At 37.7% G+C, this 288,358-nt stretch overlaps 1 protein-coding gene, 1 long non-coding RNA gene and 1 pseudogene across 21 annotated transcripts, besides 10 other annotated features; 2 read left to right on the forward strand and 1 right to left on the reverse strand.

The window, feature by feature from the left end:
- Positions 1-5,540: 5,540 nt before the first annotated feature.
- Positions 5,541-123,163, reverse strand: SYBU (syntabulin). Of its 20 annotated transcripts, none has more exons than NM_017786.6 (9): positions 80,251-80,365; positions 77,447-77,567; positions 76,199-76,279; positions 74,291-74,492; positions 50,405-50,602; positions 17,623-17,725; positions 11,362-11,565; positions 9,431-9,580; positions 5,541-7,576 (listed from the first exon to the last, which is right to left on the reverse strand). In NM_017786.6, exons 3-9 carry the CDS (start codon positions 76,220-76,222, stop codon positions 6,469-6,471), a joined length of 1,989 nt encoding a protein of 662 aa, NP_060256.3. In that variant the 5' UTR covers positions 76,223-76,279; positions 77,447-77,567; positions 80,251-80,365; the 3' UTR covers positions 5,541-6,468. The 20 variants fall into 20 exon arrangements, with proteins under 20 accessions (NP_060256.3, NP_001093220.1, NP_001093213.1 ...); NM_001099750.2 differs by having other exon boundaries at positions 74,291-74,495; NM_001099743.2 differs by lacking the exons at positions 77,447-77,567; positions 80,251-80,365 and adding an exon at positions 122,896-123,163.
- Positions 6,384-6,613: an enhancer, noted in NCBI's record as "active region_27811". NCBI's record gives its function as "activates an Ori minimal core promoter by ATAC-STARR-seq in GM12878 lymphoblastoid cells {active_cell/tissue: GM12878}" and the evidence as "EXISTENCE:reporter gene assay evidence [ECO:0000049][PMID:35858748]".
- Positions 27,121-27,200: an enhancer, noted in NCBI's record as "active region_27812". NCBI's record gives its function as "activates an Ori minimal core promoter by ATAC-STARR-seq in GM12878 lymphoblastoid cells {active_cell/tissue: GM12878}" and the evidence as "EXISTENCE:reporter gene assay evidence [ECO:0000049][PMID:35858748]".
- Positions 45,253-46,048: an enhancer, noted in NCBI's record as "NANOG hESC enhancer chr8:110625919-110626714 (GRCh37/hg19 assembly coordinates)". NCBI's record gives its function as "activates a minimal SCP1, AML or CMV promoter by ChIP-STARR-seq in primed H9 embryonic stem cells {active_cell/tissue: H9 hESC(primed)}" and the evidence as "EXISTENCE:reporter gene assay evidence [ECO:0000049][PMID:30033119]".
- Positions 45,585-45,684: an enhancer, noted in NCBI's record as "active region_27813". NCBI's record gives its function as "activates an Ori minimal core promoter by ATAC-STARR-seq in GM12878 lymphoblastoid cells {active_cell/tissue: GM12878}" and the evidence as "EXISTENCE:reporter gene assay evidence [ECO:0000049][PMID:35858748]".
- SYBU-AS1 (SYBU antisense RNA 1) lies at positions 75,692-82,291 on the forward strand. Its single transcript, NR_161375.1, has 2 exons — positions 75,692-75,785; positions 76,681-82,291. It is a non-coding gene; the product is annotated as an SYBU antisense RNA 1 (long non-coding RNA).
- Positions 76,150-76,639: a silencer, noted in NCBI's record as "silent region_19471". NCBI's record gives its function as "represses an Ori minimal core promoter by ATAC-STARR-seq in GM12878 lymphoblastoid cells {active_cell/tissue: GM12878}" and the evidence as "EXISTENCE:reporter gene assay evidence [ECO:0000049][PMID:35858748]".
- Positions 76,150-77,088: a biological region, named in NCBI's record as "H3K4me1 hESC enhancer GRCh37_chr8:110656818-110657754".
- Positions 76,152-77,088: an enhancer, noted in NCBI's record as "H3K4me1 hESC enhancer chr8:110656818-110657754 (GRCh37/hg19 assembly coordinates)". NCBI's record gives its function as "activates a minimal SCP1, AML or CMV promoter by ChIP-STARR-seq in naive H9 embryonic stem cells {active_cell/tissue: H9 hESC(naive)}" and the evidence as "EXISTENCE:reporter gene assay evidence [ECO:0000049][PMID:30033119]".
- Positions 76,750-77,069: an enhancer, noted in NCBI's record as "active region_27814". NCBI's record gives its function as "activates an Ori minimal core promoter by ATAC-STARR-seq in GM12878 lymphoblastoid cells {active_cell/tissue: GM12878}" and the evidence as "EXISTENCE:reporter gene assay evidence [ECO:0000049][PMID:35858748]".
- Positions 166,887-166,956: an enhancer, noted in NCBI's record as "active region_27815". NCBI's record gives its function as "activates an Ori minimal core promoter by ATAC-STARR-seq in GM12878 lymphoblastoid cells {active_cell/tissue: GM12878}" and the evidence as "EXISTENCE:reporter gene assay evidence [ECO:0000049][PMID:35858748]".
- Positions 196,950-197,450: an enhancer, noted in NCBI's record as "H3K4me1 hESC enhancer chr8:110777616-110778116 (GRCh37/hg19 assembly coordinates)". NCBI's record gives its function as "activates a minimal SCP1, AML or CMV promoter by ChIP-STARR-seq in primed H9 embryonic stem cells {active_cell/tissue: H9 hESC(primed)}" and the evidence as "EXISTENCE:reporter gene assay evidence [ECO:0000049][PMID:30033119]".
- On the forward strand, positions 209,501-213,824 carry LOC644335 (SMG5 nonsense mediated mRNA decay factor pseudogene; annotated as a pseudogene).

The raw sequence follows: 288,358 nt of genomic DNA on the forward strand, positions 1-288,358 counted from the left end.
GCATTACAAATTATAGTAGATAATACCCATTTGTGTTTTCTAATAATTTAATAAATATGAAGAAAATTAGCTTGGTTTTTATTTTCATATAAATGACAACTGTAGTTGAATATCAGTGCCATATAATTTCATATTTGCAGTTTATTTGGGTCAGATAAGGCAAAATGAAATTGATTTATATTCACACAACTGCAGAAATAAGCCAATTAGCTCACTTGATTGGGTCATAATTATAATGAGGTCAAGGCCACAGGTTCTATGCATGTGCAGATCAGTATCGTACGTAGAGTCCTTCCTGCTACAAACTGTCCCTGACCTTGTCAGTTATTAGTGAGTGTCTAGGATTTAGTTGAGAGAATGAATGGCACAGAAGAAAACATCTCCTTGTATAGAAAATTCAAAGGACATACTCTGATCAGTATGTTGACTTATTCTTGGAGCAATTTTGGCTCTTTATAAGATATTAACTACTGCCCATAATTAGTTTTATTTGTTAAAATATTCAAACCTTAATTTGAATTCTTATACAGCAATGCCATTTCCAAACCTGTTGACTATTCCTGAATAAACGCAGTGCTTACCTATTTTATGGAGAAAACACCATCGTCAGATATAGTGGCCTCTGAAATTAACTCAGCATTTTATTGCAGTGCTAAGTGAAGATGTGCATAAGAATATAGATATATTTAGCTTGTCACATTTAAGTTTAAAATGTGAAAATACAAGTGCTTTTTTTGCTTTGTGAGGCTCTGCAGTGCATCTGAACCTCGTAATTACCTAATCTGTCTTGATTAGAAGGAGCCCTTATGGAGTGAGACAGTGCACGGGCGATCATTTTTAAAACTTGTCCATGTACAGCTTCCAGTGGGAGATGTAAAAATTATTGTCAGCTTTCATTTTTCATTTTCTGTATACAACCAACAAGCTAGAAATAATGTGCTGGTTCAGAAGAATTAAAGGTCAGTTTTAAATGCCAGCACCTATTGTTTACTGTAGAAAGTGAGGCTGGCAAACCATTTCAAACATTGTGAGCTACTTTAATTGCGAGGAAGGGGAGAGAGGGTCTTAACTGCACCATCAAATTAGAGAAGCCATGATACCTACCTTTAATATTCACAAGGGGAGTCAGACTTGATTTTATAATACATTGTCATCTTATATGTATCATGATAGTCCCAGATACTTACGTGGCTTCTATAATCTGAGGGAGAGAGAATGAGTCCTCTTCATAGTTAGACCAACAAAGCACTGGCAGACAAAATTTTGTAACAAAGGTTTAGAAAACAATTTTGTTAAGCATTCCTTATTTAGGGCAACAGAGAAACATATCTTCAGCATTAACCAGAGCAGTATTTCAAGTAACAGTTTTCATACGTGAGATCTTACATGAACTGGAAGTTTTCAAAGAACCTGGTATATAGGGAAATGACATGCAAGCTCTTCTCAGAAGTAATACCAGGACCCCCGCAGGGGGCCAGGGGGAGGCCAATGGCAGGGCTTCCCGCCTGTGCAGTCATTTGTATGTGTTTTATATATTGGAGTGTTTAAAATACTTATTAAAGTTGTACATCTTTTAACAAACTTGAATGCTTACTAAAAATATTTCAACCTTCTAACAAAAGGTCTTCTAAGTAGAACTTAAACCTTTTTTAAATTTTAAAATTCTTTGAAGTTATTATTGTAACCATTAGTTATAACAATCATTATGATTGTGGGAAAATCAGTGGTCACAGCAGTGCATCCAGTGGGTTTAAAATAATTACCTGATATAAGCCTGTTTTATTCTATTTGGACTTTCTAATTGTTTTTGTTCAGGACAATTGAGAGTTTGTTGACATTCTTTCAAGATTTGTTATAAACTATTAATTTCCTAGGCTACTGCCTCATTGTGCACATTTTGCCGGCAAGATTGGAAGGAAATAATATTTTTTCAAGTGCTCACTGACCCAAAATGGAAATGGGAAACTACCCCAAATCTTTTAAAATGAAAAACCCTCAAGAGGAAAACATATCAGACCCAACCACTACTTAGGCAGGGCCAAAGATTAATGCAAATCACAGTCTTCCTTTTTCTTCTGCCACAAATGTCAGAAACGCTTGGCATCTGAGTGCATGGCATTTTTTCCCCTCTTTTCTGAACAGCTCAACTTGGAAAGGTCAACATATCCCTTTGGGAAAAATCTTTTCTTATAAATTGGAATGTTTGCACACATAACTGTAGGAAATGTTTAACATTTGCTTTGATGGGACAGCAATTTGTTCAATAGAGTGGAATTGTTCTCGTTTTTTTTTCATTTTCCTGCCTGTTTGTACACCATAGGCACTCAAATTACTGAAAGCAACTTCGAGGCACTTCTTTCTATGGGATCAGATCATCCTGTCCACAAAACCAGCCAATGCCTTGGGCTTCCAAAAGGCAAACATGTTCCATCTTTTATTTACTCCAAGGGACTCATTTGTGAGAGACTGTTCTGAATAAAAGCAGTAATTTTCCACAGACTATACAGCTGAAACCCTAAAGAAGCAGGAGAGGGAGGGTGAGGGGGTGTCCAGTGTCTCCAATGGGTTGTTTGAATCTTTTGGTTTATGTAAAGGAGGATATAGGACATTAAGACAATAAAACTATTTGCTATTGGTGATCAGCTACATCCAATCTGACAATTAATAAATATTTGTGGTTTGTGGAGAATTCTTTCTAACCAGAGCCTATCCTTTCCCTCCAACTTGAATTGATGGAGAACAATGCTGAGTTTGTGTAGTTATATTTGTTTCTATGGAAACAAGCAGATACTCAAAACAGGCTTATAATCTTTTTAAAGTAAAAATGCTTTTAGCAATGACTGCAAATAAGCACAAGGAGGGACTTTAAGGAAGATACCAGTATCTAAGTATTGATCTGGGCTGGACTACAGGAAGGGACCTGAGTCAGCATGGCTCATTATTTCAGGACACTTCCGATTATTCAGAAATAGTTTCCCTTCCATTTCAAACAAATCCTTCTACTGCTGACTAGAGCTGCAAGACATGTAAATACAAATGTGTGTGCTTGAGACACGTGTGTATTCCAATAGGAATGTCCTATCAGAGACAAACCATCTCTCCTCACACACACATTCCCATGCCCTGGATCCTATCCCTTCTTTTCAAAGGCTCTCCTTCTTCAATTAATTTATAATTTTTTCTTATTTTTTCCCTGCTAAGTCGTTAATTTGTTTTTCTTCATTGGCCTAATAACAAAAGCATACAAACATGTTCTGTCTCTTCTCAATATTGAAAAATTAACCTTTGACCTTATGTCTCCTTTTAACTACCACTCAATTTCCTATTCTCCTTAATTGTAAAACTTAATAAAACAAAAAAATTCAGCAGCACATATTTCACTTTCTCGCTTCCATTCACTCTTCAACCTGCTCCAATTGGCCTCCCATCCCCATTTCTCCAAGGAATGATGTTGACACAGTCATTAAGACCTTGCTGTCAAAGCCGGTGAATATGTAACTATTCTCATATTAATCTCTTGGTGGGACTTCAACACAATTGACTGCTCCATTCTTCTTGAATTACTCTCTTCTCTTGGTTTTTATACTACTAATCACCTAGTTTTGCTCCTACATTTTGGGCTGTCATTTCTCTGGCTGTTTTGTTGGTTCTTCATCCTCCACCTCTATCTAAATATAGAAGTACCTCAGAAATCCATTTTTGACCTTTTTTCCTTCTCTACACTCTTCCTGGATGACCTCACTTGTTCCCATGGTTTTAATTACCACACAAATGCCAGAAAGGTTCAATGTTATAAGTCTAGTCCTGACAGCTCCCTTGATTTTCACATTTATATATGCAGTTACTCTTGATATCTTCACATAGATGTTTTAATAGACATCTCAGTTTTATTTTTCCCAAACTTGTTTCTCTTGAACTCTTCCCATTCTGAGCAAATATGGCCGCCATTGATCCAATTGCTCAAGCCAAAAACCTGAGTCACCCTTATTTTTTTTCTTTTCCTTACTCCACATTTAATCCATCAGCAAATCACATTAGTTCTATCTTCAAGCTATATCTGTAATTTTTCAACTTAAACTCTGTATCTACTTCCACCTCCAAATTGGCATCATCTCTCATCTGGACATTACAATAGACCCCTAAATGGCGTTCTTGAATAAACTGAAACCTCTACCATGGTTTGTGTGGCCCCATATGAAGCAGCTTCTTGTCTACTCCAACTTTCTCCTTCCTTCTCACTCTGCTCCAGCCACACTGACCTCCAGGATGCTCCTGTCACACTCTGAGTCCTTTCTGTCTGACGGCCTTTGCATTTGTTCCTCTTGCAACAAGATTTTGTCCCATATTTTTGCATGATTGACTCTTTTTCATCCATTCCCACCAATGTTATTTCTTCAGAGATGTGTTCCTTACTTTCACCTCTGCCACACTTGGTCAAAATACCTTATTTCCTTTGAGGCATTTACCACTATCTGAAACCATCTTTTGTTTATTTGATGGCATGTTGTGTCCCTCACAGACACAGAACATAAGCTTCCTGAGGACAGAAACCTTTTCTGTCTCCTTCACTTTTTAAGACCCATCCTGGAAAGTGCCCAGTTAGCATCGGAGTACCTGGTAAATATTTGCTGGATTAATTAATTCATTCAACAGCAATTTTTAGACTTCCCACTATGTGCCAGGTGCTGTACTAAGTTATTGTTAAATTTTAATTTATTTGTAGAAAATTAAAATATTTTAAAAATATTTTGTGGGTACCCAGTAGGTGTCTATATAGGGCTCATGAGCTATTTTGGTACAGGCATGCAATGTGTATGCAATAGTCACATCATGGAAGATGGGGTATCCATCCCCTCAAGCATCCTTTGTGTTGAAACGATCCAATTATATTATTTTAATTATTTTAATATATGCAATTAAATTATTATTGATTATAGGTTCCCTGTTGTGCTATCAAATTCTAAGTCTTATTCTTTCATTTGTTCTAGGTTCTTGACATACAGCTGTGAACAAAACAGAACAAAGATCCCTGCCCTCATGGAGCTAATATCTCAGTGGGAAAGATGGGTAATAACCAAGGCATTGTAAGTAAAAGGGTGGTATATTTAAAGGTGTTAAGTGCTATGGAAGAAGAGTTTCTGGATGAGAACTTGGGGTATTATCCAGCCTCTTTATCCTCCCTTTGTGTGGCAAAGTAGAAAAGGCATTTGCTTTTGCAAACACTTGAAATCGTGGCTTCTGGAGATGAGCTCTGAGATCCTGAACATTTTTCCTCTTTGAGGCTTAGTTCCCTCAAAGATATGTGTAAAATACTAATCTCAAAATTTTGGTGTAAGCACTAGATGAACATAGATCAAATACCTTCTCATCCCTTCCCAGCCACCCACCCTCATCCTATCATTCTGGGGAAGGAAGCTATATGGCACTACCATATTCTCCCTCTCCTGAACACCTAGCATGCTTAGATCAACCCAATGTTCCTGAAAACACTCAAGATGTACTTACTGCATAAACATATGGACAAAATAGTGTATGGGCAATTTAAAAGTAAACAAATCTACTTTTATTCAGAAATGATGCTTTTTAAGTAAGGGTAGGAAATCTTCATTTTCTTTAATAACTAACTCTTTTTCCCTCTTCCTAATTTAATTCAATTTTTACAGACCCCCTATTGATAAAGATGTAAGATCTGCTATTCATTGTCTTTCTTATACATAGAAGTAAAATCACAGAAATAATTATTATTTTATGGGAGGATAAAACATTTATTTAAATGGAAACACTAATCTTTATTTTCATCATGCTGAAGTGTGTGGTTACAATTTCCAATAAAACACTATATATAATAAGCAAAATAAGTTAGTACATTGTAAACTTATGCACAGTTTCATCAATTAACAGTTTAAGAACAAACAAGCCATTTAAGACTTTGGAGCTACATTTAGTAAAAAATTGCAAACACTCAAATCTTATCAACCCCAAGTAAGACAGTAAAGAGCTATTCAAGACTTCTTCAAACCAATTACACAAATACATGTTTATTTTTGGTTACAGTCCCCTGCTATGCACAAGACCATTGGAATGCTGGAACAATTACACATTTTAAAACGGCAAAAAGCAAAGCAAGGAGATAACATGCCAGCCTTAGAGAAGCTGTCTTGAAAGTGCAAACTGCGTTTTCTCTTCCTGAACCACTAGGATAAGAACGGGTACCTCAGACGACACGGCAGGGTCATGAGCATGCTTTCTATACCCCACTGGTGGGACATTTACTGGAACCAGGTCTCCATGCCTTTGAAGATACCTCCGGTTTTAAACAGTGAACAGGCTTCAACTAAATATAGTGCAAATCAAATACCAAGGAGCAAAACGACAGAATAGAGACTGTCACAGATGATTGACTTCCTGTTTCTCTACCTGGCACAACCCACATGGGACACATTGGCACACGGTAACAACAACTTCTATTTAGGTTTTGATACGGAAGGCGGTGCGGCGGAGCGAATGCAGGGCAACCACGCAACAGCCCCTGAGCAAGGCCCCGATGTTATACACAGGATCCGTTCCCCCTCTCTGAGTACTGAATGCCCACAGAACCGTGGGGACCACGGGGGCAGCCACAGCCAGGAGATCCACCAGGAAGCTGCTGCTCCAGTACTGCCTCACGACGCCCCCGCGAGCCAGTGGGATGACACCATCCAACCTCTCTTCCACGCAGGCTGCAAAATCCAGCTCTCTCATGAGGCGGTTTGCATGAACTTCTGCATCCACATTGGCGTAGGGGGTCTCCACGGGAGACAAAAGGATGGCTGAGTTTGGATTTCTTGGAGTTAAATCAACCACTAAGGCAGAGAGGGACTCTGGGAAGCTCTCCATCGAGTCTGGTTCAGACTCATCAGGGGACGCCAAGCTCGAGGGACAGGGGTCCTGGAGCTTCTGCAGCACACTCTGAATGAGCTCTGAGATGGCTGGGCTGTAGGGCACCACGTCGGTCTGAACGGCTCGCTCCACCACCACACTGCCCTCCTCCTGACCCATGACTATGGGCAGCAGCTCCAGGACGTTAGCCCCAGGGGTGGAATGCACAAGCTCCAGGTCACCAGATTCTGTGGTGGTGGCTGTCACTATCTCATCGAACAAATCTGTGCTGTTGGCTATGCTATCTCCTACCAGTAGCTCCCTGTCAGCCCCTTCCCCCGTGACCTGCTCTTCCAGAGATAACCCATCTGCCATTGTGTCAAGAGGGGGGTTGAGGGTTAAGCTCTTCTCTGGGGAATCACATGGAAAGTCTAGGCACAGTTCGTCCCTCAGAGAGCCACTGTGTGCCATCTCCATGCTCTGAAGGAGAGACTCCAGCTTCTTGTTTTGGATGTTTATGTCCACAAAATATTTCTGAATGCCTTTATCTTTATCAGCCAAGCTGCTCCGCATGGTTTCGATGACCTGTTTGAGCTGTTTAATCTCTTTCCTGGCTTCTTTGAGTGCCAACTGGGCCTCTACCCGGTGACACTCCTCCTCAATCCAGTCCTCTCGCATGCGGGCCAGCTGGGACTTAAGCTCCACGATTTCACTTTCCCTAGAGTGCCAAGACAAGCATGGTTAATTAAAAAAAAAAAAAAAAAAAAAAAAAAAACTTTCAACTGGGCAACAGGCAGTTCAGGCAGTTCTGGCACAGAGCCAAGAGCTCATACTCTTCCACTTGAAATACAGATGTGAAATCAGTTTTCAATGCAGGGAACTCAAGAGAACACAGAAAAACTTGAGAAAACACTCCAGCCTAAACTGAAAGAAGCAGTACATTTTCTCTTTGGCGGAGATTAGCTGTGAACTTTCTCTTTACTTGTAAAATGGCTAAAGTAATAATAGTAATCAGAATCAGAATCAAAATAGCTACCACAATTTTTTTTGAGTACTCATTATGGGTCGGATATTGCACTGTGTTACAAGTCTTATCTTCTACTCAATCCTTAATATTTGAAACTTTATTATTAGAACATCTTAGCATCTGTTAGCCTGTTTTTATCTCCATATCCTACCCTTTCCAAATGTCTATAGTTTGTGGAAGGCCAGTTCACTTTTAATTACCTAAGACAGAAGGTAGACTGATAAGTTTTAGCCTTGCTAAATTGTTCATATGGTATTCCAATGATAAACATTTTTGAAATAATAAAATGCTACACGTGGCAGGGACTTTACATGATGACAAGCTGCTTATTCTGTCTCCTCTCAGGTAGGATAATATTGAATTCATCCTACACTAAGGAGAATCTATCCTATTTTTCAGATCCTTCACAGGACAACCCTATTTCAAGATCTTTGTATATAAATTCTTTCTTATATATAATTTTTTCATATTCAGTCCTTACATTCTCAGTGGATATGAAGATAGGGTAGTCAGGATCCTCATATATATGAAGAGACATCAATATTGCTCATTTAAGTTTAGGCTAGAATATTTTCCCAAGTTTTGCTGCATTCCCATTCCTTCCTCGAGTGCTCCAATCCTCCCATGGACTCTGCAAATCACAGACCAAACACTTCCAGACATAAGGTCTGACTCACCCCAGAGGGGAGTTTGGGTCTCAAGTCTATTTCAGACAGATGATGAGCCAGATTAATTCGGAAGATGAAAAATTTCCCTTCCTCGCAGTCTGCACCCTTACCTGCCCACAGTTTTAGCAACCAAGGTATTGAGTTTTCTTTATATCTTTGTGGCAGCAGAAGAGGAGGTTTGGGCTGATCAGGTAGCCCAGACTCTTAGAGAATGCACATGCCACCCTCACCCTGAGCTCACAGCTACCCTGGTCAGAGCTTTCCTGGTCTGTTCCAAAATGTTCCAGGGGAAAATGATCAAGCAGAAAAACTGGCCTGCTGCCCAGATGTCAAAAGTCTTCTCCCTCAGATAAGATCTCTTAAGCATGGGCTTTTTTTTTTTTTCAGCCTTAACACTTGGCCAAGAACAATGAGCCCCTTCCTTCGGCACAGAAATAGCATGCAGGAATCACAATGCACACAGATATCCATTCATGCACGGATATAAACACGGCTTAATTGGTCCACGGTTGTGACCCATTCTGCTGGAAGTATGGGATTGTTCCCGCACGTGTTTTTGCCATTTAAAAATAGTCATGCACACACCTGATTATTTCACATCAAAGCTGTATACACTGCAAAACAACAACAACAAAAAACGACAACAACAACGAAAAACAAAGGTTCCCCTCTAACCTACGGGCCTCCCTGAACTCCTGAAACAGCCATATCACACAGAGTTATGAAATGACTCTTTTCAGAGGCTGACTTTAAAAATTTGACCAAAATTGAATACAATCATTTTTTCTTTTCTATCTTTCTATAGTTTGGGTTCATATTTCATTTTATGGAGAAAGAAGTTGTCCTACACCCCACCGTTCAAGGAAGGCAGATTCACCTTTCATGGAGTCGGCGCTCAGATTCCTTCAGCTTGGTTTTGAGGTGTCTCACTGTCACCTCTTTCTGCTGCAGTGGAGTCAAATACTGCTCTGGGTTTGGGGGTCTGACACCATGATTTTCACCGCAAGACATGTACCTTCCAGAACGCCTGAAACAATCCAAGTAATGAAATGTTACTTTTTGCCGTTTCCTTTTCTATAAAAAGAAGAGTAACACAGAGTGTTATCAACTGAATGTCTGTGTCCCTCCAGAATTCATATGTTGAACTTCTTACCCCAATATGACGGTATTAGGTGGTGACGACTTTGGGAATTAGCCCATAAGGGTGAAGCCTTCATAAATGGGATTAATGCTCTTATAAAAGGAACCCCAGAGAGCTTTCTAGCTTTCTTTTTCCACCCTGTGAGGATACATTAAGAGGTCAGCAGTCTGCAGCCCAGAAGACAGCCCTTCCCAGAACCAGACCTTGCTGGCACCCTGATCTCAGACCTAAACCTACAGTATGTAGCCCATGGTTCTCGAAAGATTTGGACCAACATCTAGAGTACTTTGTTATAGCCACCCACATTGACCCAGACACAGCTAACAGCTTGAGAAGGAATGGTAGCTGTGTGCTGGGGTCTTAAACCTCAATAATGGGTGACCTCACTTCAGAAGGTGAGCTGTAATAGAATTGCCGATCTTAGGACTGTTAATTACTTTGAAGATTGAAGGGGGTATTGGTGTATTTATGGAGAGAATAGGGACCGTGGAGGAGGAGAATTCTCTATGGCTTAGGAATGTTCTCATACAAAATAATGCACCATTGTCCAGGTGCCTGAGCTGTCAGTTCAGAGTAACATGCAGCACAGTGGGTGAGGGTCAGGGGATGGGCCCGGGCAGAAGAGAAGGAAGCCAGCCAGAGGACCTAACTTTCTGCACAGTGTGCCACTGCCTAAAGATCCTGATGGCTATTTGCTGAATGCAAGTTGTTCTAAAATCAATCCCTGCTGTGAGTATGCCAGTTTGGAGGAAATGGAAAGATCCTTCTTCTGAAGGGAAGAAGTTTCTTCCTCTACTTAACTCTCCCCAGTGTGTTTTGTAAGACAGGCTCAATGTTTTACAAAACAGCCCTTGCTGGAATCTTGGCCCCTCTCAGGCCTGGCTGGGAGCTGGGAATCCCTGCTGTAAGAGAGCTGACTGACGAGAATAGGGATGCCCAGCAGGAAGAAGGCCGAAGGAGGAGGGCAGCCAGCTCCTTCCCTGACTCTGGACCCAGTCCCAGCCACTATGCTGCCAGCTCCCTGAGCACCTGCCTGCCTCCAAGATGACCTGTGTCCATGCCCACCATCCAGTCCTCCTGTCGTGGCCTCTTTGGAAATGCAGTTCCTTCTTTCTGCTCCACACTCCCTACAATCTCATATGAATTAACTTGTTGCTTGCTCTTCAGACCTCAATTCCATTTCACTTTCTCAGGGAGGCCACCCCTGATCGCTCCAGACTGCGTTGGACACCCTCCCCACCTTTCACACACCCCTGTAGCAACAGGTGCCTACAGAATCATCTTAAGTTGTTTTTGTTTGTTTGTTTGTTTGAGATGGAGTCTTGCTCTGTTGCCCAGGCTGGAGTTCAGTGGCGTGATCTCGGTTCACTGGAACCTCTGCCTCCCAGGTTCAAGCAATTCTCCTGCCTCAGCCTCCTGCTGCCTCTGTGGCATTTTCTCTCCCTATTCAGGAACTGCTTAGATTGCTGTGCCTTGTTAGAAATTGTGGCTTGCGCTCTTTCTGCAGCAGCCCTTGAGGAATGAGCCGAATGTGGGAAAGAAAAATGCAGTGTCTTGTAGAATCAGGCAAGGGATCAAGAGTTGTATAACTTTTTTTTTTCTTTTTTAAAGAAAAGCTTACCAAGTAGGACAAACTAAGATGCATGAATTAGGTGAGCAGGACTCACCTCATGATGGGGCTACAGTCGCTTCCTTTGTAGGAGCCTGAGTTGCTACTGCTTGGGGAAGAAGGTGCATAACTGGGATGGATATTGACAGGGCTCAGCTGATTCCTGCACAGCATGGACAGAAGGTCCTTTTCCCGCGGGGATGATGGGCTGCTGCCAGGCTTGTGTGACGAAGCTCCATTACTCCGCCCATGAGGACCTCGACTGGGAGAAAAGAATGAAAAATGTTAAAATTCTTGGGGCTACAGATGCCCAAGGGCTAATGTCTTACTCCTTAAATCTAAGGAAATCCAATTTATAGAGTTGAAAGGCGCAATACAATTATTCGTGTAGACTGTCCTTAGGAGCGGCCTTCTTCCCACCTGCCTGGTATTTTCTCTCCTTGTGACATCAGCACAAGCAACCTCTCCCTCTGTTGTTCTTTCAAATAGTTTCTGACCATAAAGCTTTTTTTGGATAACACCCAATAGCCTGCTAAGAACATACACAATGTAGAATATTGATTTAGCTCAGGTTTATTTTGGAGGCTGTTTATTTTGGAGGCTGTTTTCAAGATATGGTTTTTGTTCTAGTCCACCTGTTTCAGTTTAGAAATATTTGCATTTGGTTCATGTCAGGGTAAGAAAATTAATGCGGTTCATTTGGAGGATGGGGGAAGGTGGTACCCCATACAGGAGGAGGAGAAAACAGGGCAAGATAAACAGAGCACACATAAATGCATCATTGGTAATTTTGATTACTTAAAATTTTTGTTTCATTTTCTTCTAGCCCCAGTGACTTAAGACAACCTTTGTCATTTAACTGCTGAAATACTGTAACAGCCCCATCTTGGTTCTCCTGCCTCTTGCCTTGCTCCCTCCAGTAGAAGGTTGGCTTGTGGCTGGAGTGGCCTTTCAAAATGGAATCTGATTCACTATCCTCCTCAAAGCCTTGCGATGGTCCCCCACTGCCTCCAGAACAAAGGCCAGCCTCCTTAAGATGGCTCACAAGGTCCAATCCCACTACTCCATCCAACCCCATCCTCCACCACTCCTCACTCCTCCCTCCTCCCTCTGTACTACAGCATTCCAAATCACTTACAGTTTCCTGAAGGATCCATGCTTGACCATCCTTAGGTTTTTGAACTCATAATCTCCTCTAATTAGAATGTTCACCTGCTCCCTTCTCTAAGCCCCTGGATACCAGGATACTTCCTACTTTGAGACTGATGGGAACGTACTCTAAAGAGCCTTCTCTATATTCTTCCTTCCCTAGGCCAGTGTAGGCACACTCCTTAATGCTCCCTAAAACTCTGTGCAAACTTCTACCATTGGACTTATCACATGGCGTCACAACTGCATACTTATTTGTCCTTCCTGCTAGGCTAGGGCAACCTTGAGGGCAGAAACAGCTTGTTCTTTCTATCCTCCTACTTTTGATACATGGTAAGTGTTCCCTAAAGGACTGCTGAATAAATAAACCAGGTGTGAGTCATTGGCACTGCCACTTAGTAGGAACTTAGGCAAGTGAGCCACTTAACATGGGGATCAAAACACACACACATGCACACACACACCCACCCCTTTCCTACCTTCCTCACAGAATTGATGTGAAAATCAAATCAAAGAATGCATGTGAGTACATTCCACAAGCTATTAAGGGTAACTCAACTGTAGAGTATTATTAGAGGATAAACTTGTTCAAACTTCACCATTAATCCTGACAGAGATTTGACACCCAGTAGTGTAAGGAAGCATCTTGAGAATGTTGAAATTACTTAAACAGGATAAAGTTCTATGTCAGGAATATTACTTGATGGCAAAAAAAGAGAAAACAAGATAGCTTTCATATAGTAGTACTGCTTTCTGACAAACCTTTCTTTGCAATTTTAATTACAGCTGTATCCAACTGACATCTTAATGAGAAATGTGTGTAAATGTGAATGCAAGTGTGCATGTGGGTACACTTGGCTTCAAAACCATGATCACTTATTTACAATCAAATATAATTTCAACTGGCTGTCAACCTTGCAAATCAGACATAAATAAAACGTAACCAAGTTCTAAAGTTAAAGTTATTTCCTTTTGAAATCATTCAAATGAACGCCGCTCTTCTCTTCGTGAGAAGAGGACACTTTATACGGAACAGATGGGCTGATGGCTTTGTGACAAAACCAACTTCAGCAGCCCATGGTAGAAAGAACTTCATGAGTAGCTGAAAGGAACATGTACCCTGGTGTGCATTTTCTTTTCCATGCTTCACTTCTAAGTCTGGCATCAACCAGACTATTTCTTAATCTGATTATGAGAAATATGGAAGATTAGCTATTACACCTTAGGCAGGAATGTAAAGAGCTATCCCATATTTTGACCTGGGGAATTTTATTACGAGTTAACTTCCACTGAGGACCTTCTGTGACCCTGGCGCTGTTTCAGGTGCTTTCTGAATATTGATCAGGAAATAAATTATCAGACAGTTTGTAAGAGCTAACTTTTTAAAAAGAAGCAACATGCTTAAAAATATCAGTTCTCTTCATTTAGTAGTTCAAATGCTAACATGTATAGGTGCAAACTCATTATAGGCATTGATAGGAAACATTTTCAAAGGAGACACTGAGATTCCATGTTTGTCATGGCCATGAACTGTGAAACCCAATGCTGTCCTCTTCAGCCCATCCCAGATCCTTCAGTCTGGTGGACAAGAAAAACGCAGTCCACAAAGAGGAAAGAAAATTCTGCTGACCCTGAACCCTTCTACAAACCTGAATACGTAACTAGAAGGTCATAGACAGAGGAGTGAAGATGACACCTCATGAGTGACTCAGGTGAATTTCGATTCCCTGACCATGGCTCTGGACTTCAGGTAATATCATCATCATCGTCATCATCATCATCACCATCATCACCATGATCTAGGGTTGAACTGTGTCACCCCCTGCAAATTGATATGTTGAAGCCCTAACTCCCAGTACCACAGAATAATGGGGCTTTAAAAAGTGATTAAGTTAAAATGAGGCAGTTAGGGTGGGCCCTAATCCAGTTTAACTGGTGTCCTTATACAAAGAAGGAATTTGAGCAGACATAAACAGAAGGAAGATGCTGTAGAGACACAGGGAGAAGATGGCCACTACAAGCCAAGGAGAGGAGCCTCAGAAGAAGCCAACCCTGCAGACATCTTGGTATCAGACTTCCCTTTTCCAGAACTGTGAGTAAATACATTTCTGTTGTTTAGGCCATCCAGTCTATGGTACTGGGTTATGCAGCCCTAGCAGACTAATATAATCACTACCACCATGATTACCATCATAACCACCACCAGCAGCAGCAGCAGCAACAGCAACAGTACCATGTCTCCTAGTACTACTTTCACCCCTACTGACAAAAACCACCTTTTACCAACGCTTTCACTAAGTTCTGGGCATCATGTCAAGCACTCACACATATCATCTCATTTAACTCAGTGAGGTAAGATGCTATTATTATCCCATATCCCAAAACAGGAGACTGAGGCTTGGGGTCATACACCTGATAAATAATGGAGGCTAACCTCAATCCCAGGTCTGTCTGACTCCAAATCCCAAGGTTTTTCTTTTTCTGTCTGATTTTTATCTTCCAAACAGATTCATGTTTTAGTTTAAGAAAGATAATTCCTTAGAAATATCAGCAGAGTTGCCCTTCTATGAGACAAGATACTCTGTAAGCCTTTAAAGTTTTTGTTTTAAAAATAACTCGTCAAAAATATTCTCACCAGCTCCACCTGTTCCTCACATGTCCCACTGATTGACCAATCTTCCTGTTAGCCTTCCTTCAGGGAGCTAATTCTCCACAGAGAAAATTCATTCACTACATGGGGAAGCAGCCAATTGAAAGGATCACAAACTACTACAGAGTTTGGCAGAGATACCCAGCTACTCTAGAGGAGCTGCCCCCCCATGCGTGGCCCTCCAGAACACAAAATTTATGTGACATTGCTGAGATAGTCCATGACCAAAATCTACTGATGGTACTCTGTGCCTGGGTGAGATTCTTTTATTTATTTATTTACTTATTTGAAACAGTCTTGTTCTGTTGCCCAGGACTGGAGTGCAGTGGTGCAATCTTGACTCACTGCAACCTCCGCCTCTCAGGTTCAAGCAATTCTCCTGCCTCAACTTTACGAGTAGCTGGGATAACAGGCACCCACCTACATGCCCGGCTAATTTTTTTTTTTTTTGTATTTTTAGTAGACACGGGGTTTCACCATATTAGCCAGGCTGGTCTTGAACTCCTGAACTCAGTTGATCCATCCGCCTTGGCCTCCTAAAAGTGCTGGGATTATAGGCATGAGCCACTGTGCATGGCTGAGATTTTTAAAAACTGAGGATAATGGATAGAACACTGCCATTTTCAATTTTCCATCTATTAATTTTTGTTAAACCTTTGAAGTCTATTATTGCTTGGCTATAACAGATACTAACAGAAGCATTCATCTGATTTGCATATAATTATATTTGGCTATTTTATGTTTAATATGTCAAATTTTGACCATGAATTCTAGACTAGAATATTTTCTCTTAGTCACTCTGTATTATTGACACAACCTTGGAATTTAACCACAAACACTGATTCCTTTGAAATATTTAAGTTGGCTTCATCTACAGGCCTTCCTTTTTTATCTTTTTGCCTTTCTATATTGTTTGATACTTTGTTCCATGTGTATGTCATAATTTCTTGAGTGGGTTATATAAATGGTTTATTCTTAGAGCAAGCCACATCTGATTTACACAGAATGTTTACATTCATGTCCTATAATCCCAGAGGCACTTTATTGCCAAAATGGTGGTGGTGGGTGGGGGCTGGGGATAGAGCAATTGTGCTTTATTACTGCGGACTTCACTCTTTTGTTACAGGTTTGTCTGGCTTCAGCTGTATTTTTAATGATAAAACTGTGCCCTGGGGGTCTCAGGTCGCCTTATAAACATCTGCTAAATCTTCAGCTCACCCAAGAGAAATAGAAAATATTTGCTTGCTGAGTCCTGGAAAGGCAGGCTTTTGGAAACTAAATAGATTTTCTCCAGGAAGAGACCTTAAAAAGTCACACAGTACAACTGTCTTTTGGATACCGTGGCCCAGGGGAATCAAGTGACGTGACAAAGTCAGAAGCCAGGTCCCCTCACGTTCTGTGGCTCCCTCCATAGCTTTCTTTAAGTCTCTGCTCAGAGCTCAGTTCACCACTGAGGTATCCTAGGACCCACCAAGCTAAAATATACCACAAACCACATTACTCTCTATCTCCTTCCCCTGAGTGTTTTTAAAAATAATTATATTATTTTTCAATTTATTGTCCTTCTTGTCCTACTACAATGAATATAATTTTGTGGAGTTTTGTTTCCTCATAGTAGATGCTCAATAAATACTTGTTAAATGAATAAACAAAGCCACTGGTGGCAAGCACAGAATCCTGGGGCTTACAGTCCCTCCCACTGAATGTGCATAGTGGCTCCCATGTCTCATAGTCCTCTCCACCAATTCAAATAACATCAATGGAGAGAATTGGTTGATGCTTGCTATGCTCCATGCTCTGACTCAGCATTTTACTTTTATTAACTTGTTTAATCCTAACAATAAACCCTCTGAGGTGGCTGGGTCTATTTCACAGATAAGGTAAACAAGGCATGGAGTGGTTAAACAACTTGCTCAGAGCCACACAGCCTGGAGTTGGTGGTGCTGGCATTTGAGCCAAGGCAGCCTGGTTTCAGAGCCCACACACCCAGCTGGTGTGCTCTATGGGGTGGCCACCATGCCTATGAACGTTACTACACTTTCTTCACTCCTTCCCCAGGTAAATGCTGGGAGTGGTCAGGGAGTAGCTGCTTCCTTCACAGAGGTTAAAAATGGAAGTCCAGCTAGAAGAAAAAAAGGGTGAAGTCAGAGGCTTCACAGCTAAGAGACTCATAGCTTCACAGAGGGGAGGTAGGAGGGAAGTGGGAGACCACTAGCTTCCTATGCAGATGAGTACACAGGTGAGTAAGGGAAAGAGAGAAGGGACAGGAGGAGTGGGCATAGAGTCAAGGGTTGGATGGGAGACAGCCATGGATGTACAAACACAGGTGAGCCATGTGACCACAGTTGGCAAGACAGGAAAAACTACCAATTTAAAATCACTGTAAAAAAACAAAACAAAAAGCCTCACTGAATAATAAAATATGAACGGACAGTAATCCGGGTGGTTCTACAGATGCACAGGTGCAGGTGAGTCACCTGTGTAAAGCGTCTTAATTACAGAGCAGGAGATGGTGCCTACTTGCGTGAAGAAGAAGACCGCTTGCTTCCCGCAGTCGACATATGGACCTCAGGAGCGGAAATGCTGCCTGTGCTGCTCGAGGAGCTAAAATCAGCTTCACTACCTGAAAAACAACAGGGGAGAGAGAAGCGTGAGGGAAAGGAAACTAGAGAACACATTGGCCAGTTCCCTGCCTTCCAGGTCCCTGCTCCCTGCGTTTGCACACTATTGGCAAGTGCCAAGATTCCAGGGCTTCCAGGCTCACAGCATTTTCCTCAAAGCAGTCAAGAGAAGGCCCAGTACAAGAACATCATTTCATAAACACAGCTAAGATGCACAGTAAGGCTGGTTTCATAAAGAGGCCAGTCTTCCTGCAGACACTGTCAACAGTGACCCAAGTGCATCAAGAAATGCACTGTTCTCCCGTATGTGAGGCTCTCACTCCACAACAACGGGCTCACCCTATTTCAAGCAAAAGAAAAATAAAATACTTATCAGTCCAAGAGTAGTTTTTCCAAGAGAGTTTATCTTTGGGCTTCTGTAGTCAGCTACTCATACTTCAATTTGGCAAGTTAGGTTTGGAGACAGTTAACCAATGAGAGGCAGTCAGGAAAGAGCAAAGCCTGGGCTCCCAGACTGCTGCACTGGCACTATCTGAGGTGACTTTCTCTGACTGCAGTTTTGGTTTTTCTTTAAAGAATAGATCCTTAACAGAAAAGCAGAAATTTAACAGTGATAGAACCTGTAAATTACACTGAAATTTGGAATTTTAGCTTCAGGGTGGGATTACAGGTAGGGATGTTCATTAGTTTGCAAAGATCACATGATACTTTGAGTACAGACAACAGGTGGGTGTGTAATTATAATATAAATATGCTGTGCAGTAAAATAATTTATATAAATTCATTCTAACAAAAATATGTAGTTCTGAAAGAGTAATAATGGAAACATTCCCATACACTGCCTGGGGAAGTAAGGGGAGGTGGAAGAGGCAAGCTAGACAATGAGAAGAAGAAAAAGAATTTTTTAAAAACGTGAAGTACCATGTGCTTCTGAAAAATAAGTCTAGGTATACAGTTTAATTTGACCTTGTTGCTCAACTCCTACCACATAATTTGTGCCTTTTCTGGTCTAGAACCCAGAGCCAGCTCACATTTCTGAGCTAAAGAAAATATGAATAGCCTAATCCTTGATTTTCTAACAAGCAGTGAACAATAATTATCATAACAATGGCTATTTATTGAGTGTTTACTAGGTCCCAGGCCCTGTTCACGATACTTTCTATGCTATATATTATTTAATATTGACATCTTTGTAAAATAGACATTAATCTCACTATTTTACTATTGAGAAAACTGAAGCTGTTTGTCTGAAGCTTATAGGTGATAAATCCTGTCCAGGACCAAATCTTCATGCTACTTCTCCCATACTATGCTTTGCCCTCAGAAAGGCAGTAGGAAGAAGCAGGGGAACAGGAGAAGTTCTTAAAGAAACTATACATTACCATCTCCCTAAAAGGTCAACATGAACCATAGGTACAAGATGTGGCCAGACTCTGGCCTACTAGGGAACAGATTTCTCTTTCTGATGGCCTCTGTTAGTTTTGCTAGAGAGGAAGGTAGGTAATCACAAGGCAGAGAGAAGAAAAAATCCTTTCCCTGGTTTCCAGGAGCTCTCAGGAACTCCAGCCTCTAGCAAGTCCAGGTCTCTAGGAAAGAGACCAAGAATGACCCATTAGCCAAATGACAGCAGTGACTCCTGGCTCCCAGTAGAATTCTGGGAAGATTAGCAAGGTAGTTTATCAGAACTGAGACCAGCTATTCCTTCTGGATTGCAGAGACTTTGTCTAATGATGTAATGAGCTCCTAGAAGCTCCCCAAACTTAATCAGTTGACTCTAAGGAATACACTGGTTAAACTGTAGTAGTTTACAATCTGAAGGATTCATGATTGGTAATGCAGTCCAGCAGCATGAGATTCCTGACGGCCTAACTCAACCAGCTTTGTTTGCTAGTAAATTATCAGGTTGGTTATTAAATGATAAAGGTAGGTGATTTTCAAAAATAGATCCTTCAGTTACAGCCATCAGGTTTAAGATACTATTTTCTAATGTGAAATTATTACTCTGAAAAACACTCAGCTTTCATTCCTTTCACAAAAGCCCATCGATTATAATTGAACTGCTTGCCTAAAAGCAGAAATTCTAGAACAGGAACAGATAATTGCGGAAAATCCATTGTTACCCCACGGTGCTTCTGATCTGTGGTAATTATGTTCTCTGAACTGAAAGGACAACTTTGTTCTATATTTTATTGCTACTGGAACTCAATATACTGACTTTTATGTATTTGCAGGGCCTAAGGTCACTTTGTTTCAGCACTTTCCTCTCTTACCTTCTGTACATCTGAAAGAGATTAGAAGGCACATTCGGGTCCCTGCAGCTGCATTCAGGCCTATTTGAATAGTACGATAGTGAAAAATGTATATACTACTTCACAACTATTTCAGTTCATGAATTTAAAGAACGTAACCTGGTTAATGCAGTGTAAAAATCAGTGAACTCTTTTTAAGGGATACACAGGAAAGCTAAATGTAATACATCATCTGATATACTTTCTTCATGTACTAAGCAAAATAACTAAGAGAAAAGCTGGAGACCTAATCACACCCCCCGCCCCCGCCGCCATTTATCTATTAGTTGGCAACAAAGATACAAGGAAGGAGAGGCATTCTTTATTCATTTCCTTTAAACAGTGTATGCAACTAAGGTATTGTTTTCAGTGCTCTTTGGGGTTATTAAAATCACGCACAGAGTACCTAACCTAAAAACATAGAAACTCGGCTGGGCATGGTGGCTCACGCTTGTAATCCCAGCACTTTGGGAGGCCAAGGTGAGTGGATCACCTGAGGTCAGGAGTTCGAAACCAGCCTGGCCAACATGGCAAAACCCTGTCTCTACTAAAAATACAAAAATTAGCTGGGTGTGGTGGTGAGCGCCTGTAATCCTAGCTACTTGGGAAGCTGAGGCAGGAGAATTGCTTGAACCAGGGAGTTGGAGGTTGCAGTGAGCCAAGATCATGCCACTGCACTCCAGCCTGGGTGACAGAGCAAGACTCCATCTCAAAAAATAAAACTAAAACAAAAAACAAAACAAACAAAAAGAAAAAACGTAGGACCTCAGCTAGACAGCCTGGATTCAAAGCCTGCTCCTAACCCATATTAGGTGGAAAGTTTTAGCCAAGTTACTTCACTTCTCTGTGTCCCAGTTTCCTAATTGGTTAAATAAAGATGATACTCATAGCACCTGCTTCATGGGTTGCTTGTAAAGAATGAATGTCATCCTCATCAACAGTCTTTGTTCCTCATCAATATTGTTTTCGATCAGCTGCCAGGTTAGTGGAGTGTTATCCCAGGACTGAACAGACAGGATGAATTTGATGACCTTTAAGATAATGCTCTGATGCCAAACGCTTGGTGACTAAGCATCCTGCTGCAGAAGGCACTTTTCCAACTCTCAAGAACCTATGCCCAGTGGCCTCCAGAAGTTCTGGCAGTTTTTTGTTTTCATAGCACTGCTGAACTCTTTTGAGAGATATTCCTTTTATTTATAACGTTAGGATAATAAGCGTTCTGTGCATGTATGCTAACGCCAGGGAATTAGAAAAGGAAGGAAAAATGAAAACAAAAAGAATACGTGCCCAAACTGATAACTAACTAGACTTATTTTTAAAGCACTGCCTGTAATCTGGTCTCTTAGGACATTATTAATTTTGCCTGTTTTCAAGATATGGAGCAGTCCTCATACATCAGAACATCACAGTATAGAACAATCCTGAGATCTACTAAGCAGTATTAAGCCATTCTAAAACACTGATTTAAGTAACCCCAAGCCCTCTCTTATCTTTTATCACTGCAAAGCTATCAAATTAATTCAGGTTGGACCACCTCAAATAGAGGCAGTAAATTAAAAAAAAAAACCCACCTAGTTCCCACCCTTCTCTCCCATCCTCCTTCTCCACCCATCCCCCCAAAATACACATATTTTTAAATGTACAGGTCTCCAGGGAGGAGAGAGGAACCATTTTCACTGAAGCTAAGCACAGCTATTAAGGAGCAGCAGGAGCAACGGACACACGCAATTATAGAAGACACTATTAAAAGAAGCTGCTCTAAAGTACATTCAGTAGAATGGACTCTTAACTGCTAAGGCTTGGGGGGCCCAGCCAAGGTATCCAAGAAACGCTTCACAGCCTAAAAAGGGTTTTTGTTTTAGTTTTTGCAAATTACTTTCCTGAACCCCGTATAGGTATTTATCTCAGAAAGGGAATATTTGGTTAAATGAGCCATACATTGATAAGATACATATACAGGTGTTTTTTTTTTTGCATTTTGAGAATAAAAGTATTCTTGAAAAATTGTAAATGTAATTTCCATTTATATTATAGTTTCAGAAAATAGTTTTCTTCATTCTGATTGATGTTTAATTGACGGAGCTGCCATATACTTAAAATAACACACACACACACATAAACAGCTAAACACAAAAGAAGAGAAGTTCAAACTTAAAGTATTTAGAAGTGAATAATTTGTATTGATAAATCCAACTATATGAAATGAAACTGCTTATGGGAAAATAGCAAGGTCAAAGACAAATAGATACACTGAAAAAATATTTCTAACACATGATAAAAGGTTAATCTCCTTAATTTACCAGAAGCTCATAAAATTAGAAAAAAAAAAAAACTAACAGAAAAATGGGCCAAGGACATATTAGGCAGATGAAAGAAAAAGAAAAACAAATGGCTGATACTCATGAAAAGCCATATAATTTATCAACACCACTAAAAATATAAATGAAGGTAAGGAGACTGTTTTCATCTATCTGATAGGCAAAAGAGTCTGATAATACCAGCTCCATTAAGGGTTTGTGAAAACAGAGTTAGTAAGAGTGTGAATTATGCTACATGCATAAAAAAGAAAACTGTACTGCTAGGAATTTATTCTGCACATAAGGATCCAAAAAGACAACCTAGTTGTCCATCGACAGTGACTGGTTAAATCAGGTGGTATAGCAGCAGCCTAAGAGAATACTCCGCCATCGTGAAAAGGAGTGACATGATCCTGGGTGTGTCGAAGTGAAAAGATATCAAACACCTGTTACTAGATGAGAAAAACAAGATGCAGAAAAGTGGGTATGGCAAGTCTGCTTTTTTTGTGAATAAATCTTTAGATAATATGTAACCTGCCATATGCACAGAACATTTTTCTTGAGGGATAAAATGATCTGTTAATAGCGGTGTCTCTTGGGAACAGGAAAGTGTGGATATAAAGAGACTCTTATTTTCATTTTATTATCTTTCTGAGCAATTTGGCTTCTCTAACCATGTGCACATTATTCGTATTATAAATTATATATAGGAGTGCACTGATGTATGAACAATCCATTTTTTCCTTTTAAAAAAATGTAAATTTTTTTTTTTTTTTTTTTTTTTGAGACGGAGTCTCGCTCTGTGGCCCAGGTGGGAGTGCAGTGGCGCAATCTCGGCTCACTGCAAGCTCCGCCTCCCAGGTTCACGCCATTCTCCTGCCTCAGCCTCCCGAGTAGCTGGGACTACAGGCGCCCGCCACCACGCCCGGCTAATTTTTTTGTATTTTTAGTAGAGACGGGGTTTCACCGTGTTAGCCAGGATGGTCTCGATCTCCTGACCTCGTGATCCGCCCGCCTCGGCCTCCCAAAGTGCTGGGATTACAAGCGTGAGCCACCGCGCCCGGCCAAAAATGTAAATTTTTAAGGGAAATTTTTTATAATAAGAGTAGTCACACCATATTATGTAGTATTAAAAGAGTTCTGGAGTTAAGACACCTGGGTTTGAATCTTGGCTCCTCTACTTGCTCTCTGTGGTGCCTTGAGGAATGAATTTACCCTCTCTCTGCCTTAGTATCCTCATCCATAAAATAGGGATGAGGTTATTAATATTAAGAATTGCTAAAAGATTATGGAAATTCAGGTGAAACATGCAAAGAAATTAGAACAATGCCTGGCATACAGCAAGCCCTTAATAGTACCAGTTTAGCTGAAACTACTGGTACAGTGGCCCAAAGGCCAGAAGATGGCTTCTCAAAAAAGGTCTTGATTACATCTATCCCTTAAAAAGACCTATAATAGGAAATGCTTTTTTCTACTCATACATTTTTATAATTACTCTTTACAAAAGGTGGTTTTCCTTTTGCCATTGTTCAGCAAAGAGCATGTTTCTGTTTTTTAATTCTCTTTCTGTGTGTGTGTGTGTACAATAAGATGTTTCCAAAGATCCTGATTCTAAAAGAGACTCCCCATGGACGCCTCCAAAAAGTTCTAGAGTCTCTTGTGGTTTAGAACTCTGCCTTCTGAAAGTCCCAGGGGAAATACTAGTAGGTTTACTGCAGCTCTCATCTTTGCAGGGCCCAGTCTCCTGAGCTAGGTAGCTTGGAAGGTCTGAGAAAGGGAGGAGGCCTTAAGGAGGCCAAGAGGGTCAGAGGCAACACCACCCAGTTCACTCCTGTACCTTGGGCTGGCTCAGCTACCTGTCTAAGCAGAAATACAGGTGACCCATCTGCTGAACAAGAAGAGTGAATCAGAGAAATGATAAGCAAAGAGGGTGTAAAGAAACTTCAATAAACAAGGAGAAGTGAAAGTTTCTGACCAGAAGTAGCTATAAAGCCCAGCTCCACCTGTCACTAGTTGTGTATCTTGACCAAGTTTTTTTTAACTTATCTAAGCCTTACTTATATATGTATACACACACATTTTAAAAGGTTAATTTATTATTTATTTAGCAAAAAGTTATTGAGCACCTGCCATGTGTCAAATCCTGTTTTAAGTGCAAAGATAATGATTCCCATCCCATTGGGTTGCTGTGAAAATGAATTGAGTTAATGCATAGAAAGTGCTTGACACACTCATAAATACGAATCTTAAAATTATTATTAATAATGCAGTGGTTCCTAAACCTAACTGTGCATGAAGATTTATCTGGGAAGTTTAATAATAGTGCAGATTTCTGGGAAACTCTCACAAAAATTCCAGTTCAGAAGATCTGGGAGGAGGGTGGCCCAGGCATCTGCATTTTTGATAATTACTATAGCTGATTGTGCAGCAGGTGGTCCATGAACCATATTATGAGGAAGAGAGCTCCAAAGGTAAAAAAGTGCCTGGACTTTCTCTCCAAGTTCTGTCAAATTGCAAGAGCTCTCTTCAGTGCGATGTGAACAATGAGTGAGCAGAAATGAAGACAGACAGGCCAGCAAAAGGAAGAGGAAGAAATTCACGGGCAAAGTGCACTCTGAGAGAAGAATTTAATCTACAGAATGATCTGTACCCCCACGGCTCTCCAGAAACACTTGCCTGGAGTGAATACATTATCAGAGGACTGGAGGGAAAGACAGAATGTACATAAGGCACAGGTTGTTTGAAACTGGGCCAGTTCCAGCCAAACTCATGTACACAAATGTTGGTTTGCAAAGCTAGTAGGACACTTAACAGTTGGTTCATGGTTCAAAGTCCTCATAATCCTGTTGTAAAAGAGAAGGGTCCAACCAGTGTGCTGTTGAACGTGTCAAATGCCATTCAGCAGAGAAATAACATTTCACAATCCAGCATACCCTGCACTGGGGTTATTCCATCAGTGCCAACCTGAATTTTCCATGGCAGACATGCTTCACAGCATCAAAGGAACTACACACAGGCATTCATCATCTCCCACACTGACTCAGCTCAGGAACCACTCCAGTGGCAGGCATGTCCAACGGGCAGCCCTTCCCCCACTGCCTTTCACCCAACAGGTCTGGGAAAGGTTACATCCACCGTGGTCATAAATGTCATCCTAGCTCATTATGTTGGGGACCAAGTAATAACAGAGCAAATCCTCCCTGAAGTATTTTACAGACTTGTACATGGGACTTATCTTTGATTTCTTGTCAAATTTACTGAAGTGAACTGAATTTCTACCCCCTTAAAAGAACTAGCTGGAAAGCCTGCTGCTTCTATTTAAGGAGAAGCATTTATCCAGTGTTTACCAAAATGAGATGCCTGCCCTCCTGTCTGGCAGGAAAACCTACATCAGGAAGAGCAGCACTAATGGTGGTGCTGGGTGCGGAGCAGGGGTGTCATTGCAGGAGGCATTCATAGGGGAGGAAGGAGGTGATGAAGGACTGGGAGAGAAAAATGGGGAGTGAGACACCAGGAAAGACAGAAGGTCAGGACAGGGCTAGGATTTAAGTCTATGACTCAGTCCAGAATATAAGGGAGAAGGAAAAGATGAGAATGTTTTGGAGTCACCTCATTCTCCACTCTTCTTCATCTCAGTGAGGTGGTGCTGTCTGCTTGCAATTCTAGACCACAAATGGAATAAAACACCCACTTACTGGGAAACAGATGACATAATTCACAACTCGTTGCCAAGACATCCAATGGGGCCCTAAAATAATTTTTTTTAAAAAACTCACTTCTGTACTTAAACATGGCTTTTCTTAATTGACTCTAAGACCTAACAACCTTGACCATTCAACCCCCATCTTCATCCTCACTGTGTGACAACTTCCAGGGCACACTATCTTCTCAACCCACAGGTTCCTTTCTTCCCTTGGCAGTGGCACTCAGAGTGTCAGGAAGGTTGCATATGTCTCGCACGTGGCTCACTCCCTGGATTTTCTCAGTAGCACTGACCTCCACCTCCACTGCATTTAAACAGAGCAGAGTTCTGACACTGGACTCAACCATGCTCCCCTTCCAATATCTTGACATGCTTTCACCCTCCTCTCTCTTTCTCACTTGTACTTTCAGTCTCTATGAAGTTATTTCTCTGCCTTTTTAAAAATAATATGGTTTAGTAGTTTCAGTTGCTAGCTGTGTGACCTTGGGAAAGACAAGCTCTCTGAGCTTCATTTTTTTCTATGAAAGGAGAATAATAATAGTATCTATTTCATAGAGTTGTTGTAAGGATGATGTAAGATAATATATGTAAAACATGTAAAAATAGTGCTGGCACTCAGTAAGCACTTTAAAATTTCACTATTATTTTTACTTTTCTTCTTATGATTACCCTCTTTGAACCATATCAAGGTCCCAAAACATGTGAGGCCAAAATCTGGAAGAACTTAGAACAGTGACAAGGAATGAGGCGAGGCTGTTGTGTAGTGTGAGTGGCAAGAAAGGATTCAAAACAAGCATGAAAATAAAAAAAATAAAAGATGGTCCTGGCAGAGGATGGTAAAAATTCTTCTTTTAGATTATAAGTCAGTGAGTAAATCCTCCTTAGCTGTATTGACTGAATATCCCAATTTCACAGGAAGGCCTGCAGCACACTAAACAACAGGGAGCTAATGACCCAACCCTTCTTATAGGGTCTGTGGCTCACGAATAACACATGGTGAGAGCTGTTATCTCCACATCAGTTCATATTTGTGTGTTCTCCAGCTTTTTGCTAGCACACGTGGGCTGAGACCATAGTCCTGCCTTCAGAGAGAGGCAAATGTCTTAGGAGGGACTCAAGTTAGGTGCTAAGAGAGGTCAACAATGGGAAAGACTGTTTCCTGCTGGAAGCATGAAGACTTCATGGAGGAGGCACACTGAACTAGCCAGGTTTTGAAGCCATTTACAACAATTCAGGACTGTAGCATGCAGAGCTGTGGAGACAGCACAGTGTGAAGGGAACAGCACACAGAGATGGTAATGCTGAAAGAATTAGAAGCAACAGCAGGGAATGAGGCAATAAAGGGAACTTGGAGGCAGGCGAATTTAAAACCTTCCTTAGACACAGGTCCCAGTGGTTGCCACTGGTCAGGTTAAGAGTTGCTCATATTTGACACACAGGTCTTTTTCATTTTCTAAAATTCCCACTTTCACTTCTCTAATAAAATATGCAAACATATTACCTTACTCAGAGAGGTGAAAATGAAAGAAAAGGAAGCACATATTTTTCCTATTCTAGGGATCCTACAGCCACAATTCTGTCTGAAGTGATTCCACTGACAACCCTTAATGGTCTACTGATCCGTGCCCTTCTTGATCTCCATTTAGAGGCTGAACCTGCTGACGTGTGAGGTGAGGAAGTGGCAGGTCAGAGAGTGCCATACGAAACTAAGCATGGAACTATTTTTCTATACGTGAATGACATTTCATTATTTTCTCTATGACCTAGAAAGTTGTTCTCTCAATGTATTTTTTAAAAGAGTCTCAGATACAAAGAACTGGATTAATCATAATTCTTGGTTTTTGACATTCTGTCATCATTGGCCCATGCAAGGCTATCTTTAATTTATTTATTTACTGACTGCTCTGTTTAGGTATTTATGTTTTGTTTATGTTTAATATAATAAATGAAGAAACCACCAATCCATCACAAAAACTAGAACAGTGACACTAACTTACATGCATTTATGTGGTCTTCCTTTATCTTATCCCCTGTTCACCATTTCCTTGCGTTCACTTTTACAAAGAATGATCACATCTATGTATTTTTAAAAGGTAGAATTTGAGGATTTTTGTTTTATTTGTTTTTAACTTTTTAAAATAAAACAGGTTATCATGATGTATATACAATCTTTTGGGACAATTTTCATTCAATATTATATTGCGAAAATTCTCCATATAGTTGTAGTGTGTTCATTTGACTGCTACATAATATTAGAGTGTGTGATTTTTATCCATAATTTATACTTCATTCTCCCGATAATGAGAAAATGAGTTGACTTTATTCCAGTTACTCATTTAGCTAGATTTTCCATTCTGATAAACATGTATTTGCATTTCCAGAGTCTAAGAAGAAAAATCAAGAGGAAATCTACTCTTAATAATGTATTCCATAGGCAAAAAGAAATGCTCTGTGGATCACCTGTCCTTACAGATTTGTACTTTTATTTACCCTTCTTCCTATCATTATGAATAATTAAAAGTAGTTATGAAGAGTAAAAGTAAAACTAGAATCTCTGTTTTACCTTATTCCAATTTTAGGGTCCAATATGCCTAAGGTGACCCATTGTCTCATGGTAGCTCTGACCCTGAATAGCCCTCAAAGATCAGGAATTACGTGATGCCCTGTTGAGTTTGGCTTAGGTCACTTCACAACCCTGTACTTAAGACTTGGCAAGGAGATGGGCCCATGAACATGAGAAGCTGACCCAGAGTTGCTGGATTATGCATACAACCTCATCGAGGGAGAAACCTCTTGTCCCAAAGTGGGGAGGAAGAGTGATGGGGGAAAGCTTCCCTGACGGTATGTGCTGGTGTTTAATGCAGCCCAGAACTTGTTCCTAATTCCAAGGCCTAATTCCAAGTTGCAAGCGAAGAAAAGATCATCATTTTAAGGCAAGCCCCACTGTTTTGGAGAAGGAGAAGCCACCAGTTAAGTCTCTATATTAAAGCTGGGTGCAGTGGCTCCCGTCTGTAATCCCAGCACTTTGGGAGGCTGAGATAGGCAGATCAATTGAGCCCAGGGGTTCGAGACCAGCCTGGGTAAAATGGTAAAACCCCATCTCTGAAAAAAAAAAAATTAGCCAGGCATGGTGGCATGCGCTTATAGTCCCACTACTCAGGTGACTGAGGTGGGAAGATCAATTGAGCCCCGGAGGTTGAGGCTGCAGTGAGCCATGAGCATGCCACTGCACTCCAGCCTGGGTGACAGAGTAAGGCCCTGTCTCAAAAAAAAGTTTTTTGAGTCTATATGAGGAAGTAACTGCTATGCTTTTTAGATGTTACAGGCAAAGTAAAAATTTCTATCTTTTGATTTTTATCTAAGCATCTATGTGTTAGAGCTGATGACTTGTCACTTCAAAATGTCTTTGTGAAGTTAAATGTCTGTTGAGCGAGTCAGGCAATTATGGGATAGATTTTAAACCATCCTCAGTGAGTCAGAAACATGTTTCCCAGGTGGTGCTGATGCTGCTGGTTTGGAGCCACTCTTTGAGAGTCACTGTTTCAGAAGAATGAGAAGATGACTAATTTAGGAGCAGAGGTGACATTCTGTAAGATTAAATAACTTATGGGTAGAGGTGAGACCCAGTAATATATGTTTTAATAAGCCCTCCAGGAATATAGATGCTAAAGTTTGAGGACCACTGCCCTAAGACAGGCCTATGCCTGAGATCCCCCAGCAGCTTCCTGAATGGCTGCCTCTGACAAAGTGAGAGCAGCCGGCTTGACTGTAATTTGACATACAGATACACACTGTAGTATATATTTTGGGAACATTTTTACATATTTCACATCCAAAATGAGTGAACTGCTTAATTTACTTGGCATAATACTGAGTGGTACTAACCATGCTGCATGTAATTGACAATATGTTTTTAACAGCTGTGGTTAAGAGCAGGTGCTAGCATCAGCAGATTCAGGGCTCAAATATCCACTCTTTCATTAATGACAGTGTGACCTCAGGCAATCACTTAACCTCTCTATGCCTAAGTTTACTCACTGTAAAAAGGGACTAAAAGAGTACCTATCATATGGAATTTTTGTGAGAATTAAACGCCATAATATGAACTACTGTAAGTGCACAGTAAATACTCATCATCATCATCATCATTAGCCTACTTATCCACGTGTTTGGTATGTGTGCTGCTAAACACTAAATTTTTCTAATAATTCTTCCATATGGGCACTGTAGACTATCTAAGTAATGTGATTTAAGAAGGAAAGGTATTTATTAAGTGACTAAACTCTAAATACAAGTGATAAGTTGTAGATGACCTAGTTTCTCTCGGGAATAGTTAGAAATGGCTTGTTATGTTCACACCCTGTTCAAAGTGCCTTACAGGCATTCTCATTGAATCTTCATATCAAGCATATGAAAGAGGTACAATTATTATTCCTATTTTACAGGTGAGGAAAGTAGACAACAGGTAAGTTGCTGAAGGTCACACAGCCCTTATGTGGGGATCTGAAACATCACAATAAGATTCAAAATGTGCCTTAAACACCAGGAAAGTATACCTGCGTGGAACTTCAAGACTTGGGGCAATTTTGCCACCCTCACCCCCCATCCCACCCAAAGTGTTTGCTTGCACTGAAACCTTTGAAAACACATTTACAAACAATCTGCAATAAAAAGTCTTAACGAAATCATCACTACTCTATTCTGTATCCCCCACCAGAGAGCAAACAATTAGTGAACACAGACTATACTAGCAAGGAGACTGCCCTTGCACAGTAAACCCTGGGGCTGTGTCATTCATCTACTTTCGACAAAGATAATAGGATTGAATCTTCATTCTTAAGCAAAAAGTTAACATAACAGAAATACATTTTAAAGAAGTGTTGCCATTTGAAACATCAAATAGATAGGGTTTTTTATGGTACAGTCTGAGGACCACCTGCATCAGTATCACCTGGCCTCTTTGTTAAAAATACAGATTCTTGACTCATACTCCAGATCTGCTGATTGAAATTTCTTTAAGTCAGCCTCATAATCCATTTTCACAAATTGCCCAGGTGATCTTCTACGCACAGTAATGTTGAGAAATCACTACAACAAATGCTTCTTGTTTTCAAATCTGTCTGTTTAGTAACTGTGTCATCTGTCTGCTCTTTCCCATCCTGAATTCTCCACCTGAGGCCATCATCATTTCTCACCCAGAATTACTGAAACAGCATCACACTGTGCCCAGCTGCTCCTTGTGGCCCTGAGCAGTTTGTCTTCCACACTACTCCAGAGAAGAAACCTCATTAGGCAATTCCCTTGTTGAAACTCCTCAATGGCACCCTGTGTCCATGAAGTCCAAACTCTTTAGCACGATTTACAAACCCTCCATAATCTCTTCAGACTGTCATACCATAACCACTGCCAATGGAACCATTCACAGTTTCCTGAAGGAGGCACGATAGCCTCTAGACTCCCAGCTTTCACACATGCTGTTCCCTCTAGCTGGATTATTTTCCCATCCCTCTGGGCTTGGCTAACTACTACCTGTTCTTCAGGTCTCAGTTTAGCCTTGAGCTTTACTTCCTTCAGGAAGGGGATTAGGTGGCCCTCCTTTATCTGACCCCACCAAGAATTTAACAAGTATTTATCACATTGCACTGCAATTGCCTGTTTGCTTTAACATATTTTCCAGTATGCTTGTCAGCTCCTTGAGGGCGTGTTCTTTTGTATCCCCATGTGTCACACAGGGTTTAGCACAGAGTAGGTGCTGTTGTTTTGAAATGTTATTTCACAGCATTAAAAGTTTCTCCACCATTGGCATTTAGGGATAGCTCCTCTTTCTCCTATTTTGCCCTTTAGGTTGGATTGACAGACTGATGTTATTTCCAATTAGGACAAAAATACTCCCTTCCACTCCTACTTCCAGCCTGTATGCCCAAACCTCTTAAAAGTCAAGTTTTCAGCCCAGGATACCAGCATGCAAAAACCACGCTAACTGCAAAGACCTCTGTCTTGTTCATCACTGCATCCCCAGAGCCAAGAGCACAGAGCCTGGCTTATAGGAGACTCAGAAGAATATTTAATGAATGAGGGAAGAAAGGTACCAAAAGAACTTACATATATGATTGCAGAAATGGTATCATTAACTTTGAGAAACTGGAAAGGATGGGAGGTAGAAGATTGGAAATGGGCAAAAACTCTGCAGGTCATGAACATAGAGAAAAGATAAATTCTGAAAATCACAAACTGCTGTTTGGTGTTGATTTCCAGTAAAATTGTAGAGAAAGTCCTTTAATAAGGCAAGAAGGAGCCAGCAGGAGTTCACTGGCTCAGATGTGAAAAACAATCTGCACATCCTTTTCTGAAGGAGTTAACATGGCCACATACATCACATATTTGGAGTTCAGCAGACGTTTAATGCAAACACTTAGGATACTCTTATGAACAAGGTCGACATGTGTGCATTGGGTGATAGCACAGTCCAGTACCCACGGGATGTTGACAAATGGACTGTCTGTCAACCTCTAGGGAAATCTCTAGTAACACATCACCTGGCCCTGGTGTTGTCCATATCCTATTTAACATGCTTTATTAATGACATGAATGAAATCATGGATGGTGTGGTGTTGGCGGCAGACTCCTGATTACACAAAACCTTGAAGGGATAACTAATGCATCGGATGACAGCATCAGATAATAATGCCACTAGCCACTGTGGACTCAGAGCCTACTCTGCCAAGAACTCTACAGCTGCTATTTCCTTTAATCCTTCCTCCCAAAGACATACAAGTAAAGACCAGGAAACCAAAGTTCTGAGTGATGCTGAGACTCACCCCAAATCACAGAGCTACTAAGCAGCAGAGCTGGCTTGTCTGACATCACTCTGCTTGATCCTTGTGATCAGAATTCACAAAGATCTAAGATCAGGAAACCAAGACAACAATGTTCAATCTAGTCCATCTCAACTATGCGTTAAACACTTCCTAGGCTAAGGCACTGGATGGGGGAGGCATGGAGAAACAGTTCCAATGCTCAAGGGTTTCCTAGGAGGAGTTAGACTATACAGACAAACAACCAGGATATAAGGCAGAATACAATGAGTGCAAACAGAGAGGGCGGGCACCCAGAAAACACAGAGGAGGAAGAAATCTTCTTAGCTAGGGTGAAGGGATGAGGGCAGGGGAATATGTCATGGGAGAGATGACACTTGAGATGGCCCTGATACACCAGGAAGAATATAGTGTTGGGGGCATGGACAGGAGTTGACCTTGGGTGAAAGAGATCACATGAACTAAAACACAGAGGAAGAAAAACACAGGGCATGTTTAGTACATATATGGAGTCCCTTGTATGGCTAGAATATAGTGATCATATGAGAAAATGCAGCCAAAAAGGTGAGTTGTAACCAGAGAGTTGAAAAATGTAAAAATTATGCTATGGGCAAGAGGGAACTATGACATACTGAAGGCAAGAGAGAACCATAATGAGTTTTGTTTGGGGTGGTAACATGAACAGTGATGCTTTATGAAGACAACATGACAGCAATATCTGAAGGAGAGACTGGAGGCTGGTGGGGAATTCAGGTGACTGTTACAGTTTGGAGATGGGTCATAAGGTAAGGGAAAAGGAATGCTGAAAAAGGAGACCCTTTCCAGGTAGCTCTTAGGTTCCACAAAATTAACTGTATGGGTTCAAAATCATTTGACACTCCAGATGGACAAAATGATTAAAAATAGAAAAAGGATAAAGTCAAGTTAAACATTAAAAAACACCTTTATCTTATGCCATATGCTTGACTGCAGTGCTACCCACATAAAAGAACAATTGAGTGGAGATACGTATGTTTGGAAAAGCAAACAAAATGGGAAATATCTCAATCAAATGAAAAGAACAATGTCTCTTATATATTGCCTGAAGAATTTGTGAAGAATTGGATAATCTGATAAGAATGGATTGAGGTACTCCAAGATCAATACTAGATTTAACCTCTGTGTAATTTTTTTTTTTTTTTTTTTTTGAGACAGGGTTTCACTCCCATCGTCCAGGCTGGAGTGTAGTGGCATAAACTCGGCTCTCTACAACCTCTGCCTCCTGGGCTCAGGTGATCCTTCTGCCTCAGCCTCCTGAGTAATTGTGATTACAGGAGCATGCCACCACACCCGGTTAATTTTTGCATTTTTGGTAGAGACAGGTTTCATCATGTTGACCAGGCTGGTCTCGAACTCCTGACCTCAAGCGATCCACCCACTTTGGCCTCCCAAAGTGCTGGGATTACAGGTGTCTGTGTAATCTTTCATGTAAATTTCGTTTGCAAGCACAAACGTCAATACAATAAAACAAATAAGCTGGGTAAATTCTGGCAATTTCTGGCATCTGTAGGGAGTGTGAGAACAAAAGCAAATGGAGAAATGGAAGGCTTAGTGGCGTTGGGGTTGTTTTTAACCCTGACATGTGTTCAAGGAACTCAAATGAGAAAGGGAGAAACAGAATAATGAAGTCACAAGAAAATATTTCCAAGATAAGTCCTGGCAGCACAACAGAGAAATGCCTGGATCAGGTGATGTGGTCACAGGAAAGCAGGTGGAAAGCAGGCGGAACAGTTCCTGCACGCCTGCCTTGGGACACCTGTGCAAGGACCACAGAGCCCAGTGTCCGCCCCAGGAGGGGACATGCACTGGGATGCCTCGCTCCTACTTCTGTCTTCCTTCTCGAGCTGGGGCGGAAGCCGACAAGAGGCAAAGAGCTCTGTCTCCAGCAGCAAGCAACAACATTTCACCTCATACCATTGTCTATCAATTGAAAATTATTCTAACTCTCAAGCTTCTGAACAAAATGTTTTTGAACTCCCACTCATCCTTCCAAAAACATTTTCTACAAATCCTGGTGTGGTTTATAGCACTTAAAATGAATGAAGCATACTCACAATTGGATTTTGCTCTGCTCACAAATTATGCTCTGCATTTCCTTGGACTCCTTTAGTGGAACCTTCCCCAGGATCTCACTCTCAGTGACATCTGGCACAAAGCACATGTTCCCAGGCCAACCCTTTGCTTGCCCAGCTACTCTGCCCCACCCCCCTACACAAGTTAACTTTTAAATTCAAGTGTACTCAGTGTTCTCTACTTTCTCCACCCCTTCCCTCTCCAGCCCACAATGTTCTGTGAAAAACCAAAATAAAATGGAAAAGCAAAGCAGAGTATTACGAAAAATAAATCAAGGCCACTCTTTTTAGGACCATCAAAGAGTGTTTGCATGGCAGTAAAAACAAGGGAATAAGCAGGCTTTGGAAACAGTAGTTTTGAAAATACCCCCCAACATATTGTAAAGGGCACATATCTAAGCTGGTAACATTATTTTTAAAGTGCAAGGAAATGTTAAAACACACATTTCAGTACAGTGGTTACCCCTGGGGTAGTCAGAGAATAGGATCTGGGAGGAGTGTGCAGGCAGCTTCCCTGGTGGTAAATCTTAAAGTGGAAGGTGAAATCACAAGTTTTGCTTTATTATTATTCTACCCAGCTCACGCATATGTCACATACATTCTCTTTATGCATCACATTATATGTAGTATTTATAAAGAAATAAGGGAAGCAGCAAAACTGAATTTAAAACAAATGCTTATCAGAGAGAAATAAAGAAAGAGAGGAGAGAAAGAAGAAAAGAAAGAAAAAAGAAAACGTGATCTTATTCCTAGACAGGTTCACATTCTAGTAGAGAAAGGAGCCATCTAAAAAATTATTATTAAATATAACATGGTTACCATAACAATAGAATTTAAAAAAAAACACTGCCTCTAAGGGCATACATAGTATTTAAGTTAACAACGATTGCATGTGAAGTTCAAATCCCTAAGTGTCTTTGCCTTAAAAATACAGTTTTACCCTTTATAAGTATCAATATTGCATTACTTTTCCTGGGACCCTTCCCAGACCCCAGAGTCTAGGTAACATGGTCATCCTCTGGGCTCCCACTGGACACTACGCTTCCTCCTGAAACATATCACAACATACAGGGATCCCCTAGTTTATTGTTGTACCCAGTGCCTGGTCACTGCCTAGCACATTAATAAACATTCGTTTAAAAAAACAAATGAGTAGCATTACCAGGTTCAGTTCTTTTAAATGGTAGCTGAGACTGAGAAGAAAAGGAAGGGTGGAAATGCTGAGTTGGAGAATCTTATCCAAAACTTGAGAATGACCCAGTGTTGCATGGGAAAAATCCCTTTACTGTCCCTGGTTCTCTGGGCTGGGCAGTATAGGAGGCTATGGAGCAATCTGCAGATTCTAAACCATTGCCCTCTGTGCACTAGTGCTTCTAAGCTCGTGGCTTGGGTCTTTCACTTCTTCCTCTAACGATGAGGGAAAGGGCATTGGATGTCAGGCAGTAACCCAGTATCGGATACAGGCATAGCCTTCATCTTTCAAGAACAGTCAGGCCCGCCAGTAGTCTCGGCAGAAATCAGATCTTCCTGGCAGAGGCTCACAGAGCCTGCCTATCTCAACCTCAGAGGTGAGTACAAGAAGCCAAACACTCAGGAAGATCCAGTTTCCCTGAATAATGTTGCTGCCATGTAAGACAAGGAAGCATCCCTTACTCTGAAAGTGCCACAAACTCTCCTGATGGAAAAGGATGCAACAAATAGAAACGTCAGCTGAGACCTCAGAAAGCTCCCCAGATATGACCCGAATATCATGACAGAAGCACCAGGTACCAGCAAGCAACTGACGAACTGTGCACCATCAGAGCATGTGCATGTGTGACTAATAACAATGGAATAGAAAGTGGGGCATTATTTTGTTCACAGACTAGCAGAATATAAGTAAAAGTCACCATGCTAGTGGGGATATTGCTAAGGATTTAATTGTTCCATTGCAACTTTAAAATAGAAGGCTTATTCTAGCTAGGCCATCTGAGTGATATTGCATCTGAAATTATGTTTAGCTAAACATATTCAGCATGTATGAACATACATTGATTCCAAGTTCCCAGCCTCTCAAGACCTCATTTTAAACCACATCCTACAAATGCTACCCCCCTGCTCCTTTTTTTCATTCAAGTGACTTGGTATAGTCCTTGGTGCACATGCCACGTTCTTTCCAGGGAAAACAGAAGGAAAGAAGAGAATATGCCAGAAGAAGTGGAAATTAAAGTGGCATTAAAATAAATATAAAGCTGCAAAATATAATCTGGGTCAACTCTTCATGCGTTTTAAAATAAGCACCAGCAGGCTCAGCACATATGGCATTGGTTTTATGTATTTTTTTGGCTCAGATGTCACACAGAATTAGTGCAAAAGGAAAAATCCCAGCATGGGGCCTATTTTTATACAGATTAATCAATCATATCCCATCTCCTCCTCTCCCATCATTCCCCAAACTTTGAATCTAATGAAAAATGAAATTGCTTTTTTTCAAACTACATCATGGAAATCCTTTCAGGAAAAAAAAGAACTTAATATTTGAACCTAGATTTTAATCATCACATTTTAAATTCAAGTTGTAAATATTAACTAGACTTATGCTATGGCTCAGACTGTGGTATCTTACCCATTTTGTTAATAGCAAAACAATTTCATATATATACATACATACACATATATATAGCTATTTAGCAAAACAACAAAGTCACACATTTGAAAAGGAAACAAAAACCACTACTGTATATTTCACTTTTTGTTAGGTACATTCTCATGTACATAAAATCCCACAATTCCCATCAAAATGTTAAGCACATAGTAGATTCTTAGTAAGTACTTGATAAGAAATTTGATAGGCTGAATCAAATTGAAACAAAGAATTGTTCAAGCTATTAGCTAATGCCTCCCTTGACTACCAGGCATTGTAAAAATGATGATAACGTTTATAGTAATCACAATACAATAGAAGTTAATTTTTTTGTATGCCATATGCCATTGATTATTTCACTGAATTTTCAAAGCAGCCTTATGTGAGGGGTACTCTTACTATCTCCACTACATAGAGGAAAGAAAAGTTTTAGAGAAAAGAGTCAGATATTTTGAGGTTAAAAATAAATCCCATACTATGCTGGTTTTTAGAGGTGGGCAGGGGACTTCATTGCAGATCCACTGAGAAAGGGATATGGGGCTTTATACTGTTAGTGCAGTAAAAATTTGGAGAAAGTGTCATCCACATGGTTTCCAGGGCTCCAAAATCATGATCTCTATAGAATTTCTCACACACCCATGTTTGTCTGCTATTCCATCTACTGTTAGAAATTATACTTATGAAATATTAAGTTAATCACCTAAAGTTTGACCCCAGTGACAAAGCCAGGGACAGAGTAGTCCTTGGTACATTCACATTCTCAAAGGGTGGTATCTTTTCACTGTTCTGGGCAATTAAAATTGAGCCATGACTAACCGTTGGAAAAGATGACATAAAAACAGTGTGCCCTTTGCCTAAGTAGTCATGAGCATAAAAAAGTAAACAAAGTTAACAATCTAGCATAATGCTGTGTTCACTTTTTTATATGATTAAAGATGAATTTCTCTTATACTAATATAGTATATGTTTTGCTTTTTGTTTAGAGCTGCCAGATGTCAGCTATATATGTGAACAATCTAAATATCTTAATTTTACACAATTTTAAAGTTACCGAACTAAAGTTGGAGTTACCATAAACATAGTATTTCTTTTGTTTCTACTAATTAATTTTACCACCACAGGCATTAATCATTTGCCCAGCAGATGAAAAGTACTTTAAGATGACTCATGTGTTTTACAACACTACAAACCCAACCTTTATGCTCTTGGAATGTACAGTAAAGAGGAAGTGTTAGGTCAAATTAGTTAATAAAAATAAAAATGTTCCACATCCCAATTCCATGAACATTAACTGTTTCAGAATTTCTACTGGATGCCATGTGAGAAAAGTAAATTAAAACTGGCCAGAGAGATGTGTTCTGAGTAATTTTCATGGTAATCAGGCAGACATGGGTATTCCCTTTCCTAATCACACGAACAGGCTCTCTCTTGATAATAAATACATCGTGTTTCAGCCTACACAGAGGCCCACTTCAAACTATGTGCAGTGCCAATTAGCGTTAATTGTGGCTGTGTTCATCTATTCCCTTACCACACCACTGGTAAGGCCAGGCTTTTCATTTACAAATGCAACATGCAATGCTCATGGTTGGAAGAGCATTCTAAATATAATTGCCAATGGTCAGTCTTTTTCATTTTGGCATCAAATTGACTTACAATTGCACAAATAGACTTACAAATGACAAAGAGTATTTAAAATAACACATGTGTATATTTTTAAAAGTTTAGTTATAAGACCATGCATTCAGAGTATCTGAGAGGTGAAGATGAAAACTTGTTTTAGGCTCCATTTTGGCCTACCACAACTAACTCACACACACACACACACACACACACACACACACACACACACACACAGTCTAGCCTCTGTGATCCAATATAATTATTTACTTACTGTGACTAATACTACTTACTTAGAAGGTAAGCTCCATAGACTTTCATGGCAAACATTGCCTCTGCAAACAGCCTCCCAGCACAGGCTGGGGTATGTCTTTTGCAGAAATACAGTGTGTGCAGCTCATATCTCAGTAGAGTACAGTCTCAGAGTGGGGTATCCATGGAGACTGAGCCTTCTGCATGTGCAGGGCAAGGAAGTTACTCTGCTGGCACCATAGCAACAGGAGGCAGAGGGAAAGCCAGCCTATCAGGGAAGAGCACAGGGCCTTCTCCCTGGTGACTGCAGTGTTCCAATGAAACCATCGCCCTCATGAATGGACACAAAGGATTTGAAGAAATACCAAATTGTCAAATAGAAGTAAATGCCTACACAACAGTCAAGATGAATCCTCGGACAATATTGGACCAAAACGTATAGAATCTTTCCACATTGATTATAATATCCCAATGGGCAAGCAAGAAATTATATCAAACCCCACACAGCCCTAAATTTTATGGCAAACACAAATTTTATGGCAAACACCAAGCACTTTGAGAAAAATTCTTGGTGTACTCCATGAATTCCAGCTATTTAAATATGCATGACAATTCACAACACTGCCCAGAAGAAAGGAATAGGGGAGCCTGATTATTCTGAGGACAGAAAATGGAATACAGAGCTCTCTGGAACAATTTAAGGCAGATTCCCTCTAAATAGAAGTTTGCTCAGAAAAAATGTTTAGTAAGCTTCCACCAAAGCTCTCCATTATTTCAGAATAAGTCTTACTAAGAAGGCATCTGTGACAGAATAAGACTAATGCAGATGAGATGCTGAGTGGACATTCAAATGCCTTAAAGTTGTGCTATTCGTAAACTTTTCTTATTTCCCATTTTATAATAATAATAAAAGTGATCATTTATTGAGCACATACTGTATGCCAGGCAAATATTGTCACTACAAACACAGCTCACTGTCAAATGCCAACACCGATTTTTGCTAAGATAGAGGATGTGCATGTTTACCCCTCAGTGTTGTGTAGTATTTAGGTAATGCATACATTCTGCTACATATCTAACACCTTTCATGATTTTCACAATAATGCAAAGAAGCTACATATTAATTATCCCCTCATATTACAGTTAAAGAAAAAGAGAGAATATTTCCTTATGTTACCAAATAAACTCCCCCGACCCGTGCTGCTCTGCAGGTGACCTGGTCCACTCTACCTCAATGTCTAAATATAAGGTGAAGAACCCCTCCTCCTGCAATTACCTCTCAGAAAAGAAGAAATCCCCTTACATTAGAGTCCTTCCAAAGCCTCTTATTACAGGGCTCTCTCCTAATTACCTTCTTTGAACAAAAAGTGCCATTTGCAAAAGACATATCCTTCTGAATTGGCTGCAATCAGTGCTAATTTTGCTTCCCTTTGGAGAGTCAACTGATGGAATTGTTTAAAATGGAAGAGACAAAGAAATTCACAAACAGATTTTGTAATTATTCCTATGGTATGACTCCTTCAGCCTTTTAATGATCACTTTAAATAGAAATACTGTCAGTGGCTAAGTTGTAGCAATCACAAAAACCTATATTCCTTTTTGCTCTCTCAATTCAGTGACTGAATAGCTTTCGATAATGAAGGATACTCATATATGTATACAAGAATATATGAATATACAGAAAAACCAGCTGTCCCATGCTATCCAGTGACAACCTGCTTGCTAGTTGTACACTAATGTCCTTCTCTATTCTCCTTTTCCATAATAAGCACCCATTTGACTCTGATGTCCTGGCTATAACTGGAAATGACATGTGCCATGGAGTTCAAGGCTACATTGAGCTATGATCACACCACTGAACTCCAGCCTGGGGGACAGAGCAAGACACTGTCTCTCTAAAATAATAAATAATTAAAACACCTAAAAATCTCATTAGGAAAATTAGGGGATCTTATATATTTACTGTCTCCCTATGCTTTTCTGTATTTCCACCACCTCCATCCTAGGCTAAGCCATCCAAATTTAGTGTCTTGCTTCCAGTTTCACCTCATGATAATCCAAGCTCTACAGAGTCGTCAGAGGGATCCCAAACATGTAAATCAAATCATTTCTCCCTTCTTAAAACCCTCCAATGTCTTCACATTACTCTAAGGATATAGACTTCAGCTGCTACCACTCTTCTCCTTTCCTAACTCACCGCTCTGCCCACCACCTGCCACCCCATCCCCAACCCTCCTTAAGCACGGAACAATAAGGTTAAAGTCTCAGCTCAAATGTCACCACCCCAGACACTCCCCTGACTATCCCCCATCACTCTCCAGTTACCTTGTTTTACTTGTCACCATCTGAACTTATCTTGTTTGTGTGCAAGCATCAGCCATCTCCCCCACGTTAAAGGTAGGCATCTTGTTTTTTCACTCCTCTATCCTTAATGCCTGGAACAATGGTGTCAGCATAGAGCAAACACTTAATAAATATTCATCAAATGAATGAATGAAAGCTAGTAAATGTACAGCCAGGAGTCAAACCTATGTTTAGCAGAAACCTCTTCTTGATTACGTGGTGAAATGAGGGTTCCCTTTCCTTTAGACTCCTTCAGAGCGTCACCTTCTTGCAATGTTACAAATATGCCAGTCCGTGTATGTTGGAATACAAGCCTATTGCAGCTGTGCTGCTGAAGCATTACTCCACTTGACCGCAGTCGGCATTCATATAGCTTACTTGGCTGCTCTTAGATACAGGCTTAGGTGGTGGAAGAAATTAACCCATCGAATTGCCCAAGTGAACATACTATGCTGTTCAACAGGTAACTTTCTGTAAATAATCCTACAGTTCACCAAAATGCCATGCAACAGATTGTACCAGCAGACAGTGAGGTCCAGGTATTTATCCCTCTGGCCCCTTTTCTGCTGGTGGCTGCATTCCTCTGCTAAAGTCCATAGTTCCTTCACAGGTGGCCTTGAAGTTCTCTCTCTAGGTTGGTAACTCTACCCTCCTCTTGCTCCTTCAGGATGCAGGAATGGCCCCAAGCTGTTGCCAGCACCCAGTATTTTACCATACTTTATCGAATCCCCTTAATCATGCACATACCTTTGCAGTCAGTCTCTTCAATAAATGCTCCTCAATTAGGGAGGTGGGGAAAGCCCAACCTAAAGCATATATCTGCATGATCTACAATGCTTGGTTTAGAAGTCTGTGTGTAAAAGAAGTTTCCAGGTTTATTTCTGTTATGCTGACAGTTGATAAATACGTTGAATGGTGGGTATCTGGTCTGCTGGAGCTTCCACTACTTTTGAGAGACCTATAACGCTTCCTTCTCAACACATTAGAGTACTGAGTAAGCATTTGGCAGGCCCCCAAATCAGTGGCTAAGAACACTGTGCATGCAATAAATCCCAGTAGACCCAGGATTTGGATGGCAATTACCTTTGGAAAGAAGAGGATTATAATTCACTAATTCTTAGGGAAAAACCATTAAAGGGCCATTTGGCACCATTACATCAATTGGGTGCATCATCGAAAACACAGATGGGAGAAAGGCATGAGAGAAAATATGTAACCCTGCCATAAAGATAAACACTAAGTCCACTTATCACATTTAAGCTTTATTTTACTGGTTTGGTCCCTGCTGGGGAGATGTGATAAACTATAAAATGGCCTGCCATAAAACATGATCTGCTGTATCCTAGGGGAGCATTCTTTCTCTCAGGGTGAAAGAAAGTTTTAGAGATCTATTTCAGTATAAATACAAAAGCTCTTGCTTAAGCTGACAAACTCTAATGATTTTCATTTAAGAAAATATTCATGATATGCAGGGTAGCACATAAGACATTTTGACATGTGAAGAAAGGACTAGCTCATGATTAAGTAGAAAACACTGACGACCTTAACATTTTTTGCTATTCATATCTTTATGGTTTATTTTTACTGATTTGCATCCAAATGGCCTTGTATGTCCAACTTTCTGTACTTCATTGCAGTTACATTGAGGCTCACTGATTTTGTTACTGGCAACTGTCAACATAATGTACATATGGACTGTATCAGCTAATTTATAAAAATTAGTAGGAATTTTTAGGGCTCTACCAACATTTTAAAAAATTGTGTTTTATATCAACACGTCTTTCTTAATTTTAACACTCTCCTAGTGCAATTAAAATTACTCCTTTGAAGGTGGACTTTACTACTATGGCCGCGGTTAAGAGTTAGGAGCAAGGCTACCCTGTTTAAAATCCATTTACAAGCTGTGTGACCTTGGATGAGTCACTTAACCTCCTTGTACCCCAGTTTTCCTATCTGTAAAATGAAGGATAATGATATCCCTTTCTTGCATTGATATTAGGATGAAATGAGTTAAGTGCTTGGAATTTTGCTTGGGACAGGCAGTGCTTGATAACTATTCGTTTAAAAAAACTAATCAAATTTCAGAGTGTTATTCAAGCCCACAGTTACATCTAATGTATCCTTCCAAATATTTTCATAAGGCTCATAGTATCTGAAATAGCTTACAGCCTGTATTTGAGGCTCGGGTTTGCTGCCGGAAGACCTTAGCTTATAACTGGCAAGCTATTAGAAAAATTATGCCTTGCCAAAGTATGCAGAATGTTTTCATATAACCAAAATCTTCCCGTTAGCACTAAAATTTTAATTTTTTTCCACTCTATGGAGACACTGTTAAAATGCTTGGCACATTTTTCTGCCTTCATATACATTGTGTTTTCCAACTTCACCATCACATTGATTCAATCTGCTTTTACATCAATTACTGCACTAAGCGCTACAAGTGATAAAAGCTGTCAATGGCCTAAAACACTTAAAAGGCCACCCAGGCGGAGTGCGGTGGCTCACGCCTGTAATCCCAGTACTCTGGGAGGCCAAGGCGGGCAGATCACCTGAGGTCTGGAGTTTGAGACCAGCCTGACCAACATGGTGAAACCCCGTCTCTACTAAAAACACAAAAATTAGCCAGGCGTGGTGGCAGGCACCTGTAATCCCAGCTACTTGGGAGGCTGAGAAGGGAGAATTGCTTGAACCTGGGAGGCGGAGGTTGCAGTGAGCTGAGACTGCGCCACTGCACTCCAGCCTGGGTGACAGAGAAAGACTCTGTTAAAAAAAAAAAAAAAAAAAGAAGAAGAAGAAAAGAAAAAAAAAAGAAAGGAAAAAAAGCACCACCTAGCTTTTTAGTGGTCTCTGTCTGCTCACTTATATTTTTATATTTTCCCATCTCTGTTCATTGTCAGCCATCAGCTGTAAACTCATACTCCTGTCTGTCCTCCTAGAGCAACTATTCCTCTCCTTTTATGTGACATGGGATAACATAACCTGCTAGATTTTTGTTCCAAGTACATGCAAATTGTGTGTGAGAGTTTTTAGGAGTTTTCCTGTACATGAAGTGCACAGAATGTGTGGCATCTATTTTAAGAGCTACAAATGACCATCAGTAACATTTAGTGAGGAATTACTTTCTGCCAGGTCCAACACAGAGCACTTGATATTCATTAATTTCACCTATTTCATATTTTCCATAACCTATTTTACAGATGCAGAACACAGAGTCTCAAGAAGACAACAAGTAGCTAGAGATCACACAGCTACAAAATAGTGGTATAAAGACTTGAACCTAGTATGCTGGACTCTAGAGCCTAGTGGTTAGAAAGTTCTCCTCCCCCCCACCCAATAACACAAAAGTACTTTTTTTCCCCCAAGATAGGACAAGTTAGGTAACCTGGGGAGAGGCTGTGTAAATCTACACTCTCAACTCCCCTCTAGGTTGTTCAAGTTATTACAAGAATGGCCTACTCTAGGTAAGTTGTCTAGCTGTTTTATTTCACAGAACTAACTTTGAAGTGAAAGTGATGCTCATGGTAAGAACAGAAACATCTGTCAGCTTCACTGTGTGTGCATGAACCTCTATTAAGGGAATCAGTGTTGATTAACCACTAACCTTGTTGGTGCCTTTTGAGTTTTCTAGCAAATGCTTCTGAATGTGGGAAATAAGGTTTTCTAAAGTAACCAATCCTCTGCTATTGTCGTAAGGTTATTAGAGTTCAGCTTAGCTAGGTCTCCAATTTCAGTAGCAGGGGTAGTGTCTGATGACAAGGGGATACTAACTTAGTTTGAATGCTAAGGAGATACAGTGACATCTTTCACATGCAGATTTTAACATTTCAGTTTCTAAATGTGGATTCTTGTAAATTTTAGTGACCCTAACCATTTGCTCTTTACCAGTCTCCTTAATAGCCTCCAGTGCTTTTCTCCTTTCTCACTTTCTACTTATTTGTTTAAATTGTGTAATGGTTTTCCCATCTCTCTAACCTTGTGGACAAAAAGATTTAGTACTTCCCTTTGTAAAACAATGACATTAGATCTTTTTCTTCCTTGCTTTAAGATATTCCCCAAGTAGGAAGTCAAGCCTTAAATGAGGCCCAGCACTGTCATTTAATGTTCTAAGGAAGTAATCCAATTAGGTAGGTCTTTCATTTCTGGGTAGAAACAGTTTCATCAGGAAACTGACTGCAAACTAAATACGGGAGGAGCACCTGGGAGCAGGAACACCTCAGATTCCTAAAACATTTCCCAGTTGTAAAGCCTTCATTTATTTTCTTCTAATCTGTACCACAGTCCAAACTTATCATACAGTATTCTGCCTTAAATTACAAGCTCCCTAAAAGCAGGGATGCTGTGGAGGAGGTTCTTTGTCACAACTTCCCCACGCTCCTCCCACACAAAACATAATCTCTTGCACAAAGTATAAGCTCTACTTCTCATTTAAGTATTTATTGGACAGCTTTAATACTTTATGACAGACACAAATTAGGCTCTGCAGATTCAGCCTTGCGTGTTTTGCAGAGTTGTAGATAAAAGAGAAACATGAAAACACAAAGCCACCATCCAACTGGACTGTAGTACTGTTTTCTTTTGCTCCTTGGTGGCAATTTTTAATTAAATCTGCATAGGCATTAAGTGATAGAAGCCAAAATGACAGAAGGCTCACCGCCTCCAAGAAGTTTCCAGAACCAGTTCCTGCCTGGAAACAGGAAGGGCTTTCCTGCTGCGTGTGCTGCCGGGCCCTGTTGGCAAGGTACAGGCTTGCTCGGCTCACCTTTCCAAGCCCTTCCCCGAGGTCCTGTGACATATTTCCCTTCTTCTTCTGCATCATACACTCAGGGAACATTATTAGCTCTTTATCTTAATGACCAAAGGGGCATTTTAATAACTCCTTCCTGAGGTGAACAGCAGTGTTCCAGAATCTAGAGCAAGAGACCTAAAATTAAATGGGCTTAGGTTACTTAATATTAAAGAGTCCCTGAGCCTCCGTATAAGAGCCACTAATTGCTTGCTATTTTAATAAATTGGTATTGTTATTAATGAGTTGACTTATTTTTAAAAAAGTAGAGCATGCATCAAGAGTTGAAGATCCATTTTGGCTGAGAGGAGATGGTCGCTTGGGGCTATGGAGGAGGCAGGACATTTTGACCTGAGAGCAGTATCCTCTTGTGTTTTAACAGATTATGTCTCTGGATTCTATAAATTTTAGAGTCATCCAGGGGCCTCGCTTCCAGGATTTCCTCTCTTCATATTTATGAGACTGACAGGTTTTTTCTGCTAAAAGTTCAGAGAACTATAGGTCACGGTGCAGATTTTTGTCAAAGAACTTACCGTACAGAATTAGGTCGCACTCAAAAAAGCTGTAGCAACGTTTCCAGTGATGACATTAGAAATTTTAGGCAACTAAAAAAATAAGCTTTAGGGACCCCTTTACCTTGGTTAAATATGAATAAATAAAAAGATCACCAGCTAAAAACTGCTCAGGTGATATTTATGCCTCTGAGCAATTACATTAGAAGCAGTTGACAAAGTTAACAAAAGCGGTTGTTTGAGGCTTTGGCTTTGGGGAAGGGTCATTGAACTAGGATTCATAAATGCTAACAAATGAGATCCATGAAACCCCTGAAATGGTATGTGATATTTTGTGCATATGGACACTCTTCTGGAGTATGGGTCCATAGTTTTAATGATTCTCAAGGATCCATGAATCAAAATAGCATTAAGAAAAACTGTTTTTGTTTTCCTTCCTTCCTTCCATCCTTTTATCCTTCCTTTATTCCCTGTAATTTCTTTTCTTTTCTTTTCTTTCTTTTTTTTTTTTTTTTTTTTTTTGAGACAGAGTCTCGCTCTGTCACCCAGGCTGGAGTGCAGTGGCATGATCTCGGCTCATTGCAACCTCCGCCTCCAGGGTTCAAGCAATTCTCCTGCCTCAGCCTCCTGAGTAGCTGGGATTACAGGTACACACCACCACGCCTGGCTAATTTTTGTATTTTTAGTAGAGACGGGGTTTCACCATGTTGGCCAAGCTGGTCTTGAACTCCTGACCTCGTGATCCACCCGCCTCAGCCTCCCAAAGTACTGGGATTACAGGCATGAGCCACCACGCCCGGCCTATTCCCTGTGATTTCCTCATGAAGATGGAGAGCCATAATACTTCTCATCAAGATGAGTGGCTGCTCTTTAGCAAATGAGTATTTTCTACAGGATTAGGGAATTGCTCAGTGTGAATTCTGTATATATACACAGAGTTTTAAGTATTTTGTTAACATATAATTATTATGATTATTGAAACAAGGAAGGGCCATGATAATATTAACGCTCATATAAACTTAGTTTGTTCTTACTGTGCCATACTTGTCTACTGTTTCACTGTTTCCTTGTATTGCCATCACCATAAAATGTTTTGGGAATGAGGTGGTGGGGGTGGGCTGAGGATAACAAAAATAAAATCATTACAGGTTATGTTAAAACCCTACAATAGCTTCATGATGAAACATACTTTTTTTTTTTTTTTCAATCTATGAAGCTGACATTCTTTCCTACATCATTTTATCTTCTGAATCCCATAGCCTACCTTTGCTGTTGAGGTCAACAAATGTTGACTGAGTCTCTAATGTGCACTAGAGCCTGTGTTCTGGGAATGCAAAAAGAGGATGGTAGGGCCAGCACAGTGGCTCATGCCTGTAATCCCAGCACTTTGGGAGGCTGAGGCAGGCAGATCATTTGAGGTCAGGAGTTTGAGACCAGCCTGACCAACATGGTGAAACCCCATTTCTACTAAAAAAAAAAGTAGCCGGGCATGGTGGCGCTTGCCTGTAGTCCCAGCTACTTGGGAGGGTGAGGCTGGAGAATCCATTGAACCTTGGAGGTGGAGGTTGCAGTGAGCCAAGATCGCACCACTGCACTCCAGTCTGGGCGACAGTGAGAATCTGTCTCAAAAAAAAAAATACAATAAAATAAAAACGTATGAAGTACTGATGTACACCACATGGGTGAACATTGTAAACATTATTCTAAGGGAAAGAAGCCATGTACAAAAGCCCACATACTGTATAATTCCATTTGTTTGAGGTGTCGACAATAGGCAAATAGAGGCAGAGAGTAGGTTAGTGCTTTTCAGGGACTGGGGAAAGGGGGAACAGAGTGCTGATGGACTTGGGGTTTCTTTTTGGGAGTGATACAAACTTTTTGGAATTAGTAAATGGTGATGTTTGCACAACAGTTTGAATAGGCTAAAAACTATTGAATTGAACACTTTATAGGGTGAATTTTATGGTATATGAATCATATCTCAATTTTTCAAAAAGGCAGTTGAGCTAAGGGAGACAGTCCTAGCCCTTGGGTACACAAGGTAATTGTTTTATTTCTTGGCTAAAATTTCATGACATTCTTTAACTCATTGTCTCTTTCTTAAATATCAAGGGTGCTCAACACCCTTTGTATCATCCCCATCTTTCTCATTTATAGGCTGTCTTTCCTTCTTCATTGTGTAGCATTCCTTTTCTTTTACATATTATTCCAAAGTGGGAGACTATTAACGAATTCATTATGACTAACATTTATCAGGCACCACTAGGAAATAGAGGATTTCTTTTTCACAGTTTAAGTTTTCCTTGGTGACAAAATGACCTAATCTTTGGTTGACAAGAGCAAGATGAAGAATAATCCATTATGATGTATTGTGTACATCAGTGACTCAGGAAGAACAAAAGCAGAAAGAAATGTTAGCATCCTATGGAAGAGGACACAGGGCTAGGCCTTGGCCCCATCAAAATAAAACCATCTGTAGCTCCTTGCACAATAATGTCATCACCAAACAAAACTTAGAAGACAAATGTAAGAAACAAGGACTCATGCAAGCCAGTAATCTGTCTTTTCAGCTCATAAATATGGATAGCATAACTGTGAATGTTAAAGAGAATAATGCAATGTTAGAGGATACCTCCCAATGACGATGAACACATCCTTTTACTTTAAAGTAAATATACTGCATGTGTATTTCTGAGATACAAAATATTCATTTACATAGTGCAGATTCTGAGAATTGACCTTTTCTGATGCTGCTGGCATTTCATTCACTGCAGTGATGACCTCCATTTCATCTTATAGCTTCTAATATTTTGTAATTATTGAACATTTACATGTGTTTATACATATCATATTCATATTTAAATCTCTAAAAGACTATAACTAAGTTAGCAAGTATGCCCAGCTCTACATATTTGCATCAAGATAACTCCCAGCTCTACAGAGATTTGCATTGAGATAACCTGTTCTCTTCACGGTTTGTGGTCACTTATGATAGTACTAACTAATTGCTTAGTATAATTGAATCTAGAATTACTCATATAGTTTAAATGCTTGTTAAAACATCTGGCTTATATTTCTTCACTTTTGTCTCTTTTTTAAAAAAAGCTCTTTATAATGAATACACATGTCACTATAGGTCACTATAGTTACTCAGTTATTAAAAACCATTTCAGAAAATAGTCCACTTTCCACCCTGCCTCCTTTAAAAATGATGCTTTAGATGCTGGGTACGGTATTTGTGATCCCCGACTCGATATACAGGTGTTTAGTTTTAAACATGAAACTACTCCCATCACATTGTTCTGATGAAAACATGACGAGTAAGTTCACTGACCTGGTTTCACAAGGCCTGACTTTGATTCCTTCTTATATCGAGAGGACTGAATGCTTCCTTCACCAACCATTCCAATCGTGCATTTCTTTCTGGTGAAGCCTTCATCACTTCCAGGGCAAAAGCCAATGGGGCTGTTTCCAGCATCTGAGGGTGTCTTCACAGGAGACACTGACTGGCTGCTAGGACAGCCTGTGTCATCTAGAAGACAGGAATCAATAAGTGTTTAATGATGAGGAGGAAATCAATGATGGTGAGAAGCCATGCGGTGCACCACACACACGCACACGTGCACTCGCACACGTACACTCTGCTTATGAAGCCCAGGTTAACTGCTGTGGACTCTCCTCTCATGACGCTCCTTTCATTTTTCCATATTTTAATGCAAAACCTTTTTTTTTTTTTGAGACAGTCTCACTGTGTCACCCAGGCTGAAGTGCAGCGGCGTGATCTCAGTTCATTGCAACCTCCACATCCCAGGTTCAAGCAATTCTCGTGCCTCAGCCTCCCAAGTAGCTGGGATTACAGACGTATGCCACCAGGCCCGGGTATTTTTTGTGTGTATTTTAGTACAGACAGGGTTTCACCATGTTGGCCAGGCTGGTCTCAAACTCCTGGCCTCAAGCGATCCATCTGCCTCAGCCTCCCAAAGTGCTGGGATTACAATCATGAGCTACCATGCCCGGCCCCTTGTAAGCTTTTTGACACAAATATTTCTGTAACACTCATTTTGTCAAAACATAAAGACATGTCTGTTTCAACACTTTATATAGTGTATTTTTGGGTCATATGTGTCCATAGATTTTTGGATGTGTTTAGTAATAAGAAGTTCACCAGAACAATTCAGGATCTTTAGGGTGAACTCTTCAGAGTTTACATCTGGAAAATAAAATTACTTGAATATTATTGACCACATCCAGTTTTGGATCACTTGACCCATCAATTGGTTAACAGAGTTTGAAAGATAAGTCATCCGACTTTAGGGTTCAAAGAAGCAGTGTGAAGTGATCCTGTTTTATCATACACACACAACCAAAAATACATAAATCAGATATATTGCTATCTGGAGTAAACTGGTAAGATGAAAATGATTTTTAGACTAGAAATGTTCCTTTAACTTTCAAATAACAGATTATTACCAGGGTGATTATATTAAGTTAATATGCACGATATGAAGTGACCTACATAGATGCTTATTATGGAAACAGGAAAGTCATACTGCTGACTCCTATAAATGCGTTCCACATTTATTAAAGTACTTAGGATAGTTGGTTAATTTATTTATATTTTGATGAGCAGAACTGTATTGGACCTCAAAGCCAAATCAGTATTACTTAAAAGTACATCTACTCAAACTGATCAGTTAGTGGTAAATTTACTTTACTAAATAATCTTTATTATATGAAGATGTTTTGATGCCAGAGTTACTTTAGTAACTCATTAGACAAAGAACAAATAAAGACATTCAGTACTAATAACTTTTCAGACATCTTGTGAATATTACGGGAACTAAAATAATGTGCCATCTACCAAAGGCTATCTTAAAACTCTACAGCTTGAATAAAGATAGAAACAGAACTAAGCCTGAATAAAACATGCTGATTGCTAGAATCCATCTAAAGAAAGAATTACCATTGCTTCATTTTTTGGCCTTTATTTCATTTTTCAATTACAAAATATCTCAATTCCTGGAACAGAGTGAACTTGGCACTAATAAAATGACTTATTTCTCTTGATAATCGTGTTTTGACTTTTTGGTCTATCAGCATACGCAGGACCTCTGTGGTCTGTTTCTGGAAGTGAATGGTTTTTAGGGTGCTGCTCATGCCTGCAGTCTTCGGGCTCTTTTAAATACGTTGCGTTCTTCCTGAACTCCTGAAGAAACTCTGGCCCTGAATAACAGGGTGATGAGAACCCTTCTTGGTGGCTGTTGCTCAGCTCTTTCATCATTCACTGCCCTTGCCTTTCCCTTACACTTACACACCCCAGGCTTCAACCCAAAGATATTTGAGCTCCTTTTTAAAGGTGTAAAGTTGCTAATTACTCAGACACAGATTCCAGCAATTTTACAAGGCACAACAGGTCTGCACAATGCCTCAAGAGAGCCTCTCTTAATTCCTATCCCAAAGCAGATAAATGAATGAAATCTAATCATTCAACATTCCATGCTGTCTTTAACATTATTTCCTTATGAGTCAGTTCCATAAATCACTTCTTTTGAAAGAGAGATGTCCCCACAAAATAAAAATCTGTGCTTCAGAGTGTCTAACCTAAAAAACTCAGTTTTCCTGAAAACTCTCAGACTCACAGGGATAAAATTAAACAATTTCCAGCATTGAGAAATGCTATCAAAATCATACCTTGGGTTCTATTACATTTTTCTGAAGTTAAATGAGAAAGAATGTGTGCACACCATGTTTTCAGTGCTAGTCCTTTCAAGGATTAAGTGCTGGGGTCTGGTTAAAATTTGAGAACTGAAATTATTTAGAGTGGTGGCAGTGTGTAAGAGGCAGTAGCAATTTTTAACCTGGAGTGTGATGCCTCACCTGTCATCAGTATTTACAGCCAGGATCTCCAGAAGCAGGGAATGAGAAAATTCAAACCTAAATACATCCTGAACTTTGGATCCATCTTACAGGATTTAAACCACTACAAAAAGATCTCTTAACTCTCTACTCTTGTGCTTCATATGGTGTGTGTTGGGGGGGCAATACTAGGAATATAAGACATGGTCTTTCATTGGTTAAATGAATATGTATCAAGTCCTGGCACTGAACCAGCCCACAGGCATTGTACCCAGGCCCCACCCTGGTGGAGTTTATAAATAAGCCAAAAGGATCTGGGTATATGTCACTTACAATGCATAGTTATTGTAAACTGGCAAGTCTGATAAAGTTAATCCATATCCAAGAAAATCTGTGGGTTATGGAAGAAGCCTGGGGCATTTGCCTGTTTTGTCTAATGCACCCGACACTAACAAAGGAATCTAGAAAGGGCAGGGCCATGAATTTTCCTACTACAGAGGGCACACTTTATCTATGCAAAGTAAGACCCCAGCAAAGGCACAGAGCTTCATGTGCTAGGGAGTAACCTGAGGTATTTTTCTTTGTGCAGCACTGAAGAAGAAGTTATCTTTACAAGTCTTATTTAGGGCTCCTTCTCTGCTCTCCCTCCTCCTTTCTTCCTCTTCATGGCCGGTTGGAAGCTGACCACCAGTTCAAATGAAGATAACACTCCTTTTCAAAATTCTATGAAAAATATTCTTAGTTCCCATTTATCTGAGATTCTTTTTTTTTCAAGACTTAAATGACTTCTGCTTCATTAAACAATAAAATAATATGAGTATCTATCTATCTATCTATCTATCTATCTATCTATCTATCTATCATCTATCTATCTATCTATCTTTTTAAGACAGAGTCTCGCTCTGTCGCCTAGGCTGCAGTGCAGTGGTGTGATCTTGGCTCACTGCAGATGCCACCTCCTGGGTTCAAGTGATTCTCCTGCCTCAGCCTCCTGAGTAGCTGGGATTACAAGCATGTACCACCCAAACTCAGCTAATTTTTGTATTTTTAGTAGAGATGGGGTTTCTCCATGTTGGCCAGGCTCGCCTTGAACTCCTGGCCTCAAGTGATCTGCCTGCCTCAGCCTCTCAAAGTGCTGGGATTATAGGTATGAGCCAGCGTGCCTGGCCACATTTACTCTGAGATTCTGAGAATAGTAAAGCCAAGCTGATGTTCTTTGGTTGTTTATATCTAATCTTACCATACTAAACTACATGTGGACCAAGCACATATTAAAGAGATTTATTTATTAAACCTGCTTCAGTTAAACTATGGGAATGTGCCTTCTGTTTTCTTCTGCTACCTGACTGCTGAATTTTCCTGTACAATCTATAGATTTATATATTTTTAGCTTTTATAAGTTATGTTAATATAAAGAAATTATCAATGACAAAGATTTCTAATATGAGAAAACTGTTTCTGGGCACGAAATTGCAGAAATACTGAATAATGTGCCCCCAAAGTGTGGGATGTTCCACATTTCCAGAAGAAGGCCTGACAAAACTATGAACATTTTAGTCTGGTTTTGCCACAGGGAAGCTTTGCGCCAAGGTTTTAGGGAAGAAGATGTAGAAGACTGTTGGTCCATTACAGAGAGAGGAATTTACATCACAGGAGCGTGCGCGCGCGCACACACACACACACACAAACGCACACCCCTCTTACATAGTTGAGTTTTTACATTTCTTTCTTCATTATTCAAAGTAGGTATAACTTTACCTAAAAAACATGGGATCACTTTACATGCTTTATACAGTGTGATCCACTTGAAAATATGGGACAATTTCCTTCCAGGGGCTGCTATTTTAAATCCTCCTTAGACGGGTCCAAGATAGCCTCTGGTGGAACTCAGGTAAACATTACCCTCCTCAAGGCCACATCTAAATGATCACCTTCTAAGTGAAGGAGACTAATTTACATGTCCTCCTTGATTTTATTAGAAATCAGTTCTTTTGTTGTTGTTCTTGTTCATTTGCTTAAAATTGGTGAACACACAGGATTAAGGGTAGTAGAAAGAATACTCACAGATCCAGGAACCTCAGAGGTTGTGGGCTATCTAAAGTACTGTTAAAAATATATGTCTATGGAATGGAATAGTTTCCAGATTGTCATCAAGAAAATAAAAAACATGCTAAGGTCTATAAAGACAGATGCGAAAAACCAGCAACTATTACAATTTTGTAGCCTAAATGTTGTTAAAAAATGATTTTAAAAATCTATATTTCCTCTCTCTTTACATTATAAGGTCTTTGAAATATAGGATATAGTTAATAATTATGTAATTACTTATAATTCTGAAAAATATGTGCCTAAGTTCTTTAAAAATACTTTGAATCTCATTTTAAATGTACTTGCTAAATTAAATTAAATCTGTTGAGGTTGTTAAAATTTTAGCTTAACTTTTTAATTATAAACCCATAATTCTTATTGTGTGAAATCTGAAATACAGAAGAGTATAAAGAAGTAAAGAATAAAATAAAGACATACTATTCTCCTATAATTGTGTTACCCAGAAAAATATTTTGTGAATACAGTTTGCTTGCCTGTTTGCTTTTTGTTTTATCAAATTTTCAACATATATTTTAGACAGTTTCATTATCTGTCATTGAAAATTTCTCCCTGGAACTTGCTAGGCTAGAAAGAAAGAAGCTATTAAAGACTAATGGGAACCAACACAAAGGAGGCCCCATTGGTCAACAATGAAATAATTTGAGTACCAAAAAGAATAATAAATGCAAGTGACTGATAATCACTGGATATATAAAAAAAACTGAGTTCATGGTCATATAAAAAAACACATTACAGAGATAGAGAAAGGCCCCTTTCACCCCCAAAATGCCCAACTCCCTGGAAATCACTGGAAATTATCCACGAACAATTCTTTATATTGAAAATTGGCAATTAAAAGGAAAGAATTAGCATATATTTTTATTGTAAAAAGTGTTCCTATATAAACTGTATCTCAGTGTAACTGAAATCCCTCATTGTTATTGGAAAGTTTGTCCTTACAAAAGCATTCTGGTTAATGAAAACAGATGGAATAACAGAAATAGAAAATTGCTATTTTGCAACCTCGAATGAAATAATTGATTTAGGCAGCAAATGTAATAGATAAAACCACTAGACAAAGTCTAATGGAGAGTTTACAGTGGAGGGATCAGGCCTTACCCAAATGCACCCATCGAGTCTTCTTCCCATCGCCAACAGTGGGAAAACCCCTCTGATGGGATGTGATATGAGGCATGCAGCACTCCCTATGAAGAATTCTTGCCACACACAAACACACAATTGCCCCCAAATCCAATCAAGGCTTTAAAGCTAATGTTCACCTTATGAAATATATAGAAAATAGAATAATGAGTTAAATTAGAGATTGGCAAACTGCAGCCTGCAGGGCAAATTTGGTCCACTGTTTTTTGTAAATAAATTGTTATTGGAACACAGCCATGCCCAATCCTTTATATATTGTCTATGGTGGCTTTCAAGGCTACAATGGCAGAGAGTTGAGTAATTGCATCAGTGGCCATCTAGCCAATGAAATAAAAAATATTTGCTATCTGGCGCTTTATAGAAAAAGTTTGTTGATTTCTGGGTTAAATGATACCAGGGAAGCAAATAGGCACTTTTGAGAAAATCTGGGATATTTCATCATTCTCTGTCATACCAAGGAATTATGTTAATCATGTTAGAAATGAAAAGGGCACTGTGATTACGTAAGAAAATGTGCTTTTTTTAAAAAAAAAAGTTATGCATGCTGAGGTATGTTGGTAGACAAGAAATGACATGATGTCTGGAGATTTGCTTTAAAATGTTTCCACAAAGAAAAGAGACATAACAAATACAGGAATATCCTGCTATCATTTAATCTAGATAAGTGGGTAATAAGCACATGAGAGTTCACTGCACTATTCTCTGTTTTTGAGTATGCTTTTTAAAAGTTTCAAAGTATTTTATTTGATTTCTTGAAAACATTATTTTAAAGGAGTGCTGATTTAAAATAGATATAAACATCACTTTTAAAATGTGTTTGTTTATTTTCAGACAGAGTCTCGCTCTGTTGCCCAGGCTGGAGTACAGTGGAACAATCATACCTCACTGCAGACTCCAACTCCTGGCTCACGTGATTATTCCACCTCAGCCTCCCTAGCAGCTGGAACTACAGGCTTAGGTCACTGTGTTCAGCTTATTTTTAATTTTTTTTAAGGGACAGAATCTTGCTTTGTTGGCCAGGCTGGTCTCAAACTCCTGAACTTAAGTGGTCCTCCCACCTTGGCTCCCAAAATGCTGGGATTACAGGTGTGAGTCACTGCGCCCAGCCAAACATAGGATTTTTAAAGACCAATCCTTCTTGTAGGAAGAATTAGTTTGTTTTAATTTTTCTCACTGTTATTAAAATTGCTTTACTACACATTTTATAGATACATCCTTGGTCAAATCTTTGATGAGCTCATAAAATGTATGTGTAGTGGAATTACTAAAACTTCCAAGAAGTTTGAGACAACTTATATTCCTATTATTGTATGAACATACTCCACTTATTAAATACCTGCCAGTACTAAATATTATTTGGTTTACATTTCTTAAAGTTAATTAAAAACAAATTTTGATGTCTTAATTTACATGTATTTAATTGTTTGTGAAGCTCAATGTCTTTGTATGTTCATTGACCTTTTAAATTTATTCTATGAATTGTTCAAGTCCTTGATAATTTTTCTGTTTGGAAGTTCAGGTTTTCTTACTGATCTGTAAGAACTCTTTATATGTTAAAAGCATCAACCCTTTTGTTTGCTTTTGACTTGATAATGTTTTTGACATTCAAACCTTGCTCTATTCTGTCAAATCTCTCCATACGTTCCTTTGTGATTTCTTCCAATACTTTTATGCTTAGAATGTTTTTATTATTCAAAGATCAACTAAATATTTGCCTGTACTTTCTCCTAGATATTTATAGTTTCACTTTCATTTAAATTAAATCTATCTGGAATCCATTTTAAAATATGGCATGAGGGTTAGATGCTAACTTTATTATTAATATTGCAATTTTAAGGAAGTCTACCACATTACTTTGCAATGCTTTTATGATGAAAATTTGAAAGCAATAAATACTTTTTGCATAATTCATTTATATATTTCAAAATATTAGATTGCCCAAAGTGTGCATGTGCGTATCATAAACTTTCTTGATAATTAAACAAAAATGCCTAAAAACCAGTGCCATCAAACAAATTTGGTGGCAATTATGATGACCAAGTCCCTACTAAAATCTTCTAGCTGAGGCTGGCAGATCCCTTGAACCCAGGAGTTTGAGACCAGCCTAGGAAACATGGTGAAACCTAGTCTCTACAAAAACTACAAAAATTAGCTGGGCATGATAGTGCATACCTGTAGTCCCAGCGGAGGTTGCAGTGAGCCACGATTGCACCACTGCACTCCAGCCTGGGTGTCTGAATAAGACCCTGTCTCAAAAATAATCTTCTTACACCGATTACAGGTAAGAATAAAACACCAAGCTCTAAAAATTACAACCATTAATAAAATATTTCTTCAAAGTCCAAGAAGCATCTCTAAAACTGCTGGCTCCTTTTTGAATTTAGATCTCAGAGCCCACTGGCTTTCAAAAATGTTGAACTAAACAATTCCAGAAGACACTTAAAAACATTAATGGAGGAAAATATGATTTTGTGCCATAATGTCTTGAAACATTCAGTTATGGTTTGATTCTGTTCGATGTTCAGTTGTATAATTTTTGTGGGGGGGAAGTTATTGCTAGTTTAAAGAAACATTATTTTAAACTATATGGAAATCTAGTTGATTCTCATGAACAATGGAAGCATTTACTGACTACTTATTCATCTGTTCAACAAATATTTATTGAATATCTACTATGTGTCAGACACTAATATAGCTCTTATTATGCTTATTGCTCCAGATACTGGCATTTTTGAAGATAGTTTAATGGAGACAGATAAAGTGTCACAGCTTAAACTCATGATAAATATAAACCAGGTGAAATTCTTACCACATACCTTTCGGTGCATTTATAAGGCAAGAAAACTAACATTTATTAAGTACTTATCATGTGGCAAACACATTAATTATTATCATATAATTTTAATAATATGTTACTGTTGGGAAAATGGAGGCTCAGAGAGGTTAAAAATTTCATGGGCACAGAGCTGCTGGGCAATTGACTCAGGATTCAAAGTAAGGTTTGTCTGACAAACTGCCTGTTTTACTCACCACCATAAGCTAGCTGTTTTCTAAAATTTTCAAGTTATGTTTGTTCCAAGAGGAAACATCAGCAATTCTGGGAATGCCCAAATTAAAAACAGACAAAGGAAGCTGTTAGAAAGAAGCCATCCCATAATAAACAGACCACAGAAATTGGAGGCAAGAAACTCTTTCTAGTTGTTTCCAGTATTCCTGCCTCAACACATGTAGCCATATAAAACGTGTGCCATTCTGATAATTTTGAATTCTAGGTTTTCAACAGCAAACCTTGCATTTCTATTCCTTCACCCAATTTTAGCATCTTTTTGTAGTGGGAACTCAGAGATGTACAGAGCTCTAAAATATGCTTCAGTATTATACAATATGTCACTAACCAGTGGCTGATGTTGAAGTGTATAAATCTCATCCATTCATCCACTTATTTTTCTCTACAAATAATTATTGATTTCCTACATGTGTCAGGTATTGTTCTAGATATTAGGGAGGTAATGATGAGTGAGACACTAAGATCCTTGTTCTTAACAAGTTCACATTCTAGTGATGAGGAGAAACAGTTAATAAGTTAAAAAATACATAAAAAGATGTTTTGGGGCCAGGTGTGGTAGTGACAGCTCATGTAATCCCAGCACTTTTGGGAGGCCAAGGTGAGAGGATAGCTTGAGGACAGGAGTTTGAGACCAGCCTGGGAAATGTGGGGAAACCACATCTCTTTTTTTTTTTTTTGAGACAGGGTCTCACTCTGTCACCCAGGCTGAAGTGTAGCAATCAGGATCACTGCAGCCCCCACCTCCTGGGCTCAGGTGATTCTCCCACCTCAGGCTCCCATTTAACTGGGACCAAAGATGTGTGCCACAACAGCTGGCTAATTTTTTCTTTTTCTTTTTCTTTTTTTGTAAATAGGATCTCACTATGTTGCCCAGGCTGGTCTCCAACTCCTGGGCTCAAGTGATCCTTCCACCTCAGCCTTTCAAAGTCCTGGGATAATAGGCATGAGCGGCTGCACCCAGCCAGAGACCCTCATATCTACAAAAAGATTTTTTTTTTTAAAGTTAGCTGGTCATGTCTATAGTCCCGGCTATGCAGGAGCCTGAAGTGGGAGGATTGCTCACACCCAGGAGGTCAAGGCTGCAGTGAGCTGAGGTCGTGCCACTGCACTCCAGTCTGGGTGACAGAGTGACATCCGTCTCAAAAAAAAAAGATATTTGGGATTTACTGTTAATGAAGTATACTCGATGATATTATGTAGACTAGGTGGGAGGTGGGAAGCTACTTCATTAGATATATTGTCATAGAAGGCTCCTGAAGAGGTCTTTTGACCCTAAACCAAAAAAAAATGAGAAGGAAATAATCACACAAAAGGCAGGAAAAACAAGGAAAAGAATTCCAGATACAGAGAAATAAGTACAAAAAGCTCTGAGATAGGCAGGAATATGGTGCATTATGGAAACCAAAGAGAGGAAGGGTGATGGGGAGAGAATGATGATGAGGGCAAAGGGATGCAGAAGCCCAAGTAGTGAAGAATTTTAGGTCAGGAATCTTGACGTTTATTGGAAGTGCAACAGAAACTGCAGTGTGCACTATGCATGAGATAACAAAAATTTAGCCTGTGCTTATAATGGAGAACAGACCAAATCAGTGATAATATATCTAGCTAATATTTACTGAGTGCCTATTAACTACCAAGCACTGTTCTAAACACTTCACTTCACTTCTAAACACTGTTCTTAAACACAAATCTTAACTAACTTAATCTAATATCCCTCTGAGATAAGCACTGTTGTCATCCTGATTGGCAGGGGTCATACAAAACTGGCACTAGTGTTTACGCCACCTGTTCAAGCTTGTAATCAGTAAGTGGCAGAGTGTAGTATGAATCCAGACAAGCTAACACCAGAGCCTCTTTGTTAACCACTATGTTGCATGGCTCCTTTAAGAATGAAAGGATATTGTGAATAATGCCGCAATAAACATACGTGTGCATGTGTCTTTATAGCAGCATGATTTATAGTCCTTTGGGTATATACCCAGTAATGGGATGGCTGGGTCAAATGGTATTTCTAGTTCTAGATCCCTGAGGAATCGCCACACTGACTTCCACAATGGTTGAACTAGTTTACAGTCCCACCAACAGTGTAAAAGTGTTCCTATTTCTCCACATCCTCTCCAGCACCTGTGGTTTCCTGACTTTTTAATGATTGCCATTCTAACTGGTGTGAGATGGTATCTCACTGTGGTTTTGATTTGCATTTCTCTGATGGCCGGTGATGATGAGCATTTTTTCATGTGTTTTTTGGCTGCATAAATGTCTTCTTTTGAGAAGTGTCTGTTCATGTCCTTTGCCCACTTTTTGATGGGGTTGTTTGTTTTTTTCTTGTAACTTGAACCAACCCAAATGTCCAACAATGATAGACTGGATTAAGAAAATGTGGCACATATACACCATGGAATACTATGCAGCCATAAAAAATGATGAGTTCATGTCCTTTGTAGGGACATGGATGAAATTGGAAATCATCATTCTCTGGAAACTATCGCAAGAACAAAAAACCAAACACCGCATATTCTCACTCATAGGTGGGAATTGAACAATGAGATCACATGGACACAGGAAGGGGAATATCACACTCTGGGGACTGTCGTGGGGTGGGGGGAGGGGGGAGGGATAGCATTGGGAGATATACCTAATGCTAGATGACGAGTTAGTGGGTGCAGCGCACCAGCATGGCACATGTATACATATGTAACTAACCTGCACAATGTGCACATGTACCCTAAAACTTGAAGTATAATAATAAAAAAAAAAAGAATGAAAGGATAGAAGCAAATAAACCCATTTGGAGGCCACTACCGTAATAGAAATGAGAGGTAACAGTGGTTTGACCCAAGTGGTAGTAGTGAACATTAAGAAAAGTACATATATTTGAGATAAATTTGGAAAAATAACTGAAAGCATTTATTTACAGTAACGAAAAATGGGAAAGGATCAATAATGCCTTCTGAGTTCTTTTCTTAAACAAGTGGGTATATGGCACTCATTTCTGAATTGGAGAAAAATGGGTTTATGATTGTGTAGGGGGTGAAATCAAGAATTCTGGTTTTGCTATGCTACATTTGAGACACAAATTAAACATGACCTTGGAGATAGCAAGTAGGCACTTGGATAAGTGAGCCTGGGGCCCAGGGGGGATGTCTGGAGCATCATCACCCTACAGGTGAGACATTGAAAGACACAGGCCTGGATACAAGCCCTTGGGGAGGACAGGAGAAGAGGCCAACAAGGTGACTTGAAAGGCAGGAGGAACGCTCAGCGGGGCGGTTCACAGAAGCCACGGAGGAAAATCTTTCCTAGGAGTGGGGCTTGTTCAATTATGTTGAATGCTGCTGAGAGGTCAAGGAAAATGAAGGCAGACAAGGGGAATATTAGATTTGCCAATGTGGTCACTCATGTGCTCGCCAGGACGCATTACGGAGCCAGGATTTTGGAGAGGTTTTGCCATGAAGAGGAGCAGAGAAACAGGATGGCAGTTGCAAAGAAATGGGGGGTCTTTTGCAAATGAAGGTAGTTGTAAAGAAGGAAGGGAGCTCTTTTTTCTTTATAGATGGGGAGTGAGTATGTGCTAATGAAAATTAGCTTGTCAGAGTGACTGAAATGAACACCTCACACTAAGACATGTAACTTACATCTACAAAAGCAAAGTGGAGAGTGGAGTAATTATTTACTGAGTGCCTTCCTTGTTTCTTGGAGACAAAATAATCACTTCACGGATAAACATTCCCAGGATTTCTGAGCTATTTTGGAGCTTCGAGTGCTCCCATAAAAGTCACTCTGGCGAAGCCCTGGGCAGTAAAGGAGGATGCAGGGCCAGGTGAGGTAAGCTCCATTTCTGCAGAAGACTCCGTGCTCTCTCTCTGGAACACGGGCCGAGTACTTGGTTTCTACCAAGCATCAAGTTGTTTGATTTGCACTAGCAGCCCCTGAAGCAGGAATTTGGAGGAGAAAATATTTGGTCCAAATATTTAATGTAGAATGAGTAATGAATCTACCTAGAGGTTTTGGCGAGGGAGGAGTTGGTGTTGAAATTGGGAAACAGAGGCTGACTCTATCACTGACAGAAGAAAGGTGAGCCCTGGCACGGGGGTGGTGAATTTGTCTTTCAAGAGAACTTTATCTTATTTTTTCTTTCATACGGTTATGATCTTTCCAAAATAGGCATGTTACAAATCTTTCTGACCTTCCCTCTCCTTAGCATTATGGGTTTGTTTGCAGTTTCTAGGCCATGCCTTTTTAAAGGCTCAGTTTTTTTTTTTAAGTTTCTTTGGTAGGAGAAGATAAAGGAAAGGGAGAAGAAAGAGAACTAAAAAGACAAGAAGGGAAGAAGAGAGGAGGAGAGACAGAGAGACAGAGCCCAAGAAGATATTTCTTTTATTTTTTTGAGACAGAGTTTCGCTCTTGTCGCCCAGGCTGGAGAACAGTGGCACGATCTCAGCTCACTGTAACCTCTCCCTCCAGGGTTCAAGCGATTCTCCTGCCTAAGCCTCCTGAATAGCTGGAATTACAGGCGCCCGCCACCATGCCTGGTTAATTTTAGTAAAGTCGGGGTTTTGTCCTGTTGGCCAGGCTGGTCTCGAACTCCTGACCTCAGATGACCTGCCCGCCTTGGCCTCCCAAAGTGCTGGGATTACAGGCATGAGCCACCGTGCCCAGCCCCAAGAAGCTAGTTCTTATTCTCTTGAAAAACTTATAATAAAATAACTACAAATCACTTTAAGGACATCTGAATTAAAGTGAGTTGTCTTGTAGCAATGTATCTTTTCCTTTCCTTTCCATTTTTCTTCACAATAAGAATCTGAACATGGTAATGGTCAAGATAGAGTAAGGGATAAAAATGGAAAAAAATAAAGAAAAAGCAATGTTCATCATACTGTTTATGTAATTGTTACATCTGAGTTTTTTCTATTTTGAAAAAAGGAATTGTTTTAGATAACATTTATATCATGGAATTTACTTCTTTTTTAAAAAAAAGAACAAAAGAAGAAAATAGAGTCAAAGAAAAAATATAGTCTAATTCCAGTGACATTCATAATACAAAATTCTAAATTATGAAATTTAGTCTCATAGACAAAATGTCCATCCACAGAAGAATGTTTGAATAAATTATGGTCCTCTGTAGAGTGACACGCCACGCTGTCATTACCATGAATGAGGGGGACTTCCTTGTGCTGACAAGCAATGACAGGTACAGGTACTGCCTGGAATATGCATTCCTTGAGGGCAGGAATAGCCATGCCGGTAGTGTTTATTGCTCTAGCTCAGCAACTAGAAAACTGCCTTGCACACAATAAGTATTCAATAAATATTTGCTTCATGAACAGAAAGGATCACAGATCAATATAGCATGATTTCACTTTGGCAAAAAGCAAAACAAAATACATCATATAAATGTGATTAGCTCCGGTCTGATATATGTGTTTGTATATTTTATAACAGATAAGTTTTTGTTACTTCTGAATTTAAAAATAAAAATATAATTAGCATTAAAGAAAATATAATCCTCATAAACACTCCAGAATCAATAGAAGGGTAGCCTAAGATCCAGAGGGTCTTAAGAATTCTGAGAGTCACGTCAGTCTCTAACCGTGATCCTAACTGCCTGGTCACCCACACACAAAAAGAATAAAGGCTGAGCCAGCTGGTAAAGAGGCAGAGCTCAGAGAAAATCCACACTGAGCAGGGAAAAGTTGAAGGATATGACTTCTAGTGGGATGGGTGAATGCTGTGTGATCTCAACGATAGCATAGCTGTACATTTGAAAACTTGGTTTGGGTTCCCTAAAAAGAGGGGACAGTCAACCTGAAATAACAGGTCTCCTGCTGGAGCCAGAGGAGCCTAGCAGCTGGCAGGGAAGCTTCAGAGCATGAAGACTGTATCCAGCAGTGGCCGGGGCACCAGGTTAGGAGGCACTTTCTGCTCTAGTCAGTGGGAAGAGACTGGGGCTTTCTCAGAATAAAAACCACCTGGAGGGTGGGGTAGGGTGGTGACTAGTGTCAAATCAGACTCCTGGGAAACATGAAAATGTGGCCTGTACTAATTATCTTTTTTATTATTATTATTATTTTTGAGACAAAGTCTTGCTCTGTCACCCAGGCTGGAGTGCAGTGGCGCAATCTTGGCTCACTGCAGCCTCCACCTCCCGGGCTCAAGTGATTCTCATGCCTCAGCCTCCCAAGTAGCTGGAATTACAGGTGTGTGCCACCACACCCAGCTAATTTTTGCATTTTTTGTAGAGATGGAGTTTCATGATGTTGGCCAGGGTGATCTCTAACTCCTGGCCTCAAGTGACCTGCCAGCCTCGGCTTCCCAAAGTGCTGGGATTACAGGTGTGAGCCACTGCAACTGGATATAATTACCTTTTAGATTGTAATCTAGGCTGCTCGTTTTTATGATGGTTTTTGTGACTGAAAAATAACAATTAGAGAAGACAGCACTCCTCACTGCTCCCTAAATATTCCCTGAGCTTTTAAGACTCTGCTTTTACCCACAGTGATCTCTCTTTTTGCCATTTTATGCTTTGCTTCTCAAACTCCTACACAACCTTCAAAACCTTGCTTATGTGCCAGCTCTTGAGTGGGGCATTTTCTGGTTTTCTTAGCAAAAAGATCTCTCTTCTAGATGCCCACAACACTGGAGTCATGGTTCTATTGTGGAGCTTACTCTTTTTGACATTTAGAGATGCTAAACTCCTCAGGACAGGAATGTTTTCTTCATCTAACCAAGCTATTTAATAGAGTACTGAGTACTTTTCTAGTTGCTTTATTTCCCCAACTACTAAGATAGTGCCATGCTCTCAATATATTTCATAAATGAGAGAATTATTCACTTGTTCTGTTCTCATAATTTCTACCAAATTCCAACAAATGCTTACTAAGCAAATGCTAGGAGTGCAGGGGACTATATTGTTCCTGCCTTCATAGGGTTTACAGTCTTGGGGAATCAGGTAACCAAATAAGAAATTTTAAAACTAGGCTAGGCATGGTGGCTCGTGACTGTAATCCCAGCACTTTGGGAGGCCAAAGCAAGCAAGAAATTTTAAAACCAGATAATGTGGAAAGCATAAAGATGGGGGCACCTAACCTGGACATTGAAATTAATCCTTCAGCTTCTTACTCTGATCTATAAATATACTTATTTGTAGTCACATCCAGTCTTATTTCTTTTCTTCTAATTTATGTATCTTTTTTGGTCTACCTCAGTCTTGTTAATACTTCTGCACTATTGTTATTATCTTTCTCTCCCTCAGTCTCTCTGTTTTATTCTTTGCTGTTTACTTCTCAGTTCAAAAACTTTATCAAATACCTGCCACTTGATAAACACCTGATTTTCACTGTAAATGCAATATTTGTTTTTATTCTATTATCTGTTCCCCATCCCAGTTAAACCCTTTAAAAAAGTTGTCTATACTTTGTTACCTCTCACTCATGTCCCAGTTGATGAGAGGTTGATACATCCCATCTCTTGCTCACCACCAATTTGCTGCAATTGTTTCTGCTGCAGCTGTTTCTGCTGAAGATGACTGATAACCTAATGGTCTGATCCTTGAGCACTGTTTAATGCACATTTTACTTAATCTTGCGGTGATACCTAAACCTCTTGGCTACCTACTTCTTGAAACTCTTTTCCTTTGGAAGTGGAGACATTGTCACACCTGGGTCTCATGCTTTATTCCTGAATGCTCATTCTCAGGTGTCTTCATTTCCTTTTCCTGCCTCCTCTTGCTATACCTCAGAGTCCTTCTCCTAGTCCTCTAATTTTCTTCCCCATGCACTCCCCACTAGTAATATTATCAAAACCCTCCACTTCTGCTGGTCACCATCTTAGAATTTTCTTTAGGGCTCCAGACTTTTGTCTAAAATTCAACAAAGCTTAAAATGAACTAATTAACTTGACCCCCTGCCCTTCTCCCCAATCCTGCTATTCCATATTATTCATTCAGTGGAGATTTAGACACAATCCTTCCCCTTCACCTTCCATTTATAGTTGGTGTCTAGACCCATCTGTTCTAGCCCCAAATCTCACACATGTCATTTATCAGTTCTTCACTTAGACTGCAGCAGTGTCCTTCAAAGCAGGCAGACTCCAGTCACTCCTGCCCCCTCCCTGTCCAACACAGAAATAGGAAGACTTTCTAAATTATAAATTTGATCATAACACTTCCTTGCTGAAAACCCTCCACTGGCTCTGCAAGATCTTTAGAAATTGCAAAATGGTAGCCCATGATCCATATTCACCTATGTACACATGCTATTTGTCCCACAGAATTTAAAAGCTGAATTTTTAAAATTCAGAATATGTTTCGTGATGGCACACATATCCAGTTCTAGAGTTCCCTCTGTTGTCTTCTATCCAGGTGGTCTCACTCTTTACATTACTTGCCTAGTTCCTGTATGGACCCTTGAGCTCATGGAAGAAGTTCTGAGCATGGCATAGGAAGTCTTGCATAACCTGACCTGCCTGCCTTTCTGTCTCATTTCATGCTTTTAACTCAAATTTGCTGATGCCAAGGCTCATGTTTATCTACTACACCGCACTAATTAATGTTACTTCTTTTCTTCCTTGGGCTTATGAAATGTGAGAAGCCAATGCAAATAAGACATGGAACAACAAACTCAAATTACAAGGTAGGAGTGTATGTGGGGTGGGTGTGAATGAAAGGGACTGGGACACAGGTGAGTAAAAGTAGTACTGTGGAAATCCCATCCAGATGGGATAATTTATTACCCCATTTATTTCAGTGTCAGGGTTAAGGCAGTAAAACAATTGATTTTTCTAATCCCTGTGTATCATTCATTTTTGTAGCCTAAGCACAATTCCTGATCCTTTGTAGGCATTTAAAGATGCTTACTGAATAAACATGTTTTGGCGAAGGCTTGCAAAAGGCTGAATGTCCTATCACTTCCAGGCCTCAGCTTCTTTTCTTTCTGCCTCCTTCAGTGAATCTACTGGATGTTCAGGGTATACTCTTGGTATCAGTATATCCCCTTTTGGCGTAACCCCAAATCATCCCAATATCACAAAAAGAATATGCAAAATAGTAAAAAGTATAGATATAGTAAATTCAGAAAGAGGATAAATAGGAAAATAAAAAAGGAAATTCTTTCTCCTCCTCCTTACTTTGCTACCATCTGAACACAAGTTAAACCTATTATGTAGACATAAATAATATTATGGCTAAGACTAATGACATGGGACCAGTAAATATAGAGTCAGCAACTACAATTTCCAGGGACTGTGGAGGCATCATTCCACATCCACCTTGCCCCATGGTCACTGGTTTAAACAGCCTGGCTGGCCACCGTTTCTACCATCTTTGATCCTTATTCATCTTGTGATGCTACTTTGGGCATACCCCTCATACTCCTCATACCAAATCCCCAAATACACACAGACCACAAAGAAGTGAGGCTCAGCCTTCAGTGTGCACAAGAGTTATCTGGAAAGCCTGTAAAATGCAGATTCCTGAGCCCTTTCATTTCAAGACAATAGTTTTGGGGTAAGGCCATTGTATCTGAATTTTAAACAAGTTTTACTGAGGATTCAAAAGCAGGCAAACACCATACTCTAAAATTGGAAAACATTCTCATAAAGACAGGTGTTTTAGAACCTGAAAGATTTTCAGGTTAAGTACCTTAATTTGCTTTCAGACATAGTCCAATTCCATCATGTTTACTTTTCACCATTCCTACTGCTAAGAATTGTTGATTAAATGGCAAAAATTTTGCTCTTGGCAAATTGCAGTTACCACATTCTCAAAGAAATACTGCCTATATGCCTTTCGTTTATAATCTATTTCATTAGGTACATGCTTCTGTGGTGAGGCTGCTAAGCATTTGAAATATTTATTATACTACATTTCCTAGGTCTCATTAAAGTGATACTAAATTGATAGGGTCTTTTTTTTTAAATTCACAGGAGGGTAGCAGTCATTCAACTGTAGTATAATTTGGAATTGCAGCTCACTTCACTTTAAGCAGTTCATCTCAGTTCTAATCATTATGTTCAAAGCTTCACTCTATCCAGATGCCAAGTTTCCCCAACTGTACAAAAGCACAGGAGAAATATTTCTGTTTGGCAAGGCCTGGCAAATTTTTGGAGGCGTTGTCATGCCTCAACAGGGCACCAGTCAGGTTATAATTTGCCTTAATTGCTTGTGCCACAAACAGCAACAATGATTACCTCTAGGTCATTGGCACTCAAAGAAAGATTTCTTCCCAGCTACTGTAAATAACAAAATACTTTCTGCAAACACCTTACTTGGGATTAGACTGCAAAGAATCTCAGATTTTGACCATTTAAAAAAATTGACCTGGTACATGTATTTAATGCGTTAAGTCGCACACTTGCCTGTGTATCTGTGTGTGCACATTAGAAACATGAAAATAACTCAGATAAATTACTGTTCTCCCATAAAACAACTAGTCTTCTATCTGCATAATTTGTTCCACCTGCCATGTTTACAAGGCGCCCCAAGGAGAACTAGCTTAAAAGCCAGCAATCCATCTGCCTCTCAGTTCTAAGGGGGTAATTATTGCCTCAACTAAGCAAAGAGGAATGCACGGCATGCTGCTAACCATGTCAGGTGACTGATGTATGTGCCTGACACACTCACCTAGGTCATCGGCTTTTCTAACAGTGGCTAGGGTCATGGTACAGTAACAAACACAATTCACTACTTACAGAAAAGGGGGAGAAAAATGGATAGAGGCTACATTCAATGGGCCAAACCCAGAACACAAACCAACAATGTGGGCTTTATCACTTCTTGTGTTAAAAACAAGAAACATGGGGGAGAAAAGACAGGTTGACTTTATGCCAAAACGCTGGTTTAAACAAACAAACAAACAAACAAAAAACTTTTTTTTTAAAAGGGGACAGGAAAGGAGGTGTTTTGTTTCTATTAACTTCCTATTAACTGTACTTCCTTACGTATTTTTAAAATAAAGCATTAATTAATATTTATTAATAATGTACAATGTTCTACTTGCTGTGCACATAAAATAGGGCCTGACCTCTAATACTGTATAAACTTAACTGTCTCCAACTAAGGTCATAGCGACCAAGACTGAGTACAAACTGTGAGGAATACTGTTTGAAGACTAGAATGATGTCCAAGCACAAAAACACTCATGTGCTGATGAAATGCACAAAACACATGCAGATCTTCAAAGAAATTTCGCTAAGAAGAAGCGATTAAAAAAAACAAAGCTCTTTGGGGACACACCCCAAATGAATTGCAAAAGGTCACACACAACTTCTTCCCTCTGAAATGAGGCAGAGACAACATACAAATTAGCATATAGAATATCAAGTCATTAAATGTTCCTTGCCAAAGCTCCCATGGGAAAGCAAGAGGGAGGCAGTGGAGTGCGGAGGGAAAACAGAAAGTGGGTAAAAATGGACAGATCACTTTGGAAATAGTTCTATTCTTTTCATTTCACAGGCCGGTAAAATTATAAGAAAAACTTGAGGGTGGAGTAGAGAAAACATCAACATTGAGTTGACATTTGTTTTGCTGAAGTATAGCTACCATCCACTATCATGAATTTTTGTTTCATTACAAATGATAGAAAAGCCAGATTCTCAAAATAAAGTATAATTCTTTGTATTAAATAAATGTTTATAAATGTTTATGAAGCTCATTACATTATCTTTTTTAAAAAAGTAAAAATTTTAGAACATATGACGCTTTTCATAATTAATGCTTTTGATATAGATTTGAGGAAAGAGTCTCCAGTTTGCAGTTCTGAAAATGTAATTTTCAAATTAAATTTCATTGCATTTGAGGTGACACCTTCCTCTATAATTTCATTACCAGATTGTAAGAATTCCCTTAACTAGGCATGGCCCCTTTTACATGAGTGAATGTGATGATTTATAAAGAAGAGAAGCTAATACAGGAGGATTACTGGAAGGTTGCGAAGCTATGATGACAATAGATCCCTTTAAATTATTTTAGCTTTGTTCTAGTAAAGGATGGTATTTTTTAATATTTGTATGCACCTTGTTCTCTGACTTAACTGCCGTGATTAAACAACGAACACACCTTCTGGCCTCAGTGTTGGAGTGGCTGGATTAAAACGAGCGATTTCCCCCTGCTGGTTGGACATGTCTTACATTCTCTATCTCACTGCCTCCAGCGTTAACACTCCCTGTAGTACCAAACCCATTTATTTTCCACCCACCAACCGGCCTCCTAAAGCATCATTAACATGCCCCCAAAGGCCTTGCTGCTGTCAATTTTAGCCTACACAGCACTCAAAAGCCTTTGTGGGGTTTATCAGAGTTCTGTAGGAAAGGAAGAGAAAGGCATTAGACTCAAACCTTGGGGAACTGACAGCACAGGAAGATGAAGAGAGATGAGGGAGAGGCCCAGGAATGGAGGAAATCCTATCTGCAGGCAGGGTGCAAGGCTCAAGATTGAAAGGTTGTTCAGAGACACCCATAATTATATGCTTCTGCCACTCAATTTTCATCTAGTTAATAGCAAAAAGATCAATATCTACTTTCGATTTTCATGTACAGCATTATAGCCTTAGCCAGAGACAGGTCTCCTAGGAAGGAGGATGATTCAGGAAGTGGGTCCGGGGAAGAATGATTCATAACCAAAATCAATAATCATATTGGTTTGCCTTCATATATTCTAAAATATATTTGGGGTTTTCCTTTTTTTTGTTGTTGTTTTGAACAACTTTTTCTTTTTTTCTGATAACACTACTCACCCTGAAATCCCTCACAGAGGAATTGATTACAGGGAGAGAATACCAGGAATAAATGTGGAACTGAGTTATGTACACAAAGCTCTGTCAGTTTGAAATGACGTGCCCAGAGTTCATCCACACTCACCAGGGTGAGCTCTGGGCTCCAAAACAGAGTTAAAGTAAACAGCATTACATTCTGCAAATATGACTCTAGATTCTAGGAATACTAACTGTGATAGCTTCTCAGTTATCCTTTTGTTTTCTTCTTGGGGGAATAGTAGGCAAAGCAGCAGTGGGTTTCCATCTTAAACTAGATTCATGTGATTCAAATATAAAGAAATAAGTTTTAAAACATAATATTTTGATAGGGTTTTTTTTTTCAGAATCAAGCAGACAATTTGATTAGCAAATTGTTAGCAAAAAATTAGTTAGCAAAAAAAAAAAAAAAAAAAGTAGGCAGTGCAGAATTTCCAACATACAACTTATGCAGAGGACAGAATAACTTTGTGGAAGTATGTAATAAATCCAAAGCTGCATTTATAAAATCCTTGAAAAATGTAGCTGTGAGCCCTAAATGCAGTGGAATGTTAGGTCCTGCTAAATTAGAGCATTAATCATAGCATCCTGATTCATGTGTTTCTTCTCATACATGTGTTAATCTTCAAGTTCCATGTTCCCTAAATAAGTTCTAAAACATTATCCACTGTGAAACATTCTTCACTAGTCATAAGACAGTCACTCCTTTAAATTTTACCCAAATTCCTAATACTTCTCAAGTAACTCCTTCTAAGTCATGTGCTTCAATGGGAATAAAAAGCTCTGTCAAATGATAATGGTGGCACCTTCAGGAACTATCAAGAGATTTGTGCCCTTACCAAACATGCTCACAACTTTAAGGAAACTTTCTTAATCACGTGCCCAAACAGACATCCATAGTTCCTTGTATTAAGAACCATCATTTATTAAGCACTTCTGTAAGCCAGGTACCGTGTAAGGTGAACATTTAGGTACTGGTCTCATTCAACTTCACAGCCACTCTACAAGGCAAGTATTATAATCTCATTTTATGGATGTAACAACTAAGGCTTAAGGAGGTTAAGCAACTTGCTGAAGGTCACACAGTATGTAAGTGGTGAAAGGGCCAGGGATTCCAGCCCTTCAGGCTTGACAGATCACAAAGCCTGGGCTCTTCCCTACTAAACCATAAGGCCAGGCCAGCCTTAGGCTATAACTCTCCTTGATCTTGACCTCATTTATTAGGAATTGCTTTATCTTTGGGGAATTTTATAATTAGAGGTACACAGGCTTCTAGAAGTTGCTAGTATAAAATTCAATCCAATATTTTTTCTACATTTAACAAAGGAATGCATCTTTAAAAACAGTCATAGAATGGCAGTAATTAAAAGATCAGGAATGGACAGATGCTGGAGAGGATGTGGAGAAATAGGAACGTTTTTACACTGTTGGTGGGAGTGTAAATTAGTTCAACCATTGTGGAAGACAGTGTGGCGATTCCTCAAGGATCTAGAACCAGAAATACCATTTGACCTAGCAATCCCATTACTGGGTATGTATCCAAAGAATTATAAATCATTCCACTATAAAGACACATGGACACGTATGTTTATTGCAGCACTGTTCACAATAGCAAAGACTTGGAACCAACCCAAATGCCCATCAATGATAGACTGGATAAAGAAAATGTGGCACATATACACCAAGGAATACTATGCAGCCACAGAAAAGGATGAATTCATGTCCTTTGCAGGGACATGGATGAAGCTGGAAACCATCATTCTCAGCAAACTAAACAGAGGAACAGAAAACCAAATACCGCATGTTCTCACTCATAAGTGGAAGTTGAACACATGGACACAGGGAGGGGAACATCACATACCAGGGCCTGTCAGGGGGTGGGGGCTAGGAGAGGGATAGCATTAGGAGAAATACCTAATGTAGATGATGGGTTGATGGGTGCAGCAAACCACCATGGCATGTGTATACTTATGTAACAAACCTGCATGTTCTGCACGTGTATCCCAGAAATTAAAGTATAATAAAACAAAGGAAAAAAGTCATAGAAACAAGAAGTTAGATTTTACATTCGAAATTATAAGCTAGAATAACATATGAAAATTCAGGTGTGAGATTCCAATAAACTGAACTATATGAAACTGCTGTGTTTGTAGGTCACAACAGCCAGAAATGTACCACCTTCTACAATTCATCCTAATAGTAGAAGTGTAGTTCTAGGCTATAAGGGACCCAGTATGGGCCCATTCACAATGCACCTGCAGTGCACACGCTTCACGCCTCTGGTGGCCTCCCGAGGGTACTGTACCTGAGCAGAAGCTGTTGCTGCTAACGGTCCTCGCTGAGCGCCCAGAGCTGCTGGGGTTGAACTCTCTGCTCTCTTCCTCAGAGAAAGGAGACTCAGAGGCTGGGGACACTTTGTGCTGTTGTTGGGGCATATGGGGCCGAAGAATCAACCGGGGAATTCGGCTTCGAGAAATCTCCTTGTCATGATGCTGCACTCTGTGCTCCTTCTCAAAATTGGACATCAAAAAAGAAAACAAAAGGAAACGCGTTTCCCTCTCTTAACTCCTGTCGGTTCCTTCAAGGATCAATTTCTAAGAAATCACATTTCTGAGTATTGAGTCTTCACAGAGTAGTCCTTCTTATCTCAGTTGCTGAAATGAGCTTCAAAACTCTTCCAATGAGTTAACCTTTCTAATCTACTGAATAGCACATGTCTGTGTGGCACACACACACACACACACACACACATATACACACCTCCACTCACTAGCTGGAAGGCCATCCTACTTCCCTATGCTGGTCCTGACTCACCTTCCCACCCTGACTTCTATCACATTCAAGCTTCTGCCTCCCAAAGGCTCTTTATTAACACCACACTCTGGCTTACTTGATAGCCTTCAGACTTCCATTTTGCTTTCCCTAAATTAGCTGTGACAGTCTGACTTGTTTTCTTGTCTCCTCACAAAGTTGAACCCTATACCTGGAACAGTTATTTCCTGATAGCTCACACACAATTATCTTTAAAATCCCTCCTCTTCTGGACAGGATCTTAATTATTCGTTAATATCCTGGTACACAAGGCTTGTTGCCAACAGAAAAGCAAACACAAATCCGATACTCGGGAAGATGGCTCCACCTTTTACATCATCTTTAATTTTTGTTTTCCTTACAGGACATCCATAAGAAGAGATTTTTCTTTCTCCTTAAAAACGCAGCATGAAGTACCCTGCCATTTCGTGGTTTTAAAAATGCGTAACAGTAATATTTTCACAATGTTTTCCAACTTATAAAGTGCTTTTCCAACCATTTTCTCATTTGATCTTTACACACCAGACTGTACATAGAGAGCACACCAATGAATGTCCCTATTTTCAGATGAGGAAACAGGCTAAATGGGGTAGAGATGCTTAGGCAATTCTGCACACCATGCCAGAAGTAGAACGAAATTCAAATCCAGTGCTTTGCAGGGTCACCACCACCCTGCCTTATGAAAATGGATTCCTAGGAGGAGCGTTTTGCAAAAATTCCACTGCTTCCTCCAACCTCTGCCACTGAAAGGGACTCTTTGGCTTAGGTAACAAACACCCTTTCGAAACATGACCTACTGTTCCTTCCACCGGCTTACCAGGAAGGGTCACGGCCAAAATAAACACCTCTGGGAGGCCGGCACATGGCATAAATTGAAGGGTAAACCTCAGCAATGGGGAACTTCGGAGGGCCCTCAGGCATCCACTCTACCCGGGGGCCGCCAGCCGCACGCAGCCTCGGATTCGCCCTGCACATCTGCCGCCCAGCAGGTACCATGCGCCAGCCACTCCGCCGGGCACACCGCAGACCCTGAGCTAAGGCAGGGTCACTGACACGCGGGAGTCCTCTTTTCCCAGTCGCGGATGCATCAAATTCCTTTCATTCACATCACACACACAGGATATCAACTGAAAGCTACACCCCACAGTCCCAGTTTCAGGAGGTGGGATTAACCCTCCAATCATGTCATTCTCCAAAATCTATTCCTCCAGTACCACCTCCCCATCTCCTGGATCTCAACTCCTAAGCAATGCCTCCTGCCTTCTCCAGACCCCACCACCACCTCCTTCCACCTTTCCCCAGACTCTAAATGTCACCCCTCCAGCTCTCATCCCGCCGCTTCTCGCCCCGCAGTGCCCGCCTTCCCCGCCCTCCAGTGCCCGCACTGCCCCGCGCTCCTTACCTTGCTCTCGCGGAGGGGCCCCATCGCGCCGCTGCCCGCCGGCTCCTCGCGCCGCCGCTGCCGCCGTCCAGGAGGAGGCACCTGCGAGCACGGAGCGAGGAGACTGCGCTGAGCCGGCGCGGGCTGCGGGCGGCGGCTCTTGGTGAGGCTCCAACGCGCCGCCGCCGCCACTGCCGCCGATTGCTCTGGGCTCCGAGGGCACGCCCGACCCCGCCCCGGCCGGACACGTGGTGCCGCACTCGCTAGAGGCAGCTCCTGGGGCGCCTCCCACGCCCTCCCTCACCTGCGGCCTTCGGGGCAACTCGACCGCGCCTGGGCGCGCCCCACCCGCCCGATTTCCCCACGGCACTCCGCGCCCCCCCAGCCAGAGCCGGTGTCCCTCCCTCTCCAAGGAGCTCGGCCCGGTGTAGGCAGGCTGCGGCTAGCGGCATCTCCAGCCCAGGGGTGACCCCACCCTCTTTTTTTTTTGCACTTGATCTCAGGTTTGAAGTGGGTGGCGTTGGATGGAGTGACTGAGAAAAGCTGCGACATCACAGAGAGACAAAATAGAGAAAGTTTTCCCCTGGCCACCCCTCCTTGGCCTCCAGGTCTTAAGTCAGCCTACAGCTCCCCACAACTGCCTCGCCCGAGAGCTGCAGAGATCCCTCTCGTACCGGAGCCCAGCCAAGCCAGTGCGTCAGGACCGACACAGCCTCTGGGTTCCGGGATCTGAAAGGCTGCGATGGATTCTACTTGGAAGGGGTTGCATCAGAAAGGCCTTCAGTGGTCAGCGCAGCTCCCTCCGGCTTGGAGAAGCCAGGCTGCTATGTAGCCAGAGAACAGTCTTTTCCCCAGCGCTGCCCTGCAGCTGCCCGGCTCCAGGAAGTAGCTCCAGCACACTGCTAAGGGAAGAGCACTGGAATTGAACTCAGAAAAACGAGTTCAAGCCAGCACTCCAATCGGTCCCTTCAGCCTGAGTGCCTTTATGCCTAAAGTTTTTGTTGTTGTTTCGTTTTTTGTTTTTTTTTTTTTCCGTTGCTGTTGAAACGGCATCTCGTTCTGTGGCCCAGGCTGTAGTACAGTGGCGCGATCAGGGCTCACTGCAACCTCTAACTCCTGGGATCAAGGGATCATCCCGTCCAGGCCTCTCAAAGTGCTCGAATTACATGCGGATGCCATTGCATGCGTGGCCTACGCCTACGGTTCTTGACCCTTCTGAACTTCAAATTTACCCTTGTTAAATTGAGGGATAATAATAGTGATACCTACCTCTAGGATAGCTGTGAGGGTTAGGTGAGGAAAACAAACAGCTCTATCCAGCTGATTGAACAGAACTTTCCAAAGGGCAGCTAAGTCAGGTCCAGATGATCCAGTCAATATTTGTTGATGCCTTTTACATGACAGGCAGAAAAAGCATTTGTGATGCACACAAATTTGTTTAAGAAAGCTCGAAAATCTGTCCAACTGGGGACTTAGAATAGGGTACATCAGCTGGGCCAAGGGCCTTGATTTATTACAATTGCTACCCTTAAATCTTATCTGGTGGTGGAATTCACCATGTATAATGACTTATATACCCTTTATTCAGAATTGGAGAATATTCCAAGCAGTGCGACACTCTGATCCTTATGCACCAGTGTCCTACATAGGAGGACTGTGCTCCTCGAAAACTGAGGGTCATTGTCCCCTTTCATCCATCCTCCAAACAGCATTTCTGAGTCCTCAACTCTCAAGCCTAAGAATATATGTTGTGAGTCTAGAGAGAGCCTGAAGCCAGAGGATTAGTGGAATCAATTTCCCTTCTTCCTATAACTCCAAAAGAGAGCTTCCTCCATAAATCTTCATGCCTTTTCAATCTACTTAGCTCTCTCAAGCAGTGAGGTTGGTAATTTTAAGATTCTTTATTTGGGAAGAAGAGGTGATTAATTCATACTTTCTACACCCACAGCTGTTTCAAATATGGACCTCAGGAAAGTGATGGTCCAGGATGATTCATACAACTTATTATTCCTAAAATTATGAGCCTGGGATCATATACTGTGAGATAAGAACAAACTTTTAAAGTTAATGGATGCTTCTGAGTTCCCTACTTAGAATTGAGAATTGACACTGGGGACCTAATAGCAGAAACACCCTCCACTGAGTTAGCCAAGTCAGAACCTCAGTGTCATCGTGGACTTTTTTCTCTCATTCACCTGACCCACACATAGCATAAACCACCAAGTGATCTCTATGCCACCCAAGTAATAACGGTCTTGAATCTGATTACTTCTGTCCACTATTTGTCTCCATTATCTTCGTGTAGAGTGTAAACCACAGTCACCCTAGATTATTGCAATAGTGGTCTAACTCAAGGTCTCTTGCTTTCAGCCTTGCCTCTTATTCCTTTCTCTCCGATCAGTGTCTCCATTTTTCCACAAGCCTTTATGAAAAGCTAAATCAAGTCATGCTTCTCCGTGAAAACTCATTAATGATTTCCTGATTGTCCTCCAGGTAATACTGAAACTCCTTAATGTGGCACACAAGGCTTTCCTGATCTGGCCGCCTTGTTTACCTCTCCGATCTCATTTCTTGCCACTCCTCTCTTTTGTAGATACTCCCTCCCCTCCCTAACCTGTCCCTTTGGTCCCTGCCACTCTTCCCTTACATACAAATGGATACTGCTCAAACTGTAGCACTTTCAGTTCTCGGAGGTGGAGGTTTTGTATTCTCTTTTTCGTCGAGACTGCTGCACCTGCCTCTGTTTAGAACATTTCTTGCACTACATCCACCTATCCTCCTCAACTCTTAAAGATACATTGTTTCATTTTAGACAGCTTCTTCCAGGAAACCTCCCCTGATGATTCCAGGACACTTATTTTTACCCCCAAGAGAGCTGTTATGATCTCCTCAGAATTCCCCATTTACTTGTTTGTTTTCACCAAAGCTTGTAGGCAGTGCCTAGTACAATTCCTGTTATACAGTTGACACTCAATACATAACTGTCAAATGAATTAATGCCTGAATGAGTGAATTCTATAACCCCATAAGGGGCCCATCAGTGCAAGATAAAGAACATAGATACAACTTGTTTTGAAAATGATTCAGATAAAGCTGCCTCCACAATGTATTTGTATCTGATGATTGGGTGTGTGCCTAAAAAATCCAACATGTGTTCAGTGACAGCTTTTACTGCAGAAGTGCAGGCACTGAGAGGCTGTGCAGTAGCCTTGCTGTCGCCATAGCAACCTAGCAGAGGGAAAGGCTGATGATTTAGTGTTCAGATGCCTCTTAGCTCTGTACTTTTGGAACCCAAGCCTGTTTTTCCACTGTTCTAAAAGGCAAGTTTTACCGATGATAATATCTATGCCGCCTTAATTTCATTCAAGTGTTTCTCATGTCATTAGAAGAAATGTCTTGTAACATTTGGATTATACCATCAAAGAGATATAATCTAATACAGCATAATATGGTCTTCTTTCCCCTGCTTTAAAATAGTCTTATGCATCATTTTCATTTTTTACTTAAAGACTTACTTTATGGTCTTGTTTTATCACCTTTTGGCTTCTTTAAAAATTAATGTATTTCTGGCTTTTAGAAAATATCAATTGCTTTAGGATTTAACCTTGAAATATTATAAATAATATATAATAATATATATATACAATAATATATATATATAATATATATATATATCTCCTGGCAAAGCACAGGAGAGATAGGGTATTGTAGACTGGGAAGGAAGGTAATGTCTTTATATAATTATTCCCTCAAATCTGGGATAAGTTACTTGATTGTTTATGTGAAATTTGTAATTAAATGATTCCTACCTTTCGTATGCACAAAACTTTATATTTTCAGAACTCTTTCACATATATAATTTTATTTGAGCCTCACAAAAATCCCGTGAGGTACATGTGGCCAATCTCTGAGACCAGATAACTGAAAAAGCATAGATTTTTATTAATAGGAATCCCCTAGACTGCAAACTTCACAGAGAAGACAATACAAATGCACTGCTGAAAAGAAAACGCCTGCACCAAACAACCCAGACACATCACGGTCCCTCACATTCACTCTTCCTCACATCTCACCTGTGTATGCAGGGGGTTTTCTTGGGCTCAATCAGGGCTGACAAAGCACCATCTCCTAATCCTATCAGCTGTGTGAGCAAGAGCTGCTGTCTCTCTCGGTGACCTAATGTTGGGTGATCTGCACAGCAACAAGGAGCAGCTGACGTGCTTCACAACACGTCACGAAGGAAAGAAACTGCATTCTGGGGCATCGTGAGATTTTTTTGTGTGTGTGGTGGGGTGGGGTGGAGACCCATATTTTTCTTACCAGGGAGAGAGCTGCCTGTTTTCCCATAAGAGCATGTGTGATTGATCAACCCTCCTCCTTTTTTTTTTTTTTTTTTTTTTTTTTGGAGACAGAGTCTCACTCTGTCGCCAGGCTGGAGTGCAGTGTGGTGCGATCTCAGGTCACTGCAACCTCCGCCTCCTGGGTTCAAGCTATTCTCCTGCCTTAGCCTCCTGAGTAGCTGGGACTACAGGCGCGCACCACCACACCAGCTAATTTTCGTTATTTTAAGTAGAGATGGGGGTTTCACCATGTTGGCCAGGATGGTCTCCATCTCCTGACCTCGTGATCTGCCCGCCTCGGCCTCCCAAAGTGCCAGGGTTACAGGCATTAGCCACCGTGCCCAGCCCAACCCTTGTCTTAATGTATGTGTGTTATCATTACTATAGGTTGAGGTACTTTGATGCTGTAAAACTGAAATGACTAGAATTGCACAAGATCACTCCCCCAGGAGGTGGCATAGAGGTGCTTGGGGCAGAGAGGGCAGTGGGTAACCTGAGGCAGGCCATGCTTGAACATTCACTGGGCTCAGAATGTGTCAATTATCTCTGCCCGACAAACGAGTGTTCAGTCAGAGTATTCTCTCAGTGAATAACAGAAATTAAGGGCAAGTCCAGGGGAAGAGGCAGAGGTTGGGGGCTTGGAACGTTGAAGGATGGTAAGGGTCTAATCCTCTGATGCCTTATGGGAGAGCAGACATGAGATAGCCTCCCCCAAAATGGCTTTTTGTTTGTGGCCTTTGGTTCATCTTTGAAAATAGGGTAGGATATTTGTCAAAAACATAGGCACGGTGATTGCATTAAACAAAATGGGGACACATTGTTGGACAAGTAGGTGTACACTTATTAGGAAAATGAATCAGAATGATTGAAATTAAGACGCTCTGGAAAGTATGCGTGTAAAGGTTGCCATCTAAGTAGGGGAAACTGAGACTTGACATTTACCTAGTGAAATGCTTCATGTGATTAGACAATCTGTTGGTCTCACAGGTGTACAGAAAAGGCAAAGGATGTTATCTGTAAGACATGAAAAGGAAAGCCTAAATCCAGTAGATGAATTCTGGGGCTAATAGAGAAGCACCTTCCTTCCCCAAGAAACCAGAAAGTGTGGGAAAAGCAGCTGAAAGTTGCCTGAACCCAGGAGGGCAGCTATAGAGAGAGGATGCTTCTCAGACATGCCAGACACAGAGCAGATACACAGGCTGGAGGCTCTGAGGGGTTCACTCAGCATCCATAGCAGTCTAGGCTTAGAAAAAAAATTGTAATCTGGGTTCCTGGAAAGCAGAACAATGGTAGATTTGAGTTACATTAAAAACAATATGTTCTCCATAATGCACTTTATTTCCATGATTTTATATTTTTTGCTTCCACTTTCTAGTAAACATCTTAAAAAATAACTTTGTCTTTATTTCTGCTGAGAAAATGAGAGCAGGTGCAAAAGAGGAAGACTTTGAGTGTCTCTTCTCAAAGAGCAAGAACACTATTGCCAAATGGAGCTGAGCACCCCCAGAGGCCAACCAACTACTATGATGGCAGCTACAGCAGGGAATGGTTGGGCTGTTGGTGTGGGGGTCACTGGTGCAGTTGTAGAGCTGAGGATAGTTTTGATTGCTGCTTTATTCCCACTTCCTAGGTTATTCCTGTGAACCACTGTCCTTTATACCTGAAATCTTGTGACCTTGTGAGTAAAGCTAGCCTTTGCTGTGTACTCCCAGCTCCTCTCTAACGCACTGCAGAAGAATTTGTAGGAAAATAAAACTAGAATTTGGGAATCTGGCCTATGTAGTTTCATCTGCCCATGTGTCCTTTTTAGCTACTTCTGCTTATCAAGAGAAAAAATATGCCTTTTTAAAATGATAACTATTTTTTTCTTAAAAAAGGATACTAAACCATGTTATAAAAATTTTAGAAAAGAAAAAAGATACTCATTATCTCATTGCCTTAACATCAATTATCCCTATTCCTTCTGTTAGCAGTTTCATGTATTTACTTTCAGGCTTATCTACTGTGCATCAAAACCAGCATGTTAAAATAAGAATGAAATTCTAAGTGGCATATGGCAAGTGAAGTTACTACTCCCTTCTGTCTTTTCTCAGATTATCAGGGACTGATCTGAGATACAGGGATCTCGGGCCTCCTTATCACTACTGACAAACAGCTGAGGCTGCTGCTGGAAGCCTAGAAGTTTCAGGATGGCTTCCTAGATATCTGGTCCTGGTGGAGACCGGACCCATCTGAAGCTTCAGAAAAAGTTGCTGGTGGGGAATTAGCAAAGCTAAGGCTGGAGAAATGACCTTAACTCAGAGGCTGGTAGAAAAGTACCTGTGCCCCTTTCTAATCAGAAGCCCAGCTACCAGCTTGCCATAATGTGAACCTAATTCAGGGAAGCACTGGAAAGTGAAATGAGTTTCCCAAGTCTGGAAAAACATCTGTGATGAGAAAATGTAGTTTAATAAAGGACATGAATTCTTGAGTCTCATAGGCCTGAAATTGAGACTTTTTTTTTTTTTTTTTTTTTTTTTTTGCTCTGACAGTGCTACTCCAGTCAAGTTATTTAACCCCTGTAGGACTCAACATTCAGTATGTGCACATTAGCTAAAAAGGAAAGAAGAACCAGTTGCACTAGTTAATGTCTTTGGGCAAATTAACTTTTCTGTGCCTCATTTTCACATCTAGAAAATAAACTTAATAACAGTAATTAGTTCATAATACAGTTATAGGGATTAGATAAGAACAGACGCAAAGCCTAGCATTTATATCTGGCACATGGTTAGAGCTTAATAGATATCCTCTGTCCCTCAGGATCAAATGGCTCCAACCACCATTGCTGTGTCTTGCTTGCTTGTTTCACATTCACCTCATCCTAAAAAGTTTCATCTTAATTTTTATTAAAGGGAAGCAATAAGTTTTCTCTCGATGACTTATGGCATATAAAGGAGGACACTGAATTTCTCATTAGAAAAGATATTGCCAGGACTTTTCCTCCAGAAGGTAGAGTAGAAGGCATGATGAATGCACAGACACCTATCACTCATTCATTCATTCATTCATTCATCCATCCATCACTTCTTACTTCATTCCTATTCTGAGCCATGCACTGCCTCAGCCACTAGTTCCGAAGTATTCAAAGATGAACAATGATTGCTGCCTCAAGTGTCCCAAGGTCTAATAGAGACACGGACATGACCATCAGCTGATAAACTATTCAGTGTGTTTGCATGAGATCTGGACACCCAGAGGGCTTGCCAGTATCTAAATTAGACTGGGGTCTGAGATGTTCAGGGGTGAGTTTTAAGATGAATTTTGAAGCATTGAATACATCCTATTATAATCTGGTTTCTTCAGAGTTCCTTTCTCTTTATTGTTCCTCTCCTCTCTTCCTCCTCTTCTTCTTCCTTTTTCTCCTCCTCCTCCTTCTTTTTCTACTCTCTCTCTCTCTCCCTTTTTTTTCCCTACTTTGAGATACTTCTGCCACCGTCCAGGCCCCAAGGATTGATGCGGAGGAAAACAGCTTTTGGGCTTCCCCTTGAATCTTTACTGCCTGGATGTAACCTTCTAGAAGAAAGGGATTTTTCTCAAATCTTGATCACCTAGGACGGCATCAAGACAATACCTGGTGTTTTGTTAATTAGCAATAGTTGACATTTTAAGAACACCATGTTATACTGCCACCTATGGATTTGTTCATGAAATTTTTTTTTGACAGGTAAAGTCTCTTGGCCTGAAACGTAATAAGGGTTAATAATGCCTTTATTCTAACTCTCAGGGCAATTTCAGAAAACTTTCAAAATATACGGCTATACGAAACTGGATGTCAATAAATGGAACATTATTTGGTGGTTGTGAAATAATGAGCAGGTGCTTTGATAGACAATGGTTCCAAACTCCTTTCTTCTGTTTACCTGCTGAACCACTTTAGGCAAGCTAGGTAACATCTCTGTATCTTGGTATTCTTATTTGTAAAATACATGCGTGGTTCTACTTCATAGGTCTATTTTGAGGATTAAATTCTATAACACTTGTAATAAGCCCAGCATAGTCCCTTGTACAAACTGGGGATTTAACAATAGATTTCTTGGTCTCCTTTCTTCTCCCCTTCCTCAATTCACAATGACCCAGAGGAGGATAAACTATGTAATTCCATTTTAGCTGAACAGTCAGGTAAATCTCTCTAAAACAATAATGATAAATGATGTTCATATGGTCACTACATTATGTATTCCTAGGCATCTATTTTATTTTTTAAAAAAATACTAATCTTTATATTTTTGAGCAGTTTTAGGTTTACAAAAAAAATTAAAAGGTATAGAGAGTTCCCATATATCCCCTTACTGAGATCTATCCCAATCTACCTGATTAGTTAGGTATAATTATACTATGGCTTTTGAAGAAAGTGTAAATAAGTGCCCATCAAATGGATCTATATCTCCCATCTTCCCCTGCCCTTTGCCTGCCTATTACCTTTGGATTTGCCTCCAAGGTCTTCTCTGTCTCCCATGGTGGATTCAATGCCAAGACTCCTAGAAGTTTCCCAAAAGTCTTAACAGCACTGCCTCTCCTATGACCCGAAGCTGAGCATGGTGGGAAAACCCCACAACCCTGTGGATGAATGACACTGCATGCTCTTGCTTTTCACCTGCAGTGGGCCTCAGTGCTGCCTGGCAATCATTTTGGGCTTCTAGTGCATGTTCTCTCCTATTCTCCACAATGTCTATTTTAAATCTCCTCCATACTTCAAATCTACCAGCCTACCACCCCTGCCCTCATGTTGTACAGATGGCCATTTCTCCTGATTGACAGACAAAAATAGGAGGTATTAAGAGAACTCTCTCAATCTCCTGCCTCCAAACCTATAAATTCACCTGCCTCCACCCCATCCTTCCCATTTCTGGTTCTTTAGGATGGAAGTTGTGTTTCTTCCTATACAAGAAAAATTCGTTTACCTGAACTCTGGATCCCATTCTTTCCCATCTCTTAAGGCATATTATCCTATCAGTTAGTCTCTCATAGGATTATTGAGAGTATCAGAGGAGTTAATAACCATAAAGAACATGGAAGAGCACCCTGCACACACTAAGCACTCAATGAACGTTAGCTATTTTTTTTTATAACTTTAATCCATTTTTTTTACTGGACATTTCACATCAGCATTTAAACATGCCAAAAACTTTTCCAGTGAAATAAATGACCATCCAAAGCTCTCATATATTTCTAGTACAACCTGATTTCTTATCCCCATTCATCACCAAACGTCTGAAAAAGTTACTTGTCTAGAGTATATGTCTCACACTTCCCTGCTCCTTGAACCAATCCCTACTCCACTCATGTACTCACAGCTCTACCAAATAGCTCTTGCTCAAAGTCACAAATTCTTCCATTTGGTTTAATCTGATGGCTAGTTTTGATCTTAGTCTTGGCTTCTCATCAGCCTTTGCATAGTGAAATACTCGCACATTTTTGAAAAGCACTTTCATTTTTTCTGGAACATTGCCCTCCTGATCTTCCCCTACTTCTTGGTATCCTTTTAGCTCATTTCTTAAATGTTGCTTTTGCTCACTTTCAAGCCCTCACCCTTTTATTCTTTCATCCATCCTTCCCTCTTGGGGCAATATCTTTCTTTCCAATTGCTTCAATTGCTATTTACAGGCAGATCTTATAGAAATTATATAACTGCTTACCTCTATTCCATGATTATCCCATAGTTAATTTGGATATCTCAACTTTATATCTCACAGGGTCCACAAACTCACTACATTCCAAATTGAATTCATCATACTTCCTCTAAAAGCTGATTTTACTTCTGTGTTCCCTAAGTTGATAAACAATATCATCATGAAGACCCTGACACCTGGGTGACATTCTTAACTTTTCTGTCTCCCCTTAACCATTACAACTAATTGGAACCTAAGTCCTATCTGTTCTACTTCCTAATTATCTTTAAAATGTGTTCATTTCTCTACCACCTCTTCCTGCCTAGATTTCTAACCTGTCCCCCACACTTGTCCCGTTCAGTTCATTTTTGAACAGTGGCCACAATAGTCTCTTTAAAGTGCAGATCTGATCATTCCTTCCCCATCCTATCTCTCTAGCCTCAAATGAAATCTTTCAATGCTCACTACCAGTCTCAAGATAAACTTCATCCACTAATGCATAGCTTACAAGATCCCTCATGATTTAATCCTTGCATTCCGCCTTTGACGTTCACAAATGTTCCCTCTACCTTGAACACACCTCCCAATCTTCAACCTCCATCTCCCAGCACCGTCCAGTTCCTTTTGCCTTTCGGGTATATTCACTGGATAATTTGATTTGCCAGAGTCATGGCATTTGCTCCTGTCTTGAGTGTGAAATAGGATAAAATGATTTTCGGCTTCGAAAATACTTTTTAGGGAACTATAATGGAAAGATAAAGTTACATTAAAGCTATGATGAACATAGAAGCTGTGTTTGCTTTTGGGCTTGTAACATGAGTTGAATAGCAATTCAAAAGAATTTTTAAGTGACCAAGTGAAATAATGACTTCCAAATTGGTATAACTTGAAAGGCTTCTGCCAAAGAAAATACATACATTTCATCCTATGTATTATAAAATATTAATCTTAGCTTCATTATTTTAGTGGACTCATTTCTCTTGAGTGAGAATTCAAAGAATACTCTTTGAAAAAGTATCCCCATGATTCCTTGTTATAGTTTTTCCTCCTGCTTTCTTCTACCACTTATTGGATTTTTAGTATTAAAATAGAAAACAATTCTAAGTGAGAATTTATTTTACAAGACACTGTCATTTATATTTTTCACATATTCATATAGTTGCGTTGCTGTATTTTTCTTGTTATAACAAACTCAGGATAATGTGTAGTTTCAAATTTACATATGATCTAGACCAGGCGTGGTGGCTCACGCCTGTAATCCCAGCACTTTGGGAGGCCGAGGTGGGCAGATCATTTGAGGTCAGGAGTTTGAGACCAGCCTGGCCAACATGGGGAAACCCCATCTCTACTAAAAATATAAAAAATTAGCCAGGCGTGGTGACATGTGCCTGTAATCTCAGCTACTCCGGAGGCTGAGGCAGGAGAATCGCTTGAACCCAGGAAGCGGAGGTTGCAGTGAGATGAAATCATGCCACTGCACTCCAGACTGGACAACAGAGCGAGACTCCGTCTCAAAAAAAAAAAAAATTACACACCATCTAGGTAGACCTATTTTTAAACTTGAAAATGGTTACTTTGGCAAGAGAGTATTAGAAAACTTCATACTGCAAACCTGCTTTAAATATACTTTGAGAGTAGCCAATTTCCTAATGCTTGAGACACTAAGTATAGAACCGTAAGTTTGTTAAAACCAATGTGCTTATATTTCCCTTAGTGAACACCTGGAATTTTTGCATATATTTTTTTCTGTGTACACTAATGTCAGCAGTCCTCTCTGCAGAGTTCTAAATTCAGAAATACCTCTATAGGAATGGAAATGTTGAGTATGGGGAATAAATATAGAATTAAGAATCTTCTGTTTGTCATTTTTCTCTTTTAATTATGTAATGTGTATCTGAAAATATTATTTTAAAATGTGAAGATTATTCGTTGCTAAAAACCAGGAAATGAACCAAACAATAATTGGGCAGGTTTCCTAATGCTCACTTAAGAATTGCCTTACAGACTTACGCTTTTACTAATTGTAAATCCTACCCCTTGAATTCAGGCTTTTTATACATAAGTGATGTTATTTATTCAACAAATATTAATTGAGCCCTTGCTGTGTACCAAGAACTCTGGTGAATGTTGGGAGACATTTAAGTACTTTACCTTGGTAGTACAGATAGGTGTGATGTCTTATCTTGGAATAAGCAATGTTTGAACTGCTATATGGCCATGGAGAATAAAGGTAGAATAATGAGCTTCACCCAAATACTATTATTTATTTTAAATATTAAAATCAAATATTATTTTGACACTTAAGGTAAACCCATGACTCATTTAATATTAATATAGAGAAATTATATTTCTAGCTTTTAACTATATTTTAAGATAAACCAAGAATAAAAACACATAAAGACATGGCAAAAGAATCCTATTTATTAATACAGGACAAGATACAGGTGTATCTTTTTCTTTATAATTAAGAAATACGGTTAAATGAAAATTAAGCATCTCTTTTTTTCTCCCTTGGTTGAATCCTTTGAATCTTTTCCACAGAGTACTGCTGTTTTTATAAACATTAAAAACTAAGTAGACGTATAAACTTTTCTTAACGGTAGAAAATGTACTCATTTCTTCACTTCATTTTGCCACAGTGGCTCTATTATTGCCCTTTATTGTAGACCAGTCACTGTCCCATAATTTAAAAATATAGCAAAAGATCATTTACAGAGGAGGTTTGAGCAGAAAATTCTAAGTTTCTTTTTCCCTTCCTTTTAAATCAGAAAGAATATGACACCCCTTTAACACCAAGGTTTTCTGGTAGTCTTTTGCCCAAAGGAAATTTGTTTGTTCTATAGAGCTTTAATTTAAAAAGGCTGACAGCAGGTCTGTAGTTATATACTTCTGGCATTGGGCCTTCCATAGAAATGCACATTAGATATTCAACTCCTTTCTTAAGCATTCTATTCCTGTAACCTGACTTCATCCTTTTCTTTCCACTGTTGCCACTGAAACTGGAAATGACTGCAGAATACAAATCATATGATAAATATTTGGGAATTTGTCTTTGTAGTTTTTCAGAATCACTGCCAAACTTCTTGCCTAGAGAGCTGTGTGAGGCTTTTCAATCTGAAACCTTTGAGCAATCCCCTTGTCTAGCCAACTGGGAAGCAACCACATGATTTAATTGTAGCAGCCCTTCAAAGTGTTTAATAAACATTTCATGTTCTTTGACTCCATATTTTTCTAAGGGTACTCATTTGTTGGCCATATATTTATACTCAATAATTTCAAACACTGGGATGCATCTTCTTTATGGAGATGCTCAAAGGTGGTGCACATGATTTGAATAGCATTAGCATAAATACTCTTTTCCTAAAATTTTTATCACAATACTGTCCTCCAATTAGTCTGATCCTACTGAAAGACACTATCTGTGGGTTTCTTTCTTCATTCACCAGTAAGCTACTAAGTGCACCATACAAAATCCCTTTCTTGATCCTCTTAAAGGTACTGTAGCAAACACATTGTCCTTCTGGAAGACAGTGCCAGATCTAATATCTTAACTATGAGTAGGATGGGTAGGACAAGTTTTAGGTTAATTAAGCATGTTCAGGTGGCTCTGGATTCTCACTTTTAGGCCTTTTGTGATTTTCTAACTGACTACTTTTAAGCTGAGGCACTAATATATATAAAGGAGGAAATATATAAAGGAGGGTTTTGCCTGTCCTATTTTTCTGCTATAATGAATGCATTCCATCTGCTTTCTTTGGTGTTGTTAAAGTTTCTTCTACAAACTTCTCAATTCACGAAGACAAACTGGGGATGTTCAATATAAGTTATAAGGAGAAATAAATGTGGCAAAAATGTAAACAAAGCCAGTGTTTTAAATGTGTTCATAGTTGGTAGCTCTAGAAATGATGACTAAGACAAGGTATGTGAATGAAGGACCTTTCCTGCTTGAGTAGGTCAGAAGCTTCTCTCTTCATTTAGATATTGGGGCCAATGCTCTCATCCATTAAGCCAATATGCTTGTTATTTACATCCACGCTAAGCTCTGAGACTCTATTAATAATTATATTCATGGCCGGCATGGTGGCTCATGCCTGTAATCCCAGCATTTTAGAAGGCCAAGGTGGGCAGATCACCTGAGGTCAGGAGTTTGAGACTAGCTTGACCAACAGGGTGAAACCCCATCTCTATGAAAAATACAAAAATTAGCTGGGCGTGGTGGCGCACGCCTGTAATCCCAGCTACCCAGGAGACTGAGGCAGGAGAATCGCTTGAACCGGAAAGGCGGAGGTTGCAGTGAGCAGAGATTGCGCCACACTGCACTCAAGCCTGGGAGACAGAGCGAGACTCTGCCTAAAAAAAAAAAGAAAGAAAGCAACAACAACAAAAAAAACCTTCTGCATTCACCTGCTTGGCCTCTTTAAAACTCAATAATTTATCATTTTTAAAAGCGATCTCACTCATGTAGAACTTACATATCATTTCAAGGACATTAGCATTTGTGGTTTTGGACCCTTGTGTTTTCCAGTAACGATGAAAAAGAACTGGGCTTGCTGAACAGTAGCCATTAGAAGATGTGTGATGACTTTTCCAGTAATGTGGCTCAGCTTACATTTACTTTCAGAAAGACAGTCTTGCTCCAATTCCATTCTAAGATGAGCTTCTAGTGTGGCAATGTGAGAAAATTAGCCAAAGGGAATTTCTGGTTTAGCCAATGTGTAGGCAATATCAAACAATTTGACAATCTGATGCTCCTTCTTGGCCTCAGCACCTACAAAACTTCTATTCATGATGATCAAATTGAAGTTCTCCAGTGTTGCAGGGGTAGGGATTTTTCAAAGCTGATGGCTTTTTGTTGCATTTCACTGCCTAAATGTTTATTTACATTGTTCATTTTTAATGAGAAGCCCATGATGCCATTGACAAAAGCATTATATTTCACATTGGTCCAATTTGAAGTTTTTCTTTTGTACATAGAGAACAATAAATTTTACTCATCACAACTCCCTCACCACATTCATAAGAGCACTTCAATTCTGCCTGCCATTTAAAACTCTCCCACACTAAGAACAATTCGGTTGTTCCCTTCTACTACTGTTTTTCCACTTAGTCTTTTTGTGTGCCTTTCCCCCCAAATCTTATAGGTCTTTTGCAGTTTTCTGTAAATAGGCACACTTTAATGAATTGAGTATTAGTAGGGGAAAATATATATTTACTATTATTAATTAGTTTTAGAAATAGAGGTAGGTATTTTTGTAAAATTGTTGCTTAAGGCAGTTTTTTTAATTTATTGACCAGATCCTAAGTAAATTTATTATGTGCAAATATAAATGTTTCATAAAAAAGAACAAAAATGTTTGCCTTTATATCAACCTTAACATTTATGAGTCAAGCAGCCAATTAGCCAAATAGCACTAATGAAATGACTCTAAAATGTTTCTAATTTTGAGCCATCTTCTGACAGTGTCTATTTAGCTTAATTTATTTTAATAGGAAATATCTAGAAAGACATCTTTCCACATTGATTTCAAATTTAAAATAAAACTAGAACCATAGTTTTTGTTTATAAATCAAAAGTAAAAGTCTTTTTACTTGTTACCCTAGGAAGGAAGTTGGTTCACAGCTATTCATAAGTTCTTTAAATTGTTTACATTTACAGTTTTAACCAATGGCTTCCATCAGTACTATGTTGACAAGTTACAAGTTATTTTAACATTTATTTCATTATTTATACATATTGGAGAGTTAAAACTTTTGAACTGTGTATTTACGTTAGTATTGTATCTTATCTCACATAATAAAAATTGGAGTTCATGGCTGTTGTCTGATATCTTAATATTCACACTGGCCATTTTTCAAAGCTAAGGTTTATTTTCTGTGGCTCACATGAAAATATATTTCCAAGTATAGTGTAGCTAGCCTGCCTGTTTACCAGATTACTATCTATCCAAACATAGGGAAACCTTTAATTCAGGCTAAGGAAAAGAATAAAGTGGTTAACAAGAAAATATGGGAGCTGAAAGAAGTAAATGGCAATATTCTAAATAAAAAACAAACACATCTATTAATTAATACTATTTTCTACTCATTTGACAATTATAAATAAATATTTTTGACATTTCTCTTTGACTTTACTGTCTACATTATTTCTCACTAAGCAAATATTTATTGGGTATTTATTCTGACTCTGGTACCTTTTTTTACTTATGACAAATAAAAAGGAGGTCCTCATTCCACAGTGAGTGGAGCTGGAAAATACATGAATTGCTGAATATTATCCAAAAAGATTTTGGAAACATGAATTTGTCCACCTACAAATCCATAGTTGCTTACTCTGGAAACACTAAGAAATTCTCAGTGTCATACCCAAGAATTATAAGATAAGCAGGAGAAGGTTGAGGCCACAGTGATTAAAAGGAACAAGGGAAACTAAAATGATCAAAAAGAAGAGAGGTCCTGAGAAGTCTAAAATTGTAAGGATTCAAATCTGGAAAGGCAAAGGCTGAATAGATTTTGGACAGAAGTGTGTGCACCATACAGTGTGTAAATACAGTAATCTCACACTTGCCCACTCAGCAAATGCTGGAATATGAGCATGAGAGAGTGCCTTCTGACTCCTGAGAAACTTAAGATGAAGTCTGTGGTCTCCAAAGTTCAGAGAAGCTCCCTATCAGGGTGAGGAGCAGCTAAAGAAACTATTGGACATGTAAAAGAAATGCTAGGATTGAACTTTGTAAATAAAAAAATTATGATGTTTAATATGTGGAATGATACCTGTAACCTCATTTAGCTTCTAACTGGAGATACCTAGTGTCATCTATGTAAATGCAATGAGAATGAGAGATCCCTTATGCAGGCTTAGACAGGGATGTCCCTCTTTCATTCACAGGGTATTGTAGCAGAGTGCAGTTTGCATGTGCCTGGACCACACAGAATACTTTTAACTCAACAAAATGGAGAAATGGCTTTAAAAAGTGCTCAGCAAAAGAAATGCAGATTGAAGTTAATGTGAATAGTGCAAGAAGAAGCAAACCAGAAAATTATGGAGCTGCCTCTTTACCCAGTATGAACTCTTCATTAGCAAGATTATCAAGTAGAAACAATGGAGAATAAGCCACATGTATTAAATATTAAGGGTGTGCACTCAACAGTTCTGTTATTATAGAGATGTGTGATCAAAGAAGTTGGTAGAGCACCGGTCTAGGGTCACATAACATGAAATATCAACATGCATGTTTACCAACTTTATTACCCCAAGAAATATTTAAAATTGACATTTCTGTACCTCTGTTAGGTTCTCTTTCCTTCAGTGCTTTTAACTTCATTCTCATGCTTACTGTGGAATTTAGATCTCCAGCTTGTCCAAGCCGAGGTCTTTTATTTTCAAATCTCACCTGGGTGCTGTTATCCCAAACCCAAACTATATTTCAAATTATATGTCATTTTTAAAATTCTCCCCCAATTAGCTCATCATCCCAAATTTATCCATGTTACCATTATTCCTTTAGGAAGTGAGAAAGAGAATAGCATAGATGTTAAGACCATTGGATCTAGACTGCCTAAATTAAAATTTCTGCTCAGCTGTGACTTTGGAAAATTTACATTTCCTCCATGAATTTTAGTTTTCTTATAAAATGGGGGCACTATTGTTACTTACATCAATAAATGCAACCTGAAACTTGGGAAAATCCAGTAAAAGCACACAAAACACTGCACAGAGCAAATGTTCAAAATAATTAGCTATTGTTACTTTTTCATCAGTGCTCAAAACCCTGGGGTCATTTTTGATCATCTCATCCATACTTTTTTACCTGCTGTTTCCAGTAAGTCACCAGGTCCTCTCTGCTCCTCTCAAAAACTACTCCTGGTCTAGTCCCATGGCCACTGCTCTAGTCCCAGGGCCACCACCCACTCATCTTTCCAATGTAGGCTAAAGCCAAGAATCTCTGACATGGTTCTCTGCAGACTCTCCCAGAGTCTAACCTATTTCCACACTGGACCATATGAATCTAACATTAGTGTAGGATTTATCTTGTAGACCCTCTCCTCAAAAATTTTCATGGGTTCTGTAGTATCTATCAGGACATAATGTAAACCATGCCTTGGGCTTCAATAGCTTTTCAAAATTGGCTTTCTTTTACAAACTTTCTTGGTTATTCCAGCTTGCCTTCTGTTGCACTTTTCTGAACCAGAGTATAGGTTCCACAAAATTTAGCATTCACTCTCCATTTATTTTCAAATTATATGTTTGTCTTTTATTCCCAACCAGATCATGAACCTGAAGGCAAAGAAAGTATATGTCTCACTTTCTTTTTGTTCTCCCTAAGACCTGGCCCCAAACACAGTAAACATATTGTAGATGCACACCGTTGATCAATTGATTAAGACATTTTATGATGTCACAAAGTCATGAATGATATTTAAATGGGTCATTAAGAGAAACCTGGATCCTAAGATATACTCTTGATTTTTGAGGTGGAAATCAGGAAGATAGCTACTTCTTTCTTCAATATGATGTTTAGTTTAATGCCATTGTCAGAGATTCCACAAATATCGAATGAATTATATCAAGCACAAGAAACATAAAGAGACATAAAACATAGGCTCTCTCAGTCATATCTTATGTGTGTGGAAGGGTCAGTTTAATAAAAATACATACAGATAGATAGATAGATAGATAGATAGATAGATAGATAGATAGGTAGATAGATACCAATAGAATAAAGGCAGCAGTAGGACTGATTTTGATCAGGACAATAAAAGATACAATGGGTCAATACAAGATAGTTTCTGGGTCAGAATTCACATATTTCCTAGGTAATATCTTTCACTTTTATCTCATAACTTGCATAAATATTCCAATTTTGGTTAGTCAGTGCAGTGTGTATAATGGTAATGAATCAATTAGGCTTTGGAAACTGGTCGGTAAGTGCATATTTTTGAAAAAATAAATCATAGTTAACATACAACCATGCCAATATTTGATAGAAGTGGCATTTTTTATTTCACAATGAAAATATTTCTGGTGGTACTTTATTATTCCTTTTAGTCTTTCCTTACCCCTAGTACATTTTTTAAAATGTTCTCTTTTTTTTCATTTTCTAATTTTCTAATAATCTATTTGACCCTAACCTGTATTTTACAGTGATTTTACTCCTTTTGCCCACAAAAAACATGCCAGTGGTATTTTTTGGCTTTGCTTATTGTTTCTGATGCTATTTCATACTAAACAAGTTACAGGTTGTCCTATACTTCTGATTTAAAATTTAAATCAGTGTTAAAACTTAAAAGTATTGTGCAACAGCAAGAACCATAGGTTCAGCTTACTGTATATGTCCAATTAGTGTTGCTATTACTATTAACAGGACTAATACAAATATGGTATGATCATTTGACACATTAAGCTAAATAAACAGGTAATGACTAATTTTGCACAATGCTAATTATGATAATTTCTGGCTTCAGTAAATCACATACAATGTATTTAGGAAACAAGAAAAAAATTGAAAGTTTAAGTAAATGAGTAAGATTTATATAATGGCTCCAATTGAGAGGGAAAAAAGGTCACAAAAGAAGTACGTACTGATTAATGGCCCATGACATGATTTCTCTAAGTGTGTTGCCAGAAACTCAGTCCCGTAACATGCTTGGAGAAACAAATGTGCTCTATTATGTGGGGGAGGGTGTAGGTCATTTTATGAGGTAGGGAAGAATGAGCCTGGGATATATAGAAGAATGAGAGTGTTTTTAAATGAATAAACACACAAATAAATAAATGGAACAAAAACAACAAGAAAAGACTAAGAAATGCTCTATACCATATGGCTGAATTCAGATTAAGCTAGTAAGGGCCCTAAGAAATCCTCCAGTAGAGACCAATTTGACTACATTTAACTCAGTATTTATCTAACTCATTTAACCACAAAGCTACTTTTTTTTCTCAGAAAATGTAACACCTGGCAGTCCCAGTGTTAGAAGAAACACACTTTGAGAAAAGCAGGTGTTGTTTAAGTACTAAAGAGATTAGAAGAGGGAGAGTCCACTTGCAATTGGAAAAAACCATTCTGAAGAAGGAAAAATTTGAGTGAGACCTTGAAGCTTGAAGAAAGATGAGCAGGTGAGGCTTCCCAAACAGGGAACACTGTGACCGAAAACATAGAAAAGAGAATACTGGGTGTTGGGAGGAATGGTTTGGAAGAACCTGCTAGGGAAGTAGAAGGTTGCTGGAGGGCAGAATAACCATTCTGATAATAAAACCCTCCTTCTGGGGAAGCAGAAGTTTCCTATAGGGCATAAATGGGGAAATGGGGCTTTAACACTGTGAAATCCATGCCACCAGTGAAATGATTAGCAAATGATATATTCTAATTTCCCTTCATTGATATCCTTTTTTAAATGCTTATTTGATCAGGAAAGTTATTGGTTAATTAACACTTGAATGGTCTAGGCCAATGCTGTCCAACAGAAATGTAATGAGCCAACTATAAGTCTATAATATAATATATAATTCACTTTTAAACTTCCTACCAGTAACATCAAAAAAGTAAAAAGCAACAAGTAAAATTAATTTAACAATGTATTTTATTTAACTTAATATATTCAAAATATTATTTCGGTATGTAACAATATAAAAATTAAAATTAGTTGGCTTTTTTTGGCCAAGCCTTCAACCTCCAGTTTGTATTTTACACTTACAACACATCTCAGTTTAGGCTAGCCATAATTCAAGTGCTTGATAACCGTGTGCCTCATACTACCACATTGGACAGCACAGGTCTACCAGTTAGCATAAATCAGCTGGCTAAAGCAGAGTTGATTTGGGTAGTTTTCTAATAGCTTTCACCATGATCAAAAGTTTTAAATTATTTAAAATTAAGTGGGTAAGGCATACTTGCTTTGCCAGTTTCTGAAATTTATGTTTCCATTTTTTTGGTTGGATTAAAAATAGGCAAATTATAGGGTAAAGGTGAAAAGCTTCACTTTTGACTTCAAATCAGCTAATTAATTTAAATGAATGACCATGAAGCTCTCTTTGGCCTATTAATGAGTTAACGGTCAGTGCATTTGTGACATTGAAACAAGAAGGCTCTATTGCAGATTTCAGTTGACTGGTAACCATGTACATATTCTAAGAAACTATTTTTTAGATCTTTAAAATTTTAAATGATTCCTCCTGCTGGTACAGTCTCTTCACACTTCATCACATTTCTAAATAAGCAATCATATAACAAGTGAAGATTTCATGTCCTGAAGGCATTATACCAATACTTACCAAATGCTTCTATTTAAAATACAAAGCAGTTTTATTCACACTTCCCATTTTTGAATCCACTAAGGCCATTTTGGGAGAGGAGAAACTAGATGCCTGCTGTTCAGTTTTTGTTTTCTACAACTTTTCTTTACTGAGAGCTTGCACGTTTCTTGTTAAGTTTCCAAAGCATATTTAATATACATTAGAATCTGAGTAAATATGGCACATTCTGTAAATGGACGCTGCGGAAAATTGCTGCTTTCAGATGGAAGAGAACACCATGGCAACTGCTGTGCTTCTGAGTAGGAAGCTCTACTTGACCAACGTGGATGTGGATTAGGAATGGAAAATATCGAACAACACAACATATTCTTTGAAAGTTAATGGCTTTATTCCTGAGTTTCTGAACCTCGACACTATTAACTTATTGGGCTGGATAATTCTTGTGGTAGGGGCTGTCCTTTGCATTGTAGGATGTTTAGCAGCTTCTCCAGCCTCCACCCACTAGATGCCAGTAGCAGCTCCCCCTACCCCCGACCCAGGTCATTACAAATAAAAAACGTCTCCCAGACATTGCCAGACATCTCCTAGGAGACAAGATCATCCTCAATTAAGAACCACTGCTCATGCCTGTAATCCCAGAACTTTGACAGGCCAAGGCGGGAGGATCACTTGAGGTCAGGAGTTTGAGACCAACCTGGCTAACATGGTGAAACCCTGTCTCTACTAATAATACAAAAATTAGCCAGGCATGGTGATGCATGCCTGTAATCCTTGCTATTTGGGAGACCAAGGCTTGATCACTTGCATGCTAGTGGTGGGGGTTGGCAGAGGTTGCAGTGAATGGAAATCACACCATTGCACGCCAGCCTAGGCAACAGAGACTCCATTTCAGAAAAAAAAGAGATCTGGAAAATATATATTTAAAATTATAGTAAGAGCTTTAATCTCAGAGTACAAATGTATTAATAATAAACTATACTACATTTATTTTTTAAAAGAACTTATAGCCTTAGGAAAATGTATTACATTCATATGAGATTCTCTTGTATCCCACCTTCTCCATCTTAATGATCTTGTTTTAGCTTATCCTCTAATTTAAATATCCCATCTGATTTTTACATGGAATTGGCATACCACAATAAAATGCCAACTTTCATACAAAATTAATTATTACATACAACAGAGTGAAAAGATGTAGCAGCTTGAACTAACTTAGATATATTTCAAGGATGTTTACTAAAATTATTGTTATTACTATTGTTATTATTATTTCCTTTTTTTGAGACAGAGTCTGGCTCTGTCGCCCAGGCTGGAGTGCAGTGGTGTGATCTCGGCTCACTGAAACCTCCACCTCCCGGGTTCAGGCCATTCTCCTGCCTCAGCCTCCCGAGTAGCTGGGACTACAGGTGCCCACCACTACGCCTGGCTAATTTTTTGTATTTTTAGTAGAGACGGGGTTTCACAGTGTTAGCCAGGATGGTCTCGATCTCCTCGTGATCCGCCCACCTCGGCCTCCTAAAGTGCTGGGATTACCAATGTGAGCCACCGTGCCTGGCCCCTACTAAAATTATTTTTATAATGACTGTACTCCCTAGAAATAAACAAGAATATTAAAACACCATTGCCATCAATTTGGTATTTTTCAGTAGTGCCACAAAAAAAAAAAGACGCAGTAATTTGTGTTTTAAATAGTATCTAAAACCTCTCCTACCACATAAAATACTGTGCATAAATAAAATGCTTCAAAGCAAATTTTACATTTCTTGTTTTTTATTGTTCTGTTGTTGGTGGTTGTTTGAGACAGAGTCTTGCTCTGTTGCCCAGAGTGCAGTGGCACGATCACAGTTCATTTCAGCCTTGACCTCCTGGTCTCAAGCAATCCTCCCACCTCAGCATCCCAAAGTGTTGGGATTACAGGCTTTTTTGTTGTTGTTGTTTATGTGTTTTGTTTTTTAAAACCAGACCAGATTTTAAAAACCTTAGCCCAGCCTATTCATTGTCATGTGAAAAATTTGAACAGTTTAAGTAGAAGCATATTCCATATTTTAAAGCTTATTAGCTTATTTTAAAATGACAGAAGTCAAGTTCATTCTGTATGTTTTACTGCTTCCTGGGCAACTCTTAGTGAGAGCTGGCGTGACACCACCACAAAGCTTGTAATTACAGGAGGCTAATGGACTTTTTGGCAAAAAAGTAGAGTCTTGTCATATTTTCCTTTAAATTAAGCAAACACAAGTCACAAGTATTCAAGTTTAGAATAAGGGAATAAGGGAGGGAGGGGGGAAGGAAGAAGAGGCAGAGGGGGAGAGGGGGAGAGAGAGAGAGAGAGAGAGAGAGAGAGAGAGAGAGACTTTTAATAGCGTAGGCATTTCCAGTTAAGGCCTGAGATTTAAAGTGAAATGCGAGGTGTAGATTTGCTGTCTCCTTGGTTCTCACATCTTACTGAACCATTTTGTTGCTAGTGTTTTAAGATCCAACTATTTTTACATTAAGATTCTAATTATACACCAACAACTTCATCTGGTATTTTAAAAAAATTGACCTGTTCTGATGCTAGAAGGAAACTGGCTAGGTAACTTAGTAGGCAATTTAAAATATTTCAAAGGTAATTTAACTATATTACTATGACTTGCTTTCCTTAAAACCTAAACCAACACGTAATATGATTCTTCCACCTTTGTCTGTCTGTATGTATGTGTGCTATGGAGAGTAGGGGGTAAGGAATGATTTTGAGGGGATGTCACCACACAATTTTCCAACAAGAAAAATGAAACCTGAAAACATATTATTCATGGTATTACTAAAAATAGCAAAATAGTATCCTGCTATTTCAGATCGTTGCTGTCAAAGATAAACACATTTCAGAGCATCTGAGGGTGAACACTGGATGGCAAATGTTTTATTTTCAAACTTGACAGTCCTTCAAACGAGTCTCAGTGAAAAAGATTGGGCTAGTAATTCAAGCTTAATAACTTATAACTTAAAATTCCTCTTAATTTGTATGATGAATATTTTATGAAAATTAGTGAACACAAGTATTTAATTCAATCATGTTAAATTTTACATACAAATAGATTGAAATTCATTCACATGTCAAATTTTTAAGTGCCTATGAAAGGGGAGACATTGAAAGCAGCAAAAATTTTACTAGACTGAAAATTTAGGTTTATTTCTCTGACACTGAATTACTTTAAAAAGCAACTGATCGGCTGGGCGTGGTGGCTCACACCTGTAATCCCAGCACTTTGGGAGGCTGAGGCAGGTGGATCACGAGGTCAGGAGAACGAGACCATCCTGGCTAACACGGTGAAACCCCGTCTCTACTAAAAATACAAAAAATTAGCTGGGCGTGGTGGCAGGCACCTGTAGTCCCAGCTACTCGGGAGGCTGAGGCAGGAGAATGGCGTGAGCCCAGGAGGCGGAGCTTGCAGTGAGCCGAGATCACGCCACTGCACTCCAGCCTGGGCGACAGAGTGAGACTCCGTCAAAAAAAAAAAAAAAAAAAAAAAAAAAAACAACTGATCTATGAGTTTGAAGATATTTGTTGTCTCTGTCACAAATACTTGTAAAATCTGACTGAATAGATTACATGTATGAGGTATTATAATATAAAACATATCAACGTGTTGAAGTTTAGCTGGTAAAGCATCTTTTTGTCATTTCTGATTTAGTCCTATGTCAGGTTTGGTTCAAACACTATATGTTTTAATATCTGGAGTGCAAGTAAGAAAAATGTAAATTCACTTATACCAATTAAATGCTTCTTTGGGTTGATTCTTTCCTTTCCCCACGTCTCTTCTCCAACTTGTCCAAGGAAAATGTGATGCAGCCAGAGGCTACTATTTCATAATAGAGAAGAATGTGTTCATTGATTTTATAATTCCCATACAATGAACATTTATTTGTGAGTTTAAATAAATGTTTATTCCTTGATTACAATTGTCTTTGTTCAAGCGATATTGACATAACCTGGATCCTAGCTACCTATGTAAAATAAAAAATCCATACATGTGTGAGCAATCGAGGCACTTTAATCTTTCAAAAACTGATGAATGCTCATCATAGTCACATTTATTTTCAGTATAAATGTAGAGGTTTTAGCAGGCTTAGGTCAAACAAAAAAGGTCAGTAATGGTAACAGAATTATGAGCAGAACTCTAATAAATTCATTTTCATGATGTAGAAATTAACTTCTGTTTTATTATTCTGTTATTAGCTGTCAGTAATGGTAACAGAATTATGAGCAGAACTCTAATAAATTCATTTTCATGATGTAGAAATTAGCTTCTGTTTTATTATTCTGTTATTAGCTGTTTCCAACACATATATGTATGCATCCACATACCAAGCTGAATACTAAGCAGTTTAAATTCTACTTTAAAACTTTTTTTAAATTTTTTTTTATTATTATACTTTTAAGTTCTAGGGTACCTGTGCACAACGTGCAGTTTTGTTACATATGTATACATGCGCCATGTTGGTGTGCTGCACCCATTAACTCATCATTTACATTAGGTATATCTAAAAAAAAATAAAAAAATAAAAAATAAAATTTTAACAATTAGACTTTTCTTATTTATAAAAAAGTTTAGAAAAATAAATTTTTAATACTATTACCTTATATATTTTAGTTTTACAAATAATTTTCATGTATACTAGCTCATTGAATTTCTAAATACCTCCTGACCTTTACTGTGACGTTTTTCCTATAGGACTATTTTGATAAGGCTATTGTGTAATAATTTATGTTTTTGTGAATACTACTGAATGAAGATATAAATGGTCATTCACTTCTATAATTTATCTTTCATTATTGTTTAAACATAAGATCTTTAAATAAAATTTTAAATTAAAGAGGATTTGCTTTATTTCTGCCAGCATATCAGTTTTTACCAAACAATCCTGATTCCTTCCTTTCTTTTCTTCCCTCTCCATCTCCCTTCATTTCTTCCATTTATAATAGAATTCTAGGAGTATAATTTAATTGTTTTCTCTAAAGAAACAAGAGGGAAGGAGGGAGGGAGGGAGAGGTAGAAATAGAGTTAGAATGGAAGAGAGAGAGAGACTTTGCTTTATGTGGACATCAAAGGGAACCTTAATATAGAATTTTTCCTGTTTGTGCTAAACAGATAAAAAATTGGTTCTTTTTAAAAGACAGAGTCAACAGCTCTCAAATTATGTATCTTCTAGATGAAGTTACTTGTTTTTTCTAATTTATAGCATAGTAATTGGGTATGAAAATGCTGATTTCAAATGTGTAATGTTGGTTCCCTACCCCCATAATAATTCTTTCAGAAAGAATGAATTCAAATTTCCATGCAAAAAAAATATTTATGTCAAAATCATTAAATTCAAGACAAATCTTATTTCAGCATTTCCAGTTTTTTTTTCTTACTATAGGTGTGGCATAGTGTTTTCTTAAAAAGAGAGGAAGGCTATTTGAGTGCATATTTCATAAGCTTCTTATTCATTATTCATGCCATTAGAGATAGAAGGAGTATACACACATGGGGCATTTTCTCAGATGTGTCCTCTGAGAAGTACACTCAGCCTAAACCTCAAAGAGCCTTTTTCAGTGGGGGCTGGAGGGAAGCTCATTGAGGATGGCAGATGGCCCTCCTCAGATATATTCCTATAGTAATGCTCTTGTGGGTTCTAAGTTCCACTGCAATTTAATTTTTGGCCACATGAATTAGGCCAACAGCACCTTACCCTAAAATACTTTGAGCGATTAAAGCATTTGAAATGTTTCAAACTAGTTTTGTTCAATGTGTTTCAGAAATATTATTTTCTGAAATATGAAAATAAGCCAATCTCTAATTCAATTTTGGTAGGGTTCATATCATTTATTTAAATTGGATTTAGGCTTCTTGCAAGAAGGTACAACTGATTTAGGCCTATGACTTAATATGCACAAAAGATGCTATGGGTACTTTATAAATATTTAGTTATAAAAATGAGGATGGCATGTTTCTCTCTACTTGAATTAAAAATGAGTTATTAGTGTAAACCTTTTTGAAAAACTCATTTATGAAGTCAAAATGAATTTTTTTTGTTTTGTTTTTGAGATGGAGTTTCGCTCTTGTTGCCCAGGCTGGAGTGCAATGGCATGATCTCAGCTCATTGCAATCTCTGCCTCCCAGTTTCAAGCGATTCTCCTGCCTCAGCCTCCTGAGTAACTAGGATTATATGCATGTGCCACCATGCCCAGCTAATTTTGTATTTTTAGTAGAGATGGAGTTTCTCCATGTTTCTCAGACTGGTCTTGAAATCCCGACCTCAGGTGATCCACCTGGTTTGGCCTCCCGAAGTGCTGGGATTACAGGTGTGAGCCACCAAGCCCAGCCAAAATACATTATGTAATTTAAAAGCTGGGGGTGGCTGGCAAGATGACGGAATAGGAACAGCTCCGGTCTGCAGCTCCCAGCGAGATCAACACAGAAGGTGGGTGATTTCTGCATTTCCAACTGAGGTACCCAGCTCATCTCATTGGGGCTGGTTAGACAGTGGGTGCAGCCCACAGAGGGCAAGCTAAAGCAAGGTGGAGCATTGCCTCACCTGGGAAGCGCAATGGGTTGGGGAACTCCCTGCCCTAGCTAAGGGAAGCTGTGAGGGACTGTGCCATAAGGAATGGTGCATTGAGGCCCAGATACTATGCTTTTCCCATGGTCTTCACAACCCACAGACCAGGAGATTCCCTTGGAAGCCTACACCACCAGGGCTTTAGGTTTCAAGCACAAAACTAGATGGCTGTTTGGGGAGACAGCGAGCTAGCTGAAGGAGTCATTTTTTCAAACCCAGTGGCTCCTGGAATGCCAGCGAGACAGAACCGTTCCCTCCCCTGGAAAGGGGGCTGAAGCCAGGGACCCAAGTGGTCTAGCTCAGCAGATCCCACCGCCACAGAGCCCAGCAAGCTAAGATCCACTGGCTTTAAATTCTCGCTGCCAGCACAGCAGTCTGAAGTCAACCTAGGATGCTGGAGCTTGGTGGGGGGAGGGGCATCTGCCATTACTGAGGCTTGAGTAGGTGATTTTCCCCACACAGTGTAAACAAAGCCACTGGGAAGTTTGGACTGGGTGGAGCCCACCACAGCACCACAAAGCTGTTGTAGCCAGACTGCCTCTTTGGGTTCCTCCTCTCTGGACAGGGCATCTCTGAAAGAAAAGCAGCAGCCCCACTCAGGGGCTTATATATAAAATGCCCAACTCTCTCGGACAGAGCACCTGGGGGAAGGGGCGGCTGTGGACACAGCTTCAGCAGACTTAAACGTTCCTGCCTGCTGGCTCTGAAGAGAGCAATGGATCTCCCAGCACAGCACTCGAGCTCTGCTAAGGGACAGACTGCCTCCTCAAGTGAGTTCCTGACCCCCGTGCCTCCTGACTGGGAGACACCTCCCAGCAAGTGTGAACAGACACCTCATACAGGTGAGCTCCGGCTGGCATTTGGCGGGTGCCCCTCTGGGATGAAGCTCCCAGGGGAAGGAACAGGCAGCAATCTTTGCTGTTCTGCAGCCTCCGCTGGTGATACCCAGGCAAACAGAGTCTGGAGTGGACCTCCAGCCAACTCCGGCAGACCTGCAACAGAGGGGCCTGACTGTTAGAAGGAAAACTAACAAGCAGAAAGAAATAGCATCAACATCAACATAAAGAACATCCACACAAAAACACCATACAAGAATCACCAGCATCAAAGACCAAAGGTAGATAAATCTACCAAGATGAGGAAAAAGTGCAAAAAGGCTGAAAATTCCAAAAACCAGATTGCCTTTTCTTCTCCAAAGGATCACAACTCCTCGCCAGCAAGGGAACAAAACCGAACAGGGAATATATTTGACGAATTGACAGAAATAGGCTTCAGAAGGTGGGTAATGAGAAACTCCTCCGAGCTAAAGGAGCATGTTCTAACCCAATGCAAGGAAGCTAAGAACCTTGAAAAAACGTTAGAGGAATTGCTAACTAGAATAACCAGTTTAGAGAAGAACATGAAAGACCTGATGGAGCTGAAAAACACATCACAAGAACTTTGTGAAGCATACACAAGTATCAATAGCCAAATTGATATAGCAGAAGATATATCAGAGATTGAAGATCAACTTAATGAAATAAAGCATGAAGACAAGATTAGAGAAAAAAGAATGAAAAGGAACAAACAAAGCCTCCAAGAAATATGGGACTATGTGAAAAGATCAAACCTACTTTTGATTGGTGTACCTGAAACTGATGGGGATAATGGAACCAAGTTGGAAAACACTCTTCAGGATATTATCCAGGAGAACTTCCCCAACCTAGCAAGACAGGCAAACATTCAAATTCAGGAAATACAGAGAACACCACAAAGATACTCCTCGAGAAGAGCAACCCCAAGACACATAATCATCAGATTCACCAAGGTTGAAATGAAAAAAAAAAAAAATTTTAAGGGCAGCCCAAGAGAAAGGTCAGGTTACTCACAAAGGGAAGCCCATCAGACTAACAGCGGATCTCTCTGCAGAAACCCTACAAGCCAGAAGAGAGTGGGGGCCAATATTCAACATTCTTAAAGAAACGATTTTTCAACCCAGAATTTCATATCCAGCCAAACTAAGCTTCATAAGCAAAGGAGAAATAAAATCCTTTACAGACAAGCAAATGCTGAGATTTTGTCACCACCAGTCCTGCCTTACAAGAGCTCCTGAAGGAAGCACTAAATATGGAAAGGAAAAACCAGTACCAGCCACTATAAAAACATACCAAATTGTAAAGAACATTGACACTGTGAAGAAACTGCATCAACTAATGAGCAAAATAAAGCAAGTTCTTAGAGACCTACAAAAGGACTTAGACTCCCACACAATAATAGTGGGAGACTTTAACACTCCACTCTCAATATTATAGAGATCAACAAGACACAAAATTAACACGGATATTCAGGACTTGAACTCAGCTCTGGACCAAGCAGACATAATAGACATCTACAGAACTCTCTACACCAAGTCAACGGAATATACATTCTTCTCAGCACCATATCACACTTATTCTAATATAGACCATGTAATTGGAAGTAAAACACTCCTCAGCAAATGCAAAATAACTGAAATCATAACAGTCTCTCAGACCACAGTGCAATCAAATTAGACCTCAGGATTAAGAAACTCACTAAAAACTGCACAACTACATGGAAACTGAACAACCTGCTCCTGAATGACCACTGGGTAAATAACGAAATTAAGGCAGAAATAAATAAGTTATTTGAAACCAACGAGAACAAAGACACAATGTATCAGAATCTCTGGGACATAGCTAAAGCAGTGTGTAGAGGGAAATTTGTAGCACTAAATGCCCACAGGAGAAAGCAGGACAGATCTAAAATTGACACCCTAACATCACAATGAAAAGAACTAGAGGAGCAAGAGCAAACAAATTCAAAAGCTAGCAGAAGACAAGAAATAACTAAGATCAGAGCAGAACCGAAGTAGATAGAGACAAGAAAAGCCCTTCAAAAAATCAATGAATTCCGGAGCTGGTTTTTTGAAAAGATTAACAAAATAGATAGACTGCTAGCCAGACTAATAAAGAATAAAAGAGAGGAATCAAATAGACACAATAAAAAATGATAAAGGGGAGATCACCACTGATCCCACAGAATTACAGACTACCATCAGAGAATACTATAAACACCTCTACACATATAAACTAGAAAATACAGAAGAAATGGATAAATTCCTGGACACATACACCCTCCCAAGACTAAGCCAGGAAGAATTTGAATCCTTGAATAGACCAATAACAAGTTCTGAAATTGAGGCAGTAATTAATAGCCTAAAACAAACAAAAAAGCCCAGGACCAGAAGGATTCACAGCTGAATTCTACCAGAGGTACAAAGAGGAGCTGGTACTGTTCCTTCTGAAATCATTCCAAACAATAGAAAAACAGGGACTCCTCCCTAACTCATTTTATGAGGTCAGCATAATCCTGATACCAAAACCTGGCAGAGACACAACAAAAAAAGAAAATTTCAGGCCAATATCCCTGATGAACACTGATGCAAAAATCCTCAATAAAATACTGTCAAACCAAATCCAGCAGCACATTGAAAAGCTTATCCACCATGATCAAGTTGGTTTCATCCCTGGGATGCAAGGCTGGTTTAACATATGCAAATCAATAAACGTAATCCATCACATAAACAGAGCCAACGACAAAAACCACTTGATTATCTCAACAGATGCAGAAAAGGCCTTCGATAAAATTCAACACCCCTTCATGATAAAAACTCTCAATAAACTTGGTAGTGAGGGAACATATCTCAAAATAATAAGAGCTATTTATGACAAACCCACAGCCAATATACTGAATGGGGAAAAGCTGGAAGCATTTCGTTTGAAAACTAGCACAAGACAAGGATACCCTCCGTCATCACTCCTATTCAACATAGTGTTGGAAGTTATGGCTGGGGCAATCAGGCAAGAGAAAGAAATAAAGGGTATTCAAATAGGAAGAGAGGAAGTCAAATTGTCTCTGTTTGCAGGTGACTTGACTGTATATTTAGAAAACCCCATTGTCTCAGCCCAAAATCTCCTTAAGCTGATAAGCAACTTCCTCAAAGTCTTAGGATACAATATCAATGTGCAAAAATCACAAGCATTCTTATCTCAGGAAAACACTGTCATTATCAAATTAAGTTATCATGTAGTTGGTTACCATTATTAGAAAGAATATAGCAAATGTAAGTCATTTGAAGGCTGCTGTGCATTTAATCAACTGTAGTCAAGCAACTTGGAATCCAGGGTTTCATTATAAATCGCAGTTGCTTAACTCCAATTTCACAGTATAGCATCAGGTTTCTTGTATACAAATATAAATGATTGAGAATTCAACTGGAATAGAAAAAGTATTAGAAATTTCTGGATTGAGATTCAGAGTCTGATGTCCAGAAGTTGTATGATTAAAAATGACTTAAATATTGTCTTCAGAAATTGAGCTATGGACATGGCACCCAAGAGGGAATGGGATTCTCTGCATAATGAAGAACATGTCACTTTGGTATTTATTGGATTGCTTTGGCAGTAGTCAGTTGTGATCAACATTTATGTTGGTTAAGATCTTGGAATATATGTTGTGGAAAAATCTCTCACTCGCTCTTTGTCTTTTTGTCTCTGAGTCTCCATTTCTCTCTCTTTTCTCTGTCTTTCAGGGTGTTCATGTGTGTGTGTGTGTGTGTGTGAAGGAAGATATAGGAAAAAAAGAGCTAGAAATCTGTAGTTGGTTTGTTGGATAGAGGCGAGTGTTATGCACATGGGTTAAGATTTGTGAGAGACCTTTAAAGAACTTGTGCCAATAAGTGACAATAGTCATTTACAAAACTGAAAAAAAATGTAAGATACTCTAAAAGTAATACATACAAGTTAACCCCTGGTACCTTTTCAATTAAAAAATATGAACACACACAAATAATTTGAAATGCATTCTGTGGTATATTTTCCAATGACCAAAATAAGGACATATTTTAGTTATTTCTTTTCTTTAACAATTAGACAAATTAATAAACTTCACATTTTCTGCATGACTTTTTAATGACTTTGAATTTCTTCAATTATTTGAAGTAAATTGCAAAAAAATACACCTCATGTTCCAGGCAAAGGTTTGAATTAATCCTCTTTGAAAAACAACAGATGAACCATCATAATATATGGGAAATAATAGTTTTTCTCTACTCATTGCCTTAAGGTTAACTTGAGACACTTTAATGTTAAAATTAATAAGCTGAGGAAGGAAGGTGAAAACTAACATATTAAATACCCACTGTATGTGAGGCACTGTGCTAGACTTTTATCATGCATTATATCTTCAATTCTTTCAGCAACCCTATAAATGCAGTATTCTAGTCACTTTTTCTACCTGAGCAAACTGGCTGGAGTGAGTGTTTTCCAAACTTCAGACTAAGATGGGTCTCAGACACAGAAATGTGATAAACATTGCTGAATAACTCAAACACAACTTTATTACATTTAGATATGGAAAAGTAAGTCCGGGAGCTCACACCTGTAATCCCAGCACTTTGGCAGGGCGAGGTGGGTGGATCACCTGAGGTCAGGAATTCGAGACCAGCCTTACCAACATGGAAAAACCCCATCTCTACTAAAAAGACAAAATTAGCCAGGTGTGGTGGTGCATGCCTGTAATCCCAGCTATTTGGGAGGCTGAGGCAGGAGAATCACTTGAACCCGGGAGGTGGGGGTCGCGGTGAGCTGAGATCGCGCCATTGCACTCCAGCCTGGGCAAGAAGAGCGAAACTCCACCTCAAAAAAAAAAAAAAAAAAAAAAAAAGGAAAAGGAAAAGTAACATTTAAAGTAAAAAGAGTAAAAGTAAACTTTAAAAGTCACACTCTTTTAAAGTTTACTTTTCCAGAGTTGACCTCAAGTATATTAGCATTTAGATGAAGCATCACATTTGCACCCCTATGAATTTTATGTCATGTCCCATAACTTAAGATTGTTAGGTTAAGCTTGAGACTCCAGTTCTCACTTTGTCTTATAAGTAGATAATGTACTACTTGATATTGCTGTCTGGGGGTGGGGTGGAAGAGCAGTTTCAAATAACCTTTTTTTTTTTTTTTTTTTTTTTTGAGACAGAGTCTTGCTCTGTAGCCCAAGCTGGAATGCAGTGGCGTGATCTCTGCTCACTGCAACCTTCACCTCCAGAGTTCAAGCATTTCTCCTGACTCAGCCTCTGGAGTAGCTGGGACTACAGGTGTGCGCCACCATGCCCAGCTAATTTTTGTATTTTTAGTAGAGACAGGGTTTCACCATGTTGGCCAGGATGGTCTCGATCTCCTGACATCGTGATCCACCCGCCTCGGCCTCCCAAAGTGCTGGGATTATAGGAGTGAGCTAGCATGCCCAGCTTCAAATAACTTTTAAAATCATGCAGGAAGACAATTCTTACTAAGGCAGAGGTTCTCAACCTTGATAAATCTTAGAATTACAAGAAGACCTTTAAAAAATACTGATGCATGGAGCCCACCATGTGATTCTGTCAGAGGCGTTTGAACTAGAGCAACTCCATTTTGAACAGGGGCTGCGTAAAATAAGGCTGAGACCTATTGGGCTGTATTCCCAGGAGGTTAGACATTCTAAGTGACAGGATGGAGGTTGGCACAAGGTACAGGTCAAAAAGACCTTGCTGATAAAACAGGATGCGGTAAAGAAGCTGGCCTAAACCCACCAAAACCAAGATGGCCATGAAAGTGACTTCTGGTCATCCTTACTGCTCATTATATGCTAATTATAATTCATTAGCATGTTAAAAGACACTCCTACCAGCGCCATGACAGTTTATAAATGCCATGGCAATATAAGGAAATCAACCTACATGGTCTAAAAAGAGGGAGGAACCCTAAATTCCGGGAATTGCCCATCCCTTTCCCAGAAAACTCATGAATAATCTACCCCTTGTTTAGCATGTAATCAAGAAATAGCCATAAAAATAGCCAACGAGTAGCTCATGCTGCTGCTCTGCCTATGGAGTAGCCATTCCTTTGTTTCTTTACTTGTCTAATAAACTTGCTTTCATGTTACTCTATGAATTTGCCTTGAATTCTTTCTTGTGCAAGATCCAAGAACTCTCCCTTGGGGTCTGGATCGGGACCCCTTTCTGGTAACATCTTCCAATGTGCAGTTAAGGTTGGAAAACATTGCTCTTAGTTTGTCCGCACAATAATGGCACTATTCTTATGTAATTGCTTTGCTATTACACCTAAGTGACCTCAAACAAGGTGAGGTTTGGGACATCAGGTAGGTGTGAGGAATTAAGGACAGCACAAGTAAGACAGCTCTCTATGTTATTAGGAACGAGATGACTCTGACAGTAACAATAATTACCTCTATTTCAGGATAGATTTCTGAATGCCTGCAAAAATATTATAAGTCTTGCTAGAGATAAAACTGCCTTTAGAGCACTGGCCAACAACCTTTCCCCTCTTGCTGAGGTGGGAGTTTAACTGGTACCCACTTAATGCCAAATGGTATTGGAGCCAATAAGAAAAATAGCTGTATTTAAATCCAGTTTCACCTGCAAGAGTCTCCAAGTTTTAAACTAAACCATTACCTTCATGGTAGCTGTTTTTGAAAATGTATATACTTGATAGTTTAGCAATAAATAATACAACACATTTACTTAAGAGCAGATATGGCACTTCAACCCTAACCTGTGAAAGCTCCCAACCAGGAGAACACGTATACACTCTCATATACTACAGACGTATTCAATTTGTACAACTACAAAACAACTAGCATATCACATTCAAATTAATTCAATTTAAAATGTTTCTAGATCAAGAGCATTAATTTTCACTTACATTCTAGAGCAAAGCCTGCAGTACAAAATTATTATATAATCTGGGATAAACTCTAAATAGAAACTAATTTAAACTCCTTCGCTCAACTACTGTCAACCTGCCAAGTGCAGGAATGGCAGCATGCTACTATAGTTAGCAGCTCTCTCCTGGTCAATCGGATCAGAGAGACTCAGAGTGAAGAACCGAAAGAAATTAGTTTTGTACAGTTTGATAAAAGGAAAACAGCTTTAAATGACAAATTAGGAACAATTTTATAATACATGATTTACAATTTCTTTGCAGGAAATTGTACAGTCAGACTGTACAAATTCTTTGCTATTTAAATGCTCCCTTGAAAACTTAAATTTTCTCCCGATCATTTCTAACTCCAAAACTAGGCTTATTTGGAATATCAGCAACATTTTATGAAATGTGATTTAGTTAACCACATCTTCCTTAATATTTTTACGACAAATCTTTGACAAGAATATAACCCCTTAGCAAAACAAATATACCTCCCTTACCACAGCAAGCAAACTTACCTCTTGGGAAGAAGAAGCAATCAAAAATTACTGGCTCAGCCAAATAGAAAGAACATATAAAGCTTCAGTTCTGGAGTCAAGGACTGGTGACTTGTTTAAATAAGCTCAAGAGTCAAATGGCTGTGCCTTCTCTTTAAAGGGAAACCAGAAAACTCTGCACTAATGTGTACTGCTTCCGGGCACCTCCCTTTGTTCTAAGTAGAATGCTAATGCTAAAATTGCAGTTTGCATTCCTGCTTACTCAGGGAACACTGACGCAGCCTGACAAAGCTTCCAGCTTAAATATCCTGATGGGAAGAAAAGTCCCAGAAGATGGTATTTCCCTTGTGCACTAGTAAAACGAGCAACACGATGAATGTGTAAATTTGAACAGCTGGAAGTTTGTGGTCACATTAATGTTAACCTGATCTCATTTGTAACATATATTAGAGACACTGAGAAAAGAAATGTTTCACTTCTTATGAATGTCCATTAAGGAAGTCAAGAGTGTGTGTCTGAATGTTTTCACCTCTTCTCCTTGGCGTGCAAAATTTTCATTAATGTACATAAAAGCAGTTAGTATAAAAGGAGAAAGAAATACCTTAGGGGAGTGAAATATAGATTAAGCTTAGTATAATGGGATGAAAAATAATGTGAAAAAGTTAAGGCTATAAAGAGTAAAAGAAAACCTAGCAGTGCAACTTATTCATGTGTTAACATGATATATTTTAAAGTATAGGAAAAATTTAATTTCAAATTATGTTTAATATTGTTTTTCATTGTACAGAGGGAATGTAAAGCAGGGATTGCTATGTAATGTCAAATTTTTAAGAAGAAATTTAAGATGTGTTATGTGCTATCTCATCCCTTCTCCTAGGGTCTTTAAAAATGATGAAGTTTCTTTTCTTCTTTTTATATACAATAATTGGATAACAGCATACGTAATTCAATAACTGGGAAAAAATATTCTGGAGCAAACGATCACACATTTAATTTACAAGCCTCTAGATATTTACTGATATATACAGGACTGGAAAGCATATCAATAATATGTCAGTCACTTCATGATATGGTTTGGGTGTGTCCCTACCCAAATCTCATCTTGAATTGTAGTTCCCATAAACTGCACGTGTCATGGGAGGGGCCTGGTGGGAGGTAATTGAATCATGGTGTCTGTTACCTCCATGCTGTTCTTGTGATAGTGAGTGAGTTCTCATGAGATCTGATGTTTTATAAGGGGTTTCTCCCCTTTTTGCTTGGCACTTCTTACTGCTGCTACGTGAAGAAGGACATGTTTACTTCCCCTTCCATAATGATTGTAAGTTTCCTGAGGTTTCCCAAGCCATCCAAAACTGTGAGTCAATTAAACCTCTTTCCTTTATAAATTACCTAGTGTCAGATATGTCTTTATTAGCAGCACGAGAATAGACTAATACAGTAAATTGGTACCTGGAGTGGGGTGCTGCTATGAGGATACCTGAAAATGTGAAAGCAACTTTGGAAATTGGTAGCAGGCAGAGGTTAAAACAGTTTGGAGGGCTCAGAAGAAGACAGGAAAATGTGGAAAAGTTTGGAACTTTCTAGAGACTTGGAGGGCTCAGAAGACAGGAAGATGTGGGAAAGTTTGCAACTTCCTAGAGACTTGTTGAATGGCTTTGGCCAAAATGCTGATAGTGATATAGACAATTAAGTGCAGGCTGAGGTGGTTTCAGATGGAGATGAGGAACTTGTTGGGGCCTAGAGTAAAGGTCACTCTTGCTATGTTTTAGCAAAGAGACTGGTGGGATTTTCTCCCTGCCCTAGAGATCTGTGAAACTTTGAACTTGAGAGTGATGATTTAGGGTATCTGGTGGAAGAAATTTCTAAGTGGCAAAGCATTCAAGGGGAAGCAGAGCATAAAAGTTTTGAACATTTGCAGTCTAATGATGCAATAGAAAAGAAAAACCCATTTTCTGGGGAGATATTCAAGCCAGCTGCAGAAATTTGCACAAGTAACAAGGAGCCCAGTGTTAATCACCAAGACAATGGGGAAAATGTCTCCAGGGCATATCAAAGATCTTTGCAGCAGTCCCTCCCATCACAGACCCAGAGGCCTAGTAGGAAAAAAAGGTTTCATGGGCCAGGCCCAGGGCTCCCCTGCTGTGTTCAGCCTCAGGACATGGTGCTCTGCATCCCAGCTGTTCTAAGCCATGGCTAAAAGGGGCTAAGGTACAGCTCTGGACATGACTTCAGAAGGTGCAAGCCCCAAGCCTTGGCACTTTCCATGTGGTGTTGAGCCTGTGGGTGCATAGAAGTCAAGAACTGAGGTTTGGGAATCTCCACATAGATTTCAGAGGATGTATGGAATCACCTGGATGTCCAGGGAGAAGTTTGCTGCTAGGGCAGAACATTCATGGAAAACCTCTGTTAGGGCAGTGTTGAAGAGAAATGTGGGGTTGGGGGCACTGCCTAGTAGAGCTGTGAGAAGAGGGCCACTGTCCTCAGATCACAGAATGGTAGATCCACTGACAGCTTGTACTGTGTGCCTGGAAAAGCCACAGACAACACCAGCCTGTGAAAGCAGCCAGGAGTTGGGCTGTCTCATGCAAAGCCACAGGGGCAGAGCTGCCCAAGGTCATGGGAGCCCACCTCTTGCATCAACATCACCTGGATGTGAGACATGAAGTCAAAAGAGAGCATTTTGGAACTTTAAGGTTTAATGACTGCCATATTGGATTTTGAACTTGGATGGGACTTGTAACCCCTTTGTTTTGGCCAATTTCTCCCATTTGTAATGGGTCTATTTGTCCAATGCCTGTACCCCCATTGTATCTGGGAAGTAACTTACTTGCTTTTAATTTTGCAGGCTCATAGGCAGAAGGGACTTGCTTTGTTTCAGATGAGACTTTGGACTTGGACTTTTGGGTTAATGCTGGAATGAGTTAAGACTTTGGGGGACTGTTGGAAAGGCATGATTGTGTTTTGAAATATGAGGACATGAGATTTGGGAGGGGCCAGGGGCAGAATGATAGGGTTTGGTTCTGTGTCCGTCGCTCAAATCCTAACTTAAATTGTAGTTCCCATAATCTCAACGTGTCATGGGAGTTACCTGGTGGGAGGTAATTGAATCATGGGAGCAGTTACCTCCATACTGTTCTCATGATAGTGAGTGTGTTCTCACAAGATCTGATGGTTTTATAAGGAGCTTCCCCCCTTTTTCTTTGCACTTCTCCTTACTGCCACCATGTGAAGAAGGATGTGTTTGCCTTCTCTTCCACTATGATTATAAGTTTCCTGATGCCTCCCCAGCCATGTGTAACTGTGAGTCAATTAAACCTCTTTCCTTTATAAATTACCCAGTCTCAGATATGTCTTTATTACTAGTGTGAGAACAAACTAATACACTTCACCTAATGCATAACTTTATTATTATTTCAGCAAGGAAAATCAGATTGTCTTTGGTGTTTTCCAATAAGGAAAATAAGTGTTTAGGTATTGTCAGTATGTGGAATGTTTTCAGAACTATTGGGCTTAGTTAACTTTCATTTTTAAGTTTCTAGCTGGATGTCCAGATGCAAATTTAAGAATGATAAGAATTTTATGTGATTAACACAGCTAAGCTACTAAATCTGTTCTTTTTGTACTTCTTTATGAAAAGTGATCATAAGTGAGTTAAGTTCAGGATGATTGATAAGTTTTCTGGACAAACTTCATTAGTGGTAAGAGCTGAATAATAGATGCTGGATTTAAAAGTTTTGGTTTAAAAATGTGGCATAAACATAAGAAATATCAGACTGGGAAATACTGTAAGGAAATTATATAATGGGCTTATTAAACATCTGTATGTAAGTTTAATATAATTGTATAAACATTATCAATCTAGCTCAGGGTGTTTGATATTGGTCTTGTTGGAAACTGAAAAATAAGCCTCTGTCTGGAACATTGTTTCAAAAGTCTTTGGCTGAACTTCATGCCACAGCTACTTCACTTCAAAAAGAAGTAGGAGAGAACATTCTAGTTGTTAGAGAATAATCACTGGAGTCCCCACAAAACCTTTCCAACTTAGGGTAGAGGGTAGAGAGGACTATCTATTCTTTTCCCACTCTGTCATTTTTCTTCCTCTTCTTTCTACATAAACCCAAAGGATGGCTCTGGCTCTTGGATTTTATGCTTTTCCCCATGAATAAATTTTCCTTTTGCCTGCTATGAAGAGGGAGGAAAATGACTTCTCTACTGTTAATTAGAAAAGCAAGGTTGCCTAGGTAACAGATCTTCCATAAACAGATCAAGAGAAAGATTTCTAAAGAGCTAGAATTCACATGATGTCATGAAAATTACAAAAGCTCTTTAATGCTGAAGGATAGTTTGGGGGTTTGGCATAGTAATAGTTAAAAACTCAGCATTAGACAGGCTGAGTTTCATTCTGAATTTCTAATTACCGACTGGGTTACTTAAGACAGTCTCTTAACTTTCGTCATTTGTAAAGAGGAAATTGTAATAATTGTAGTGAGCAATAAGTGAAGTGGCATGTGTAAAACACTTAAAAAATACCTAACATTTAATATACACGAAAACATGTTAGACTTATTTTTGCTTTTCATAATTTAATGCATGGAGGAAAACAGATAAATGTATATCAATTTCTGTAACATAATAATTAGACAATGCATACCTCTTCTTAAGTGGGTAGCTGTAAATCAACATCATCTGATTTGTGCCACCAATTCTAGCTCTTTTTGCACTTATTCATTCACTAACGTTCTATGGCATTTAACAAATACTTTTTGTGCACTCACTATGAGTTAGGAACTGTGTTACATACTTGAGATAAAGCTATAAAAAATCAAACAGGTCCGGTCCCTCAATGACCTTAAATTCTAGTAATATACACTGCTTTGTGTTGTTGTTATTTTATTTTTTATGCAAATGCAGTAATTATTATATTTAAGGTTTCTCAGGGGCAAGGGCCATATATAAAAATTCTTCATAATTCTCACAATTATATGCATTAAGTATTTCTTGACAATTTGTTATGGATAATAAGTATTCTACAAACATATAAATAGTAATGGAAATAATGGCTCATTATTTGAGGAGGCATAATTTTTATTTAAAATTATATGAAAAATGTCCAAAGTATCTATTGTAATAAAAGTCAGAGACAAAGCAATACTATGGGACTAAAAAATTACGAAATGAAGAGTTTTTAGAAAAGAAATAGAAATTGACAACCTTTAAATATTATTAACTTAATGAATCAAGAAATTGTAGGAGTAAAGTGATAAAAATTTCCAAGCTGTACTTCAGATAGGTTAAAAACAAATATTTGTCAATTCGTCCTACAAGCACATCACTCAAATATACAAGCTAGTAATGTCTGCAAATTCTATTTCCATGCTGGTTATAAAACTGAAGAATACATAATTTTTAAAGTCAATATTTGTATTCTTGTAAGTCATTAACTGGAAGAAATGCCTTTTTTTTTTTTCTTTCTGTACCTAATTCTGTAGTGAGGTCACTGAGGAAGAGCCCGTTTCAGCACCATGGACAAAGCACCCCCCGACAGCCTTACTCTTGGGAGCGACAGGAAATGTTCCCCTTTGATTAAAATTTAAAAACAACTTTATTATAGCCACCTTCCATTTTAATATGTTTTAAGAACCAAATGGATACTAAAGAATGTTCATATAGATAATATAAAGTTTACGCTTTCAAACCCCTTCTCTCTTGTGGAAAAACATAATGGCCCTTTAAAAGACACGCATCAATGTGATGAATACATTTAAGTGTCATTAGGTTTAATGGCTCCTACTCACTTAGACTATCATTCCATACCATTTAAAGTTAATTTGGTGTGTATTAATGGTGCAAAATTGATGAAATTATGAACTGAGTTTCCCCAGGCACAGGTTAAATCAAGAAAGAAGGAAGAGAACAGGTTAATATTACCTTCCACCCATTCTTCATTTATACTACCAAAGACATCAGTTCTGCCCTTGGGAAGAACATTCTCACAGTTAATAAGTTGAACCTAAATTGATTTTTAAGGTTTTTAAGTCAGAAAACTGTCTTTAGTTGGGTCACCAAAGGTTCACAGTTTTCTTTAGGGAATAAGAAAATATGTACTCTTCTGAGATTAAATTCATATTTCATTCCTTATTTTCAGAGAAATAGATAATTTCTTACTTCTTTCTCTTTCTGTATTCAACTTGCACATCTTTACTTAGAAGGTCATTTGGAATATTCTTATTTTGTAATCTCTCTCACATCCCACCATTTTCAGATAAAATAATGATGTTTGGTTAATTTAAAAGCTGAATTAAATATTATGATAATAAATACCACTACTATTAATGCAAAAAACGGAAAAATCTAAGGTTCTGGTCCCAAGAACATTTGATATGGTAAAACTTCAGTTCACAGTTTCAAGAAGACTGGACTCTAATTTTGAACTATGGCTTACCATAAGAAATAGAAAAATATTCACTTTATATTTTAAGTAAGAAGCAAAAGAAAAGTATAAACTCACTACTTGTTACAGTTCATTTAATACTGATGAAAAACTAAGAGAACACATAACTTTCTAGTGACTCGTTTGCTTCTCTGTCAAGTAAAAATTATTTCCAAACTAAAAAGGAAAAAATAAAACTTGGCAAAAGAGAATAAAGCTCAGGTCAAGTCATGTCACTAGCTTCTCTTAAGACATTTAACAAGTTATGAACTGGGCTTTACAATCTCATCTCATACAAATAGAATTATGGCACCACTGTTAATGTCTATGAAGCACCCTGAGCATGGGATTCCAAGATATTAGAAATATAGAAGCCAAGCATATAGTTCTGATTTTCAAAAGCCAGAGAGAAGGGAAAGCCTGTAAAACACTGATTGATGAGGCTGAAATGAAATATTGGGCAATATTTTGGCACAAGTTAATAAAATGTTGGTTTCTGGGTGCTTAGAAAAGAAAAAAGTGACAGAGATCATCCTGGGCTTCTAAGAATTACTTGGACCAAGTCTAGATTTTTTTTCTCTTATTACAGATAGTGTTAGAACTGGCAAAGCATATGGACTTTGATGAGGCATCTGGCAAAATGTCACATGGTATTATTATAGAGAATTTTTGGTTGGGTGACAGTAGAGATACAGTAGAGGTAATTAGGTGAGTTCACATCTACTCTCAATATAAGGATAAATGGATCTTCCCAATAATTAAATGGACTGCTCTAACAATAGAAGTACTCATTCTAACCACATTTTGACAATTCACAAGACCATATAGGAAAAATAATCTAGAGGTACATTTTTAATTTAATATTTTCTCTACTTACTCTGTATAGCTAGGCTTCTCCTCATCATCAGGTCCTGGAGCACCTCCCAAGGTTGTGTCATTGTACAGTGTTTCCTGATACATTAGGTGGTACACAGATAATTTTAGGTGGTTCATGGATGTCTTTTATAAAGCTATAATATATATTTATTTGTACATATTAGGAGAAATGTAACTAACAGATGAAACATTATTTCATAGGTGGGCATTATTCCTTTGATAAATCTGAGTAAAAAAACAATGTGTTAATTTAAGTAAGAATAAGTAAATAGTATGATTCATATTCAGAGATGATAAAAATTGTGAAGTATACTAGAAAAACTGAAGTTCTGGAAAGTTCTGAAGTACTGGAAATACAAAACATTTCTTTTGTCAGAAGTGTGTACACAGGAACCTTTCTTTCCTTTGCCAGTACCTGCTGTCGGTCTACAAGACCACAGAAGCTTTAGTCTCTGTTTTCTTTGGGGATATATTTAGGTATTCTGGGACTTCTGCCATTGGTGGCCAACCCCAAAGAAAAAACACCCTGATGTTGGTGAGGGTGGCTCTGAACATCCATAAAAGACTTTTCAGATATTTCAAATAACTTAATTTACTTTCCTAATTTCTTTCAGTGAGGTATCTTTATGAACATCAGTTTTGTTCTTTTTTTTTCTATCCTATCCCGTCTATCATGTCTGCTTGGTGATATCTCTGGGTTCTGTCACCTGAACCACAGAAAACATCCTGCTAAGAAGAAGGATGCAGACTCAAAACCTCAGTATTTTTACACAGATAAAAAAAAAAAGAGAGAGAAGAAAATAAAAACACCAGCTGTTATTTTCACACAAGTACTATTTAAATAAAACACTTTCTCTTTGTTTTCCAAAATTTTAAATAAACAGAAATTGACTAAAATGAAATTAATACCTATTGCTAAGATGCTATTTGATACTCCAGCATGATTAGTTACATCTTAACGGTGTGTATGGTCTTTTAAATATCAATAAAGTTATATGCAGGTGTTAGTTTGTACCATAACTATTTTAAGTATGTATTACATACTTAGAATATATAGTAAAATGAAATATTTTGTATACATTCAGATTTAGAAAAATGGCCAATGTTGGAATTTGATGTACTTACAAAATGACTGTAAAAACAGTTTCTTTATTTTGAAATTATTATAGACTCACAGGAAGTTGTAAAGATAGTACAGAGAGATCCCATGTACCCTTCACCGGGTCTTCCCCAACGGTTATATCATATAACTACAGTATCATATCAAAGCCAGAAAACTGACATTGGTGCAATGCCTGTTTACAGCTCTATGATTTTTTAAAATTTTCTTTAATTAATTTATTAATTTATTTTTGAGACAAGGTTTTGATCTGTCACCCAGGCTGGAGTGCAGTGGTGCTATCACAGCTCCCTGCACCCTGGGCTCAAGCAATCCTCCTGCTTCAGCCTCCTCAGTAGCTGGAACTACAGGCACCTACTGCCATGTCCACCTATTTTTTTTATATTTGGTATTTTTAGTGGAGATGGGGTCCCACCATGTTGTCCAGGCTGGTCTCAAACTACTGGACTCAAGCAACCCATCCTTCTCAGGCTCCCAAAGTTCTGGGATTACAGGCGCAAGCCACCATGCCAGGCCTGTCATTTTATCTTATATGTAGATTCGTGTAACCACAATAATCAAGATACACATCTATGCCATCCTCACAAAGATCTCCTTCATGCTACACTTTTAGTGTCACATTCTTCTCACCCTCATCCCATCTCCAAACCTTGTCAACTACTAGTTTGTAGTATTACTCTTTTGTGCTTATCTTTTACCTACTGTTACTACAATATGAAAAAAAAAAAAAAAAAAAAAAACCATGACTATTAGAGACAGCTGGTTCTAAGTGTGCCACTGGCTAAATTACTCACTTACTCTCTGCAAGCCTCAGTAGATCATCTGTAAAAATAAAGTTTTGGACCCATTTTTTGTTTTTTTGTTCAGTGCATCAGCATTTATGAATGCATACAATTACTTAGTTTCAATTATGATATCACCTTAAAGACTATTAAATACAAATAAAGTGAATAAAATATTATTTAAATATGTACAGATCATTATGAATTGAAGAGCGTATTTTAAATATATTCTGCATTAAAATAGTACTATTGTAAAATAAATTAAGCAATCAAAATCTGCACTATGATAATGTATTGCTGCTTTAAAATCTGAAGCATATAAAAAAAAATGATTTCACCTGGGCTCATCTCTCAGCGACAGGTGCTACTGCTCTCCAAATGTACAAGTGGAGAAAACTTGGCATAGAGAATACCTGACTCCTTTTGCCCCAAGGGCGCCCTATGGGGAGGAAAAGGCAAACATTCCTAACATGTGCCTACTGAAGAATCTGATCTGGCAGAAACTTTAAGTTGAAGATTCTGATCTGTAGGGTTCAAATGTGGCCCTTTTCTGAGAAGAGATATCCAGATGTTATAGCTGCCCTTTGCTTCTGCTGCACAGGCTCTGGGGTCAGGGCCAGAGGACGCAAGAGGAACCTAGCAGTGGAGTCTCCTGTTTTCCTTGATAGCACTACCTGCTGGACACTGGGGAAGATAAAAGCAACGATTTTCCGATTTTCCCCAGTAGCTTCTTTCATTTAAAAAGCTTTCAGAATCTCTTTCCACATACTAAATTAAGCTCACAGATATCTTTTACTGTACAATTTACCTCTATTTTAAATCCAAACCTGTTGATACCACCCACCATGAGGAGGTTTTGAGCTCATCAACGTAGCCCTTCAACAGCACATTAATGGAAAATGGCTCATCCTTTCTCACCTGGAATAGTCTTTAAGAAAGTTTCTCCAGGAAGCAGAAACTTGAAAAGTGTCCTCTGGGGACTTGGGACTGTCTCCCTCTTTGGAGAGCTCAATGGAGGCTTCCTGGAGAACACCTATTCTTAATGAACCTTCCTTATCAAAAGCCACCATTTCCAAACCCACTCCTGAGAACAACCAGTAAAGGGAGATTCAAAACCGACGGCCTATACATTAGCCTGGCTAATCTTGCTCGTTGCAACAAGGAGTCCAGCCCGACCGTCTCAACAACCAATCAAACCAATCAAACAGGAGGGCCTTTCCCTTGGCCTCCATGTGCTGAGAGTGCCCTTGATTCCCCATTTTCCACGACCTTCTTCTGTGCATCGCCGAGCACCCTGGATACCTCCCGCATTGGAAAGGGTGGTCCTGGGGTCCGGAGCGCCCCATCACTGCCCTCATTGTACCGAAGACCATCAGTTGCCCTCCCGTGTCCGCGGGCACTGACAGCAGAGACCGCATAGGCGCCCCGGTCTTACCCTTTCTCGCCCAGAAGGGCCCCATCGCGCTGTCCAGGAGGAGGCACCTACGTGCGCCCGGGAGACCGGGCCCCGGCTGGGCCGGGTGCCGGTGCGGACGGGACCCCGCGTCGCTGCTGGTTTGCGCTCAGGCCCGGGGAGCCGGGCCCGGCCCGCTCCGCCCGCCTTAGCCCGGCTTGGACACGTGGTGCCGCGGAATCCCTTGCGCTCCGGTGCCCTCGGCCCCTCGGCCTCTGCAGCCAGCCGGGCGGCTGCTGGGGCTGAGGACAAAATGGAGAGAAGGGCGGGGGACCAAAGGGCAGGCACCGCTGGGTGGGGCGCAGCGGCGTGAGCACGCTGAGGGCCGCGCGCCGGGGGCGCCAGGATTCTGCTCCCTGGGCTCGCTGCCTGAAGGACCGGTTCCTGTTGCCAGGGCCCTGGCAGATTATGCTGCAGGATCTGTTTCTTGAAGAAGCCGCTCTCAGCGTGGGTGGCGCGCTGCAGAGACTCTGGGCTCCTGCCAGATGAGGGAGCCCCGGCGGAGGCCAGGAGGGCTTGCGTTGCACAATCTGGAGCGGATCCCCGGGGGCGGCTGAGGGCCTGGGACCCCAGTCTCCCTCGAGGTCTTCACTCACCCCTCTGCTAAGGAGCACCCTTGTCCTCACGCTGGAGAGGAAGAGCCCTGAACACTGACTTCAGCGTGAACCTAAGGTGCCCTTTAGGACAGTCTCCCTGGGAAAATTTATCTCGCGACCACAGCCTGCCTGTCTGGGGACAGCTAAGGAGGCGCGGCTCAAAACTAGGGGGCGAAGACTTACCTGCAGCTTCAAGCTCTTTCTAACTTCACCAGTGACCTTGGGCGCCTCATCTGAACAGTGTGTCTCTGTCTAAGTTTCCTGATCTTTGATCTGGGGATAAATGTGGCTGTTCACTTTCTAGTTCTCAGGAGATAGCAGCAATTGGGTTTAACAAAAATTCTCCAGACTTCTTTAATAGCAAGTGCAATAGAGATATAATTTGTTTTGACTTTAGGTAGGGCTGACGGGAACCCCAGACTGGAAAGGATAATGTGTTCTAATTTCTTAGTCCAAATGCAAACTTAATAATCAATCCCACTACCTGCTTTTCTCGGAAAATAGGTTTCTAAAGAGACTGTTGCAAAGGGGCTTTCTCCCTCAGAATTGCCAGAGTCCCAGCCAGGTAGCCCCATAAAGAACGCCTAGCTTTCCTAAGGCTCTTCATGATGAATCCAGTTACATCGTCCTATCATAGCTAAGGGTGAAAGAGTCACTACCACAGTTTGGCTAAAGACTCTTCTAGGTGAGATTCTTTTGATGTTGTTTGCTTACTCTGAGATTACTCTTCATTTTCACCCCTGAAGGAAGTTTCTGCACAAAAGGAAGGGATGCTTCTGCATCCTACCCCTTCTCCTTTCGCTGCCTCCCTTCCTTACTGTATTCACTAGCCTTTAGCACACAGTTAGCTTAAAGTCCAACCTACTTACATTCATGTGTGAGGAAACTTGGCAGCGCAAGTTTATGCAATGGAAACCCGACAATCTCATATTCCTACTTAACTTGGCACATGTTAAATGCATTAAGCGTTTCATTTTTAGTTCCAGTTCATTTTTGCTATCTGGTCATCTCTTCTACTTCTCACTGTAAGGCTTAGACGTGAAGATTTCTTCTCTGTAGTGTTTTCTAAGCCCTAGAAATCCCTCCCCCACTGAAAATACATATCATAACACAATGCAACCCATCCCAACAATTTCTTTTTCTTTTCTCCTTTCTTTCCCCTTCCCTCCCCTCCCCTTCCCTCCCCTCCCCTCCCCTTCCCTCCCCTCCCCTCCCCTTCCCTCCCCTTCCCTTCCCTTCCCTCTTTGCCAAACTGTGACATAGGAGGTCTTAGTATGTTCCTTCCCTCCCTCCCCACCCCTCCCCTTCTACCTCTATTCAAAGTCCAACCATTGAGTTTAATCCTCCTTTGGCCTTAAAGGGATATAAGTGCCCTCCTTTGGCTTTGGTCAAAACTGCTCTCTGCTCAATATTTCCTTCACCAGATTAGCTTATGTTCTCTTCGAACTATGCTCTAGGAACTCGGCTTTCTGTCTTCCTTCTATCCATAATCCAGGCTTCCAGGACCTCTGCATCAGGTATTCCTGGATTGTTTTTATTGAATTCCAACTAGTTATTTATAAGATCATTTGTGAAGCTAAAAAAAAAAGTGTACACAAAGTGCTATGAAAATGTAAGACTATTAGGTTAAAGATAACCAGTCTCATGCCCTTGCACGTAAACAGTTTCCTTTAGAATGGGGATTGCTACCTATCTGGAAGGAAATGTCATTCTATTTTTATTCTGAAGACTTAAGGGCACCGAGAGTGTATATGTGAGAGAGGTGGGAGGGGTAGGGGTGAGGGTGGTAAAATAGGGAAGAGGAAAGGGCAGACATGGAGTTCCTGAGCGGGAATGGTCAAGTGGACTAGAAGATAGAAAGAGGAAAGGGAAAAATCTTGTTTTTGGTTTTCATCAGACTGGCCACAGTCCTGACTGTACTGTGGAATAAAAGGAGGAGGCTCATATGTAGGCGCTTTCTTCCTTGCTCTTTGTCTACATACTTCCTCCACGATGTATCTTCTATAAGAGGACCTTCTGAAACTGAGAATATAGTAAATACCTCTCGATGAATATCAAAGCACAAATAATCGAACTCAAATTTTGCTGGAATTCCAAGAATACAATGTAATTGTAGAAACAGTTGTAGAAATCATTTAGGAGGAAGGTTTAAATTGGGGAGTTTATGCAATTGCAGATTGCAGAGTGGAGTGGAGATTGCGGGACTTTAAAAGATGATCTAATCCAGGTTTTTAGATGTTATATCAGTCATGCTTCCTTAGTTTTGGGTTTCAGTTTTTTCTCCTTTTTGACTCCCAACTTCTTCCCAAAACCCATATGTTTCCAAACCAGGACTTATTCCTCATGGCTATCAATACAACACAACACAACACAACACAACACAACACAACACAACACAACAACAACAACTACAAACCTTCCCTATTCCTACTTGTTTTCCCCTAGATTTTAGATTTGAATTAGACTAAAGAAAATTCCTTCTTTTAACTTCCTAAGACCTGAGAAGGGTGCTAAATAAGCAGCTCACAAGTTGGAGGGGTCAAATGATGCCCAGAAGCCACATGCTCATATAAGAAATCCAAAGTTAAAGGAAAACAAATTCAGTTAAAGTGATTGCAAAGAAATGCTAGTCTTTCTTATCTAGAGTTAAGGTGTAATTTTCTTGTTCTAAAAATACTTAAAGTTCAGTTTTCATTGCTTCTATCAAAAATATGAATAATATTAATAATTATTGATTTTATTAGCCATATATAATTAATATAATAAATAATAATATTGTTAATATTTTATTAATAATTAATAGAATTAATATTTAAGATCTATCTATAATTTACTTATTCAGTAATCTATATCCAGTACCATATTCCAAGCCTATCTTATCTTTCCTTTCTCTCTCTGTATTTCCTTAAGACTTGTTCACTAAAGTGTGAATAGATTGATATGTTACTCCTCCAAGGTAACAGAATGGGGAGGAATTCACATTTGCTGAGTATATACTGTAAACTAAGCACGAATTTATGTTGTCTAATTTAATTATTACATTTTTCTTAAGAAAGTAGTTATTCCTATACACTTTGCTGATGCAAAAAAGGAGACCATGACTTGTTGACAATCACAAAGCTATTAAATTGTCCAATGGGGATTTGAAGCTAAATACTTATGATTATTTTGTATTCCTACCCACTGTAGAGGCTTTCTGGAGGCAATGCTTTCACTCAAAGGAATAAGTCCAATGGGAGAAATATTAGATGCTACTGCAGGATGTAGGGGGAGTAGATTTGGTCATGTGCTGGGAATACAGTAGGTCTTTTGTGTATTAAATATGCAGTAGTGTTAGACTCCCTTAAACCACACATATGCTGACTAATATTTATTGAAAACTTATTTTGAAAAAAGATTATTTATTAAAATTCCTGGGTCTACATCATGATTTTACAAGTATTAAAATATTAGCCAACAACTTTTTTATTTTTTCTTTTCTGAGACGGAGTCTCGCGCTTTGGCCAGGCTGGGGTGCAGTGGCACGATCTTGGCTCACTGCAACCTCCACCTCCCGGGTTCGAGCAATTCTCCTGCCTCGGCCTCTGGGTAGCTGGGATTACAGGCTCGCACCACCACGCCCAGCTAATTTTTGTATTTTTAGTAGAGACAAGGTTTCACCATGTTGGCCAGGATGGTCTCGATCTCCTGACCTTGATATCCACCCGCCTCAGCCTCCCAAAGTGCTGAGATTACAGGCGTGAGCCACTGCGCCCCACCCGAACAACTTTTATTCATAACAGACACATTTAGTGAAATGAGATGCACGCTGAAGTCGTATACCCTCTCTGAGCTTATAATCCTTATCCGGAAAACAGAAATAGTAAGTACTATCATTCTTCGGGAATTTGAAGTAAGTGTCAAAGGAAATAGTGGAAACAAAAGTGCTTTGTGAGCTGTAACTATGTATACATTATTGTACATGAAAATAAGAAAAGAACTCATTAGAAACACAGTGAATGAAGTGGAAAATGAATATTTTATAATTCAGGTAAGCTTTGCACACATAAGAGTCATGAAATTTTAGCATAGATAAGAAATGTATAGATTAGTTAATTTCCCCTGTTTTGTAAATGAGGAAACAAATGCCCAGAGAAAGTAAACTGTCTACAATCACATTACATTCTTAAGAATATTGTTGAAAATTCTAAAATAAGAAAGTGGAGCTGGGGATGTTGGCTCATGCCTGTGATTTCGGCCCTTCGGGAGGCCGAGGCGGGCAGATCATCTGAGGTAGGGAATTCGAGACCAGCTGGACCAACATGGAGAAACCCCGTCTCTACTAAAAATACAAAAAATTAGCTGGGCGTGGAGGTGCATGCCTGTAGTCCCAGCTACTCCGGAGGCTGAGGCAGGAGAATCGCTTGAACCCGGGAGGCGAAGGTTGCAGTGAGCCAAGATTACGCCACTGCACTCCAGCCTGGTCGACAAGAGTGAAACTCTGTCTCAAAAAAAAAAAAAAAAAAAAAAAATGGTATCATGAGAACAGGCAGCGTCAGTCAATTAAAATTTATTGAGTGGCTATTATATGTCAGGCACAGTTTTAGATGCTAGGACTATAGTGATGAACAAAATAGTATATTTGCCTTCAAATAAATGATATTCTAATAGACAGAGTTAGATAAAAGGAGTGCGAGAAAACAAGGTCATTTCAGGCACTAATCACTGTTTTAAAGAAGTTAAAATGGGAGATGGAGTTGTTGAGTGGAAGCCTGGAGCTCAGAAATTTCCACACTGGAGGTAAACATTTCAGTCTTCATCACATAGAAAATTTTACAGCAATGGAATTTTTAAGTGAATAATTCATTCCTAAATGTAAGCGATTTTCTGTTGTCCGGTTGCTGTGTAAGCAAGGTGGTTCAAACATGACCTAGCTTGTCTTCCAAAACTGAAGCCACCTGAAGGCGCTCCGCCAGGGCCGAGCAGACCATCACCATAGCAACGGATCTTGTCAAAGAGGAGAGTGAATCTTTTCCCGTTTTGAGGCTTTAATCATATGTCTGCCATCATAAAATGAAGGTGTTTATGGCCACACTTCTATTCCTTGTGTTAAGGCCCACAAATGTGCCTCAAATCCATTTCAGTGATTGCTGATGAGATGCGACTTGCGGCTCCTCTGGAGGAACATGCTTTTATTAGTGTGTTATGTGTCCAAATAACCCCAACTTCTGAGCTGAACTTGATAATGGCTTCTTCATATGTCTGTTTTTTAAGATATGTGTGCAAACCATCACTCAATTTAGATTTTCTCATCAAAATTATCTAGAGTGCCTGTTTTTGCTTATCGTGTAATTTTTTATGGCATGTTAGAAAATATAACTCCCATAATCTTTATTTAGTGCTGTGGTAGCAGTTACTGTAAGTTCTTCTCAGGTAAAACAAACTTTGAATTTAGAGAGGAAATAATGAAGCCAAATATTACAGATTTTCAGTATAGTCTTCCTCAAGGTCTATGATCAAAAAGGCCCTCTAATGCCCCGGAACACCCAGGTTTCACGGTGACTTTATGTTCTACCTTTAAAGAATAATTTCTATCAATTGGCACTGAGTTTGCCTTATAGTTGTATTTGATTTTTCTAAAGTAAAGAAAAACAAGTACATTATGGAAAGTTTTAAAATGCAGAAAAGCATAAAGAAGAAAAAATCCTTTGTAATCTCTCACTCAAAGATAAATACTAATAATATGTATCTTTTCCATGTAACTTTTTTTGGGGGGTGGTGCGGGTAGGGAAGTCTCACTCTATCACCCAGGCTGGAGCACGGTGGCCATTCTCAGCTCACTGCAACCTCTTCCTCCTGGGCTCAAGGGATTTTCCTGCCTCAGCCTCCCAAGTAGCTGGGATTACAGGTGCCCACCACTACGCCTGGCTAATTTTTGTATTTTTAGTAGAGACGGGGTTTTACCATGTTAGCCAGGCTGGTCTTGAACTCCTAACCTCAAGTGATCTGCCCACCTCTGCCTCCCAAAGGGCTGGGATTACAGGTGTGAGCCACCGTGCCCAGCCTTTTTCATACAACTTTTAAAGTAAAATGGAAAGTTACTGAATATACTATGGTAAATAATATTTTTTGTCACAAGACTATATACATTATAGAAAGCATAGAAAATGTAAGATAAAAAATAGAAAATAAAAATCACATTCTCTGCCGTAACCATAATTATAATTTTTTCTATATTTTTCTATGAATATAAATTTTATCTATATGACATATGTATATATTCTAATGACATACATATATTTTTAAATGAGATTCCCTGTTTTGCAGCTTAATTTTCCCACCAAACATTACATGTAATTATACCTATTAGTGGCTATTCCGCTACACGTTATTTTAACAGCTTCATAATAACAAGGCCATACTATACAGCTTCTGTCACAATGTAGATGCGCTTAGACAGTGTCGTGTCTTCATGCAAAGGAGTAAGTTCATATCAAATTGAAATGAATGTCTTTAACAATTTTATGCACAGCAAATCAAGATAACAATGCACAATAAATCAAGGCTATTAAGGCAATTGTTAAGGGAAAACTCAGTAGCAAATTAGTGAGTTTGAAAGTTATGGATATGAAAGGCTTAGGGCAGCCCCCCACCCCCAGTTTGTTGATGATGCATATATGTGTGTAGACCTGTGATCAGGGCATTATATGGTAGGTCATCTATAGTTATAAAGGTTATGCAAAAGGTATTGAACAATGTTAAAGCACCAATGTATTTTTTCACAGTGTGATTATACACATATACATAAAGAAAGATATAGAAGATATAAATATTATAGGTAAAGATACAGAGAGCTGAATGGCAACCACGAAAAGAAGGCCAGCTGCGGCTTTTCTTTAACTCGGTATAACCATGTTAAACTTGGTGGCCCTCCTAGCTACCTGGTTCCAAAATGTGCCTGGTGATTTGATTTTTATAATTGTAAAAGTTACCACTGTAGAACAGCATCACAAATGGTTGAGTTTTATGAGACTAATGCTTTGAGTTTACACACTGGCACTGAATTTTGAGGACTAGACTGGAGACCAGCAAATCAGGAACCAGTAAACCAGTTCCTACATTTTATCCAACCAGTGTGGCTCTTTGAATGAGTTCATAATGTATTTTACAGTGAGGGTCATAGAACAATACCACATGCATTAGATAAATTTTGGAGCCTACCCTCCATCAAATAAATCAAATCCTCAATTTCAACACACTTCCCAGGTGATTGTATGGACATCAAATTATTGAAAAGACTGAGAATTAAGGTAATTAATTCAGAGAATTAAGAAAAAATTTCTGTGAGCTCCTTAGCATTAGGCATTTTGTTTTTTTCTTATTTATGTCTCTGTCACTGCCTGGCCCATGGAAAGTGATGGTTATATTTGTTATTGACTGTTTGTTTTGATATTTCTAATGTTTTAATAAGTTCTTGTCTTGTATTTTTCCCCAAAACATCTTGTAAAAACTTTGAAACAAGTCTCATAATCTCTGTGATTATTCCTTGCATACAGTAGGCACTTAATGAATGTAGTAGGCACTCAATGAATATTGACTGCATGAATGTGTTAAAAAATATGTGATGAAACATAATCACTCTCATCTCAGAGCAGTGAGCTACCTCCAATTCCTGGGAGACTGTCTTCTGTCCCTTAAGGTCAGGAGTCACATTTAGGAGTCAGAACCTGTGTTTTATCTCTGTCAAGAATTCCACATAATCACAGATGAGTTACTAAGCCCCACTGACTTCACTAAGCCCTACTGACTTCAGCTTTGTAATCTGTAGAATAGAGAAAGTTGCAGAGATTCAGTGAGATGAAACCCATAAGGATACCTTGAAATTAATGAAGTGCTTTTCAAACCTAAGTTATTATTACTCTTACTTATCCTCTTCATCAAGGTGGTAAACATCACAAACTTTTTCACCTGCCTCAGTTCTTAGGAGAGCTAATCACTGTCTTGTGATAAGCTTGGGGCAAGAGTACATTACATTTAAGAAATCTGTCAATGTGTGATATCCTTAAGGAATGAGATGGCAAATAAGTTGACTGATGTCCACCATTTCACCTCTGGTATCCAAAGCAAACAGCAATAGTGAATTATAGTTCTAGTTCTTATGCAGTCAAAGGTGGCCTCACAAGCTTTCTCAACACAGCACCACAGGCAACCCCTGTAACTAACTGGCATTGACCCTTCTATGAAACCCTATCTGCCATCTCTGATGAATAAAACTAGAAGTTTGCATGTATTAGATTTGAGTTATATACATATTTCTTAAAAATATGAGATTACAGATGACTCTCGAACGACATGGGTTTGAACTGTGCAGGTCCACTTATACATGTTTTTCTTCTGCCTCTGCCACCCCTGAGATAGCAAGACCAATCCCTCCTCCTCCTTCTCAGCCAACTAAGTGTGAAGATGATGAAGATGAAGACCTTTGTAATGATCTACTTCTACATAATGAATAGTAAATGTATTTTCTCTTCTTTATGATTTTACTAATAACATTTTCTTTTCTCTAGCTTACTTCATTGTAAAATACAGTATGGAATACATATTACACAAAAAATATGTGTTAATCAACTATTTAGGTTACTTATAAGGCTCCTAACCAACAGTAGGCTATTAGTAGTTAAGTCTAGGGGAGCCAAAAGTTATACATACATTTTTGACTGCACGGGGGGCTGGCACCCTTAACTTCCTAGTTGTTGAAGGATCAACTGTATAGTATATGTGTGAAGGAAATATGGGATGTGTATATATATAGATGTACATGTTATATGTTAGATGATATAGGCCATAAAATGTGTGTGTGGAGATGGGTGGGTAGATGTATTTGTAAAATAAAGAGAAACCAAGGGGGTTTCAAGGTCACATTTTTAGGATACACTTTAACATAAAAATTCACAATAAAAGCTTCTCAAAGGATTTTAAAGAACAATATGAAGATTATGTAGGTCTTCCAGCTGTCAACAAGTGTTAAAGTTGCCCTCTCTGGTCCAGGCACCAGAACCAGAGTTCCCACTGGGAGACCCAAGATGGGTCTTATTTATTTGGAACAGCACACAAACTTAAAATATCTGGATGACTTAGCTTTACAATGAACTGTTTGTTATAACTAAATGAGATCCTAATTTAGTTCCCTTGTGGTAGAAATACTAACAGTTTTTTGGAATGGTGTCTCATCATCTCCCTTAGCATCTTAGTCAAGTATTTCATGTCCTAAGTGAACTTTCCCATTTGAAAAAAGTTGGTCCACTTATAGAGCATCTAGTAATATGCTAGACAGTGCTAGATGCTAGGAACACATCTGATATCCCAAAGTGTAGATTAAGTTCTTCTCTTATATGCTACCATAGCACTTTATTTTCCACTACCAAAATACATATCATGTTATGTTATAACTGCTGGTGGTTTTTTTTGAGTCATTATTATATCTTTATTGGTTAAACCGTGAATTGTCAAACTTTTTCTGTAAAGGGTCAGATGGTAAACATTTTAGGATCTGAGTACACAGTCTCTGTAACAAATACTCACCTCATAATTGCAGGGTAAAAGTAGCCATAGACAATATGAAAGTGAATAGGTGTGACTGTGTTCCACTGAAACTTTATTTATAAAAACAGGTCATCGGTTGAAATTTTCCCACCATTGCTTGGCATATGATAAATGCTCAATAGGTTTTTATAATTAGGAATAGTGATACATCAGTTTTGTTAAATGAATAAACGAAAACATAATGAAACACAGCACAGTATTCACTTTCATGAATCTTAGATTCCAGTGGAGATGGAAACAATTAAAATATAGTATGAAAAGTCCTGTGATGGACCATGTGCAATGTATTCTGAAAGCCCAGAGAACAGGCATCCTAATTAAGCTGGGAGAGAGAATTAGAAAGGCTTCCTGGAAGAGGTAGATTCTGAGTTCTATTTTGAAGAAAGAGTAGGAGTTATATGGTGACATGACAGGGAGAAAGGTGTCCTAGATAGAGGATATAGCACCATGTACAAAGGCAGAGCGGCAGGCATAGGACCCCATGATACATTTGGAGGGCTGCAGGTAGTTTGGTATGGGAATTTTAACTATGGAAGATGGTTTTGCAGTTTAGTTCTTCTATCGGTGCTGTAACTTCTTTGTCTATTTTCCTCTGGGGCCTACTCAATTATTCTTTTTCTCTATTCTGTCTCTCTTACTGGCTTTTTTACCTTAGTGGCTAAACATACTCAAGAGTTTCCTATATTTTAAACTACTATTTTCATTTCTACTATCATTACTACCATCACCACCACTACCACCATCACCTCCGCCTTTACTATTTCCATTACCTTTGGCTTAACTGTCATCACTTTGACCACCTTCATCATCATTTAAACCATCACCACCCCGTGACCACTGTACCTCCACCACCTCCACCATGTTCATTCCCACTACCTTTATCACCTCCAAGACCACCACTGCTGCTACCATCTCCACCTATATCACCTCCACTATCACCTCCAACATCAACTCTGCTATCTACTTCACCAGCTTTACCACAATCACCACCATTGCCATATCCATAACCTTCCTTTAGTTCTCCATTCCTCTCATCAGTCATGACATCACCTTGTTTCACAACAACCTTCTTGAAAGAGTAGTATCACGTTGCCTTTCCTCTTTTGTTACCCTTATTTGTTGCTTAGCCAATTAAAAACTGGTTTCTATTCTTATCACTCAGTTGAAAGTATTTAAAATAAATTCACTACTTTCTGTGATCACAACATTGCCACATTCGGTGAACACTTTCGGCCCTTAACTCACTTAATCTCATTGCAGCCTTTGGTTCTGCTTTCTACTTCTTTCTTAAAAATATTTTTTTCCTTTGGTTTTGTAATAATAAAACTTCTGGTTACCTTCTAATTTTCTATCCTCTCCTTTTTCAGTCTTTTCTAAGGGCAAATCACCATCCACTTATTCCTTAAATGTGGTTTTCCCTGGCTGTCTGCTATTCTTGCAGTCTTTAGGTGACTGCAAATGTAACCTCTCACACTCATTTCCTACATCCAGTGAATAAGAGCAAGGCAATTTGATGCAAATGAATAAAAAGACTTGGGTAAAGAGGTGAAAGTTTGGCAAAGCTGCTGAGGGAAGTAAGAAAAGGAGCTGACTAAGGCATTCTGGTCAGGGCATGGAGCCTAGGCCAGCTGAGGCTGCATATCGTAAATGTGTGGTGTTTTGAAACCACTCAGTTGTAGATTTTTTTCCAGCATCCTAAGAGTATGAAAGAAATTAAATATGTGGAAATGTGGCTAGAAAAAGGGATAGAATATTTAAATGTTTTTCCTTACAATCTTCACTATGACTATTCCCTTAACCAGGAATCATATAATCAAATAGTTAGAGGGCATGGTTATTAAAAGATAGTCATCCCTAACTATTTTGTAGTGAAAGCAAAATACTGTTCCTGTTGAGTGTGGTAATTCTTTATTTTACTCATCCATGATTTTAAAAGATTTATAGGTTTTACTTGTATTGTTTTAAATTAATGTGGTATAGAGTTAGATTTGTCTAAATCCCTTAATGTCATCTTCGTAGACTTTCTTGAGATGATTTATCAAAAACAACTCCTGCAACAGACAAAATAAATTTGATGTAAATATTTGGAGTTACATCTGCCCGATCAGTAAGAGGTCTCCTATATTTTTAGGATTGGGTCTAAACCAGTTTATTTTTAACCAGAATCTTTGATCATATATGGGCAAACATGAGGCTGAATTCATATGGGTTATTTGGCATTCTACGTCATCTTGCATTTTCTGCTGCAGATTCTTGGATGCAGCACTTGAAATTATTTGAAGTCAGAGAAATTTATATTTTGAATAAAATCCAGACATTTTAACATGGATTTTCATTAGTTTTCTTGTCTATCTCACCAGGCTCAACGTTCCACTCTTTCTAACCTCACAATATACACTCCAGCCATATTGAATTACTTCCAAATTCTCAGCCATGCCACATCTTCTCTCACAAAACGGTGAGAGAACTCTTATGAATTCTTCAAGACGTCCTCTTCTTTAGGAAGTCTTCCTTGACACCCTGATGTTAACTGTATCATAGGACTTAGTGCATCATATTGCAGTAATTCTATCTTTGCCACCTCTGCTAGACAATAAGATTTTTGGGGACTTTGTTTTTATCCTGGTATACCCACTGTCTAGCACAAGGCTTGACAATCAAAGATATTCAAACATTGTTATTCGGTTGAGTGAATCAACGAGTGGATGAAATTACTCTCCAAGTTTCATTATTCTTTTAAAATCATATTATCTGACATATTTTTCAGTCATGTTTCAGTTTCCGTAGTCCCTGTTGATGATCTGAAACAGGAGCTTCCAAAGAGAGAGTGGATAACTTCCCCTACACTTTTCATATGCAGTTTTCTCTGCCGTGAATGGCCTTGTCTGCCTTCACCAACAGTTCTAGTATTGCTTCTTGGAAATCTTTCTGATTTCTATTATACCTTTTTAATAATATTTTTAAATAATATACTTATCCCACACATATTCATGCATTTGTATGCCACTCACTTCCAGTGACTGTGAGCTTTTCTGAAGCAGGACCCCTCAGTTTTTGTATTCCTGTACTAAGCACAGTGCATGGAACTTTGTGTTCTTGCCTCTCAGGCCTTAAGAGTGCCCCTCCAAGTCATGATGGCTCCAAGTTTCCCTGCCCCTATAGAAGGTACCTACAGCTATTCAGTGGCTTTATCTGTGACTAGCACAGTGCCTGAAACATCACATAATAAAATCCGAGTAAATGATGTAGTTACAGCAGATGACTTCATATGATGTTTATAGACTACCATTTTGTTTCAAGGTATTGGACTAAACTCACAGTAGAAAATATATACTTTAAGAATGGACCAAACATGGGTAAAATCAATGAAATGTTACCAACAGAACAAATAGAACCACTCAAATATCCAGTAAAAGGTACAGAATTGGGAATCTGAAATTCCATGGGTTTTACAGGATTTATCTTGTAAAATATATTCATATACTTTTGAAAGTGTCATTTAAAATGCTATAAAACTTGCAAATTGTCACATTTTTTGAAACCCACTCAGGGGAGATTTATGCATTTGTTAAACCCACTTTTTATTAAATGGAAGACTTATACTTTTCTTCAAAATACTTATACCATACTATCATCTTCACAGTCATGTTTTACAGCTTTCCTCATATTTCTTTTTTTCTGCCATTTTTTTTCAACTTTTATTTTAGATCTGGGGGTGTATGTGCAGGTTTATTACCTGAGTATATTGCATGATGCTGAGATTTGTGGTGTGATTGATCCTGTCACCAAGGTATTGACCATAGTACCCAAGAGTTAGTTTTTCAACCCTTGCTCCCTTCCATTCCTCCCCCATCTAGTAGTCCACAGTGTCTATTTTTCCATTTTTATGTATGTGAGAACCCAAGATTTAGCTCCCACTTATAAGTGAGAACATGCTTACTTGCTTCTTCATTTCTGCATTAATTCACTTATTTCCTCATATTTCTTTCAGCATGATATTTTATTTGAAAAGTTGAAATTCGTTGAATTTTGGGAAATAAGCTTTGACTAGTACACTGTTCCTTTTAGGTGTTGTGACATGAAATAATCAAATTAAAACAAATATTGGAATGGAATTTACAGTTATATAATATTCCTGTGTCTGTAAGTCAATTTAATTCATCATCTGATCCCCTGAACTAGTTAATGGAATCACTGAAGATAGAAGGCTGTTGTGTTGCATTTTACATTTGCATTTCACATTGCCCCTCAGGAGGCAAATTTCTTTTCTTTTCTCCAGTAAATTTTATTATATTTTCCTTCATATAACATTAAATGTTTTAAGGAGAAAGTAAGCATGACATTAAAAATATATTTTTCTTGAAGTTATTAAATATGAGAGACTGCCAGTAATGTACATATTAAGGTACAATGCCCAGTACCCAGGCGACACAATAAATTATCATTGTTTTAAACAATAAATTATTGTAGCTGCACTACAGACATGTCTTCAAATTTTTAGTTCTATAAGCTCTTAGAGGCTAATAACCATGTATTATTAACCTTTGAGTTGCTTGCATCACCTAGAACAATTCCCTGCATATATAAGATACTAAATTTTGGGATATGAATGAGTGAATTAATAAATTAAAGAGATAACTGAATGGGATGGCATGTATGAAAACAGCTTGTAAATATAAAATGCTGCCCTAATAACAGATTAATATTACATTTACTGTCATGAATAATTTAAAAAATGTTTTTGAAGTATGACTACATTCAGAAAAGTACAATATCATAAGTGCGATTAAACTCATGTAACCAGCCCCCAAATCAAAGACAAAATATTACCACATCCTAGAAGTCCCACTTATGCCCCTTTCAGTCACTGCTTCTCCCAAAGTTAACCACTATTCTGACTTCCAACACTGTGGATTCATTTTGCCTGTTTTTGAATTTCATAAAATGGACTCATACAGAATGTACTTTTTGTGTCTCACTATTTCTGCTCAATATCAAGTTTGTGCAATCCATTCATGTTTTAGGATGTAGCTATCACTTGTTCATTCTCATTGCTGTATAGTATCCCACTGTATGAATATACCAAAGTGTATTTATCCTTTCTACTACTGAGGGACATTTGGGTTGCTTCCAGTTTTGGGCTATGATGAAAGTAAAATGAATATTCTTCTACATGTCTTTTGGTGAACATATGCACATATTTCCAATGCAGACATACCTAGGAGGGAGATTGCTGATGACTATAGATATATTCAGCTTTAATTAGTATACTGCCAATCTTCCCAAAAATTTATACTTAGTTTTATTATCATCGGCAGCATATGAGAGTTCAGTTGCTCTTCATTCTAGACAACACTTGGTTTCATTTTAGCCGTTCTGGATGGGTATGGTGGTGTTACAGTGTGTTTTAATTTGCATTCCTATGATGACTACTGAAAAAGAGCTTTTTTGTCTTGTTTTGTTTTTACTGGTCATTGCTTTTATGAAGTGCCTGTCCAAGATTTTGCACTTTTAGGGGGTGGGTAGATTTATTTCCTTTTATGTTGTAAGAGTTCTTTATATATTCTGGATATGGCTTCTTTGTCAAGTATATGTATTACAAATATTCTCTGTGTGAATAATTTTAACCTGCAGTCCATTCAGAGTACAGATACTCCACGTGGGCCAACTACCGGTTGTGTCAAGCTAGTGTACTATAGAATGCCGAGGTGATTTTCAAAAACACCAATGTCAGTGCATCGTTCCTGAACAATTGAATCTGAATCTCTGGGGATTGGGACTGGTGCTACATATTGTTCATTATTGGATCCCAGTGCCTAGTAAGTAGTATTCTTGACATTAAAACAGGTATTTAAAATTTAATCTTTAGCTCACGATCCATTCTTTCATCAAACCATATATAATATAATTTGAATATATTCTCTTACATGATTAAACACATTTAATAGAACTTGATAAATGAAGAAAACAATTTATCTTCAGATATTTGCTCTGTATTCACAATTATAACAAAATAAACGTTCTAATAGAATGCTTAATAATGTCCTTATATAAAATGAAAAAATCATTTAAAAATTTTTAAATCTTAATCCTCACAAAACGATGACATTATTTAAACATTTTTAAGGGAGATTTTTGAGATTTTATATTTTAGTGGAAGAGGTTTACTGTTCAAAATCAGCTGGAGTATATTGCTCTGGGAGGAGAGTGGGGGATGAAATTAAAAGGCTGCAGGTTGTGGCTCATGACTAAGAAGAATATGGGAAGAGAGTTATCCAACAATGCAAAGACTTGCTTCTTGAGGCTGCAAGCGACCCATTATTAAGGGTAATCACATGGAGTTTGAATTTCCATCTGGATGGAAATTTCCACAGTAGGTCAGATTTTCTGACTTCTAACAGTGTCTTACAGCTTTAAATTCTATACCTTTTCTGCAATGTAAGGCGTTTCATGTAGTGCAGACACAATTCTTCCCCTGGAAGTGAAATCCTCCTACCCCTACTCCTCTTGATATTCTTGCCATGGATACAGAGCAAAAATTCACCTTAGGGTTTTAGAAGTCACTCTTTGAAGGAGTATTGCCAAAAGGATACCTTCCTGTCGTTGATTTAGCAGAAAGGTTCTTACTAGTCTTCCCTCTTCCTTTTGGACTTATTCTTGCTCTGTATTTTTAGGGACCACTACCTCCCTCAGCTAAATTCAAGATGTTCTGTGAAATGGAAATGTAGCTGAGTACAAGGCAAGATTGACAGTGAGAGTCTTCAGTTTTCCATTTACAAAAGATAATCTCTTCAATATTAAATATGAAAAGCTCTGCCTGATGGTCGCATTATAACCAGTGGGGTATCTTGTCAACCAGCATGCTGGGAAACTGGTTTATACAGCTAACTCTTTTTGGTAATTATTGCCTTTAAGGGACAGCATCCAACCATATTAAATGAGACAGTTCATAATTGTCAGATATTAGTATAATGGATTCAGCTAAAAGGATTTTAGACATTTGGGCCAATTAGGCCCTCTGTTCTAGAAGGTGCACGTGGCATGGAATGAACCTACCCCTTGAAATTGGAGAGAGGATGTTGTGAATAACCAGATGCCTGGCTTTAGTTACTAACATTTCCTGACACATGTGCCACCCTAGACATTGCTAGTTGTTGTGTGCAGGACTTAGGTCAGGTCTACCTCTAACAAACAAAATGATCTGTAGGAAGTTACTGACTCCAGGGAGCACTAAATCCAGAGCTTAATTGTCAGGCTGAAAATCCGCAATCAAGACTATTTTCATTTGGTTTCTTAGTTCACATTTCCAAATGCTGTCATTTCCAAGTAAGATTTGTTAGGCAGTTTTTAGTCTTATGTTAGGAAGTGAGCTGTGCCTGAATTCCCACATGTCCTCAACTGTTCAGCATATTGTGTTAGTACAGGATTGTAAAAGTTTCAGTATAAGAAACATGACATTTCTGAGTTCCTTTTTCCTAAAGTCTCTAATGCAGAGAGTGTATATGCACAACAGGGAAATTACACCAATTCTACTAGTAACTTAAGCAGCATGTCAAGTTTGGGCCACAATTTTCACAGCTTGCTAGGGTTGGCATATTATTTGAGGATCTCTTTTAGTATGGCCTCCAGAACATTTTGGGAGATTCCAGGGGAAAAATGATTGTTTTGATAAAACAAGTGGTCTTTATGCACTATAGGCCTTACCTTACTGACCCTTTGGAGGAGACACATCCCTCACTGGTGAGTTTTTATTTTAGATTTCCCCTCGATTATAGCTGTATCAGGAGCCCCTGAGTCTAGGATGCAATTTTATTCCACAGCCAATCCCAGTACGGTCATGAACTAACCACGGTTTTTCATCTTTTAAAAAGTACTCATTAGCTTATACAGGCAACACATGAATACATGCTTGTGGAAACTTTTCCAACAACAAAATATTTTTGGAAAGTGATATTTGGGATTAAAGAGTTAGCCATCCTTCATTCCTGTCTGTAACCCCACTCCAGATGATTCAACTGTAAAAGTAGCCATTATTCGTAGCAGAAAAATTTTTTTCTGATCTTTTTAATGCATTTATATTCATATGTATATGAATGTATACAAATATATAGTTTAGCAAATATTAAATAAATCATAGAGTATGCATTTTTTGCTATTTGCGCTTTTATTTAAAAATATAAATTAACTATATTTAAGTCAGAAATTATCAGGGTTTGGGAATGCATCCCTGTCTGCAAACCCAGATTTGAAGAAGTTTTCTAAAGGCCTCCCTCAGACTCTCTCCTTTCTATACTATTTGATTTCACTCCCACTACCATTCCCATTGTCTCACAGTTCAGCTGCATCAAGCAGAAAGACATTCTAATCAGTGCAACAATTTAGAAAGCCTTGCTTGTGTCTTCAGATTAAAGTATACATGCAACTTTTGAACCAACAGGGTGAGAAAATGGAAATGCTAACAAAGATTTTAATTAAGAGCTAAATACTCTATATAGATTGGCTGCATAGACAGCAAGGAAGTATTTCTCATAGCCTCAGAGATGGAAATGGGATAATTGCTGAGAAAAATAGATCCCTCTGACCTATTATCCCTTATTTATACCAAATTCTAGCAGCTTTCCTAACCTTTCCTTTATGACCACTTGACAAGGAGCAGAGGGCAGTGGCTCTTCCCTGCAACAGTTGAGCTTGATTGCTTACAGTCTTCCACACCCAGGGGTTTGCATCCCCCCTTGATTAGGAGAAATGGCCCCCTGCTCATCCTGTCAAGACTGCCAGGCTGCACAGTGAATAGGGGAGAAATCTCATTTTGGAGACAAGCATTTTCTGTGAACTCTATTAAGCAACAAAGAAGCAAGGCTTTCATGAGGTCACATTTCCAGGATATAATCACCAACTTCTTGGGTGCAATATAAGGCCCTGCCAGAGTCCACTCTTTCCATATTCGTCAATGTGATTATTTCATGATAACAGCTTTCTCGAGGGAGTCGGGAATGCTTTCTGCACATTTTAATGAGCCTGTCATCCTGTCTCAATTTTTTCCCATAGTCTTTATTTCATTTCTGATTCCTTTTTTCATGTTGTGAGCCACATTTATTTGGAAGGCAGAGAGGACACAGAGATTTTAAATGTCATCCAATGTAGATGAAAATTCATTGTCTTCCCTTCCTGAAATTTGGCGATATTGCACTTTTTGGTTTAGTTGGGTTAAAAATATTCTGTATCTGTGTTCTCAGAAAAAAATATATAATTGGACATGGAATTCAATATGTTCCTGGATTTAAAAAAAAAATCTTTCTTTTCATGAAGATTTGAAACATGAGTTAAGTGCAGTTATAATAAGGAGCAATACAACGAACATCCCTATGTAATAAAAGATTTCAGGGTCCTATCCAATGACCCAGAAACTACAAGATTCCATAGTTCTGGTTTTACTAGACTCTATTCAAAGAGGCCAGATGATTTATGAATAAACATAGTTCTAACATTAACATTTTTATATTTAGGTATTACTTAATTTAAAAGCAAATACTAAAATTGAGATTCATTAAAAAAGTGGTTTTTATTTTTAGAAATAGAAAAAAACAGACAGAATATTTGATTTTATTTCTGTTACCTATTCTACTTTATTTTTACTAAATTTAACCTTAATTTTAAATATGTTTAATATTTTTTCTCCTACTAGAGTTTGATTTTATAACTAAATTTACCCTGGGATTTAGTATAAAAGGATAGTAGCACAGGATTTGATTTCATAAATAAATTTACCTTGGGATTTATTATGTAAGGACTGTAGATTAGGGTATATTTTAATGAATTTCAACTACCCCTCGACAACGGTTTATTCTAATTTTTCAGATGGCTTTTGTTAATGAATGATGTCTGTGACTAATGCTCCCTATAGCTTCACCTATTTAAATTAATCTGGCTCTTTATCCTTTGTAAACATATGTATGATCTGCTTCAATCAGATTTTCTGAAAACAAAGAAAACTACTCCCCGTCCTTTCCCAGGAGGTTTACAAATGATATGCATTGAACTAATCCAATTGGACTAATATGATTATTTTTTGTGTGTATGCAAAAGTGCATAGATTGTTCAATAATATATGAGAAAAGAGAGGTGACTATTCTCCTGCCAGCTTCTTTACATATACATCTGGAGGAGAAAGTGTCTCTGGGCTAAAAACCCATGTGGCTGCTAAGACTTCCTTGCAAACAGTGCTCCTGCTTTCTCTGGAAACAAGGATGCATTCTCCAACACAAAGAGGACACATCAGTTCACTTTCACTCACAACTCTTTTTCCAGTAGTGATGAGGGGCTTGTAGGCACAGATTCAGACTCCCATCTGGCCACTGCTGTGACAGAGCTGAGGCCTGGGTATCCAGACCAGCTGGCAGAGGGGGAGACAGGCCCTCTGTCTGAGCCTGGGTGTGCATCCACAAGGCTGCCCCTCAAACTCTTTCTTGGTGTGCTTCCTTCCTCTGCTCTCCTTTTACATGCTGGTGTTCCCAAAGCTCTTCCTTTGTTCTTTTCTCTTTTTATGCTACATACTCCCTGGTAATTTTACCAAATCCATGATTCTCATCATCTCCTAACGACTCTGAAAATATATTATCAGCCCAGACCCTCTCCTGAGACCCAGATCCAAATATTCACCTTATTCAGCACCTTGCTGAATATCTTAATTTGGATATATCTTTGGTTCCTCAAACCCATCAGCTCCCAAAATGAACTATTATATTTATTCCCAAATATGTCTTCTTTTGTGTTTCTGATCTATGAGAATGACACATCCAATTGCCAAAAATGAAGTCATAACGACTTCTTCCCTCTTGTCACCTCTCGCATTCCAGGTCACTAAATTCTACAAATTTTATCTTCTAAATACGTCTCAGATTTTTCCACTCTTTTCCATGACTACTTCCACAACATCAGTTAAGGTAGGGTATTTCTTTAATATTTTGTACAAGAGGGAAGTGAGTGGACAGGGAGATAAGTGTTCTCATTGATGTGGTGCACACTCTGTCAGGATAGGATGGAAACTGAATGTATTAACATCCCAAGTATTTTCCTTCCTATATTGCTTTGTGAATATAATTTTAAAAGGTTGTAAATTAGTTCAAGTTTAAAGACAAGCCATAATGATGGTTTACCTGATGATGACATGTCCTTTGCATCAATTTGTAATTCCACTAGTTTATACTTCCATGAACATTATATGAAAGTCCTTTCATACACATTCTTGCCAACTCTAAATATTACCTGTTTTTAACAATCTGATGGGCAAAAGGTGTATTTTATTCTCTTTTAAGTTATATTTTTATGACTATTAACATGTTTGAGCATTTTTGTATCTTTATCTTTTTGTAAATGTGAATTACCTATTAGTCTCATGAATTTTCATAATCATCATCATCATAAACTTCAAATAACATTTCTATTGACTCGGAGGACCTCTTTATGCAATAAGCATATTAACCTTTCTGGGATATGGGTGCATGTGCAGTACTTTTTCCCTTTCACTCTGCTACTTGCCTTTTGATAATGTTTATGTTACTTTTTGTGATTCAGAAATATTTTTCATGTAGTCTCAACTCCTGGTCTTTTCCTGTATGTCTCTGCAACATAGTTCTTACTAGTCTCTCTCCCATGGTCTCCTCACTTTTCCTCTGCACTCCAATTTGTCACAGAGTTATATTTTCACAACATAAATCAGCTCTGTTTCTTCCTGCTTCCAACCTTTCCGTGTCTTCCCATTGTCTACATTGATTCCAGCATGGCAAAGGTTTTTAGAGATCTAGTACCTTGATGCCAATCCAACACATAGTCTAACATTTGCCCCCACCATCTAATTATCCAGCTGTGTATTATCCCAACAGGGCTCAGATACACCATGGGTGCAATTCATGTTAGAGTTTTTGTATGTGGTCCCCCTTTGTCTGGAATGACTTTCCTCTTTCCTTGACCTGTTAGGAATTTCAATTTATTTTTCTAGGCTTGGGTGCATTGATTATTCTTTGTTTAAAATATGATGACACAGTAAATATTCCTCTTTTGCGCTGTGTTACCAATTTTTGATGTACCAGTGTTCCTGTAGTCTTATTTACATAAAGGCTCTTTTAAATACATACCATTCTTAATTTAAATATAACTACTAAAATTGTATATCTCTACTGCAAATGGAGATACCATGTTACTTGCAATAGATAGGAGAAAACCATTAAAATGGAAACAGAGTGTGGAATGATAGACAATGGAGACCTGGAAGGTTGCAGGGGTGGGAAGGGAGTGGGAGATAAGAAATCACTTACTGGGTACAATGTACGTTATTCAGGTGATGGATGCAGAAAAACCCTGTCTTCGCCACTATACAGTAATATATGCATGTAGCAAAATAACACCTGGACTCCAAAATTTATACCAAAAGCCCCCACAAAAGCATAACTACTACAAAAATCTACCTGTGCTCCACCCAAAATCATCTTGCACATCAACACTTATGCATCTGCTACCTTTTGCAAAGCACTACTCAATTTTACCATTTATTAAATTATCAAAAGACAGACTTTTAAGAGAGAGATTTTCTGTGGTATATTTATAGATCATTGTACAATCATAGCTTATAAAAAGACATACATTGGTAAGAGTTTGAACAGATCTTTGGATACTCACATTTATTTCTAGTTATTTATCATCCTAAAAGGTGTTAATCTTTACCATGTGCAAATGGAGCAAGTCTTGGTTCACCATGCACTGACTGAATTACAAACAAACGGACTGTGATGGAAAGCTTTAAAAGTGTTTCTCAGTCCATCTATTCAATGGCATTTGTCTTAATTCAAGAGAGAAAGTATTAAATGCAGATAAAGGAAAATGAAATCAGCAGGGCAATGAAAACAGGATGTTGGGTCTCAGGGGGCAGATGTTGTTACAGAAAACTCTGTCCGTCAGGCTTAATTTGTTAGATTCTGTGGTAGAATGAATGTGACTTAGAAGAAAACAAAATATTATATTTAGATTTGGGAATGGTTAAGGACTATTGCCAGACTAGATTTAATTACATCTGTCATTTGACTCTGTGGTACTCTATATTCTTAAAAATCTCAAAAGGATCCGTTATTTTTCCTAAAAGTTTAAATATGCAATTCATATTACTTTCTATTATACTCTCTTTATTTTTTTTAATCTCTAGGTACTGATTTGTGCATTTGATAGAGGTGCAATAGAAACAGCCTGCTTCCAAATGTTTCCTATTATTTTATTTTCTAAGAATGAGTCAGCATAGAAGCTGAACATTTAATAAGGTGAAAGCTAAAAAAAGGTATTATTTTAAACTTTACAAATTTGTTACACCTCTCATCCCAGGATTATAAAGTACCAATTTCTACAAAATGCACAAAAATGCTGCCAATCTTTAACCTTTCCAAGAGAATGGTAAACATTAAATAGTGGTATAAAAATAGAACGTTGTACCCAGTAATGAAGTGGTGTTTATTTCTTACATTACTCTGAAATGTATAATTTTAGTTGTTCCTTTTCAAATTACAACCGAATACAAAAACCTCTTTTCACCCAGAAAGGATGTTATTAACCTTTCCTTAAAAAAAGAAAAAAAAAATACAGCTGTTTGCAGGCAGGTCTCAAAAATAGCCCCAAAGTTGAAAGCAATAGCTTATTAACAAGGTTCAGTATTTTAATGAGATGAAGTCATATCGTTTAATTCCTTATCCTTCATGTTAACTTTATTATCATTCACCGTTTGTGATCTCAGGCTGCAAGAAAGGCATTCAGCTTAAGCAAAGCTGAAATTGCATCCATGAGTTCATAAGTGTTTGGCCTGATAATGGTTGTCTTATTTGCTCTACTATCTAACTTGGGATTTTAGTGTTTCTCTGGGCCTTTAGCTACAGTTGGAAATCGTATGCAACGGAGATTCTCCTTCCTTTGATGAGAGCACCCTGACATCCTCAACAGCTGGCCAAAGACTTGACTCTCACAATACCACTGCTCTTTGAATCAGAGGTCAATGGGGAGGCTTCAGAGTGCCACAATCCCTGTCCTCCTGTTTGTAACAACATTGTACATGATTATGGGTTATCTCCTTTCACTTTGAGAGAGATTCCATAGCTTCCAGAAAATTCCTTAAGGATCCATTAATTTTTTAAAAAAGGTTTTTGCGGTACCTCATTGTGTCGTAATATATAGTCCTAGAGCAACTGAGAACACCTTACATAAACTCCAGATATTTTTAGGGTGAAACCTGAAAGACTTCTTTTAAAAAAATATTGTGGTAGAATATACATCATATTTATCGTTCCAACCATTTGTAAGTGTACAATTCTGTGGTATTAAATACATTCACAACATTATGTAACCATTACCAGTATGTATGTCTACAACTTTTCATCATCCCCAACAAAGACGCTGTAGCCATTGAATAATAATCCCCCTTTCTCTCCTCCACCCCATCCTCTCAGCCCCTGATAACTGCTATTTTATTTTCTGACTCTGAATTTGCCTAGGTGTATATGATTCCACTTATATGGAATACATATTTGTCTTGTGTCTGGCTTATTTCACTAAGCATAATAGTTACAAGGACCATTCATGTTGTAGACATGTCAAAATTTTATTCCCTTTCATGGCTAAATGATAATCTATTGCATGTATATTCCACATTGTGTTCATCCACTCATTTGTGGATAGACACTTGATTGTTTCCACATTTTGGCTACTGTGAATAATGCTGCTATGAACATGGGCTGACAAATATCTGTTTGAATCCCTGCTTTCAATTATTTTGGATATACATCCAGGAGTGAAATTGCTGGGCAAGATTTATCTTTATTAGATTAAAAATTTTAAATCAGTTTCTTCTTTTCATCACCAAGAAAAGTTTTTGCCATAGAACTATTCAAGTTGGTCCCTAGTCAGTTTGATGTATGTAATTCCTCTGATACGAATCCACCTAAGTGGTCTCTGTAATTACCCTGTTTCCATATTGTAAGAACTTTTCTCATATTATTGCCTTGCAAAGCACTTGGAAACAAAATCCATCTAAGAACAATATAGATATTTGCAGTTGATCTTAAGTATAGATCCTGCTCTCTTCTTTTTCAACACTCATGCCACATAAAGAATGTTTTACTTCATGAAAAATACATTCTAGGTATTATTCCCATGCAATCTTCAGAATTTATTTGGCAAATTGCTTGAAATGGCACTTGTCACCAGTGAACAGGGATGGAAAATAAGGACATGTCATTCTCCTTGTAGAAATGATTATTCTGGACACGGTGCTAATTTGCCAACCCTTGAAAAGTCAGTTTTGTTTATAAAGACGTTGACATATTCACAGAATTGAGAATTTTAAGTAAATATCATGAGCTTGTGTTTGCCAATCCCTGGGGTAATTGCTTAATACAAGTTCCTCAGAGCTCTTTATCCCCAGAAATCATATTAAAACGATGACATTATCAAGGTGTTGGAAGATAGGAGAGAAAAAAAATAAGATGGGTTTACAGTGGGAGCTCAGACTTAAGGGTTCATTTTCATAGAGATATTTTGTCATTTCTCCTAAAGTCATTTTTATGTCCATCAGGGAGACAGGAGAGAGGGAATGGGCATATTTCTTTGAGACTCATAGATAATTATCCTAAATAATGTGGTAGATGCTGCCAGTTAATGGGAATGGAAATAAAGTAATGTCAGGAACCTGCAGTGCCCACAACACTGCTTTCACTCCCTGCTGTCAGGTTTGGTCTGGATTAGCTTTGGTTCTGTAGGTTTGCCTCCATTTTGAAGAACAATGGAATCATAAAATTGAAAGCTTTGATGGTGTTTGTACTCATCTGTCTGAATTTCATCTGTGTCTCTGCTAAGTGGATTTCTGAATCTCAAATGAATTGTTCAGAGACAGTGAACAATATGGTGTGATGGTTCAGAGAGCTCTGATTTGGGGATCAGACCAATTTGTATCTGATTTCAGACTCTGCCACTTACTAGCTGTGAGTCCTTCGATAAGTCACTTAACTCCCTGAGCCTCAGTGTCCTCATCAATAATCTAAGCTTAACAATACTTCACATAACTTTTATGAGAACAAAATAGAATAAGGTTTGTACACTGTGATCATTATTGAGCGGCTTCTTTGTTCTTACCACAATAGAAAATGCTTTACATACATTTGTCTCTAGTTGGTGCAATGGGAGTGTCAGGTGAGTATTACCTATGCCTCCAGTTATCATAACAGCATCAAATCTCACCCTACCAGTACCTTCAATTTATTCTCCAGAATATGATTGTGGTAATCACCATCAAATGGAAATTTGATCATATTATTTCCCTACTGGAAATATGTAAGTCTCATTTTATCACCATCCAGACTATGTTTAGATTTCTTAGTATGATATTCTGGTGAGTTTTGACTTCTGCTAGCTTTTAGTCTTTTCTCTGCTCCTCCCATGTATTTGTCCTTGGGCACAATTAAATAGCCAAAGTTTCACTCATGCCCCATTCTCTTTCACAATCTTCCCCCTTTCCTTTTGCAGAATAACACATACCCTGCTTTGCTGGCCACTCGCAAATGTCATTTCTTCTAGAAGCCTTTCTTGGTACCTCACATAATATCACTGTAAGTTTACTTGACTGCAGTGGGCACAAAGTTCTGGCTTCCTGAGAGCAAGAACTGTCTTTCATTTCCTGTATGAAAATATTAAGCATCATTTCTGGCGTTTTGTAGGTCTTAACTAATGTTTACTGCATTGATGAATAAATGAACACCAATCCTTTGAAGATAATTAGCCTTGTGTTCTGATTTTTTCTTCTTGACACTAAACCAGCGATGCAAATCTAGTTACCCTTATTAATATCCCTCAGTGGACTCAGTTGCCCAGAGGGTAAGTTCAAGCTTGGCTGATGTTTTAGGTAGAGATTAACACGTTGGTTTTCTTCTCCTCTCTCCCAAAACCTCCCTGAAATGATGGTAGAAAAACACAAAGAGTAATGCAGGCTCATGAATATAGAGAGATAGAGTAGGGATATAAACACAACAAATATAAATATATTTACTAATACATTAGTATAAAATATGTGAGATTCGGCATTTTTGCATTTGCTCCATTCACCATGCACCTACTTGAATCACATTTATTTTTAGTTATTTTAATGCTTACATTTATGTTTTTAAATAATACGCTTATATATAACCCATAATTTATTTTCTTACTACCATATTAGATATTTAAATGTTGTCATTTTTGTTAAAACAAGGCTGTATGAAAAATTATTTTACAAAATAATTGTGTGTTTGTGTAACCATTTACTTAGGAATGGAGTTCTAAAAGTGGCATACTCTTTTCACTGTACAAAAAACAAGAAAAATGGGCTACAAACTAGATTTAAATCAGGGGCGCTCTGAGATCTTAAACGTTTTAAAATTGGTAGCCTCAGTTCATCCTATGGTATAAATAATGAAATAAATGATATATATCATGTACTTCATCAAATAATAAATACGATGTACTCTTTGAAGGAAGTCTCTAGAATTACCCTTCCAATCCTTCACACATGCCCACTGCAGCCCTTCAAGCTGATTGTGGAACTCTTCATGTTACAAAAATATGGGATAACTTCATATTTTCGTTGTTTCCCTTCATGGTATATCAGATAAAAAGTTATTGACTGTATGTAGCACTCTCAACAAAATTTACCCAAATAAATTAAATTTTCTTACAAAACAAGCTCAGAGGCCATCTGTCCAGAGCAGACATGACAAGCTCCATGACACCACTAGGGGTCTGGGGTCCTTCTATCTTCCTGTTCTGACATCCTTTTCATGTCTTTTTCATCCTCATGGCTGGAAAATGTCTGCTCTGCCTACAGGCATGACATCTACACACTAGACCAAAAGGGAGAGAGTTTGGCCAAAGGACAAAAGACCTTTTCCCAAACCAGCCACTCAAAGCCATCACTTTTTAAAGAGATTTCCCAGAAACCTCAACCTGTGACCTCCAGTTAACATCTCATTTTCCAGAACTAGGATACATGGTCATTCCTAGTTGCAAGAAGACAGAAAATGAGCATACTATACAATGCCCTTTGAGACTAGATTATCAGTTTGGTCAATAAAGATGGAGGGAAAAATGGAGACTGAGAGATTGAGCAGAAACCAGTTGCGTCTGCTATACTTGGCAACTCAGGTGATAATGTATTAAAGAAGGCCCTAAAAATGTGGACGATTTATCCTTGATTCTGTTATAGGCAAAGGGATTAAAATGCATGGTGTATACAACACTGTACAAAAATACTGTAAATAAGGAATTGCCTATCAATATACCTTCCTTTAAAAAGTACTGTTTTTGTTTTTCTGTGTCTCTTTCTGGTCCCACTGAATATGCAATTATGACTTTTACATATCTTTAATCCGGAATAGATTACATTATATAATCTTTTGCAGTTTTGCTTAATAAATCATGTGCATTTTAATCTCTTTCTACCAAATCTTCTAAATATTCATTTAAAAGAGTTGCAGTATAAGCCACCAGATTTATATAATATTTATTTATTTAAATCTACAATGTTAGACATCTAGATTATTTCCGCTTTGAAGAGAAAATTTAGAAAGTATTACAAGGATTATTCTCATATTTACAGCTTTTTAGTTCTTTAGGGCTTATTATTTATGGAAATATTTCAATATGTTGAACTACAAGTCAAAGCATGTGATAATTTTTATGATTCTTTTGAAAAGGATCAGTCTATTTTGGGGATTTTATTTTTTTATTTTTTATTTTTTTACTGATTTATAGTCCCATCTACACTATATCTATGTATTCAATACCTTTAAAAAGAAAGAAAAAGAAAAGGATGAAGTCCAGAACTGAATCAACCCTGCCCTCATGTGGTAAATCTTAAAGTTACAGGGCAAGCTTTTTCTCCTAGGACTTATTTGTGTTTTAGTTTGTTGCAAAGTGACAAATTATACTTGTATATATTTTGCAGGAACAGTGTTATATTACGAAAAAGGTATTTTCAGATTTTTTGGATGTTGTGAGCCTGGCGTAATGCTATTCTCATTAGCCACTTTTCTTTTCAAACAGAATGTACAGACCTCAGTATTAGTTGTTATTAGACTCATAGGAATTATTACATCAAATATACAAAACTATATCTAATATTATCAGATGCATAGAAATAGTTTGGGCTTGAATTCCACAGCAACCACAAAGAAATTACTTTACAATAGATCCATATAGGTGTAGGTAAATTCTTGTTCTAGTTGATGAGAGAAATGGTGATATTACTTGAGAAGCAATCTTCAGACGAGGATGGCCTTTAAATGATGATTTAAAGGATAGATAATATGGTTGAAGACTGATGAGTTTTTGCATTTTTGATCCAGAGAAAACAATAAGGATTGTCCAGCTCAATTATTCTATGTTACAAGTGTGGAGACTGAAGATCAGAGAAATTAAGTGACTTTCCCAAGCAAAAATGCCAATAAATCATAACAAACTTGTGAGTGTCTGGCCAGCCCTTTATCCATTCTACTCCATGGCCTTTCTGTTAGATTGCTTCTTAAAGAGTTGTTGTGAGCACCAAAGAAGATAAGGCACAGGAAGTGCTTTAAGTAATATTCAGTACAAACACAAGGCAGTGGAATTATTAAGTGATATAGCAGAGAGGCAATGCACATTGAGTCGAGAGTACCAACTTGCACACAAAACCTCTGGGTCTGGGGTTTGGTTTTATTGCTTGGTGTTCAACAAGACACTTAGTTCCTCAGAGAGTCAATTTTCTCCCCTGCAGACTAGAGATAACGTATTATTCCATTTGCCTCGCTTTATAGCAAGATATTCCTTTTATAAAGGAATATCTGAAGCTGAGTAATTTATAAGGAAAATAACTTTTTTGGGTTCACAGTTCTGTAGGCTGTACAAGCATGGTACCAACATTTGCTTGGATTCTGGTGAGGCCTCAGGAAGCTTTTACTCATGGCAGAAGGCAGAGGGGAAGCAGACGTGTTACAAAGCAAAAGAGGGAGCAAGAAAGCTGCCAGCCTCTTTTATCATGGTAACTAATTGAGCAAGAACTCACTTATTACCATGGGGAGGGCACCAAGCCATTCATGAGGGATCCACCCCCATAACCCAAACACGTCCCACCAGGCCCCACCTTCAACATTGGGGATCACATTTTAACATGAGATAGTTTAGTGTCTAATAATAGCTCTTGTGATTTTATTGTCATCTGTTATCATTTGGATGTTGTAGCTCCTATGATGTTATTGTCATCTGATATAGTTTGAACTATGATTATTAGGCATGGCATAAATTAGTTTGCCTAAAATCACTGAAATGGTGAAACTCAAAAGGATCTTTAAAAAACCCATTCTACTTCCTGGTGGAATAAATGCGTCTGAACTAATACACACAATAATGGTCCAGAAAATGTTAAATAATAACTGTTACCTGTTTTAAGTGTTTTACATAGATCTCTCCTTTAACACTCACAACCACCCAATGAAGCAGTCCTAATTGAATTCCACATATAGATGAGGAAGTTGAGGAGTAGAGAGATTAACTTGCTGTGATCATACAAATGTTAAGTGGCAGTCCAGAATTTGACCTTAGCAGCCTGGTTCTGTCATTTGAGTCCTTCCTTCTTCACTAAACTACCTTTAGGGGTGCATCTAGTGCTCAGGCTGAAGCCCATTCTCTGACTATGACACAACACACCATATCTTCTCTGTTACGCAAGTCTCTATCTTATGCAAGAAAATAGATGGTTTCTCCATTTCTTTTTAGACTTACAATGTAATTTTATTAAGAGTCCTTATATTATCAAAATGAAGTTATTATTGCAGCAGATGAGTATTTAATTTGTTTTCTACTTTGTCATAATAGTGGAGAAACAGGTATGCTAAGACATTTGTTCTCTCTTCTCAACAGCAGAGAGAGGACAATGTGAAGACACTCCTTTTTTATTCAAAAGTCAACTAATATTACTGAATGTCTTTTTAGTAAAATAACTGAGGGACTGAGGTTACCTTGATGTGCAAGAGAGACGTGATCCCTGCACTCATGGTGCTTGCATTCTTAAGGAGAACATGAGTATTAATTAATTGATCACAAAGGCAAATGTGATAATTGCTATACAAAAAGGATATGAGAGAGTCTAACAGTGGGGCCCATCTTCGTATGGATGAAGGTTTCTTGAGACCTCCACACTCCCTGCCCTGCAGAAGGCAGTGATCCTGCTAATATGCCTAGTACATTGCTACTAAAACCAGCATTTGAGAAAGCCATTGCACAAAGGCTGTCTATAACCAAGGAACTCATACAGAGTCTTTGCCACTGAAAGCACTCAGAATTGAAGTCAAATGATTACACAACATACATTATAGTCATACCTCAAGCGGGAAAATATTTCATTCAAATGAAAGTAAATTAGAAAAATAATGAGAGGTTATTCAGATGAGAGGAAATCAGAGAAATGATTTTGTTAAAAACAAAACAGAGTGTTGTAACACCCCCAAAGGATCACACTAACTCTCCAGCAAAGAATTCTAATTAAAATAAAATCTTTGAAATGCCAGATAAACAGTTAAAAATATTTACTTTAAAGAAGTTCAATGAAATCCAACAGAAAGTTGAAAACCAAAACAAAGAAATCAAGAAACAATTCAGGATATGAATGAAAAATTCATTACAGAGATAGATTTTAAAAAGCAACCAAACATAACTTCTGACATGAAAAATTTATGGAAGGAATTATAAAACACAGCTGAAAGCTTTAGTAATAGACTAGCCCAAGCAGAGGAAGGAATTTCAGAGCTTGAAGGCAGGTTTTTCAAATTAACACCAGACAAAAATAAAGAAAAAAAATTAAAAAACAAAGCCTCTGAGAAACATGGGATTATGTAAAATATCCAAACCTACAAGTCAGAAGAAAAAATAAAAAGTTTGGAAAACCTATTTGAGGGAGTAACTGAGGAAAACTTTCCTAGTCTAGAGATTTAGATATGTAGATGCAAGATTCTCAGATATCTCCAGGAAGGTATGTTACAAGATGGATATCACCAAGACATGTAGACATCAGACTATCTAAAGTGAATGTGAGGGAAAACATCCTAAAAGCATCAGAAGAAAAGCATCCAATCGCCTGTAAAGGAAATCCTATCAGACTCACCATGGACTTCTCAGTAAAAACTCTACAGGCCAGAAGAAATTGGGATCCTACTTTTAGTCTTAAAGGAAAAAAAAAAAAACTGTGAGCCAAGAATTTTGCATCCTACTAAACCAAGTTTCCTAAATGAAGGAGAAATAATTTATTTCCCAGACAAGAAAACTCTGAGGGAATTTGGCAACACTAAACTAGCCCTACAAAAATGCTCAAAGGAATTCTAAACATGAAAATGAAAGGTCAATATTCACCATTATAAAAGTATACAAAAGTATATAACTCAGAGGTATTATAAAACAATTACACAATTGAGAGAAAAAAGCAACTAGGTAACTATAAATATTATGACAGAAACAAAATCTCATATATTAATATTAACCTTAAATGTAAATGGATTAAATACTCCACTTAAAAGATATAGATTTGCAAAATGAATAAAAAACAAGATCCAATCATATGCTGCTTAGAAGGAACACACCTAACTGGCTGTGACAGAGTCAATCAAGGTAAAGAGGTGGAAAAAGATGTTCTACACAAACAGAAACAAAAAATGAACAGGTGGTGCTACACTGATATCAGATAAAACAGACTTTAAATTAAAAACAGTAGGAAAGAACAGTCATATAATGATAAAGGGTTTGATTCAACAAGAAGATATAACAATCCTAAATATGTATGTACCCAACACCAGAGCACCCAGATTCATTAAACAAATACTTCTGGACCTAAGAAAAGAGAGAGATGGCAACACAATAATAATGAGGGACTTCAGCACCTCAGGGACAGCACTAGACAGATTATCGATGTAGAAAGTCAACAAGGAAACACTAAGACTTCAGTTGGATTCTAGACCAAATGGACATAACAGATATTTATGGAACATTGTATCCAGAACTGAAGAATATACATTATTTTCATCAGTGCATGAAGTATTTTGCAAAATAGACCATCTATCAGGCCACAAATCAAGTCTCAATAAAATTTAAAAAATCAAAATGAGATGAAGTATTTTTTGGACCACAGTCAATTAAAATTAGAAATCAATACCAAGGGGGAACTCTCAAAACTATGCAAATACATGGAAATTAAACAACATGCTCCTACATGACCTCTGGGTCAATGATGAAATTAAGATGGAAATCAGAAAAATTTTTGAAATGAATGAATATAAAGACAGAACATAGCAACATTTCTGGTATACAGCAAAAGCAGTGCTAAGAGGAAAGTTTATAGTGTTAAATGCCTATATCAAGGATATAGAAAGATCACAAATTAATAGCCTAATGTCACACCTCAAGGAATTAGAAAAACAAGTATAAACCAAGCTTAAAACTCCAGGAGAAAAAAAATAACAAAGACCAGACCACAACTAAATGAAATTGAGAAAAAAATACAAAGAATCAATGAAACAAAAAGTTGACTCCTTGAAAACATAAACAAAATTGACAGACCCCTAGCTAGGTTAACCAAGAAAAAAAGAAAGAATATTCAAATAAGCACCATCAGAAATGAAAAGGGAAATATTCCAACTACTAACACAGAAATACAGAAACTCACCAGAGACTACTACGAACACCTCTACGCTCAAGCAAGAAAATCTAGAGAAAATGGATAAATTATTGGAAACATACAACCTCCCTAGATTGAGCTAGGAAGAAATTGAAATCCTGAACAGACCAATAATGGGTAACGAGATTGAATCTGTATAAAAAATCCATCCCCCCAACAAAAGAAAGCCTAGGACCAGATGTGTTCACAGCTGAATTCTACCAGATGTGTAAAGAAGAACTGGTACCAATCATACTGACAAACCAAGGCAAAAAACTGAGGCATAGAGAATCCTCCCTAACTCATTCTACAAAGTCAGTACCACCCTAATTCCAAAGTCAGTCAAGGACACACACGCGCACACACACACACACACACACACACACACAGACATGCATAAGAAAATCAGAGGTCGATATCTCTTATGAATGCAGATGCAAAAATCAACAAAATGCTAGCAAACTGAATCAATCAGCACATAAAAAAGATAATACACCACAATCAGGTGGGTTTCATTTTAAGAATATAAGAATGGTTCAATAAATGCAAATCAATAAATGTTATTTACCACATAAACAGAAATAAAAGCAAAAACCATATGATCATATCCATATATGCAGAAAAAGAATTTGATATAGTTAAGCATCACTTCATGATAAAAACCCTCAACAAACAAAGCATATACATAACATACCTCAAAATAATAAAAGTCATATGTGACAAACCCACAGCTGACATCATACTGAATGGGGAAAAGTTGAAATCATTTCCCCTAAGAACTAGAACAAAACAAGGATGCCCACTTTTACCACTACCATTCCAGATAATGCTGAAAGTCCTAGCTAGAGCAATCAGACAAGAGAAAGTGATAAAAAGCATCCAAATTGGAAAAGAGGATGTCAAATTATCTCTGTTTGCTGATTATACAATCTTATACCAAGAAAACCTTAAAAACTCCTGCAATAGACTCCTAGATTTGATAAATGACTTCAGTAGAGTCTTAGGATACAAAAATCAATGTACAAAAGTTAGTAACATTTCTATACACCAATAGCAATCAAGCTGAGAACAAAATCAAGAACTTAATCCCATTTACAATAACCACTAAAAATAAAAATAAAATACCTAGGAATACTTTTAACCAAGGAGGTGAAAGATCTCTACAAGGAGAACTACAAAATGCTGATGAAAGAAATCATAGGTGACACAAACAAAGAAATATCCCATGCTCATATATTGGAAGAATCAATGTCATTGAAAAGACCATACTGCCCAAAGTAATCTACAGATTCAATGCAATCCGTATCAAAATACCAACATCATTTATCACAGAATTAGAAAAAACAATCTTACAATTCATATGGAACCAAAAAAAAAAAAGTCCAAATAGTCAAAGCAATCCTAAGCAAAAAGACAAAGCTGGAGGCATCACATTACTTGACTTCAAATTATACTACAAGGCTATAGTAACCAAAACAGCCTGGTACTGGTATAAAAATAGAAACACAAACAAATGGAATAGGATAGAGAATCAGAAAGGCTATATACCTGTAACCAACTTGTCTCCAACAAAGTTGACAAAAAATATACACTGAGAAAAGGATACCCTATTCAATAAAGGGTACTGGGAAAACTGGATAACTATATGCAGAAGAATGAAACTGGACACTCATCTCTCACCATACACAAAAATTAACCCAAGATGGATTAAAGACTTAAAACATGAGACCTTAATCTATAAAATTCTAGGAGAAAACCTAAGAAAAACTCTTTTGGAGAGTAGTATAGGCAAAGAATTTATGACTAAGACATCAAAAGCAAATGCAACAAAACTAAAAATAGACAAATGAGATTTAATTAAACTAAAAAGCTTCTGCACAGCACAAGAAACAATCAACAGAGTAAACAGACAACATACAGAATGGGAGAAAATATTTGCAAACTATCCATCTGACAGAAGACTAACATCCAGAATCTACCAAGAATTCAAAAAATTCAACAAGAAAAAAACCAAATCATCCCATTAAAAAATGAACAAAGGACATGAACAGACATTTTTCAAAAGAAGACATACAAGTAGCCAACGAACTTATGAAAAAATGCTCAACAGCACTAATCATCAGATAAATGCAAATCAAAACCACAATGAGATACCATTTCACACCAGTCAGAATGGCTACTATTAGAAAGTCAAAAACCAACAGATATTGGCAATGATGCAGAGAATAGGGAATGCTTACATGCTGTTAGTAGGAATGTAAATGGAAAACAGTATGGAGATGTCTCAAATAAACCATTTGATCCAGCCACGTCACTACTGGGTATCTACCCAAAAGAAAATAAGTTATTATATAAAATGACATCTGAACTTGCAGGTTTATAGCAACACTATGCACAATAGCAAAGTCATGGAACCAACCTAAGTGTCCATCAATGGACAATTGATGGATAATTAACGAAACTGTGGTATATATATAATCACATATACCATCATGTGTATGTGTATATGTGTGTGTGTGTATAATATATATATATATATATAATCTCCCATGAAATACTACTCAGCTAGAATAAGTATGAAATCATGTATTTTGCAGAAACTTGGATGGAACTGGAGGCCATTATTTTAAGTGAAATAACTCAGAAACAGAAAGTCAAATATCACCTATTCTCACTTACAAGTGGGAGATAAACAATGGCTTCATATGGACATAAAGAGTGAAATAATAGACATTGGAGACTCCAGAAGGTGGGAAGGTGGGAGGTGTGTGAGGAATAAGAAACTATCTATTGGGTACAATGTATACTATTTTGGTGATGGTTACATTAAAAGCCCAGAGTTTACCACTACATAATATGTTTATGTAATAGAACTGTACTTGTACTCCCTAAATCTATAAAAATAAAAAAAGTAGAGAGATGTGCATTTGAGGGACTTATATATATATATATATATATATATATATATATATATATATATATATATATATATATCTCAATTGCAGAGAATTATAAACATTTTAAAGAAGATCAAACATTAAAGCAATAATAAATGTAATATTATAAAGTCTTCGGAAGGTCGGAGAGGATTAGATTTTTGATTTTCCTTCTTCATCTTTCTATCAAATCTCAATTTATAGCCAATGGGAAGATCTAGGACCTTTATTCTACTAAACATTATTTTCACTGTTTCAGAATTTTCATCATCACTATCATTAGCATCATCGAGAAACATTTATAAATCTCCAAGTAGCATGAGGTGCTCTAAAAAATATATCATTTTTGTCTCTTCTGATATCTCAAAACCTGCCTGGAAGGGATGCCTGAGCCAGTCTGCCCTATATACTTTGTACATAGCTGAAAGAAGTGCAGAGTTTTTTGCTTATCTGGGAAAATTTGTTTTTATTCTATTTACCAAGCTGACACCACATTCAGAAATAATGAAGATCATATAACTCCATTTTGAAGATGTTACAGTTTAAAATATGAAGGCTTGAACTACTAGAGTTTTATAAACCTTTGTGTCCAATATGAAAAGTATGCATAAGTGGTAAAATTTGCTCTCATGTTGTTTAATTTCTTTGCTTTCAACTTGTATTGAAAACATATTTATGGAGCATCTAGTAAGTGCTAGCATTGGGCTGGTACTAGGAACAGAACCATGAAAGATGCTTCCTGCTTTCAAAGAATTTGCAGTCTGGTATGACCAAGAAAAATACAGAAAAGAAAATAAGTCACTTGCAAGTAACTAGGCATTATTCATGTTGAGCACATCATGATATGTGAGCACATATAAGGGACTCTGGCTTGGAGGATCTAGGAAGGATTTTTTTTTTTTTTTTTTTAAGATGCAAGATGTAATTTGGAAGTTGAGACCTGAGAATGACTAGGACCTAGGTGAAGGAAGCAGGGAGAGCAAATACCTTTTTTACAGAGGGAACAATCTAAGCAAGGAGTCAAGGTCGAGATAAATCTTGGTTACGTTTAGGGTGACCTCAAGTTGCTCTTCATGGCTATAGCATAGAGTGCAAACGAGAAATAGCAAGAGACGGGACTGAAGAAGTAAGCAGCAGATAGCTTGGGAAGGTACAGGCAACAATAATAGCAAATACTTCTCTAGTGATTATTGGAGCCAGGATTTATGCACAATAATGCATTTATAAAAGCTGTCTAAGGTCTCTATCATTGTAGAGACCAGGTAGTTGAGAAAGTGCACTGAGGTTAAACAACTTTTCTAAAGTTGCACCAGTGACTAGTCAGGCTGGTAAGGAGAGAGATGTCAACTGCTCTGTCCACAGGATGCAGGCTCTGTGCACTACCAAACAGCCTCTCCAGGACCAAGCAATCTGAAGATTCAGATTGTGTCCTGAGCACAGCAGTGACACGTGCTTCCTTCCAGCTCTGCTGATGTGCATTCCACTTCCCAGAATGCACTCTGGGTATCTTTGCCTAAACTTTTAGAACTCTTTTGCCCCATTCTACTGCCTTGAATTGGTAATGCTTGGGGGAAGAAAGGAAGAAAGAGAAGGAGGAAGAGGGGGAGGAGGGAAAAGCTAGTCTGAGGAATCAGCCCCTAGAGTGGTGAATATGGCTCTGGCAGTAGGTAAAGGAGAGCTATAAGGCACAGTGACTCAGGAGTGCATACGGGTCATATACACTAGATGAAGGTGGGCTTTGAAAGATGGAGAGGCAGACACTTGGATAACTTATGCAATAACAATACAAGCTGATAGTTATTCTAGTAGGGGAAGTGAGAATTACTTTGGCAGAACATAGCAGAAGCATATCAATTATTTTAGGCCACAGTTTTTTTTGTTGTTGTCGTTGTTAAAATAATGTACACTGGCTTAAAAAGCATTATAGTTTAATGAGAGAGGAAGGGCAAAAACCAATGAAAATATGAGAATAAATATCAAATAGGCACACAAACAATAGTAGTGATGAGGTGCTGGAACAACTTGAATGAAAAAAGCTATAGGTGCGATGAAGGACTTCCTTGGGAATTAAGGGCATGGTGTTCTGCTCGATTTGGTGGTTTCATGTTTTATTGAAGCTTTGATCTTCCTTCCACATTCCTGCTCTAGGGCTCTCCTTGTTTATGACTTTTGCTCCTATGCTCCTATTTGCAAAGCCCCAAAGGTTGCCCAGGGTTAGGGGAAGATGAGTCTTCCAGGTACCAATAGCCCTGCACCTTAAGAATCTTGGAGAAAGTAGGATATAAGCAATGATATGGAAGAGCAAATGGTGAGAGAAGAGGGAGCAAAGCATTGCGAGTGGAAGGATAGGCTGCTTGTTGTAGTCCTAGAGAAGCCACAAGGAGGAAGTGTGGCTTCCTATTCCAAGTGTGCAGAGAGCAGTACCCAGCTTATATGCTCTGAGGGCCTATGAGATGCCACACTCTGAACTACACATTTTATACATATTCTCTCATTCTCTTCTCTCAGTCACCCAGTGAATCAAGTACTATGATTATCCTCTTTTTACAGATGCAGAAATTGAGGCTGAGGGGGTGACTAATAAGTAATTTTCCAAAACCACATAGCTGGTAACTGGTAGAGAATGTTTTAAACATCAAACTTTGCTCAACTCCAGATCCCATTTTTAGAGCCATCCTGCTAGATAGACGAGCCTCCCTAGGACAGAGAAACAACAATTGTTCTAATATAAACAAACAGAAGGCATGTTTCAATCTACATGGCTCAGGATTGATTCTGGTAAGTTCTGCTTGAGGCACAGAACACAGAGGTAAATCAAGCCCTTCTTAGTAGATTGGAAGGCTGAGGCACAAAAGGCTCCGCCTGTATCATAAAGAAAATGAGCAGCCAAGTCAGTATAGGGTTTTGCTCACTTATGAGGTAGATTATTTAATTCTCTTGCATATGCTGCAGAATTAAGTTTCTGTCCACTTGATTGTTTTTGGTCTCAGAAAAAAGTTGTTTATGAATGACAACTACAGAACACAACTTGTGAATAATAAGGTGAGAGGATTCTTCTTCTGGTTGTTCTATTCCATTGCTGAAGGATTTCAGATTAATTGCGATAGAGCACACTGAATAATGCAGATTAGTGGCTGCATTGCTTACGGGGAAATACTTTCACTGGATCCTTTGAAAAGTAGATTTTAAACAATGTCCTTAAGGATTCAACTCCCAACTTTAAAAAATGCATTTTAATAATACCGTTTTGGAAGGTCAAATATGGTGTGTTCTCACTTATAAGTCGGAGCTAAACAATGAGTACATGCTGAAAAACAGAGGGGAATACTAGACATTGGCGATTCCAGAAAGGGGGAGGGTAGGAGGAAGTTGAGGGTTGAACAAGTATCTATTGGGTACAATGTTCACTGTTCAGGTGATCGGCACACGAACAGCCAGGACTTTACCACCATGCAATATATCCATGTAACAAAATTGCAATTGTACCACCGTTTTTTTCATCACCAGTATTAGCCACATAAATGGCTTTCACTGATGGCTGAACATTTAAGTGTCTTGGCCGGGTGTGTGGCTCACACCTGTAATCCCAGCACTTTGGGAGTCCGACGTGGGTGGATCACCTGAGGTCAGGTGACCAGCCTCGCCAACATGGCAAAACCACGTCTCTACTAAAAATACAAAAATTAGCCGAGCCTGGTAGTGGGCACCCTGTAATCCCAGCTACTAAGGAGGCTGAGGCAGGAGAATCACTTGAACCCAGGAGGTCGAGGTTGCAGTGAGCTGAGATCGCACCACTGCACTCCAGCCTGGGCAATGGAGCAAGACTCAGTCTCAAAACAAACAAACAAACAAACAAAAACAAAAACAAAGAAAATTTAAGTGTTGTATTTACCCACAAGCCTGGTGCAGTAAAATCTAAATCTGGCCCTGAAGATCTGCTGCAAGATGTTTGAGACTGACTGAGGCACCTCTAAAGACCATATTTTAATTGTAGCTAAGAACATGGCTCATTGCCATTGCTTTAAAAATCTCCAGGAATACTGTACCTCTGATAACTTTTCATTCTTGTCTCCCATCTCATTAAGGTTTTCTGGCACTGACTGTACCTTGGCTTTATTATGTCTGCCAAGAGGCAGGCAGGAGAGGTGAAACTCATCTATAAAGGCTAACCACTTTTATTCCTAGTAAATATGTTACATTCCTTCTACAACTAGCATGTGAAAAATAACATTGTGATTTTAGGGTAAAATAACGAGTAAAGAGATTAAATACATTAACAGAAGGTGAATGAATATAAGTAGTTAAAAATTAGCAGTCTGTTTCATCAGTCAACTCCTGCTAGTTCAGAATTCCACTATCTGGAGAGATTTAATATTTGAGAAGTGAAAGCTCTGTTTTCTTCCTATTTCATGGGAATTGCTATCACTTGGAATTGCCTTTTTTGTACCTTACTTTCTCTTCCCAGGCTAAGATTTAGGTGGTAGGAAGAAGAGCAATAGTTTTAGAGGTGCTTTGATCATTTACATGTCATCTCCCTAGGCTGTGTGTTATTCAGACGGACTATGCAGATCCTTGACGTTTTCTTCTGTTATGTTGTCTTGTTATTTCATTTTTATTTCACCTACTAATACACCTGGGACAAAGACTCCCGCAGAAACAGGCAATTTTTGCAATAGAGTAACAATTTATCAAAACTCTTGGTCAGATTAGCTCATCAAATTCCCTCAGACTCATCTCCCACACCTCTTAGAGGATTTTTTTTTCCCCAAAAGATTCTTTTCCCTTTCTCTGAATTTGTGTTTCACCCCTGATAGCTGTATGACCTTGGGCAAGACATTTAATTTGCTAAGGCAAATTTTCCTTGTCTCTAAAATGAGGACATTACTTGCTATCTGCCTGAAGACTTTGAGATTTGAATGAGATAGGATATGTGGAGCTCTCTGTGAACTGTGGAGCCTACTGAAAGGGCTTATAAAGCATTAATGAACGCCTATACTACTCTCTAATGTATGTACTTCTTCAAATTTTGAAGTCCCACAATCTGATGTCTCGAAAAGCTTTCCATCATCTCTGTAATGCACTTCACAACTAAACACTTGTCCTTGGCATACCAGTTAGTCTGGCGCCTTCCTGCCTTGCTGAGAAGTAGAAGTGGGTCTCTTTAGCCTGTTGGTGGCTGAAGGCAATCTTCAGGGAAAATCACTTGCTCTTTCTAAAGTCAAAGGTCATTCAGTTTTGAATTTCTAGTCCTTATGCTATTCATGGATTACAGACATAAGTATTAAGCATAAGCACACACTAGTATAAGCCTCAGTAGGCAATGTGAGAGATGAAGGGGAAGGAAATTGAGACATTGATTTTCCCAGCTCTCTTTGAAGGGGGGCCACAGACTGATTGTGTCTCTCCACTGCAGGTCTCTTTTCTTATTAGGTGTCCCGGTAATGCACCTACCTCGGTCTTCAGGGCTACTAGTGGCTATAGCCTGCCCCACTGTTAGTAGCACCAAAATATTGCACTGCCGAGAGGAGCAATGAAACAGTCGCTTCCTAAACAGTCCCTTACTAAGCATCTCCTAATTACTCATCTGTTTCCTGTTGGGGCCCTTACTGATTTAAGCAATAAACAAGATATGAAAGACTTTGCTCATATGGAGCTTAGATTCTACAGGGGAAAGAGATGATTAACAATTAAACAAAAATAAGAAAGATAGGAATAGAGAAATTATCTTTGTGAAAAAAATTAAAGTTTATTTGATAGAAAGAAACTAGGGTGTTGGGTGGGGTGCAGCATTAGAGAGGATAGCAGAGAAAACATTTTAAAGGAGGTGATATTTGAGGCCTGACTGCCAAAATGAAGAGGGAAAATAATGTGCAGGTGGAAGATAATCACTGGCACAAAGGTCCTGAGGTAGGAATGAGAAAGAACAAAGACACAGAAGGCCGGGATGGCTGGACACAGTGAGTTCAGGGCATAAGAACAGGAAGTAAGGAGCACATGAAAGGGACCAAGTGTCACAATGGCCAGCCTAGCACTAGTGAAGACAGCCCTGGTGGAGATCTGGTTAGTCATGTACATGCACCAAGATTGCTTCGTTATATATACCAGATTTTTCTCCCTCCCTACCTAGAGACTCCAGAAAGACAATGGATCAGTAATAATTTCCTTCTTACTGGAAAAAAAAGCTGTATTTAAAAAAATTTCATTGTGTTTTTTGAAAGTGTAAGTCAAACATCCCCTCACCTCCAAATTATCTTTTTAAAAATATGCCTTGAGTTTCTCTCTTCCAGCCTGCCACTTTCCATCTCTGTGCTTGTCATCCACACATCTAGACCTGGGAATGTTTTATGCCATTGCAAAACTCTCTTCCAGAAAGCCAGTCATGCTTGCAGCTCATTACTTCTCAGACAGATCTTCCCTTGTGTTTTTTCCACCTTAAAAAATGTAGAACCACTGCCTTTGATATGATTGCCAAGATCAGACCTCTCACTGCAGGTTTCCAACCCTTAAAAAACTTTCTTATCTCACAGCCGGCTTTGTTCTTGACCTCTTTAGCCACTTGGCAGTGCACTACCTTTTTTTACAGTGCTACTGGGAACCCCCAGCACAGCAACCAAGTCTGAGCTGCTGAGTTTGCAATGGAACCTCCTACCCCATACCGATAATCAGAGAAATGGAAAAGGCTTGCGTTTGGGAAAAAAGTTTTGAACCATATTCTTCTAAAAGCAACTTACAACATTAAAACTAGAGACCACATAATACACATTTGAGTTTCTCTTTATATCAAGGTTTTTAAAAAGGCAAGGGATCTTTTTGATGATTGGATCACTATTTAGAGACTACGGTTCTATTTCATTAGTATATTTAGCTCTTTAGTTTAAGAGTGTCTTGCAAGACACAGTTATATTGGGTCATCCAATATTTAGAACAAAAGAAACTTGTTAAAATGCTGGAATTTCAGAATGGAACAGTTTTTTTTGCGGGGAGACGACTTGCCCAAAGTGGGATACTGAGTGAGTGAGGGGAGATCTTGGAACTTTTCACATTCATTCTAGGTTAGTAGCCTTGGCTTCTTATTGAAATGCTATGGACATTAACAGATGTTGAACATTCACAATTATGTTCATACCAGAGAGGAACGCAGGGGACTTGTCGCGGAAGTAAACACTCAGGGGACTGTTGTATCTTTTAGTTTGGTAACTTCAGACTGAACTGGCTTTAGCATTACTACATAATAACCACTAGATGGCAGGAGTGAACAACATAAAATACAAAATGTAGCCTCTAATGGTAAAAAACTAGTTTTTCTGTTTCTCCTTTCCTTTCCCCAGTCTTCCCACTTCTTAGAAGTGCTTATCTTCTCTCATTCTACCACGTCTCTTCTCTCAGTTCCACACTGTATTTGTGTTTTTAGTTATAATTTTAAATAACTCTATCTGATTCTTCAGAATTGGATCGGAAAACCCGTCACACATACTTGAAATTTGAATACTAAAAATGCACAAAGTACTTTCTCGAATTCAAGAGGTCTTTCATAACTGCTTTATTCTTGAGCTGGGATAAATCTTCAGAGGATCTCAAGGCTCAGAAAGCCTTATGCTTTCAGCCCTGCACTCTCATGCTCTGGCAGGTGGCAGGGGAGGGCGGGTGTGGGGAAGAGCAGGACAGAAAAGAAGAAATAGGCTCAAAGATGTTTGCAGCTCTGTCTAAATCCATCAGCCGTACTCACGTTTCTGTGACATTATCACAGGGGTGATTTGATAATGATTAAGGTGCTGTGCTGAAGTCATTCTTAAAACAAAGAAATAAACAATATCAACAACATAACTTGGCTGTAGACAGCACTTGAAAAATGAGCTACCATTTTACTAACCCATTCTGTAGAGGAGTCGTCATCGTTTGAATAACAGCCGTGCCATTGAGCCTCATACTTGAGGGTGTGATTTAGGCTTCCTGATCTCTCTCCTTCTTGGAGTCGTTGTTCTCTGCCAAGTAAATCTTCCTTTCTTTTTTAAAAATTTTTCCATTCTCCAAGGCTTCTCCTTTTGAAGACTGGGTTCTGGTTTCTTAAGCACAGAAGTAGAATTTTGTCCCCAAATCCCTCAATCATTCAAAGGCAGGCTTCATAGAGCTTCTCAGGGGTTAGCAGTGCCATTTGGGGGGACTTCTTGGGCACTGCTGGTAAGCCATGGGTTTTGAGAGATCCAGTTGTCAATTAAGGCATCAAGGAAGAGGTGTTTTCCTCCCTCCCTCGCCCTCTCTCTCTTTCACACACACACACACACACACACACACACACACACGCTATTCCACAAACATGCAAATAAAAGAACACACACTTATGCTAGTTTAAAATTAAACCTGTCCATACTAAATGAGATTATGAAAATCCCCTCTGATGTGCTGACTCACTTTTACCCTGATATATTTAATAGAAGTTAAATACCAGTTCTTGTCAGGAGACTAAAAGCAAAGAACAGACTACAAAGTGATGCAATTTCTGGGACCACAAACTCACTGGTAAGAGGTATATTTGCCCTAAAAAAACTCAGAGAATTCAGAGTATAGTAGTTTATTCCAATAGTTCTATGTAGGTCGGAATTGTGAAGTGGCATATGCACAGTAAGTGTGGTTGTTTTAGCTGAGTTGACTAGCTAATACTCTGATATGGTCACTTACTAGATGTAGATTTTTATCCAAGGTACTTAACCATTCTAAGCGACAGTTTTCTCATTTGTAAAATAAATTTGGTAACATCCACCCCACAGTGTTGTTCTGGAGTAAACTGAGATACCATATGTAAAGTGTTTGGCATTGTGCCTAGCTCATAGTAAGTGCTTAATAAATAGAAGGTATTAATTTGGAAACAATGGTAGAGAAGAGTAGAATGTGGACAGTGGAGTTCAAGAGGCCTTGGTTTAAATCCTACACTTCCTCTCTTACAGGCTGCAAGATTTTGGGTGAGCTACTCAATTCTCAGCTGTAAAATGATGATAATATCACATTGTTTACTGGGTTACTGTTCTGGCACTTGGTAATAATTCTGCAAGTGTCAACTATTATTATTGACATTGCCTGTTCATTTCTTAAACTATTTATTGAAATCAAACCATGTTATGTGTTTAGCGCTACATTGAGTGCTAACAAGGAATATACACAAAAGTCATGTGATAGCACTTGTTTTCAAGAGGTTTACAGCTTTGTTGAGGAGGAAAAAAAGACAGGTGAAAACATGGTTGCCTAAAGTAACCATGTAAAATAACCAAGTGTCAGTAATAAATGACATGCTGCATAATCAAGTCTGGTAGATTTCAGAAAAGGTAGAGAATATTGGGGGCCACCATTGTTGGGATGGGCCTGGAGGAATGGTAAAGTCCTGGAAGGTTTTGAAGGATAAGTAAGATTTGCAGATGTGGGAACTTGGATGGAAATAGTAACTTGCTATGGAGGAAAATAACAAGGGTGGAGGAAAGGCAGTCCTGGGGCAGATTACAATTTTAAATAGGGTGGACAGGGAACACCTCACTGAGAAGCCCTCAGGGGAAGTTGTTAGCTGAGAAAAGTAGATGAGGGAGTGACTCACAGGGATATCCAGAGAAATAACATTCAAGCCTGAGGGAACTGCAGATGCAAAGGCTCTCAGGCAGAAGCATGCTTGGAATGTTGGAGAAATAGCAAGGAGGCCAGAGTGGCTGGCATTGAGACAGCAGTGGGAAAAGTTGGAAAAGATGAGGTTGGAGAGAGATCATTAAGGGATTGAGTGTTGAGGGGAGCAGGCAGCTCATGCAGGGCCATGTGTGCCATTTTAAAGACTTTGGTTTAACTTTGAGTAAAATGGGAAACCCATTGAAAAAAATTGAGCAGAGGAACAGCAAGACCTGATTTCTATTTACAAAGGGTCAATCTGGCTGCTGTTTTGAGAAATAGGCTATAGGAAGCCAAGGGTAGAAGCAGGGAAATCATTGAAGAGAAAGTTGTAATAATACAGGTGAGAGCTGATCACACGTTGGACTAAAATGCCGGAAGTTCGGATAGTGAGAGGTGGTTGGATTCTGGAATCCTAAATATATTTTGAACTAGCAGGATGAATCATACAAAAATAATGATCCCATGAGGTGCTTTTGAAACTATTAACCTTTGAACTCTTTCTTTAGATTTATTACATTTTAGAGATGCAGAGGAACATTGTGTATTTTAAAATCCTCTCTTTAACTCTGTAGCACTTTTATGGTTTGAGTCACCTCTTTCAACCTCCACTCTGTCTCTTTCACTGTATATCCATCCCTCATCCATCCATCCATCCATCCATCCATCCACCCATCCATCCATCCCTCATCCATACGTCCAATCCCTCCATTCATTGGAAACCCAAAGTTGCTCTAAGTTTGGGTTTAGGGACTAGTGCTAGTGATAGAGATGAATATAGTTCATGACTCAATTATTAAAAAGCTCATAGTCTTAATAATAGAGGCAGGCATTTAACAAGAAAAATAAAACAGTTTGAAAGGACCTGTGTTAGGTAGATTAAAGACACGATGGGGCACAAAGAAGAAGGTGTTTAACACGATCTGCATCTTAGAAAATTCTTCACAGTTGAGGTGATAGTAAGTATCCTTTGCCCTCTGTCTCTTTAAATGTAAGTATTTACAATAATTGTCGTTTAACCTTTGTGTTCTGTCTCCTTTGGAGATCTCATCCATTCTCACAACTTTATCACCTCTACTAGCATGTCTTCCAAATCTTTATCTTTAACCCTATGTCATCCAGGGCTTTAATTTTAACCCTGACCTTTCTTTGAAAGCCCTCAATTAAGTTTCACATGGTATCTTCCTGGAATATTTGGGCCCTCACCATGATGGCCCCCGTTCTTCTAGTGTACCAGTTTGAAACTTTTGTTATCCGTGACTCTTCTCTGTTTCCTATACGTAAGCAATGACCAAATCTCGTAGAATCTACCTCTGCAGTGTCTCTCTCACCCATTTGCTCTTGCTCCTTCCTATTGCCATCATACATCACTTCTTTGCTCCACTGTTGTAGTAGCCACATGTTATGGCTATGTCTTGCCTCTTGAGTCTGTCCTACACTTAGCCACCAGATGTATTTTCGTGTCCCTCTTATTATATTACAGCTCTACTCAACTGCTACCCATTCCCTATGTGAGCGTGAATGTGAACTCTGGCAAAATGTGGCACCCAACCAAACCTTATTTCCCATGATGTCCTTCTGCTCCTCCAAACTGAGAGTCTCTTGCTTTCTTGCCATTATGCTATTTGCCATATTTTTCTGAATGTATGGAACAATCTCCCTTACCATCACTACCTTTTAAAATTCTGCCCCTACTTCTAAGATCATTTCAAAATTGTTCCTCTAAAGGTTGCCTTTTCTATTCTCTAAACCAAATAAAAATACTTATATACAATTATTTACTATGTAAATTAATCATACAATTGTAATGTTTATGTATAAATTCAGCAAACATATCTACTATGTGTTTGGTAGTATGTGAGGTTAATTATGTTGGAACTATAACTAAAGGTATAGCTATTTCTTTCCAGAAGTTTATGGTTCAATGGGAGATGGTTTAAGTAAACACGGATATACTATGGTACAGGTAAGTTCTATGATACTGATAGGTATATGTTATTAATCTGGTAAACCTGTGCAACTATGGGAGTACATTGGAAGGCCTCTGACCTGGTCTGGGTAAAGGTTGAAAGGATCAAACTTCCCAAAGCAGGGCAGAATTGGGTCCCTAGAACTCTTTTTCCTCTTTTTTTAAAATATTTTTTTTTATTTTTAATTTTTGTGGATACTCTTATTTTGGGGCTCAAATAATATATCAGAAAGCTTTGATGAGATCAGCTTTCTATATTTTTCCAGCATCATGTTTTCATACGAGTTGTCTGCAAGTTCTTTACTCTTGAATGAAGTCCCCAGTTTCACCCTAGAAATTTTCTGTGATGAATCCTGCTGTGATTCCCTCTGTCTCTGTGCTTCTTCTTGGGGAGGTGGAGTTCTGGGAATGTACATTTCTCACACATGGCAATCATTGCAGACGATGAGAGTGTGTGAGTGAACTCTTACAAAACTGTCTACATTGCCCCTATCTCTTGTATCTTATTCTGTCTTATTGAATTACCTCATCTCCTCTAGTGGAAAGGACATGCATGAGCTAGGCTCAACTTAAAATTTTTCAGGATTATTGTGATATTACATGAAGTTCTCTTTGCAATGTACTTAACATAATACCTAGTCCATAGCAGGCTCTAAATGTGATATCTCCTGTCTGTCACCCAGGTCTTCACCCTCCACTGTTGTAAGCCTCTTGACAGCAAGAGTTGGGCTTGACATCTTATCTCTGTTATCACTTCGCATGAAATAAGTTGCATAGTAGATGCTCAATAACCAGTATTATTTAATTTGAACTCTTTTATCTTTAGGAAAGTGTGATAAAATTCCAAACATGTTGGCTTTCAAATTTGGCATTCATAAGAATATCAAAGAAAGTTTGTAATAAATTCAGATTTATGGGGGCTCTGATGCAGTTATTTTAATTCTGTAAAAGTGGGGTGGAGCCCATTAATCTTCATTTTTAAATAAGCATTCTAGATGATTCAGTTGCATTTGGTCTGAAATCGGAAAACAATGCCCAAAGATATGAGATGATTTGTCTGAGCTCATCTAAAACAGCCAGAAGTCCAGCTTAAGTCTGACTTTTTTCGAAGATGATGGACATCTGGTTGAAACATCTGTAAGTAATGATGCTGGGTACATGAATTTTCCTCCCTTCTCTTACTTTTTGAGGATTCACACACCTGGGAGTTTTCGGTTTCTTGTTTTTGTTACTCATCTTAGCTCAGAGACCTCCTATCCTGAATATACTTTCTTTGTCTTTAAGCAGAGTTTATTTTGTTTGATGTACCCCAGTTCCATTTGGGGTACATCAATTTTGAAAGGAAGTAGAGCTACCTAATGACTTCAATATATTCTTTTTGATCCCTATACTTTTCAGAGCATTATCATAAAGTAGAAATTTTGTTTTGAAAATGAAGTATATTGGCACAATATTTTTTGAGCTGTTAATTTTTCAAATGAATATGTATTAATGCTTCTGTCTACAGAGTTCTATCAGACAGAAATGATTCTGTTTTCATTTTTTACTTTTTGTAAATAGCAATAACATTTCTAAAAAGGGGAAATGATGAGACTAGAACCAATTTTAATTATTTCAAAAGGAATACCCCCCACCTGCTGCCAATTAGTGGAAGTAGTTCTTAATTTAGAGGTTCCCATTTGATGTACAGGATATTCTCTCTCTCTCTCCCTCTCCCTCTCCCTCTCTCTCTCTATCTTTGTGTCGTGTGTGTGTGTGTGTGTGTGTGGGTGGGTGTGTGTTTGTGAGAGAGAGAGAGGAAGACTCCTTTCAAGTGTGTATGATTCATACCTTGAGGAATTGACTTTACAATGTGTTTTTTCTTTCCCCCAGTAAAGTTTCTGTTGCTTGTATTTGAGTTCAGTAACTTTTTTAGGCACCAATGTTTATCTAGCCTAATAACTAATAACTAAAACATCCCAAATGTATATTAGATGGAGAATATAACCATTTTAATTTTATCTTATCTCTCACCTCTCCTCTGGCCACTGGCCTAATTGGTACCCAATATGAGAATACAAAATTACTTTTTTTTGAATATATATATTTTTCAAACCTCTTTTCACATACAGTTCCTCTTATCTGAGATACACTTCCCTTTCTTTTGGTTAGGTAAAATCTCATAACTTCTTCAGAGTCGAGAACTACTTCTATAGTACTAATACCCACAGTACTAACAACAATAAAAACCACAACCAGAAAAACAATTGTTTACAGAGCAATTACTTTGTGCCAGGAAATCCTTCATCATCAAAACAACCCTACAAGATAGGTGTTCTTAAATCCTTATCTTTTGGGTGAAGAAACTCAGTAGACCAGAGAGATTAAGTGCCTTGCCTAGGTCCCACAGGTAGTAAAAGTAAGAATCAGCTTTTGAACTCCTTATAACTGAGTACAGAGTTGATGCTTTTAATTATAGTGCTCTGATGTATAGATATTCCCAGTGGGCCAAAAGCTCATTGTTCAAATATGACCACCGTCACTATCTCATTAGTCTATACTTATCACACTGAATAGTAAGCTCTTTGAAAATGGAAACTATATTTTAGTGTCGTGCTTGGACATCATAGACGTTAAATAAATATTTGCTAAATCAATTGGATTGATAAACATCTTTCACAGCTTTTAGAAACTCACAAATAAGAATATTTTGGACTTCTGGTGGTGTTCAGTTCAGCAGTGTTTATAGTTTGAAAACAGATTTATATATCCAGAGATTTTCTTACAGCCTGCAAAGAGCTATGAAAGCCACAGCTTCAAAAATGAAGCTGGTTGCTAGGAAAATAATTGGTATCACTAGTACTTCTTAATAATAACTCCTGGTACCACTGTATACAATTTGTAACTGTTGTACAGTTCTTAATTATTCCTGCAATGTACACTCATTTTATTTCACTTAGAAATAAGTCTGCAAACAATAATTGGTACAAGTAAAGAAAATATACTAAGTTTTTCTTTGGTGTTTAATGTAGCTGATATCCTTTGCTAATAAATGTTTGTTTTAGAATTCTGAGTAATTCAATATTGAAAATTCTCTTGCTTGTTGAGTAGGTTATAAAGGTCTTTATTTTTGACAATTGTAATTTTTACACTTGTTACAAAAGATTTCAAAGTTTACAAATAATGATGCCTGATATAATATATCATGTTGTGAAATTATAGGAATATTTTTCCTCTATCCCTGTCTTTAAATTTCCATTTAAATGGAAATAGATTTTCATTTTTATTGGTTCACAGTCAGTTTCCAGGATAAAAGCAATTTCAATTTTCTAACATTTCTGTATATTTGATAAATAAAATCCTCTTCACAATGACTTTTCCATAGCATCGTATTAGGTAAAAAATTAAGTTAAAAAGGGAAGAGACATATACATAGAGGCATAATGGAATAAATACAAAAGTGCCATTTATCTATAAAGGAATTCAGAGTAGATCCCCTTTAAATCAAATGACATTAATAACTGTAAGATGTGATTTTACTGATGAAAACTTAAAGTATATATAAGTTCTTAAGAATACTGACGTGTAGCATAGCTCTTTGCTAGTAGTAGGTACTGGGTAAATTTTTGTTGCTCAAGAAATAAAATGGGTAAAGCCAGATGTATCTAAGAATACTGTTCACATTGCTTGGAGTCTGTACACTTTCTAGAGCAGCTCTAAGTTGAGGGCAAAAATGTTCCTGTCTTTTTCATTTCCTTTAGTTTCCCTGCTTTTTCTGCATCACAGAGGGGGCTTAGATATGAGTGCTTAGCATTACTTTTGCCTCTGCAGTTCAAACTGATGGAATTAAGATTCTGAAACTTATTTATAAAAGTAGTAAGTCCCCATTTTCCTATGAGAGGCTTTCCTTCTTAAACAGAAATGGTTGTTTAAAATTTTTTTTTAGTGACATACTTGTCAAAACTTCTGACAATTTGTAGTGAGACTGGAAAAGATAGAGAATTTTCCTCTCAACAATTGTATTGTGCATTTAATTGTTGTCATTTTGTGTGCCCAGGGGAATATGCATTGTGTCTAAAAACAGAATTTAGAACTGCTTCCTGTTGCTAGTAGCCCTCAAGAAATGCTTACTGAAGTCCTGAAATCAAATCACCAATTCCCTTCAAATTGCCTGTTTTCTTAAATTGTATTTTTGGTTAATAATACGACTTATTTCTTCATTTAGTTTTGAGTCTTCACTTTCTCTCAATTCTCATATTTAGGTGACAGTTCTTTTGGTTTTCTTTTACACCCATTCCTTCCTATTGTTGTCTCTACCATACTTAAAAACAAAATATATGCAATGCCCACTGGGGGATGAATGAAAAAATAGGAAATTCAATATTTTGAGTCTCTGCAAAATCCTTTTTATTCATTCACTCATGCAAAAATATTGGAGCAAACTGTGTGCAAGATATCACACTAGGTGCTTAAGGATGCTACAGAGATGGTCGCATCATAGTCTCTTCCCCTTATGGGTTGGTGGGTTAGACAAGGCATTCCTAATAATTAATTTTAACAGTGTATGCTATAAACATAATGGGAAGGTTACCAACAAATTATGGTTTCAAATAGGGAAAGATTATTTTTTGGCTGGTGTCACAAGGGAAATGGTGCCTGAACCAACATTTCAATGATAAAAAGGAGAGAAGGAAGCTCTTTTGAGAAGAGAAAAATAATGGAGAAATAGATATCCAAGGACATGTTTGCAGACGGATGCAATCAGTGCCTATCTATGTCTGGAAGAACATTAGTTGAACAGTGGAAGGGAGCTGAAACATGAAATTTGGCTGGATGGGCGAATTCATTTATGGGTGAATGCATTTGTCAAAGAATGAAGAACTATGCACGGCTTCCTTGTAGGGGATTAGCATAATTAAAGCAATATTACAGCAACTTGAACTCAGTGTCAGTATATAGTACTGAGGATAGGAAAACTCTGGGCATCCAAGTAGAGGACAGTTGCAATAGTCTAATTGAGGAATAAACTAGAATGAAAGTTGACATTCTTGGCTCTAAGATTACAAAAATTAAAAAGAGATACTTAAAGTAATATAAGAAAAATACTTGCATGCATTTATTTATTCCCATGTATTCCTTGAACAGTTTTTGAATATTTACCATGTGCCAGACCATATGACTACCAGAGTTTGGGAGAGAAATGACATGGTGATTTTGCCTCCAAGGAGCTCGTGGTCTAAGAAGGGAGACTGAAAAATAACCCGACAGTTACATACTTTCAGAGGATCTTTCTTTTTTTTTCCAGTAGAGACATACATTTTCTGTAACAATTCTCAATTTTTTTTCACCCTTGGGGCTGTGCTTAATAGTGTTTAGTTATCAACTGACCGGTCAGGATCAGGGTAAAGTCTGTGATGTGCTATCTATGTAAAGGAGTTGTGTCCCTTAGTCAATTTAACCTGTATTTTTCAGATCCTATTTACTGCCTCAGGCTTATCAGCTGCTGTTTAGCTAAAGATAAAAGAATCCAGAAAGCCAAGGATAAAAGAAAGTGAAAAAGTAAGCAGGACACCTTGCAGGCACACCTAATTGGCTAACTTCCAACATATCCTCAGGCTTCTCAAGCTTTGATGAATCTAAGATCTTGTTTTCAGGGACTGAATGTCTTTCAGATGGATGATAGATCATCTTGCCAGAATGAGAGAGAGAGAGAGAATGAATAGAATGAGCCCCCTTAGCCTGCTCCTGCCATCATTTCACTTTATTTGAACAGCGATCAACTGATGAAGAGGGCTTAGGCTTCTAAAAAAGAAGGAAGAAATGTTTCCTTATTACTTAGTCATCTTTGGGCATGTCAGCAACACCGAGAGCAGTTGCCAAATAAGATGATTTAGCAGGTGCAAAGGAGTTTATAACTGCAATTTCCACCCTTTCCCCCAAAAAGTAAATGATGACTCAGACACCAGCAGTATCTCAGCATAAATGAGATTCTCTGGGTACTTCTTCCTGTTTGCTCATTGGTAGAAGATGGAGCTGAGTGTTGCATTGGCTGTGTTTATGAGATGTGCTGAAGTATGTAAAAAGGGCATAAATAAATGCCAGGCACATAGTAGGTGCTCAGTTAGCTTTTATGGAAGGTGTAGTGTGTATTCTTCATTCATATGCCTTGAAGCTTTTCAACTGCCTTCTCAACCATTGCAGATACACAAAAGAACAAAAGAGATATTGTAATGAAAAGAAAGCAAAATTGAAAAAGGCCCCAATAATTATGCGGGGTCACAGTTGTTAAGACTGCAACCTTGTAAAATAAGTCATGAAATATCTATATGTATCTATATATTACATGTGACATACACATGTGATATAAATTTGCCTTTTTATGAAAACATTTTATGCTGAAAAAATATTGAATCACTTTTCCCCAAATTCAAGTGCATTCCTAACATAGTAGTCACTGGGTAAGATCAATCTCATAAATGAATTCATTTCCTTTTTCTTTCTTTTTGCTATTGGACCAAATATTAGATAAATTCAATAGGTCAATTTTGGACTTTTTTTTACATGTTAACTCAAGTGATACATCTTACTAATTTTTTTCTTTATAAAAAACAGATTAGTGTTTTGAAAATTTAATGCCTTCTCTAATTATTAATATTTGACTTTTGGTTTCAATTCTTTAGACATACTTTTTTGCCCAGATATTTTTTTAGCCTGATCTTTAAAGTTAAAGCAATTGTAAATTAATTTAAGTGAGAATATAAAATCACAAGACTTAAAAAGGACCTTCAGAAGTTGTTTAATCCCAATTCTATTTATCCAAAAGGATCACAGAATTGGATATGCAGGTTATATAGCTCTTCAGCAGTGTGTAGGATATTCTGACTTTCTAATTATAATTGAAACCACTGTCAGTATTCCTGTTTCAAAACAAAACAACAAAAAAGGACACAATGATATCTGCTTATAAGGGGTTTCTTCTTATTTTGCTGCAGAACTCCTATGGCCAGAACATTTAATTTATACAGATATTACAGCAAACCTATGAGCCTTCAATTAGATTCAGCATTTGTATTCCCCTTAAGTTTTAGTAGGGAGGAGATTTTGTGAGAAATACATTAAAAATGCAGATTCCACTACTGTCCACAGAGATTTTGATTTTGTAGGTTTGGTGAGGAGTTCTGGAGTCTTCAATTTTAGACAACCCTCTCTGGTGCTTCTGAGAAGACTCCTAACACCCGCTGAGAAACAGGGTTTCAAACCTGCTCTTAAGGCAAATCTCACTCAACAGTCATCTTTCCAATGTGCCCTCCTACCTCTCATATTATTAATTTATCTCTGTACAAACATAAACCTCATCAAACTGCATTCTTGTTCAAAAATAAAGGGATACATTTTTGTGGTTTTCGTATTATGTAGCTCCTTCTGAATTTAGAAACTGAATCACTTTGTTTAAAATTTGCATATGGGTGAAGGAATTTCTCATGGAAAATTCAACATTTAGATAAAATAATAAATAATCACCTACTATTCACACTTGACCACCATATTTTAGAAATGGAAGAAGAATCTACAGTTTCTTTAGAAAAGGAGAGTTTTTGGAATAATCTAAAATTTGTGCTGAACTATTTTTAGGTTATTCAAAATATTTAAAACTGATTAAAATCAGCAATATGTCTTTATTGTTTTTGACCTTTCAAAAATCAAATTAGCCTTATTTGAATGAAAATCAATGGGAAGTTGAAATATATGAAGTAAAAGTTGGAAAGATATTTCTTTTTGCCAAAGAACATATAGGGGTGTGTGTAGTTGAAACAAGCCACCACCTGCTATTTGAGAGAATTATAACTGAGCCTTGTCAAACTTCCTGAAAGAAGTATCTCCTGAGTTTTAGAATGTGCTGGACTGGAACTATCCAATGAATGTTGTGCAATGGTAAAACTATTCTCTATCTACGCTGTCCAATATGGGGGGCACTAACCACATATAGCTATGTGGCACTTGAAATATGGCTAGTAAAATAGAAGCACTGACTTTTTAGTTTTATTAAATTTTAATGATTTAAATATGCCCATGTGGCTAGCAGCTTTAGTATTGAATAGCACAGGTCTAGACAATATATTCAGACTTCATTCATAGCCATCTACATAAAACTTACCTATATTAAGCCCATATAAAATTCAAAGTCCTTAAAAATATTCCTGTTTCTTTAAACCATATAACTCAAATTATTTCAGACAATTGGTAGTGGTGAAAAAAAATACCGTAATTGGAATCAGTCTCTACTGGCATTTAGCAGACTTGTCTTTGGGAGAGGCACTTAACCTTTAGGCCTTTATTTTCCTTAGTGGAATAAAGAGGGTCCCCCAAGGTTTCCTCTAACTCCAACACTTTATGATTTACATTAAGAGTGTTTCTAGGTACTAAAAGTGAAGAACACACTTAGTGAGAAATCAAGAACACATTCATTGTTTGAGTGGTGGGGGTTTGTTCCTTTTTCTCTGTACAGATTTTCTTTTCACGGACTTTTCCACTTTCATAATTTCAGTTATTATCTCCATGCAGACACACCCCAGATCTAAATCTCTGCATGTAACCTCTTAAACATACTCTTGTCTTACAGTTACAGTCATCTAAGTTTCTTTTCAGATATTCTACTCTTTAGCTCAATGTAAGCATATCTGTTAGCCTCAATTGTTTCCATCTGCTGAGATGGGGCAGGTGGGGAGCCACAGGTTTATCAGGAAGAATGAGTTCAGTAAATGCCTAGTAGACAGTTTTCAAGCAGAAAAACTGAGAAGGCAGATAAACATGAGACACAGTCAGAGAGGTAGGGGTTAGAGACATACATTAGAATTTCATCAATATACAGAAGGTGTACGTGGGTCTAGAGTGAGTGTAGACAGAAAAGTAGCTTGAAGCAGGAGCCCAGAGGCATTCCAGCATTCAGGTGTGAGCAACTGGAGAAAGTTCCATAGAGTATACTTGGAATGAGCAACCTCTGATCTGAGGAAAATCAGGAGGTATGTTTTTCAGAGGTCAAGTTAAAACAGCTGTCCGTTGTTATCAATTCTCTAGTTTAATGGTTCTCAAACTTGAGTGTATATCACAATCACCTGGAGGGCTTGTTAAACCACAAATTGCTGGGAGCCCACCTACAGAGTTTCTGACTCAGTAGCTCTAGAGTTTGACCCAAGAAATTGCACTTTGATCAGGCTCCAAGTTTGTTCATGCTGGTGCTCATGCTGCTTGTTCAGAGGCTAAAATATGAGAACCACTGTTATCAATCAAAGGTTATCTAACTGTGGTCCACAGAATATTTGTGAGCACCTAATCCATTCTTTAATTTTTATCTATTCAGTAATTTATTGACATGTTATAAAGTTATAGGCATTGTGCTAGGCATGAGGGATGCAGTATCTAGTAGAAGATTTGCATGTAAACATATTATTTATAGTCCAAAGTGTAAGTACAATAGCAGAGGCATGGACAAGGCAAAGCGGCAACATGGGGATGTAAAAGAGGTAAGAGGGGTTTTGAATGGGGACTTTTGAAAAACAGGTGGTGTTTAACTTAGTTATGAGTCAGGATTCTTTAGCTGGTCAAAAGGGGGAAATGCGTTCCAGGGATGAATATGTGCAAAGACATGGAGGGGTGAACACACTAAGCATATTCATGAGATTCAGGGCATTGCAAGGAATTTGACTTATTGGATTATAGAGTTTAAAAAGTAGGGGAAGGAGATGAGGCTAGACTTAGACATGTGTCATTTGCCTTATTGTTTAGCTTTTTCTTAATAGCTCATTGAGTTTAACTTGTTTACAGGTATGAACAATAATATTTATTTGAAAAGCAATATAGATTAAATCATTAGGCCTGTCCTAATCAGAAATTTTAATGACTAATGTATTAAAATCATTTCCCTTAGAAGTGATATAAAAGATAATATGAAAATATATTGTATAATTATATTTATATGAAACATCAAGAAAAGCTAAATCTGTAGAGACAGAAAGCAGATTAGTGGTTGCCAAGGGCAGAGACGAAGGGGAATAGGAGTGACTGCTTAATGGACCTGAGATCTTTATGAGGGGCAGTGAAGATGTTTTGAAACCAGACAGAGGTGATGTTTGCACACCATTGTAAATGAACTAAATGCCTCCCAACTGTGCATTTTAAACTGGTTAATTTTGTGTTATGTGAATTTCTTCTCAATTAAAATATATTAGAATGATTCAAGTTATAATTAAAATGCTCAAAAATTATGTGTCCTGTTAAGAATGCAGATTAGGGCTATTCTAATTTTCATGTATGTCTAGAAAGAAATATCAGGCAATTTAATCTCACAATATAAAGGTTGTTTGTTATTAACCTGGTTGAACACTACAATAGGAATTTTTAATAAATAAAACACAACTGACACTAAATTCAAGAAGCTTAGTATTTTAATGAAGATAAGCTGTTTTTGATGACATTTACTGACTGAAAGGTTATGTATTTTCATCTTGAGCATTCATATCTTAAAATGGCATTGCATTGTTGAATGTAACACTTTTCATGTGACTCACAACCAAAATAAAACGAGTCTAATATTGCAAATGTATAAATTGATTAGGGTCAGATTATCTCAGTACTTAAACTACTTCTAAGAGGAAAGCATTCATTTTTTATTTAAATATTATTATATAAAAATTACAGTAAATTTTAAAATTATGGAAAAGCATACTCATAAATTTATCCAATATGAACACAGCTATTGTTATTTTGTATATTCCCTTCCTTACAGTTTCTTTTTAAATAGCTAGCCTTCTTTTAAAAAGAATCTTATTTTTGGTTCTCTGAGGCAGAAAATTGAGTTTATCATATTCTTTCTCATAGCAGAACATATCAATGTTCTATTCAAGGCCTTTTTTTCTCCTTCATTTCAACCCCACTCTAATTTCACGCCCCCCCACCCCCCTAACTAGCCACTCTTTTTTTTGATATTCATCGAGATGCATACATATACACATTCTGGAAAGATATACAGTGTTGTTTCGTTAATCCATGCTTTTAATTTATATAAATGATATCATACAGATCTCCTTTCACTCCACCCCATGTTCTTTTTTTTTTCTTTTTCTTTTTTTGAGACGGAGTGTCGCTCTGTTGCCCAGGCTGGAGTGCAATGGCGTGATCTCATTTCACTGCAACCTCCACCTCCCGGGTTCAAGTCATTCTCCTGCCTCAGCTTCCCTAGTAGCTGGGATTACAGGCATACGCCACCACACCTGGCTAATTTTTGTATTTTTAGTAGAGATGGGGTTTCGCCATGTTGGCCGGGCTGGTCTCAAACTCCTGACCTCAGGTGATCCACCCACCTCGGCCTCCCCAAGTGCTGGGATTACAGGTGTGAGCCACTGCGCCCGGTCCTTACCCTATATTTTTAAAGTAATTTCTTCATAGCTATCCTTTCTGTTCTTCGATGGCCATTTTGTGTGTTTAATTTCGACTGTTACATTTTTCATGCTGGTTATCTCCAGATACTACCTCCTTATGTCTATTCCTGCTTCATGTTTGGAAGCAGGACTCTCCCTTGTTTCTTTGAGAATATTTATTTTAAATTTTTTACTTAAAATTCTTATTTAATTCAGTCCATTAATTTAGCTTCCTCCATTGCAGAGTATTGAGTTTGTTGTCTTCCTCCTATAGGGCTTCTGCTTCTGCTGAATTTAGGGAGTAGATTTAGGGATGGCACCTTAGGGTGGTGAGCCTCTGATGTTACCACTTGGGCTAGACTACTGCCTCTTCCCATCCTTTCCTCTCTCACTTTTAATGCCCTTGGTGCTATTTCTCATTAATCCACTCCATATCTTTCCCAGGGAATGGTTTTATTCTAAGAGCTGCTTTCTTTGGATTAAATCACCTGGACCAGTGGTTCTATAATGTTTGCACACATTAAAATCATCAGACATGCTTTTTAAAGCACATAAGTTTGGGCCCCAGAGTTTCAATAAGTCTGGGGAGGAGAAAAGTATTTGAATGTCTAACAATGTATGAGATGATGCTGATACTGCTAATCAGGAACCACACTTTGAGAGCTACTGACTTAGACAATGGGATTAAAGAGAGGGAAGAAAACAAATAATTAGGTGTTGGCCCACCTACCTGGCACGTACTCTTTCTTGCTTCCTTTTTTACTGGTTCCGTGATCTATCTCAACTTGGATGTTGCCCTGAGGTCTCTGGTTAGCTCTGGTTAGTCCTCCTGCTGTTATACTGCTAGGAGCTGGCAATTGGTTGGGCTGTGATGCAGGACCACATGAGCTAGGATAAAAGGTATAAGAAGGACATTTTAGTCTATTCATGTTTTTGTACCCCCTTCTACTCCTACAGAACTTTTCCCTTTCCCTCACTGTCCTGCCTGACTTGGGCCTAACCAACTTCTGTTTCCTCAGAGCTTGTTATAGTTTTATGACCTGAAATTAATCAGTCTTCCTCTAATTTGTGCAGATCATTTGTCCAGCACAAGGCAGATCCAACATCTTTTGGTAATTTGATATCTTGTCAGGCATCCTACAATTTCTACATAATTTTTAAAGTATTGCACACTTAGAGTTTTGCAATTTGTTTTTTTGTCTACCTAGCACCTGTCATTGTACCTTATGGTTTATAATTAGGATGCATAATGAGCATAATGATAGAAGAATATAATAATAATACATTACTTGGGTAAACTATAATTCATCTAGTTATCCCCTACTGTTGGACACTTGAGATTCTTTCCGTTGTCTCAACATTATTAATAGCATTAAGTGGATAAATTTTTTTAAGTACAAATGTACATTACTGTGCACTTTCCTTGTTTTGTTGTTTCTCAGTATTCTGAAAGAGTTAGGGCAGCTTCTGAAAGTGCTGTAAGTTATAGGAGAATCTGGTTCTTTGTGTCTGATTCATTTTCTATGTGGGTGGTGTACTGCCTTAACCTTGTCACTGACAGAAAAGTTCAGATTTCATTCTCATACTGTAAAGAGAAAAGAAGTTTGTCCTTGAAGTTCTCTCTGACTGAAGTATTTGCCTTTAGACAATGATTGTCTACACTCTTCCATCAACACTCTGGTACTTGTTCGTGTCAGTTCTCCTTTGAATTGAAATTGTAATTTCCTTTGTTCATCTGGGCTATTTTTAAACTATGGCAGATCTTATCTGAAAGGCAAAAGTTATGCTCCAGATTAATCCTGTCCAGATTTGATAGTGATCATTATACTGTTCAGTGCAACTGAAGCAATCAAATGAAGAAAGAACACTTCTTTTCTAACTTATTTGGCCAAAATGAATGTTCAGATAACATAATTTTAGTTTTTATATAGACCCATAGTATTTTGGAAAGCAGCATCTGAAAATAGTTAATGAATCATCATGGGAGCTTGAGAATTGTTGATTTAAAAAAGGATGTGAGCAGTCCTTAAGTCAATCTCCTACCCCAAAGCAAAACTTATCTATAGTGTGCTAATGGTCTATCAGTTTTGATCAGAGCCCTTTCATGGCTGGAAGATCCCCACCTTGTTAGACAGCCCATTATTTTTGGACAGCTGAAATTAAAAGTTCTCTATTTTTTTAAAATTAATGCCTGTCCTTTTAAAATCTACTTAAAGATACACTGGCTTCCTTTTGAAGTGATACAGAAAAAAGTATATTTCTCCTCATCATAGTCCTTCGAATACTTGAAGACGTCTATTTGGTCTTCTTTTAGTGTTTTCTCTCCTCTTTGAGATAAACATCTTTAGGCCATCCAGGAATTTTTTTTTTCTGTTTCCTTTTTTCTTTTGTTTTTAAAAAAACATTATGATGCTTATACCCCTAATCATCTCAAATGCTTTCCTGGATATTTTCCAATTTGTCCATATTCTTAAAATAATGGTGCTAGGGAGAACATAGTGGCTGCAAGACACAGTGGAACCACTTTCTGTTCCTGTGGCCTTGACTTGAGATATGTTGCTTTACAAGTATCTTAGAGGCATTGTCCAAAATTATTATCATGTGGTATTTCTCTGTGATATATCTAGAGGTATATATTATTTCTGGTGGTCTTATGTCAGAACACAGTTGCTGAGAGATGGCACATTTATTGTGAGATAACATTTAAATTGATCATAACTGTTTTATGAGGGCATATTAATAAAGCCATAGTGATTTCGATAGGAATACAGTTTATAATGATAGATGAAAAGATAATCATTTATACCTGAGAGCTAATCTTTAATTGCAGCTTCAATTTAATGGCCAATAATGGGAGAAAAATCAAATAGAAAAATTAATTTTTAAATATGCTACAACTAGAAAAATAGCCAGTGTTGTCTTTCTAAAATATTTGTAAAGAATCTGACTTACTCTGACAGAATCTTACACATCATACCCTCCTAAACCATACAGGTGACTGACCTCCTAATTCGTCCCACCTACCTGGGAATCACTTGTAATTTGAAGTATTAGTTGAGAGGTGATTCTACTTTTTTTTAAACTTATTTATTTCTTTTTTTCCTAGTTCCTACGCTACACAGATAATCATTTTGATAATTTTAAACATCTTGATTAGATTCAGTCTATTTAAAAGAAAATAAAAGTAGTTAATGACATTTATTATTCAAATTAGTCACAAGAGTCAATCTACTATCCTTTGAAGATATAAAAATAAAAATTATGGTATACTAAGTGGCTAGTATTTTTAATATAAATAATTATATCTTAAGATTTTTTAATTGTTAAATTTACATACAAAACTATATAACTACCTTTTTGTGGTTTTGCTAAGCATAAACAATGCATTGCTCAGTTTTTCCTATTTTGGACCTTGGTATAAATACCATGATGTTTTATATATTTTTCTATTTTCTAGCTGCTTTTGTTCAATAGTATGTTCATGTGATAGAGCCACATGGATGTGCATGGTGTAGTTCATTTATTTTTATTTTTATTTCTATTCTTTTTTTCTTTTTGACGGAGTCTCACTCTGTCACCCAGGCTGGAGGGCAGTGGTGTGATCTTGGCTCACGGCAAGCTCCGCCTCCCGGGTTCACGCCATTCTCCCGTGTTCACGCCATTCTCCCGCCTCAGCCTCCCGAGTAGCTGGGACTACAGGCGTCCGCCATCACACCCAGCTAATTTTTCGTATTTTTAGTAGAGACGTGTTAGCCAGGATGGTCTCTATCTCTTGACCTCGTGATCCGTCCGCCTCGGCCTCCCAAAGTGCTGGGATTACAGGCGTGAGCCACCGCGCCTGGCCTTTTATTTCTATTCTTTTAGTAGTCTAGAAGAGGACTGCCATTTATTTTTAATGCTGTGTCGGTATGTTACAATTTATTTATTCAACTTGCTGTTGATGTATAATTAGCTTATTCATAATTTTTGCTTTTTTATTTGTTTTTTAATCTATTATAGGTAATGCTGCTAGAAATATTCTTCACGTGTCAAATGGTGCACCGATGCAAGAGATTTCTACCACGTAAACCCAAAACTGAAGTTGCTGTATTGTAAGGTATGTGAATGTTTTACATTAGTAGATTTGCCTAAACCATTTTAAAGTAATTATATCAGGAATATGTGAAAGATCTTCTTACTCTTTGCAAATACTAGGTTTCATCAGGCTTTAGGTATTTTTGCCAACTGAAGGATGTCCCGTACTTCATTCTGATTTTAATTTGTAAATCTCTGATTACTGAGATTCAGCATATTTTCAAATGTTTATTGGTCATTTGATTGTCCTTTTTTTTTTCTTTCCAACTTTTAGTTTAGGTTCAGGGTCCATGTGCAGGTTTGCTATATGGGTCAATTTTGTGTCATGGGGGTTTAGTGTTCAGATTATTTCACCACCCAGCTAATAAGCATAGTACCCAATAGGTAGTTTTTCGATCCTCACACTCCTCCCCCCTTCTCAAGTAGGCTGTGGTGTCTGTTGTCCCCTTCTTTGTGTCCACGTGTACTCAATATTTAGCTCCCACATATAAGTGAGAATGTGTAGTGTTTGGTTGTCTGTTCCTGCATTGATTTGCTTAGGATAATGGCCTCTAGCTCCATCCATTTTGCTGAAAAGGATATAATCTCATTCTTTTTTATGGCTGCATTTATTCCATGGAGTATATGTACCAGATATATACATTTTATGTATTTTATTCAGTCTACCATTGATGGGAATTTATGTTGATTCCATGTCTTTGCTGTGGTGAATAGTGCTGTGAGAAACATATACATGCATGTGTCTTTATGATGGACCATTTTATATTTCTTGGGGTATATACCCAGTAATGGGATTGCTGGGTCAAATGGTAGTTTGTGTTCTTTGAGAAATCTCCAAACTGCTTTTCACAGTGGCTGAACTAATTTAAATTCCCACCAGCAGTGTATAAACATTCCCTTTTCTTTGCAACCTCACCAGCATGTTATTTTTTGTGATTGTCCTTTCTTTAAAGTTCTTGATTAGATTTTCTTTTCTCTTTATAATTCATAGACTTAAAAATAATATTCTTGATATTAATTCTTTATTGTTATGAATGTCACACATATACATTGCTAATAAAATATTTACTACATTAAAGATTTTTGAATTTAAGATCATAATTTTAATGCAATTGAATTACTTCAATCTTTTCTCTTTTGGTCAGTGCATTTTGAATATTGAGTCCTTTTCAAAATTTATTCTTTACCCTGAGGGTGTGAAAATAATCTCTATTTATTATATTCTAAAAGCTTTATTGCTTTGCCTTCAATTGCTACATGTTTTTGAATGCCAGGTATTATATCCATCTATGTTATATGTGGACAAATTAAAACAAGAAAATATTCCCATTTATTTGTTCTAAACATAGAACATTTTGTATTTTTGAAAAAGATCTACTGTTCTTTTTAGTGTTTAAAAACACAATTTATAATTGTAATCTGTTTCTGAGGTGTTTCTAACTTTTCTGTATGTGGGTTTTAACTGCTTAGAAAAGAATTCAAATAAATACTTAATTCTCTTAATACCTATTGTTCTATTTCACAGCACCCAAAAATTTCTGGATTGTGCTAGGACACAGTATCTCCACATCGAACAGAACACTTTCTTCCCTGAATATTTCAGGACATTAAAGTATCGTTCTGTCAGGTACACACAAACACTTTCTAGAATCACATTGACAGCCAGAACATCTGACAACTGGTGTCCCTACTGGAGGAGAACTTCTCATTATTTTAATCTTTATATTCAGGTGATGATGAATAATATTCTCTTATTCTGTAAATATAGAATAATATTCTCTATACAGAATTAGAATTAGCATTTAAGTTCATGAAAACATATCTCATAAGAGGTAAACAACAGGTTTAGTATGGTCTTTTAAATTTTGGTATTGTGTCTAATAATACTTTGCCTTACTGAAGGTCACAAGCATTTTTTCCTAGTTTTTTTTTTTTATAGAATTTTAAAGTTTCAGTTGTTACATTTAGTCGGTGATCCATTTTGAGTTCATTTCTTTTGTGTATGGTATAGGAAGGGGTCCAACTTTATTCTTTCACATATGAATATTCATTTGTTCCAGCATAATTTGTTGAAAAGACAATTCCCCATTACATTGTTTGGGTACCCTTATTGAAAATTAACTATAAATTTAAGAGTTTATTTCTGAACTCTTCTATTTCACTGATCTATATGTCTATTTTTATTATCATACTATCTGAATACTTTGGTTTTGCTCTAAGTGTGAAATCAGTCAATGTGAGTCTTCCACTTTTGTTCTTCTTTTTCAAGAGTGTTCTAGTTATTCTTGATCTGTTGTGTTTCCATTTTAATTTAAGGATAGGCTTATAAATTCTCAAAGGAAATTAGCTGGGATTGTGATAGAGATTGTATTGAATCTATAGATCAAATTGGGACTATTGTCATCTTACAATATTAAGCTGTCTGATTCATAAACGTGGATGTCTTAATTCGAGCACTGTTTTATAGTTTTCAGAGTACAAATGTGTACTTCTGTTAAATTTGTTCCTAGGTATTTTATTTTTTTTGATGCTACTGTAAATAAAATTGTTTTATTAATTTCACTTTCAGATTGTCCATTGCTAGTGTATAAGAGCAATTGATTTTGTGTTATGACACTGCTGAACTCATTTATTAGTTCTAATCATTTTTGTGGGTTCCTTTGTGTTTTCTATATACAAAATTATGCCATCTACAAATAGAGATAGTTTTAACCTTTCTTTTCCTACCTGGATGCCTTTTATTTTTTCTTGCCCTATTGTCCTGGCTAGAATTTCCAGTACAATATCGAATAGACGTGGCAAAAGTAGACATCTTGTGTTGTTCCCGCTCTTAGAAGGAAAGCATTGTCCTTCATTATTAAGCATGCTGTTAGCTATGGGTTTTTTCTAGATGCTGTTTATCAGATTGATGAAGTGTCCATCTATCCTCCTTCACTGAGTGTTAAAACATCATGAAACGGTGTTGAATTTTGTCAAATGCTTTTTCATACTATGAAATAAGAATATTTTCCCCTTTATTATATTGATGTGGTATGTGACATTAATTGATATTCAGATGTTACAGCAACCTTGAATTATTGTGGCAAATGCCACTTAGTCATGCTATATGTTTCTTTTTAATGTTGTTAGATTCAGTTTGCTAGTGTTTTTTTGAGGAGTTTTACATATATATTCATAAAAGATATTGGTTGGTAGTTTAAAAATATTTTTAATTTTTGTGGATCCATAGTAGGTGCATGTATTTATGAGGTACATGAGATATTTTGATATAGGCATGCAATACATAATAATTGCATTATGGAAAATGGGGTATCCATCCCCTCCAATTTTTATTTTTTGTGTTACACCATATCCAGTTGTACTCTTTTAGTTATTTTTAAAATAACTATTTTAAATAGTTTTTTAAAATAACTATTTAAAATAGTTATTTTTATATTTTTATAAAATATAAAATAATTTATATAAATTAATTTATAAAATATAAAATAATTTATATAAATTAATTTATAAAATATAAAATAATTTATATAAAATATAATTTATATAAAATAATTTTAAATAATAAATTATTATTGACAATAGCCACCCTATTGTGCTATCAAATAGAAGGTCTTATTCATTCTTCTATTTTTTTGTACCCATTAACCATCCCAACCTTTCAACCACTCCATTACCACCCTACCAGTGTCTGGTAATCATCCTTCTACTCTCTATCTCCATGAAATCAATTGTTTAGATTTTTAGATCTCAAGAACATGTGATTTTGGTCTTTCTGTGCCTAGCTTATGTCACTTAACATAAAGGCTTCCAGTTCCATCCGTGTTGTTGCAAATGACAGGATCTCATTCTTTTAATGGCTGAATAGTACTCCATTGTATATAAGTACCACATTTTTCTTATCCATTCATTTGTTGATGAACACTTAGACTGCTTTCAAATCTTGGCTATTGTAAACAGTGCTGCAGCAAACATGAGAGTGCAGATATCTCTTCGATATATTGATTTCCTTTCTTTCAGGTATATACACAGCAGTGGGATTTTTGGATTGTATGGTACTCCTATTTTTGGTCTCTTGAGGAACCTCCAAACTGTTCTCCATATTCATTGTACTAATTTACATTCCCATCAACAGTGTACAAGTGTTCCCTTTTCTTCACATCTTTGCCAGCATTCGTTATTGCCTGTCTTTTGGATATAAGCCATTTTAACTGAGGTGAGATGATATCTCATTGTAGTTTTGATGTGCATTTCTTTGATGATCATTGATATTGAGCAGCTTTTCATATGCCTGTTTGCCTTTTGTATGTCTTCTTTTGAGATATGTCTATTCAAATCTTTTACCCATTTTTGATTGGATTATTACATTTTTCTCTGTAGAGTTGTTCGAGCTCCTTACATATTATGGTTATTAATCCCTTGTCAGATGGGGTAGTTTGCAAATATTTTCTCCCATTCTGTGGGTTGTCTCTTAACTTTTTTCATTATGCAGACACTTTTTAACTTGGTGTTATCCCATTTGTCCATTTCTGCTTTGGTTGCCTGTGCTTGTGGAGTATTACTCAAAAAATGTTTGCTGAGACTAAAATCCTGGAGAGTTTCCCCAATATTTTCTGGTATTGGTTTCATAGTTTGAGAGATTTAAGTTTTTAATCCATTTTGATTTGATTTTTGTATATGGCAAGAGATAGGAGTCTAGTTTCATTTTTCTGCATTGGTTATCCAGTTTTTCCAGGACCATTTATTGAAGAGACTGTCTTTTCTCCAACATACATTCTTGGCACTTTTGTTGAAAATAAGTTCACTGTAGTTGTGTGGATTTGTTTTTGGGTTCTCTCTTCTGTTCCATTGGCCTGTGTGCCTGTTTTTATGCCAGTACCATATTGTTTTGGTTACTAGGCTCTGCAGTATAATTTGAAGTCAGGTAATATGATTCCTCAAGTTTTGTTCTTTTTGCTTAGAATAGCTTTGGCTATCCTGGATCTTTTTGTAATTCCATATAAATTTTAGGACTCTTTTTTCTATTTCATTGAAGAATGTTATTGGCATTTTGATAGGAATTGCATTGAATCTGTAGATTACTTTGGGTAGTATGGACATTTTAATACTATTGATTCTTCTAATCCGTGAACCTGGAATATCTCTCCATTTTTTGGTGTCCTCTTTAATTTCTTTCATCAGTGTTTTATAGTTTTTATTATATAGATCTTTCATTTCTATAGTTAATTCCTAGGTATTTAATTTTATTTGTGGCTATTGTCAATAGAATGACTTTTTAAATTTCTCTTTCAAATTGTTCACTTTTGGCATACAGAGATGATACTGATTTTTGTATGTTGATTTTGTATCCTGCAACTTTACAGGATACAAAATCAACAGGATACATTTGTTTATAAGTTCTAATAGTTTTTTTGGTGAAGTTTTTAGGTTTTTCCAAATATGAGATTATATCATCAGCAAACAAGGATAATCTGACTTCTTCCTTTCCAGTTTGTATGCCTTTTATTTCTTTCTCCTGTTTGCCCTAGCTAGGAACTCCAGTACTACGTTGAATAACAGTGGTGAAAGTGGGCCTCCTTTTCGTGTTCCATATATTAGAGGAAAGGCTTTTAGCCTTTCCCAATTCAGTAAACTAGTTGTGGGTCTATTATATACGACTTTTATTATGTTGAGGTGTGTTCTTTCTATACTAAGTTGTTTTTAGGGTTTTTATTAGGAAGGGATGTTGAATTTTATCAAATGCTTTTCAGCATAAGTTGAACCGAAGGATCTATGTTCTTCATTCTGTTGATATGATATATCACATTGATTAATTTGCATAGGTTGAACCATTCTTGCATTTCAGGGATAAATCCCACTTGGTCATGATGGATGATCTTTTTTTAATGTATTGTTGAATTCAGCTTGCTAGTATTATGTTAAGGATTTTTGCATCAATATTCATCAGAAATACTGGCCTGTAGGTTTCTTTTTTGATGTGTCTTTGTCTGGTTTTGGTATCAGGGTAAAATTGGCCTTGTAGGATGAGTTTGGAAGTAGTCCCTGTTTTTCAGAATAGTCTGAGTACAAATAGTTTGTTATTAGTTCTTCTTTAAATGTTTGGTAGAATTCCATAGTTGAAGCCATTAGATACAAAGATTTTCTTTACTGGGAGATTTTTTTATGACAGCTTCCATCTCATTACTTGCTATAGGTTTGTTTAGGTTTTGGGTGTCTTCACAGTTAATTCTTGGTAGGTTTTATGTGTCTAGGAATTTATCCATTTCCTCTAGATTTCCCAGTTTATTGACATATAATTGCTTGAAGTAGCCAATAATGATCCTTTGAATTTCTGAAGCATCAATTGTAATGTTTCCTTTTTCATCTTTGATTTTATTTATTTTGATCATCTTTCTTTTTTTTTCTTCATTAGTCTGGCTAAAGGTTTGTCAAATTTGCCTCACTTTAAAAAAACAATTTTTTGTTTCAATGATCTCTTGCATTTTTTTCAGTTCAATTTCAGATTTTTTTCTGCTCTGGTTTTATTATTTCTTTTCTCTCACTAATTTTGAGTTTGGTTTGCTCTTGTTTTTCCAGTTCTTTAAGATGCATTGTTAGGTTGTTTATTTGAAGTTTTTCTTATTTTTTGATGTAAGCTCTTATAGCTACAAACTTTCCTTATAGTACTGCTTTTGCTGTATCTCACAGGTTTTGGTTTGTTGTGTTTCCATTATTATTTGTTTCAAAAAATTTTCAATTCCCTTCTTAATTTCTTCACTGGCCATTCAGGAGCATATTGTTTAATTTCCATGTGTTTGTATAGTTTCTAAAACTCCTCTTGTTATTGATTTGTAGTTTTATGCCGTTGTGGTCAGTGAAGATGCTTGATATTATTTCAACTTTTAAATGTTTTAAGACTTGTTTTGTGATCTACCATGTGGTCTATCCTTGAGAATGATCCATGTACAGTGGAAAAGAATATGTATTCTGTAGTCATTAGATAAAACATTCTGTAAATATCTATTAGGTCCATTTTGTCTACAGTGCAGATTAAGTCCAATGTTTCTTTGTTGATTTTCAGTCTGGGACATCTATTCAACGCTGAAAGTGGGGTGTTGAAGTCTCCAGCTATTATTGTGTTGAGGTCTATCTCTCTGTGTATCTCTAATGATATTTGCTTTATATATATGGGTGCTCCAGTGTTGGGTGCATATATATTTAATATCGTTAGGTCCTCTTGCTGAATGGACTTCTTTATCATTACATAATGTCCCTCTTCGTCTCTTCTTAAAGTTTTTGTCTCAAAAGCTTTTTTTTTTCTCATATATGTACAGCAACTATTTCTATTTTTTGGTTTCCTTTGGCATGGAATATCTTTTTCCCTCCTTTTATTTTCAAACTACGTGTCTGTATAGGTGAAGTGTGTTTCTTGTAGGCCACAGGTCAATGGGTCTTATTTTTTCATTCATTCAGTCACTCTATGACTTTTGATTGGATAATTTCATCCATTAAATTCAGTATTATTATTGATAAGTAGAGTATTACTCTTGTCATTTTGTTATTTGTTTTCTGGTTGTTTTGCGGTCTTCTCTTCCTTCATTTTCTTCCCTCCTGTCTTCTTTTAGGGAAGGTGACTTTCTCTGGTGGTATAATTTAATTTCTCACTTTTGTGTTTTGTGTATCCATTGTATGTTTTTTGATTTGGGGTTCCTATGAGGCTTTCAAATACTATCTTATAACCCGTTATTTTAAACGGATGAGAAGTTAACACTGATTACATAAGCAAATACACACACCCACACACATGCTTACATACAAACACACACACACACACATGCACAAGAAACCAATAAAAACTCCACACTTTAACCTTGTCTCCCTATTTTTAAACTTTGTGTTGTTTCTCTTTGTTTTATTGTACTGTCTATGTCTTGAACAATTATAGTTATTATTTTTATTGGTTCCCTAATCCCTAACCCTGTAAGTCTTTCTACTTAAAATAAAAGTAGTTTACACGCCACAATTACAGTGTTATAATATTCTGCGTTTTTCTGTTTGTTTACTTTTACCAGCAAATTTTTTACCTTCTGATGATTTATTCCTGCTTATTAACATCCTTTTTCTTCAAAATGAATAACTCTCTTTAGCATTTCTTATAAGACTGGTCTGGTGTTAATGAAATCTCTCAGCTTTTGTTTGTCTGGGTGGGTCTTTATTTCTCCTTCATGCTTGAAGGATATTTTCACTGGATGTACTATTATAGGATAAAAGTTTTTTCCTTCAGAACTTTAAATATGTCATGTCACTCTCTCCTTGCCTGTAAAGTTTCCACTGAAAACTCTGCAGCAAGACATATTAGAGCTCCCTTGTATGTTATTTGTTTCTTTTCTCTTGCTGGTTTTAGGGTTCTTTCTTTATCTGTAAACTTTGAGAGCTTGATTATGAAATGTCTTGAAGTAGTCTTCTTTGAGTTAAATCTGCTTGGAGTTCTATAACCTTCTTGTATTTGAATGTTGATATCCTTCTATAGGTTTGAGAAGTTCTTTAATATTATCTCTTTGAATAAACTTTCTACACCTATCTCTTTCTCTACTTCCTCTTAGATTTGCTCCTTTGAGGCTATTTTCTAGTTCTTATAAGAGTGCTTCATTTTTTTTTTGATTCAGAGTCTTGCTTCATTTTTTTAATTCTTTTTTCTTTTTTTATTTTCTGACTATTTTCAAACAGCTTGTCTTCAAGCTCCCTTATTCTTTTTTTCTGCTTGGTCAGTTCTGCTATTGACTGATGTGTTCTTCAGCATGTCAATTGCATTTTTCAACTCCAGAATTTCTGCTTCTTTTTAATTATTTTGATCTCTTTATTAATGTTAAATGATATAATTCTGAATTCCTTCTTTGTGCTATTGAATTTTGAATTCTTTCTTTGTGCTATCTTGAATTTTTTGAGTTTTCTCAAAACATCTATTTTGAATTCTCTGTCACAAAGGTCACATATACGTTTCTCCAGGATTGATCCCTGGTGCCTTATTTAGTTCATATGGTGAGATCACGTATTCCTGGATGGTGCTGATGCAAGTATTCTTTGGTGTCTGGTCATTAAAGAGTTAGGTTTTTATTGTAGTCTTCATAGTCTGGGCTTGTTTGTGCTCATCCTTCTTGAGAAGGCTTTTGAGGTATTTGAAGGGAATTGGGCCCTAAACTCAATGTCACTGTGGTTTTTGCAGACTCATAGAGGTACTCTCTTGGTGGTCTTGGATAAGATCTGGAAGAATTATCTGGATTACCAGCAAAGACTTGTTCTTTTCCCTTACTTTCTCCCCCAAAGTGAAGTTTGTCTCTGTCTGTGCTGAGTTACCTGGAACTGGGGGTGTGGTGATGGCACGCACCCTTGGGGCCACCACCACTGGGACTGTGCTGGGTTAGGCCTGAAGCCAGCACAGCACTGGGTCTCACCTAAGGTCTACTGTAACCACTACCAGGCTACTGCTTATGTTGACTCAAAGCCTTAGGGCTCCACAATTAGCAGCTGGTGATGTCAGCCAGTTTTGTGTTCTTCCCTCCAGGATAGAGAGTTCCCCCAGGTACCGACTGGGTTCAGAGATGCTATCTGGTGGCCAGAAATTGGTGTCAAAAACCTTAGAAATTTACCTGTTGTTCTGTTCTACAGTGGCTAAACTGGAACTCAAACCATAATACAAATCCTTCCTGCTCTTTCCTCCCCTTTCCAAAGGGAGAGGAGCCTCTCTCTATGGCTACCATCACCACTGGCCCATGGTGGAGTTCTGCCAGGCCATAGCCGATGTTCCATAAATCTCAGTGGCTCTTTTGTCAGCTTATGGTAAATGCTGCCAGGCTTGGGTCTCACCCTTCAGAGCAGTGGGCTCCACTCTGGTCCAGGACAGGTCCCAAAATACTGTCCAAGAGCATCAGCCTGGACTTGTGGATCCCAAGAGACTGCTTGTTGCTCTACCCCACTGTGGCCAAGCTGGTACCTGAGGTGCAAGACACAGTCCCCTTTTCTTTTTTCTTTGCTTTTCTCCAACAGAAAGAGTCTCACCATAATCACCACAGCTAAGAATGTGCTGGGTCATACTGTAAGTCAGCACTTCTCAGAGCCCAAGGCCATGCTACCTGGGTATAACTACTTGTTATTCAGGACCCAAGCGCTCTTTTGTCAGCAGGTGATTAATCCTGCTAGGTCTGGGTCCTTCCCTTCAAGGCAGCAGTTCTACTTTTGGCCCAGGGTGTGTCTAGAAATGTAATCCACGAGCTGGGCTTGGCAGAGCCTCACGACTCTGCCTTATCCTACTGCAGCTGAGCTGGTATCCAAGATACAAGACAAAGTCCTCTTTACTGTTTGCTCTCCTCTCCTTAAGCAGAAGGAGGGAGTCACTTTCTTTGCCACAAGCTGCACTGTCTGGGCCTGGGGCAGGGGTAGCGCAAGCACTCCCTTAGCCACCCCGACTGGTGTCCCCCTAGGTCATGTGCCACACTAGTCCACTGTCTCTGAGTCCAGTCTAGCACTAAGAGTTGCCTAAGATTGCAGCCCTTGTGTCCTAGGCTGCTTTTCAAGCCTAGGAACCCAGAGCACTTTGGCCCATGTGGCAAGGCTTGCTGAGAAGCTCAAGTTCCAGCTGCTGGAATGGGTGATTTCCCTCTGTCTGGGTCTGGTTCAAATGCTCCTTCTGTGCATGGGTGCTGACTGAGCCCAGCATGGCGTTGCTCTCAGCCATGACAGGACCGCAGTGCTTTCAATGTAAAGTCCTCTCTGTACTCTCCCTCCTCCAGGTGCACAGACTCTTTCTGCACTGTAGGACCTCTGCTGGAAGATGAGGGAGGGGTGGTATAGGCAATTTAAGACTGTCTCTTCTATCCTTTACAATGCCTCTTTCAGCAATATGAAGTAAAATCTAGGTACTGTGATTGCTCACCTGATTTTTGGTTCTTGTCACAGTACTTTCCTATGTGCACATAGCTGTTAAAATTTGGTGTTCTTTCAGGGGCCACAAACAGTGCAAGCTTTTATTCTCCCGTCTTGCTCTGCCACCTGGTTGGTGGTTTTCTTGTGATGTCTTCATCTGGTTTTGGTATCAGAGTAATATTGATCTCATAGAATAAGTTGGGAAGTATACTCACCTTTTATTTTCATCACATCTATTCTCATCACTTCTATTTTTTGGAAGAGCTTGTGAAATATTGGTATTAATTCTTCTCTAAATGTTTGATAGAATTAACCAGTGAACTCATCTGGGCTATTCTTTGTGATAAGTTTTAAAAGTAATTCAATATCTTTGCTTGTATAGGTCTATTTAGACTTTGAACTTTATCTGGAGTCAATTTTAGTAGTTTCTGTCTTTATAGGAATTTGCAAATTTCATCTAAGTTATCTAATTTGTCAGTGGATTAACTCTTATGGGGTATTTTCTTTATGGTATTTTGAAGTTAAATGAGGGTACCCAACAGTTAACTGGAGTGAGGTTTGGTTAAAAATATACCAAATCAAGCCTAAGAGCCTAAACTGCTATAATCCCATTATGCCTGTGTATTGCCCCCTGTCTTTAGAAACTACAGTCTCTACTACTCCAGGCTCTGCAGAGGATGACCAAGGGGGCAAGTTGAGGTGCTTATGATCAGTCTCTGCTTGGGAGGTTTCTTTTTGTTATTCTTTTTCTAAGGCTTATGTCAAGGATTTCCTGATTCCCATAATTATACAAGACTCCAGAGAACCAGTTTTAATGACCAGAGTAGGCTGGGTGAAGACAAAACATCTATGGTGCTGTCTTTGTGGAAGATGGCTTATTTTCATCAGCCTTCTCATGCAAGGCATAGATAGCTTTTTGGGTTACAGAAATGCATTTTACACAGCATTAGCCTCTAGTATGGCTTACAGATGTGGAGGATGCAGATCAATCTCATCACCATGGACACTTAAGGGATGAGAATAGGTGATTTTCATTATGGATTTTAATCTCATTTCAGTTGTGTTGACTTTACTAGGAGTGGCTCTAATGTGAAAGTTGACCATAGTTCTTAAGAGTCAGGCCTGAAATGGAATTTACAGGAGGACTTGTCATGAATGGAGTTAATTCTAGGCCTAAGGCAGAAATTAGAAATACTATGTACTGGCTCTAAGGCAAATAAGATGTCCCTAAGGCAGAAATTAGAAATACTATGTACTGGCTCTAAGGCAAATAAGATGTCCCATGAGCACCTACTATACTCTTTAAAATATTGAAAGCCTAGCCATTCAGAGTGTTGTCAGCAGAGCAGCAGCACTGGAATTACCTGAGAGTTAGAAGTGTAAAAATTCTCAGGCCCCACCCCAGACTCCCTGAATAAGAATCTGCATTTTAAGATGTCCAAATAATTTTTAAGCACATTGATGTCCAGCTCCCTAGGAATATATGAGATCTCTATATCTGGGCTTGGAATCTCTTTATTGAACTTAAGCCATAAAAGAGCATCCTTGGGAATATTCTTCTTTGCTAGGGTTCAGAAACAGTGATCAAGGTATTAAGAAGCGGGTACAAAGTATACTTGAGTCTGAAGGCGTTGTGGGGACTGCAACTAGATAGTTCTCCCAAGAAGAGTGTGGACTCTCACATTCCCAAGGTGGATCTAGCATTGGAAGTAGGGATGACCCTTCAGCATTGATAAGAAGACTTTATCCTTTAGGGCTTAATTGTTAGTGACCAGGCATCATTATAAGGCAATCCCTGTACTCTCCCACTTACTTAGGTTGCAAGTAATTAACTTACCTTATTTCTCAAGAGAATAAAAAATATATTGTTATGTACATTAGAATGGTTTTAATTTTCTTGTTTCTGTGGTCCTTTTCTAATTTATCTCAGCTTCTGCTCTTTGCCTCTCCTACTGTCTCTGTATTGTCTGGGTCATTTCTGGTTTTGCATTACCTGCCTGGGGAAGCAGCCTGAATCAGCCTTCCTGGCCACAGTGTACCCAGCTGATGCCAATTATGCAGAGCCAATTCAGATGCCTACATAGAGCAATTGATTCTAGCGACTTTGAGAGTCTAGTGTGTGGGATTCAAGCCTGGGGAGCCAGAAGGCTGAGTGGGAGTAAACTCCAGGGGCCCTAGCTTCCTGGTGAGTTCAGAGGCAGGGTGCAGAGAGGTTCCTGTGGATTCATCTCAGCAAAGATATTTAATTTTATTCCTGTAATAAACAAGATTCTGGGCTTCTTGGAGCTTTAGTTCAGGGAACATCAAAGTTCAGAGAATTGTGATTGGTCTAGGGCTTTATTAGAGATAGCTGTGTTGGGTTGCCTTGTGTCAGTAAGCATGCTGGGAAATTTATCCTAATGTCCTTAAAAGAAGAAAGAGGTCCTGGAAGTTAGTAATTAAATGGGCCTAGTCATTAGTGTTAGAGTGAAGTGGGGCAGGGAGCCAGGCTGCATTCATGTTTATTCAGAGAATGAACAATTCCCATGAATTGTTCAGTTTGGAAATGTTTAACTGTGAGAAAATCATTATATTTTAACTTCATAAATTTATGCCTAGATGTGTAGAGTACCAGGGATTTTTTGTGTACCCTATGGTGTTTTTATGTGCATGGTCTTTGAGTGCAGTGACCAAAATTCATGGCTTGCTGTTGTTTACCGAACTTAATGGAGAATTGATAAATATTCACAAACATTATTTGGATGTATTCAATCTGATAAAATAGATTTAAGATGATGAGTTTTCTGCTTTGTCTTGACTTGTTGAATGGAGGAAATTTCCCGAATTAAATAATCTCTAAGAGGTAAGATTATGTTTAGAAAACCTTCATTTTATCACATTTATGAGTGAATTATTTTATCTAAGGCTTTTTTGTAGTTCTCAGAGAAAATTATTTAGGCAAACCCTTGAAAACATATTTTTGGAACTAGTTTTCTTCCTAGTATATCCTATGTCCATGAGTTTGATGTAATCTAAGTGTATCTATATCCATGTTTCATCCCAGTTCAGGGTTATGAGGATTACAAAATTATTCTAACATCTGAGGTCCTGTCCTTGCATCGGAGCTGGCAAAGATGGGGTTGGGGATGGGAAAGGAGGTCTCTATTCCTGTTGTGAGCCCAGTTCCAACCTGAGTGGCTCTAGGCCTACACTCTTTGCAAGCAGATTTTCCACAGCTGCCCAGGTAGGGTCCCAGTAGGGCTACATAAAAACTTTGCCATTTGAAGTCACTAGGTGTGTTTAGAGTTTAAGGGGAAAGGAGAAGAAGCTGGTATAAAATACTTCAGTCAGTTCCTATTCTTATCTGCTTTCAAGCGAAATCCATTTATCCTAAAATGTTCTAATAGATTTTAGGGCTTAAACTTTTTTTCTCTCTAGCTTGTGCCTTCTAACCTCTGACTCCTAGGCTTGATAGAAAACTACATTTTCTTTTAGTAAAATTTGTGTGTGTGCATGTATGTGTGTTTTAATCTAACACAGGTCTGTCTTCTCCAGATATCTATTCAGTAGGTTCTTCCCCTTCCTTCAGTTAGCTTTCTCAGAACTGAGAAATGCCAGGCTAGCTATTTATTTCCTTGTCCAGGAAAGACCTCTGTGCTGCTTTGGAGATTGTGAACTCCAAACTGCTGGTTCAACAATGTGTTCTGGCTGTGTCCTTGCCCTCCTGCCCGAATCCTCTCTCTCTCTCTGCTCCCAGCTCTCTTTCTTCTCAACTTTTCACACCCTAGTAATAAACAGATCATAGGCACTTTTATATGCTGTTCTAGCTCTGCTAAAACCAAATGGATATTGTACATATTCAATGAGTCTTATGTAGTAGACATTTAAGGCTATTGAGCTATTGAATCAAATCTTTATGGCAGGTGATTAATTACCTGCAGATTAATTAATTAATTAATTAATGCCGCAGATTCTCAAATAAACTTAGAAATCATGATCAGATGCAGTTATTAGCAACTGGTAAAGTACACCTATGACTACCATAACATATACTGTTTAGATAGGCTTATCAGATAAGTCTGGAGGAAAACAGGATTGGAATTAAACTGAATATTATAATGGTAAAAAAAAGAATGATCAATAATAACAGTTCCAAGAATCTTTTGGCAGGGAGAGGACAAGCCATTATCACACTAACCTCTTTAAATTTTTACAGATTAGATTTTAGTTTTTGAAGATGTAGTTTTTCAGTATATATATTGTTTTGTGTTCCACTCTTTTTCGAAGTACCTGTGGTTTCTATAAGTCTACATTAATTATTAAATATAATGGACTTAGTGATTTTATACATAAATATATATAAGCAATTTATTCATTGTAGAATATTAAGTTAATTTTAATTTCCTTCCTTCTTATTAAAGATACATTTGGAGTAGACCTTTTGTTAATGTGGATTTGGCTTTTGTTAAGTGTGTTTCTTTAGCAATCATTTCTATAGGTAGGGTTGTTGGGTAAAAGGACATAAACATAAATGTTTTTATAAATGAATAATTTTGAAACGTTCAATGCTACGAGCTGTGTAAGTATATAATAAAGTTTCACCATGGCCTGGAGTATCAAATATTATAATTTAAAATATATTTTAATACTCTGATGTGATTAAATTGTTACCTCAAGTTTGCTATAATTTGCTTTTTTTATTATGAGGAAAAGCAAGACATTTTCTATTTTGTGTTTACTCTTTGTATTGTCTTTTTAAAAAAATTTTTCCTTCAGTTTTTATTTATTTATTTTTATACTGTAAGTTCTAGGGTACACGTGCACAACGTGCAGGTTTGTTACATAGGTATACATGTGCCAGGTTGGTTTGCTGCACCCATCAACTTGTCATTTACATTAGGTATTTCTCCTAATGCTATCCCTCCCCTAGCCCCCCACCCCACAACAGGCCCTGGTGTGTGATTTTCTCTGCCCTGTGTCCAAGTGTTCTCATCGTTCAGTTCCCACCTATGAGTGAGAAAATACGGTGTTTGGTTTTCTGTCCTTGTGACAGTTTGCTGAGAATGATGGTTTCCAGCTTCATCCATGTCCCTGCAAAGGATATGAACTCTTCCTTTTTTATGGCTGCATAGTATTCCATGGTGTATATGTGCCACATTTTCTTTATCCAGTCTATCATTGATGGGCATTTGGGTTGGTTCCAAGTCTTTGCTATTGTGAATAATGCCGCAATAAACATACATGTGCATGCGTCTTTATAGTAGCATGATTTATAATCGTTTGGGTATATATCCAGTAATGGGATCGCTGGGTCAAATGGTATTTGTAGTTCTAGATCCTTGAGGAATTGTCACGCTGTCTTCCACAATGGTCGAACTAATACACCCCACCAACAGTGTAAAAGTGTTCCTTTTTCTCCACATCCTTTCCAGCATCTGTTGTTTCCTGACTTTTTCATGATCGCCATTCTAACTGGTGTGAGATGGTATCTCATTGTGGTTTTGATTTGCATTTCTCTGATGACCAGTGATGATGAGTATTTTTTCATGTGTCTGTTGGCTGCATAAATGTCTTCTTTTGAGAAGTGCCTGTTCATACCCTTTGCACACTTTTTGATGGGGTTGTTTGTTTTTTTCTTGTAAATTTGTTGAAGTTCTCTGTAGATTCTGGATATTAGCCCTTTGTCAGATGGGGTATAGATTGCAAAAATTTTCTCCCATTCTGTAGGTTGCCTGTTCACTCTGATGGTAATTTCTTTTGCTGTGCAGAAGCTCTTTAGTTTAATTAGATCCCATTTGTCAATTTTGGCTTTTGTTGCCATTGCTTTTGGTGTTTTAGACATGAAGTCCTTACGCATGCCTGTGTCCTGAATGGTATTGCCTAGGTTTTCTTCTAGGGTTTTTTGGTTTTAGGTCTAACATTTAAGTCTTTAATCCATCTTGAATTAATTTTTGTATAAGGTGTAAGGAAGGGATCCAGTTTCAGCTTTCTACATATGGATAGCCAGTTTTCCCAGCACCATTTATTAAATAGGGAATCCTTTCCCTATTTCTTGTTTTTGTCAGGTTTGTCAAAGATCAGATGGTTGTAGACGTGTGGTGTTATTTCTGAGGGCTCTGTTCTGTTCCATTGGTCTACATCTCTGTTTTGGTACCAGCACCATGCTGTTTTGGTTACTGTGGCCTTGTAGTATAGTTAGAAGTCAGGTAACATGATGCCTCCAGCTTTGTTCTTTTTGCTTAGGATTGTCTTGGCAACGTGGGCTCTTTTATGGTTCCATATGAACTTCAAAGTAGTTTTTCTAATTCTGTGAAGAAAGTCATTGGTAGTTTGATGGGGATGGCATTGAATCTTTAAATTACCTTGGGCAGTATGGCCATTTTCAGGATATTGATTCTTCCTGTCCATGAGCATGGAATGTTCTTCCATTTGTTTTTGTCCTCTTTTATTTTGTTGAGCAGTGGTTTGTAGTTCCCCTTGAAGAGGTCCTTCACATCCCTTGTAAGATGGATTCCTAGGTATTTTCTTCTCTTTATGGTAATTGTGAATGGGAGTTCACTCATGATTTAGCTTTCTGTTTGTCTGTTATTGGTGTATAGGAATGCCTGTGATTTTTGCACATTGATCTTGTGTCCTGAGACTTTGCCGAAGTTGCTTATCAGCTTAAGGAAATTTTGGGATGAGACGATGGGGTTTTCTAAATATACAATCATGTCATCTGCAAACAGGAACAATTTTACTTCCTCTTTTCCTAATTAAATACCCTTTATTTCTTTCTCTTGCCTCATTGTCCTGGCCAGAACTTCCAACACTATGTTGAATAGGAGTGGTGAGAGAGGGCATCCTTGTCTCGTGCCAGTTTTCAAAGGGAATGCTTCCAGTTTTTGCCCATTCAGTATGATATTGGCTGTGGGTTTGTCATAAATATCTCTTATTATTTTGAGATATGTTCCATCAATACCTAGTTTATTGAGAGTTTTTAGCATGAAGGGCTGTTGAATTTTGTTGAAGGCCTTTTCTGCATCTATTGAGATAATTATGTGGTTTTTGTCATTGGTTCTGTTTATGTGATGGATTATGTTTATTGATTTGCATATGTTGAACGAGCCTTGCATGCCAGCGATGAAGCCTACTTGATTGTGGTAGATAAGCTTTTTGACATGCTGCTGGATTTGGTTTACCAGTATTTTATTGAGGATTTTTGCATTGATGTTCATCAGGGATATTGGTCTAAAATTCTCTTTTTTTGTTGTGTCTCTGCCAGGCTTCAGGATCAGGATGATGCTGGCCTTATAAAATGAGTTAGGGAGGATTCCCTCTTTTTCTATTGATTGGAATAGTTTCAGAAGGAATGTTACCAGCTCCTCTTTGTACCTCTGGTAGAATTTGGCTGTGAATCTGTCTGGTCCTGGACTTTTTTTTGGTGGATAGGCTATTAACTATTGCCTCAAATTCACAGCCTGTTATTGATCTATTCAGAGATTCAACTTCTTTCTGGTTTAGTCTTAGGAGGGTGTATGTGTCCAGGAATTTATCCATTTCTTCTAGGTTTTCTAGTTTATTTGCTTAGAGGTGTTTATAGTATTCTCTGATGGTAGTTTGTATTTCTGTGGGATCGGTGGTGATATCCCCTTTATTATTTTTTATTGTGTCTATTTGATTCTTCTCTCTTTTCTTCTTTATTAGTCTTGCTAGCAGTCTATCAATTTTGTTGATCTTTTCAAAAAACCAGCTCTTGGATTCATTGATTTTTGATGGGTTTTTTGTGTCTCTATCTCCTATAGTTCTGCTCTGATCTTAGTTACTTCTTGCCTTCTGCTAGCTTTTGAATTTTTTTGCTCTTGCCTGTGTAGCTCTTTTAATTGTGATGTTAGGGTGTCAATTTTAGATCTTTCCTGCTTTCTCTTGTCAGCCTTTAGTGCTATAAATTTCCCTCTACACATTGCTTTTAATATGTCCCAGAGATTCTGGTACATTGTGTCTTTGTTCTTATTGGTTTCAAAGAACATCTTGGTTTCTGCCTTCATTTTGTTATGTACCTAGTAGTCATTCAGGAGCAGGTTGTTCAGTTTCCATGTAGTGCTGCAGTTCTGAGTGAGTTTCTTAATCCTGAGCTCTAATTTGATTGCACTGTGGTCTGAGAGACAGTTTGTTGTGATTTCTGTTCTTTGACATTTGCTGAGGAGTGCTTTACTTCCAATTATGTTGTTAATTTTAGAATAAGTGTGATGTGGTGCTAAGAAGAATGTATATTCTGTTGATTTGGGGTGGAGAGTTCTGTAGATGTCTATTAGGTCCGCTTGGTGCAGAGCTGAGTTCAATTCCTGGGTATCCTAGTTAACTTTCTGTCTCGTTGATCTGTCTAATGTTGACAGTGGGGTGTTAAAGTCACCCATTATTATTGTGTGGGAGTCTAAGTCTCTTTGTAGGTCACTCAGGACTTGCTTTATGAATCTGGGTGCTCCTGTATTGGGTGCATATATATTTAGGATAGTTAGCTCCTCTTGTTGAATTGATCCCTTTACCATTATGTAATGGCCTTCTTTGTCTCTTTTGATCTTTGTTGGTTTAAAGTCTGTTTTATCAGAGACTAGGATTGCAACCCCTGCTTTTTTTTTTTTGCTTTCTATTTGCCTGGTATATCTTCCTCCATCCTTTTATTTTGAGCCTATGTGTGTCTCTGCACATGAGATGGGTCTCCTGAATACAGCACACTGATTGGTCTTGACTCTTTATCCAATTTGCCAGTCTGTGTCTTTTAATTTGGGGCATTTAGGCCATTTACATTTATGTTAATATTGTTATGTGTGAATTTGATCCTGTCATTATGATGTTAGTTGGTTATTTTCCCTGTTATTTGATGCAGTTTCTTCCCAGCTTCAATGTTCTTTACAATTTGGCATGTTTTTGCAGTGGCTGGTACCGGTTATTCCTTTCCATGTTTAGTGCTTCCTTCAGGTGGTGTTGTATGGCAGGCCTTGTGGTTTACAAAATCTGTCAGCATTTGCTTGCCTATAGAGGATTTTATTTCTCCTTCACTTATGAAGCTTAGTTTGGCTGGATATGAAATTCTGGATTGAAAATTCTTCTCTTTAAGAATGTTGAGTATTGGCCCCCATTCTCTTCTGGCTTGTAGGGTTTCTGCTGAGAGATCCGCCATTAGTCTGATGGGCTTCCCTTTGTACATAACCCGACCGTTGTCTCTGGCTGCCCTTAACATTTTTTCCTTCATTTCAACCTTGGTGAATCTGACAATTATGTGCCTTGGGGTTGTTCTTCTTGAAGAGTATCTTTGTGGTGTTCTCTGTATTTCCTGAATTTGAATGTTGGCCTCTCTTGCTAGGTTGGGGAAGTTCTCCTGGATAATATCCTGAAGAGTGTTGTCCAACTTGGTTCCATTTTCCCCATCACTTTCAGGTACACCAATCAGACATAGATTTGTCTTTTCACATAGTTTCATATTTCTTGGAGGCTTTGTTGGTTACTTTTTACTTTTTTTCTCTAATCTTGTATTCTCACTTTATTTCATTAATTTGATCTTCGATCACTGATACCCTTTCTTCCACTTGATTGAATTGGCTATTGAAGCTTGTGCAAGAGTCACGAAGTTCTCTTGCCATGGTTTTCAGCTCCATCTGGTCATATAAGGTCTTCTCTAGACTGTTTATTCTAGTTAGCCATTCGTCTAACGTTTTTTCAAGGTTTTTGGTTTCCTTGTGATGGGTTAGGACATGCTCCTTTAGCTCTGAGAAGTTTGTTATTACTGACCTTCTGAAGCCTACTTCTGTCAACTCGTCAAAGTCATTCTCCATCCAGCTTTGTTCCTTTGCTGGCAAGGAGCTGCAATTCTTTGGAGGAGAATAGGCACTCTGGTTTTTAGAATATTCAGGTTTTCTGCTCTGGTTTCTCCCCATCTTTGTTGTTTAATCTACCTTTGGTCTTTGATGTTGGTGACCTACAGATGTGGTTTTGTTGTAGATGATCTTTTTGTTGATGTTGATGCTATTCCTTTCTGTTTATTAGTTTTCCTTCTAACAGTCAAGTCCCTCAGCTGCAGATCTGTTGGAGTTTGCTGGACATCCACTCCAGACCCTGTTTGCCTGGGTATCACCAGTGTAGGCTGTGGAACAGCAAATATTGCAGACAGCAAATATTGCTGCCTGATCCTTCCTCTGGAAGCTTCATCCCAGAGGGGCACCTGCCTGTATGAGGTGTCTGTTGGCCCCTATTGGGAGTTGTCTCCCAGTTAGGCTACGTGGGGCCAGGGACCCACTTGAGGAGGCAGTCTGTCCATTCTAAGAGCTCAAACGCCATTCTGGGAGAACCACTGCTCTCTTCAGAGCTGTCAGACAAGGACATTTAAGTCTGCAGAAGTTTCTGCTGTGTTTTGTTCAGCTGTGCCCTGCCCACAGAGGTGGAGTCTATAGAGGCAGTAGGCCTTGCTGAGCTGTGGTGGGCTCCGCCCAGTTCAAGCTTCCAAGCCACTTTGTTTACCTACTCAAGCCTCAGCAATGGTGGATGCCCCTCCCCCCAGCCATACCGCAGCCTTGCAGGTCAATCTCAGACTGCTGCCCTAGCAGTGAGCAAGGCTCCATGGGTGTGGACCCCACTGAGTCAGGCACGGGACAGAATCTCCTGGTCTGCCGGTTGCTAAGACTGTGGGAAAAGCACAATATTTGGGCGAGAGTGTCCCGTTTTTCCAGGTACAGTCTGTCACGGCTTCCCTTGGCTAGGAAAGGGAAATCCCCTGACCCCTTGCACTTCCCGGGTGAGGTCAAGCCCTGCCCTGCTTCAGCTCACCCTCAGTGGGCTGCTCTCACTGTCCAACCAATTCCAATGAGATGAACAAGGTACCTCAGTTGGAAATGCAGAAATCACCTGTCTTCTGCATTGATTACGCTGGGAGCTGCAGACCAGAGCTGTTCCTGTTTGGCCATCTTTGAATGGTCCCTCTACTCTTTGTATTTTATTTTGTATGAATTCTGTTTGTATTACAAGATATGTATTTCTCTTCTCCCTCTCTCCCAAGAGTCTAAAAGCAAACTTTACTCAGGGATAAGAAATTTTATATTTTTTTCATTAAATATTATTTATATTATAAATATATTTGACTAGAATCTAGGATGAATTCCCCAAAGAACCCACAAGGTTGATTAAACTTAAATTTTGGTATGAGAGTTTTTTTTCCCCTCTTTCTTTTGCATTGCAGTTTATGGAAATTACCTACAATTTTACATCACTTTAGACATGTATATTAAATAGTAAAATGAAGTCCTTTTACACATTGTAACCATGTAATTGATCATTATATTTAAGGAACTGACATTCGGCAGGATCATCAGTTACTGGTATTTACTGAGCATTCACTTGAATCAGGTATTGTTAAGTAGGGGAGAGACACAATGGTGAAATGGCTCAGACCATGCCCTCGGGGAACTTTGTGATCTAGGTTATCAGAAAGAATGATAAATAATTTAAATAGATGTGCCATGGTAAGAGAAACAAAATCAAGAAAAATTCACAACCAAGTGAGTCCAAGAAACCCAAAGGAGGCCAGTGCAGTGTGAAAGGGAAGCATTTCATTTAACTTTAACTGAGAGCTAAAGGAGAAGCAGGAGTTACCTGCTCTATCTAACTGGGCCTTAAGTATCCCCACTCTTTTGTTCTGATGGTGATGATGATGGTTGTTTTTAGTCTCTGTGGGTGAGCATTAGTAGGTAGTTTCTGTATTTTCTCAGAAGGCAAACTTAAGCATCACAGAAGAGTCCAGGTCCATGGAGAGAAGCCAGGCAGACACCCTGAACACCAAACTCCTCTACTAGGTTTGTTTGTTTGGCAGCTCAGTGTCTTGACCTGTTTCTTCAAAAAGGAAATGTTCACAAAGTGGTACTTAAGCCTCATGTCCTGGCCCTTCGGGATCTGGTTCAGCACATCTGCATTAAATTCGTGTTCTAGTACCTCATGGCTTATGGGAGGAGAACAGAAGAGCTGTTAAGGAGGAAAATGTACTCTGAGGCTGTCATGCTGCTAATGACCAGCATTCTGACACATGGGCACTTTCTAACACTGAAAGGCCCCTTGCAGACTCATCTGAAAGGCAGCCTTACGTTCTATGAACATATCTCCCTATTCCTTTAGGATCACTACGAGCTGAAGTTACAGAGCTATATAGATTGGCCTCACAGCACGATTCATTTGATTGTAAGAAAGTGGGGCCCACCTCAGAGGAAGAGGTCACCTGGGCTTGAATGACCTGCCATCACTGCCTGCTGTACCTGAGAGACTTGTTCTGCTACCAGAGGGAGATCCTACCTCTGGTCACCAAGAACTTGGCAGAGAGATGTTATTATAGAGCCCTGTCAGTGGCCCTGCACATGGGAATGCCTTTCAACCTGTTGGGAGCTATCACAGGGAATAAATACCATGACATTGAATCCATGTACTTCTATCAGCACTGGCTCTACTCAGAAGTGCCTTTTAAAGGGGCATCTTGGAGCCTCAAAGGGCTCTTTGATCATGCAGGGAAAAGGTACAGCCATCTGAAAATGTACCAGGGAAAGAAAGTGTCCCCCAAGCAGAGGCAGTGTTGGGATAACCAAAGGTTACTGGTTAGCTTCCTCTATCTTCAGAGCCTTCTGCAGCCTCAAAGGAAATTCACAGCAGTCAAGTTGATAGCTAGTTCTGCTACTTCTGCTACTTCTGGAAGACTTGTCTCTGTCTTTCCTATCGGCCATGTCCATCTTACCCAAGCTGAGCGTCCATGAAGTGAAAGCTCCTAAGAGGCGATTTGTTTCTCCTAGACCTCCTCATCTTCCACATGGGGCTTCTTTGACTCATGAATGTGAACAGCCTGAGGAAAACAGGCTTAAAACAGCACAGGCCAGCAGTCATCTTCACCTTGACTTTCTCTCATCTCATTCAACATGTGGATGCACGAATCCAGGCTGAGATCCAGATAAACAAGCTGGCTGCAGAGGTTGCTGTCCCTGGTGATGGAAGTCAGGATTGAAAAGTTTAGGGAGGGGCAACAAGACTTTCCAGCTCCCTGTCCTGGGCCCCACTACAGAAAATCACAGAAAAAACACAGGCTGTCTTGTGTTTCTAGTGAGGGCTACAACTCGGAAGCTAATTTTCATTCTTACTGTGAGTCGGTTGAAACAGATGAATAGGAAAACACATCCTTAAGTTCACAGGTCCACTCAGAAACAAGCATTGAGAGACTTTCATTCAGATACAACTGATGAAGAAGAGACTGGCTTCCCAAATCCAGAAGCAGTACAGGAAAGTGGGGCCACATCCAAATGTAAAGCTGTTTATCCCAGGGATAAGTGAAGGGCACATAAACCTCTCCATCATCTCCCAGATCTGCTGAAAACAACAATTTCTGCCACCCTACCAGCCCCATTGAGCCAAAAGCTCCAAGTGAAACCTGGCTTGTGCTTGGCTCCTGCCTTCAGTTCACGGTATTCTGAGGCCTCAGTCTCAGCTGAGCCCTGCCTCCTCCAGTGCATCTGGCATTAAGTACAAGGATGATATGAGCAGCTTTTTTGAGCTAGAGCCTCCAACTGGCTCCTATTTGGGGCAGAATGCCTCCATTGGCCAGTTTCACAATACTCTCCAGACCATTAAAAAGAAATTGAAGATCCTCTCTGTGGGAGGTACTGCTGCCCACCATCAAGGTGATGCTTGGCTGGCTCTTTGCCAGCCACAACCTCCTCAACTCACGTTAGTAGAGTCCACGTAGCCTGTGGGACCACCTGTTGATGCTCCTGAACCTGCTTCCCTCAGTGGGAGGCCTTCAGGAGCCAGGCCTTGGCCTGTCCCACCATCTGCATGACCTATTGCAGAGCTGTAAAGGTTCCAATAATATTCATTTCTGAGTTTCTTATTCTTTTTAAATGTCTATAAATCCACAGAGTTACTTAGACAGTACCATTTCTGAGAAAAGTTGATGGCCATCAAGAAGAATTAAGCCACTCAAGAATTACTGGAAAGAGTATAGTTAACCCTTGAATAATATGGGTTAGAACTGCACAGGTCCTCTTATACGTGATTTTTTAAAATTAAACTTACACAGAATGTGCCTGTCTTTCTTGCCTCCCCCTCCACCTTCTCACCTCTTCTTCCTCTGCCACCCATGAAAGAACAAGACCAACTTCCCCTCTCTCTCCTCCTACTCAGTCTACTCAACATGAAGATGACAAAGATGAAGAGCTTTATAATGATCCACTCCCACTTAAAAAACGGTAAATATATTTTCTCTTCCTTATGATTTTAATAACAATGTTCTCTTTTCTCTAGCTTACTTTATTGTAAGAAGATAGTATATAATACATGTAACAGACAAAATATGTGTTAATTGACTAGTTATGTTATTGGTAAGGCTTCCAGTCAATAGTAGCTCTTAGTAGTTAAGTTTTGGGGGATTCAAAAATTATATGTGAACAAAAATTATATGACTGCATAGGGGTGAGCATCCCTAACCCCCATGTTGTTCAAGCGTCAACTGTAATTCTGTTTGGATTAACACGTGTTATTCCCAATACTGTTCAACATTATCACTAGCCACAAACTCTGAATATGACTTACCATTCTCCTGGACTCTTTAATCAGGATAAAGCAATCCTGAAATGGGCTCAATCAAGCTTTCAAACCCCATAAGCAATAATATACTTCTATATCAGACATCTATACCTGAAAAGTGGGTGCGGGAGGTGAGAGGTTTAATCTAAAATAATATGTTAGTGGTTTAACTTCAGTACAAAAGTACATTTATCAAAAGTTTCATTTAAGAAGATCTAATGATTTTTTTGTAAAGGAGCACTGAGGAACAAGAAGCAGTTGAAAAAATTGAAGAACTTTTTAGCCCTAGTATTTGGAAGCTGAGACAATTTCCAATAGTGGAAGTACACAACAGAAATATTACACCCCGAATAAGGGGATCACAAATGAAAGGCAGCCTTCAGATATCTACAATTTTATATACAGTAGATCTGGCAGAATATCAGAGGCAGGAATGATCTGACACATAATCTGTTAGCTGCTCTCAGAAGGATCTTTGTTCACTGGTTGGATGGATTTCACTGATTGCTGGCCCTGAGGATGTCAACAGCACCACAGTAGCAAAGAATACATAAACCAGTAGAAACAGGAAAGTCTGAGGGAAGTCATGATTTCTCAGTGGTCTAGTCCAAAAGCAAGAAAATCTTTGCTCAACCTAATAAATGTAACTTCAGTTGCAACAACAACAACAACAAAAAAAGGTTCCAACATCCCCAGGTTGCTGCAACTTCTTGAGGATATTGCTCTGTTCTGGTTGTCTCCCCTGCAGGCTTCCCAGGAAAGGGTGGATTTAGGGCAGGTCCCACCTCCATTCAGCAATCAGGATGAAGCTGCTGTGTGCCTCTGTTTCCCCAGAAGCATTAGCTACTTTGTAACTAGACTCCCTGGACAGTTCTTGAGGTTTAACCCTAAGATGGGTGTCTTTGTGAGCACTACACTTGAAGGAGCAGAAAACCCATCTCAGCAGCTTCCAGGGAGAACTTCAAGGACTCTGTTTTCCAAAGATATGGTCCAGCTCTGGCTTTAGCATGAAGTGGCACAATTCGTGAAGACCTCAGGGGCCTCTAGACTCAGTCAGCCTTGAACCCTTACCTGTTTCGCAAACTCTGGGCCTTCTGCGAGCGTCTTGCAATCATCCAGCAACTTGCCACCTCTGGTAAATTTCCCCTTATCATACCCAAGATTGTGGTTAACACAGTGTATGTCCTGAGGGGAGAAGACCACAGGGCCTGGGCAGCCATCAGCCTCCTAGAGGGGGAACTGAAGAGAGAGAATCAGTACATTCTATGCCAGCCCTTTGTGTTTGAGAGGTTTGTGAGGTCCAGGATGACCAGGCCAGACTCTGATACCTGGGATCTCTATAACATTCTTGACTTCTGCAAAGGCCTGCTGGACTTATCCAGACCAGTGACGCTCGATTCCAGCAGCATGGGGTCTATCATCATCAGCATCTGTTTGGACAACACTAGGAACTTCTTATACCCTCTGTATTTGGCACTGGGGATAGCAAGTGAAGCTAGTGTGGAGATCAAGAACATCCAGCACTTCCAAAGAGAGTGGAAAATGATCAGATGACATAGTCTGTCTCTCTTCTGTCTACTCCTTCAGCACTTATGAATCAAACTCAATTTGTTTCTCTGTCTTGAGTAAGCACCTAATGTTCACAGTAAACATTGTGTAAATAAATATTTGTATCTACTTATGGGTAGAGTTTTAGTGTTCAGTCTTCAGTTTCCTTCTTTGTCATCTTGGCTTGAAACCATGTTTTCTATCTGAAAAAATCTCAAAATCAGGGTAACTCAGTGCATGGTGTTCTTATGGTAAAGCAGCAAGTTCAGGAAGCATTCCCAAGTCCAGATATAGCTAAGTGGTACGCTAATTTGCTTAGCCTGTTTTGCGACATGAAATTTTTACTTTAAAAGTTGCTTTATGATGAGACCATGCCTACTACCTAAGGTAGGTCTCTGCCATCTGTGAAAACTCAATAAATATAAATCTAAAATTTGTTGTCAGGGTGAAGGATTCCATTGCAATTCTTGGTCATGTCTTTACCTTATTCTATACTTAGTTCAGGTTTTACTTTTAGCTAGAACTGGGTTAGTAGCCAAGACTGCTATGGTATACTTTTTTTGCTTTGTCTAACCAAGCATGATAGTAATAGCTCCAAGGATTGGCACACACAGTTCTGCTTTTGATAATCTGGGAATAGGTATTTCATGGTTTAATATTGGCATTTTTTTCTACATTTGCTCAATTTTTTTAACTTTGGTTACCATGAAATTGTCTTTGGGGACTTTTCCTCATTTTCCTACTTGGAATGCACCTCAAAAAGTAATGCATTTTCCACAATTAGCAAAACTTAGATGTGAGTCCTAAAAAAACTGGATGAAAGTTAAAATCCACAACCTTATCTGACTGAAGTGTGTTAAAAGTATTAACATCAATGTCTTCTCTTTTGCCAATCCCTAATTTTCTTCCATGATAGATCATCACATTTCAAAACCAAACTTAATACTTTTTTAGGGTCCCAAGTTGTTGAGGCATTTGCAGTCCCTTTGTGCTGGTGCACCCCTCACTAACTGAGCTTCAGATCCCATTGCTCCCCTTATAAGCAGAGAAATTCCTTATGTGGCTTTTTCCTCACTCTTGGGTTCTCATCATATTTCTCAGTTGCTCTAAGCTAAGCCTTTCTGTTTCAGTTAAACCTTCTGTCACTTCTTCTCAATGTTTTTCTTAAATTTTTTTGGCATTTTATTATATCTATTAGGAAAATTTCAACAAACTAAAGAAATATAGAAAAAAAGAAAAACCCAAAGGTCATTTCTTTTTAACATAACCACTTTTGTTGGTTTGAGTTGTTATTTATAGCCTATTATGTTTCCTCTGCATACATGTTTTTCTTAGTTGTAATTATATTCATTAAGTATCTTTTCAGTCTAGTAGTATTTGAATTACAAACATTTGTTATTACATTATCTTTATTGCTTCTTTGATGGTTGCATTCTATTATTGCTTGCTCAAGTATTCATATTTCTAATATTTTTAGTATTATTAGTAATTAATAATTATTAATAAAGATCTTTTTACCTGGAAGAATTCGTTTCTCAAGACAGATGAGCAGAAATTTATTTACTGAGTTAAAGTGTATAAATATACACATATGTATATATACCATTATATTATATTACAGATGCATATATACAAATAAATATAACTTTTTAAGGGACATTGCCAAGAAAATAATTTATTTCTTAAAAGGAGATAAGCATTCTATATAATTTTATAGCCTACATTTTTCACCAAGTATGATCACTTTCTTACATATTTTTCCTCTTAAAAGTTGATTTTAAGATGATTTTAAAAAATCATCATAGGTGGAAAAACATTCCATGCTCATGGATAGGAAGAATCAATATTATGAAAATGGCCATACTGCCCAAAGCAATTTAGAGATTCAGTGCTATTCCCATTAAACTACTATTGACATTCTTTACAGAATTATAAAAAACTATTTAAAAATTCATATAGAACAAGAAGGAGCTTGTATAGCCAGGACAATCTTAAGCAAAAAGAACAAAGCTGGAGGCATCACACTACCTGACTTCAAACTATACTATAAGTCTGCAGTAATCAAAACAGCATGGTACTGGTACAAAAACAGGCACATAGACCAATGGAACAGAACAGAGAACTCAGAAGTAAAACCACAGATCTGCAACCATCTGATCTTTGACAAACCTGACAAAAACAAGCAATGGGGAAAGTATTCACTATTTAACAAATGGTGCTTGGAGAACTGGCTAGCCATATGGAGAAAATTGAAAGTGGACCCCTTCCTTACACCATATACAAAAATTAACTCAAGATGGATTAAAGACTTAAATGTAAAACCCAAAACTATAAAAAGCCTAGAAAAAAATCTAAGCAATACCATTCAGGACATAGGCATGGGCAAACACTTTATGATGAAATTGCCAAAAGCAATTGAAACAAAAGCAAAAATTGATGAATGGGATCTAATTAAACTAAAGAGCTTCTTCACTGCAAAATAAACTATCATCAGAGCAAACAGACAGCCTATAGAATGTGAGAAAACTTTTGCAATCTATCCATCTGACAGAGATCTAATATCCAGAGTCTACAAGGAACTTAACCAAATTTACAAGAGAAAAACAAACAATCCCATTAAAAAATGGGCAAAGGACATGAACTGACAGTTCTCAAAAGAAGACAGGCGGCCAAGAAACAGATGAAAAAAAGCTCATCGTTAGAGAAATGCAAATCAAAACCACAATGAGATACCATCTCATGCCAGTCAGAATGGCAATTATTAAAAAGTTAAGAAACAACAGATGCTGGCAAGGTTGCGGAGGAATAGGAATGTGTTTACACTGTTGGTAGGAATGTAAATGAGTTCAACCATTGTGGAAGGCACTGTGGCGATTCCTCAAAGATTTAGAACCAGAAATACCATTTGACCCAGCAATACCATTATGGGGTGTATACCCAAAGGAATATAAATCATTTCATTATAAAGATACATGCACATGTATGTTCATTGCAGCACTATTCAAAATAGCAAAGATGTGGAATCAACCCAAATGCCCATCACTGATAGACTGGATAAAGAAAATGTGGTAGATATACACTGTGGAATACTATGCAGCCATATAGAGGAACAAGATCATATCCTTTGCAGGGACATGGATGAATTTGGAAGCAATTATCCTCAGCAATCTAATGCAGGAACAGAAAACCAAACACCACATGTTCTCACTTATAAGTGGGAGCTGAACAATGAGAACACATGGACAAGGGAGGGGAACAACACACATGGGAGCCTGTTGGGGCAGGGCGGTGGTGGGGAGAGCATTAGGAAAAAAGTAATGCATGTAAAACTTAATACCTAGGTAATTGGTTAATAGGTGCAGCAAACCACCATGGCACACATTTACCTATGTAACAAACCTGCACATCCTGCACATGTACCCCAGAATTAAAAAATATATATATTATATGGGTATCCCACAATTTGCTTTACCAGTCTTCAATTTTTGAATTTTTTTGTTATAAATAATAAAAATAAATTTTTATATGTGTCTTTGATTATTAGAATAAATTCCTACAAGTAGAATTACTTGTAAAAATAGATCAAGGTCCTTCATAATACTAAAAATTATGCTAAATCATAATGACACTAAGATTTTAGGAATTCTTACTCCCAAGCATATAAGTGTGCATATTTCACTACTTTCAATTCAGAGAAATTTTTGCTTGCCAATTTGATATGTGAAATTATTATTGTATTTTTGACTGTGAGAGACTGAACTTAATAGCTTAATGGATGTGTTAATTTTAATTTTTTGGCCATGTTCCTTTTCATTTTAAAATCGAACTTTTGTATTTTTTTAATCTTTTATTGTGAAATCTGCAATCACACCAAAAGCATGTGAAGTGCAAATTTAACTGGACCTAAATACAATCACCTTAATCAGATAGTTGACTGCCCCTGTATCTTCTGCTTTGCTTGCTGCAACCTGCCAGGCTCAGTGTTAAATGCATACGAAGGAACTAATAAAACCAATGGCTTGAGAAGGAGGAAAAATAGCTCAAAATATGCAGGGGAGCAGAAGAGAATAAAAGAACAAGAGTAAATTATTTTGAAAAACGCAAACAGAGTTGTCTTTCTGGTGGGAGATATTTGGCGTTTTCACATAGGAAAAAGTGATAATGTATTACTGTGGAATATTCTCCCTTCAAAATGTTTGGATGGCAGGTTCTGAATTGCATTTGGAAAGTGGTAGTCTAATAATATGAATGAGGTTGGGCAAGAAAATCTAGGGCTGTACTTACTGTCAACATAATAGACATTGTAATTGTATCTCATAGTGGATTTTGGTTCATTCAAGCCTGGAACCCAATTCCACTCTCATCCTCACCCCTAAAAACGGGTCATTTAAAAATGCTTTGGCAGCTATGATGCTGATGCAGGCAAGACATGCTCTCAGAAAACAACAATGGCAGCAGCAACTAAACAACCATAGTTCTCCTGATTTAAAAAAATTTTATTACATGCAAGAATCATGCTTCCTGAGAAAGCACACCCCTCTTTGTGTTCTGCAATATTTCTTTTCTTTTCCTGGTAGGTGTTTTGAAACTGAAGATGTTCAGGTAGCCATCAGCAGACACCCCTAGAATGGATTTAGAAAAACACTGAGGAACACTAGGGTGTCTTGAAGATGTCATTGCTATGACTTCATGACTCATGTCACAGATGTCTCTTGTATGGTTTGCTAATTACTGGTTGCCATAAAAAGAATCTTGCATAATCTGTAGAAGAGCTATGAGATGAAGGGAAAGAGAACATTTTATTGTTAAATGATTGGACTTCATTTGGTTTACTTGGGAGATGAGAACCATTGAAGTCAGCCTTTGGCAGTTGAACCACCCAGGGGAAGTCCTTTAATGAAACCTCTAAGATTACTTGTTGTGTCTAGTCATCCTAAAAGTGTTTGTCTTCTAAAAATGTCTTTCAGCCTAGGCCCATGGGATTTTGGACAAAGGTTTGTCTACTAAGAGATTTAGTCTTCTTATGGTTTTCTCCTCTCTTCATCGTGTATATGAAGAATGTTATAAAATGTTGCAAAGAAATGACCAATTTATTTTATTTTATTAATATTTTGTGTAAATAAAAAGTAAAGTATGATTTAAAAAAAGAATGTTATATAAAAAACACAAGAAAATATTAAGCAGTGCAGTACCTAAATCTTAGTATTTTTATAGAGGCTCTGCTGAGGAAAATAACTTAGAAGGCTTTTTATTATCACACGATTTTCTGATAGGGAGAGTGCTGTTTAATACATGAAAGTTTGTCACTAGTCATGGCTACTGCTAATAGCTTAGATGGTTGTGGTAGGAAGAGGACTCCTATGAGTCAACTGGTTTCTTTCACTATACCCTAGAATGTAGGAAAGAACCTTATTTTGCAGATGAGTGAGATAAAACTCGTCAAGTTAAGCAGCTTTCCCAAAGACCTGCAGCTACTACGTGACTTACCTAATATTTCATTCCAGATTTATCAGGCTCTTGAGTAAATCTAGCTCATTTATAAGCACACAAAAGCATGGAATATTCAGTAACAAGGCAGGAAGATGACATCTCAGTGAAGGGCAGCTAGAATCTAGAGGGCACCTTGTGGGCCACAGAAACAACCCTCTCTCTTCCCCCTTCTTACTGTCATGGTGGTACTTGAACTTTCACCTTTATCCAGGTGCTCTAGGGAAAGAAAAGTTAGAAGAGGGAGGAAACAGCTTTGACAGGAGGTTTCAACTCTGACTTGAGAGGCTATTTACCCAAGAGGAAACAGCCTTAAATGGGAAGACGGTGAATTATCTTTACTAGGCAAATTTTGCATTTAGGGTAAAATTGGTTTGAAGGTAAGTTATGTTCAAAGAATAATTAGAGCTAGACATTTCTTTTGCACGTGAGTTGTAATGTGTAAATTTCAGCCTCTATAGAGATATGGGTTATATGTGCTATCTATGCAGCCAGAAACTACATTTACTGTGGTTGAATATAATATTTTGACTGGAATAACTTCTCTTATCAACATGAGACTTGAATTTCTATCTGCCTCCTCAGTATATCTGCTGGAATTTTCCATATGCAATCATGTGCCACATAATGACATTTTCATCAATGACAGACTGCATATATAATGATGGTCCCGTAAGATTATAATTGAGCTGAAAAATTCCTATTGCCCATTAGTGTCTTGATAATCCTGTATAGGCCTAGGCGGACGTGTGTGTGTTTGTGTCTTAGTTTTTAAGAAAAAAAAATTAGCACATACAATTATGTACAGTACATAATACTTCAGAATAAATGGCTGTTCCTAGTTTATGTATTTACTACACTATGCTTTTGATTGTTTCTTTAGCATGTACTCCTACTTACTAAAAAAAGTTAAGTGTAAAAGAACCTCAGGCAGGTCCTTCAGGAGGTATTCCTGAAGAAGTTATTGTTTTCATAGTAGATGACAGCTTCATGCATGTTATTGCCCCTAAAGAGCTTCCAGTGGGACAGGATGTGGAGGTGGAAGACAGTGATATTGATGATTCTGACCCTCTGTAGGCCTAGGCTAATGTGTGTGTTTGTGTCTTAATTTTAACAAATAAGTTTAAAAACTAAAAAAAAAAATAAATTTTAAAAAATAGAATAAAAGCTTATGGAATAAAAATATAAAATATTTTGTACAGCTGTGTGATGTGTGTTTTAAGCTAAATGTTATTACAAAAGAGTCAAAGTTTTAAAAATTAAAGTTTATGAAGTAAAAGAAATACAGTGATCTAAGTAGTGTGTGATTGAAGAAAGAAAAAAATTTAAAATAAATTTAGTGTAGCCTTAAGGGTACAGTGTTATTAAGTTCACAGTGTATTATAGGGTCCACAGTAGTGTACATTAATGTTCATAGTCACTCACTACTGATTCACTGACTTATCCAGAACAACTTCTAGTCTTGCAAGCTTCATTCATGGTAAATGCCATATACAAGTATACCATTTTTTTTTATCTTTCACATTTTATTTCTATTGCACATTTTATGTTCATAAGTTAAGATACATGAATACCATTGTATTACAATTGTTTACAGTATGCATTGAAGTAACATGTTGTACAGGTATGTAGCTTAGGAGAAGTGGGCTATACCACATAGCCTAGGTTTGTATTAGGCTATACAATGCAGGTTTGTGTAAGTACACTATGATGTTTGCAAAATGAAAAAAATCACCTAACAATGCATTTCTCATAACATATCCCTGTCATTAAGTGATTCACGACTGTAACCGAAATTCAAGAGGTCTACAAGTAAAGTCATTATTTGTACCTGAACTAGCCTTCTTCCTTGCTGTCTTTATCTTGACAAATGGAATTTAGCTTAGTAAGTATGAAATACTGTAACACTAATTCTATCATCTCCCTCAATGAAAATAATTTATAAATATATACGTGTGTGTGTGTGTATGTGAGTGTGTGTGTGTGTATTCATTTCAAGGAATCAACTTATGGATGGCAAGTCTCAAATCTGTAGGGCAGGCTGGCAGGCTGGAAACTCTTGGGTAGGAGCTGGAGCTGATACCATAGTCTAGAGACAGAACTTTTTTTTTTTCTCAGAGATACCACAGTTTTGCTCTTAAGGCTTTTATTAAAGACAGCCTCTTTAATAAATGGGGCTGGGAAACCTGAATATCCATATGCAGAAGAATGAAACTAGACCCCTATCTCTCACCATATGCAAAACTCAAATCAAAATGGATTAAAATCTAAGACCTCAAACTATGAAACTACTACAAGAAAACATTTGGGAAAATCTCCAAGACATTGGTCTGGTCAAAAGTTTCTTAAGCAGTACCCCACAAGCACAGGCAACCAAAGCAAAATGGACAAATGGGATCACATCAAGTTAAAAAGCTTCTGCACAGCAAAGGATACAATCAACAAAATGAAGAGATAACCCAAAGAATGGGAGAAAAATATTTGCAAATTACCCATCTGACAAGAGATTAAAAACCAGAATATATAAGGTGCTCAAACAACTCTAAAGGGAAAAATCTAATAATCTGATTGAAAAATGGGCAAAAGATTTGAATAGGTGTTTCTCCAAAAAACACATACAAATGGCAAACAGGCATATGAAAAAGTGCTCAACATCATTTAACATCAGAGAAATGTAAATCAAAACTACAATGAGATATCATCTCAACCCAGGTACAATGGCTTATATCCAAAAGACAGGCAATAACAAATGTTGGCAAGGAGGTGGAAAAAGGGGAACCCTCGTATCCTGTTCTTGGAAATGTAAATTAGTAAAACCACTATGGAGAACAGTCAGGCGGTTACTCAAAAAATTAAAAATAGAGCTACCATATGATCTAGCAATCCCACTGCTGGGTATATACCCAAAAGAAAGGAAATCAGTATGTTTTAGAGATATCTACACCCCTATGTTTATTGCTGCACTGTTTACAACAGCTAAGATTTGGAAGCAACCTAAGTGTCCATCAGCAGAAGATGGATAAAGAAAACGTGGTACATATAGACAATGGAGTACTATTTAGCTATAAAAATGAGATCTAGTCATTTGCAACAACACTGATGGAACTGAAGGTCATTGTGTTAAGTGAAATAAGCCAGACACAGAAAGACCAACATCACATGTTCTCACTTATTCGTGGGATCTAAAATGCAAAACAATGGAACTCACGGGCATAGAAGGTAGAAGGATGGTTACCAGAGGCTGGGGAGGGTAGTAGGGGTATGGTGGTGGTGGTGGTAGTGGGGGTGGTACAAAAAAAAAACCCAGAGTGAATAAGACCTACTATTTTATAGCACAACAGGGTGACTGTAGTCAATAACTTAATTGTACATTTTAAAATAACTTAAAGATTGTCGCTGAATTGTTTGTAACTCAAAGGATAGATGCTTGAGAGGGTAGATTCCCCATTCACCATCCTGTGCTTATTTCACATTGCATGCCTGTATCAAAACATGTCATGTGTCTCATAAATATATACACCTGCTATGTACTCACAAAAATTAAAAATCAAAAGGATTTTTAAAATAAGACTTGTTTTCTGTCCTCAACCAAACACCGCATGTTCTCACTCATAGGTGGGAATTGAACAATGAGAACACTTGGACACAGGAAGGGGAACATCACACACCGGGGCCTGTCATGGGGTGGGGGGAGGGGGGAGGGATAGCATTAGGAGATATACCTAATGTAAATGACGAGTTAATGGGTGCAGCACACCAACATGGTGCATGTATACATATGTTAAAAAACCTGCACGTTGTGCACGTGTACCCTAGAACTTAAAGTATAATAATAATAATAAAAAAGACTTGTTTTCTGTCCTTAAAGCAATCACTTACTCTTTGTGTATTGGGAGAACATTAAATAGTAAATAAATCATCATGGATGTTTGTCATGGTTTTGCTGCACATCCATTAGTACTTCTTTGCTCCTTGGGAAATACCAACACACGCTTTTCCAAACAAGCTTCTGGATTTTCCTGCTGAAAGGCTATGCCAGTGTAACGCTGTCTTCTTTCCCCTAATTAAGTCACTGTAATGCAGCACTGAAGAGCATGGGCTTTGGAGCCAGCCGTTCTGGCCTCAGTCACTTTTTCAGGCAAGATAAATGATGAGTCGTTTGTTTTTTCTAAGTTGATATCCTCACAGAGTTGTCATGCAGACCAAATGAGCCAATATGTGTAAAGTACATTGCATGGTGCCAGGCACATAGTGGCACAGATATAACTATGAGTTATGCTGTCTTGAATTATAACTCTTAACTAGAAAATCTAAATGGTTTGTTCTGTATCAAAACCAAGTGGAAGTAATTGTGGACAGATATTTCTGGGTGAACATTTAATTCTATCTTCTCATTTTTATAAGGAAACTTCTGCCTCTGCCTTGGAATACAATACAATAACTTGAAATCTGATGTCAACATAGAAAATTTATAATTATTGGCTAATCATAGAATGGTAGAGCTGGAAGGGTCCATATAAATGACCTAGGACAATCTCCTCTCTTTGAAAACAAGGCATCTGAGACCTCGAGGGATTTGGTGACTATGTATGGTTGTACAACTAGGGAGTAGTGAAGTAGGGTACTCCACTTCAGCTCATTCTTGGATAAAAGCATGACTCAGAATTTTTCCCCCGTTAGCTCATTTATGCAGATTTATCTAATAAATAAAGGAAAGGCCTGGCGCAGTGGCTCACGCCTGTAATCCCAGCACTTTGGGAGGCCGAGGCGTGTGGATCACGAGGTCAGGAGATCGAGACCATCCTGGCTAACATGGTGAAACCCTGTCTCCACTAAAAACAGAAAAAATTAGCTGGATGTGGTGGTGGGCGCTTGTAGTCCCAGCTACTCAGGAGGCTGAGGCAGAAGAATGGCTTGAACCCAGGAGGCAGAGCTTGCAGTGAGCCGAGATTGTGCCACTGCCCTCCAGCCTGGGCGACAGAGTGAGACTCTGTCTCAAAAAAAAAATAAATAAATAAAAAATAAAAAATAAAAAATAAACAAAGGAAAATAATTTTTCAAATGTGTGAAAAATTTGAATTGCAACTATCCAATATTAAAATATTAAAAACTCATAAAGATGAATAACATATTTTATGGAACAGAATACCACTGCTAGTTTATTTTCATTTGTTACTTTCTAATAAAAATGGAGGTATATCAGATTAGATGAGTTACTTGCAACTCGCTGACTTCAATTAATTTATGTGGTACCTGATTTAAGCACTCGCACTCTGCTCTCTGAGGACTTAGTATCAGGAGACAAAGCTGGCATTAAAGTCAGAGCAGTGTGCAATCACTTCAGCCTCTCTAGATTGGCTCGAGCTGTTGGTATAATCACCAGTCTATGTTAACGCTGAGGTTTTAGATGACTGCCTTAAAAAATAATAACATCTTGGATGAGACTCTGGCTCAGAAATCCTACTCCAAATGAAATGGTCTTTCTTGTATTTAGTTGACTAGAAATACTGGGAGGAGCAGAGAGGTTGGGTAGGCACATGGTTAGTATAATTTTTGTGGGATCATGAGTGTCATCTCTTTAAGGAGTCTACCCAGTGATGGCGTACACCTTGCACATATCATTTATTCACTGGATCTGACCCTGATTTCATTTCCTTCTCTGGTTGTATAATACCTGTCTCCCAAATGAAGTGGCTATTTATTGTGTGCATGTGTTTAATTCTGAGTCCTCTAGGCAAGTTTAAGCAAGCAACAAACACTTAAATGAGTTTTCCCAAAGTTTAAACATGTTAATGGTTCATAGCATCTGTCCAACTTGGTGGAGCAATGCTTTTATTTTATCTGAGCAGATTCTGAAAAGTCTTCTTACAATTTTGAGTTTGATTCCTGCGCTGTCATTTGGCTTAGCTATTTCTGTTTATTATGCCTTAAAGAAGAAGGGATGTCAGTATGGGCACAGAATTCAATAGTAAAAATGTGGGGAGTATTCTGGAGGAGCCACAGAAAGTCACATGAAAGTAAAAATGATGATTTGCAAACCCAAATAAGTCTTTTTAAAGTAGAGATAGAACGAAGATGTATTTTAGCAGTAAAGTCTTGTCACTTTACTATTAGAAGGTAGTTTAAATAATCTAAAAATCAATGCAAAGATTACTCACTTGAAGAATGAGAATAACAAAATGTCAGATGTTTTGAGAGAAAGATGTCATTTAGGAATTTTCACAATGTTCTGTCCCAGCAGAAACTAGTTTCTTTCCATCTTGATGAGGTGCCTCTAACCTCTCTCTGGACTTCTCCTGAAGCAAGAACTCTGGGCCTGAAATGAGGTCAGATTTTTAAGTTGCCACTAAGTGAACATCATTTATAGTTTCCATTCCTCTAAAAGAGCTTATCAAGTAATTGCCTTCTAATAGCAGGCAAGCAGTATGACAAGCAGGATGAGGCATGATGAAGCTAATGAAAATTTAAAGTGGTCTCCATTTTCCGTTGGCTTTGGAAAGGCCTATCAGAGCAATGCCACTCCCCACAGATAATGACATACCTCCTAAAATGACTGAAACAAGGATGTGCAGAAAACAAGATAAGTCTTTTGGTTCCCCAAAGCATAGTCTTCTCAAATTCATGGTTATAGTTCCTGGAACATTAAAAAATTTTCTTTATGCTAAATGGTAGGTTAAGCTTTACAGTTTCAAAGGTAAAATGTCAGAGACTAAGATCCTCATATCTATAGAACTAATCTTGAAGACATTTGATACAAAAATAGTCTATGAAACTTTCATTAAAACTATCTGCATTTAGGTGCTGAACTGGGCCTACACTGTATTTCTGAACTTCTAGAATGTTTTCCTTAGCTGTAGCTAAGGAAAAAAAACCTAGTCATAAAAATACTTGGTTGTGTTAAGGCAGGAAAGACACTTTCTTAGTTTGTGTTTACATAAATCAGACCCCAAGAGAATGGTATAACTACATATATTTTATTCAGGAAGTAATCCCAGAAAGCACAGACAGGGTGTGAGGAAATAGAGAGAAAGAAGAAAAGCCAATAAAGAAAGCATGATTGAGTTGTTTACAAGTGTTGACAATTGGAACTCAATTTCTCTGGGGATCTTTTGAGAAACCATGAAGAATGTTCAGTATTGTTTCACCAACGGAAGAGGAAACTGGTTTATTTATCCAGTTACCCGGCTTTCAGCAACACCCTGTGTATAGGTCCAGCAAGCTTTGTGGTCCTGAAGAAAGCCCTTAGCCAGAAAAGCAGAAGGAATCAGCACTTGAGGTAGGAAGTTTTCTGTGTTTTAGGAACCATCTCAATTACAACTGCAGGTAATCCGAGTAGACCGAGAGATTCTTGGACATGGCATCGACATCTCTACTCAAATTGGTTCATGCCTCTCTGTAAGTCCACTCTGTTATGACTCTTCAAGAGATTAGCCTGTAATCGTCTCTAAGAAAGACTTATAACTGAAGGTTTCATGGACTAAGAGACAGTTGTTGCTGTGGCAGCTGGTCTTGACACATACTTGATAGGCATTATCTTCCTCCTCTTCTACTCATTGTAGGTTCCCCTTACTCTTGGCCAGTACTGCTGCTGATCTAATACAATAGAAGTAGGGTCTGTATTGCATCTTTTTCTATTTTACTTTTGCCTGTTGGACCTACTCAGGCCCAATGCTGACTATCTTTTTTATTGTATGATGGATTGCTGCTATGCCTCCCTGATCTCATGATTGGTAGTTTTGACAATACCCTTTTCATGGTGGGTAGTTCCAGTTGCATGCTCACTTAACTATGGTTAGTTTCTATTAGGGCTCAGTCGCATGCCAGGTAGTCCTTTTCAAGTGGCAAGTGATCAGTGCTACAGAATGCATGGTCTTGCTCCAGAATCTTAGAAAATCTGTGTTACAGAGCATGTCCTCAAGGGCTTGACAGAGACTCCACACAATGTCCATATCTACCACAGGTATCTCTTGATACTGTTGGATCTGCTGGCCTGAAAGAATGTGAAGCTTTCACTGCAAGTCCTCTCTTGCTGTAGGACCCACTCAAAACTGGTAGTTTTCTAAGTCACCCAATAAATGGGTTGGAATAGTATTTCCAAGTATGAAATATATTGCCTCCAAAATTCAGGGCAATCCTTTCAGTGCTGTGCCTGGTTGTAGGAGTTATGATGTTTACCAACTTGCCTTTTTCTTTATAGAGAATATCTCAAATGCCCAAGAAAACCATACCTCTGAAAACTTCACCAAAGCAGAAGGCTTTTGGATCTTTATGGAGTTGATCTCAACCTTTTGGCATGCATGTGTCTTACAAGGACTACAGAGTAATTGCCACTTCCTGTTTACCAAGTCCAATTAGTGTGCCATCAGTATGTAAACAAATCTGATATTCTGTGGAATGTTAAAATAATCCAGGTCCCTTTTGTGAACAAAAGGAAGCAAGAGAGTTAAGACAGCTCTGGGGCAAAAAAGTAAGTATTTATCTCAGATGAATACAAACAGCTTGAATTTAAAAAATGTGTTGCTCAGATTAACAACTACCCATCCCGTGTCAGAGCTGGGTAGATATGTTCTAGTCAGGATATCAAATTTGGCACAGGAGATATGACTGGCACCACAGCTGGCTTATAATGGATTACCATCATCTGCCATGATTTATCTGGAATTTTCCATGACCATATCAGTGAATTAAACTTTCAGTCACCGAAGTTGACACTAGTTTCTATAATTCTACCCCAGAAAATTAAATTTTAAAGATTTACTAATTTAGGGGAAAGTTCCAGGGTTTCCATTTGACTTTTCCCATCATAATGGGTCTTAATCCATAGATTGAGAAAACAATATGAGTGTTCTGCCAGCTGCACTAATCACCTAGGGAAATGATGACAGAAAAGTCCATTGGACACACTGTATGATGGCCTTGGTCTCCATAGGCCCCCACTCTAACAGAAGTTATCATAGTACTTTGGGTCTTCTGGTAACAGTGTCAGCTCAAACTCTGTATCATAGCCCTCAAAATATCTGGGTATTATCCCTCTTCTAGTGTATAATTATTCTGTTAAATGGCCATACTTTTCTATGGGAAAGAATTGGGAGAATATTTTTGCATAACTTGGTGTGGCATTCCAGGGTTCTTTTTTAAGTGGACCTCATCTTTAAGTGATGGACTCAATAACTAGCTCAGATTTGGAAACTGGCAAGAAGTAATGACTTGTCATTACAGCAACCCTTTCCTGAAGAATCTTTGGCCTTTTGTTGTTATTATTGTTAAGTCAAGAGGTGCCCTTATTGGCTGCCTATTCATCTTGTTCCAAGGAATACCATTGTTTATCAGCCATTGTCACAAATCCACGTGGTCAAGACCCCCTGGTTTCCTCTCTGGCCTTGCCCCTCCGTTTTCCCGGGCAATAAAATATGTCCACTAAAATCCTGTTATTCTCGTTGACACTAGGAAGCCTGTTTTCAAGGATTATTTCCTACCATCACCCTGGCTTACAGGAGACCATGAAGCTTTTCAGTGAATCTGGTATCTTCCTCACTCATGCACACCTTATTGCTTTAGTGAAGGAGGTGTCGTTCAGGCTTTTTTATGGAACATAGCTAGCTGGTGGACTTCTGATTTCATTTTGACTTGCTCACCTTTCTGACCCTTTCCTCATTACCCTGCCAAGGCAGTTGTGCATTTCAACTTTGATTACCACAGATCATCATCATATTCAAACTCTAAGGCCACCATAATGTCAAGGGAGAGTACCCCTATATCCATAAGCTCTCAGCCCTCAATCTGACAGTCAATTCAAACTCATTTCCCAATTTCTTGCTATTACATATTAGCTGAGTGCTGCAGATCTACTAGAGAATAAGTCTTTCTTCACATAGAACCTCTCTGTTCAAGCTATGCTAAAACTTGATTCTAGTTGTTGGTAGTCCATGCGTTCTAAACGGGAGTGAAAATTGGTTTTAGGAGCACAAAAAATTTCTTAGATATTAGAATGATTTTTGTCCCTCCAAAGGATGACAGACCATAAACAGATACACTGTATATCTGTGGTATTAACATTTTATAGGGAGGTAGTTAATTAGGGGAAAAATATCTAAGGTGCCTTAGGTAGATGATAATAAAAAAGATTGAGAAGCCTGGTGTAGACACTACAGCAGGGTTTCTCAGCCTTAGCACTATTGACATTTTGGGCCAGATCATCTTTGTTGTGGAGGATGTTCTGTGCCCTATACAATGTTTAGCAGCATCTGTGGCCACTAAATGCTAGTAGGCTTCTCCACCCCACTCTACTGTATCAAGAACCAAAAATGCCTCCAGGTATTGTAGTGGTTGTCAAACTCTATTATGCATCAGAATCACTGGAAGCCTTTGTTAAAGCACAGATAATGGAGTTCTACCTCCAAGTGGGACCTGAGAATTTGCTTTCCTAAACATTATAAGTAAGGAAATTGATTGTAGTACTTATTCAGTAGGTTTATTTTGTGAATTAAATGAATTAAGGCTGAGAACAGAAGTACAAATGCAATGAAGCTGGAACATGCTTTGTTTGCTCAAGAAACAGCAGGGAGACCAGTGGCTGGAACAGAGTGAAAAAGTGGGAGAGTAGAAGTAGACGAAGTAAGAGCAGTAGCGAGATGCCAGTTTATGCAGAGAAGATTGGCCATAGTATAAATAAAATAGTATAAATAAAATGAAATTTCATTTCATTTTATTTATATTATTTTTAATTTATTTTATTTTACTTTAAGTTCCAGGATACATGTACAGGCTGTGCAGGTTTGTTACATAGGTAAACCTGTACCATGGTGGTTTGCTGCACCTATCAACCCATCACCTAGGTATTAAGCCCAGCATGCATTAGCTATTTTTCCTGATGCTCACCCTGCTCCCTCCTGTCACCAGACAGGCCCCAGTGTGTGATGTTCCCCACCCCCAAGTCCATGTGTTCTCATTGTTCAGCTACCACTTATAAGTGAGAACACGTAGTGTTTGGTTTTTTTGTTTCTGTGTTAGTTTGCAGAGGATAATGGCTTCCAGCTCCAACCATGTCCCAGCAAAGAACACAATCTCATTCCTTTTTATGGCTGCATAGTACTCCGTGGCGTATATGTACCACATTTCTTTATCCACTATATCATTGATGGGCATTTGGGTTAATTAATTTTTACTCTGAGAGCTATCAAGAGCCATTGGAGTGTGTTGAGCTGACAGATGGCATGATCTGACTTATTTTATGTTTACTCTGTTTGCTGTGTGAGTGTAGATGGAATGGAAGTATGAGGAAAGCAAGAACTCAAGTTAAGAGGTTATTGCAATTCAGGGCCTGGTGAGGTGGCTCACGCCTATAATCCCAGCACTTTAGGAGGCCAAGGCAGGTGGATTGCTTGAGTCCAGGAGTTTGAGACCAGCCTGGGCAACATGATGAAATCCCATCTCTACAGAAAAATACAAAAATTAGCCAGGTGTGGTAGCTCATGCCTGTAGTCCCAGCTACTTGGGAAGCTGAGGTGTGAGAATCACCTGAGCCTGGGGAGGTCAAGGCTGCTGTGAGCCGAGATCACACCAATGTACTCCAGCCAGCCTACGTTACAGAGTGATACCCTGTCTCAAAAAAAAAAAAAAAAGTTATTGCAATTCAGAAAGAGATGTGTAGGGTTTGGGGAGAAGTGGTCATGTTCTAGGGCTATTTCCAAATAAGTATTGGCAGGATATAATGATGGATTGGATAAGAAAGAGAAAAGACCCAGCGTCAAGAATGTCCCCAAAGACTTTTGTCTGAATTGGAAACATAGAGTTCCCATATTCTGAATCAGAAAATATTGAGAGGGGAGAAAGTTTTGGTGAAAAAAATCTAGAGTGTAATTTGGGACATATTAAGCCTTAGTATCTCAAACAGAGGTGTTGAATAGGTGTCTGGATCTGTGAATCTGGAGTTCAAAGGATGGTCTGGACTAAAAATGTAAATGCCCAGTTATATCCCCACAAATGATGTTTAAAATTCTGACACTGGAAGATATTACTTAAGGATGAGTGCTGATGAGATCTGAAGGGTAAATCCTATTGCACCAGAACTTTTAGTGTAATTGGGAACTAAGGTTATTATTAATAAATTGGATTATCAATAATTGTCTAGCAAAATCTTATAAGTAAGATGACTGAAAAATCACCCAGGTAAATGTCCCCTGGTAAGATAATTTGACCAAAAGACAAACAAAAAATGTTACCCATTATCTTTGGATTCACAGGGCTGGCAAAATCAGTTTACTGAAAATCCAAATTTGCTTATATATCCATGGGCTATAATAGCTACCTCCTGAGGCCAATTATAAGAATTAGAGATAGTCTAAAATTGTTACTATTTTATTTGAAGAGGAATATTGAAATTTGTTTTATGCTGCATAAAGAACTTGTTTGATATATATTTCATGAGCCCTGGTTGAGAGGGAACATTTCATATTGGAATATGTGAAAGCTTCTAATCAAACATTTATGTCAGCAAGAGTTTTCTTTTATGGAGGAAAGTTATTGTTATAAAAAAGTTTTAAAAAAGCATAATAATGCCCTGAAAATGATAATCCATTTTGGACAAGATACAGGGCAGGGAGAAGTCCTAATAATGAACAGATCTTGACAGCTGGATTGAAGTCAGAAGCTGGAGTCAGAGGCATGGCTGCTGACCTTGGTTTTCATGGACAGCCTCCGAACCTTCCATTTTCCTAGCCAACTCTGAACTCATTCTGTTACACCTTCTTTGTAACACAGCAGTTATGAGTGGATGCCTTTACATTTCTTCAGTATACTTTTATATTTGAATTGGAGAAAATAAGGAAGTTCAGTTTAAACAAATACAGTGTCTAGTATGGGCAATTTCTGAAGGGGAAAGAAAATGTTTAGAAGTGGGTTCATTTATACTGGTATTAATAAATTTGTTGTCAGCCTCTGTCTTATCCAGCTGTTCCAAACTGAGACTCTTGTCAGCTTTTGGCTGTGAACCCATTTTCTCCATGGAGTCTGAATTAGTTTTCACAGGGCCTGTGTATGTCTTTGTAGCCCTGATCAAAAGACCCCTCTCTATACCCTCTTTCGTCTTCGGCATGGCTCTTAGGAGACTGGAATAAATCTGGTTTTCTAGAAATGACCACTGGGCCCTTGATTTTGCCTTCATTATTTCTGTTTCATGCTTCCTGTCCTACCCTACCACAGTTTTCCCCCATCCCACTATGTTCTTTTCTGCACATAGACTTGGGATCTAGTATACAAGGACAGGACTCTGGGTTTCTGAGTAGCTCAAAACACCAAACATTTTCATCTGTTATCCTCATTCCACTCTTTTTTGTTTAGGCTCCTGGTTTGGATTTTGACTCAGGTTCTCTTCTCATTCAGTGTAAGTAGTGACTCTGTATGGTGTCCCTCCTCTCTAGACTTGGAGTCCTGACCCTAACCATATATCATTGGGCTGGATCAGTTTCCTTGAGATGGGGTCATCTTCCGGAGGGCCTTATCTTTTTTTTATATAGATCTCATGCAAATTAGCTGTTTCTTCCTTGACAACCAAGTATACAGGAATCTTCTGGTTGCTCTATGTATCTTTCTGGTTGGAGATTATGGTGCTACTAGTTCCAGAACCTCAGTTGTGAGTTGGGTCCCAAAACACCATGTCTCAACCACATGGGCATCATCTTCGTGACAATTTTGATGGAAATCTATTTATTAAATATTAAATGGACTCACTCCTTCCTCAATTTGGTACTGATTTTGCCCTCTCCTCTTTCTCCCCATCTCCCTCTGGCCCTATGTTCTTGAGGTTCTCTTATGTCTGAGACTGCCCAGGTAGATGATATTGTTGGACATGTTGCATCATGTTTATAATGTAACAGATTCTTCTATATAGCATACATTCAATAATGCTTACTGTGAATAAGCCATGCTGTTTAAATTCTATTTTGAATGGGACAATTTATTCAAAGGTTTGTTGTATTTGTTCTTCACGACACTAGGAACTTCACTGATCTAAGTTATAATTTGGGCCCAGTCAAAGATATCTTATCTAAGAGCAGAGACTGGGTTTGACAGAAGGAGGTAGATTTCCCTGTCTTTCAACACATACATACTTATGAAGTACTTACTGTATTCCAGGCTATGTCCTAAGGTCTAAAGACTCACTAATGGCAAGTTGTAGCTCCCATACAACTAATATCAGCAAAATTGATATCAGCACAGTACTTCGCATGTTGTAGGTTTTCAATCATCTGTTGGATAAATATTAGTATTCATTTTCATTTTTATTATCATAAAATTTGCTTTTTACTAACACAAAATTTTAACTTCTAGACTTAATTAAAACACAATTTTGAATCCCTGTCTGAACCTTAAGTTTAATTTCACTGAAGCCTTGTCAATTTCATGAGCCTTTCTGAAGTGAAAAACTTCTTTTTAGTATTGAATCTAGAACAATGATAGCTCTTACATGTATCCCACACATTGATCAACATATCTTCCCCTAAACTTTCTTCCAATCAGCAAAGGGCAATTTTTATCTCATTATTTTTTCTTCAGCTTAGATTAAAAACTAGTTTTTACTGATAAATTTAGTTTTACATAATCTCGCTTCTATTATTGGCTCTGATCACTTGAAAAAATTAAGGCTTGTTTAATGACAGCCTATCTGAATAACTAACTTTATAAAATCAAATTTGACCATTACATGATAATATTTTAAGACAAAAATAGAATTTCTTTACATGCTACTCCCGAAGTTATGTACTTCAAAAGTGCAGGCCCCCTTGTTATTCCTGCAAGTGAATAAAAAAGCTCTGAGAATGCTGTGCCTATGTTCTGTCATCCTCAGAGCCTTGAACATAATAATGATGCTACATTTGAGGATCTTTTATGCATTAAAAATACTTTCACATGTGCTTTTTATAGCACCCTGGTGAAATGAAAGCATGAATTTTTGAGTTAGCCAACCTTAGGCTTAAATCCTAACTGGCATCCTGCTGTCTGTGTGGTCTTGGTTAAGTTTCTTAACCTGTCTGAGCTCATTTCCTCAAATCAAAAATAGAGGTGATGCTACTTATTTAGGGAAGTTGAGGGGATTAAATTATATAATGTAGGTACTACTGGAACATCAAAAGTTTTCAATACATTCTGGTTTGATAATAACCTTGGAAGACTGAGAAGGAGTTGGAGTACTGACCAACATCAATAATTTACAAGGACTTTTCCTATGTCTAATAGATAAGTATTTCCTCCTTACACATCAGTACAAGAAATGTTGTTATTTTGGTTTAATTTTCTAAGTCAAATAAAATGTCTATGTGCCCCTACTCTCCAAGGAGGTAAGGAATTAAATCTCAATCAAGGGTTTTAGTGTCTTCTCACTCCTTATATTCCAAATTTGGGTACTTATGTCGATATAGAAAGATGTGGGAGGTGGAGTGGGCCTCCTTGTTCTTATAGCTCCTTTTGCTGGAAAATCTACCTTCCATTTTCCCCTCCATCGCTTACCAAGCACTGATGCTCTCTGCAAACTTAGAAGTGAATTCTCCAGAGATCCTGTCCAGGGACCACATGCTTGATGATCTGTTCTTGGTCTCCACGGTTATATCAGGAGGAATTACTCATCAAGGTATCTGCATTCATGGTATCTCTACAAACCACTAGACCCTGCCCTGCCTGGGAAAATTTCTTCTTCATTGGTTTCTTCTCTCAGCACCAGCCTTCACCCCTGTTTCCTTTAAGGGTCTTCTCCCCAAATTAAGTCTGTGGAGAAGTTAGCGCTTGTGTACAGTAGATTTCACTTTCTAATCTGAGATTCTCTGAGGCAGTGGAGCCCAGAAGCAGAGTACTAAGTCTTGGTTACTTTGGGGAAAAAGGGATGGTAGCAAGAACACTCATTATTTTGAACATCCAATAGCAGTAAAAATAATGTATAAGGTACATTAACACAATAGTAAGTCATCTGTTAAGGATTTTATTTATTTTTCCCATCACTCCTATGATATAAGTTCTTCAGGCACCACACTACCCTCACTAATGAAAGAGATTTATCCTGGTTTTCTGCTTCATGAAGATCTACCCCTTCCCAGACTACAGCACCACTTAGGTGTTAGAGAGAAGAGGTCCTTTAGCCACTGATGGTTCTGGCCAAAGTTCTTTGAGCAGATGTTCACTTATCCCTTGGTCTTGAAACATCCAACATGAACCACTTATCTGCCTTATCCCAGACTTTCTCAGGTCAGATCCCATCATGATTTGTATCTCTCTCCCTCCTCTGGTCACCATTAGAAACTCAGCTCCTCATGTCATGCATCACTAGTACTCTCACCACTGCACTGCTCCAACCCCCTTGCCATCTTTCTCCATTTTCTGACCCAGTCTTCTTTTCCTCATAGGCTTCCCAAACTCTTCCCATGTGCTTTCTGTCATTAGGAAAATACTCTTTATCCTCATCCTACATTTGTCTTTTCCTGTTCCCTTAATCTTATTTTTGTAGCAGAAACCAGGCTTTCCCTTGGTGCCATTTATTCCTTAGGTCCTTTTGAATGGATGATGTGTTTTCTTCCTAACGTTCTTATCTCAGGGCTTATAATTGGGGCAAATGTTTTACCTTTACAATTTGTCTGTTTATTCAACACCTTCTTTCTTCTTATCTCAGTCAATTATTTGACTTCATAAGAGACGTCTCACGCACTGTTCTAACACTTTTGAGTCCCTACCTCCTTGAAAGTTTATGCCATCAGACTTTGCTACTATTAGCCCTTTCTGTGTTACCTTGACATCTTATTAATCTTTATTATATTTCTTTATTTTTTGCAGACTTTACTATGTGGATAACTGTCTCCCTCTATATCTTCTTAACTATTTACCATTCTTTGTTATTTCAAAATCCAGGTGGAAGATTCAGCTAATACATTGCTGTGTTAGTCTGGGTCCTCCAAAAAGAAGCTTAAATAGGATTAAACATATGTAAAATTTATTAGGGGAATGAATGCTTTTGAGAGTAAAATTTGTGGAGGAACTCAAGAGAAATTTTGAGAGTCATCAGACTATACTGCAGGTTTTACCCCAAGGGAGGAAAGAGGGAGAGAAGAGAGGTTGGATAAAAGTAACTTAAATTGCAGTTCAGTTGTAAGGAAAGCTTTTCAAGGACAATGGGGAAGGCTTGAGGCAAAATTGCTTGTAAGAGGGGTCTTGTGTCTCCCAGGAATGGGCCTGCATTTTTATCCCTGCTGCACTCAGTCATTGGCTGTGAGAAACCTATGGGAAGTATGACTTTGTTGTGACGTGGTGATGGATTTTGGTACACAGTAGCTGGGGTCATCTGTTAATTATGATCCCCTTGGCTGGAGATTTGTGGGATATATTTTAATGGCTGTTATGCTTTCCTCTCAGTTCTTTGACCTCTTTACCTCCAGTGATTTTTTCTTCTACTCCTCCTTAGCTGCCAAGTCCCATGTTTATTTTTGTCATTAGACCTTGTTATTGTGAGAACTGTAACACCTCTAAAAATGATAAAAATGACTCATTCAATTCTACGACCTCATAGAAATATCTCATTCACTCTTCTTACACTAATTTCCCCCTTCTCTTCTTACTAATTATCCACAGTGCATCACTATAATCAATCTCTTGCAATATCCAACTCTCTTGCCTCAACTTTAGCTTATTTTCTGTTTTTATAATAGAATGCCAGAGACTGGATAAATTTTTTAAAATTATTTTTCACAGTTCTAGAGCCTGGAAAGTTCAAGAGCATGGTGCCAGCATCTGGCAAAGCCCTGCCTGGTGCGTTATCCCATGGCAGAAAGGCAAGCAAGCACATGAGTTGGAGAGAAAGACAATGAGCCAAATTCAACTTTTTATCAGAGCCCACTCCTACAATAAAGGCATTAAACCATTCACAAGGGCGGAGCCCTTCTGGCATAATCACCTCTCAACACTGTTATAATGGCAATTAAATTTCAATATGAGTTTTGAAGGAAAGTTCAAATTATAGCACCCCTTCTCCTCTGTTGTATGCATCTACCAAAATTCTAATTGTTCCTAAATCCAAATATTCTCTTATTGTCTAACAGAACCTGAACAGCTGTATGTTGTGAAAACTTCTGTTTTTCCTTTTCTTTTTTTATTTCTTTTTCTCTCTTTTTTCTATTTCTCCACAAAACTCCAATGATTCCTCGATATTGCTTGACTATTTTTGCTACACTTTACCCTCGTATGCTACAAAATGAATATTTTACATTTTCTCTTTTTCCTTCTTATAGCCTCTTTCTCACACTTTATTTTCAGCTGAAGATCTTGCCTCATACTTTAAGTAAGATCAATTAGATAAAAATTCCGTAAACTTCCCAATGCCCAATTTACCAGCCTTTCTACATCTTTACCTATACTTTTAGTCTTCCGTTTATTCATAGCCTATAACATAAGATTTATGAGAAAAATAATCTTGATTTTTTTGTTCGCTGATATATCTGCAAAGATGGTCCATAATCATCTTTACTCAGTAAATATTTTTTAGATAGATCGGTCCATTGAATAATGATTATTTTTTCTATTATACAGGAAGCTTATAGAAATACAATGACTTTTCCAAAATTTCCAGATGTTACTTAAATTTTTCAGATGAGAATACTCAGGACTGAAAGGACTATGAGAGAGAGAGAGAGAGAGAGAGAGAAAGTGATATAATATGGGCTAGTCAAATACTCTTTCCATGGTCACACAGGTTTTTGCTATAAAATATTGCATTTTGTTCTTTGAGCCAGTTTAACTTCTGAGATCACAAATAATCATATTCTTCCAACTTTTAATATTCTAAATAAGTTGGTTCTTAATATTTGGGGGTGATTAAACCTTTGAGAATCTGAATAAATCTATGGCCTCTTAATTCAGAAAAATACACATTCACATACAGAAAAAATTTACTTGCAAGTCAAAAGATTTGTGAATCTAATCAGGCCAATATGTGACTATCATCAGCACTGAAAGTGAGAATAAAATGAAAAGGGATGGTTTATACATTAATTCAGTTTGAACATAAGGATGGGGGCTTTGTCAAGGTTGGTTGGGATGGTCATGGTCCAGGTCTGAAGATAACAACCTGCTTAGGAAGGAGACTTGGAACTGGCGAGTAGACACATGGATGGTGGGCTGCTGTCAAGATAGATCAAAGTTACACTTAACTGGGTTGGACAGGAATTTGGGCAGGACTTCTCTAACCTGAAGTTACCTCAATTCTAAAATGAAGAAGTTGGATTATGTGATATGTTAAATTTCCATTATGCCCTAAGCATCTACATCTGCAGTTACTTTCATAGGTAATACAAGGCATATCACTTGATCAAGTGAAAATATTGCAAGGCACCATCAAGAAGAAAATGCAGATTAATGGCAGGCCTTAAGTTACATGGAAGGCCAAGTGTGTATTTGCTCAGATAAATGTTTGAATTAAATGCTTCTCTTCTATATTTAGCTGCTTGTCTTCAGCGAAGGGAGAATAGCATTTCCCAAAGCCTCCTATTGTAGCACTTATCACATTGTATTAAAGCTTTCTGTTTATGTATCAGTTGCTTCTTAGAATGTTAGCACTTCAAGGACAAAAACTGTGTTCCGTAGGGTCTAGCGCAATCTTGGTTTCCCCAGGATCTAACCCTGTCCTTGGGGTATGGTGAATGGTCTGTACGTGTTTGTTGAACCAAAGTAAAATGAACTGACACACACATAAACACACATGAACAAAAAGGAATCAACTTAAAAGCCATGCTTGTCAAATTTGAAAAGAAACAAAATCTAAAGAATGTCATCAGGCTTAAGTTGTCATCAACATATTATAATTCCAATCCAGGGCCCATGAGAATAATGGCACTGCCAGGCCCTGAGTCCTCAGCACCTATTTTAATGACAAGAGAAGAAAAAATGTTTGTTCTTAGGTTGTCATAGGAGCATAGTCTGCATTTAGACCGAGAAGTTGTACCATATGTCAAAACAATATTTGGTAACCAAAATAATTTGTGAGTAAAAAATGAACCAAGTGTGTTTCTATAAACTTTTCCATCACCATTGGAACCAACTTCTTGAAGATTTAGATAAAAATATGACATTTTCCATAAATTTACTCTTTGTTAATTATATAACTTTGTTCATAGATGAATAAGGAACAAAGCCGAAGAAGATAACAAGCAAAGAAAACATTATATTCCCATATGTCTCATGTTAAATATAGAATCACGGGGAGGTATGATACTTCAGGATATATTACCACAATAATTGCTATACACTGAGTATTATATTTTGCTGTGTTGTTTAAGCAGAAACTCAACATATCCCTTTAAAAAATTGAGCTTACAGTCTGAATAGCAAAATAATAAACTTCCAAAATGCAATTTTAGTAGGTCCAAATACCTACTAAAAGAGGTCTGTTTTCTTATTTGAAAATTCAATGACTAAAAAAATTTTAAAGTTATCCTTTGGTGTTTTGATTTACCACAAAAAAATTATTTACCTTGTCTGAGAGGCTATGTGTTTGGTTTTGGCAGATTGATTATTTTCAAGATAGTTTCCCAACAGACCCTGGCATAAGAGCTCAGTCTGAATGAGAGGAACAAGGAATGCGCTTTGCCACCAGATGGAAGCCTGTGGTAATCAGCGAAGTCAGGTTCCTGTCATCAGGTGCAAATCACCCAGATAATGAAAGTCCCTTTTGTACACTGTGCACTAGTTCCAGAAAGCATTAGTTAAAATTGGCTAAATTCTGCTCTGTATGTATTCTCTCAACCTCATTATGTTATTTTCTTGGTAGAAGATGAGGTGCTAGGATCAAAATGTTAGTCTAATGACATGTTTTCTATATTAATAATCCTTAGGTCATTGCCATATTCAGAGCTGTATTAGATAATAACATTTAAAAAGCCCATTTTCATTCTGAGCGGCTCAGTTTTAGTAACTGTTGAGTTTCACACCACCACCTCTTATCCCTATACCAGCTGCCTACAGGAAGCACAGAAACTTAATTATTGACAGACTAAATATTTGCATCTTGTGGAAACCAGAATATTCCATAATTTAAGAACTTAGCAAATATTTTCCCTAAAACCAGATTTTGTACTTTATTGTGGGTTGCATTTAAGAATAGCAGTATGAAATTTTCAAACTGCAGTTGGGAACCTTTATCCTTTCTGAGGTCTGAGCATGGATTGTTAGCTCTTTTTTTCTTTTTAAAATGTTTAATCTTTGCCCACTTTTGCCATTTCTTCTTTCATGTGCGTGAAATGTCAGCTTGCAAATTGGTGAGCTGCTACCTACTATTTTCCCTCAATATATGAGTAATTTCTATGCCATGTGGATGCATTTGTAAAAGGCCACTGATTAAGGTTATTCTGTGCACAAGGATCTTATTTAAGAGCATCCATGATCAGATTTTAATTTCTCTTGCTAATCTGCAGTTCTCCGCCAAAAAAAAAAAACAAAAAAAAAACTTGATTAACATCTCATTTGGTGTAAATGAATTGTTTTGTTTTGCAGGTACAAACTTCTCTAGGGAACTACAAAGTATCATATACACATCTTTTGAGAAATATAAAGTGCCATGAAAATAAAAAAACATTATTGTTCTTATTTTCTTATAGCTCATAGGTGACCCCCATTTTAAGAATTACCTTTGGGAATCCCTCCAAGTTAGGTGTCATGGAAGCAACTCTGCCAGGACAAGATTTTCAAATCTTATTTTTGTGTATGGAAACAAGGCTGTTGGAAATGGTTTCTATCCCTGTGAGTGATAGGGGCTGAAGTTCTTTCTCTGCTTTTCTGATGCTCAGTTCATTCAATAGCAGGGTTGTGAAAATGGCAGGGAATTAAGAAACAGATGACGGAGTTCAAGGCGCTGCTTTGCTACTTCTCTTCTGCATAAATTTGGGGAAATCATTGAGCCTGTTTGAGACTGTTTTCCTATATGTAAAATGAGAATAATATGCTTGCTTGACCTGGCTATTAAAATTAAAAGTAATCAAGGATTTTAAAGTGCTACACAAAGTTGGTTATTACTAAGACTGACTTATTGGTGTGTTGTTTTTCATCAGAGAACCACACACCCAAACTGCACTGTTTTAATTTTACTAAACTGCATTTTGGTATCTATTAACCAAACTTGAGGGACATGATAAGAAAATTAAAACACTTTTCTATTCACCTTAGTGTAGAAAAGTAATTGGGGAAAGTTTTTATGCCTCCTACAGTATCCTTTCTAATGAATACCTAGAGACATGACACATTTTTCTCAGAATATCTGGATTACTTTTAAACAACAGCTTTCTGTGTTTATTTTTAAAGTCATATATAACTTATTGTGTTTTCCTCTTTATACTGGCTTCTAGGCAGTTCTGAGTTAAATCCATGGTTTATATCTAGCTAAATATATATGACTTTATAATATTTATTTTACCTCACCAATGTCTTCAACTTGTTGTTTTTGGCTATATTTTCCTTTTGTTCATGATTTCTTCACTTTTCCCTTTTCATGTGCTACATGTGTTTTAAAAACCTCATAATTTTTGGAATGAGGTGATACTATATCTAAATAGAAAATAATTGTTTTCTATAAGATATCTGAGGTAGATAATAATTGCTACCATATTTTGAAGTCGTACTACATGTTAGGCCCTGTGATAAGCACTATCTATTATCTCTTTTATTTTTTGCCCAAAAGGTATCATTTCCTGTGTTTTACAAATGATGATACTAAGGCTTAGAAACAAGTAAATTGACTCATCTAGTGGCTTTCCTCTAGTAAATGGAGGAAATTGATTTCCAATGTAGATTTATCTGATTCTAAAATTCATGTTGATTAGTCGTTGCATTATACTGCCTTTTATTACTAAGTAAAATAATGCAACAAATGACTATCATTATTATCGTTGCTGTAGAATTATTATCAAAGGTTTTTGATGTAGTTGAATATTTAATTTTGACCAAGAGCATACATAATTAAAAAAATACATGTTCTAAAACTCTATTATTCATATTTTTGCTTGACAATTTGATAGTGCGAGTGTTTTGCCACATCTTGCCTTTACTGCCAAGAATGATTTCAAGGCCTATCTCCATATGTAACTTGGTGTACAACCCAGGAGAAATGTATGCCTCTTACTGACATATGGGGAAACACATCCAACAATCCTTTTTTAGAATGTAGCAAAAGCTTCCTGGCACTTTCGAACAATCTTCTGCCATGCTTTGTTCCTTCAAATTGTACTTCAAGTGCATTTGTTACTCTCTTTCTCTTCGTGATCTTCAAGTTTATTATCCATTGCCATATCTTTCTGTTTAGTTGTTTAAATAGGAAGGTTCTGTTTAGTTTCTCTCTTTTGGTACATGATAACTGCCCCTAAGAGGCCCCTTTTGTTTCTAATTTTATATCCGTGATTTTAAAGAAAGATTGAGAAAGTGTAGGCCACACAGAATTGACAAAAAAAAGTAAACAGTAAGATCCTGGCTTGGGTAGTGGGAGGATGATATTTGCTATCACATGAGGAAGGCATTATGGAGTTAATAACTTCTGAATTGGGTTTATATTGAAAGGAGGGGGTGTCTTGAGGGTGGGGTGCTTAGAACCATAGAAGGGTTTTTTTCTTCCTACCAAAGCCTTATAAAAATCTTCCATACAGCAAGTTCTTTTCCTAAAAGAGAAGCAATGTTCAGAAAGCCTGAAACATGTGGCCCAGTTAGAGAAGTCACTTCCAGGAAAATTCGTAACTAAGGCAGTTATTTTTCAGAGAATTAAAAGAGACAAGATCTCCATCACTTCAGCTTTTGAACATATCTGTGAAGGAACTAATGGGAGCAGGAACAGCTGGAGCCATAAGTAATTCATAAAAACTCAACGTGGGGTGATCATGTTGAGCATTATATTCAGAAAGAATGGAATGCCTTAGCAATTGTGCTATCATTCCAATGCAGACTCACATGGGAGAAGGATCAGGATTGCACACAAAGGATGATCTGCCAAGGCTACTATGTCAGGCTGTGAAAGAGAAAAAGGATAAGAGGAGAACGAATAGTGAAAATTTTTTTCTTAGCCAAACTTTTGGAAATGTTTCAACAAGTCCTTATTGAAGTATAATTAGAAGTGTATTTCTCAACCTTGTCTTTTATTTTTTACAATTTTTTTTTGTGAGGGAACCATTTTATCCATTATGTGATATAGGCACAATTCCTAGGGCTGTAAACTTTTGGAAGGTCTACAAATATATGTGCAACCTGAAAAATGACTTAATAACTCTATAATATGAAAACTGCAAAATCAAAAGGAATTAATACTTAATGAAATATCCACAAAGCATAACGTTATTTTACTTGTTTCACTGCAACTTAACTGCTATATCTTAGGATAGATAATAAATAGCAAGGAAAATGTAAAATATTTATTCTCAAATAAGCAAAATTATAAAAATTATCTCTAAAAATGTTACAATAAAAATATTCTTAATGCATGATGTAAGCATTGCAAAATATGCTTGATATGATATGCAGTGAGACTTTTAAAATTAAGAGAGCCTCTTGTCTAGGATGGTGGTCATTAAACAACTCATAATGGGTTTATGTACAACTATGTTTGTTTCAGTTTTCTATTGGTACGTAACAAATTACCACAAGCTTAGCAGATTAAGACAGCACATTATTACCTCATGCTTTCCCTGTGTTAGGACTTAGGGCATAGGTTAGCTGAGTCTTTCATTCAGGGTCTAACTGGCATGAAATTGAGGTGTCAGCCGAGGCTGTGGTCTCACCTAAAGACTTGACTGAGTTGGCTAAGGTGGAGACATCATGGGAGTGATATCTCATCCTCTTTGTCATATATGTAATCTAGTCAAGGGAATGACATTCCATCACTCTTACTATATTCTATAGACAAGAAATCACAGGTTCTGCCTAGACCAAAACAGGGGATTATGTAAATTGGGAAGGGGATCACACATCCTTAAGAAATGTATTGGAGGTTATTTTAGGATATGTCTGCCAAAATGTTTAAAGTTATGTTTTTTAAGGTTTTGTTCTCTAGTATGGGCTCAGTTATTGTCAAATATTTCTTTAGTTGTCTTTATAAAGTTCTGAGATAAAGAACCCTTTCATCTATGTTATAGATATTTAGAACCAGTTCGGCACATAGTAGGTACAGAATTAATGAACTGCAGAAAAGATTCTTTTGACTAGAGAAGATATATAAAAGAGAGAGTTCGGAGAAAGATTTGTTCCAATCTGATTGTGTCTTACATTCCCCAAGCACTCATGCTTCAAGTATTCCAAGAACATTCTTGGTAAACTTAATTCGGAGCTTCCGAGGTCATAGAGCAGGTTAAAGTCTTTATACTAGCAGAGTCTAGAAGGCTAAGAAAAAGGCATCAGTTAGGACTGAAAGTATTACTGGTTATAAGTGCATTCTGACACCCTTGCTGATCACCAACATATATCTCCCCCTAAGGATGTTCTTCTTTATCCCTGTTTCTCTCGTTTCCTCAGCTCTCCATCTCTCATGCTTTTTGTCTTTCTTGCTCATAACCTCTCTCCACAGTCTGGCTTTTCCTTCATTTTATCATTTTAACTCTTCTAATATTTGTCTCTCGTAGTCTATTATTCCATCTCTCAGGATTATTACTTTCATCAATATTGAGAGGGAGTGTGTGTGTGGCTCTGTGTGTGCATGTCTGTGTACATGTATGCTTATGTCAGTGTATAAACGTGGTGTGTTACAATCAGATGGCTTTACATTTATGTGGTGGGGTACATAGGCCTTCTTTCACACTGAGATGGAGGAGTCAGGGTCACCCGAGTCATGGCCGGAGTAAGTGATGCCTGCGATATGCATGCCCTAGAAAGAGCCTGGGAACTCAGTGGAGCAAGAGGCTTTATTGGAGAGGCCTTCCTTGTAGTTAAGATTTCACAGATGGAATGGACTTCCTAAGAAAGAAGTGAATCTCAATAAGTCTGCGAAACAGAGGACAGGTTTTTGGTTTTTGTTTGTTTTAGTTTTATTTGGTGAGATTCTCTGACTCTTGGCGCAGTGTTTTTAGGGCAGGACTACATATGTAACAGCAGTAGCAAATTTTAAAGATCCAGGTGAGAACAATTAGAAGGAAGAGCCTGTGGATGATATTGTTAGTTTTAAATCTATCACTCTGGGAGCCAAGTCATGAAGAATCCTATACGATGGGTACCTCTACTGGCTGACACTATAAAACATTAACGTGGCTGTATAAGTTCATGGCTCCTAGTTTAAATTCCCACTCTGAAGAAAGAAGCTATGTATATTTAGAAAACAGTCGCTTCTCTGTAGGAGTGCTTTATACCACAACCATCTGAAGAGCTTTCAAATTCAGTATATTTTGGTATCAGAACAAATAAAACCACATCTTCAACAAGTGAAAATTTCCAGTCTTCTCCATTTTTATTTTCTTGTCGACCAGTGATTGCAGATGCTTAAGCTAGCCTCCTCAGCTGAAAATTGATGGATTCAGAACTAGCCACATGGTGTGCTCATATGATTTTTGCCATCTGTCTTTAAATACAACACTCCAGCATGTGTCTGTAAGTAACATAACAAGAAAATTTCCACGTGGAATTACTAATCAAGCTTGAAGTCCACATTTCCAAACAGAGAGATTACGGAAAGATAAAGAACTAACAAGGGAAAAAGGTAATTTGTGTAAGGAAATAGTATAAAAGAAGAAAAGAAAAATGAAAGTAGGTAGATAATTAATTAAACAGCAGGAAGGAGATGGACAATTTCCAGAAACAGTATTTTCCTCCCACTTGAAAGCTGGGGAGCTTAATTTTTCTCTTTTTCTGATAATTCGTGAGAGATCCTCTTCAGAGCTAATACATTTTATTGGTTCATTTAAAAAACATTCATTATATTGGAACAACTTAAGTCTGAAGATAGTTGTTTTAACCCTTCTATTAACACTGCATAATCTTAGAAACTATATAAATTAGACTATATTTTAAATGAATCTTCACAAATATATTGTGATTTCTCTATTTTTGTAGCTAAATTCAAAGTGAATAAGCAGACCTTTAAAATGCATTAAAATTATCTTCATTCATATATACTTACCTTTTTAAATAAAATAAACAAAAGACTCATATTTTTTAATAAACTGATATAATCATATTCAAACTTAAGGAGACCTGGCCTGATATGAGAAAAGAAGTTATATCCTGGAATATCATAAAAAGAGCAGGATTCAGAATTAAGCCTCACTTCTACTTGTAAGAAGATTTCTAATCAAAAGCTTCTTCTTAGAGAGTATTATATTGTGCCATCAAACTTCAGTCTCTTCCTAACATGTCCTTGATACAGAACTTCCATTAAGGAAGCCTATATCCGGAATCTCCATTTAAGAGCATAGATTTGTGCAGACTAACTCTCAAACTAAGTGGGATTTTGGAAACTCCCCAAGGCTGTTTCAGTTCTTAAGGGAACATTAAAATTAAGCAATATGCAAGCCAGATAATTCTTTTTAAAAGCAGAAAGTGCTTCCTTTATACCAATACTTTATTTTTTCAAGAAGCATTAGAGATCATAAAGAGTGAATCTATATGCTGCCTAGCAGAATTTGGTAGAGAACAAGGATATTTTCTTATTTGAATTGTGTTCATCTTTTGAAACATTTTATCCATAACTAGAGAGTAAATGCAGATGCTTAGCTTGACTCAGAAGTTTTGGATGGAATAAGGGAATATGTAAAATGCTTTACCTATTGTTGAAAGGAATAAAAAACCACCACATAAAGTCATTGAAGTTTGACATGGAAGATGAATCCAGGGTCACAGTGTTCACCTCTAAATTGGAAGACTGATGATTTATCGAGACTGGATGTCAACTTTCAATGGCTAGGTGTCACTGAAGAAAAGTACCCGTAGCTCTAGAACACAGATAAGGTAAAAAAAAATAAAAATCTAATGGGAAAGTACATAGCACCAACAATGAGTTATAAAAATAACATAGGAGCAAATGTTAACTCATGATGAGTTTCTTCAGCAAGGTAAATTGACTTTTTTAAAAAAATGAATTAACTTTATAATATAAAATTAGTCTTCGTAATGTGATAATTTGGGACACTTTAGAATAATAATGGGGAAATATCTCAAATCATCATAGAGTAAACAATTAATTGAAATAAACTAGATAAACCCTCTTATTGGGCATTTTCAAAATTTAAAATTTTGAAATTTGTTATAATTTTTATGTTTGCTAAGAAAATAGTTAAGTCCAGTTTTCTACTGTTTCTTAGAGTGTTTCTATTCTATGCCACAAAGGTGAAGAGATAGTCTGGCTCCATTTACAACTGCTGTGACTGAGAATATGTTTTTCTATTCATCAATTCAATAGGGAAAAGGAGGAAAAATACTTCTGAGTACTTGAAGGGAGTTATTACATTGCTTAAATGAAGCAGTAAAATGAAAGGGAAATAAAAATCGGGGGTAAGATTAAATTAGCTGTGTATTGAAAGTAGTTTATACTCTCTGATTCTTTTTATTTTTGTAAAATAAGGATAATAATTCCTAATTGGACAGATTGTTGTGATGAGTAGAGTGCTTACCAAAGTCATCATGCAAAGTGTGGTATTGATTTTTTTATTATTGAGTTTCATATACCTGGAACTCACTGGAGATAATTGAAGATGTTTCTCTTGGATACTTTGAAATTACAGAAAAAGAAAATCCACAGTTAGAACTTATTCTCCATAAAAACAAACATTAACTTGACAATAGAAAAGAGCTTATATGGTTAAATTTTACAATGAACAATAAAGTTTGGGGCATTTTATTCTATGGTCATCCTGTTATTTGGGACATTCTATCATCTGGTTCACATTGTCTGCTGAACTTGGTTGGGCAACTTAGTTGAGCCTCATTCTAGTAGAGAAGCAGATTATGAAATTAATTTTCAACTTAATAGAGCAACTTTGTGGATGAAGTTAATTGAATTATTTTATCCTGGCACATTTTGGAAGCTTCTGATATAATGTCAGAGAACTGTAAATAAAGCCTTTGAAGATGACACTTTCCATTTTATTTGCTCAGGTGGAAGTATAAGAGCAATAGTAACAATGAAAGGGGGGTCCTAAATAAGGCTTGCCATTAAATGGTAAGATTGAGGATTTGGGTGTGAATTTAGGTGTGAAGCGATGAAGGAGGCTGTTTAGCCTGATTTAGTTTCCAGAAGTGGATCTGCCTCTAGATATAGCAAAAGTAGTTTCCTCTGCATCCAGTTAGTAGATTAGGGGACTAAATTAGTTTGAAATCAAAGCCCCAGATGAAAAGTAAAGCATTTATCTCCTTTTCCTTGTATTTTGTGCATAAATATTATCACTGAGAGATGTTTCATGGAGAGATGTCTGGTTAGAGACAGAATGTGGATTTGGGATTCCTACATTTGTCTACATATTTATGTAGATACACTATATATCTGTAAAATAAGCTTATAAAGCCTACTGAAATTTTCTTACATTATTGAGTGAGTCTTGTATGTGGAAGAGGTTTTGAAAAAAATTGATTGTTCAATACAAGCCTAAGGTCACTGGTGAGAACTCTTATGAAAATTGTTCAAAGAAGAAAAGATTGAAAGAAGCCTTCTTTCCCACTCCCACTAGGCTTTGTTTACCCTTCTCTGCTTTACTTTCAAAATCAGAAGAATAGTAAACAACTTTACATGAAATGCTTTTCTCTTTTTAGAGCTTTGTTTTTATCATGACTTCACTGGCAATAATTCAACTGATGAATTGAAAGACAATTGTGTAATAGATAAGAGCAGGGATTCTAGAGCCAGGCTCTGGGTTTGGGCCTTGTCACTGCCACTTACTCTAACTTTTGACAAATTATGTGGCATCTCTGCTCCACAGTTTGGTTTTTGTTCTATATCAAATGGGACTAATTGCATAGAGTTGCTGTGAGGATTAACTAAATTATTTCCGAGAATAGTACCTGGTACTTCCTAAATTCTCATAAATTGTCAGTTATTTTTCTCATTATAATTCTTATTACTATGAAGGTAGCCATGTATTTTTCTAAGAAACTTATGACAGCCCCAAGCTGATCAACTGATTTTGAAATTGTAGGTAGAATGTCAAAGAAATTTTGAAATTAATTGCTTAATATTTGGGATACCATTCCTTCTCTTCACAGTTACGGTATTCTGACTCAGAATAAATGAAGACTTTTCTTCACACTATTATTATATTTGAAGATGAGTTCAGCTTTGGTGGGAGGTACAAGACAAAGGTTATGTTAGAATTTGTTCTATGTGACAAACTGAAATCAAATTATTCAGAGTAGCCTGTCATAGCAGGAGACTGCAATAGCTAATGTGGTATTGAATGTTGATCATGACTAAGTAGTATATGACTTCATGATACTCTTGCTCATCCTGGTGCCTAAATTTGTTGTGTAGTAAATATAAATTCATCTCTGTAGCTAGTAACTGAAGCCATTAACCATGTATCCTTTGGGCTGGAAAAGTTAGAGCTTTAGGTTCCTTATTGATATTGTGTCTAGAAAAGACAAAGATTTAAAACTAAACAAATCAGCTGCACTTGTTTATTATTTTTATTTTTGTATGTACATGATAGGTGTATATATTTATGGAGTACACAAGATGTTTTGATACAGGAGTACAGTGCATAATAATCACATGGTGATGAGTATCCATCGCCTCAAGCATTTATCCTTTGTGTTACAAACAATCCACTTATAGTTTTAGTTATTTAAAAGTGTACAATTAAATTATTACTGCCTATGGTCACCCTGTTGTGCTATCAAATACTAGGCCTTATTCATTATTTCTATTGTTTTTTGTACCCAATAACTATCCTCACCTCCTTCCCACTCCCCAACTACCCTTCCCAACCTCTGGTAACCATCCTTCTATTCTCTATATATCTTTATGAGTTCAATTGTTTTCATTTTTATCTCCAGAAAATAAGTGAGAATATGAGATGTGTATGTTTCTGTGCCTGGATTATTTCACTTAACATAATGATCACCAGTTTCATCCATGTTGTTGCAAATGAAGAATTTCATTCTTTTTCATGGCTGAATAGTACTCCAATGTGTATAAATACCACATTTTCTTTATCTGTTCATCTGTCGATGGGCACTTAGGTTGCTTCCAAATCTGGGCTATGGTTAACAGAGCTGCAACAAACATGGAAGTGCAGATATCTCTTTGACATAGTGATTTCCTTTCTTTTGGGTATATACCCAGCAGTGGGATTGCTAGATCATATGTTAGCTCTACTTTTAGTTTTTTGAGGACCCTCCAAACTGTTCTCCATAGTGGTTGTACTAACTTATATTCCCACCAACAGCATACAAGCGTTCCTTTTTCTCTGCATCCTCACCAGCATTTGTTATTGTCTGTCTTTTGGATACAAGCTATTTTAACTGGGGTGAGATGATATCTCATTATAGTTTTGATTTTCATTCCTCTGATAATCAATGATGTTGAGCCCCTTTTCATATGCCTATTTGCCATTTGTATATGTTTTCTTTTTTGAGAAATGTCTATTTAAATCTTTTGCATGTTTTTTCATTGGATTATTCGAGTTTTTCCTATAGAGTTGTTTGAGGACCTTATATATTCTGGTTAATAATCTCTTGCCAGATGGCTAATTTGCAAACATTTTCTCCCATTCTTTTGGTTGTGTCTTCACCTTTTTCATTGTGCAGAAGCTTTTTAATTGGTTGTGATCCCATTTGTCCATTTTTGCTTTGGTTGCCCGTGCTTGTGGAGTATTACTCAAAAAATGTTGGCCCAGACTAAAGTCCTGGAGAGTTTCCCCAATGTTTTTTTGTAATGGTTTCATAGCTTGAGAGATTTAAATTTTTAATCCATTTTGATTTGATTTTTGTATATGGTGAGAGATAGGAGTCTAGTTTCATTCTTCTGCATATGTATATTCTGTTTTCCAAGGACAATTAATTGAAGAGACTGTCTTTTCCCTAGTGTATATTCTTCACACCTTTGTTGAAATGAGTTCAGTGTAGATAGGTGGATTTGTTTCTAAGTTGTCTATTCTTTTTTTTTCTTTTATTATTATACTTTAAGTTTTAGGGTACATGTGCAAAATCTGCAGGTTAGATACGTATGTATACATGTGCCATGCTGGTGTGCTGCACCCATTAACTCGTCATTTAGCATTAGGTATATCTCCTAAAGCTATCCCTCCCCCCTCCCCCCACCCCACAACAGTCCCCAGAGTGTGATGTTCCCCTTCCTGTGTCCATGTGTTCTCATTGTTCAATTCCCACCAATGAGTGAGAATATACAGTGTTTGGTTTTTTGTTCTTGCGATAGTTTACTGAGAATAATGATTTCCAATTTCATCCATGTCCCTACAAAGGACATGAACTCATCCTTTTTTATGGCTGCATAGTATTCCATGGTTTATATGTGCCACATTTTCTTAATCCAGTCTATCATTGTTGGACATTTGGGTTGGTTCCAAGTCTTTGCTATTGTGAATAGTGCCACAATAAACATACGTGTGCATGGGTCTTTATAGCAGCATGATTTATAGTCCTTTGGGTATATACCCAGTAACGGGATGGCTGGGTCAAATGGTATTTCTAGTTCTAGATCCCTGAGGAATCGCCACACTGACTTCCACAAGGGTTGAACTAGTTTACAGTCCCACCAACAGTGTAAAAGTGTTCCTATTTCTCCACATCCTCTCCAGCACCTGTTGTTTCCTGACTTTTTAATGATTGCCATTCTAACTGGTGTGAGATGGTACCTCATTGTGGTTTTGATTTGCATTTCTCTGATAGCCAGTGATGGTGAGCATTTTTTCATGTGTTTTTTGACTGCATAAATGTCTTCTTTTGAGAAGTGTCTGTTCATGTCCTTCGCCCACTTTTTGATGGGGTTGTTAGTTTTTTTCTTGTAAATTTGTTTGAGTTCATTGTAGCCCTTTGTCAGATGAGTAGGTTGCGAAAATTTTCTCCTATTTGGTAGGTTGCCTGTTCGCTCTGATGGTAGTTTCTTTTGCTGTGCAGAAGCTCTTTAGTTTAATTAGATCTCATTTGTCAATTTTGGCTTTTGTTGCCATTGCTTTCGGTGTTTTAGACATGAAATCCTTGCCCATGCCTATGTCCTGAATGGTAATGCCTAGGTTTTCTTCTAGGCTTTTTATGGTTTTAGGTCTAACATTTAAGTCTTTAATCCATCTTGAATTAATTTTTGTATAAGGTGTAAGGAAGGGATCCAGTTTCAGCTTTCTACATATGGCTAGCCAGTGTTCCCAGAACCATTTATTAAATAGGGAATCCTTTCCCCATTGCTTGTTTTTCTCAGGTTTGTCAAAGATCAGATAGTTGTAGATATGCGGCGTTATTTCTGAGGGCTCTGTTCCATTCCATTGATCTATATCTCTGTTTTGGTACCAGTACCATGCTGTTTTGGTTACTGTAGCCTTGTAGTATAGTTTGAAGTCAGGTAGCATGATGCCTCCAGCTTTGTTCTTTTGGCTTAAGATTGACTTGGCAATGCAGGCTCTTTTTTGGTTCCATATGAACTTTAAAGTAGTTATTTGCAATTCTGTGAAGAAAGTCATTGGTAGCTTGATGGGGATGGCATTGAATCTGTAAATTACCTTGGGCAGTATGGCCATTTTCACGATATTGATTCTTCCTACCCTTCAGCATGGAATGTTCTTCCATTTGTTTGTATCCTCTTTTATTTCATTGAGCAGTGGTTTGTAGTTCTCCTTGAAGAGGTCATTCACGTCCCTTGTAAGTTGGATTCCTAAGTATTTTATTTTCTTTGAAGCAATTGTGAATGGGAGTTCACTCATGATTTGGCTCTGTTTGTCTGTTATTGGTGTATAAGAATGCTTGTGATTTTTGTACATTGATTTTGTATCCTGAGACTTTGCTGAAGTTGCTTATCAGCTTAAGGAGATTTTGGGCTGAGACAATGGGGTTTTCTAGGTATACAATCATGTCATCTGCAAACAGGGACAATTTGACTTCCTCTTTTCCTAATTGAATACCCTTTATTTCCTTCTCCTGCCTAATTGACCTGGGTTTTTTGAAAGGATCAACAAAATTGATTGAACGCTAGCAAGACTAATAAAGAAGAAAAGAGAGAAGAATCAAATAGATGCAATAAAAAATGATAAAGGGTATATCACCACCAATCCCACAGAAATACAAACTACCATCAGAGAATACTACAAACACCTCTACGCAAATAAACTAGAAAATCTAGAAAAAATGGATAAATTCCTCAACGCGTACACCCTCCTAAGACTAAACCAGGAAGAAGTTGAATCTCTGAATAGACCAATAACAGGCTCTGAAATTGTGGCAATAATCAATAGCTTACCAACCAAAAAGAGTCCAGGACCAGATGGAATCACAGCCGAATTCTACCAGAGGTACAAGGAGGAACTGGTACCATTCCTTCTGAAACTATTCCAATCAATAGAAAAAGAAGGAATCCTCCCCAACTCATTTTATGAGGCCAGCATCATCCTGATACCAAAGCCTGGCAGAGACACAACCAAAAAAGAGAATTTTAGACCAATATCCTTGATAAACATTGATGCAAAAATCCTCAATAAAATACTGGCAAACCGAATCCAGCAGCACATCAAAAAACTTATCCACCATGATCAAGTGGGCTTCATCCCTGGGATGCAAGGCTGGTTCGATATACGCAAATCAATAAATGTAATCCAGCATATAAACAGACCCAAAGACAAAAACAACATGATTATCTCAATAGATGCAGAAAAGGCCTTTGACAAAATTCAACAACACTTCATGCTAGAAACTCTCAATAAATTAGGTATTGATGGGAAGTATCTCAAAATAATAAGAGCTATCTATGACAAACCCACAGCCAATATCATACTGAACGGGCAAAAACTGGAAGCATTCCCTTTGAAAACTGGCACAAGACAGGGATGCCCTGTCTCACCACTCCTATTCAACGTAGTGTTGGAAGCTATGTTGTCTATTCTTTTCCATTGGTCTATGTTTCTTTTTTTATGTTGTTACAATGCTATTTTGGTTACTATAGCTCTGTAGTGTAATTTGAAGTTAGGTAATGTGTTTCCTCCAGTTTTATGTTTTTTGTTAAAAATAGCTTTGGCTATTCTGGGCCTTTTGAGTTTCCATATAAATTTTGGGATTGTTTATCTATTTCTGTAAATAATGTCATTGATATTTTGATAGTGATTTTATTAAATCTGTAGATTGCCGTAGATGTCATTGAGTCTGTAGATTGGTATATAGGGATTTCCTTGAATGTGAAGCATGGACATTTAACACTATTGATTCATCCAATCCATGAACATGAAATTTCTTTCCATTTTTTTTTTGGTATCCTCTTCAATTTCTTTCATCAGTGTTTTATAGTTTTCATTATAGACACTTTTCACTTTTTTGGTTAATTCTTAGATATTTACTTTTATTTGTGGCTACTGTAAATGGGATTACTTTTTAAAATTTCTTTTCAGATTGTTCTCTATTGGTATATAGAAATGCTACTGATTTTTGTATGTTGATTTTCTATCCTGCAAATTTACTGAATTTGCTTAACTGTTCTAATAGTTTTCTAGGAGATTCTTTAGGTTTTTCCAAATATAAAATTATATCATCAGCAAACAAGGATAATTTGACTTCTTTCTTTCTAATTTGCATTCCCTTTATTTCTTTCTCTTATCTGATTGCTCTAACCAAGACTTCCAGAACTCTGTTGAGTAAAAGTGGTCAAAGTGGGAAAACTTGTCGTGCTCCATCCAGATCTTACAGGAAAGGCTTTCATTTTTTTCCTAATTTAGCATTATACTAGCTGTGGGTCTGTCATATATGGCTTTTATTATGCTGAGGCATGTTCCTTCAATGCCTAGTTTTTTCAGGATTTTTATCATGAAGGGATGTTGAATCTTATCAAGTGCTTTTTCAGCATCATTTGAAATGACCATAATGTTTTTGTCCTTCATTCTGTTGATATGATGTATCACATTAATTATTTTGGACATGTTAAATGATTCTTGCATCCCAGGGATAAATCCCAGTTCGTCATGATGAATAATTTTTTAATATAGTGTTGAATTTGAATTTTTAGTGTTAAGGATTTTTGCATCAATGTTCTTCAGAGATATTGCCTGTAGTTTTCTTTTTTTGATGTGTCTTTGTCTGGATTTGGTACCAGAGTAATACTGGCCTTATAGAATGCATTTGGAAGTATTCCCATCTCCTCTATTTTTTGGAATACTTTGAGTAGGATTGGTATTAGTTCTTCCTTAAATGTTTGGTATAATAAGGCACTGAGGCCATTGGGTCCTGGGCTTTTCTTTACTGGGAGACATTTCATTATGACTTCAGCCTTGTTACTTGTTATTGGTCTGTTCAGGTTTTGGACTTCTTCATGGTTCAATTAGCCAGTTCTGTGTGTCTAGGCATTTGTCCATTCTTCTAGATTATTCAGTTTATTGGCATATAGTTGCTCATAGTAGCCATTACTAATCTTTTTAGTTTCTGTAGTATCAATTTTAATGTCTCCTTTTTCACTTCTGATTTTATTTATTTGTGGCCTCTTTCATTTTTTTCTCAGTCTGGCTAAAAGTTCGTGATTTTTTTTTTTTATCTTTTCAAAAACCAACTTTTTCATTCATTGATATTTTGTATTTTTTAATTTCAATTTTATTTTTTTCTGCTCTTATTTTTTTGTTTCTTTTCTTCTGCTAATTTTGGGTCTTGTTTGTGTTTTTCTAGTTCTTTAAAATGTGTCATTAGGTTGTTTACTTGAAGTTTTTCTTCTTTTTGGATGTGGACACCTATAGCTGCAAACTTCCCTCTTAGTACTGCTTTTGCTGTATCCCATAGGTTTTGATATGTTTTATTTCCATTATCATTTTTTAAGACATTTTTCAATTTCCCTCTTAATTTCTTCATTGATCCATGGTCATTCAAGACCATATTTTTAAATTTCTGTGTGTTTGTGTAGTTTCAAAAAATCTTCTTGTTATTGATTTCTAGTTTTATCACCTTGTGGTCAGAGAAGTCCCTTAATATTATTTCATTTTTTGGAATGTTTTAAGACTTATTTTGTAATCTACCATGTGGTCCATCCTTGAGTATGGTCCACATGCTGAGGAAAAGAATGTGTATTCTGTAGCCATTGGATGAAATGTTCTGTAAATATCTATTAGGTCCATTTGGTCTATGGTGCAGATTAAGTCCAGTGTTTCTTTGCTGATTTTCTGTCTGGAAGATCTGTCCAATGATGAATGCAGGGTATTTAAGTCCCGTCTATCTCTCTCTTTAGTTCTAAAGTTTGCTTTATATATCTGGGTGTGCCAGTGTTGGGTACATATACATTTAAAATTGTTATGTCCTCTTACTGGATTGATCTCTTCATAATCATATGCTTACCTTTTCTCTTCTTACACTTGTTGCCTTGAAATCCATTTTTTCTGATATAAGTGTAGATACTACCACTGTTTTTTGGTTTCTATTTGCAGAGCATATGTTTGCTTATCCCTTTATTTTCAATCTATGTGTGTCTTTATAGGTAAACTGTGTTTCTCGTAAGGAATAGATCATTAGATCTTCTTTACTAGTCCATTCTCTTCTTCTTTTTTTTTTTTTTAGATGGAGTTTCGCTCTCATTGCCCAGGCTGGAGTGCAGTGGCACCATCTCGGCTCATTGCAACCTCTGCCTCCCGGGTTCAAGTCCATTCTAAGCTGCACTTTTGATTGCTAGATTGAAATCTTACCTTAGGAGAGAATCCTCCCGTACTTCATTTTATTTAACTTAAAAATTTTTTTTTGACTTTTAAGTTCAGGGGTACAAGTGCAGCTTTGTTACATAGGTAAATGTGTGTCAAGGGGGTATGTTGTACAGATTATTTCATCAAGTAGGTATTAAGCATAGTATCCATTAGTTATTTTTCCTGATCCTCTCCCTCCTCCCACCCTACACCCTCTGAAAGACCCCTGTATGTGTTATTCCCCTCCATGTGTCCATGTGTTCTCATCATTTAGCTCTCACTTATAAGTGAGCACATATGGTATTTGGTTTTCCATTCTTGTGTTAGTTTGCTAAGGATAATGACCTCCAGTTCCATCCATGTCCCTGCAAAAGACATGATCTTATTCTTTTTTATGGCTGCATAATATCCCATGGTGTATATGTACCATATTTTCTTTATCCAGTTTATCATTGATGGGCATTTAGGTTTATTCCATGTCTTTGCACACTTCTCTTTTTGTCCTCTCTGCTTTCTTTCCTCTGATGACTTCATATATCTCACAAATTATACACATAATTTAAAGACAATAATTACACAATGAACAAAAAATTTGCATTACTTTAAATTGTCTATAGAAATAAAACAAGATTGTTCATATTCATTTCACCAGTAAACATTTATTATGGATAGTCTCTATATTGTTACATAGTAGTATGAACAAGTCCCTTTTATAATGAAAAGTGATTGAAAACATACATATAAACAAGTGTAGAAGAATGTTAATTTCAAAAATTGGTTAATGTTATGAAAGAAGTTAAATAGGATAATGTGATGAAGAAGATAGTGTGTGGCAAGAGAGCGACAGATAGGATGAATCTTGCCTTCAAAGAAAACCTCAATAAAATGGGGAGATGTAGGTTAAAGTTACAAAGTAGCATATATGTAGGATAAGCAAATCTAGAGATTTAATGCACAAAATGAGGATGACAGTTTATACAATTTATTAGGTATTTTTGTTAAATAAGTAAATTTTCTTGCTCTTGTACCCAAAAATGTATGTGGGATTATAGACATGTTAATTTGCTTCACTGTAGTAATAATTTAACTACTATATGTAACTCATAACTTTGTTTTGTGAACCTCAAATATACATAAAATTTATTTTAAAAGAAATAAAGATGTTCTTTGAAACCAACGAGAACAAAGACACAACATACCAGAATCTCTGGGACACGTTCAAAGCAGTGTTTACAGGGAAATTTATAGCACTAAATGCCCACAAGAGAAAGCAGGAAAGATCCAAAATTGACACCCTAACATCACAATTAAAAGAACTAGAAAAGCAAGAGCAAACACATTCAAAAGCTAGCAGAAGGCAAGAAATAACTAAAATCAGAGCAGAACTGAAGGTAATAGAGACAAAAAAAGCCCTTCAAAAATTAATGAATCCAGGAGCTGGTTTTTTGAAAGGATCAACAAAATTGATTGACCACTAGCAAGACTAATAAAGAAAAAAAAAGAGAAGAATCAAATAGACACAATAAAAAATGATAAAGGGGATATCACCACCGATCCCACCGAAATTCAAAACTACCATCAGAGAATACTACAAACACCTCTACACAAATAAACTAGAAAATCTAGAAGAAATGGATACATTCCTCGACACATACACTCTTCCAAGACTAAACCAGGAAGAAGTTGAATCTCTGAATAGACCAATAACAGGCTCTGAAATTGTGGCAATAATCAATAGCTTACCAACCAAAAAGAGTCCAGGACCAGATGGATTCACAGCCGAATTCTACCAGAGGTACAAGGAGGAACTGGTACCCTTCCTTCTGAAACTATTCCAATCAATAGAAAAAGAAGGAATCCTCCCTAACTCATTTTATGAGGCCAGCATCATCCTGATACCAAAGCCTGGCAGAGACACAACCAAAAAAGAGAATTTTAGACCAATATCCTTGATGAACATTGATGCAAAAATCCTCAATAAAATACTGGCAAACCGATTCCAGCAGCACATCAAAAAGCTTATCCACCATGATCAAGTGGGCCTTATCCCTGGGATGCAAGGCTGATTCAATATACGCAAATCAATAAATGTAATCCAGCATATAAACAGAACCAAAGACAAAAACCACATGATTATCTCAATAGATGCAGAAAAGGCCTTTGACAAAATTCAACAACCCTTCATGCTAAAAACTCTCAATAAATTAGGTATTGACGGGACGTATCTTAAAATAATAAGAGCTATCTGTGACAAACCCACAGCCAATATCATACTGAATGGGCAAAAACTGGAAGCATTCCCTTAGAAAACTGGCACAAGACAGGGATGCCCTCTCTCACTACTCCTATTCAACATAGTGTTGGAAGTTCTGGCCAGGGCAATTAGGCAGGAGAAGGAAATAAAGGGTATTCAATTAGGAAAAGAGGAAGTCAAATTGTCCCTGTTTGCAGATGACATGATTGTATATCTAGAAAACCCCATTGTCTCAGCCCAAAATCTCCTTAAGCTGATAAGCAACTTCAGCAAAGTCTCAGGATACAAAATCAATGTACAAAAATCACAAGCATTCTTACACACCAATAACAGACAAACAGAGAGCCAAATCATGAGTGAACTCCCATTCACAATTGCCTCAAAGAGAGTAAAATACTTAGGAATCCAACTTACAAGGGACGTGAATGACCTCTTCAGGGAGAACTACAAACCACTGCTCAATGAAATAAAAGAGGATACAAACAAATGGAAGAACATTCCATGCTGAAGGGTAGGAAGAATCAATATCGTGAAAATGGCCATACTGCCCAAGGTAATTTATAGATTCAATGCCATCCCCATCAAGCTACCAATGACTTTCTTCACAGAATTGGAAATAACTAGTTTAAAGTTCATATGGAACCAAAAAAGAGCCTGCATCGCCAAGTCAATCCTAAGCCAAAAGAACAAAGCTGGAGGCATCACGCTACCTGACTTCAAACTATACTACAAGGCTACAGTAACCAAAACAGCATGGTACTGGTACCAAAACAGAGATATAGATCAATGGAATGGAACAGAGCCCTCAGAAATAACGCCGCATATCTACAACTATCTGATCTTTGACAAACCTGAGAAAAACAAGGAATGGGGAAAGGATTCCCTATTTAATAAATGGTTCTGGGAACACTGGCTAGCCATATGTAGAAAGCTGAAACTGGAACCCTTCCTTACACCTTATACAAAAATTAATTCAAGATGGATTAAAGACTTAAACGTTAGACCTAAAACTATAAAAAGCCTAGAAGAAAACCTAGGCATTACCATTCAGGACATAGGCATGGGCAAGGACTTCATGTCTAAAACACCAAAAGCAATGGCAACAAAAGCCAAAATTAACAAATGGGATCTAACTAAACTCAAGAGCTTCTGCACAGCAAAAGAAACTACCATCAGAGTGAACAGGCAACCTACAGAATGGGAGAAAATTTTCGCAACCTACTCATCTGACAAAGGGCTAATATCCAGAATCTACAATGAACTCAAACAAATTTACAAGAAAAAAACAAACAACCCCATCAAAAAGTGGGCAAAGGATATGAACAGACACTTCTCAAAAGAAGACATTTATGCAGCCAAAAGACACATGAAAAAATGCTCATCATCACTGGCCATCAGAGAAATACAAATCAAAACCACAATGAGGTACCATCTCACACCAGTTAGAATGGCAATCATTAAAAAGTCAGGAAACAACAGGTGCTGGAGAGGATGTGGAGAAATAGGAACACTTTTACACTGTTGGTGGGACTGTAAACTAGTTCAACCCTTGTGGAAGTCAGTGTGGCGATTCCTCAGGGATCTAGAACTAGAAATACCATTTGACCCAGCCATCCCGTTACTGGGTATATACCCAAAGGACTATAAATCATGCTGCTATAAAGACACATGCACAGGTATGTTTATTGTGGCACTATTCACAATAGCAAAGACTTGGAACCAACCCAAATGTCCAACAATGATAGATTGGATTAAGAAAATGTGGCACATATACACCATGGAATACTATGCAGCCATAAAAAAGGATGAGTTCATGTCCTTTGTAGGGACATGGATGAAATTGGAAATCATCATTCTCAGTAAACTATCGCAAGGACAAAAATCCAAACACCGCATGTTCTCACTCCTAGATGGGAATTGAACAATGAGAACACATGGACCCAGGAAGGGGAACATCACACTCTGGGGACTGTTGTGGGATGGGGGGAGGGGGGAGGGATAGCATTAGGAGATATACCTAATGCTAAATGACGAGTTAATGGGTGCAGCACACCAGCATGGCACATGTATACATATGTAACTAACCTGCACATTGTGCACATGTACCCTAAAACTTAAAGTATAATAATAATAATAATAATGAAAAAGAAAACCCTGATGATCCAAAAATTAGAACCCATATTGGATGTATTTTTTGACTACCAAAATTTAATGACAATAAGAAACTAAAAGTTAAAGTTAAATTTAAGAATTATCTTAAATAATTTTAATAACTGTTGGACCAAAAGGGAAATAAAAGTTGTTACAACAGGATGCAAAGAAGTTAATGAAAATGACCAGCTTTCTTATAAGATGCTGGCAAAGAGATATTCATGGCTTTTAAAACTTAGCTACTTAAAAGAAAGAAGAAAATAAAAAATTTTGATGTTTAACTTACATAAGAAGATTTTAAGAAGAACATAATGGAAGAATGCAGAAAGATAAAAACAGAACTGAATAAATTAGAAAATAATTGATAAATAGAATTAAGAAATCTAAGAACTAGAGTTGTGACAAGGCCAATTGAACAAACTTTTAGTACTACCAATAAAAAACAATAATGCATAATATTTTGAATAGAAAAGAAAAAATAACCACAGATTGTGTTAAATTTTCAACTTGTAAGAAAATAGGTTACATAGCTCTATGCCAAATTTAAATTAATTTGATTATATGGGTGATTTTCAGGGAAGATGAGTTATCCAGAATTAACAGTAAGCAATGTTCAAAATGTGACTAAAATAAAACTATAAACAGAATTGAGAAAAATGGCAAATAAATAAAAATGGCAAATATTTTCTCTTCCATAATCTGCAAACAAACAAAAACATCACCCAGCTCTGATTATAAAGCTTCGAGGAGCAATTTCTGATATTTAAATTGTCTCAAAGTATTAAAAAACTATAAAAGATTCACAATTCGTTTAGAAATCTAACATAATTCTAATATTAAAATCTGAAAATTTACACAAAAATGGAAAACAATGATCAAATGAAAATAATTTAATTGCAGAAATTCAATTAAAACAGCAGCAATTTTATTATAAAAATAGTGCATAATAAAAGAATAAAACATTATGGACAAGTAGGATTGATTTCAAGAATGAAAGGATGAGCTGACATTAGAAAAATTTTCCACTGTAACTCATCACACAGGTTGAGAGATTTTTTTGCTTTTATTTCTTATCTTTCTGTTTATCTGATTCAGTTGTCTTGTCATCTCAATTTGATCTTTGTAACTTAGACTGTTTTTCACACGTACCATGTCTATGTTCTCCCGAGAACACCAAATGTGTTCCTGAAATGTCCTCAATCTTGAAATAGCTTTTAGAGACTATCTCATCCTTTGAATTACCTTTCACAACAAAAAACAGGGTGTTACTAAAAGGTTAATCAGCATTTTTTTGTTGTTTATATTTATCATTCTCTGATGAAACTTGCTTCTCAGACTCAGTATTTGTCAACAATCAGCAAATAGATTCCCCTTTGACTACATACACAGGTATGATGGTTTGACTTCAGGCACAGTATTCTTGGCTATTCTTTCCCTATTCCTGGGATCCTTCTCTGACAGAATGTGGGTGGGCACCATCCAATTGGCTGCAAGCAGAGCTAGGGCAAAGCAGGCAGAAAAAGGTGGGATAACCTTGCTTCTGGTTTTCATCTTTCTCGCATGATGGATGCTTCCTTCCATTTCTCCTGCCCTTGGACATCAAACTCCAGCTTCTTTGGCCTTTTGACTCTTAGACTTATACCAGGAATTTGTTGGGGTCTCGACTGAAAGCCGCACTATCAGCTTCCCTACTTTTGAGGCTTTTGTACTCTGACTGAGCCCCTGCTGGCTTCTTTCTTCCCCAGCTTGCAGATGGCCTACCATGGAACTTTGCTTGTAATCATGTGAGCCAATTATCCCTAATAAACTCCCTTTCATATATACATATATCCTAGTAGTTCTGTCCTTCTGGAGAACCCTGACTAATCGAGTACCTTTCTTGATTATTATCAAACCATAAGACCTTACTAAATGTTCATAGATATTGGCTATCTACTAAATTTACATAGTACACAAAGCCTACAAATGAAACAAAATAATATAAAATCAAAATAATATAAAAATCACAAAAAAGCAAGAATAGTGAAATAGACCAACTTAATGAATCCATAAGAAATAATGTGAATGATAACTATACATTACAAATAGAATAATACAGACATGGCTTTAAGCAGTTAGACTAATTGAAACTGTCTAGAGTAGACTTCCCCTTTCAGACAAAATGGACCAGATTTACCCTCTCAGCTGAAACAAGTAAAAAAACTGTAAAAATATATATGAAGCAGTAGTTATTAGACATTGGGCATTAGGTAGTCCAGAAGAGTGATTCCCTGAGGAAGGGGAAACAAATAAGGTGCCTCCTACAACAGACCCAGCTTACTGCTTGGAAAGAGTTTTCAGGCTTTTGCTCAGGAAGGTGGAAACCAAGTGGAATCAGGCAGTCATCCTGAGTTAAGGAGTCTGGGAGTCTGGGGAGGCCAGTGTGGCTATAGTTCACAAGGCAGAATACTAGGGAGGTGAAAAAGATGACAAAAACAAGCAATGGGGAAAGGACTCTCTATTTAATAAATGGTGCTGGGATAACTGGCTAGCCATATGCAGAAGACTGAAACTGAACCCCTTCTTTACACCATACACAGAAATTAACTCGAGATGGATTAAAGACTTAAATGTTAAACTCAAAACTATAAAAACTCTGGAAGACAACCTAGGAAATAGCATTCTGGACATAGGAACTGGCAAAGATTTCATGACAAAGATGCCAAAAGCAATTGCAGCAATAGCAAAAACATTGACAAATGGATCTAATTAAACTAAAGAGCTTCCGCACAGCAAAAGAAACTATCAGCAAAGTAGACAGACAACCTTACATAATGGGAGAAAATATTTGCAAAGTATGCTTCTGACAAAGGTCTAATATTCAGAATGTATAGGGAACTTAAACACATTTACAAGCAAACCCAAGCATCCCCATTAAAAATTGGGCAAAGGAAATTGACAGACACTTTTCAAAAGAAGACATATACGTGGCCAAAAAGCACATGAAAAAAAGCTCAACATCCCTAACCATTAGAGAAATGCAAATTAAAACCACAATGAGATACCATCTCACACCAATCAGAATGACTATTATTAGAAAGTCAAAAAATAACAGATTCTGGTGAGGTTACAGAGAAAAGGGAATGCTTATGCAATACTGGTGTAAGTGTAAATTAGTTTAACCATTGTGTAAATTAGTGTGGTACCTCAAAGAAGTAAAAACAGAACTACCATTTGACCCAGAAATCCCATTGCAGGGTACATTCCCAAAAGAATATAAATCATTCTACCATAAGGACACATGCATACGTACATTCATTATAGCACTATTTGCAATAGCAAAGACATGGAATCAACCTAAATGCCCATCAAGGGATGGATAAAGAAAATGTGGTACATATATACCATGGAATACTATGCAGCCATAAAAAAGAATGAGATCGTGTTCTTTGCAGGAACGTGAATGGAGCTGAAGGCTATTTTCTTTGGAAAACTAATTCAGGAACAGAAAACCAAATACCGCATGTTCTCACTTTTAAGTGGGAGCTAAATGTTAAGAACACATGGACATAAACAGAACAACAGACACTGGAGCCTACTCGAGGATGAAGGGTAGGAGGAGCAAGAGGATCAGAAAAGATAACTATTGAGTACTATGCTTAGTAACTGGATGATGAAATAATCTGAATGCCAAACTCCTGTGACATGAGTTTACCTATATATCAAGCCTGCACATGTACCCCTGAACCTACAATAAAAGTTTAAAAAAAAAAAAGAAGAATGCTGGAGAGGCAAGAGATAGACAGAACTCACACGTGAACTGCAGAGGGTCTCCCTCGAGTCTTCAGCTGAGTACTGCATTAGCACATGCATATAATGAAACTACTTTATTCAACGGGTCGGGAGTGGGTGAAAACCTCTAAAATACCTAAAATAAGCAAGGAAAACAATCTTGAGGTCTCACACAGGTTTGGGAGTAGTTGGTATATCTACCAGCCAAAGTGGGACACTACATAATTTATGGGACACGTAGAACACTCAGAATGGCATTTCCTCCCTAATGGGGCCAAATTTGTTCTAGATTATAGGCTGCACTGGTCCTGGCTAAAAAAGTTTAAAAAGAAGCCTCAGAATAATCAAATTCTTTCCAAGCAACTTACTGCTTATCAGAGCAAAGTTCAATAATATTTATAGGGACATAAAATTACTCAACATTTAGCAAGTGTAAAAAAAATTGGGTATCAAATGAAAAATTACCCATTGTGGAAACAAACCTGCAAATACAACCTATGATGAACAAAGGAAAATAATCAGTAAAAGAGATCCAAATATGACACAGATGTTAGAAATAGTGAACAAAGACATAAAATAGTTACGCTAACAATATTCCATATATTCAAGAATATAGAGGAAATATGGAGCTTCTTATATAAAAATATAGAAAATAAAAAAGGACCCAAGTAGAACTTCTAGAAATGAACAGTATAATATCTGATATGAGAAACACATTTCCTTGGATTAAAAGAGGATTTGATACTGATGAAGAAAAGATTAGTAAACTTGAAGATGGAGCAGTAGAAACTATCCAAAACGAAACCCAGGGATTTTTGTCAAACATGCCAAGGTAATTCAATAGGGTAAAAGATGCTTTTTCAACAAAAGGTATTGGAACAACTAGTTCTCTATATACAACAAAACCCTTGATTTATATTTTGTATTATAACAAAAGTAACTTAAAATTCATTATAGACTTAAATATAAAACTCCAAATCATAACATTTCTGAAAAAAGGATAACATCACAGATAGACATATATCAAAACTTATAAAATTATACAGATTCAATATGTACAATTTATTACATGACAATTACACCTCAATAAATCTATTACAAAACCACTTTAAACAAAATAAACAATACTATGCAAAAATAATTTAAGGTGCATTGTGTCTAAATGTATTACATTTTACAAATACTTAGTAAAGTAGAAAATTAATGCCCAAGTGAAACCTTACATGTAACATTTCTGCAAGTTAAAACAAGAAAAAAAAATAGAAAACTACTCTTGAAAGTAAAATAAATAAACTTAAAGAGGACTGAATCTTCCTGTGAAACTTGGCAAGTTTACTAAATCATATTTTAGTCCAAAGTGTCTTTATTTGCATTATTAATTGGCTATATTACATTAAGATAATTAAATTTCTATACAATTTGGCTTTTCAGCAAAATGGGTTGCATCCAGATATGATTCCTACTAGTTTTTTTTTTAATTTAAATACTTTATTTATTTATTTATTTTAGCAGTTTTAGGTTCGCAGCAAAATTGAGAGGAGGTACAGAGATTTCCCTTCTACTCCTCAGTCCCCACACATGGATAGCCTTCTCCATTATCAACATCCCTCACCAGAACCTACCTTGTTTTTAAATGAGAGTTTGGCTGGTCATTGCTTGTCCCTCTCTTCTCCCTGGCTAAGGTCTTTTGGCAAATACTATCTGTTCACTATCTGATAACTTTTCCTCTGTTTCCTCCTTGCTGCCTGCCAAAACTTAGATTTTAATTTTGCATTTGAAGGTAACACGCTTAACTTTTCTTGTATTTCTTCCTTGCTACCTACCAAAACTTAAATTTTAATTGGTATTTGAAGGTAATATACTTCAATATAAACTGGGAAAATCTTGGTTAGTTCAAGCTAATCATGTTAGTTCCGTTTCCCTTGGCTATTAATTGACTTAGGAAGAATAATTATATGACACAATTCATGGTCATGAGACATGCAGGAATAGCTATTGAAGGCAGCCATCTTGAAACTGTGAGGGGACTAGTTTCAAGGCCAAAGCCAATATGTTAAAGACAGCTAAATTGAAAGAAGAAAAGAGCCTAGGTATTTGATGGTGTTGATGAGTCTTTAAATTAATTATGTTGAAAAGGGCCTATCTCCATCTTTCTCATTACATGAGATAACTATTTAGTTAAGCCATTTTGAGCTTATTTCTTCCCAGCTGAATGTATCATGAAGGATTTGCAACAAACATTATGCCCCTGAATGAATAGGGCATGTAAAATTGTTCCCATCCTAACTTTGATTTTCTCCCCTATTTGTACATTCACCCTCTCTGAGCATCACCCAGCTGATTTTTTTAATGTCCCCTGCACTGCCTTATGCTATCTTTCTTCACCTGACAAAGTCCTTCTTAATGTTAAACTCAAAACTCAGATATTATCTTTTCTGTGCAGATTTCCCCAACTCCCTCAAGAATTGTTTTTAATCCTCTCATCTTGCTGCTATGAGTATTATTTTCTCCTCTACTACGGAAGCTTTTCTCTCATATTTGCATTTCTATCTACTTGGTAGCCTGAGATTCTTGAGGGCAGATTGTTTTATTTATGATTATATTTTCCCAACTGTATTGGCATAATATAAATACTGACCATATATGGTACAAATATGAAAAATAAGGTATGTTAGATAGAGTACTAATTGCTTTTCAGTATTATTCAATTCCTGTGCAATAAACTCTTTGGCCAGGAAATAAATGACAGTCATGTATCTAAAAGCTGTTAGAGTTCAAGTTTTCCGGGGCTCCAAGAAAAAGAGAAACCATTAGGGGCAACTCAGGCAGAAGGAATAGGGACTAAGACTGGCTGTTTCCTATTTTAAATAATCATTTTCTGCTTATATGTCACATGAGAGAAGTATCAAAGTGGTCTTGTTTGTTGGATCAGCTACTTGCTGTGTACTATCTCTTCCACTATATTTTTCTAGACTATTAGGAAAAATCCAAAAGCATCCAATTTTTTGAATTGATTTCTCCTGTCAACCCGTTTTGGAATCAGCAGTAGCACAACCAGCACCTCTTTATGTGTCAGAACTGTTCATAGTTAATTTTAAATGCAAACACTACAGCTCTGTGTTTAATATAGACTGCTAGGAAATGTGTCTGGCTATGACGATTTGATGAAACAAAACTGAGCATTTCCTGTCATCTTTGCCGAGATCTTTTTTAAGTGGAGATAGGTCCAATTTGTTAAAGAAGGTGTAAGGAAATAAAATTTCATAAGTTTTAAAACTACATAGGAGAGAGGAAGCAGGGAGGGAACAGTTGGTTGTCGTTTCAATCATTAAATGCTGCTTTAAAGATTTTGTCATCTTTGGGTAGAAAGTCAGTTCAAGTCTCTGAACACCGGATTCAGCTTCATTATATCTGAAATGAACATTGTACAGGTCACTTACAAGACCCCTCACTATCAGACTTTCTAAGATAGGGAGACACATTTTCTCTTTTCTGATGGAGATATATCTTGGATTTGATCCTCTTTATCTCGAACGTAGTTTATTAATAATAAAAATAATATCTTTTGCTTCATCATTATAGTTATAGTAAATGGCATTAAGATCAAGTTTCCCTTTCTTACACCTTATACAAAAATCAACTCAAGATGGATTAAAGACTGAAACATAAGACCTAAAACCATAAAAACCCTAGGAGAAAACCTAGGCAATACCGTTCAGGATATAGGCATAGGCAAAGACTTCATGACTAAAACGCCAAAAGCAATGGAAACAAAAGCCAAAATTGACAAATTGGATCTAATTAAACTAAAGAGCTTCTGCACACCAAAAGAAACTATCATCAGAGTGAACAGGCAACCTATGGAATGGGAGAAAATTTTTGCATCTGGCAAAGGGCTAATTTCCAGAATCTACAAAAAACTTAAACAAATTTACAAGAAAAAAACAAATAACCCCATCAAAAAATGGGTGAAGGATATGAACAGACATTTCTCAGAAGAAGACATTTATGCAGCCAACAAACATGAAAAAAAGCTCATCATCACTGGTCGTCAGAGAAATGCAAACCAAAACCACAATGAGATACCATCTCACGCCAGTTAGAATGGCAATCATTAAAAAGTCAGGAAACAACAGCTGCTGGAGAGGATGTGGAGAAACGTGAATGCTTTTACACTGTTGGTGGGAGGGTAAATTAGTTCAATCATTGTGGAAGACAGTGTGGCGATTCCTCAAGGATCTAGAACTACAAATACCATTTGACCCAGCAATCCCATTACTGGGTATATACCCAAAGGATTATAAATCATGCTACTATAAAGACACATGCACACGTATGTTTATTGCAGCACTGTTCACAATAGCAATGACTTGGAACCAACCCAAATGCCCATCAATGATAGGCTGGATAAAGAAAATGTGGCACATATACACCATGGAATACTATGCAGCCATAAAAAATGATGAGTTCATGTCCTTTGCGGGGATATGGATGAAGCTGGAAACCATCATTCTCAGCAAACTAACACAGGAACAGAAAACCAAACACCACATGTTCTCCCTCATAAGTGGGAGCTGAACAATGGGAACACATGGACACAGGGAGGGGAACATCACACACTGGGGCCTGTCGGTGGGTGGGGTGCTAGGGGAGGGATAGCATTAGGAGAAATACCTAATGTAAATGATGCGTTGATGGGTACAGCAAACTACCATGGCACCTGTATACCTACGTAACAAACATGCATGTTCTGCACTTGTATCCCAGAACTTAAAGTATAATTAAAAAAAAAAAGAAGACTAAAACTAGCAAAAATGCATGAACAACGACAACAAAATAATCAATTTAGGTTAGAATAGAGATTGCAGAAAATAAAATGCAGAGACTATAACATTTGCTTAATAGTTTTTCATGTTGTGGTTCTAAGAAACTTCAGAATTGTACGTAAAGTGTCAAAACTTATGTATAGTACAGTGTCTGGGAATTCTAAATGATTAGTATGCTACTAAGAAACATTTCTTCTCTTGGGGAATTTTCTCATTAAAACAAATGTTTTTTTCACAGTGATATATTTCACATTTGAAATAAACTGCACATCCAGAAGTTAGAGAATTACTAATGGGCTTCCGATGCCTTTTCTTACTGCACTCAAAATTCTGTATTCAAGAGGAAATCTTTTAAGAAAGTAATAGAGTGCTGTTTGTTTTTGAAAGACAAATTATCTTGGTGTGAGTTCCTCTTCTGGAGGTTCCTCCAGAGTTTAATAATTTCTAACTTTTCTAGGTCAACTTAGAAAATTGAATACACGGGAAATGGTATTGAATTATAGTTTTCATCTTCAACATTTAATAACCTGGGATGAGATTTGCATTTTCGGGTAAAAATCAGGACTGTCTTATCTATAAAATTGCTCTTCCACAGTGTTTGCAGCAAGTAAAAGATTTATATAACATTTCAACTGCAAGTTAGAAAAGGTCAACGTGATTGAAGTATTATTTAAATTCAGAAATGATTAGAAACAGTAAGTGGCATTGTGTACTGAGTAGGTCAGGTAACTTACAGAGGAAAAGCCCGTGAGGCAACATGTAAAAACCATTTGTCTGGAATTAGAGAGCCTGGAATTGCCTATAGGCCTGGATTTTAATAGCCAAGGAACTTTGCACAGTCTGCATGCCTTCTTTAAGTACTAGCATCTCATCTTTGAAATAAGCTCATGGAATCATGAAATAGTTCAAGTTTCTTTCTGTATTGATATTTCAACCCCCCCTCTTTTTTTTTGGAGAGTCATTTTATATTTGACTCAGGAGGAATGGAGAATGATGGAAGATTTTTATTTAAAAATTATTTTAAAATCAGAAAATTATACTATATACTTTAATAGTTTAACTATTTATTTAAACTAATATTGCATATCTACTACATCCCAGCCACTGTTCTAGGTGTTAGGGACACAGCAATGAACAGACAACATTCCTTCCTCCGTGCTCCCTGCATTCTAAATGCTCTTAACTGGTGCTTGGAGAGTGAGGAGGACGGCACAGCAAGTTGGTTTCAAGTCGATTTTTCTTTTTTTGGATGAGAAAGCAATGCAAAATCAGGAAATTAGTGACATAGGGATTAACTTCAGGAAGGGTGTGGTAGGCACTGATATTTTATTTTGGCAGTTGGCCACGAGCTAAACCATTAAAAATTAAAAATAAGTAATTCCTGTGGCTGCTTCACATTCCAGCTCCTGGATCCCTCTTCTTCCTCTATTCTATGTTCTATCCCAGACCATAGTTTACCAAATGTTTAAAAGTCTCATGTCACACTGACTCTATGCGTAGACATTATATGCTTTTCTCCTTACATGAAGCACAGTGGAGATGGTGACATGCCTGAATATTTTCTGTTGGACAGAAAGGAAAAGAGACCGAGAGGCAGGGTTATAATGATGTCTTAGAACCTCCAGGTATGAACTAACTCAGGTTTAGTCTTAGCGCTATGTCTAGTCTAGTCTTAGTGCTATGGTCCTTGTAAACTCAAACTTCCTGACAGCTGCTTTTGACTTTTGGGCAAACTAGAGAGAAAAGCCAAGTGAGAGACTAGAATCAAAGCATATCAGTATTGGCAAGAAAATGAGACTTACCTAGATAAATAAACTGTGGACCATACGTGGACTTAATTATCTTGGCTTTGGAAAAAGAGAATGTTTTATTTGTTGCTTAGCTTCCAGACTCCGCTGGAAGCGGGTGTTTCTTTACTAAGGCTCTTTAGAGTCCTTGTCTCATCCTGGCTGATTTCAACAACCTGAGCTTTAAGAACCCTCTTTTCACATTTCTTCCCAACTTATCAATCTCAGAATTGGAAAAGCCTGGGGAGTCTATTAGCTCCAGCCTTCCCAGCTCAATTCAGGCCCAGCATAATACCCGTGGAGCAAAATATTGGTTTAGATGTGAAGAAAACATCAGTGAAACAAATATTGGCTGAACATGCACAGAAGAGACACCTGCCATAGGTAGAAAGAGGGAGTGCCTTGTTTTCTTGTTTTTGTTTACAGTTCAGGAGTTACCACAGCCACTGAGTAGGAAATGTGATTTTAGTTCCATTGTAAATATAATGCCATATCTCTGCCCCCAAATCCTAGCTCTGATGAACAAGAAAATGTGAGCTGAGCTAGAGGTGTTGATAGAGATTTCCATTTTCCAGACACTATTTCGTGATACAAATGTCTGCCTTAGCTGTGACTGCCATTACATAGGCAGCCTGCATTGAAATGCTGACTCAATTTCCCTATTTTCTCTTCCATTAAAAAAGGTCAACTTTTAATTTGGAAATAATATATGTATATAAATATGTACAGTTTGTAAGTGTATAGCTCAATGAGTTATCTGTCATACTGTGAATACTTCTATGTACTCTCCACCCGTCAAAAAATAAATCATCATAAGCATCCCTAAGTCTCTCTGTGCCCTCTTCAAATCTCCTCTCCTTCCTTCCCACTATCCTGTCTTCTACCACTTTTGTTTTGCCTGGGTTTGACTTTTTTTTTTTTTTTTTTTTTTTGAGACTGGGAGGATTGCTTGAGCCTCCACTACCCAGGCTCAAGCAATCCTCCCACTTCAGCCACCCAAGTAGCTGGGATCACAGGTGCACACCATTATGCCCTGCTAATTTTTTACTTTCTTTGTAGAGATGAGGTCTCATCATGTCGCCCAGGCTTGTCTCAAACACCTGGGCTCAAGCCATCCTCCTGCCTCGACCTCCCAAAGTGCTGGGATTACAAGTGTGAGCCACCACACCCAGCCCTAGTTTTGAATTTTATATAAATGGAAACATACCTTATGTACTCTTTTCTTTTTGGTTTTTTTTTTCAACATAATATTTGTGAGATTCATCTATGTTAGCATGCATGGCAGAAGTATGGCAGAGACTGGCATTACTCTCTACCTACATTTTTTCAGGCCACTATTGTAGTGAGTGAGGCCAAATTGTACCTGCCTGGGGGCTGTCTTTGCCTCACCTCTTGCATCTGAAAGCCAGAAATTTAGAGAAATTAATGACGGTCTAGCAGATCTCAATCAATGACTGACAAAAGTTTGTGTATAAATGCCCTAGCTCCCCGACTCCGTGGGTAACATAACTCTGAGGCAAGTATTTGACACTGAGTCTCAGAGTTCCCCAGTGGGATTAAGTTCCACTTACTTGTAATGATAACTGTCTTGCTAATGTATGTTTTATTGGCCGGATTCCCTTTCCTGTCTAATTTCTCCACTCCTCTAATAATATTTCCTGGAGTCATCTTCTATATAAATCAGTTGAACTTGAATTCTTGTCTCTGGGTCTGCTTCTGGGAATTCAATCGAATAACAAATAGCTTGATCATTTTCATTGTTCTGTGATATGCTGTTACATGACTATACCTTAAATTATTTATATGTTATTATGTCAGTGGACATTTGTGTTGCTTTTGAATGTGGCTATTGTTAATCTTTTGGTAAACATGATTGTGAAATTTCTTTGTCAGAGTATACATATATATTCAACTTTAGCAGGTGATAAACTATTTTTCAAAGTGGCTGAAACAATTTAAACTGCCATGAAATGTGTATGAGAATTCTAGTTGTTGCATATCTTTGTCAATGTTTCTTGTTGTCTTTTCATTTTAGTCATTCTTCTAGGTATACTCCGGTATTTACTGTGTTTTAATTTATATTACTTTGAAGATAAATGATATTGAACACATTTTCATATTTTATATTCATATTTATCATTTGGATATTCTCTTTTGTGAAGTGTTTTATTATGAACTGAATGTTTGCGTCTCCCTAAAGTTCATCTTTTGAAGCCCCAACCCCTAGTGTGACTGAATTTGGAGATTGGGTATGAAGGCAGTTAAGGGTGAATGAGGTCCTAAAGGAGGGGCCCTGAAACAATAGGATTAGTGTCCTTACAAGAAGTGTAGAGGGATCTCTTTCTCTGTTATGTAAGGACACAGGGAAGAGGCCATCTGAAAGCCAGGAAGAAAGCCCTTACGAGAAACCAAATTGGCCAACGCCTTCATCTTGGGCTTCCCAGCCACAGAATTGTGAGGAAATTGATTTCTGTTGTATAAACCATGTAGTCTGAGGTATTTTCTCATGTCAGCTAGCTGACTAATACATCTCTCTTAAATCTCTTCTTTTTTTCTTTTTTTAATTATTTTGTGATTATGATTATGATTATTATTATTTTTTTGAGAGGGAGTCTTGCGCTGTTACTGGGCTGGAGTGTAGGGGCGTAATCTTGGCTCACTGCAACCTCTGCCTCCTGGGTTCAAGCGATTCCCTTGCCTCAGCCTCCCCAATATCTGGGATTACAGACATGCGCCTCCACGCCCGGCTAATTTTGTATTTTTAGTAGAGACGGGGTTTCTCCATGTTGGTCAGGCTGGTCTTGAACTCCCAACCTCAGGTGATCTGCCTGCCTCGGCCTCCCAAAGTGCTGGGATTACAGGCGTAAACCACCGCGCCTGGCCTATTTTTTTCTTTTATATCAAGTGATCTGATTTTTTTATTTTTCTTTTGATTTATAGGATTTCCTATACAATCTGGGGAACATTTAATTGGTTATAAGTGTTGCAAATATCTTCACCCATCCCACAGTTTGCCTTTTCACACTTTTGTGCTTAATTTCATTTACCAAAATTTAAATAATTTAAATGCAATTTATTTATCTTTCATGATTGATTATTCTGGAGCTTATTTGAGAATCTTCTCCCCACTCTAAGGCCACCATGATATTTTTCTAGGTTGCATTGTGTTGTGCTATCCAATATGGTAGTCACTAGTCACAAGGGTTGTTGAATACTTGAAATGTGTTTAATCCAAATTGAGATGCACTATAATTATAAAATATACATTTCAAAGACAATATGAATAACAAATATAAAATATTTTATTAACATTTTAACATTGACTACGTATAGAAATAACATATTTGATGTGTTAAATATATTATTTAATATATTAAATATATTAATATCACAATTATTATATTAACAATAATTATAACATAATCAAGTAATAATTAATTAATATAATAATTTAATTATTAACAAATAAATATATTAAATATATAATCTATGAAATATATTACTAAAATTTAATTCAGTTTCTTTTTATCTTTTTATGCATAGATCTGAGAATTGCATTATGTGGGTTGCATCATATTTCTATTAGATAATGATGACTTAGAAACTTTATTTTTACTTTTTCACATTTATATCTACAATCCACCTGGAACTGATTTTAGTGTACGTTATAAGGTAGGGTTCAAGGTTTATGCTTTTCCCCCCTATATAGATATCTAATTGGCCCAGTAACCTTTATTTAGAATACATCCTTTCCCTACTGAATTGTAGTGGCACCTTTGTTGTGAATCATATGGCTAAAAGCAAGTATGTCTATTTCTGGGCTCTCTATTATATTTCATTGTCTACTAGTCCATCCTTGCATCAAAACCACACTATTATAATTACTGTAGCTTTTAAACAAGTTTTGATATCTGAGAGAGGAAATCTTTCAGGTTTGTCTTCAGTAAGAGGTTCATAGCTATTTTTGACTCATTGTATATCTGTATTTATTTTACAGAAAATTTGAAAGTTTTCACAAAAATTGATGCTGGATTTTGATTGGAATTGCATTAAATATATGAACGTTTTGGGGTAAATTGATATCTTTATTGAATCTTCTAACATATGGTATAGTCTTCCATTTATTTAGGTCTCTTTAGTTTTTTTTCAGTGATGTGTTATTTTTTGTTTAGAGGTCTTGCAGATATTAAATTAGGTTTATTCTTAGATACTTGACTTCTTAATGTAATTACAAGCGCTGTCTTTTAAAAATGTGTTTCAATTGTTTACTTACTAATTGCAATAACTTATTTGTAGAGATTTTTAGGTTTATTTTTCTGACATTAGTGCACTAGGACCTCAAGTATAACAAATAAATAGAAGTGTTGACAGTGAGCATTTTTATTGATAAAAAATAATTGTGCATATTTATGGGGGCTGTGTGATATTTTGATATATGCATATAACATGTTTTGGTCAAATCAGAGTATTTAGGATATTCATCACCTGAAACATATATCATTTCTTTGTGTTGAAAATATTTCATATTTTCCTTTCTAGCTATTTTGAAATATAAAATATATTATCATTTTTAACTATTGACACCCTACTGTGCCACCAAACACTAGAACTTATTCCTTCTATATAATGTATGTTTGTACCCATTAACCAACCTCTCTTCATCTCCACTCCCCCTTCCTTGCCTCTAGTAATGATCATTCTACTCTTTAGCTCAATGATACCCACTTTTTTAGCTCCCACATATGAGTGTGTTCACGTAATATCTGCTTTTCTGTGCCTGGCTTATTTCGCTAAACATAATGACCTCCAGTTTCATCCATGTCGCTGCAAATGACAGAATTTCATTCTTTTTATGGCTGAATAGTATCCGATTCATCTTTTGATGGACACTTAGGTTGATTGCATATCTAGGCTTTTGTGAATACTGCTGCAATAAACATGAAGGTACAGGTACTTCTCTGATACACTGATTTCCTTTTCTTTGGATAAATACCCAGTAGTGGGACTGCTGGATCAGAGGTAGTTCTACTTTTAGGTTTTTGAGAAACCTCCATACTTTTTTTCATAATGGTTGTACTACTTTATACATCCACCAACAGTGTACAAGGGTTCCCTTTTCTGCACATCCTCATCAACACTTTTTTTTGTCTTTTTGTTAATAGCCATCTTAAGACATTTGAGATGACATCTCATTGGGATTTTAATTTGCATTTTACTGATGATTAGTGATATTGAGCATTTTTTCATATACCTGTTGGCCATTTGTATGTCTTCTTTTGAGAAATGTCTATTCAGATCCTTGGCTCACTTTTTAATAAGTTTTTTTTTTCTGTTGAGATGTTTGAGTTGCTTATATATTCTTTATGTTAGTCTCTTGTCAGATTAATAGTTTGCAAATATTTTCTCCCATTCTACAAATTGTTTCTTTACTATATTGTTTCCTTTGCTGTGCAGAAGCTTTTTAGTTTAATACAGTTTTATTTGCCTATTTTTGTTTTTGTTGCCTGCGCTTTTGAAGTCTTAGCCACAAATTCTTTGCCTATACCGTTGTCCTGAAACATATCTTCTAGATTTTCTTCTGGTAGTTTATAATTATAGGTCTTATGTTTAAATCTTCAATCCAATTAATTGGTTTTTGTATATAGTGAGATATAGGGGCCTGGTCTTATTCTTCTGCATATGGATATTCAATTTTCTCAGCACTAGTTATTGAAGAGGTTTTCCTTTCCCCAATGTATGTTCTTGGCACCTTTGGTAAACATCAGTTAGCTGTAAATATGTGGATTTATTTCTGGGTTCTCTACTCTGCTCCATTGATCTATGTATCTATTTTATAGCAATATCATGCTGTTTTGACTACGAAAGCTTTGTAGTAAATTTTGAAGTCAAACAGTACAAAACCTCCAGTTTTTTTCTTTATGCTTAGGATTGCTTTATTTATAGTCTTTTGTAATTTCATATGAATTTCAGAATTGCTTTTCCTATTTCTGTGAAGAATGTTGGAATTTTGATAGGGATTGCATTGAATATGTAGATTGCTTTAGGTAGTATGGTCATTTTAACAATATTAATTCTTCCAGTTCATGAGCATGAGTGACTTTCCATTCATTTGTCTCCTTTCAATTTCTTTCATCAGTGTTTTGTAGTTTTTGTTGTAGAAGTCTTTTACTTCTTTGGTTAAACTTATTCCTAGGTAGTATTATTATTTTGTGGCTATTGTAAATGAGACTGCTTTCTTGATCTCTTTCTTACAAAGCTTGTTGTTTCTATATAAAAATGTTACTGATTTTTGTATGTGGATCTTCTATCATGCATCTTTTTTGATTTTATTTATTACTTCTAAGAATTTTTTGGTGGAATCTAGGTTTTTCAATATATAACATTCATATATTGGAGTCTATAGGTTTCCAATATAAAACATCATGTCAGCTGCAAAGAGAAACAATTTGACTTCCTTTTTTCCTGTTTGAATGCCTTATTTTTTCCTCTTGCCTGATTACTCTGTCTGGGACTTCCAATACTAAGCTGAATGAGAGTAATAAAAGTGGGCATTCTTGTCTTGTTCCAGTTCTTAGAGGAAAAAAATCTTTCAGCTTTTCCTCATTCAGTATGATACTAGCTGTGGGTTTGTCATATATGGCATTTATTACATTGAAATATGTTCCTCCTATGCCTAATTTGTTGAGAGTTTTATTATGAAGGGAGGTTGAATTTTATCAAATGCCTTTTCTGTGTCTGTTGGGATAATCACATGGTTTTTGTCCTTCATTCTGTTGATACGATGTATCTCATTAATTGATTTGCATATGTTGGACCATCCTTGCATCCCTGGGATAAACCCCACTTGATCATGGTGTATTATCTTTTTGACGTGTTGTTGATTTCAGTTTGCTGGTATTTTTTTTTTGAGAATTTTTACACATATTTACAGGGATTTTGGCCTCTAGTTTCCTTTTTTAGTTGTGTTCCTGTCTGGTTTTGGTACCAGGATAATGTTGGCCTCACAGAATGAGTTAAGAAGAATTCCTTTATCTTCATTATTTTGGAACAGTACGAGAAAATTGGTTTTAGTTTTTCTTCACAATTTTGGTAGAATTCAGCAGTAAAGCCATCTGGTCCTGGGCTTTTCTTTGTTAGGAGGCTTTTTGTTACTGATTCAATTTTTTTACTAATTATTGGTCTGTTCAGGTTTTCTATCTTGGTAGGTTGTATGCATCCACTAATATACCCATTTTATCTAGGTTTTCTAATTTGTTAGCATATATTTATTCATAATTGTCTCAAATGATTCTTTGTGTTTCTGTGGTATCTGTTGCAATGTGTTCTTTTTCACTTCTGGTTTTATTAATTTGAGTCTTCTCTCTTTTTTCCTTGGTTAGTTGAGCTAGAGGCTTATTGATTTTGTTTATCTTTTCAAAAACATACTTTTCATCTTGGTCCTTTGTACTTTTTATTCTCTGTTTAGTTTTGCTCTAATTTTTTATTATTTATTTTCTTCTACTAATTTTGGGTTTGATTTGTTCTTGCTTTCCTAGTTCTAGTTAGTTACATAGGCTTTCTTCATTCTTTTACTTTTTTTTTTTTTTATCTTACTGGGTTATGTCAAAAAACCTGTCTTCATGTTCAGAAATCCATTCTTCTGCTTGATCTAGTATATTGTTGAAGCTCTTGATTATATATTTTATTTCATTCATTAAATTCAATAGTTCCAAATTGTCTCTTTTTTAAATGATTATTTATCTCTGTTGAATTTCTCACTCAGATCATGAATTGTTTTTCTGATTTATTTGTATTGTTTATTTGTGTTCTCTTGTATCTTGTGTTTGTGCATGTTGCACCACCGGTAAGAGTAGTGTTGACAGGTCAATTGTTGGGTCCTTGAGCAGTGAGTGTGGGCACCAGTGGCAATGGCAGCAGGCTGGGCAGACTGATCTCTAGGCCCTTGGCAGGTGTACACAGGCACTGGCAGCAGGTGGAGTGACCCTGTCATCATGCCCCTGGACAGTGTGCATGTGCACCAGTAGTGGCAGGGTGGATCAGTCCCCAGGCTCCTGGATAACATTTGTGGGTGGTGGCAGTGGCAGTGGCAGAAAGGTCAGACCTGTCCTCAGGTTCCTCAATGGGGACACTCCCACCAGTGGCAGTGGCTGAGGGAGATTGGTTCCCAGATCCTCAGATAGTGTGTTCAGGTGTCAGTGTTGGTGATGACGGGTGGTGACGGCCCTGTCCTCAGTTATGAATATGGCACCCATGTAGGCTCATGCCCAGGTCCCTTGAAGGTGTGTGCTGGTACATAGTGGCCCTGACTGGAGAGGGTGGGGTTGTTGTCAGTAGCAGCAGCCCTGGGCAGGTGCCTTTCTGGCTCTAGGTAATTCACACTTTGGCTCCCTTTTTCCTAGAGGCAGCCTCCCTGGTGCACTCCCTGGGATGTAAAACCCTCATGGGCGAGAGTACTAGGAACCTGGCCGCTCTGTTGAGTTCAGCTGGTGTAGTGATGCTGCAGCCCTCTGGGTGGATGTGGGGGTATATTAGCAGTGATGTGGAGATGCAGTGGCTCTTGAGCCCCAACACAGGATGTAGTTTAGTGGGGGCTGCGTTCTTAAAATGTTGCTGTGTTGTAGCTGCTTGTTCAGAGTGTGTGTGTGGGACTTTGTGTGAACTCCTTCTTTGGAGCAATGTCACTTTCTCTACTCCAGTAGCTCTGTGTACTAGTCTCAGAGCCTGTGAGGGCTGAGGGCTCTCTCATGCCTAGGATTGCAAGAGTACACTATGTGGAGGGGTTGTGGACTGCTGGGGAATCTCTCACTTACCTTTTTCTTGCAACGGGGAGTTCCTTCAGGCTCAGAGCCAATACTGTTGGGCTGGATGCTTCACTTTCCTCCTCTCATGCCTCAGAGCTCTTCTGTCACTTACCGGTGAATTTTAGTATTCTCTCTTAGAAGGTCTATTTAACACGTTATCTCCTCTCTGTGTTGGTCTTTTTTTGTTTTGTTTTGTTTTTGTGGAGAAGGGGAATGCCAGGAGCCTCTAGTCAGCCATTTTGAAACTCCCTTCAATAGTGAGCATTCTTGCATTGTTTTTGATCTCAGAGGAAAAGATCTCAACATTTTCACATTAAGCATAATTTGGGAGTAAATACCCTTTATCAGAGATTGATTGTTATGGATAGCTTTTATCATAGACTTTAAATTTATCTTGTAAATATCTTTTATCAGATAAAGTTTCTATTTCAAATTCGCTTATAGTTTTCATCATGAATGAGTGTTTATCAATTGCATTTTCTGCATTAATTGAGATGATCACATGATATATCTTCATTATTCTGATAATGTGGTAATTTGCATTGTTTTAAAATATTAAAAGTAAACTTGCATTTTAGACAAAAATCTAGCCTGATTGGAATATAAATAGTACTGGATTTAGATTTGTAACATTTTACTTGTAACTTTATATTATGTTTATATATCAGATTGGTCTGTAATTTTTTTCTTTCTTACCATGTTTGCCAGGTTTTGTTATTAAGTTTTTCCTGGTCTCATAAAATAATTTAGTACAAGATCTCCTTTTTTCAACTCTATGGAGTTATTTGTGTAATGCTAGTATTATATTTCCACAAGTTTTGGAAGATTTATTGGTGAAGGCATATGGGCTTGGAATTATATTTATTGGTAAATTTTATATTATGGATTTTTATAATGAACATAAGATTATTTGGGTAATCTATATCATCTTATATGAGTTAGGTGTTTTATTTTTAACATATGAATAATTATTAGAATAATTTTCTATTTCTATAATATTTTTCTATTATCTTTGTAATGTACATGTGATGTATAATGATGCACCTGTTTGCATTCCTAATATTGGTTATTTATGACTTCTCTTTCTCTTTTTTTATTGCTCAGTCTTGCAAGGAATTTTTAAATTTTATTACTATTTTCAAAGAATCCAGTTTTGGATTTGTTGCTCCTATTTATTCTTTGTTCATTTCTATTTAATTTCTTTATGTTATGTTTATCATTTCTTTTCTCATAATATCTTTGGGTTTACCTTCCTGGTTTTCTAAAATAATTTATTGATATGGATATTTACAGCATTTAGTTTCAGCCCAGGTACTGAGATATATGTACATTCTTTAATGTAATTTTAAATTACAAGACATTATTATTATTTTTATACAGTCAATATTATGTAGGAAACTATACTTGCTCTATACATTGCTCTTCATTTTTTTCTTACATCTCTGAGATTTTCCTCTGGGATAATTTCCCTCTTCTACAAAGGTATCTTTTAAATTTCCTGTAGAGTAAAACTGATGGATGGTAAAAATTTCTTTCAGATTTTTTGTTTATGTGAAGATGTCCCATTTTGTCTTTTTTGTTTATGAATATTTTCACTGGATGTAATGTTGGAAAGTAATTTTTATTTAACTCTTTGGTGACATTCCATTTTCTTTTTGTTTCCTTTTGAGAAATCCATTGGGAGTCTTATTGTGAATCTTTGAAGGGCATTTGTATTTTTTCTTGAACTTCTTTTAAGAATGACTTAATTTTAAAAATGTGTTAGCTTATTGTGATGTACCTTGAGGTGGTTTTTCTTTCTTTTCCTTTTTTTTTTTTTTAAGGAGTTCATATTGTTTTCAGAATCTGTGACCAGTCTCTCTTTTATCTACACATCTGGATGTCCAATTATAGGAGCATGGGCCCTTTTATTATATTGCAGGTCTCTTATACTCTACAAATTTTTTTTTATTTTTTGAGACAGGGTCTTGCTCTGTCACTCAGGCTGGAGTGCAGTGGCACAAGATTGGCTCACTGCAACCTCTGCCTCCCAAGTTCAAGCAATTCTCCTGCCTCAGCTTCTTGAGTAGTGAGATTACTGGCGGGTGCCACCATGCCTGGCTAATTTTTGTATTTTTAGTACAGACAGGGTTTCACCATGTTGGCCAGGCTGGTCTTGAACTCCTGACCTCAAGTGATCCACCTGCCTCCACCTCCCAATGTGCTGGGATTACAGGTGTGAGCCACTGCACCCGGCCCACTCTTCAAATCTTCTAAACATTAGTTTTTTCTTAATTATGAATATTTTTTCTGAACTTTCTTTAATATTATGTAACCTGGTATTAAAATCATCTAATTACTTTTAAATTTTAGTGATTATATTTTTAAATTATAGAATTTCCATATGATTTTCTATAGTTTCAAATTTTGCCACAACTTTCCATTTGTCTTGCAATCCATTGATACCATTAATCATGAAATACAAGTTTTACATCTGGTAGCTCCATTATTTGGATATTTTCTAGGTGTGATTCTATCTTCTATTTTTTCTTGGGTTTTAGTCAATTCTTACCTTTGTATGACATAGTTATTTTGATTGGGTGCTACAGATGGCTTGTTAAAAATTGTAGTTAATCATTTGAGATTCTAGATATTTTTCTTTCTTCCGAAGAGGATTTGCTTTTGCTTTCGGTAGTCAGCTATGGGGGGCGGGGGCGGGTGTTCTAGCAATCTCAGATCACCTTTGTCTTGTCATGGATTGAGATGATGATATTGGGCTTGTGCCCCTTACAGTCTGGTAAAGTCTGTGATGTTTCCTTACTCCTAGGATAGAATCCTTTGGGGTTTAACTTCGAAGTCTAAGGTGTTTTCCATTGGTCCTTCTACTTGTGAGTTCTACAAGAACCCTATTTAGTTTTTCAACTTTACATTTCAGAATAGGCAAAATTTCAATTGCTCTTTAGAGTAAAAGCCAGTGTTCTTCCCACTCTACCACATTCAGAACAAAACCTCTACCTTTAAGAAAGTATAAATATTCAACTATAGTTCAATCTATTTGTTTCATTTGTTAAAATTTTAAAACAAATCTCTCTGAAATTTATTTTTGTGTGATTATAAAGAATGGATTTAACTTTATTTTATATTTTCCAAATGATTGAATAGTTACTCTAAAAGCAATCATTGCATAATCCATATTTTCCTCATTAAAAAAATCAAAGACTGAATTTTAGATACTGCCCAAAATAAAGCTAAGGTATTGTAACAATGAAAATTATAATTTAAAACAGTAATAACTTACGCATTCAATATTGAAGCAACAAAATAAAGACTGTCATAGAAGTATCAACAAAACAAAAATAATTTAGCATCTGCTCTAACTTCAAATACATAAATATAACATTTAGTTTGATTTAAATTCCAAGTTTAACCCCTTTTATTGTTTATTACTGTTTTTTACATCTTGTCTTTCCCATTCTTACATTCTTATTTTGATTTATTTCTTGAATAGGTTGTAACTTCGTTTAGTTTCCCACCCCCAGAAAGCTTTATGAAGTCTTTCTCATTTTAAATATGTGTAAATATTTCTCTGTTACCTTTACATAGCTCATTTAATTGAATGTGGAATTCATGTTACATGAACCTATGTATTTGGAATTACTGGTCATTAGCATTTAGTGCTGCAGTTTGGAAATCTGAGGTTAGTAAGACTTTTGTTACTTTATAAGTTACTTGTATTTTTTCTGCCTTAATGCAAAGATTTTTCTTGATCTTGGAATTAAAATGTTCATCATGAATCTTTCTTAATAAAAGAAAGATTATTTTTATTAGTTTTATAATAACATGTACTATTTGAAATTCAAGAATTTCTAATGTAATTTCCATTTTCTCTCTCATACCTAGCTTTTCGTAATTAATATTTTACATTCTTTATCTCTTCTTGTCCTGTCTTTTATACTCTTTGCTTTTCTCTTATTTTAATATTGCATACTTTTCTTTTGACCTTTGAGTGAATCATTCAGGCTTATCTTTCTGCCGGTGATTTCATTTTCTACTGCATCCAAGATCTTATTCATTGACTTAACTTAGTTTTATTTATTTTATTTTTTCTTAGTAGTTTTATTTTGAAATGTTTTTAGATTACAAAAGGCTTGCAGAGATGGCACCAGAGAGTTCCTGTATAGTTTTCCCTCAGTTTCCACTAATGTTAACAGCTTACTTAACCATAGGACATTTAACAACACTAAGAAGTTAGCATTGGTAAAATACTATTAACTGAGCCATTCCTTTAATTTGGGTTCTCCAGTTCTTCCACTGTCCTTTTTCTGTCCTAAGGCAAGGCCCAAATCAAGATTTGGCATTACATTTAGCTGCTGTGATTCCTTAGGCACCTCCAATCTGTGACAGTTTCTTGGTTATTACTTGTCTGTCATGACTTTGACAGTTTTGATGAGTACTTTATAGAATGGTATTTCACAGAACATCCCTTAATTTGTTTCTCTGATGTTTTATTGTGTTAAGGGTACCAGGGATTTGTTTTAATCACATATGGTAAGACATGCAGACTTGGAAATGACTGTTATGAAGAAAGATGTTTATTACTAGATCCTTAGAAACAGGAGGCATGGCATGCCATGCAGGGCCACACAGAGAGCACCAGAGTTGGTCTGGAGGCAGGGCGAGTGGGGAACATGTGGAGAAGAGCGTGTATTGTATCTTCTATAGGAAGGAACAAGTGAGGCAGGGTGAGCAGGTTTAGAATCGAATAGTTTGAATAATTTCAGTTGGCTCCAGGGTATACAGTGTCTCCCTAGTTGTCTGGTACCTGACCCTAGGGTGATTTGAGTAGGTAAGTAGTGGCTTAGAGTGTGAGAATATGGTACATGAAGTAGTTGAGGAATGACCTCTGGATTGGTTAGTTGGGAAAAGAAAGGTAATAAAGTTTGGATATGTGTCCTCACCCAAATCTCATGTTGAATTGTAATTCCCTATGTTGGAGAAAGAGCTTGGTGGGAGGTAATTGGATCATGGGGGTGGGTTTCTCATGAATAGTTTAGCACCATCCCTCTTGGTACTGTCCTCATGACAGTGAGTGAGTTCTAGTGAGATCTGGTTGCTTAAAAGTGTGTAACACCTCTCCCCTCTTTCTCTTGCTCCTGCTCCTGCCATGTAAGATGCCTGCTCCCCTTTGCCTTCTGCCATGATTTTAAGCTTCATAAGGCCTCCCCAGAAGCAGAAGCTGCTCTGTTTCCTGTGCATTCTGCAGAACTGAGAACCAATTAAACCTATTTTCTTTATAAATTACTCAGTCTCAAATATTTCTTAATAGCAATGAGAGAATGGACTAATACAAAAGGCATGCCAGCATTTTAATCATTTACTTATCTCTAGGAGTTGGCTTTCCCTAGGAGGCACAGTTTCTCTAGTGTCAGCAAGTCTCCAAAGTACTGAAATATCAAACATATGGAAGACATAATTAATACATTTCTTATTATTGGACTGAGGAAATATCAATTTAGTTTTGAAATTAGCAATCATGTTTTTCATTTTGAAAAGGTCTTTCCTGATCTTGGAATGCTTAGTTCATGATTTACTCATTTCAGTGCGTCTCATCTCCTTTGATGAGTTGGAGGTTTGAAAAGTTGTCTCTTATTCTTGCAACCTTATTTTGTAAGAGAAAATTACTTTTACTCTTCAGTGTTGTCTTTATTTAAACAATCGAGTGCAAATTCTGGTGTTTTTCTTTCCCCCCCATTTGCTTATGCATACAGAAAGTTGTTTGCTTAGTACTGGAGATGAGATGACTTCTATCCCAGAGTATGTGGGTCTTTATTAAAATCTTCACTTCACAGGTGGAGAGAAAATGAAAATGTTAATATTTTATTTATTTTTGTCTTTCTAGATTTTAGGATCAGTAGTCTGAGAGATAGGAAAAAAATAAAGAGACTTTTCCCCCTACACTCACTCATACTGTCAACCCAACACTTCTGACACCAAATGTGTGGGAGCTTTACCTTACGCACCAACTAAGCAATTCTGCAGCAGACACCAGCTGGCTGTCTTCTAATTTAATTCAATTATGACACTTCCTACCTGGTGTAAACCAAAAATAAAATTCTAAGCCCCCTGACTGACTAAATAGACCACATCTCATGGCCAAGGGGATACCAAAGACACCTGAAAAAGGAATTCAGGTCATGATGGGAAGGGGGAGTCAAACATACCTCATTATACCCTCCTCTCTTTGGAGTTCAGGCATAAAATTGACCACCATTAACATTAAAACAGAGATCTGAAGACTGACAAAATAGGCTCTTTGTAGCAATAAGATACCACATTCCAACCTGGATCTAGTATAGCATCACATGACATATGGGGGCTCTGAAAGTAATCAAAATAAAGTATTTTACCCCAATATATTTCTTTGAAATATTTTGAAATGGCTCTGCAAAGCTGTCTCTTGTGGGGAAAAATTACATTCTATAGAGAATCCCCCTCCCTTTCCAGGTCTTTTTCTGATCCTGAAAAGATTAGCTGGGAGTCTCGCACATTTTAAAGCTCTGAAAAGGAAACAATTTGCCATCTATTGCCCCTAAGGATGGACGCCTTCCTATGAGATTTCATCTGTATAATAATAACTTTGATCTTCACAATGCCTTATCTTGACTCAGACACTCCTTTCTATTGATTCTGGGTCTTCAGATAGTAACTCTTTCAACCAATTGCCAATCATAAAATCTCATGATCTTCCACCTGTAACCTGGAAGCCCCCACTTTGAGATGTCCTGCCTTTCCAAACTGAACCAATGTATACCTCACATGTATCGATTGATGTCTTCTGTCTCCCTAAAATATATAAAATCAAACTGTAACTCAGCCACCTTGGGAACATGTTTTTGGGACTTCCTCAGGCTGTGTCATGGGTTATTATTCTTAACCTTGGCAAAATAAACTTCTAAATTAACTGATACCTATCTTAGACACTTTTTGGCTTATGCTTGAGATACTGTCAGATCCCACAGGTTGAGGGCTCAGTTCCACAGGACTGTCCCCCACTTCAGGTCACCAGTTTGCAAATAATAGTCACTTATACATTGACCAGCCAGCTATAAACTGGGGGTTCCCATGACACCTACCTTGGTTTTGATTAATTTGCTAATGTGACCAGTAGAATTCTGGGAAACATTTTAACTGTGTTTACCATTTATTGTAAAGGATATTACAAAGAATACAGAGGAAAAATGAGATAGAAAAGATGTACAGGGCAAGGTATGTAGAAAGGGACACAGAAATTTCATGTCCTCTCAGGACATGCCTCCCTCTAGGAACCTCCAGGTATTTAGCTATCTGCAAGCCCTCTAATGGAAGCTTCATTATGTAGTCATGATTGATTAAATCATTGGTCATTGGTGATCAGTTCAACCTTCAGCCCCTCTCCCTTCCCTGGAGGTTGTGGATGGGGCTAAAAGATTTAATCCTGTAATCATGCCTGGTATTTCTGGTAACCAGCTTTCATTTGGAACCTATTCACAACTCATCAGGATATAAAAAGACACTTATCACTTGGAGATTCCAAGAGCTTGAGGAGTTGTGTGCCAGGAAATATCACCATTATATTCTCATGATCACAAGTGGCCTATTGGCTACATCATGTAGGTGAATTTTCCTACAGGAGTTGCATATCT

Source organism: Homo sapiens, chromosome 8 (assembly GCF_000001405.40).
Source record: "Homo sapiens chromosome 8, GRCh38.p14 Primary Assembly".
In the NCBI taxonomy this organism is placed as follows: domain Eukaryota; kingdom Metazoa; phylum Chordata; class Mammalia; order Primates; family Hominidae; genus Homo; species Homo sapiens.

Coding starts and splice junctions, on each gene's coding strand:
- SYBU (XM_047421949.1), bottom strand. CDS start 77,665: ATGTACCCTATTCTAAGTCCCCAGTTGGACAGATTTTCGAGCTTTCTT. Junction 17,726..50,404: donor GTCAGGCCTTGTGAAACCAG/GTCAGTGAACTT, acceptor GTTGTTTTTCAG/GTAGTGAAGCTGATTTTAGC. Junction 9,581..11,361: donor GACTGTAGCCCCATCATGAG/GTGAGTCCTGCT, acceptor GGATTGTTTCAG/GCGTTCTGGAAGGTACATGT.